The following is a 241,035-nucleotide window of genomic DNA, read 5'->3' as shown; positions in this document are numbered from 1 at the left end:
GTAAGTGGCCTTCATTGCTATTACTTAAATGGCAATTTGAGTGCCAAAAAGTGCAACATATCATTTCAGTTTGAATATGCAATATTCAGCTGGCTTAAAAATGAATTTATCTATTTGTAACCCCCGTAACTCCCAATGTTGTTGCAGAAACGATTACGTTATCTCTCGGCTACAGCGACCTGATCGAGTGCCGTAATTAACCTTGCAGCAATGTGTGAAAGCGACCAGGGGGGAGGGGGGCTTTAACGGGTTGCGACTAATCCTGAATTATTATTTTTGTCAGTAGCAAGGATGCTTAATGGTTTATTCTCAATTTACGGCCAACAGCTCGCCACACGGACAATTAGAAGGGCTCTTTTGCTGCCACACTTCGCCTAAGACCCAAAAACACCCCCCCACCACCCGCCCACAAATCTTTTTCCAACCGGAAATGTTTCCGTATCATTTGCATATGAATTTTCAACCTTTACGCCTCTAGTTGAGCATCCAAATTACTGTTATTATTATTTTCAGTCATATGGGAAATGCCAATGGGGTTGAGCTGTGACCATTAAAAAGCCACAACGACCTTTGGCCGGGAGCACTTCCGTTCTCGGATTTTAATTCTATTAGAGGGCCGAGGACGTGAGACAAGGCCGCTTATCGTGGCTGCCGCACACCCACTTATGCATGGGCAACCACCCACTGCTGATCCCACTCCCAAGGTGCCTGTTCGGGCGCCAAAAAGGTTAAAATTATAATTTGCGGCTTCTGCTTTATTACACACACACACACACACACACAGTTCGAAATGCCAAACAAAGTTCGGCATTTTTGAAAAGCCGCGACCACGATGTTGACACGCTTAATTTCTTGGCCGCATTCATAGCACTTGTTTACATCGTTTTAGCCCGCTTCGCACACTACCAACAAATGGAGGCAAAGACAAAAGGGATTTTTAATGGCTTTTTTGGCGCTTGGCTTATCAGCGGCGGATATCCTTGGGAGGTTGCTTGCCACAAAACAAATAAAGGTTACACTTTGCCACTAAACAACTCGCATGCTTTCACTGTTTATTTTGTTTGCCTTTCTGCCCCACGAAAGTGTAAAGTTTTCCCAGTTGTTCGAGGATAAAGCGTGCGATAAGCGCGCCTCGGTTTGAATTATTTCGTTGCTTTCCTGTCCGCCGGAAAAGTCTGAAGTTTTCCAAGTGGTTCGGGGTCACCAGAAGGTGCTGTAGGGTCACCTGGTCTCAGTCTCAGCTCTTTAAACTGATGCACACATGTTGAACTTTATTCAAATAAATATTTAAAATACTTTCAAGAAGTCATATCTACTTTTTAGTCGAATTACAAATGCTGATCCACAACTGACTTATGGATTTGCCCACTTACTTGGTGAAGTACTGCCTTGCAAATTATAAAATCCCTCCACCACATTCAAGAATAACAAATTGTCAACACATAAGATGGCATTTAATCTTCAACAAATTGCCGAGACACTTGTACAGACAGCTTAAATAAATAGTACGCGCCTTCGTCACTCGACTGTTCCCCTTCCTTCCCACCTTCAGTAGATTTCTCATCCGCTTCGGAGGGCAATCTGTCAGTGGAGCTGGAACTGAAATACGCATCGTGTTATGCTGGAAATTTTTGCTAAATCGTTTTTTATTTTTTCCCCCATACCAGCACCCACTTCTCCCACTGATGCTGGCTACATTTGCATTTTAACTCAATAAATTCACTTTGCATGCTGCAGAGACTCCACTGCTTGGCTGACTGGCTGGCAAAGGCAGCGAAACGGTGTTGTGCTCTATAAATCTGTTAGAGTCTAACGACTACAAGCTTCTGACTGGGGGGAAGGAAGAGACGACGACTTGGTAATACAGCCCGCGGCAGCTAAGTCATTTCCCAGCTACTGATTTGCTGCCTTCGAGTGGATCCACGAATCCATCGCCGGCTTATGGGATTACAGCAAGTGTGAGTGGATAAATAACTCACAGCCGTTCCAACTCGAATCACAACACCACGCGACTTGGCTTACCTTTTGTCGCCCCGTCTTGGCCAAAATGGTCCGGGGCGATATTTGCGTTATTTACGATTATTTACAATTTCACAATTTACATGTGCCAACTCCCTCTCCCATCGCCCCGGCGTGCCACGCCCCCTCTTTATGTCGTACAAGCGGCAACATCCTTCGCCTTGTATCTTGATATGTTGATTCTTCTCCGCATTTATTTATATCACAATTACTCGGCTTTAACTTGAGGATTTGCGATGTTGTTTAGTGGCGCGAGTAAACTGTTTACCCAGTGGTTGGTTGGCTGGAGGTATAGGAATTTATTGTGGATTATGGGATAGATTGCATATTGATTGCCTTCGAAATATATTGGTTTTGGAACAGAGTTAGGAACATAACTTATTTGATATAAACTCTTTCAGTTTTATGCATCCGTTTAATTCGCACATTTGGCTGATTCTCTGCGGTCCAATTCAGTTGTATTTATCGCACAATAGGCCGAGAGCAATTATATAAAGCACACACACAACACATTGTCCCAAATGGGAGGACCCCATGCCAGGCACAACCACCTCGGCGGCGCACCAGCGATTCCACAAAAATACCCAATACCCTGTCGACCAGTTTACACTTTCTGCAGCTCGGGCACAATTTATGCACTGCTGCGATTTTTGGCCGGCGGCATTTTGTTTATTGAACCGAACCCGAATCGCAGACTCGATTCCGCTGCAAGCCGCAGAGAAACTTCTGTGCGGATTGTGGATATGTGGTGGCTGCAACCACCAGAGGTTGCAACTAATTGAATTATTAGCAGGCCGGGCTGAGTTCGTGGCTATTGGGTTGTCTGCAGGTCTGGATGTCCGCATCCCTGGTTCCTCTGGTTCTCTGAAATTATTGCTGTTGCGGTGGTTGACAAGGATCAGTGCCGACGCCTTATTTGTGTTCTTGCTCATTGCTCACCGGACCCCGAATCCAGAGTCCCGGATCCCAGATTCCAGATCCCAGATTTCTGCCCTCCCGTTGACCTGTCTCTGCCGAAAAACCCAAGGCCCTTGGGCAGTGGGTGGCCTGGCTCTAACAAGCGGGTGTAGTTGCGATTCAGATTCGGTTTCAGACTGGGATTGGGTTTGGCTCTGGCCGGTTCTGGTTGGGTTCTGGTTTTCCATTGGGAGTGACACCGGAACGCCCTGCCCCGTGGCATTCGGCCCACTCTGCAACATGTGCACACGTATTGTTCTTGTAAATCATTGATTAATTCCTACGTTTGCATATGATTAGGAAAAGTCGTCGAGGGGAAAACTGGCAAAGATTTCGAATTTGCATTTTGACTTTTGTTGGTGGTGGTGGATGTTTGACTGAACACGAGCCGCTAGTTGAGGTCACAACTGGCAATTAGTTTTATGATGGGTGAAGCGACCTCAAGGAAAATTGTGGGCTATGAGGTGGCAGGTTATTAAATCAACCGAAAAGGGTGAGGCAAATTATTCTATTTTACAGCTCGACACCAATGAAATGAAGGATTTAAATACCTACTATTCAAAACTATTATTATAATATAATAATGCCCTCTTTTGAATGAAATGTCATTAATGCGACCATGACACAAAACAACCCTTCGGTTATCAACTATCTACAATTATGTTCATGTAAGGATCAAAGTCACACTTTCCTGACACTCTGCGTCTCTGATTTCCCCACTCATCAGGCAAATGTCACGGGTGTCAGACTGCCAACAATGACCAGATATGTCCATACCCATATGTAATGTTTAATATCCATGTGACACACTCACTCCTCGGAGACATGAAACTTTTCAATGCAAACTTGGTATCTAAGTGGACAAAGTTTGCTTACTTTGTGCAAACTTTCGACCACGACCACAATGCAGAATGCACAGAATTTCCATAAACTTTGACACTTTGGCTTCTCGTGGCTCAAACTTGGTCATTGGCAAACACATCGGTAACAATGTGGGTAAGGTACATAGGAACATACATATACACTCATAAAACAAGGAAAGGAGCCAAAACTGGAGCAGACTTCTGCTTTCAGAAGTAGCAAAATGTCCTGCGCTTCCGCACAATTAGTTTGTTCCTTACCAAGGCGACTCAACCCCTTCCCCGCCCACCAACTTTTCCGATGGCAATTTGCAAGGTGCTAAGCGCAGCCCGAACAACAACAAATCACTTAGCCCTAATGGCTTATGGTGGCAATGGTGGGAGTGAAGGTGCTGCATTTAACCAAAAAACCTCAAGCAGTTAAGCGCCGTTGAAGAAGCTGTCAAACGGTTGTCTTTTCTTGTCAGCCTCATTTAAACGCAACACAGTAAAAGCTGGCGAATTTCGAATACCCTATGAAAAAATTATAATATAATAGAATCTTGTATAAGCCACGCTAGATTCTTCTATAGAGATAAGTGTTACTTTTCTTATTTAGTTTAGAAAGTATGTTTCTTTGATTCTTTGTTCTTAACTATAACGATCTTATGTATTTCAAAAACTAAGCTACCATCCTGTCTGAAATAGATACATTTCCAAGGCAGAATAAGGTATGATCTGAAACTGGAGCGTTGCACGATGATGCCCAAGACTGAGCTCGGCTGACAGACCCATCTGCTCCCCAAAGAAACCCCCCCTTGTAATGAGCGACCCAATTAGGCAAAGTGAGTGGCGGTGAGCGAGATGCATATGAACCACAGAACAATTGAACAATGTGCAGCCAGCAATTAACCAAGAAACCTGCCACACCAGCCAGGCATCATAGAAGGCCATAAAAAGATGATACCTCGTGGAGGCAGGGAAAATTCACTTCCTTATGCGAAGGAAAAGGCGTGAAAAGCGAGCGCTTGACTGCATAATTGAAATCATAAACGTTTATTTATTTTCAGAAAAATATATGGGGAAGAAAGTTAAGAAACGAAGTCTTCAAATTAAAGCGATATAAAATATTTCGAAAATTAATTCATTATTTATCTTAACTTTTTAAATAGCTGGGAATCTGGCAGAAGTGATGTTTATTTGGATGCTGACTTAATTATAGTTGATTAATTGTGAAAATCGTTAAGATAAGTACTTATTCAAATCTTAAGTCATATCAAAAACTAGATATATTTATTTATTTATTCAATTTTCTAGTTTAACAAACCATTTCCCCTTATTCCGCCCATTAAACTAAGTCAAACTTAGACACTTTCCCTCGTCAGCACAACATGTGCTAGCCATTTAGCCACCGCCGATCAATTGCACATAGTTAGTTGTCCAGTTGTCTGGCTGTCGTTTGTTTATTAGATTTGTCAATGCAACAGTTTTTTGTATACTTTTTCCTTGACAATTGAGGGAGGTAGCACACTCACACACTGGCCATAAAAATCATTGGAATTGCAAATGGATTGGTAAAAAAAAATGGGAGAAACTTTCGGGGACGACAAATGCGCCCTCAACCTTGTTGGCGGTGTCACATGCAGGCGATGCGTATAAATTAGAGTCGCCACCGAGAGGCCATTGTGCGGCATCTTAAATGTCAAAAGTGACACCCCAACCTCGCCCCGGCTTTTTGGCCTTTGTCCAGTGCACCTGAATCCTGAATCCTGAATCCTGAATCCTGAATCCAGAGTCCTGAGGCACTCGGCACATTTGGCTCAAACTGCTGGCGAAAACAATAAATTTCCCTTTTTGCAAAGGAGAGAGAGAGAGGAGGACTCGTACATGGAACTACTCATTGTAAGGACAACCACCGAGGGGCGGTGACCGGCGGGAGTGGGGCAAGAAAAATGATGACCACTGGACGCACGGGTGAGCATTATTCACCCACTGCCCATTGCCGTTCTATTGCACAAAAAACAGCGTTACGACCAAGGAACAAGTTGCTGGCTAATAAAAAGCGGATGGAATGGGCAGGAAACCCGGGAACAAACCAGTTTCAAATGCATTGGAGGGGGGGGAATGGCAAATATCTGTGGCCGGGGGCTAGGTCACCATTATGTCCAGGTTGAGGGTGTTTAAGCGGAAAAGGTAAGTGCCATTGAGGTGGCGACTGCTGTTGCTTTTAGTCAATATCTCAGGCATTTGGCAATTTTTCTTCATTTTTTTAGCACTCACACATTGGCTTTGGGACATATGTGTAAGTTTCCGGGAAGTTAAGCTGTTGTTTATGTGTCATAATAAATCATGTTCAATGCACACGAAACAATTTCACCTAAGTGGGTAATGGAAAATGCCATGTAGCCACTTCTTCCGATTCCTTACTCCAGAAATGCCAGAACTGAGTAGTTTTTATAGACTTACTGAATAAATGAAATGGGTTATGCTAGAGCTTGTAAATGAATCTGAACATGGAAACAAGTTGGAAATATTATTAAAACTATAGATATGGGAAACTCCATTAAAAGAAGTAAGATTAAAGTAGTTAGAACGTAATTATTAAATAATTCTTAAATCAATTTTATCTAAAATCATAACCTAAATAACTGAAATAAGTCCTTTTAATAACAGGGACACCACACATATATCCTTTATCAGTAGCACCAACAAGTAAGCTCCCCAGGACATCCGAAAATGGTTTAATGTATTCACATAAACGCACCCACAAATCCCAGTTGACTTTTTTTTTAAACGCTTCTAAATGCAAATAAAAGAAGTCACTTAAAAAATTATTCAACATTCGCACAGGCGACAGGGGACATCCTGCGGAATGGAAAAATAAATGTTTTAATGTTCGCCCGAAACGCTTTTCGAATTCATGTCAGTTTCGGTTTCATGAGGTAACGAATTTCACAAATTCGCGGCGGGTGATTGTGTGGAGGGGCACGCGTGTCACTTACAGAGATTCACTGGGAATGGGACTGGAAATGGGTATGGGAATGGAATGATTCCCAGGGGGAAAGGTTGAGGTGTAGAAGACAGCTTCTCCTGCTCAAATGGCATCTACGTGGTCTGCTTCCAGGTTGGCTCTCAAAATTTGGGGACAACCAACCAGTCAAACTTAGCTGAAAATATCTTTTTTTAAACTGCGTGTCATCAAGTTAGCGAACCTTGAACAAAAATCTTTGATGTGAGATATTTAGAAAACTGTTTAAGTTAGAATTTTGGATATTTTTTACATTCAAAAGTTGAATAATTGAATATAATATTGAATATATTACTGAATATATTATTGAATATTGTATTAAACAAGAGAACAAGAACGAAAATGTTCAACATTTATTTTATATGTCAGAAAAATGGTGAAATTTCGCGTTCGCATTCTCTTGTTTTATTTACACTTGTAAATATTGCATTAAAAGTAAATATTTAAAAAATTCCTTGGTCGTGTCCAGCTGTTTTTCTGGAATTTGCTTACGTGGTCTCAAGTTCAAGGTTTCATATAAACATATAAATACCTGGATCTATTTAGGGAACAGTTCAGTTTCGATTGTGAAGATGTCGACTCGTCGTCATTCCGGGATTATCTTGGTCCTGTGTTGTATAAACTTGAGTTATAGCTACAGGATCATAGAAAGCAATGAAGTTGCTAAAACATGTACAGCCATAAATAAGGATATAATATTCGAGGAACCACATTTGAATAATAATCAACGGGAATTTTACGACATTCGCGAAATACCACGAAGACATCACTTCAATTCGAATAAAAAAGAAATCCAATCTGAAAACTGGCTTTTGCGAATTATTAGAATAAAAACCTCAAACGATGGACCGAGACATAAAGTCACAGAAATAAAAGAAGATAAACATATGGATGGATTTGGCAAGAGGCTTTTTAATATTCTAAGAAAGACTCTTAGAATGCATGAGCCTTATTATAACCACAACAATGATCATAAGGATCTGTTCGTCTTAAAGAAAAATCCTTTTCCACATGAACATCACATTGTGAAAAGGGAACAACCTGTGCAATACAATTACATGTAATTTAACCCATATACATTAAGGCTCATTTGTTAAATATTAAACATTTTTTAAATACTTCTCTAATATACGCTGCCAGCACCCTTATCAAAAGTCTCATATAGTTATTAAGATCTATTACCCATAATTAGGCAAACTTTGTAAGAACACATGTTCCCAGAAAGATGGCAATAAATTAAATCATTTTCCACTGTATCGCCGAGGGGTTTAAACTTCCAAGACACATTGAAGAGATTTTCAGCCATAAATAATTTCCTCATATGAAAATCCTTCTGTATGTCACTTGATTGCGGTTTGAAAGAAGCCCCATTCCCACCATAAAAAATTATATTATATGCATGACCCCAAATTAATCTAGCGAAACCTTTTCCATTTCGCCACAAAAATTCCACCCCCTGTTCAAAAGGACATCAAAGCCAGTGGAGTATGACAAACGAAGTTATTTGAATACGACCGTAAATGTCATAGGAGAACAAATTAAATTTGGCTCTTGGACCTGGCCAACGTCCTTAAAAAATAAGAGGCAAGCAAATTTTATGGCACTCGAGATCATGATTTTTTACGGCATATACCATATTTACCCCGTGCAGAGTTTAAAAATATTTAAAGAAAATTTGCCATAAAATTTTAAATTTTATGATTAATTTTCTATCTAACATAAAAACTCAAGCTTCAAAACTTAAGCTGCAAATTTATTCAAATTTTGCTGCGTCGAATTTCGCAGCAACTTCTTTGCAATATGTTGTCGCCAGAAGTGAATTGAAATTATGCAAAAGTTGGAAAGGAGAAAAAAAATTGAAAACAAAACTAAGAAATAGAAACAGAATTTCATTTGCAATGCGAAATGTTGGCTCAGGCGGTGTCCAATTCAGATCTAGACACTTTTCCACAGCCAGAAAATAAACTCATTCGCATGCAGTTGGCGTTTCGCAAAGTGGATATTGATATTTTGTCCTTAAATTTTGTTATTTATGCGGTGAAAATGTTTTTGGGCAAGGCGTAGCCCCCCACCCCCCTCGGCAAACTAAAATATACGAAACAGAAGTTTTGAATTTGCAGTGGCGCAATTCTGTCAAGTTGTGCAAATCTAACGCGACATTGTCTGGTTCGCAGGACTCCAAGGACCCTCCCCGTTTTCCCTTTTTTTGCTTTTTTAGTTCATTGGGGGTGTGTGTCCTTTGCCCATTGACATGCAAGTCATGTGTCAGAGCAGAGGCCGATGCTTAACTCTGGCAGACCAAACCCCGCCAAAGTTTGCCCATAAATTGTGGCAGAAAAAGGAAAATGTTTCAACACGTCGAAAGGAAAAGCTTGTTCGAGTTCGACACACAGGCACTTGAAATTTTTCAATTGCCCGCAAATTTGTATTAAGAGAGCGTGAAATTTATGATTGACAAATTGAATTTGAAAATTGAGCAATATTTTTGAATACTATTAGATGAATTGAATTGAACATTGCTTCATTTTGACTACTCTTTAAGAACCAAGCCATAAATGTAGACACAGAAATGATAAATGATCCTTCAATCGTTTGGCTTTAACATATCCCAAGGAAGTTGCCCATTCGTCATGGCCTCGAATTGTTTGACCAGCCAAGTAGCCTGCAGGACATGAGGCTGCTCCTCCTCTATAGCACAAGTCAGTTAAGCTCTTTTTTGCTATATTGTTTCGGCATAAAAAATCACTAAACACCCCATAAGCAAAGCCATTAAACGTAGGCCCATTAGTGGCGGGAATTACCCAAGAAAAAATCTGAAACCGTTTTTTTTTTATCATTTTTATTGCCGCCTTGAGTATGTGGGCGTAATGGCATAAATCTTGATGTTTATAAATCAGAACTCGATTTCGTAGCCCTAGGGATCAGGCGGCTGTGTGTGCTAAAAAACAATAATGAATTACGTAGCTAGGGGTATGAAATTATAATATACGTTTCTAGAAATCTAACCAACAAGTCCGTTCTTTGGCATGCCACTGACCTTGATCTCCTGCCATATTTTTCCCATTTCCTCCCACCCCCAAAAAATGTCTCGCAAAGAAAATCACATTTTCATTGTTGAAGATTTTTTAATATGCAAATAATTTGCTAGCCAAATAGCAGCCAACTGTGACCCGGCAGATGACAATGACACTGCCAACGCCCTCGAACGGAACCCAGAAGGAACACAAGTCGCCGGGATCCGTAAAAAGTCAAGTCGAGAACAATGCGACTCGAGGCCTACTTGCACTTGCAAGAAAGTCCTGCCTCATTTTATGAATATCTATCTTTTGGGTTCGCTTTCTGACTGGCGGCTCACATTTGTGCTCTGACAGCTGTGGTCGTCGTGGTCCTGGTAAATGGTGCTCATACCCATAACACCATCCCGATGCCCAACCCATGGTGATGCTGGTCCGGATGCCACGGAGTGGTGGCTCTTGCCCCGGCTCAAACTTTGACTCCGGTGATGCGTGGCCATTGTGCGCATTTGACGTTTGGTTTATTAATCAGTTTGGCCTGCGGCCACGGTCCATGGAGCGACCAACGTCACAATTTTCCACAAATGAATAATTTTTGTACAACGGAAAATATGAAGCAGAAGCCAAAAAGGCAGGCCCACAGAAAAATGTGTCACACAGGGGATTTGCTTCTATACATATACTTTTATGAAGCCGGATATTAACATTTGCAAAACAGCTTTACAATATGCTATAACAATCTTAATGGTATTTAGCCAATGTATTATTTTAACACTGAAAAGAGTAGTTTCTTTAATTAACACATAAAAGTCTTGAAAAGTGTTCTCTGAAAAGTGAAAATTCAAAACCATGAGGCATACTTTTTGACAGCTTGATAAAAGATTGCAAGTCAAAATAGTTCATAGTAATAAAGTTTTAAGCAGTAGTTCGTATTTGATTGTAAATTCATAAGTATTAGAGTGTTTACAAGTTCGGTGCTCTCCCATTTGTTTCATATTTTTCGTGCAAAACGGGCTTCGCATTTTAATTTCAGCAGAGAGAAGCGAAAGTCAAACAAATGTCAGTCGCGTGTTAATCAAGTGTAAATAAATGGCGCAAAGATTAGAGAGTACCGCCAAGGCAGCACCACAATGAAACATTCTGAAAAGCGCAGAAAACAAATAAAAAAAGGAGGAATTCCCAAAATTGAGGGGTGTGATGCAGACAAATAAAAAATGCCAACAAAAAAAAATGGGGAAAAAGGTGGGAAAAACATTTAATGGTTTTTTAAATGTTTTTTAAATGTGCGTGAAAAATCTGTCACTTCGATGAGGAAAGAAGTGGAAAAGCGCTTTAAGTTTTCTTTGATGCAAATTAGCCGCCAAAGTTGTTATCATCGAAGCCCTCACCCAAATCCCGAAGCCATTGGCCAGGACCCAAGCTACGCCTACGCCTGAGTCATTGGACCCCGAACTTCAGACAAATCCTGCCCTGCGTGTCCGCATTTGAAAATTGGGTTTGGGGTGTACTGAAGTGGTGTTGATGATACTATTATCTTAAATCGCGACGGAAAAGGCGGCTGAGACCCATGCGGAGCTGTCGACGGACGCGGGCACTTCAATTGTCCTTTTTCGGCGGAGGCATTTACAATTCATAGATAGAGACGGAAAAAATCGTTTTATTGGCTTTAAGGTCCTTTTTGTCGCCTCAGCGACATGAATAAAGGAGCAGAGCAGCAAGGACATAAACCGCAAATAACTTGAACACTCGGCGACCGGAGGGTTCCCTTTGTTATTGCATTTCCTCGTGATTTGTGTGTTCTCGGGCCGGCGGAAGAGTTTGGATTTTAAAATTTTTTCACCGCCTCCAAGGCACAGTGGGGCAAAGTGTTACGAAAGTGTAGAGCTCAAAGTTTACCTAATAAAAATTATTTTACTAATAGTAATTTTAATATATTACTGAATGTTATAGGCTTAGTAAATTCACAACTTTTTGTCTCTTCAGTTTAAATATATATTGCAATGCAGATAATATTACTAAGTGAAAACAAAGTGATCTGAAGAACATTTCAATGTCTTCAGATATATATTCTTTCAAAGAATATTCTCCCACACAAGAAAACAACCTTTTGACCACTGTTCTGGTGATTTTGTCTCGCGAAAGGGGTGCAAATGCTGCAATTTGTAACATTATTTGTTTTTCTTTTGGGCCTCTCCCACCAATGCCCCACCACCCCAGCACCGCCAAAAGGACATTGCTTGAAGACACAATGCTATCTAATCTTATTTGGTATTATTTCTGCGTTAAACCTGCATTTCAACACTTTCCCATCGCACAGTGCCCGGCAATTGTTGTCCTTAACAAGGATACGAAACTTTAAACTTCCGAGATGTAAGCCGCATGGGGGGCAGTTTTAATGATATTTACAGGAAGTGGCAGAATCGCATCAATCATTTGTCAGCCATAAAAATTCGTCACACACGAGTATTAAATTATACAACGAAAATGCCCAGAATATCCTTGCAGAAAAAAATAAAGCGGCAGGAATTCTTAATGGTTGCGTGCAATGAAATGACCTTGTAAGTTATGTCGCAAAAAATCCTGCTCGAAGTGAACCCAAAGTCTAACGATGGACAGTCACAACTGTGAGGCATCGCATGGGATTGAGATCCCGGCATGTGTGGGTCCTCGAATGTCCTGAATGCTTTAACCCATGGCCACCAACTCAGTTGCCTGGTGTGCCCACTCACACGTGAACATTTATTGGAAAACATTATTATTTATGGCTTTTTGAATGACATCGCTTGAACTTTTCAAGCAATAAAGTAACGTACAATAATAATTTTCTTATAACGGAAATTGCGAGCGCACAATTTTTTCTATAAAAAATGGAAAATTTTGAGTTTTGATTTATGAAGATATTCATTAGTACGGTTGATCAAAATTGAGTAAAGTCTACAATGTGATTCACAAGCAGGGGGATTTAAATTAATGGTGTTATATATATATGATGGATTTTCAATACACATTTGAAAATGCCTTGTTAATTTCTTATAGAATGTACGGAAGTAACTATATTTAAAGCTTATAATAAATAAAATCCCAAGTAAGCCGATTGCTGAATACATTGCCATGCAATCTAAAATGAAAATCTCAATCCACATTATTTCAGGCAATTGATGCGCAGGAAACCCAATAGTTAAAGGGTTTGGGATTACGGAGTTCAAGTCCTTGGCCGTCTGGCAACTGTAAAGGATGCGTGTCCGTTTAAGATTCGATCGAATAAGCAAAAGGAAAGGATTATTCTAAGTAATTGCTAGACATTGTTTAGCGGGATGTTAAGGACACCAGGAGCACCATTTGGGTGTTAAATGCGTTCGACTTTAAAGTAAAATATCACCAAAGCTGGGGCATTTGTTTTTATTTACTCAGCCAATGCGATTACATAGGCCACTTCGGCTTATTTACTGCCCTGCTGTCGTATATATATATATATATGTTATGTGTTATCGGAGGGTATATCTGCGAGCTATATATGTTAGATACGGGCTCCAGGCGCATGACCCATTCCTGAACTCGTGCAAAGCTTTTTGCTGGCGACGGCGCCACGAACCTTTGCCTTCTCGCTCTAAGCCACATGATGCCATCCTTGTCGGCTGTGTGTGTAGGGTGCCGTGGAGTCAAAGTGTAGATAGCAAGCTGCCATAGGACGAGGACGACAAGGATGTTGAATACATATAAAAATGTCTAAGGTGGAGCAGAAGCCATGACTGCGGCCATGACAGCGATAATGTATTCGGGAGTGGGGGGGAGAGGCATCCACATCCACTTTGGTTAGGAGGAGGTAGGTCCTGGCGAAGTTGTAGGGTTGCCAGGACTCGGCCGCATCCCACTTCCACCATCCGAATACCCACTCTCGCAGTTCTCCGGCCTTCTCGCTATTTGAGTTTGGGTCCTGGTTCACTTTGTGGGTATTAAGTTCGTTTTAAGGCTAAAGACAAACGTCTCCATCTCTTTCGACATGCCTTTCTCCATCTCTTTCACTTAAGCCCTGGTTGCACTTTTTGCGCTCCTGCCAAATGAAAACTGTCCTGACGAAGGTGAGTCAAAGTCTTTAAAGTTGCACAAAGGGGATTATGACTGTGCCCACATAATTAGTCAACTGCCAGTCTTTCGTTACTACATTATGCTTTAGTTCCAAGTTATGAAATTCTTATGGTTCAGATTAAAAACTTATGTCAAGTAAACTCTAAATTAGAAAAACTACTGGCATCATTTTATATATAATTAACACCTTTTAGGTCTGCCAAGCACAACGCAAAATCCACGCATTTCATTTCATGCTTAAGGAGGGAAAAAATGTCAGTCGTCACTTTTTATGACGCACTTAGTTAAACGATATGGACAAAGGCAAAGCACCGGGCAGGGGTAACCAGTCCATGGAAAGTGGTCTTCAGGGGCAACCCCCAAGGCATTTGATGCAGTGTCCAAGTCGACAGCCCTTCCTTATCCGCCAACCGTTGAGGGAATTTGTTTTCGTCCCGGATGCTAGTTTTTTATCCAGCTGATGGGCCAAGCGGGAGACTTTTGTTTTATCGATGGCAATACATCTCAGCCATCAATATGATTAACCCACACGGAATGTGCCGAAGTGCCGAAAATCAAATTAAATTGGCCTGATGTAAGTGTTAGTGACAGATTCGGACACTCACTTGATTTATGCATAGCAAATCGATAGTTTGTGTTTGTCCTTTGAGAAAAGGGATCAGTGTCGTGGCTGTGTGCAGGCGGTAAAAACATAATTTATATTCACATCTCCTTGATATTTACTATAAATGGGGAGTACAAAAATGCCTTAACAAGTAGATGCTGGCTGTCACTTCTTGTTCGCCCGCTGCTCATACTTTTCCTCAATGAACTTGAACACGGAATCGATGGCCGAGTAAGAGGTCCACTCGTGCTTGGTGTGGCCAGCGGAAATCCTCCGGATGCTGCTCTTTGACTGTGAGACGGGTGTGTCCAAGGGTGTGTTGCTGGCAACCCAATCGCATGCTACATCGCACAGGTACTCCTTGTTCTTCGCTTGGGGACTTCCCATGGCGGCATCAGTGAAGGCAATGGCAAAAACGGATTCTTTAAAGAAGTCCGGAAACCGCTCCACCTAGTAATGAGAATATTTAAATATGATATTGAAATATATTTGGAATCTTATACCCACCAGATCAAGAGTGAGACTGCCACCATAACTGTGGGCCACAATGGCCACACTCTCCGGTTTCGCGGGCAACACTATATTCTGCCACACATATTTGGTGTGCTCTACGGACGTATTGACGCCCTTTATGGGATTCTCCTTACCATTGTAGAATCGTGTGCAATCATTGGCATTGGTGATGAGGATATCGTATCCCAGTTTTTGGGCTTGTCGCACATAAGGCAGCTGGGTACCGTGGTCCAGGGAATTGTTGATAATTAAGCTAAAACAAAATTGAATATGTACATATAATATAATTTTTATTGGTGTTCAGGGATTGTTTTAATAAAAGGAAATAACGCACAGTTTATGTTGTTCTCATCTAAATATTTTCGGTTTTCTTAGATCAATTTTGTCTTTTTGTTTAAATAGTGATCATACACACCTTCTGGCCCACTGTCCGGCTTTAACGTATCCACTGCCATGGATGAGGACTAGCAACTTCTTGGACTGCGACAGCTTTGCCGGTTGCGAGAATACGAACGAAGAGCGCTCTGGAGGCTGGTCAAATGGGATGTAGGTGCGACTTAGACCGTTTTTCTCCAGCAAAGCGTAGACAATTTCTGGGATTTGCTATGGGCGATAAAGGATACAGTATTTGTATTAACTTATCATACCCAGGTGAGCATATGTAATAATATTGGAAGAGGATTTTGAACAGGATTCGTGCTAGGTGTGGATTTCTTGGCTTCAAGGGAACCTTATAGGTTTCCGGCAGCAGATACACACGTGCCAGTTAGGTTGATTCCGGTACATACGTTGGCTAGCTTCTGGTAGTGCTTCTCGTTTTCGGCGGCATCGTCACTGACGTTGTAGGAAAAGAGCTCCTTCCCGGGCTCCCCGGTGGCGGGATCGACTTTGCGCAGGACTCCTTCTGCAGGAGGCAAACGGACAGATCATATTGTCAAGTAGCCACTATGTGCAACATCCTACTTACCTCCATCGAATGCATATCCAAAGTTTTTCAGCTGGATGAGAGCCTCCTCGCAATTGCTAGCCGGCGGCGGTGAGTGCGACATTCGAAAGCTTCTGAGGGGGCGAAATATTTGAATAAGCCTAGACCACATTGCAATCGGTGGCGTAGCTTCTACACCGATGGACACTTACGTAGTAATAGAGCGATGGGAAAAAGCTTTTATTTATATAGAATTGTTGTTCGAGTTTTTGTTTTGATTTTTCATATGAACGCCGAACTAGGGATGGCATAAGAGCGCCACCTACTGGCCGAAAGCTCAAATCGTCTAAGCGATAGGTATCGATAGCACGGTCAAAGCACCAATTCACACCAAAACGCATCATTGCCAATAAAATCCCCGTAATATTCGTTATAAATTAAGTTTTATTAAATATTATTATAATACTATATTATAAGGATTTTACTGATAATTAATTTGTATCTTTTAGTTATAACCCTAGATAGAAAAGAACATACATATTTCTTAAAAACCTGCTATAACCCATCTTTCCATACAGTGCGATTCATTCTTATAACTTTTAAACTCGCAGCCATATAGTCCATGGATTCCTGAATCCAGCTCGAGTATGCGTTGATGCGAGTGAAGGCATATGGTTTTAATGGAGTGCAGGCTTTCCGACCGTAGGAAAGTAATCCGTACAGCTTCTCTTTTGCCACATTCATCAAGGGAGCTCCAGAATCTCCCTGAAATGTTAAAAAAATTTTTTATTTAACTGTTATTTTACACCAATTGTGTTTATTCTTGCTAAAAAATCATAGGACTTCTATAAATAAAATCCTAAGTATCTCTTTAAAACGGCTAGATTTTGTAAACCAAAGGAATTTGAAAAGAATATGTTTTCTAGTTTCAAATTTTATAATGATTAAATATTTGAGATTAGTTGTAAAACATATTCTTAAGTTCAAAAATTAAATTGATCTTCGAATATGAATTTCTGGAGTATTTCTGATCCACTTACGTCACAGGGACCTCGAGGTCCTTTCAAATGCATCGCACAGATGTCGAGCGGTTTGAGGAAAACGAAGCGATGGCTTCGCAGGCACTCATCGTTTTCCATGGTCAAGAAGGGCATCTCCTGGAGTTTCCTTATCTTGCCGACGCCAACCCGACCCCAGCCAACCAGCGAGGCCTGGATGCCACTATCCCTTTGTGGCTTTCCAGCGAAGTTAATGCTACGAAATCGCACATCGTCGAGCGGGAATTTGGGGTAAATCCTCAACACGGCAATGTCGTTGCCGCCGAGCATCCTAAACTGGGGATGCCATCTTCTTTCCACGACGAAGAAGCGGGTCTGCTTCCGGCTGTTAAGCGAATCGGCGCCACCGGCCACGTACAGTTCTTTGGTTGGATTCGTTTGGAGGCAGTGGGCCGCACTGAGCACGAACTCATTCGAAAGTATTACGCCCACGCAGAGGTGCTTGTAGTATCCTTTAAGGTTCTCCCCGATGGAGACGATGTAAGGATAACGAGGGCGGAAACTTATCACCTTCATGGTCGACACAGTTGTGGCCAACAAAGGTGTGCTATCCTGCGGGGAGTCGGAAAGCGTCTCCTGGCCCGCCGACATCGCGGCGAACCAAGCTATGGAGCAAAGAGATCGCCAACAACCCATATCTGCGACCAAGTCCCGAGTACAAAGACGTCACAAATACGCCTTGTAGTCAGGTTTTATCATCAAGCATCTTAACTTTATAATTGGGCATGAAATTATAATTTTCTGTATTCTCACATGGTTAACTTTAAAAGAGTATACATTTAAATTGCATTATATTATCAAACTTTATAAAGTATAGCAATATTTTTTTGAACAGAAAAAGCTTGTACGGTTACTATCTACACGTCTGCAAAATCATGGAAACAGTTCGAAAATAGCATACAAGAAAATCCTCATAAAACCCTTATAACAGTGTTCAATGGAAATGCTACTTGCTAGTGGTAGAATCTCTGAGGGTCTGCTTCATATTGGCCACCTGGTTGAGCTTGGCAAGGCGTTTCATGGTTTCGAGCTCCTTGATAAACGTGGCCAGCGCCTCTTTCGTGGTCGAGATGTCAGCGTCCTTTAAGTCATCCAACGTGTCCTCCTTTTCAAGTTCTAAAAGAAATTCAAAAATATATATAGATTCATATACACTCGTAGCAAAAATTAGTTTTGGGATACTAACCGTCCATTTCGGCTTCGATGTCATTCAGCCGATCGAGGACCAAGGACTGCTGCACCTTCACATGCTCGATCAAACGGTACTGGCACTCCTCCGGATCGATGGCAGCTTCCGGTTGCGGAACGTTCGGAAGGTCAGGGGACTCCAATTTTGGTCGTTTAACCGGTGTCAACGCCGTAGAGTCCAGATTGTCTTCGTCCCACTTTTTGGCCCACAGATAAAGCTTTGGATGACAGCGGTTGCGTGCGATGTTAATCTTCACCAGCAGCGAGTGCATCGATCGCTTGGCATCTAGCAAATTGCCGGTCAGCGTGTGCGAGCGCTTCAAGAGCTCGAATTGTTTGGTGGCCTGTGGATTTGCAGTGTGATACGCGGCCATCGGCAACTTGCCTTCGAATAGCCAGTCCTGGTCGTGCTTAAATTTCATCGATTCCCGACCTCTCTGCGGATTACGGCAAATGTAGCACACATACTTGTCCGGTACATCTGACTCTTTGACAATTCCGTTGCATGCACCGTGTTGCCAGCATAGACACAATTCACATTGGATCATTAGGCCGTCCTCTTCGCCATACTCGCAGATGCAATTAATGATCTCCTCCTGCCGCATGCGCACAATTCGAATTAGTTCACCATTTTCCTTGATGTACTGCGGTGCTTTGCTTAGCGCTTCAGTTGGTGGTGGGGCAAGGGCTGCATTAATGTCGGCCTGGTCATTAGATGATGGCGTGGACACCGAATCTCCCATGGCTGGTGAGTCAACGGAACTGATGGGAGTTGTTGCCGCACCACCGCGGCGTTTCTTCGAATCGACGCGCGTATCCGGAGTAGGGGTGTTAAATGATTGCCGTGTCTCCTCAACGTCTTGTTCGGTTAAGCCAGGACCAGCTGGGTTGTCTGACAAAAAGGGGCGACGCTGAGAGCGCTGGCGGTTACTCTTCCGCGAGCCAGATGGCCGCTTCGATGGCGACAAGCGTGCACGCTTGCAGGAGCGGCTCAATGAAGTGTTAAACGACTGAGTTGCACCAGCGTCCAGCGCAACATCTTCTTGTTTAATGACGCTTTCAACAGTTGGCGACACACTTGGTAGCTCCATCTTAGGAGATAACAGGGTCTTAGGCGGTATGTCAGATGGAGTTGTCGGTCCTCCAGAAGATGGGGCCGTAGCTGATACACTCTGTCGTTTAAACGATCGTGACTGCTGCAAATCCTGCTGGTGCAATTTGGCAAAGAATTGCTGGTTGGGTATTTGGTTTTTTGGCACCCCCTCAACTTGATCGATGGATGAGGGGTGTGTACGTTTGACCGCTAGTTCCTGCATCTTTGGACAGTGGCTGACGTGTCTGTAAATTTAAAGTAAGTTAGGTGTCATGAGTTTTGAATGAATATTACTCACTCTGCAAACTCCTTGTGATAATGGCGAATGTGGATTAGCAGAAAGTCTTCTTTGCGATAGGTCTTGGCGCAATCTTCGCGCGGGCATACATAAAGATTGTCTTGCATTTTGACTTTTAAGCCCCCAATGAAAGCTGGAATATGGAATTATAAATTATGTTAATATGGCACATGTTATTTCGAATTGCATATACTTACCAAAGCCATTTTCCACCACATGAGAATCTCCTAACAAAAGCTGAGAGGTACCTTCCTCACTGGCTTCCAGTATTTCTGGTCCTGTCTTGGGCTTTGTCTCATCGACAGGCTGCGTCTGCGGCGACATTAACTCGGCTGGTGGCATAAGCGAGGCCACCGGTGCTTCCATGTACTGGCTTTCTTTCACCGGCATCGGAGTAGAAGGCAAAGAATGCTGCGAGGTGATGCTCTGGTCCAGCGAGGAGTTCATCGACACATCCATGGGCTTGGGCTTGGGCGGTGGCTGCGGATTGTAGCCGTGTGTGTAAACGTAAGCATTGATGTCTTTGGCACGACGTCGATGGATGCTAAAGTCGTAAACATCAGGGTTGTAGACCAGATTCTGGGACTCAAGGAACAACTTCAAGTCGGACTTGGAGCGGAAACGTTTGCCGCTGGGAGAGACCAGAATAACATCCCACTTGCCGAGGACGTTGGAGCGCTGGTACATGTGCTTGATCCAGCCAGGAGGCAGACGCCAATCCTGCACGATAACAGTGGGTTTCTGGTGCTCGCCCACAATCAGGAAACCCTCGGTTCCAATAGGCTGGTCATTTACCCAATGACAAGTCCACTCGCCGTCATGCGGTATTTCTGGGAGTCCAAGGGATGCTGTTGGTTACGAAAGTCAAAGTTTAAGTTTAAGGCAAAAATAACATTCCCCTTTCGGTGTTCTTACCTATATCCAAACTGGCCATGTCCAGCAACGGCCAATCCCTGCGCTGAGGAGCAGATTTGCTCTTCTTGCTGCCCGAAGAGCCACTGCCTCCGCCAACGCTGCCTGTGCTCGCCCTCTTCGGAGCCACAGGTGCAGAGCTAACTAAAGTTCCAACAGGAGTAGGTGGCTTTGAGGCACCCTCTTCCGCTGCCTGAACAGGGGGCAACTGCTTAGGCATCTTGTTCATGTGCACGGCGCGCACGTTCTTAACGTAACCATCGTCGAAGAGAACCTCGTAAGTATCGTTTCCCAGCAACTTGCGTATGGTTCCTGGAAACTTACGCGGGCCCGACCAGCGGGCCATGCACTTCTCGTCCAACTCAAAGACGGGCAGCACACGGTTGCTGAGGCGCTGCCTCAGCCGCTCCGACTTGATGGCCATCCACTCCTGAAAGCTGCCGCTGGTCGACGGTGACACCTTTAGCTTGTGATTGCGCTCAAAGCGCACAAGTAGCGTCTGCTCCGTCTCGTTTACTTCCACGATTCGGGCAGGCAACCAGTTGCCCTCCACACTGAGCGCCTCCAAACGGGCGCCGATAGTCAGGTTATGTGGGTTACTGTACTTGGGCGGTGTGCCGGGCAAAGGGGAGTTCGAACTGGAGGCGGATCCAGGAGCTGGGACTGTGGCATCGCTGCTTGGGGCTACCGGAGTCCCTGGGGGTTCCTTTGCAGCTGCCTGGTTTGCATCTTCGCCGCTTTCGGGTGTAGTTTTACCATCATCCTGCGCTTTGTCTGTTTTACCTTCCTCCTTGGCCTTGCGTTCTTCAGTTTCCGACATGATTTTCGCAACTATTTTCTGTACCGCTATATCGTCATTGGTCGATGACTGAGCATTTCCCGGGGTTTCAGACGTTCCCTCCACGCTGACATGCTGAAGTGCCCGTTGGTCAGCTTCGATCTCCGCGGTCTCCATCTTGCCCCACGGAAAAACGGTGGGAAAGACGCGCGGCTTGAGCAGATACTTCCCATTGCGGATCGTATTGAAGTCCAAACGGCGGAAGTGGCGTGAACAGACCAGCACGCTCTTGGTGATCTGGCGCTCCAGGCTGATGCGCGAGTTCTTGATCCAAATGGCCCGGATGATGGGATCCAGGGGGAAGGAGTGGTAGGTCACGCCGTTGTGCTCCAAAAGACGCGACGTCGACGGGCAGTTGGCCACGCAGCAGCGGCGGCCCATGGCGATGGAATCGACCCAATTCTCTATTTTGTTTGCCTATGTGCAAACGCACACTTTGCTAAGTGATGAAATAATCGAAGAAACGACGCGAAAATTATCCAGAAAAATACAGCGCAATAAATTAGTGAGACCAAATTGGGGTACAGTAGAAACGTGTGCGTCGGTAAACTATCGATAGTTAGATGTTGCCACCGTATTGGAAAAGTTTAAAACTATTTAACGATACTTTTTGAGTTTGATATTAAAAAAAGGAAATTTAACAACTCTTTATTGAATATTATTGTATACTTTCGATAGCAGTTTATATAATTATTCACTCCAAACCTTAGAACCTGAGTATGTGGTATTTAACTACTTTATATATTTGACAATGTCTATTTTTATGAAACTTTTAAGCAATCTTCCTGACATAAATTAACAATTCAAGTTGGTAAATACCCGCTGCACAATTAAAATTAATCTGTGCGTTAATGCATTTTAGCGAAGTGAGGGTGCCATAAATTTTCTCAGCTCGGCAGAAAAAGGATCACGTGCCGATACGCCACCGTTCCCAAGGCCACTGAAAGCCTATTTTAAATGCAATTAAGGTACGCTTTTCGGCTTACATGTCACCACGTTCGCCAAAAGGCAGACACCTTGCAAAAAGCTAACCAAATACGTTATCATCCATTCGAAAATGCTTCTGGAACTATGTATTTCAACTCTGGGTTTCAAAGTTTGAGGAGCAGCTATTTTCGCACACCGCTGAATTAAACACTCATTGTAGTTTTTAATTACAATATTTCTCCCGGTCATTTGCATGCAAGAAACAACTGACAGTGTTTACTGTGGCGTCTGCGGTTGATTGGGCCGCCAAAAAAAATCGACTGAAGTATGGCGCCTTGGCCTTCAAATCGAAATATGTGAGGAAAATTTGATGGCACATTTTGAAAGATTAAAATTTTAAGATTCCGTATGTTGTGACACTATATTATATACTTCTCTTGACCCCTCGAAATCCGTAACTAAACAGTTTAGTTCCATTACAAATATTGTTCTAGAATGATAGCCGGAAACTCACGGCCGAAGCACTTCCTGTTTTTGGGTACATCCCTGAAAACGAGGTCTCTGGGTCAATCGGTTGACTTTTAGATCTTGGGCGTGTTTGCGAAATTGACACGGAGCCAATATCAAATGGTGTTGACTTTGATTCAGTGGATTGCCAATATTTGTAATCAAATCACGGCTGGAGCATAAAGCAAACTTTAATTATAAAATGCTTTTATTGTCATATGCAGCTGACATAAATATTAAATAACGTGGAGTAATTGACGTTGCTAAGCCGAATATTTTTAGCATTTTATAAATTTTGGTCAGTCCCAAACTGACATTGAGGGGGGCACTCGAAGGGAAATCCAAAATGGGTGGTAAACACGGTTAGATTTCCGTTTGCATAACTATTAGTGAACATATTTGCATAAATTATCGACACTCGATGAAACTGGGACGACTGCACCTGAACTCACTCTCTTTTTGTGCAAATAATTCAACAATATGTAACCTGTGCAAAAATATTTTCAAAAACAGAAAACCGAAAACAGAAATATGTACAACGCGAGTACAAAACTTTTGGTCCAACTGACGGCGGCACTTTCTCCTTTAATATTTACCCAACTCATCGACAAATTGGCCAGGCCCATTCCCCAGCCTCATCTCATCGGTCCCAGCCGCACAGCCCATAAGTCAGCCCCTCCACCCGATCCCGATCGCCATTCCGATACCGCCTGGGAACTCATTGCGTAAATATGTGGGCATGCAATGCGGTAATAGGCTGGCTGCGCGTCTCTTGACATTTTTGGGCCCAGTTTCCCGGTTCCTTATCACATGAATATTACCCAAAAATATTATCGCTAAATGATGATGATCATTTTTGGGCTGGAGAGTGCCCACGGGAATTCATGTAACGCCGAGTAGCTCGTACAAATTAAATAAATTATGCTTGCCCGAAAAAACATGGCTTAAGCAAATACACGTGTGGACCATGTAAATGGGTTGCCTAATTTATTATAATTTTTATTGCTCTTTGTCGTTCAGCATTGCACGCAGGTGATTTGAAATTTCAAATTTAATATGCGGAATTTTTCATTGCTAGCAATTGGGATTTTCCCAGACTCTGTGTAAAAAAATATAGAAATAATTTTAGTTTAGTTTCATTTCGCTACAAATACTTTGCAAAATATTATAGAAATTCCTGAAAAATGGGCGTGGCTGGTCCAGCTTCCAGCATTATCCGCCCAAAGTGTCCCACGAGATACATGTGTCAGGTAATGAGCGGCACCTGCCTTCGTGTAACTTTTGCCGTTTTACCGATTGCCATAAAGTGCGATTTAAAAGATACCTTTGCTTTTTCAAAAACCGCCTTTTTTTGGGTTTCGGTTTTGTTCGGTCGACATGCTCGGCTGCACGTGAGTTGGAGATGTAAAAATAAAGAAAATAACGCGCGGAGGAGACAAAACTTATCGAGGCGATCATGTTGAAATGCGTGAATTGGGCTTGGGTTTTGGGCTTTTGGGCTTACTCTTCACTTTCAACTGGTGAAATTTTCGTACTCATCGGAGCTGACCTTGATCTGGGTCCCAAGCTGTGGAGAAAATAATGCAGATGGGCATCATTTCTTATGCTTATGCAATGGCAAGTGTGTTTGGGTATATCTTCTGGCTATTTATGGTCGGCATTATGTAATATTTGGCAGCTCATGTAAAGTTGTAACTTCACTTTATTGTTATATTATTGGGTATTTAATGCAGCCATAGAACTTATTGATTTAAAAAGTGACCTTTACTTTACTTGATTTCAATCGACATAATTTGTTGGTCAACACATCAGTTGAGATTATGCAATGAGCAAAGCGACAAAAGCACTGGCAAATACATACATACATACATTTCTGAGACAAAGCAAACAATAGCGTAAAATGCATTTATTTATGCAAAGAGACAGGAGACGCAGCACACAAAAAAAGTTCGAAATTTCCGTGCCAAAAACGATTTTGGCCCAAGTGGTGTCGTGTTTGTGTAGCTAATTAGATGGGAGTTAGCCCAATCCATTCAACGGCCATCCAAAGCGAAGTGGTGCAAAATGATGCGCAAGCCAAAGAAACGCCACCCATCACCCACCGATCGGCCCCGTTTTATATTTTTTTGCACCACTTTGGCCACTTAACATTCACGTTTGCTGGTTAAACAGGCGCTGAAGATTAGGCCATTCTCCCCGTGCTCCCATTTATAAATGGGCTACAGATTGCTCCTAAAATATGATTATAGGTGCGAATTCGCGAGTACGTACTCAAATCAAAAAGCAGCCGCAATTAAGAATACGTATCTTAATGTCTTTGATACTTCTTTACTTTAAGATACTTCTCTTTAAGATACTCCTGGCCTAACCCCTTTTCTATCCATTCGAAACATTTAAAAGAATTTTCTTAAATGAATCAATCCCTAAATTTATTGCCTCTGTAGTACAGGGTATACAAATTTCGACTTGCATACAATCAGCTCCATTGATTGTTACAATGTTTCTCACACGAAAAGTCCTGAAAATTTAGAGTTAAATTAAAAGAAAGTATATGGTTTTTATACACAAGAAAACAAGTGTTCAACCGTAGGACTCAATGGAATAAACATTTTCGAGTGTAGTACTGCCGGCAAACCAAAAAAAAAACCCCCACCACTCATTCTCTCTTTTTAGGGTACGGCGCTCTCATCGACTTGAGTGGATGGATCGATGCGACTCTCGGTTCGTATATAAGGCGGGGTTCCCCAATGCTTTTGACATTCCAGTTGATCAGTGCCAGCCGATCGGTCGGTAGAGAGAAGTGCGTCGCGAGTCCAAAAAGAAAATCGAGCCCGCAGAAAGTGCCAGTGAATAGACTGATAAAACGAACAAAAATGAAAGCTTTCATTATCGCCGGAGTGTGCGTGTTGAGCGTGCTGAGCCTGGGATCCGCTCAGTTCCAGAACGGACGTCTGGAGCCGCCAAATCCGCAGCTCTGTGCCCAGCGTGTCATTCACGAGAAAACTCCCGACGGCAAGGGGTGAGTCGGCAGGATATGCTCACCCAAACATAAACTATATGATATGCTTCTCTACCCTCAGTTACTTCTTCTCGTGGCGCGACCCTCAGCTGAAGGGCGTGGAGGAGGACTGGCTGACCGCCAGGAACTACTGCCGCAGGCGCTGCATGGACTCCGTTTCGCTGGAGACCAGTTTGGAGAACGAGTGGATCAAGCAGTATGTGGTGCGCGAGAATGTAAGTACAAATTTCAGGGGCTATCAAGATGAAAATAAATTAAGGCAAGATATAATATAGAAAAAAACTAGAGAAATATATGTAACAATTCTTAAATGTTCAAAAATAACTCTGTTGAAGAGTTAAAAGTTGAACAAGTGAAGGTCGCAGCACTTCCATAGAAATCGAAAGACTTAGGACACGAACTCAAGTATAGGTGTTGTCATGAATATCAAAAAAATGTGCAGTCTTTTATCTGAACTTTCATAAATATTTACTTTATAAATTGATTGTTCCCAGCCCAAAAATAAACCTTACATAAGTCCCACTTATGATATCTGAAACCATGTCCAAACTAATAAATCGATCTGAACTTCACTGCACCTGTTTGTTAAACATTTAAGCATTGATAGATCAAACAAATGACCGAAAATAACATTGAAATATGCAACTCATTCTCTATTTTTTCCTTTTTTTCCGGCGAAAGGCTATTATAAATGCAAAATGAAACCACTATAAATAGACCGCATCAATGTGGACTTTTACACCTTAAAGTCGAAAAAGCTTGCCAATAATTTATTGTGCCTGCATCTATCAGATTTTGTTTCCGTCGTTTTCTCACCTGTTTTGCATGACATTATGTCACCTTTCTTAATTTGTTTGGTAAGTTAAATAACGTCCGTTTAGCCGCGTGTGAACTGTTTAGCGCCTTTTATTTGGCAGCTTAGACAAGACACAACAAAACGCTGACCTTAATTCCGTGGATGCTGTGGGGGGAGGGGTGGGGCACGCAATAAAAATAATTGCGAAATCCCTGACACTAACATCGCTCCACAAAGTTCAATGTGAAATTGCGCATAAAAACTGAACGGAAAGGCAAAAAACGCATCATAAATACAGCAAAAACTTTCCCAGTTGTTGCCTCTGTAATTTTGCACACGAACGGAATCGTCTGATATTATGCAACGCTCTTCGGATGAACAAGTGTCAAGTTTGGAGTTGTGGTCAGCCGGGCTCATCTCATCCCATCTCATCTGCCATCTTCCGACTCATTGCGCACCTCCCATCTCCGGTTTTGCGGCATGGGAAGGCACTGGTGGTCGAATTGAAATCGAAAGTGCATGTGTGCGAATGGGAAAGCCTGGCCGGAAAAGCTGATCAACAAAAAATTACTTAACAAATTAGCAAATTAGCAAACTGCGAACACGCAACCGAATATATCTGTAGTACATTTTGCGTATAAAATCGAAAGGGGAAATTAAATGCAAACCATAGGCGATAAAAAGACGAAGATGAAAAGTAACTCATGATCATCGAATATTAATATATTAACCATATATCAACCTGCTAAGAAGAAAACAAATGTTTTTTAGCAGCACTTTCCATCAAAATTTTCCGCTTCCTGCCAAGTTGCATCTCCCGCCGACTTCTCTGCCAGCCTTTTAGTTAACTTTTAGTAGGACAGGTGTACAAACATCACTCATTTGGGCTTCCGCCACGGGCAAAATGCATTCATTGTCTGAGTTTTAAACAATTACAATGCAATCTGGACCCCTTAAATGAAACGCTAAAACCGCCAGCGACAAAACCGAAATCAATGTCCATAAATCTATTTCAGCTTTACGCTCATTGGAGTTTTCCAAAGGGCAGACATCCAAACAGAGTCGTCTGGGTCGCTTTGTTTTTTTTTTATTTTTTTTTTTTCTTTTTGTGTGCTGCCCCCTTAACAAAACAATTTTTATGGCCCATCAGGTGAAAGTGACTGATGATCGCTTAACTGCGGCTGCGCAGCGGCTTTTGCTTTTGCTTCTGCTCACTTGAAATGTTGACAGTATCGGGTGCGCCAGCTCCAAAAGGGCGCGGACTCGGAATCGGAATGGTAATGGTCATATGGGTATGGGTATGGGTATGGGTATATGGGTTCGCTTTCAGCGATAATAATGGTTGTTTGGGCGTGACAGGCCCAAAAGAGTTACTAACTGGAATTTCTACCACTTTTTTTGTTCGTCGATGCCAGCGCTGCATTTTCTTGCGTAGGTGCAATTGATGGGGGAAATCTATTTCTATTTGAGTATCTGCAATGGCCAATGAACTATAGATACATTTCATTCATACAGTTTCCTTTTTCATTTGAAATTTTTGTCCTGGTTTCCAGTCTATTAATGAATACACTACTCTCGCGTTGCAGGTGAAATACATCTGGACCAGCGGCCGCTTGTGCGACTTCAAGGGCTGTGACCGCCCCGATCTGCAGCCCACGAACATCAACGGTTGGTTCTGGACCGCCACGCTGCAGAAGCTGGCCCCAACCACTGAGAGGAACCAGGGCGATTGGTCGCCCACCGGCGGCATTGGCCTGCCCCAGCCGGACAACCGCGAGTACAAGCAGAATGGAGCGCCGGAGAATTGTCTCGCCCTGCTGAATCAGTTCTACAACGATGGCGTGAACTGGCACGATGTGGCATGCCACCACAAGAAGAGCTTCGTCTGCGAGGAGAACGATGCCCTGCTGAAGTATGTGCGCTACACGAACCCCAATCTGCGCATCTAAGAGGATTACGATCGGGATAAGGATCCGAATGCGGATGCGGGCTGGCGGCAGGACCAGCGACACTCTCCAAGTAAAACCAAAAATGATATTCCCCAAATCGGCAGCGGGAACGATGATCGATGTCAACTATATGTCTAATCTCCGATTGTCTTTGAATGCAAAGTTTTCTGGCCAAATTGCTGCATGATATACTTACTTATGAACCCTATCCTGGTAACCACCTTCCAATTCTCTGCGCTCTGTTCTGTCTCATCAACTAGTTTAATTCTTAATTTTGTATTAATTTATGATTTTCCTTAATTATAATAAAAGATTCGAAACGATTTTGATAAGTGGATATTGGCATTATTTATAGTTAATTTGATATAGCATTGGACGTTTAAATTGCTTTATTTAGGGATATTATGCTAGAATCATAAATACCTCTTTTCCAAAATTGTGCCGAAAGTCAGAATAGAAAAATGACGCATTAAATACAAAAAAAAAAAACAAGAGAGAATGCTATAGTCGAGTTTCCCGACTATCGGATACCCGTTACTCAGCTATGTGAATGCGAACGCGAAATTCAAATCTTTTTTGTGTATCCATAGATATGGATATTGGCGAAAAAATAAGAAAAAATTTAAAAATTGTTCATACATACATTCATACATTTTTTTATTCATACACTTAAAAAAGATCACGAAATTTACCGAAAATCCTGTTTGTATGCCACAAAATATAGTGTTTCGAACTCGAAATTCGGACGCCAAGAAGTATGCAATGATTTTGATAGTAGATACTATCTACTAGATACTTAGCTTTAGTATCTTATACGTTTTGTATATTACGATCAAGAAATTAACGGTAAAAACTAGCACATGCACATAATTTTGATAGTTGAGAACGGAAATATTGAATGAAAATGAAATCCCCTTTTCTGGGCAACACTAGAACATCTGGGACAGTTTCGCCAGATCCAAGAGGGAATAAAATGGCTTCTGTTTGGACTCCCGCTCGTGACTCTTGACCGGAATGTCCTGAAGTAAATTTGGCTCCCTGCTCGCCCGACATTGGTCCAGCACCCGTTCAAACTCTGCCAGTGTGAAATCTTGAGTGGATGACGCTCTCTTCGGATCAATGGACTCCAGTATGGCCTCCCACTGGGCCCGCTGCGGCTTGATGACTATCCCTGCACCCTTGTCGGCTGCATTAATGGTGGCCACTGCTGCACCGGCTCCTTCAATCATGGCCAGCACAAGACAACCCACCAGAGCACTGTTGGCCATGGCCCGAATGCCATTACGGGCTGCCAATATTCCACCAGTGGCCGCTCCACTGAGTATCGAGTTCCAGGCATCCTCCCTCTGGCGATAGTGGACCAGGGCGCAGTCCACTGTGCTGAAAGTGGCACCCCAAACGGCAAAGCTGCCGGCAATGCACGGCGTTCTCATCTTCACCAAATCAATGCCGCCGTAAACTCTGCGCTGCAATCCGGACGGAGCGTTACGGAAACCCTTGAGGAACTCGAACAGCGAACCACCGATGGTGCCCATCATGAAGGCACATCCGCAATCCTCCACAATCCTAATGGGACACGGCTGGCGATTGTACTCCATGGCCGTGATTTGACTTACTAAATCAAAACCCTTGGGTATACTAATATTCTTCAAGTGGCTTCAAATCAAAAACTTGTGTTTTGGAAATAGACTTTTGAGTAAACATAATACGAAGTGTTTGTGATGCTGACGTTTGCGTCCTTTCTATCTTTTATGATCTTAAATTTGTATTCGAAACAATGGATTAAAAATTGAATATTTTTTATTGAAATGATTATCGAAATCCAGCCCAGTCTTAATCTTTAAATAAATAGTTTTTCCTTAATAGCCACATTAGTACGTGCTTTATCAGTATTTCGGGTTTATATATTCAGTTATCGAAGTATTTGCGGAACTCCTGGCAACCAGCCCAGTTGTCCTCCCAACCGGGAGTCAGTTTCTTGGCATGCTCGTACCAACGTGCCACATTGGCATACCGCTTGAAATCGAAGCCAGCCACATCGAAAGTGGAAACGCTGGCCAGGAAGGCAATATCCGCCAAGCTATAATCCTCTCCGGCGCTGTAGGTCTGCCCCTCCAGGAAAGTGTTTAGGAACTCGAAGGCCACCTCGATCTTCTTGTAGCTCTCCTCATTGGCGGGCTTCTTTAGGAAAATCTGCGGATAATAGTACTCGGAGAAGCTCTTGTACAGCGTACCCATGTCGAAGTACAGGCGCTGATTGATCAAAGCCTGCTTTTGCACATCCTTGGGGAAGAGCTTGTCGTCCTTGCCGTACTTCTCCACCAGATAGACCATAATAGCCCGCGACTCCCACAGAGCAAATCCATGGTCGTGCAGCGTGGGGATCGTGTGCTGCGGATTGATCTTCAGGTATTCCGGCGTGAATTGCTCCCCAGCTCGTGTGTTGATAATGGTCTTCTTATCGAACTCCACACCCAGTGCCTTGGCTGTCATCAGTACAGAACGGCATGGAGCAGATCCGGGTCTATAGTATAAATCCATCTTACGCTATCTCACTTTCTGAAGGGATCTCTGCAAAAAAAATAGCAATTCATCAAGTCCAAATGCCGTCACAGTTGATAAATTTAAAACAGCTAATCACTTTCTCACTGATGGCGCTCACTGAACTTGGTTACGCAATCTCAATAATAAATTCATCAAAAATTAACAATAGTATACATACCTACGTGGTAAGCAAAAATACTCGGCTGCTCTGCTGGAGTCGAAGCGCGACAAACAACTGAAAAATGCTCTGCGATTTAGCCGTGTTTTATACGCAAAAGCTAACAAACAGAAGATAACCACAAATACTCGTAGAATATTTCGTGGGCTGATGGATCAATTAGGTACAGGTGATAATTGACAGTAATTTTTGGGCTACCATACGAAATACTGGGCACAAGAGAAACTTCTGGAAGAGCGGAGCTGCAGCAGTAATACCAATTTCATTTCGTTTAGTTTGCCGTTGAACTAAACTTTACGTAAATCATAAATTAGTGTACAGGTGTTTGCCCAAAATTACATTTTTTTGACTTTAATTGTTTTGGCTATCGGCAAAATCACGGCAGCTGGCATTTCAGTAGCATTATCTTATCGCTATCAGAATGTTTGGAGCAGAGGATCCTCTGCCTTATCGCTGTCCAAAAGCCAACAACAACGCTTCGTTTATCATACTCTTGGAGTCATTTCACAATGTCTCACTCTTTATTCAAACAGGCCGATACAGATTAGATTATTTATTACAGCCCCGTCATTGTTTGTTCAAAATCGCACCCAGATACAATTTCTTGTAGTACTCGCAGCCCTCCCAGTTCTCCTCCCAGCCGGGTATCACTTTCTTGGCATTCTCGTACCACCTGACCACTTCCGGATATTTACCAAAATCATATTCCGATATTTCAAAAGTGGAAACGGTGGCCAGGAGCGCAAAATCGGCCAGAGTCAACTTGTTGAGGGCGGCGTACTGCTGACCCTTCAACAGAGTATTGAACATAGCGAAGGCATCATCGATCTTCTTGAGGTTCTCGGGATCAGCCGGCTTCTTGACATCCTCGAACAACTGGGGATAGTAGAAGTACACGTAGCTCTGGTACAGAGTGCTCAAATCGAAGAACAGGCGCTGATTGATCACGGCCCTCTGCTGGGGATCCTTGGGATACAGGGAGCCATCCTTGTCGTACTTCTCGGCCAGATAAATCAGTATAGCCCTCGACTCCCAGATGGCGAATCCATCGTCCACCAGCGTGGGAATCGTATGCTGAGGATTGATCTTCACAAACTCCGGCTTCAGATGCTCGCCGGCATCCAGATCCACCTGCTTCTTGTTCAGCTCCAATCCCAGGGCACGGGCCGTCATCAGGATGGAACGGCAAGGTGCCGAGTAGAGCATATAGTAGAAGTCCAACATGATTACTCGCTGAGCTGTAAAATCGTACTGAATTAGTTTACGTCAAATTGTCCTTATATACTGTTTTTCCCTTCAACGATTTCTAGATTAGACTTAACGAGACAGCTTTCATTCGAATGAAAGTTTACCCCGCAATAAAGATTGTTTGTATAATTGTATTAAATTGCATTGGATATTTTTCGTAGAATATCGTGAATTACGTGAAATATCAACTGTTCGCCGCACTAATGTTTATGTTGCTACATAAACAGATCGTATTTTGTTTTTAATACTAAAGTTTGTTATTGGTGGCACAAACAAATTATTGAGAAAACATGGTTGTTAATGCACCTTGTAATTTTTAATGTACTAAATGATTACAGCCACATTAATAAAAGCTTATTTAGTTAGTTAAACATTCTCTAAGAAAAATAACATAAATATCATACAAACTGGCTTTTTATTAAAAATTGTGGTCATAATATGTAAAATATCTCAAGATTTGCTTTTTTTTAAGTGAAAAATTTAACTTGGTAATCTTCCACTTTGTTATCTATCGTTAAAAGCTTTTTGAAGAACACGAAATTACAATAACTGCGTTTCTGATGAAATTTTCAGAAGCAAAACGAAATTCCCAATCTATTTCACCAATGAATTTAAGGCTGGTAATTTTCCACTTTTTCCTTACAGATTTTAAAGCTTCTTTATTTGAGGCCTCCGGCTGTATCCCTTCACCAAATAAAACTGACGAGCATCGCGAAAATATTCCAGCTTTTATATTCTTCTATTGTTTGCCTCTCGATTCGGAGAGATTCAATTTAGCAAACTCTTTTCAAATCACCCCTGGCGTCGAAAGAGAAAATAACAAGCCTCAAGAGCCCACTTATTCAATTGCAGTCCCCTATCCACAATATCCACTATCCACATACACATACACATAGCAATATATGGAAATGTACACCCATCTGAAAACAAACTCATTTGTATTTTGTGCATTCAAAAAAACGAACACTTATTTATTGTCTTTGGAGACAGGCGAATTTGGAATTGTTGTTTGTGAACGTGAATATAAATACTACATCATATGTACGGGTATTAAAACGTGAATATCAGGCTTATTCGAAGTACTTCTTGAACTCCAGGCATCCGGCCCAGTTCTCCTCCCATCCGGGAGTCACCTTCTTGGCGTTCTCGTACCACTTGTTCACATTGGCGTACTTGCTGATCTCGAATCCGGCCACCTCGAATGTGGACACGGATGCCACCAGGGCAATGTCGGCCACGGTGAGGGAGTCACCGGCGGCGTACTCCTGTCCCTCCAGGAAGGTGTTCAGGAACTCGAAGGCGGACTCGATCTTCTTGAAGGCCTCGGGATCGGCGGGCGCCTTGGCGAACACCTGTGGGTAGTAGTAGTTGGCGAAGCTCTGGTACAGCGTTCCCATGTCGAAGTACAGGCGCTGGTTGATCACGGCGCGCTTCTTGGGGCACTTGGGGTACAGCGAGTCGGTCTTGCCGTACTTCTCCACCAGGTACACCTGGATGGCGCGGGACTCCCACAGCGCGAATCCGTTGTCCACCAGCGTGGGAATGGTGTGCTGGGGATTGATCTTCAGGAACTCGGGCTTCAGGTGCTCACCGGCCTGCAGGTTGAGCAGCTTCTTGTTCAGCTCGACGCCCACAGCCTTGGCGGTCATGATCACGGAGCGGCAGGGGGAGGAACCGGGCAGGTAGTAGAAGTCAGCCATTTTACTGGAGGAGGAAACGTTCGGAAAACTAGAGGTTAGTTACATGTTAAGAACTGTTAAGAAATATTATTATCTTGGCTAATTTATAATTAACGGTTATTTAAAAGCTTAAGGCATTCATTTGTATTTGTAAATTGGGTTTTAAATGGATGAAGAATCAAGTTGAAAAGAAACTGGAAACAATTGTTAGTCCGCCATATTTGATTGGAGTGAACAAATCTCCAACTTCTTTTCTCATTTAGATGTGAGCACCAAACTTTTTCAAGCATATCCACAAGCGTCGCATTCATATTTAAATTAACAATCTCCCTCCTCTTGAGACCCAAATTGCTTCTGTATTATACACATTATCCATATCTATCTAGATGCTAGAAAGATATGCCACAATTAGACGCGCTCTATAATTACGAGTTCAGGCAAAAGCGGACTTTAATTGGGCCGCCACAACAGAAGTTCACTTGGCTATGATGTCATATCTTTGCCATAAATTCGTTCAAATGTTGGTAATTTTCCACGCTGCCTCCTTGCTGACAATATTTCCTTTATTTTTGACCAAACATAGGCACACAATCACAGAACATAATATATGTATAGAAATTGCTGTGGGGAACTTACATTTTTTTCTTCTGTTGTGAATCTCGCGATGTACACTGTACCAAATGAGAAGTAGCACTGAACGGCATTCGAAGAGCGAACACACTTTTATAGGAGTCCGGCTGTGGTCGCCACAATGCCGGCAAACAAGAGTTGTAGCTTGATGCGCCCCGAGGGGCGTGGGAGGGTGGGAAGAGAGGAACAGAGAGAGAGGGGGCTGCTAGTTGTTTTCGTGCCTGGGTTTTTTTTTTGTCTTTTATTATTTTCTGACTTGCCTACACATACCCACTAATGGCGGGCAAAAATGTGACGTTAGCAGCGTGATTAATACACTGTTGTGTGGCCATGGGTGTGTAGAGACGATTTCCAGTGTATGTGTGTGCTCTGGAGGAGGTTGCACTCCACCCGTTCTCTCAAACATCTCCACCATACCCCCCCAAAAGAAAGCTGCAACTTTCTAATGATCCTCCATTGGAACGAAGCCTTTTTTACTCGCTTAAGAACAAATTTTGTTACATTTCTTTATAATTTATGATTTTACAAACAGATAACGAAGAAGATACAATCTTGCAATACAGGTATTATTCAGCTTAAAGATCGTAGGGTATTTACAGTTCGACTTGCTAATGTTGGCAAACACATGCGCAGTGCACTCGATTTGCTTGAAACACATTTTTGCATTTCTGATGAACATCTGCGCGCCTGAAAATAAATTCTTCTTTTAAAATGCAAAAAAAATAAGTACAAACATATAAACAGGCAAACAGAAAGCAGATAAGAATTTTCAAGCCGGCCGGCAAACATTGATATCAGGCAAACATACACATATGTATGCAGCAACAGTTGTTGAGTATTTCCAACACACAAACAAATCGCGATAGACTCATAACAGTACTAATAAGACCATAAAAATATAACCTTTTTTCGAATTATTCAATACATGTTGACTCATATTAATAATCATAATGGGTAAACCCACGTTATGGTAGACAGATAGTAGTAGAATAAATTATGAGTCAAAGGAACATGCAAATTCGAAATTACTGGTACACATTTTTGATGGGCTTAGTCCATATATGTTTGTGTTTGTTTGGACGGCCTTGGGTTGTAATAAGTAATTGCTTTGAACATGTTACATGAAAATGAATGCTAGACATTCATTTCTTGGAAGTATTTGATACTATCGAAGGCGAACCACTTGAATATTCCTGCTACAATTCGCTGGGGGTATTTAATTTCCCCAAAACAAATTCTTTTTTATCAGTTTCACAATTCGCAATACCGACTATCAGCATGACCGGGCAAAAAAATTCAATAACAAGTAGGAAAAAATGAAAAGAGCATTTTCGTGGGCGACACGTCAAACAAATTGCGCTCTTAACGTCGAGAACAATCCACAAAACGCTTGTGAAATCAAAAATTCCGAACCCCCCAAGTTCCAAATCTCCGAGAGTTACTCATTTGAACATAATGCCGAAATCCAGCTGAATCATGGGAAACACGAGATCGTAAACACAATAAGTTCGCCAATAACTGGTTGGGTTAATTCACAAAAAAGCCGGCCCAAAAGGTGGCATAAAATGTAGAGAAAGGTCACTGTGTTTGAAACTGCAGATCAAGAGAACCAGTTGGACGGCATTGCCAAGTGTGCGTCCCAGGGCAACAAACAGAAAATAAAGTGAGAAGCGCCAACTATTTGAAGAGCAAAGCCAAAGAGAATGGATTGGACGAAGAGCCCCACTGATCTCTTAGCTCCACATCATCGCGTTCTTCTGCCGGTCTCCCATATAAGCACATATAGCCCATATACATATGCAGATATACTTTCTCGATTCCGTTTGCCGGTGGTAATTCGCGTTGTGTACAGCTGCGCTGATCTTGTTTCTCCGATCTCCGCTTTAGAATACATATAATATTATATATAATATAGTAATAAAGCATATTCAATTTATGGAGCACTGTGCTGTGTCTACATGCACTCTTACTCCCACAAGCCGTCATACTTTTGAACATATTTTGGTATTATTGGCCAAATTCTATCGTAATGTCAACAACAAATGTGGAACATTTTTCTTGTTCTGCACTTGTTCTCTCTTGTTCTTATTGAAGTTTGATTTTTAAGTCTCTTTATATGTTCATCTCTTAAAAACATTCGTATTTATTTGATCATTGGTGTCTTTTCGCTTTCATTATTCGTTATCATTTCAATTGGCATAGATAACGCAAGCAATTTATGAATGCTCTCACTGAAAGGTGCGAAATGAAATATAGTTGATTTGAATTTGGTACGCACAGTGGGTTTGGAGAACTCCATTGTACATCACACATCACATGTTCTGGCCAAATAATATTTTTTGAATTTTTTCAAAAATCAAATTTGTTGATTATTGCTAAGGTTGCTACAAAATTAGGCTTGTTTATTTTATTTTTTAATACAATATTACAATTCACATAGAACAGCTTTAAGCTATTTTATTTCAACCCCTTTCGTTTGCTGCCTATATACACTATAGTACCAATTTTGTGACTCATGCTTATTTATTTATTTAAATCGCTCCATTTCCCTTACGATAGCCATCTAATCATACAAAGCTATAAGCTCGAACAAAAGTATTCTCATTATGCACCTGAAATTATCATTAGCGCTTCCTTGGCACCCCCTCTATTAGTCATAATGTGTACATACCTTTAAACCAAAAAGAGCAAGAGTTTGAAAAAGTTTATTCTAACCATGACTTGCATTTATTCCAAATGCCTGACGAACAATCCACGCAAACATAAGCAAATGGGTGGAGATAGTTTCGCTATAAAAGAAATGAGGTTTACTGGGAATTGTCAGTCGTAGTTCTCCACTCAGCAGGTCAACAACCAGTTTGGATACCCATCAACATGGACTTTTACTACATGCCAGGTGGCGGAGGATGCCGCACCGTGATCATGGTGGCCAAGGCTCTCGGCCTGGAGCTGAACAAGAAGCTGCTGAACACCATGGAGGGTGAACAATTGAAGCCGGAGTTCGTCAAGCTCAATCCCCAGCACACCATTCCCACGCTGGTGGACAACGGATTCTCCATCTGGGAGTCCCGGGCCATCGCCGTCTATCTGGTGGAGAAGTACGGCAAGGATGAGTATCTGTTGCCCAAGGATCCCAAGAAGCGTGCCGTGGTCAACCAGCGTCTGTACTTCGATATGGGAACACTGTACGAAAGCTTTGCCAAGTACTACTATCCAATTTTCCGCACTGGAAAGCCCGGATCGGATGAGGACTTGAAGGGAATCGAAAACGCCTTCGGATTCCTCGACACCTTCCTGGAGGGGCAGGAGTATGTGGCTGGCGACCAGCTCACCGTGGCGGACATTGCCATCCTGTCCACTGTCTCCACGTTCGAAGTCAGTGAGTTCGACTTCAGCAAGTACTCCAATGTCTCCAGATGGTACGACAATGCCAAGAAGGTGACTCCAGGATGGGATGAGAACTGGGAGGGGCTCATGGCGATGAAGGCGTTGTTTGATGCCCGTAAATTGGCTGCAAAGTGATCGGTATCACAACTACCTATTGTTTATTTATGAAACTGTTGAATTAAACGAAATAAATTAAGTTCAGAGTAATGAGAAATATAATATGTAAGGAGAGAAGCACACATTTTGTCGCAGCATATTAAATATCAATAACCAGAAGAGAATAATATAAGAGAATATATACACATGTGTCACAATGATTCCCTGAAGTTCTATAATCTGATATTACAGAGAGCACAAACACGAGTAATTCGAACAGTTTGCACAAACACATATGTAGAACAAAGAAAGCAAATATATTCTTGGGGTGCGCTCTTTTCTATAGAAAACACAAACATGTGTGTGAGCATAGCTTTATAGGCAGAAGCTCTTGGGGGTCCCAGGCAGTTATTTCCTTCCTCTCAAGCGGGCAAGTCGAATCGATCGCACCTTCCGACATGGACCTATACTATCTGCCCTTGGTCGGCGCTTGCCGCTCCGTTCTGATGGTCGGCAAGGCCCTGGGTCTGGAATTCAACAAGAAGATAATCAATACGCTGGAGGGAGAGCAAATGAATCCGGATTTCATCAAGATCAATCCGCAGCACTCGATTCCCACGCTGGTGGACAATGGTTTCACCATTTGGGAGTCGCGTGCCATTCTCGTTTACCTGGTGGAAAAGTACGGGAAGGATGACGCGCTGTACCCCAAGGATATTCAGAAGCAGGCGGTGATCAATCAACGCCTTTACTTCGACATGGCGTTGATGTATCCCACCCTGGCCAACTACTACTACAAAGCTTTGACCAGCGGTCAGTTTGGCAGCGAGGAGGACTACAAAAAGGTCCAGGAGACTTTCGCTTTTCTAAACACATTCCTGGAGGGTCAGGACTACGTGGCTGGGGACCAGTATACCGTGGCCGACATTGCCATTCTCGCCAATGTCTCCAATTTCGATGTTATGGGATTCGATATCAGCAAATATCCGAATGTGGCCAGATGGTACGACCATGTCAAGAAGATTACCCCTGGATGGGAAGAAAACTGGGCGGGAGCTCTGGATGTGAAGAAGAAGGTCGAGGAGAAACGGAATGCTGCCAAATAATTCATTTATTAAGATTTTATTATACATAAGTATGTTTATGCTCACATACCCTTAGTTGCCACAGATATTGAATAAAGTGAGAAGACTGCTTAAAATCGGTTTTTAAAGAGAATTTGTTGCTATGTGCCAAAGCACTCAAACTAATGGCAATGATTGCATTATCAGAGAGCAATGATTAGAGGTTATTAAACTTTGGCCAAGTATTTATAGAACACCAGGTATTGTTTTTGATTTGACGCTCAACAATTCTGCATATGATTAACAAATTACGATGACGAGTTGTTTCCCCGTTATATGGGAGAAACCATAATCGATCAAATCAGGGAGTTAGTACATTTCCAAATTTCGCTATATAAGTGGGAACCATTGCTGGTCGCAATCAAGGGTCTGCTACAAATGAAAACAATGTACGAAGCCCAAAAGGCCTCATTGAAGTAACTACAGTTTTTAATACATGAAAAAAAACGTTTGTTTATGTTTAATACTTAAAATATTAAATAGCATATGGTTATAGAACCATATATATATCAAACTATATAAGGAGCAATTAAAAAGAAAATACACATGCCATAGTTATCACCTCACTTACCTCGATACACCGATGGTCTCGAATTCGACATCGAAAATCCAATGTGGCCAGGTCGTACAATAATGCATATACCTGGTTAAAGAATCATCTGTAAAGGTGCGTTGAAGCTGAATAAAATTAATAAGACCGTAGCCAAATAACTCAATTCCCTTAAAATAGATAATATACAAAATTTTTAAACATGATAAAAATGTTCATTAAATATTTTATTATAAAGCAGCTGTGTAGTTCTGTGACTATCGGTCACACTGAAAATAAGCGTAGAGGTAGGTAGGTAATTTCACCACCACATTCAATCACCTAAGTGTTGAGGCTTTAAGCACACAAAAGAAACGTCGAGCAAACAATTATAATCAAATGGGGCTATACATACGTAGGTTATCTCTCAGTTGTTTTGATATAAAAAGGGAGGCCATCTATTATACCAATCAGTTCTGGTCTTGCCATCCATCGAACAACACTCAAACAACCGAAATGGATTTCTATTACTCGCCCCGTGGAAGTGGATGTCGCACCGTGATCATGGTGGCCAAGGCCCTTGGTCTGGAGCTGAACAAGAAGCTACTGAACACCATGGAGGGTGAACAGTTGAAGCCCGAGTTCGTGAAGCTCAATCCCCAGCACACAATTCCCACGCTGGTGGACAACGGGTTCTCCATCTGGGAGTCCCGTGCCATCGCCGTTTATCTGATCGAGCAGTACGCCAAGGACGACACCCTCTTCCCCAAGGATCCCAAGAAGCAGGCTCTAGTCAACCAACGCCTGTACTTCGACATGGGAACTCTGTACGACAGCTTCGCCAAATACTACTATCCCCTTTTCCGCACTGGAAAGTCCGGATCGGATGAGGACTTTAAGAAGATCGAGAGCTCGTTCGAGTATCTGAATATCTTCCTGGAGGGCCAGAACTACGTGGCCGGTGACCATCTCACAGTGGCCGATATTGCCATCCTCTCCAGCGTTTCCACTTTCGAAATATTTGATTTCGACCTCAGCAAGTACCCGAATGTGGCCAGGTGGTATGCCAACGCCAAGAAGGTGACTCCCGGATGGGAAGAGAACTGGAATGGTCTCTTGGAACTGAAGGCAGTATTTGAAGCCCGTCTGGCGGCTGCGAAGCAATAAAAATTTAAATAATTCTATTTATTTTAATGTAATTAAAAACGTCTTCCTAACCCAAGCGTTACTACCAAAAATATATTGTTTTAATCTATTATATTAATTCAAATTGATGTCTTTTAAAAAACTGGGTACAGTTTGCTTAGATTTAAACGGTTAAGAAGGAACAAAAAGTGGGAGTAGTCATGCGCACTGAGAAATAAGGTGAAAAAGATGAAAACCAAAATACACAAATGGAAATGAATAAATGGGAACAGAGCGCGAATTTAAAGATAGAAATTAGATAGTATACTTACTTATACTATATATTTCTCAAGCACAACTTGATAAGGCATTTGTCAGCAATCTATGTTTAAACTACTTTATTTTTTTTTTTTTGTTTTTTATATACCTTAAAAAAGTATGTGCCTATCTTGGAACAAACATGATAAGATCATAAGTTTGCTTCTCTGCTCTTTTGACTCAGAACTTTTTTTCTCACGCTGATAAGACACAAATCTAATGGCCAAAAATACTAAGAAATATCTGAATACCTCGCAGATTCCAAAAGTTAGTTCCCAGCATACCACTTCCTAAATAGAAATTTATATTAATTTCAATTAAAGGCAATTTGACTTTATATTTCATCGCCTCCTACTATTTCAATTGCTTGGTTGATATATTTATTAGTTTAATCAAACACAATTCTATAAAATTTTTATTTTCAAATGGTTTAATGTTTATACAACTTTATTTTTTTAAATTAATACGAATAGCATAAAATGCTTTATTACCCAAACAAACGAAATACACTTTGTTTGTCGTCAACACATATATAAAAAGATAATTATAATCGGCAGGTAGATAGACTCAAAACAAGTTTGCTATATAAGAGAGAATTTTTGGCTACTGCCAAATTAGTTTGTTACCTTCATTTCAGTTGGCCAGACGTATTCCCCCAACTCTTCTGACGATGGATCTCTATAACATGTCTGGTTCCCCGAGCACCCGTGCCGTTATGATGACCGCCAAGGCTGTGGGAGTCGAGTTCAACTCGATACAAGTGAACACCTTTGTGGGGGAGCAACTGGAGCCTTGGTTTGTGAAGATAAACCCTCAGCACACGATTCCCACACTGGTGGACAATGGATTCGTTATTTGGGAGACTCGGGCCATTGTTGTCTACCTAGTGGAGCAGTACGGAAAGGATGATTCTCTGTATCCGAAGGATCCCCAGAAGCAAGCGCTGATCAACCAGCGTCTGTACTTCGATATGGGCACCCTGTACGATGGCATTGCCAAGTACTTTTTCCCACTGCTCCGGACGGGCAAACCAGGAACTCAGGAGAATCTGGAGAAGCTGAACGCAGCCTTCGATCTTCTCAACAACTTCCTCGATGGCCAGGATTACGTGGCCGGCAATCAGCTCTCCGTGGCAGATATCGTTATATTGGCCACTGTTTCCACAACCGAAATGGTTGACTTCGATTTAATGAAGTTTCCCAACGTGGACAGATGGTACAAGAATGCCCAAAAAGTTACGCCGGGTTGGGACGAGAACTTGGCGAGAATTCAAAGCGCCAAAAAATTTCTAGCTGAAAACTTAATAGAAAAGTTATAAATCTTAAAGAGAATGTTATCTACACACAATAATTTATAATTGTTTTATATAAATAAAGAAAATCAGATATTTAGAGGATTATATATTAAGTTATATTATTTTATATTAAACAACACATTGATACACATCTAAACAATAATCATACTTTTGAAAGAAAGTCAATGCTATGCAGACAGCTTTTTGTTTAATGATAACATTTTCGTACATCATTGTGAACGAACATAATAAATGATTATCGCTTCAAAGTTTATTCAAATCAATTTAAACGAGCAGATAAGAAATTTAGCAAGTGCAATATATGTTTCTGGAAATAATGGTCACTTTTATATGGGCGTATAATTTATATTTTTAATAGGCATTGGACTATGAAACTATGCTTTTCATTTGTTATTTACCATTTGAAAAAGTTACTTTAAATGTAATGTCTTTTAATCTATATTGACATCATTGTTGTTTATCATAAATAAACATTTATAAATGACGATAAACTATTGTGCATAATTGTATGAAATTATAGTCCAGCTCACTTAGACACAGCTAATTGTTGTTAGCCCAAGTAAGCGAAAAGCCGAAAAAGTGAGTTTTAACAATGACAAACATATTCATACAATCATTTCTAGAGCTGATAGTGCTTTGGCTATTTTTCCATAAATACGGACACTCCGATAGCGAGAAATCAGTTTACTTTTTCCACTGCAGAAGGTCGAACGTTTCAGTCGGAATGCCCAACATGGATCTCTACAATTTCCCCATGTCGCCGGCCAGTCGCGCCATCCAGATGGTGGCCAAGGCTTTGGGTCTGGAGCTGAACTCCAAGGTGATCAACACGATGGAGGGTGACCAACTAAAGCCGGAGTTCGTGAAGATCAACCCACAGCACACCATTCCCACGCTGGTGGACAACGGTTTCGCCATCTGGGAGTCGCGTGCCATCGCCGTCTACCTGGTGGAGAAGTACGGCAAACCCGATTCCCCACTCTATCCCAAGGATCCCCAGAAGCGGGCTCTGATCAACCAGAGGCTCTACTTCGACATGGGCACCCTGTACAACGCCCTGTCCAAGTACTTCTTCCCAATCTTCCGCACTGGCAAGTTCGGAGATCAGGAAGCTCTGGACAAGGCTAACGCTGCCTTTGGATTCCTCAACACCTTCCTGGAGGGTCAGGAGTTCGTGGCCGGCAGCCAACTGACCGTGGCTGATATCGTCCTCCTGGCCACCGTGTCCACCGTAGAAATGTTTGCGTTTGACCTCAGCAAGTTCCCCAACGTGGAGAGGTGGCTTAAGAATGCCCCGAAGGTAACTCCTGGATGGGAGCAAAATGTTGAGAGTCTGCAGCAGGGAAAGAAGTTCCTGGAGGGCATTCAAGCAAAGGAAAAGGAAGCGAAGGCCTAAACTCTTTTAAATTAATAAAAAACTGTGTAAATATGTAATACTTGTTCATTTGTTGTTAATATATGGGTATAAATGGGTTATATGGTTATAGAGAAAGTATACTGCTATGTAGATATACCTGTTAAATATGCCAACTTGTGAAAACGCTGTCATATGATGATAAGGCATTGGATTGGAAATTCTATTAGATATACATCTTATCTTCAAATATCAGTGACTGGCAGCACTTGTTCACTTATCAAAATATTTCATAACACCAAATCCAAGCAAATCACTGATAAGAATTAATCAATTCGTAATACTTTATATTCAAGGACGGGGAAGCCGCCAACGTTTAAGTTAATGAGTCATTTTGGGCAAACCATTCTTATCTTAACTCCTATATTATAATTAATTAATTTTCTGCAATTTTGCTATCTTACCCAATCTATCGACCATATTTCTATCTGAACCATTAATCCGCTTGACCCCGCAGCACTGACCTTTCTCTGTCACGGCATTCTCTTTTTAGTAATGACCTATCATCAAATTCTAATTACTGCAGTCAGAATAAATGACATTTTGAAGTAAATTCAAATTGGAAGCCGTAACTTTTGCACGCATGTACCCCCAAAAGTATATTGTATGTATGTGTTCATTACCTGGTCATTAGCTAAACACCTCATATTGCCCCGGATCGTTATCACCGATAAAGCTGCTACTCGGGAAAGTCGCCCGACACTGGATGACTGCTATATATGGTAGTATTGATTTTGGCCGCCTCTTGTGTTGGCTATAAAAGCCGTTGGAGCTTCTTAGCTGTGGTCAGTTGTGAACTGGTATTGTAGGACCTTTCATCATGGACTTTTACTACCATCCTTGCTCGGCTCCTTGCCGCTCCGTTATAATGGCAGCCAAGGCGCTTGGAGTTGACCTGAATATGAAGCTATTGAAGGTCATGGACGGGGAGCAACTGAAGCCGGAGTTCGTGAAGCTCAATCCACAGCACTGCATTCCCACGCTGGTGGACGATGGCTTCTCCATCTGGGAGTCCCGTGCCATTTTGACTTACTTGGTGGAGAAGTACGGCGCGGATGACTCGCTGTATCCCAGTGATCCCCAGAAGAAGGCCGTGGTCAATCAGAGGCTCTACTTCGACATGGGCACCCTGTTCCAGAGTTTCGTCGAGGCCATCTATCCACAGATAAGGAACAAACAGCCCGCCGATCCGGAGGCCATGCAGAAAGTGGACAGCGCCTTTGGCCACCTGGACACCTTCCTGGAGGACCAGGAGTATGTGGCTGGCGACTGCCTCACCGTGGCGGACATTGCGCTCTTGGCCTCCGTTTCCACCTTCGAGGTGGTGGACTTCGATATAGCCCAGTATCCAAATGTGGCCCGGTGGTACGAGAATGCCAAGGAAGTGACTCCCGGTTGGGAAGAGAACTGGGATGGTGTCCAGCTAATCAAGAAACTGGTTCAGGAGAGGAATGAGTGATTTGATTAGAATGTCAGCAGTAAATACTCAACATACCACATACCTCGGCAAATTATTGCCAAACATGGTTATATTGTAGTTAAACATATAAATCGCATTGTTATGATTTATATAATAAATTATTATCTCAAGAAAGCAAAGCTTTCATTTCTTGTTGAAAAGCTGCTACATATATGGAGGTTTTTTTAAAAACAAAAGAAAGGCATTTATTTGTTTATTCTCTTATCAGCAAATATTAATAACTTTTGCTTTTCGGTTTGAAATGTTGATATGCGGTGAACTGATTATTTTATTTTAATTTAATTTTTAAGTATTTCAGTAGTTAGACCCACTAAAATGATACAAATTTATATAAATGATAAAAGCGATTATGTAGTACCTTAGTTCAGCCTCCACTTATATTTAAAATTCCAATCTCTGTTCATAAAAGTGAGATTGTGTTCATGTAGCTCTGTAAATTCCGCGACTGCCTCACGACAATTGCCAATTGCGATTTCAACACCGCAGTTGAATGCACGCGATGATTTCACTGGTGTACATATAAATCCACATGGAGCCCCCATTTGCCCCTCCAGGGATCCACAAGCCAGTTGGGCCATTGACCGACCAACTATTAGAACAATCGCGGGTTCAGTTAGCTAACAAACGTGCTGCTTGTGGCATTGAGCGTTTACAAATTACATATGCAAGTGCACACATACTTCCCATTGGTCAGTGTGCGCCATCAAAACCAACAGAGGGTTGCCACAGAAGTTCCCAAACAATTTAAAGCTAATAATCATTATGTAATAACTTACCACAAACCAATTATGGAATCGTCCCAATTCATCAAATTTATGTGACTATTAAATTTGCAACTCAAAAATCTAAAAACCTTTAAAGAACCCCATGCGAAAGATAAAAGTGAAATCTTGTTTTATAGCATCATTAAAAGTATATTTTGCATTCCACCTAATTTACGAGCCAGCACTAAACCTACACCCATTGCGCCATCATCACTAGTTGGTCAACTCGGTCACCGCCTCCGATGCCTCCACCAGCTTCTGCAGTTGCTTGTACTTCCGGATGGCGTTGCGCACGAACTCCGTTGCCCGACGCACCCGTTCCGGAGTCATCTCCTCGGCCAGCATGCGACCCACATCCTGGGCACCACCCGTGCGCAGGATATTCACAGCACGGGCGGGTATTTCACAGATCGGGGTGATCCTGCAGAGGGCGCTGGTGATGGCACCGCCAAAGAGGATGATGCCCACGGCGGAGATCACAACGGCGGCAATGCGAAAGAGCGTGGACATCAGGATCGTGGGCAGAAGATTGGAGACAAATGTCATCAGTGGATTTGAGGAGTTGGGCTGGGCAGTGGGAGCCAAGACAGTGGTGCTGTCCGATTGTCCGGCGGTATTAGTGGGCATCAGGAATCCCTCGTAGCCCGTCTGCACCACAATGGGTCCAGGGTACGGGTAAATGCCAGCTGGTGCTCCCGCAACAGGAGCAGGATAGGAGTAAGGAGCATACGCTCCATACTGACTCAGGTACTGCTGAAATGCCTCGGCAGTGAGGATGCCTCCAGCGTAAATGGTGGTGGGGTCAATGCTGCTTCCACTGGCCACATTATCTGGCTATTATATTGGAATGGAATTTTTAGATTATTTCAAATGTAACACAATATTACTATTTGTAAAACTTACCACCGCTGCTTCCGGATTTCCTTCAGCCGGAGGAGTGGTTTCATTGCTGGCTGTAGGTACTACGTTTGTGGCTGCGACAACTGGTTCGCCACTGCCCTCGACCAGATTTTCCGACTCTTCGACGGTGTTGGGCGTGGCAGCCGGAGGAGCTGCGTCCAGAGCTGGCACACCAAGCGATCCACGGATCGTCAGCAGCAGGACCAACAGCACATGGAAACTGCAGTCTTTGAGGTACTTCATCTTCGCTTAGGTGTGGAAAAACAACTGATCCTGGTCCAGGCACGATCGATTCTTTTAAAGCCTCGCTTGGCTCGGCCATTTTAGTCCTTGTTTTGCAATTAATGTCACAATTTCCTGGAATCCCAAAGATCCCTCTTCTTTTCTAATCCCTAACACAAAGCAATTTTCCATACCTTACCTGTTTGTGAGGGTTCAGGTAGAAGGTGCCTTGGCCGTGGGACACCGTCACGTGAAACATTTATGTCCTGGCTAATTACCACTGTGCCGGCCATGTCCTTGAGTGGCCCTAAGAAATGTCAAGCACGCGATGAAGTCGTGACTGTCGAAAAATGTTTGATGCAAACACGTCGAGTTTCAAGTGATGCCAATCAAAACACCCACCCACCAGTCAGTCAACTTAATCAGGTGCTCTGAATTGGAAAATCTGTTGGCAATCAATAAAAGGAAAAGCATAGCTTGGCGCACATAATGTAGACGTATAATTTTAGACACGAATGTGAGCATTTTGGCCGAGTTTTCGGGAACGCCAACGAGCAGCTCCCCCACCGCCCACATCAGCCACCATGTCCTTTTCGACCAGGTGAACACTCGGGCGGACTGTCGTCCATGGCAACGTTCGTTATGAAAACTAAACGAAAACAAATGCGCCCAAAGACAGCGACAACAACGCTGGCGAGACAACATGCTCTGGAAATTGGAAAAGTCAGATAGCGGATACATCGGTGAACAGCGTCGTCGGCAAGTTGGGACAGCTGAGGCAGATTCCATCACCGCATAGGATAGCCCACGCACCAGTCACCGGAGCAACAGCAGCAGCATCAGTCTCATTCATAGTCCTTTGGCGAGTCCTTGTTGGTCCTGTAGAAAACCGAAGCTACGGCAAACGCGGACGCGGCGACACTCGACGGCATACTGGGGAACTGCATCGACATCGACTCGGTGGCCGTGGTGCAGCACAAGCTGGTGCACCGAATTGTGTGAGTAGTAGGAGTGTCCACTGGGTCGGTCCGGCTGGTCCAACGCCAGCCATATGCATATTCCATAATGAATAAATAAGTGAGTGCAATTAAGTGCGGGCCACAGCACAGCGATTACCATTTCCAGATAGGAGAGTGTCTCAGAGGACGCGTCTCGAATCGGGAATTCCATGTATGAATTAATCAAAAATTATTAAAATTAACTGCGTTGTTTTATTACAAAAATCTTAGGAAGCAGCATATACAAATTTACATTTTACATTAACATAAGCATTTTACATATGCTAACAAAATCGCTGCATACTTTTAGGCTGATCGTTTAGCGACAAAACCTTCAAGGGCATTATTTAAATATTTCTTTTTTAAGAACTTTTAAATATATAGTAATAATAAATGTATCCAGTGTTATAATCTATTTAATTCCATTAGGAATACATTTTCCAATTATACTAGAGTTTTATTTGGCCTTCCTTTAGATTTACTCAAGAATAAAACTACAGTACTTAATAGCCTTGCTGCCCACTTTTTGCAAGTTATCAAAAAAGACCACGCCAAGAACAATTGGCATTAATTAACTATAACTATGTAGACGAATAAAATCGATGCATTGATTATTTGCCGCTGACCGCCAAGAGGCAACTTTTTTGGGCCTGCGTGTGGCCGGTAACCTGGCATTCCAGTTCCGGCCAATGTCCGACACGAAGCGCATTGTAACTGAATTCGTGTATTGCCTGCTCCTCAGAGGTGGCAAGATGTCGCCGCCCGTGCTGTACTACCTGCCGCCCAGTCCGCCCTGTCGCAGCATCCTGCTGCTGGCCAAGATGCTGGACATCGACTTTGAGCTGAAGATCGTCAACATCCTGGAGGGGGAGCAGCTGAAGCCGGACTTTGTGGCAATGAATCCGCAGCACTGTGTGCCGACCATGAACGACGAGGGTCTGGTTTTGTGGGAAAGGTAGGTGTTCATTCGGTTTTACTATTATTTATGTGACCTAGAAACTTATATCCTTACCTTGTTGCAGTCGTGCCATACTCTCCTATCTGGTGGCTGCCTACGGCAAGAGTGACCAACTGTATCCCACGGACATAAGGGTGAGGGCTTTGGTGGACCAACGCCTCCAGTTCGATCTGGGCACCCTCTACATGCGACTCACGGACTACTATGTAAGTGCTTCTTTATTGCATCTGTAGTTCCATTGTACACTGCACAAAATACATGGGCTCGGGGCAGACCTACCCATATGGAAATAGCACAACCATGTGATCTGCAAATATAATATCTTTAATAGCTCATTAAAAAAAGATACACAAGCGCAAACATAAAGCTGAAATTGAGCGAACCGAGGCCAATAGCTCATATTCAAAGTTCAGTTCAAAAGAGTTAGTCAACGTGTAGATAGCTTTATGAATTTTTAAGTAAAATCACACCTATATTGGGTCTTTATTTATTTATAATAATGGTCAATACTTTATAGTTCCCCACAATGTTTATTGGTGCGCCCCTGGACGAAGGAAAGCGCGCCAAGTTGGCAGAGGCTGTGGGCTGGCTAAACACAATCCTGGAGGGCAGACAGTTCTCCGCCGCCGATCACTTCACCATCGCGGATCTCACGCTTTTGGTGACCGTTTCCCAGCTGGAGGCCTTCGAGTTTGAACTTCGACCGTATAAACATATCCGCCAATGGCTCGATCGCTGCAAGGATCACATGGCACCGTTTGACTACGAGGAACTCAATGCCAACAAGGCCAATATGCTGGCCGATATGTTCAAGGCCAAGATGAATCAATCGGCGGGCTAATAGTTCTTTAAATCAGTGTTACAGTGGCGAGAAAATATTTTATATTTAATATCAGTTGCGTAAGTGTTGTATTAAATAAATAAATTGTTCTGTAAACAAGGTTGTATGTACTACATATATATAAATAACATATTTTATTACCTAACTTAGTAGAAGGCTCATCCTATTATTCCTAAAATCAATTTCCCCCTCCAGTTAGATGTACAAAGTTAATAGGTATCTCTTAGCCCGGCCCCAGCGAGATATCAAATGTAATTTTCGTTTGGATTGGCAGTTAACTTAATTGAGTTTCAGTCTCCGAAGTGTGACTATCTAGATGAATTGACTGGTTCAAAGGGGGCCAAAATGAGCTGTTAACTGGTGGCCATAGACGGACGGACGTTCACAAAAAGATGACATGACACACATTTTAAAAATACCGCCACCCAAAAAGGACGCTGCTCCGAATGTCCTCAGGCAAATGGACGATATTAACGTGTGTTTGGCACTTTGTTTGGCCAAAAGGACGGAGGAAAAAACGAGGTGGCAGCAAACTAGCGGATGCTGATGGCCGCATCGGCACCTGTAAAACCCCAACTGAAATTTAATGTCGCGCCAGCACAAAAAGGCAGAGGAGCTCGGTTTTATGCGAGGAGCGGGCTATTTTTATACCGGACATGGGACATCGGCAGCGCTCAGCTAGGCGACAGGATAATGGAATCCTGCTTCACAGTCTCACATTGGCCGCTGACAATGCCGGCCGCATCCTTGGCTCTGGGATTAGCCGTGGTCCTGCTGGCCACCGGAAGTGGACAATCGCAGCAGACAGTGGCCAACAGCAAGCAGTCGCATCTCTGGCTAGGTGGGTTCAAATCAATCACTTTGGAGTTCAAGAAGTAGCTTGATTTATATTTTATGTGTGAATTAATGAGAGACTTTTGTTACCATCCCGCCGCAGATTGCTCCTGCCTTCACTTGTCCGAGCGGAATGCCACCCAATGGGGCAGGTTGGCCATTAATGCCAGCCATTCGCTGGGCGCCAAGAACAACTGCCTGATGATCTTCATCGCCGGAATGGACGACGAGCTGGTGGCCTTTCAGCTCGAGCAGTTGCAGCTGCGCGCCGGGTGAGTGGCAATGCTTCCGGCGAGATTCCGTGATCGATTGGACAGGGTAGAGGGATTCGATTCGATCTCAAATCGGCGGACAGCTGCCAGAGACAGCCATCAAAATTGAATCCGTCGATGGATAAGGCTGGCGTTCGTCGCGGAAATGCGGTGGCCAAATGTGGAATGGGCCAGGAGATGGTAGCGAGTGGCCAAATCCTCACCAATGCAGCCCCCACCAATGCAATGCAATGTAATTAAAATACCTTGCGAAGGCCATGTGGGCGGTCCGTCTTTTTGGTGGAACCGTGGCCGCCGGCACGCCTGGTTATTTATATAAATCCCGCAAATTTGTGTCAATTTATGCAAAATCGCATGCATCCACATTTGCGCCATAAAAATAACGCACACAATATTTCGGAATCGATTTGTCAATAAAATTGGAGAGCACTGGCCAAGCACATTTCAGTGGATCTTGCCGAGTGGCCGAGTGCTCCGCCAAACGTATGAGCAATATTTAAGGTGCATCCGTCGCTGGGAAAACGCGTCCGAATCGCTGGGAAGTCGCGAGCAATTCGAGTGTCCTGGTCGGTGGTTGATAGTGTTCCAAGTTAAAAAACGCGTTCGAACCGTCGGTAAATCGATTTTAAAATCGTACTTAAATCCCCAGAAAAAAAGTGAATTAAACTCAGAGAAAAAAACAGATATCCTGGAAAAATTAAGCTTTCTAAAACAAAAATTTGATAAATTCCTAATAAACAGCTTTAAGATTTTTTGGCATTAATATGATATCAAATAATATGGATAAGTTTTTTTCTCTGAGTTAAGGTCCTTAATATAAAGTATTGAAAATATATAAATATTTTCAAAGAAAGTTTTTTAACCAACAAAGGTAGTTTGTGAGTGATCGGAAAAGTTGGTAGTGCACATACTCCTTCAAAATGTCGATGGATCCATCGGTTTCTCTAGAGGATCTGGAGCGAGTGAGTGAAAGAAGTTGTGGTGAAAAGCTGTCGAGAAACTACGGCAATGCAATTTTCAACACAGCGTCGTCGTCGCGCCAGTTCCGCCCGCAAGCAGTCACATACTCCCCAGCCAGCATCTCACCTGGCGGATTCGGAGGCCATGGCCGTGATCAACGAGATATTCAATCCCACGCTGAAGCTGCCGGAGTCCAGTGGCCACTATACGCTGCCCGAGGAGATGAGGGCCGATGACAATGTGGCGCCCCATGAACTGGACATTGCCAAGCTGGCGGAGCTGAAGGAAGTAAGTTTTCGAGTGCTGCCTGATCGTGGTTCATTCCGTGGCTTGTCCGAAGGTCTTCTCGCTCTTCGATACGGACTGCGATGGACTGATCTCGAAGGATGATCTGCGGTTCACCTATACGGCCTTGGGCAACGAACCGAACGAACAGCTACTGGAACAGATGATGCAGGAGGCCAAGGAGCCGCTCGACTACGAAGCCTTCGTTCGGCTGATGAGTCGTCGCACCCAGGAACTGGATCCCGAGGATGTTTTGTTGGAGGCCTGGAGCAAATGGGATGACCATGGCACGGGCAAGATCGACGAACGCAAGTGGGTGCTACCGGGTAGAGTGGACTACCACTGTGATAGTCTCCATTTGAACACTTCCCAGAATCTATGAGGAGCTGACCAACTATGGTGACAAAATGACCCTCAACGAGGCCAAGGAGGCACTTAGCCACGCCCCGATGGCCAAGCCCAAGTCCTTGGAGGAGCCGCCCATGATCGATTATCCGGCCTTCTGTCGCATGCTCAGTGGAATGCGGAAGCGGAAAGGGGAATAACGTGCTATTTTTGGGAGAAACTTTAAAATATTTCCTTAAATTCAAATCTATTGAATATTTTCAGATTTAACGTTTATTTTTCAGTCCGCCAACTAATTTACAATGTTCTTTTATTTCATATCATTTGCCCTATGAATTTTATACTCTTTTTAGATCAATTTTGAAAACCCTTCGCAGCTATTGTTGTGTTTACTATGGTTTTATAGCCTTACATTGTTTTTAGATTGGTAAATATTTTTGGAATTTACTTAAAATCCTGAAGCAGCTGTGCCGATTTGACAATCGTATTAGCCTTAACGCCAACTTTTGTTCGACTTTTTATCAAAATAAATCGTGAAGAACCAGCGATGCGTTGGGAATTATTTCTTAATGGCCATTTGCTGCTTGCGATGGTGTATATTTATAGGGCGGCCGGCTGACCAACGAGCCAGCCCCAAAAGTATCGGCCAATAAATTTTAGACATCATTACGCATCTGCTCTGGCCAATGCAAGCGGCCTGGGGAATTCCACCTTCCTCTCCTCTCGACTCCTCCTCATCCAATGCGGATTGCAATTTCGTGACAGGTGCTTGGACAGCGTGGACATCTTTCCCTATTTGCGGGAGCCCGTCATCGAGAACGCGACCCTGGCGGCGGACACCTTCTGCCAGCACAGCCGGGAGCGCAGTGCCACGCCTATTTATAGCGCGGGTCGATTGCTCGGACTGCGCCTCCGGTTCCAGCAGCCGCCCACCGACCTGGCCAGCTGGAACTTGACCCTCAGCGCCAGCTATCGATTTCTGAAGCGAGGTGAGTTGATATGTATCATGGATTTGTTCCAAGCTTGGGCATTTTCTAAATTTATTTTAATTTTAAGTTATATTAGACTTTTAAAGATATTACTCGGATTTTGATGATTAAGAAGGCTTGCAGTCATTAAAGCATATCAATTTGAATTTGAATAAGTGGTCAACGTGTCGTATGAGTAATGTGTATTTAAAGCATTAAGCTTTAATTTTATATACTTAATTAATATACTTAATTTGTTTAATTTGCCACAGAAAACTTCCGGACGGATGGTCGATTAGTTCCGCACAGCTTCTGCGACTTCTACTTCTTCGCCAGCTTGTCCAGCGAGGAGGGCAATGTGGGCCAGGGCTACTTCCACTCGCCCCAGTTTCCGGCCCACTATCCGGCGCACATCAAGTGTGCCTACAAGTTCATTGGTCGGCCGGACACCCACGTGGAGATCCTCTTCGAAGAACTGCAGCTGCCGCCGGTGGTCAGTGGAGGCTGCCAGTTGGATGCAATCACTCTGTTCGATGCAGAGTCCGCTCACATGAACTCGGTCATCGATGTCATCTGCTCCAGCCGACCCACCCGCCGTCTGGTGAGCACTGGTCCCGATCTGCTGCTCGAGTTCAATGCCAGCTCCAATCGCACGGCCAAAGGATTTCGTGGAAAGTACAAGTTCGTGTCGAATGAGCTGGGAGTGCCGAACGCCTCTGTCCCACCGCCGGCCGTTTTGGAGGCAGCCAGTGTGGTGGCTAAGCAGGAAAAGCTGCAGCAGGAGCAGGCCAAGGAGAACAGTCTGTCGTCGGATGTGGAACTGTCGAAGCCCGGACGCTCATTTGGTGAGTTGGCGCCCCATAAATTTGCGTCTTAATACCCTTATTCATTGCCTAATATACATTGGAAGGAATCTGCAGTACTTTTATTTGGCTGGAAAGCAAACTATATTTATTTAAGTTGATTGATACTAATATCCATAAAATGTCACTGGAAAAATTTGTCTTAACTTTCATAGCGGTTTAAACAAACTATTTATACTTCTTATCCTATTTATAAGTTATCCCAATTTTGGTTAGTGTTTCTAACCAACCCCTCTCTTAATCCCTGCCTCTCCAAAAACCAAACCCCAAATCGAATTAACTTAATCGATGGAAAATGGCGGCAAATGTAGTTCCTTCTTTCCCGGCGACGTTCGACAGCTTCCGTCTGGTTCGGTCCGGAAACGGATGCGGCCAATTCACAGCCTTGGTCCCAAGTGATTGGCCATGTAAATGGCTGTGGGCTTTGGGCCTGGCTCAGTCTATTGCCAACTGTTGTCACGTTCAAATGGCGGGAATCGCAGCGCAGTTCATACAACTTGGTTTGTGTTGTAATCTTATTCATCAATTGATAGCATCCTGTTCTCCTCCGCCCATTAGTGAGTTTATAAATAGCTATAGCTATGATAACGCCTATACAATTGCTGTTTTTAATGTACAAAATAAAGTATAAACAGTGAGTAAATTGCAGCCAATTAACTTTATTTGTGATTATTATACAAAAAGGCCCATTAGGCGCTTTAAAATTGACCACAAGATTAAAGCAGCAACGCTATAAAGAGTGAACTGCAGCAGCCGATGAAGGAATTGAAACCTGTGACAAAACATAAACATTATTTACAATAGAATATCCCATGATACACATTACAAATTTCCAACTCACCTCCTGTAGATCTTTCGTGCCCTTTCCACTACCTCCTGTCCTGGTTCCTCCTTGGCGAGATAGATGCGAACTCCGGCCAGTGCCTGCAGGAAGTAATCATCCCAGTCGACGCTGCTCATATTGAAGTCGTATAGCTTTTGATCCTCGACAGACAATTTGGCCCACAACTTGCGGGTGTTGACGGTATCGAAGGACCAGGATGTGATCACAAAGGGTGCCAGAATATCAATGTTCTTGTGGATCTTGTCGTACAGCTTGATCATGCGCGGCTTTTTGCCCCATAAACGCAAGGCCAGATCAATGCCATAGCCGGGGAGCAGGTGGTAAAAGATGGCCGTGAAGCGGAATAGCCAGGGAATGGTGGTGCAATGCAGAAACGGCAACCACATCATCTTGGTCAGTGGATACGTGTAGCGCAGCCTCGCTGCCTTGTCCCGAAATCCACCCCAGGTTATCAGGTTATCATTATTTGGCGTAAAATTGTAGATAGGTGGCTCCGGCGATAGCTTGATGCTAGCATCCCTGGCCGTGTTCCAAGCGCAGGTCAGCACCATATTGACGCAGTAGTCCACGGGTACAATTCCAGCCTGGGCCTTGAGATTAAGCAGTGTGATATGCAGTATTCCGAAGGCTGCTCCGTAGAGAACTGCAATGGGTCCGTACAGGTTGTCGATCCAGCCGGGCATGGGCTCCTTATAGCTGGCAATTACTGTGGAAGATGTCGGCTTACTCGAGGATTTTCAATTCCAACGACATATACTTACTAACACCCGGACGAAAAATGCTAAGCGGCAAGTCCTTCGCCTCCTTCTGGAGCAGCTGCTCCGCCAGAGCCTTGGTATACGTATACGTGTTGGGATACTTGCCCATCAGCGCCGGTGCCATTTCATCCAACAGCTCGGGACTAATGCTTTCCAGCAGCTCCAGGATCTTTTCGGCTGGGCAGGTCAAGTGCTCCGGATAGAAGCGTTCACTGACGTGCTCCACCACGCAGTTTGAATACGCAGTGGATACATGAACGAAGGACTCCAAGTGCGACATCTCCTTGGCCAGTTGAATCATGAGTAGGGTGGCTCGGGTGTTCACCGCCAGGGCGATGTGCAGCGGCTCCACAAAACGCACTGTGGCCGCCGTGTGGATAACAATCTGCACCTCATCTATCAAAACCTGACGATCGCTGTTGCTCAGGCCAAGATCCGGCTCCTGGCAATCGCCACCACAAGGTACCACGCGCTTCAGAGCCTCGGGATTTATTTTCATTAGATTACCGAAGACCTGAAACCACAGTGTTTTACTTTTGCATTTTGTTGTAACGAACACTTTGTATAGGAAATGATTAAGGATGTCTTACCGGATCCTTATCCCAGGCGGCGCATCGCTCCCGCATTTCCTGGCCGCGTTTGGCGCGGAGCAGCACATAGATGCGCTTCACCTCGGTGGTGCAGAGCAGCTTCGCAATGGTCACTGAAACGGCAATAAACTTGTTCTTGATCTTGAACTTGATCTGATATTTGGAACTGTGACAGCCGGTTCTGCGTAACGCTTGTTTTGGGCATCAAACTTTTAACCAGCTTGGCAGATGCATGTCATCTATAGATCAAATAGCTTGCAAAAGTCCAAATCACCGGTCTTTCACCTTTAAATTTATGTGCGTTTATGCATTTGCACGACACTTTAGAAGAGTCAGCTCTGAACTAGAAGACGGAATACCTTTTCCAAGGAATCCACTGCCGCCCGTTAGGAAGACAGTTTTGTCTTTGTAAAACGATTGCACATCCGTTGCCATTTCCGGTGGGCTCTGATAACGTTCCTTTTTCGCGAAGGCAGGCCGGAAATCCGTATTCCGTATATTCAGCTATCCGTAATCCGATGTCCGACGTAGAACGGCGCAGACGCGACTGATGCTTGAATGAGAGGTGTTCGGTGTTTTTTCACCAGTTATTTATACCCGATCCGCCGATCGCAAAATATCAATTGTCTGGCCAAACTCTCACTCACACATCCATGGTGTCCAATGGCATCGCGTCGTAAACACTTACTTAGCGAGCTGGAGAAGTTCACCCAGCCAAGCTGCACATTACGTATACGCCCAGTTAAACATGGGCCATTAAACCTAAACCATGAGCATTCCAGTTGACCTGCGCTAAGCAAACAATTAGCCTTGCCTTTCTTACGCTGAAATTACATTGAAATTAGAACCCGAGATTTTTATCACTTCGTGGTCCAGAGGATCCGATCGGAACCGCTTAGGTGTCAAGTGGCGTGGCGGCCTGTGATATATCCATTTGGCTAATTGGAAAACGTTGTGCGCCGGGTTGAAGTGCATCTCAGGGAAAGGGAGTAGTGAAACCCGGTAGTTGGACAGACGGTTTGGTGGTACAGGTAATTGGATTCGAGGGTGTGCACCCATGTGCCGAGTGTGTTTGGACAGTGAGTCTGGCTCGAGCCTAATGAATGTGCTCGGATAATGAGTGGCCGATTGACTGGCTAATTTATATGGGAAATCGAAATGCAGACGTGTTAATTTATTCGCTATTTTGTAATTATATAGTTGGAACAAGCTTCGATTACCAAACGATTGCGCAACAATTGGTGCGTATGAATAGTTTATATGCAGACATTTCACTCCAACTGCGTGGAACGAATTCGACTTTAAACTTTCTTTGCATTTCACATTTCAGGAATACAATTTAAGTTATTACACCAACTGACCCCTGAACACATCAATAAAAATGTTTGTTTTGAGATCCATCAAGAACAAACTCATTATTTATTTAGCCTTCAACCCGGTGAATGTTTTAAATATTACAACAAAAACAAATAGTTACAGTAGTGGCACTAAATTTGTGATTAAAAACCAAATAGAGACACCAAATAATGTAACTAATACAGTTTTAAGAAGCCTATCCAATACATAAAACCTGCAAAAAACCAATGCGGCTTATGGTTATTTTCTAGAGATCATTTCATTTAACACTTACCTTTTCAAAATCCGCTTTCCCTGGGCAACGGATTCCGGCGTCCGGAGGTCCTTAAACAAATACAATCGTATTCCCTCCATGACACACGTGACATACTCCTTCCAGTTCAATGTTGACATATCAAAGTTGAACATCTCCTTCTCCTCCGGCGACATGGTCTGCCACATTTCGTGGGTATTCCTCATGTCCATGGTAAAGGTTTGCCTAGAGAAGGGTAGCAAACTCCGCATACCCTCGTGGACCTTGTGATAGCTCTTGATCATAATGGGCTTCTGACCTTTCAGACGCAGCACAATGTCCAGCAAATATCCAGGCAACAGGTGATAGAAATAGATGCCAATGCCATACAGATAGGGGCATCTGGTGCAATGGGTAAACGGGTACCAGATCATTTTCGCATTTGGTACCTCCAGACCATTTTGATAGCATAGCCCAGCCAGATCTTCATAAGTCACTAAATTCGATTCGCTGGGCGTGAACGCGTAAATGGGCGGCGGTCCATTTTTATTTTGCTTGGAGATCTTGGCTATCTGGACAGCTGAGGCGATGGCCACGTTGACGCAGTAGTCGGCCGGAACTATGGAAGCATTAACTTTCATATTAACCAGCAGTAGGTGTACAAACCCGTAGGCAGTGGCAAATATCATGGCTATCAGTCCTTGCAGGCCATCAACCCATCCTTGCACTGGTTCCTTGAAGGTGGATAAAACTGCAATTTCAGATTGTTTGAAAATAATTAATCTTATAGTGACGTATAGATAATATCCTTCTTCCCAATCACTTATCACCGAAACAATTGCTTACTGATCGCTGGTCGAAATATGCCTACGGGCAAACCCTTCGCCTCCTCCTGGATCACCTGCTCGCCCAGTGCCTTGGTGTAGGTATATGTGTTTGGGAATTTTCCCATCAAGGCTGGTGCCATCTTTTCGAACGTTTCGGAGCTGACCGAATTGTGCATGTCGAGCACCTTGTCAATGGGACAGGACAGGTGTTCCGGATAGAAACGCTCCTGGATTTGAGGCACCACACAATTGGAGAACGCTGTCGAGACGTGGACGAAGGACTCGAGCAGTCGCATTTCCCTCGCCAGCTGGGTAATGAGACGCACTGCCCTGGTGTTGATGACCACTGCCTGCTCGAGTGGCTCCTCGAATCGAACCGAAGCGGCTCCATGTATGAGCACCTGCACCTCCGCGGCCAGTATCCTTCGATCCGCATCGCTGATGCCCAAGTCTGGGGCACAGCAGTCACCCGAAATCGGAGTCATCTTTTCCAGGGCCAGTGGCTTTTTGTTTAGTAGCACTTCAAACACCTGCAGGCAGGATATTTTTCAAGGAACCACCATTAGTACAAATAACTTAATCATTTTCACTTTGATCTTGCATTATTTTTAAATTTTCATTCACAAATTGGGTGGAAATGCACTCACCTGATCCTTTTTCCAGGACTCAAATCGTGCATCCATTTTCTCACCCCGCTTGGTTCTGACCAGGAAATATATACGTTTCACATCCGTAGCCCGCAATAGCTTTTCTACGACCACTGAAATTTTTAGGGCAGAACCATTATATTTTTTAAATGTTCTTTAATTTTTTTGGGTAATTGTTCGCGCACCTTTGCCGAGTAATCCTGTGCCTCCGGTTATAAACACCGTTTTATCCTTGTAAAAACTTATAATTTCACACGTCATTTTGCACTGCGGAAGTAAAATTCACTTGGCGGGTTCACTTCATCAAATGGACATTCCTTCTTTATCCATTTTTATTTATACCAATTTAAACCAAGCCCAATCACAAGAAAATGCAACGATATGCAAGCCTAACTAGAATAGTTTGCACTTTGTGAATAAATTGAAAATCGTAAGTACAGGGAACCTCGATAATTGCAACCAAGAATGTAGCTGAAGAAGAATATTGTAGGAATACATTATTTTATTAATAAATACCAAATTAATAATCGGACGGGGTAAAAATTAGAACAGATATATGTAGATATAAGTAGATATATGTAAATGTGAAAAATATGAAAAGATATATGTAGATATATGTAGATGTAGAAAAATAAGAACAATTATATGAACAATAGATTATATGTTGGGATCGTATTTAATTTAAAAACAGTGTTCTATCAAGAACTAGGGACTACTGTACATGACAATAATATTATTCATCATTCCATACATGCCACTTTTTTGTTCATTTACGTAGGGCTCTACGTTTGCATTCAAGTGAAAGGTACGAAAGTAGCGTAAATGTAGACAATTTTGGATAATACATTTTGAGAACATCTATTTTATGTAGAATGTAGAATATTCAAAATTGAGTTATCAAACTGTTTACAGTATATATATAATATAATATATATAATCTTTATATCATTAAATTAAAAACAAATCCTGCACAAAAAGAAAGAAATTACCATAAATTGTTTAAATTTAATAATGTCAAATTCTTTAATACATAACATTCAACAAAACAGATTATTATATTTTGATCGTTTATAAGACTAGTTCCGTTGAACAAGTTTTATCCAAAAGCCGCCTTTGGGTGACAACTGAAAACCTGAACTACTGAGCTCTAGTGGAACGCAGGATTTCTTGGCAGGAGCAAAGCGGTAGTCCTTCAAAAGATAGTAGATAACAGCCTTTGCCTCGAGTAGAGCGAATCGGGAACCTATAATAGATACATTTTATTACCAGCAAAGAACATTTTTAAGCCCATCAAATTACCAATGCAGTTGCGTTGACCCAGGCCAAAGGGGAAGTATGTGAATGGCTGAATAGACTCCTTGTTCTCATCGCTAAATCGTTCCGGATCGAACTTTTTGGGGTTCTCAAAGTACTTGGGATCACGATGGAAGCCGCATGTGGGCAGCCAGATGACATCGCCCTTCTTGACCTCGACTTTCTGGCCATCCACATCGAAGGTGATGTCCTTGTTGCATTCCCGATCGACGGCAATTGCAGCCGGCCACTTTCGCAGAACTTCGTTAACGACCTGATCCATATACTTCATGCCCATGATGGCCTCATAGGTCAGTTCTTTGCCCTCCAGGTCTTGGTCCACTTGCTGTACCTCCTCGTATAGCTTCTGCTGCACATCCTGGTTCTCCATTAGCTCGTGAGCGGTGAAGCACATCAGCACCGCTGAAGTCTCGAAGCCAGCAAAGAAGAAGACGAAACACTGGGCGACAATGTCGCGATCGCTCCACTCGCGAACGGCTGATGCCTTGGTCTTCTCCGTTTGGATGATACCACGAGCCTCCATCAGCATGTTTATCATGTCGGGACGTACAATATTGTGTTCCTGTCGGTACTTCATGGCATCGAGCACCAGGCGCACGAAATACTGAGTGCTTTTCTTATCGAAAAGCTCGACCTTAAGTATCTGCAAGGATAATATAATATACTTTGTTGTCAATATATTTTTCTCATATGTGTGAATGATATGCCAACCTTATTAAGACTCTTCAATGCGAAGAACAACATGAACTTAATGTTCTGCAGGAATGAAAATGTGGTCAGCTTTTTGCCCATCTGATAGAAGGTATTTTCGCGATCCTTGAACGAGTTCACTTGCAGTCCAAAGGCTGTCGATGCGATCACATCATTGGTGAATCGTGTGCAGTAGTCCTTCATGTCCATTTCATTCTCCTGAACCTTTGAACCTTCCTGCTTAAGACAGTCCACGGCCTCCTTGGCCACCTGGTTCATCAGCTGGAACATCTGACGCATTTTGCTGCCTGTAAACGCCGGACTCAGAGTGCTTCGCATATCCTTCCAACGAGCATCTCGCATGGAGAACAGCGAGCTGCCGAAAAGGTTACTCATGTCATGTGGATCATCATCGCTGCTGGTGGCAAACACATTGCGATGATTGATAAAGTGATCGAAGTCCTTTATTGTTATCTGCTTGATAAGATCCGGGTCGCGCACCATAAAAAGTGGTTGTCGCTGCTCGAAGATACCAAAAAATCTAAAAAAATAAAATAAGTAATGTTAATAACCGATAAGCTTTCTGTGAGTCACACACTGATAAATCAACAAGCTTAGAAAACGATAACAGAAATTAGTGTTTATGGATGGCTAACGAATTTTCAATTAACCTATCTCGATTCCTTTTTCAAAAAACTATAAATTTATAGTGCGGATTACTCGTTTTGGCCTATAAATAAAACATATGTACATGAAATCCAATTGAAAATTCCGAGTACAAAAAAGATTGCATCTTTATAAAGTAACAAAAGGGGAACAGTCATAAAAAGGGTTGCCCAAATATCAAATGAATTAATAATTTAGATAACCTTATCGGTATTGCACTTTGCAGGAGCTCTATCAACTATTTTTCCTATCTAAATATGGACACAGTGCCGTCCGCGACAAAAAACATTTAAAGCTGTCGTATAATCGATAAGATTATGGCAAACTAAACTAATAGAACCAACCCAGCATTTCGCCAATTGTCTTGGCAGTTACACACTGCTTTAGATAAACGACTTTACACAATGAAATCGAGTATTTGTGAATATCTATAATTCTATATTCAAAACGTAGTCGAACGCAGCCGCACCCACCAAATGTGTATATAGATAGATCACTGATTGCCTGACCTTGACATACGATTGTATATAGGCTTGTACGCAATGCTGGAGGCCAGTAGATACACACTTGTTCCAAACGAGTTTCAAGTGCAAGTGCAAGTGAAACGGATGCTTATTAGTTAATTAACTTATTAGATCCGGATCAATGAGTTTAACTCACTTGTTACTTCCGCCTTTGGTGTAAAGATCACAGACTATGTCAAACATGGCTCTCTTCCGCAGGAACATGCCGGCCATGTTGCCAAAGTAGAGCACTGGCTTTTCATAGGCGATGCCCCGATTCTTGAAGAAATCATTGTTGGCGGACGCCCAGAGGTAGAACAAGGCGGCAGCGATCGCAAATAGGGCTAAGCATTCCCACAACATGTTGAACGAGCGCCTAGTTTGGCGATCCAAGCGTCCAGAATATAACTAACTACGCCACAAACAATCGGGAGCGTTTTGTTGTCCCCGCGCAGAGCTTTCTATCAAAGCTTCGTGCTCTGCTTTTAGCATTTGATAAAATACTTGTTGTCTATAATACACACATATGTATGTTCGGTTTAATCAAGCATGTACAAATTTCTGAGTGCAAACGATTTAAAATATCACTCATCATTTCATCATCACGGCGTATAGGGGATAGGGCTGACGACTCTGAGTATCGAGAGAGATTTGGAGCCACGTTATATTCAAGTGCTGGCAGCTACGACGATACAGCGTTCTAAAACAAAAAAAAAAGGAAGCCAGTGAATTAAGTTTATTTTTAGATTAAGTGATTATTTAGACATTACCTAAGCTTCTCGAGGTCCAATGGCTCGTTCGTACTTGTATAAAAGACCAGATCAGCTTTTCGTGTTTCCGTTGTGCAGCGTCCTCCATGCTGTGAAAACTGCTGCATCAGTTTGCTTGAATCCTTCTCCATGGCAAAGTGCGCCACCAATCCTTCGAACAACTTGCCTTCCGAGCTAGTGGATTGAGTAACGCTTTCCTCCTCCTTTGGTTCCTTTTTCACAACTGATTTAAGCTCCTTGCTGGGCTTAAAAAAATCCTTTAAACCCTTCTGCGAAGGCGACAAGCTTCGAATCGCTTTGGACTCCTTGCGTTTGCTGGGCACAGGAGCTCCGTCTTCGTCATCTGAACCAGTAGTATTGGACCTTTTCAGTTTCTTTTGAGTACCATTGAGTTTTTTCTCTTTTTCAGGAGTAGTTTTGCTATCAAGTACTTTCTCATCCTTACTACAATTGGCCAGAAGTAAATCAACATTTACATTCGATTTTGAGGCCTCGAAAAGATCTTCTAAGTGGGCCAGATCATTGGCCTCTTTGGCTGATTTATCACTGCGACGACGAGTAATCCTGGGAAATCGTATTGAGATTCCAGACGCGGTATGCGCATCGGACTTGGTGAACTCTGCGCCAGTAATCTCCCATACTGGCATTTTCATCGGATCCTTGGCCAGTACATCTGGTACAAGGGACTTACTGCACAACAGCCAACTGGGAATTGCGTTGGCATCAGCACGTTCGGTTAGTTTGATCAGTGATTCATGGACCTCTGCGTTGGTAGCGTCATCCAAGCCAGAGTGCACTTTGGTCACTGTCTTCCACAATCGCCCAAACGCGTCGTAACAGCCCATGAGGAAAATACTAAGCGTGCCACCTTTCTTCCCTGATCCGTACCAAGCGCCCAAAACAACCAAGTCCGCGGTGTCAGCCATCTTTCCGTCGAAAAGGTAATCCTTCTTGACCTTAAGCCAGTTCCTTTTGCCGGGCTGATATGTGCTGGTTGGACTCTTCAGGACCACACCCTCCAGATTGGCATGTAACACCCTAGCCGTCATCGTGGCCAGTTCCCTCGTGGTTTTGAGGAACTCCGACTCCGACAGCTGCACGTGGGATTTAATGGGTTTAATATTCTGCTCAAGGATCTCGCGACGCTTGCGAAATGGCCTGAAAGATCCAGAAAATATATTAGGAACTATTTCATATTTAAATATTATCTTACCCCACTTACAGCTGGGTCAAATCCTCGCCATCGTACAGTATGCAATCGAAGACGAATAAGCATACCGCAGCATTGGCGAAAGTCTGCTTCTTATGGGCACCCAACGAACCAAAGGGCAGCAGTGCTCCCGTGTCAGTGTCGACCAGAATGATCTCAGAGTCCAGTATCATTTCGCCACCGCCAGGAAAGGCTTGCGGAATATATTTTTTCAGATCCCGTATCTTGTGATCCACCACAGGCTTTAGATTGCGGCTAAAGAACTTGAAGTCGTTGCCCTGCTTGTGGATTTGAACTCGCTCTCCATCGTATTTGATCTCGCTATATAGTCCAGTGGGGCTCTTCTTAAAGGCCTCCTCTACAGACTTGCAGGGACTGGCCAACATGGGCGATATGGGCGTCATTACCTGAATTCCACTCGAGTTCGTTTTCTTAGCCTTCTTGACGGCACTACTGGCGTCCTTCTTATTTTCTCTGCCGGCAAACTGTTCGACAATTGCCACCAAATCGCGGGAAGACTGATATGTGGGGTAGGCATCAGGACCAAAGGCATCCAGGATGTGCCGGGCCCGGGCATTGATTCTTAAGTCGTGCTTCACCAAGCGAATAAAGGTGCGCAGATCCAGCTCAGTGGCCTTCGAGCACAACTTCTGTAGCAGATCTGTTTGCTCATCCTCTTTGGTACGCTCCACCAGCTTCAAGAGCATCTCCTCCACCTCCTGCAGATAGAGTTTGCTCTGCGCTTGTGGCTTGAGTTTCTTAGAAGCAGCAAAGTGCCTGCGTAGAGTTTCCGATACGTCTCCATCTGCGGGAAACCAGAAGTTAAACAAGACTCAACAATTTAGAGCGATGATGAAATGTATAAAAAATGACAACTTGCCCTGCTCTAGATCCAGATGCATTTGCTGTTGGTCTGCGTTAAAAATGCGCGAAAAGAGTTTGATCAGCGCCTTGTTCTGCAGATTGTAGACGCGCTGGTTGGCCGCCGGAATGAGGAACTGCACCCAGAGCAGGGTGTCGCCCTTGAAGCCCTTGCCACTGCTCCCCTTTTCGAAGAATCGCTGCAGTTTCTCCGCTTTCTTCAGGTAACTTGACTCGCCGGCAATTTCATCACAGATGCGACGGAAGGTGTCCAACTTGTTGTCCTCATTGTGCCATCCCTTGCTGGCCATCTTATTACACAGAAGACGAGTTAGAAACCTGGCCTGCCACGTTAGCCTGGACAATAGCATATGCACACTAATTGCAAACTAAAAATGTGATTGCCTATTTCACAGAACAGTGCAAACAGACATTCGACTCACGAGTAAATAAATCGGGAATATTTGACTCAAATCAGCTGTTGCTTGCCAAACACGCGCTCGGCGGCGTTGTAATTGGCGGCTCGAGAGTCTTGCAATGCCGTTACGAATTTGAAGCTCAGGCGCCAGAACGGGTGCAGATTCGATTCCACGACTTCAATGTGCCCACGGAGCACGAGAACTCCACGGGTTGCCAGCCGGGCGATGCGCTGCACGTGGTCACCGAGCTGCGCGGACGGTACGAGACGCAGGAACTGCTCTGCGGCGCCTTCCTGCCCAACCCACTGATGTCCAGTGGACCGCAGCTGCACCTTCAGTTTGTCGGAAAATATCCGCCCACAATGACGAACAAGGTGCAATACTACGGATTTCGCGCGGAGTACCGTTTCTTAACCAGTAAGTGTATTCACTGAGTCTTAGTCAAATAATTCTATTTATTTAAAAATTTGCTCATTTTCAAGATTTTGGTATCATGTCCGGAGTTCAAACGGAAGGCTGTTCCTTCGTCTACAATAGCAGCGAGCGAATAAGTGGCCTATTTCACTCTCCGAATTTTCCCGGACTTTACCTGGAAAATGTTGTGTGCAATTATTATTTCTACGGAGCCAGTGACGAAAGAGTTGTGCTTCACTTCACATATTTTGATGTCGAGGGCATTGGAACGTAAGATCTTTATCTATACTATCACTTAAAAATGTTTGATCTCCTTTTCTGTCCAGTTGTGACCACCAAACCGCCAGCGATTACATCGAGTTTTCCAATTTCATGAGCACGGATCGAAAGTTCAGCAGATACTGCGGAAAGCTTCCCGACTTTGAAATGCGCTCGGATGGGCGCTTCTTTCGCGTCACCTTGCATTCCAATGATCGCTTTGTGGCCATCGGATTCCGCGCCCTGTACACCTTTGAAACCGTTCCAGTGAATAATTCCATCGGCGATTTTCGGGATAATGCCTCCATGCAGAGCTTCGTCTCAACAGCGTCAACTCAGCCGGTTGTAGATTTAAGCAAATTAATTGCGTGTATCTTATGCACTTATAAAGCATACCAATATTATGTTTAAAATATAGAGACAGAACATTACGCAATTTGGAATTCTAATTCCTTAATATATAAATTTTCTATTTTAATGGCACACAGCTTCATTAAATTCAAATTTTTAAACTTGCGCCAAAATATCGTTCTAAAAGTCATCGATTTCATGTTGGCTATCGCAGTTTATGCGTAGTAGTTCAAGAACTAACAATTTGGGTTGACAGATTTTAAGTATTAGGATGTAAATTAAACATGAAAATATCGATAAAAAAAGGCCGCCAAAAATTTTATTTTCAATAGTTTCTATTTAAAAAATTTAATTTTATTTTAACTGCATTAGCAGAGTTACCGTGTAAACTAGCCACTTGTTGCTATCTGCAATCGATCTTTACCTGTTCGCTTCAGTTTTGTGGAGTCACGACGCTACTATCTCCAATAAATACAGCTGTTATACGGTGCGATTAGCATTATTAACATTTCGCTAGTCGCCCGGAGCAGACGAATTACCTTTCGGTCCGGAACTGATAAGACATTTCTAGTCAAATCATTATAGTCGCATATCTGTGAACTCTGGAATGGCGGCTAAGAAACTGGATGCCATAATCTTCGGTGCCTCCGGGTTTACCGGAAAGTACACCGTCTTCGAGGCAGTCAGCGTGCTGAAGGGCCTGCAATGGGGCATCGCCGGACGCAACCAGGAGAAGCTGCAGTCGGTGCTGCGGGAGATGGGTGCAAAGTCCAAGACGGACCTTTCCCAAACGCCGATCGTCATCGCGGACGTGAACAATGAGGCGTCACTGCTGGAGATGGCCAAGCGCTGCCGCATTGTGGTCAATACGGCCGGACCATATCGATTCTTCGGCGAGCGAGTGGTCAAGGCTTGCATCGAGGCGGGAACACATCACGTAGACGTGAGCGGAGAGCCACAGTACATGGAAACCATGCAGCTGCGCTACCATGATCTCGCCAAGGAGCGTGGCGTGTACGTGATCAGTGCGTGCGGCTTTGATTCCATTCCCGCCGACATGGGAGTCACCTTCGTGGAGAAGAACTTCGACGGCGTGGTCAACTCGGTGGAGAACTTTGTCCATCTGGGCGTCAAGGGCGGTACCAAGGGAACGGGCAGTGCTGCCCTCAACACCGGCACCTGGGAGAGCGCCATTCACGCTATCGCCAACCGGAGTGAGTCTGTGGCCATCCGCCGCAAGTTGTTTCCCGAGCGCCTGCCCAAGTTCCAACCGGCTCTTAAGTCAAGATCGCCGCTTTCCCGTGCCGCTGAAGTGGACAACAAGGTGATTCTGCCGTTCCCAGAAACAGATCGCTCGGTGGTGATGCGCTCGCAGCGTTTCCTTTACGAACTGGAGAAGAAACGACCCGTTCAGATGCAGGCCTACATGACATATCCCTCTTGGTTTGCGGCCAGCGTTGTCGTGCTCTTCGCCTCTATCATTGGCATTATGGCCAAGTTCTCCTTCGGCCGCCAGCTGCTGCTTAAGTACCCCGGCGTCTTCTCCGGCGGCATGGCTTCCCGCCAGGGTCCCAGTGAGGAACGGATGGAGCGCTCCTTCTTCAGAATGACCATGAAGGCCACAGGCTGGCCCAAGTCCGACAAACTAGCCGAGAGCACAGATCAGTACACCTCTCCGCCCACAAAGACACTGACCGTGAGGATTACGGGTCCCAATCCCGGCTATGGATCCACCTGCGTTGCACTGCTCTCCACGGCGAAGACCATCCTCAACGAAAGCGACAAGATGCCCGGATCCGGCGGAGTCCTGCCACCCGGAGCGGCCTTCCGTGGCACCAGTCTCATCAGCGAGCTGGAGAAGCACGAGCACGGCATTAAGTTCGAAATCGTGGCCAACAAATAGTGTCTATAATAAGGTGTATTCGATGTTATTAAAAATATATAACGGTGCTAATATGAAATTGCGATTTACGTTTGCCTTACCTATCGATTAACTAATTTGTGCCAGTACTTTACTCACAAATAATTATTATTTATTCCAGGGAAGAACAAATTTTCATATATTTATTCCTTGCAACCAGTTCGGTTCCTCTCCTTTTGAAAATAGTGCTACAACTAGTTCTTGGTTTTGCAGTTATTTGCAGGCACGGTCACACCGACAGCATTTTGTTTCGATTAGTTTGGTTATCGGTATCGCTGTTAGGCTGCCTTCGTTGTTTACCTTTTGGTCATTAGCAATTTCGACGCCAACGCGAGAATACACAGATTATGAGTGCTGAAATATCCGGCTTCCGGCGGTTCCTGCACTGGGGTCCCATTACCGCCCTTAGTAAGTGTTGACCGCACTGGTGATAGCTGGTGATATGCTAAGGACATCTGTGTGGAAGATCCCTTCCAACCCAATTTTCAAATATATACACTGGTGAAAGTGAAGTCAAAGAACTGCTCATTATATGGGGTCCAATTACGTGGGCGGCATTTGCACCGGCCACGCCCCACACTGGACGATATGGCTGCGACATATCGCGTTTCGTATGCCACCCACACCGCACGCAGGAGTTCCAATCGGTTGTCCACCCACCAGGGACTTTTAATTTGCCTAATGTGTCGTGCTAATTGCGTTTTAGTTGTGTGTCGTTTGCCCTTTTATTGCCCCCGGATAACCCTGGTCCTTGGTACCTATCGGGAATTTCACGGAGCCACCACCAAACATGGCGTGCAAATCGGACGTTTGGCTGCCGGCGGGTCAGACGGCATAAGACTTCCGGACCACCGCGATATCGAACTGATATACCATTGTTCTCGGCATAATGGCTTTATTAGACGCCGGTCGCTTGTTGCTGCTCTCGCAAAGGACTCGGCGGAATCAGTCAGAGAAACGGCGAAATTACTCATTACTGGACCGTGGAGCTGGCTAATCAACTCGAAAAGCGACAATAAACTAAATAAATGACCCTTATTTCCTCCGCACGCAATTGCCAAGCGAAGCATGGCCACCAAAGTCACCCCCATCTAAACTTAAAAAAATAAACAGGGTCCCTTCAACTATATACGTGTATCAAATTTTCGCGCATGAATCACACTAATGTTTATCTACCGCTTTGCTTACAGGCATCATAAAGTGCATAACGCTGACAACGCTCTACATGAACTCGATGTGGTGGCCGCCAAATGAATCATTCGCCGGATTCGCCCACCAGGCCCTGTTCCTGCTCCTTTCCACGCTGGCCACATTCAATTACGTCATGGCCACGTTGACTGGTCCCGGATTGATGCCAAAACAGTGGCATCCCAAGGTAACCCAAGAACCACGGCACACGGAATGGTGGTGAAACATTTGTTGTGACACGATGGCCTGTCAACCGCCTCCGCCTAGTTCGAGCCACCTGTTACCTGTTACCATTGATAATGCCCACCATTTGGCCCGAAAAACTGTTGACCCGTCACGAACTGCCAAAGTACTTAGCCCGGGGGTGGTTTCTCCGTTTCTTTGTGCATCGTCATTCCACGGCGGAAGCAATTGTTTAGCGTCCGATGAGCAGGTGCCGAGTTTTCCGTAGGCGTTCGCTCTCAACGGGGTCTCCATGTCCGATTTCCAGGCCAGACAAATGGGCCAACCCGGCCCATTGGCGTGTGTGACTGCTTATCGCGCATAATCCGCGCCAATTAAACGCTGCAATTTATTTTAAAGAATCCGGACCCGGTCCGTAGTATGCATAGATGTCGTGCAATGGCCACCAACGGCTGTAACGTTTTTCGACCGCCATTCATTTTGTCCGGCAGTGGCAGTAGCGCGACCCAAATATAATTTATTAGCGGCGACTCCTCACATTACGGCCGGGCGGTCCGGCCCTGCACGCGAACGCACTCTACGGGCCCCAAAGTCCGTAATGCAATTACCCGAATTTGCATAAATGTTTTTTAGGCGAGCCCAGACGCAAGAGGGGCGGATTTCTTTGGCTAGCTGAGTGGCCCACGGGCGATGGAAGGTGGGAGGTGGTGGTTGGTCACCTAATGAGCTGTGCGTCGTTAGGTTTTGTTGTACCTGGCGGCATCGGGAAACGCGCATAAATCACGAATAATAATATGCTCGTTTTCGCTGTGTATTTAAATGAATTTTAATTTTTGGCAGGATCCCAAGGACGCCCAGTTCCTGCAGTACTGCAAAAAGTGCGAGGGCTACAAGGCACCACGCTCCCATCATTGCCGCAAGTGTAAGTGAGATTAAGATGATTTGCATATGAAAATTGTTGAAATCGAAAACCATCACCATTTAGGTGATCGCTGCGTCAAGAAGATGGACCACCACTGCCCGTGGATCAATCACTGCGTTGGCTGGGCCAACCACGCCTACTTCACATACTTCCTGCTCTTCTCCATCCTGGGCAGCCTGCAGGGCACCGTGGTGCTGTGCTGCTCCTTCTGGCGGGGCATCTACCGCTACTACTATCTCACCCACGGACTGGCGCACTTGGCCAGCGTACAATTCACGCTGCTCAGCATCATCATGTGCATCCTGGGCATGGGCTTGGCCATCGGTGTCGTCATTGGCCTGAGCATGCTGCTCTTCATTCAGCTGAAGACGATTGTCAACAACCAGACGGGCATAGAGATCTGGATAGTGGAGAAGGCCATTTACCGCCGATATAGGAATGCCGACTGCGACGACGAGTTCCTATATCCCTATGATTTGGGCTGGCGCGCAAACTTGAGACTGGTATTCAACGACGAATGCCAAAAGCGAGGTGATGGCATCGAGTGGCCCGTGGTGGAGGGTTGTGATCAGTATACATTGACGGTTAGTATTGGACATTGTATTTAGAGAATGCACATTAACATGTACTCCCTGCAGCGCGAGCAACTGGCTCAGAAGGAGGAGAAGCGAGCTCGAACCCGCACCTTCAGATGCACAAGGCCAGTGACTGGCCGCTGGCTGCCGATCTTCTCGCAGGGTTGGCGTGTTTGTGTGGCCGCTCCCTGCTCCGATGAGCCGCGCATCAGCCTGCGACCCAACGACATGATTAAGGTCACTCGCTTCCGCAACCACTGGCTGTTCGGCGAGCGAGTGCTTACCGAGCAAGAGCTAGCTGGCGTCAAGAAGCGCCAACGCAAGGGTCCCATTCGCGGCTGGTTCCCACGACGCAGTGCCGTTGAGGTCATTGAGGCGGTCCATGAAGGCAGCGGCGATGGCAACAGCGAGACACCAGCACCTCTGGCCCAGAATGGCAACGCCCACAGCCACTTGAAGCAGCAGCAGCGAAATGGGCATGCCAAAAAGTACATGTAGCCCGGATCGGGCAGAGATCAATCGATGGCATTCTGTGCCACATTCGGCTTGTATATAGAATTAGATTCCGCTTGGAGACTCGACTGTTTAACGCTTAGCCAGGCCGTCGTCTCGTTTACTCTGTTAACACTGTCGACCAATAAATAACGCGAAAGTTTGGTATCAGTTGCTGATGTGAATCGAAATTAATCCAGTTGTGTATCAGCAGATAACGCTTATCTTTTCCAGATAGTCAATGCAGCGTAAATCTCATGGCGACAAAGTAAAATATAAATACATATGTAAAATTAAAGTATTGTTTTAAAGTTTCCCATAGAAACTTGACAAACCTTTAGATGTCAACTGATGAGACCTTATTAATTTATTTATTGGGTATTCCATAATTTGATTATGATACAGATTATATTAGATATGTTTTCTCGTGGAATATAGATTAAAAGCTCTAAACAGGCGAATCATATTTACAGGTCATAGTTGCCTCGATGTCCTCCACCGTTCGCGGCACAATGGCAAAGTTCTCCACGCCAGTCTTCGTGATGAGCACATCGTCCTCGATGCGCACACCTCCGAAGTTGCGGAAGCGATTGAACATCTCTGCGTTGATGAATTTAGCAATGTTCGGATCGGCCAGTGCGCGGTCCATCAGCCAGTTGATGAAGTAGCAGCCGGGTTCGATTGTGACATACATGCCGGCCCTAAGGATGCGGGCAAAGCGCAGCTTGCTCAGCCACGGTTCACTGGGGCGCTTGGGCTCCTTGGGCAGATAGCCGCCCACATCGTGCACATCCAGACCGATCAAATGGCCCAGGCCATGTGGCTGGAACACGCCAGAAACGCCTGCCTCGAGCATCTCCTCCACATCGCCCTTGAGCATGCCGCCCTCCTTCAGGCGCTGCAGCAACACCCTGCCCGCCAGCTTGTGCATGTCCACCCAGGAGACTCCGTCACGGGCCGACTCTGTGACCGCATTGCGGGCATCCAGCACTGCATTGTAGATGAACTTCTGGTCGTCGGTGAACTTTCCATTGGCCGGGAATGTGCAGGTAATATCGGCCGCATAGCCACAATAGTTGGCTCCCATGTCGAACAGGCAGAGATCACCGTCCTGGACAGGCTTGCTGTTGGGTGCGCCCGCGTGTCCATAGTGCAGGATCGACGAGTTTGTTCCACTGCCGCATATGCAGGTGTAGGAGGCATGCCGGCAGCCGCCCACGGAGTAGGCGTGGTGCAGGAACAGAGATTCGCCCTCAAATTCCATGCGACCGGGACGCATAAACCGCATCACCTTGATGTGCGCGTCCGAGGATACCTTGGCCACGTAGCGCAGCACCTCGATCTCTTCGGGTGACTTGATCACTCGACACTCTGAGAGAATTGGATACAGCAGATCGCAGTCAGTCACATACTTCTCCTTGCCAGCAAAGTCGGGCGGCTGGAGGGTGAGTCCGCTATCGCTGTTGGTGCCGCTCAATGTGAGTATCAGCTTGGCCGACGCCCCCTCCAGATAAACACTCATTTCGTCGACATAAAACACCTCGTCCACCTCGTACATGGCCTTGAACTCCTGCAGCCCCAGCAGTTCGCCCATCCAGGTGCCGTACTCATCGGGAAAGCGGGGCACAAAGAGAACACTCTTCTGCGCACCAGTTTTCACATCGATGGTTAGGATGCCGTAGCAGCCCGGCTCCTTGACACCGAACAAGTACTGGAAATAGGACTCCTGTCGGAAAACGTAGTCCACGTCGGTGTTGTACAGGCTCTGGTCCTTGCCGCCCTCGAGGAGCACCAGCAGGTTGCCATCGTTGAACTTGAGGCCCGGCAGCAGCTCCTTGAGGATGGCCTTGCCAGCACGATCCCTGTTGTTGCGGAAGAGACTCATGGGCACTGCGTAACCCGATCCCATCTGAAAGGCGGCCATGGTGTTGCGACGGAGGACAAAGTTTAACTGGCGCTCTGGACAACAATGAGTGCTCGAGCAAGTGAGAAGATTAGCTGATAATAGTCAATAGCCGGGCTAACAAAGGCAGTAAATTATGTGGGTTTTATCAGTGTTTTTTGTTTTCTGTTTTCGCAACAGTATGACCAAGAACTGAACGCGAAAAAACAAGCTTAAATTAATTGTAAGCCGATCGTGAGTTTTATTTTTTTAATATAATCTCTAATATTTTAATTAGCTAAATTCATTTATTTTTCATACGGTTTTCCTTTTTGCCGGCTGACCTTAAAAATAAAGGATTTACCTAAATAAACAAAGATCGAAATGAGCTAGCAATTGAAACTAGTTCCGCAGAGCGGCACAAAAACTATCGATAGCCTACAGCATCGGCAGCATTCCCAAGTCTGGTCACACTGGAAGTGGCTTTTTTGCAAATTTTATTTTCATAATTGAGAAAAATTTGCATTTTAACGCGAAACAGCAACGAATTCAGCTCCCGAATCTCAACAAAATAACAGCCAGCTTGTGGGCGCAGCCAGCAGAGCATCACCAGTATTAATAATCGGGCCATCGCAGCCCAGTGACCGTTTTCCACCTACTATCCAATTTCAATGTCGGCGTCACAACGCGGCGGATGCAACAACAAATGAGTCGTTGTTCTGTTTCAAGCTAATAAAGTACACGCTGTGTGGGCTGCCGACTCCAATGCGCCGCTAGCGGGTATCACGAGCAGTTGGCGCCATGTCCAGTTCGGTGTTTACGGAGGCGCCCAGCGCCCGGCCGGCGGCAGCCGAAGCCGACTCCAATCTGGTTGTGGTCTACAGCAAGAGCGGAATCTCCTTCGACGAGCGTGCCATTGGGAACATCATGGGTAAGTGGGTCCAATAGGCCTGACACACGCCCATTGCTTCCCACACTGACATGGGTTTCTTGCAGAGGAAAAATCGATTTCCACCATTAGCGTGGTGCGGATTACATCGCCCACGCCGAGCATGGTGGACCAGGATGAAGCCGAGCGGCTGGAGGAGCTGGCGAATTTTATGGACACCGTCACCGACTCGGAGCTGGACAGTGACAATGGCAGCCAAAGTGGTGGCGATAATGCCAGTGAGATGGATGAACACGACGAGGAGAACCATAACACCGGGGACGACAACAATAGCGACTCCACGGAGACGGAAGCCGATGCCCCGCGCACCCGCAAGCGAGTTGGCCGAAAGCCCAAGGCCATCAAAAAGCGAAAGCGCCGCAGACCCAAGGAGCGGCCACAAATCGTGGGCTTGCGAGTGGAGCAGTTTTATGCGGACAGCACGGCTGATATGGTTGTGAAAAATGCACTGAGTAAATAACGTACATCGATGTGTTCCAAATGATTAAGCAAAACAACATCATTATTTCGAGCACAACGAAAGTAAACGAACTTTAGCTTTCAACTGATTTGTATTCTATTTACAGAACTTGCCGGAGTTTCCGTCTACAAAAGGACTGCGGAGACAGACGCTCTAATGGAAGTTATTCGCAACGACCACAACTACACACCGTTTACCTCGCCAGAGCAGCTGAAGAACCACAAGCGCGATGAGAAGATGGCCATGGAAATGCAGGCCCAAAGCCGCAAAATCATAATGCAGGCACCGGGCAGTGTCAAGCTAATCAATGCCAAAAAACGAGTCCAGGCCATTCCCTTAAGCCCGGTGCAGGTCAAGGTCCAGAGACTGCCCGTCAAGCCCCACCAAGTTCAACAGGCAGCGCAGCTGCAACCGAAGGTGCAGCTGATCCGCAAGCCCATCCAATCGCCACTGCCAAGACAGAAGCCAGAGATTATCGCGAACAATTCGGTCAATGCCAGGCTGAGGCCCACTCGTGCTCCAGTCAAGGTGATTGCTCCTCCTGTGCAGGAATACATCGAAGATGATGATGATGCCCAAAGTTCGGATCCCGCCGAAGAGGAAAATGCCGACAAGGCCTATGATTCGGAGGAAATGAGTGAGGAGAGCGATGACTTCCAGGAATCGGACAACGACAGGGACAGTGACATGGACTTCGATATGAGGCAAAGCAGTAGACGTAATCCGAACAAGAGGAAACGGGCTAAAAAGGTGGTTAGACAGACTCAAAGCAAGCCAATGAAGCCGCTGCCTCAGCCACCCACAACGCCGCAGCACTTCCCCGAGCTGAAGAAACGCAAGGAAGTTTTGGAGCCGAAGGCGCCGCAAATCGGGCAAATAATCCAGATGCCTGCCACAAAATCAGTGCCCGCAGTGTTTGCCCTAGGCAGAGGTCTTCCAAGCACATCGTTCCTCAAAATCCGGCCCACACATCAATCGCTGCCCGTGAAGAGACCTCCACTGCCAACGACACCGGCCAATTCCAATGTTCGTCGTATGCCTGCCGTGCAATTGGGAAGGATCGTTAACTCGCCGCAGGAAGTTAAAGAGATTATTATCAACAAGAATATGGCCAGTCCCAAAGGAGTTTTTACCAATCTCAACACTTTGCTGGGTGAGAACAATAATGCAGGCACCAAATCTTCGCCAGATCCACTCCGACACCGGGCCGTCATGTCGCCAAGCACGCCGAGATCGAGCTACAATCAGCAGATGTCGCCAATTGTGGTTCCGGTTCCTGCTCAGGCGCATACCCCATCCAAGGGATTCATGCCCATCGGCGTGGACACAGCTCAGTCGCATAAACTGCCCGCCCAAATAGTAATCGAGACGCACCAGAGTTCCTCCGAGCTGGCAGCAGAAAATGACAAGCAGCTCGATCTGATCAACTCGATTGTGCAGGATGAGCTACTAAAGTCCACGCTTGTGGAGCAGCCGGTAGTAAATGCGGACGAGGATATACCGAAACTGGTTAAGATGCTGGAGAGTACAGCGGCGGATCTAGATCCCCCACCAGTGTCCTTGCCTACGCATAGTTTTCCGGCTCCAGAGATGCAGGGAGTGGGACATGCAGCTGTGGCGGATCCGAATGATATAATGGATACGGCGGACGAGGATGAGATTACAGCTGATTTTCTCCAGCACGTGGTCGGTCTCATCGAGGAAGACAAACAGTTTGAGGCCGAGGTGGTTAAGCAAGTACTGGCTAGCACAGAGCCAGGAACCCTAGACGCCATCGTATCTATGCCTACGTCCATTGAGGCCGTAGGCTTGCCGCAAGTACAGGCAAGTGTAGAACATCCTGATTATTGATTTTGTTAGCTAACTCCATTGCTCCTTTACAGGCACACACCAACCTACTGCCGAATGCAAGTCTTGCAGAGCCCGCACAATCGATGACCTCATTGCCCATTGCCTGCAGTACACCGTCGAGGAGCGTGGCAAGCACTCTGCCCTCCTCCGCAAAGGTTGTGCGCGGCAACGGTCGGGTCATATACCTGCCACCCATTGAAGCCCCCACCACGCGGGCCAAGCGACGAGCACAGTTTCCTGCAGCTCCGGGCATGGCTACGACCAGTTCCAGTGATGCAGGCAACCTGTCGTTTGGTGAATCTTCGCTGGATGCGAGCATCAATCAGCTGCTCAATAACAGCAGCCTGAGCAATGACAGCCAGCCGGGAAGTGGGCTAAAACGACCCAATCCTAGAGAACCATCGATGGCCAGACGTTCAACGGCACCCAGAAGATCGAAGAAGCTTGATTCAAGTCAGAACAATGATCCCGACGCTTCAGAGTCTCAGGAGGATGACGATGACCCCAACAAGTAAGATTATAGTTGGATATTTCATACATGCAAATCTGTACGTTTATTGAAAACCATTTATTTGTTTGGTTTAGGCTCTGGTGCATTTGTCGTCAACCACACAACAATCGGTTTATGATCTGCTGCGATTTGTGCGAGGATTGGTTCCACGGCACATGCGTGGGGGTGACCAAGGCGATGGGCACAGATATGGAAAACAAGGGCATCGACTGGAAGTGCCCCAAATGCGTTAAAAGGCAGGAGGAGAGGGTAAAGTCATACAATAGACATAAAGTTAGTTTTTATTGATTCGTTATCTTTGTAGAGCCAACCACGAATAACAGACATGTTGGTCACCAGACCAAACACTCAACCTGAGCAGAGGCCGAGTGAAACCAAAGTACTAACTACGACAGCAGAAATTGTTCAGGTCGCGGCTCCTTCGGCTCCCAGAAGATCACTGCCGGTGGGCGTAACTGTTGCCAGTTCCCCCATGCGTATTCCAGTGGTAAAGCCGGCCAAGAAGTTCCCAACCGGTGCAGTCCCTCACCAGCAGCATCAGCAGCAGCAGCAGCTAAACTTTATCAGACTGGGCCCATCACCTGGCAACCGAATTTCGGAGACGTTATGTGTGGTCTGCAAGCGAGCGGCGAGCAGCTCTTCCGTCTATTGTGGCGAAGAGTGTATCCGGAAGTATGCCCAAAGTGCAATTCAAGCACATGCTGCTACCAAAGGCCCATTGCCACAGAATGCCAGTGCACAGCCTTCGCTGAACAACTCCTTGGAGGCCAAGAAGAACAAGAAGAAGGACTTGTTTGAGGACGTGCTGAGGCAAGCGGACACTGTGTCAAAAGTGGAACGGGTATGCCATAAAGGGTTATTCAATTAGAACTATACTAATTAATGTGTACACTTTGCTTTGCAGATTAATGTGTTTGAGCGTAAAAGTGGTCGCGTAATCACCGGGCACATGGCCCCTTCTGCACATCAGTTTCGGAAATGGCTTCAGGAGAATCCCACCTTTGAGGTGCTGCCCTCGGGAACCGTTCAGTCAATCGACGCAGAGAAGCGTTTGCTGAAACGGGCACCGGAAGCCACCACCTCCACATCAGAACCCGCCGCGCTAGGAGTAGCAAAAAAGTCACTTGAAGCTCCTGCCAAATTGTCCCAGCCGCAGCACACCACAGTTCAGGCAAACCACCCACTTGGAATCTCTTCCGCGCGTCCTTTGGCCAAAAAGGATAAAGAGAAGACAACACCTACAGTACAGGCGCCAATCCCTAATCGTAGCGCAGCGGGCAAACCCGAGCCGGTTCGAATCGGCATCCGGCGATCCCTCAGGGAGCAACTACTAGCGCGAATCAAAGAAGCCCGGGCTGCCGAGGTGAACTCTGGCCAGCCACCGACTCAGTGGCCGAACGTACTTGAGGTGGATCAGTTTGTCAAGAACGTGGAGCTGGAAATGTTCAACTCGTTTGGCCGAGACGTGGGAGCCAAGTACAAGGCCAAGTATCGATCGCTTATGTTCAACATAAAGGATCGCAAGAACCGAACGCTTTTCGAAAAGATTTGTGCCAAGCAAGTGGAGCCCAGGCAGCTGGTGCGGATGACGCCGGAACAGCTGGCCAGCCAAGAGTTGGCCAAGTGGCGGGAGGAGGAAAACCGTCACCAGTTGGACATGATCAAGAAGTCCGAGCTGGACATGTTGGCATGTGCCCAAAACTATGTGGTGAAAACCCACAAGGGAGAGGAGGTAATCGCCACCAAGGTGGATGTCACGCTGCCCGAAGAGGTCATTAGTGAACCATCATCTATGGCGGACACAAAACAGACGTCGCTGGTCAGTGAGCCGGCTACCTCTACACTGGAACGTTCCACGTCCAGGGAAAAGACGGGCTCATCGAAGGAAAAGCGGCACAAGAGCCACAAGCATCATCATCGAAAGCGCAGTCGAAGTCGCTCCAACAGTCGGTGTCGAAGCGTCGATAAGCGCCATCGCAGGCACCACAACGAAGGAGGAGAGCAAGGCGGCGGAGAGCGAGAGCATAGGTCACGTGAGAAACAGAGCCGGGAAAGGGATGAGGTCGTTCCCTCACCTTTGCCCAAGAAGAGGGACGAAAACGACCAATCGCCGGTACCCAAAAAGACGGCGGAAAAGAAAAGCGAGGCGAATGCTTACAACCTGGTTGATCAAATTCTGGAATCGGAGAAAACAGTCGAGCAGGCGGCAAATCTAGGCAAACCAAAGCCGTCACCCAAGCCACTTCCAACGCTTCCGAGTTCTTTGAAGGCACCTGAGCCAATGGACAACTACTCCCGCTACTTGCACGGCCTGACGACGAGTTCGCTGTGGTCCGGTACTCTCAAGATGATCGATTTGGCCGACTTCGAAATCGTCATGTATCCCGTGCAGGGTAACTGCCAGCAATTGGGTAAACTGATGCCAAGTCAGATGGACGTAATCGGTCGCATAACCCGCGTTAATGTCTGGGAATACATCAAGAAGCTGAAGAAGAGTCCCACAAAGGAAGTGGTCATTGTGAACATATTCCCCGCCTCGCCCAGCGAAACGTTTAAGTTTGATCTCTTCTTCGAATACCTGGACTCGCGTCAGCGGCTGGGCGTCTTGGGCGTGGACTCGGATCAGATACGCGACTTTTATATATTCCCCTTGGGCAGCGGCGATAAGTTGCCACCAGCGCTGCAGACCGCGGAGCCAGTTCCCTTCTACGAAGAAGCGCACAGACCCAACACGCTGCTCGGCATCATTGTGCGGTGTCTCAGCAAGCGACCTGCAGAGGCTGCGCCATCGACTCCGTCTGTGCCTACTCCGGTTCCCGCCATCAGTAGCAAAGCAGTGGCAAAGGTGAGGAAATATCAAATTATTCCATATTGAAAGGTTGTACTACTGTTCCCCTTTGCAGAGATCTCGCAGCTCGACCTCGCACCCGGCGCAGAGCAGTCCCAAGCGCAAGATCAGCACTCACTCCACCAGCTCCAAGGACGATGAGTTCGACATCGATGCCATTATCAAGGCGCCCATTGCGAAGCTGCAGAAAAGTAAGTTTTACAACTAGATCATCCGTAAAAGTCTGTTTTTAATGATTCTGTACCTTCAGCTGCCCCGAAGGTGGTGCCACGGCCACCGGTGGCGAACGACGCCGATGAGCCCTACTCGCCTGGTGGCTCCGACGACGAACTGGTGCCGAGTGCTCCGCAAAGGCCAAACGATCTGGAACGGCAGGTGAACGAAATCAACAAACAAATAGCCGCGCAACAAATGGAAATTGCCGGCCTGCTTAAAGTGGAGCCCACAGTAAGTGCTGACCTCAGACGACCCCAAATATTTCCAATCCATTGTATTCATATTATCCCTGCTCGTTTATTTCCCAGGGATCCGCGTCCTCATCCAATGTGCTAGCCGCCATATCAATACCGGCAAATCTTTCAAAGATCCTGGCCAGCATCAAGGACAAGACTGATCTGCCTTCCAGTACTGCTGATGGAGACGAGGAGTACAATCCCGAGGACGACATCACCGCAACCAGTTCATTTGGTACGTCAGCTGCTTACTCAAATATCAATTGGCCTTATTATCAACGATTCCCTTCCTGCAGCATCGAAGAAGCCGAGGAGCAAAGGCCGTTTGGCGCATCTAAGTGAAGCTGAGCTTCTTAGCATGGTGCCGGACAATCTGGCCGGCGTGATTCCCAGATCGTCCAAGACCCGCCACCAGCTTGCTCAGTCGCCGCTTACACCACCACCACTACCACCGCAACCGCCGCCGGGTGTTTAGGTTACCCCCATCCGAACAGACGCTGGCTAACCCGCGCGCCAATCCTTTCTTCATTCTGGATTTGAATTGCCGCTCGCCCGCCTCATTGTGTACATTCTCATTAAGCAAATTCAACGCCATCTCTGTATTATATCTGGCTAATCGGAAGTTTTTAGTTTTCAAAGCTAAAGCCACAAACCCCATCATCCCGCCCCACGCTCCAAATGGATCATCCTTCGCATTGCAATGCAAATTTAGATTCGGTTTTCACATAACGCTCTATTCAATCCTGTACATTTCCTCGAAAATAAAAAGTGCTACGTAACATTTGTTTTAGGGATACGATAATCGTAACGCTGTTCTTTATTTCCGAACGCACTTAGTTGACCTCGCAGGGATCGTCCTTGCCGCTGAAGTGGGCGCACGTGATCTTGGGTCCGTTGTGCACCCTGGGTATGGCGATCCGGAAGAGCGTTCCATGCGGCATGCACACGCAAATCTTGTACTGAACACTGCCCGTGCGGAGACCCAGCTCGGAGCTGACGATGGGAATGCGGTCCATGTCCAGAAAGATACCCGTGCCCGCCTCCAGGATGGTGGCGCCCTGCGTGGAGTTGATGAGGACATGGTGCTCGGCCTGCATGTCAACGCTGGCTCCGTCGAAGTAGACGCCCTCGGATCCCCTAATGGCCATGCGCCCATCGCTCTCCAGCACCAGGGACTCGTCGATGGGACTCACGATGCCGCTGGCACTCACCACCTTGGCCTGCAGCGCCTCCACTCCGCTCGGAATGTTATACTGCGGACGGTGGGTGGTGAAAATGGGCTGCTTGTCGACGGGGTCCTTGACCTCGAACAAGTTCGTGGCCTGCACAAGGATACCCTCCCTGTTTAGAACGATCCTATCGCGTTCGCTGGCTGCTCCATTGCCATTGCGGAAGACGCGCACATGGACGCCGCCTTCACCGTCGCCAGCATCACTGCTGATGGTCACCGGGACATCCGAGAAGCCGTGTATCTGGCCAATCGAGTTGGTCTGCACGCGCTCCAAGTCCGTGGTACCATAGAACTTGACCACATCCACCTCGGGTATCACCTCCATGCCCTGGACACCTTTGCCCAGGCGAAGCACACCCACAATGGTGAGCGTCAGCAGGAGATTGCCAACGGTCAGCACCAGCAGCAGCACCACAATGGTCCAGAAGGCGAACGTGTTGCGTCCCTGGTGACCCGGATGCAGGCGGGAGCAGCTGTCGCTGTTGTACTTCTCATCGAAGTAGTCCCCCGTATCCGTTTTGGAGTCGTCGCGACAGAAATCCAAGTCTGGCACAACTCCTCCAATGGGCAGCGTCACAGAGAGCGCGTTCTCCGAGTTGGCATCGTCGGAATAGGATGGCGAGGGTCCGCGGATGAAGGTGTTCTCGAATGTGTGCATCATTGGATTGGATTATTCCTGGCGAGTTGGACTCGAAAAACCGTTTGCACAATTGCTGTATCCAGTGCAAGGAAATTGGGCATGTACATGTGAGAGATTCAATTGTTGGACATGCGCAGAGCGTTCTCAGCCGCAAGTTTCGAAAATTCCGAAATCTTCGAATTTTGAATGCTTTCCAAATATGAAAAAGTGGTTTCCAAATTATGTTAACAAAGAGAAATACAATTTTCAAACATTAAAATACAATTTTCAAGATTCCATTCATATAATTGTAAATACGTTTCTTAGGTTTTAAGTATATATCAGAATATTATCATTTAAAAGCAGTTTAAAATTTAAAGAAAAACACGTTTACTTTTATAATTTGAAATAAGAAATTAGGTGGTAACTGCTGGTAACTGCTAACTCAGTTAGCAATATGTTTATTCTGTGTTGCAGAGCAGAACAAACAAACTGCTTACTTTCCAAAACTCTATAAATTAGTTAATTAAAAATAATTGAATTTAAAAGTGTAACCATAAATAGTGAATTGGAACCGAACCAGTTCCGTTTGATGACAGCACGCAGCCCTGGCTAAAGTAGTGTGCAAAGGGGGCTTGACTTTGGCATTTTTCGAAGTTGCGCCCACAGCCACACCGCACATCTCCATTTTGCAAAGATGTCCTTTAAGGTGAGCTTTTGTCCAAAAACTGATTGCCATTAGCTAAAGCAGAGTCTTCCGCGATGACACAGCCCATTGACCCGAAGCGCGACGAGATCCGGCGCTACCTGGAGCGCGGCAGCGTCCTGGACTCGCTGACCAAGCTCTTCATACGCGTGATCAAGGAGCGGCCCGAGAATCCCATGGACTACATCCGTAACCACATCGGCGTGGTGCGCCACCAGCACGACAAGTACGAGCGCCTGCAGCAGGATCTGCAGCTGGCCAACGAGGAGATCCAGCGTCTGCGCGCCATCATCAACAGCATCAATCCCGACGTGCTCCAGGGTCATCAGTCAGTGGCTTCAAGTGAAGTGGTGGTCGCAACGGAGGCGCCACAGACCGTGGCCGAGCCCACTGAGGCGGTGGAGCAGCAGCAGCAGCAGCAGGAGAACGGCGAGATCGGCCCGGAGAAACCTGACGAAAGTTCGGCCGACGTTGCGGAGATAACCGCCGCTGTGGAGGCCTGCCAGATTGAGGGGAATGCAGTGGTGTCCAGCGAGGAAGCCGCACAGCCAAGTCCAACCGTCCAAGCTGAAGCCACCGGCTCCAGCGAGTAGATCTCAGATGACAGCAGCACACGCCAGCACACACCAAACGTAAAAAAAAGAACATCCCATTTAGAACGCATTCATTTAAGAAGAAATGTTAAGTATTTTCCGAAATTTACATGTAAATAAAGCGAAATAAAGCCGGATATGCAGCGTATTATGGATTTTTCAAATGTGTTTATTGAAATCAGTTTCATAATTCATACACGTTTTATATCATTTGTTTATTAATACAAAGGATTATTGATAATACATATTAATAATAGTTAATTTTTAAAAAACACATCCTTAAAATGACGGGAAGCGGACGTTTGAATAGCTGATGAATGGTAGGGAGTTCTCGAGACAAACTAATAGATTTTGTTGGTTTTCGTGTGGTTATTCTTCTGGCTGACTGGCGTGGTCCATTCGGTCGGACTGCAGTGTGGACGAACAAAAAAAAACTGATTCAAGGTCGAAACTTAGTGCTTATAATTCTTCTTTATACTTCTTGGCAAGCATTCGCCTCCGCCTCCTCGGTTCAACGATTTCCCCTCTTCGATTTTTTGTTTCTTGTTTTGTTTTCACTTGCTCTATACTCTTAAGGCCAACGAGCACTACAGGGCCCCCACATCTGTATGCTTTGTGACCGACTGGCGTCCAGTCGCTCCTCTGATGCTCCGTTTCCATCTAATCTGCAATGTTAGGCGCTCGCACGGTCAGTTGATTGCCTAGTGTTTAAATTTTGGACAAAACCTATAAGCGCTGGTGTTCAAATGTGTGTACATGTGTGTGCGTGGGTGGATGGTTGGTTGGTTGGTCGGTCGGTAGATATACATATGTGTATACGGGGGCTATTACAAATAAATATGTGGCTTTAATCATGGTATTTGTCAATGTGTTTGTAATTGCGATTTAAATCTCAATGGGTGTGGGGTGGAAGGGGAAAACTGCAGTCATCTGCTGGAAGGGATGTCGCAGGGGATGTCCTTTGATCGTGGCGCTGCTATTCCATTCCGAATTGCTGGTGGATTTTCTGGTGAATTTCGACTCGCCCCGGCTGCCGATGATAAAAGTGACCAAAAACATAGATAAGGTTGGGGTGAGAGTGTGATTCACTAGTTGGTTACTCTGCGTCAGCAGCCAATACTTACGTTTCATGCATCATTTGATGTGTTGTTTCAAAGGATTTTATTTCTGGCTGGTTGTGTGGTTGGGTTTGTGGTTGTTTTTGTCGTGTTTTTCTTTTGTATCTTGTTTGGATTTCTTATTGATCTGTTTTAGATAGAAAAAGACTGCTCGCGGTGCTGCAGTTGTGTGATATTACTTTTTACGCTTGTCAGCTGGCTTGAGGATTTGGAACGAGCACATCAGCGTGTCGTCCACGGACATCATGGCGCCGGCATTGTCGAACTCGCCGCAGTAGTTGGGCGCCGAGAACAGGGTGACCAGCATGCGTTTGGCAAAGAACTCGTACCCATCCTCAACGACCTGATGGGCTCGGCAGATGAGATCGAACTCGTGCTTCTGCAAAAACTTGGCCACCACCTCGGCACCGAAGGTGAAGCTAACGCCGCGGTCGTTTTCGCCCCAGCCCATGGTGTCCTTATCGGGATCGGACCACAGGAGATCGCACAGCAGTCCCTGGTCGGGCACATCGGTGGGCCGCATAATGCGACGGATCTGCTCCATCGAGGTCAAATCGGGACTGAGGCCGCCGTGGCAGCAGAAGATCTTCTCATCGACAATGGCTGCCACCGGCAGGCAGTTGAAGCAGTCAGTGAATGTCTTCCACAACTTGATGCTGTAGCGACGCTTGCATTCGTCGTAGAATCCGTATATGCGATTGATGCTGGCGCATTCGTGGTTGCCGCGCAGCAGGAAGAAATTCTCCGAGTATTTGATCTTGTAGGCGAGCAGCAGGCAGATCGTTTCCAGCGACTGCTTGCCGCGATCGACGTAGTCGCCGAGAAACAGGTAATTCGATTCCGGCGGAAAGCCGCCGTACTCGAACAGACGCAACAGATCGTAGTACTGTCCATGGATGTCGCCGCAAATCTTCAGCGGTGCCTCCAGCTCGAGCAGAATGGGCTGCGACAGGAAGATCTCGCGCGACTTCAAGCAGAGTCCCCGGATCTCGCCCTCGGAGAGCTGTACGTTTTTACCTGGCCGTGCCCCACGCACTTCGAGAAGTCGCGATATTATGCTGTCGATATTCATCACGTCGCCCATGTTTGCGTGCGAAAGTGTGGATCTGGTGCACTAGTGCTGCTGTTGGGTGTCGAGGTTACCGCGAACGATCGTTGGTAGCGCCGAAATAGCCTCGAAATGTTTAATTTCCCAAAACTATTTCTGCTAAATACTTTTCACAGCTAACAAGTATGAAAATTTCCTCGTATGCTGTTGCGTGAGTGCGTGCGGGATGGCGAGTGTGCTTCTGGCTAGCGTTGCCACACTGCCGGAAGTCGGGGATATGGCCAGATAATAGACGCCATCTTATCTAATCGATAACATGCCAAAATAGTGAATAATCGATAAAGTATTTGCATTCATATTAATCTTATTTCGTTAAGGCCATTTCCAATCCATTGCTAGAGTTCCGCAATAGCTCTACTTTTATATTTTCATTCTAAATGGGTATTCTCGACCCTATAGTTGCTCGAAACTGCTAAATCTCAAGCTTCGAAATTTTGTCGCACTGTTAGTAATCGATTAAACGCATGGCGTCCGTTTACTCCATTTGAGCGGTGTGGCAGCCCTGACGAGGGGGATACTAGCCATCCCGCTCGCACTCAGGCACGCCTGGCATGACTAACTGGGGACTAGAGGTGGGAGATTGATGCATTTGACGCTGCTATTCGATATCCCGGCAACGAGGGGTTATTTAAATACATTCGAAATTCAAAATAGCCAATAAGAATATTCGCTTGCAGAACGTAGGTTAATTCATTTTTTCTTATAGGAATAACTACCCACAAGAGTTATGATTAAAAATGCAAAATTTTCGTTAAATTCTCACAAAACTAAATGATATGACAATTATGCTATGAAAAGATTTTTCATGAAATGTGCTCATGTTTTGTTATCGATAAGTCGTTACTCTATGTATTTCCTGCCTACGCCCGCTAATCATTTAATTAACTGTTAAATAGGCGGGTTTCAATTTAATCAAAATGCTGTTAAACGATATTATAAGCGGAAAAGTAGTTGATTCCGTCTATATTATAGCGGAAATTGGCCAAAACCACCAAGGTTGTGTGGAAACAGCGAAGAAAATGATATGGGAGGCCAAGAAAGCCGGTTGCCACTGCGTCAAGTTTCAAAAATCCGATTTGCCAGCAAAGTTTACGAGATCCGCTCTAGATCGCGAATATACCAGCGATCACGCCTGGGGAAAAACCTACGGAGAGCACAAGGAGTATCTGGAGTTCTCTAAGGATCAGTATCTCCAGCTGCAGGCCCACTGCAAGGAGTTAAATGTGGACTTTACGGCTTCCGCCATGGATGAGGTTGATATTAATTGATAGTTAGAAATGACACAGTTTTTAAAAGTATATTTATAAGGGTGTTTTCAAGGGCTTTGATATTCATTCATGATTTACTTTTCCTTGCTTAAATATTTATTAATCACTCTAATATTATATGCATATATGGTTTCTTTAACAGAGATCGTTGGAGTTCCTTGCCGATCTAAATGTTCCCTTCATCAAAATTGGCTCCGGAGATGCAAACAACTTTCCGCTTCTCAAAAAGGCATCCAATTTGAACTTGCCCCTGGTGATCTCCACCGGAATGCAGACTATGCAAACTGTGGATAGGATTGTGCAAACTATGAGGGAGTCAGGAAAAGAGGACTACGCTCTAATGCACTGCGTTTCATCGTACCCAACTGACCCCGAAGATTGCAGCTTGCAGTTGATATCCGTCTTAAAGAGGCGATTTCCCAATGTGGATATTGGGTACTCGGGTCATGAGCTGGGAGTGGTCATTAGCCAGGCCGCCGTTTTGCTGGGCGCACGCATAGTGGAGCGCCACTTTACGCTGGACAAGAGTCAGAAGGGCTCCGATCATCGCTGCTCCCTGGAGCCGCAAGAACTAAAAGCTCTGACTACAGCCATTACCAACTTTAAACTCTCTTCAGTTCCCATGTCTCCAGAGGTAATAGTTCAAAAGTTAAATGGAGGTGAGGAACTAGAGGCAGCTCTTCAGCACGTTGAGTCTAAAACCATTTTACCCTGCGAGCTGCCCTGCCGAAATAAACTGGGTAAATCCATTGTGGCAGCTAGGAATCTCAATAAGGGTTACAGGTTGCAATTGGCAGATATGGCCATTAAAGTCAGTGAACCCACCGGCCTGACAGCGGAGGATTACCTGGACTTGGTAGGCAAGGAATTGGCAGACAATATTGGTGAGGATGAACCCATACTTGGGAGTAGTATAATCAATTGAATCATGGGTTTGAAATTTAAATACAATTGTAAATGAATAGCTTGGGCTGTATTACTCGGCGCCATCGTCGCTGCCGTCGTCTTCGTTCTCATTCTCGATCATTTCGATGTCCTCCTCGATGTCGCCCTCCTTTTTGTCCGTTGGCTTCTCGTAGACAGCGGTCAGCGGGGAAATGCACACTCCGTTCCAGACGGACATTTCACGCACAACGCTGGTGTTGCCTTCCAATCCCAAAATGTGTTTGTATCCGCCGTGGGCCAGCACGCGGAGCAGTGTCTGCGATGTGTAGCAGCACACATCTTGCTGCTCCAATGTCATGGCAGTGTGCACACGGATGTGTCCCGGCTCGGTGGGATCCGTGATGCCGGCCGAGCCGGGCAGGAAGAGTCCGGCGGAGAGCAGCTGAAAGACGCGACGGAAGGCCAGGTTGATGGGCAGTGCCTGTCGCGACGGGTTGTTCATGATGGCCAGATGGGCGATCAGGTCCAGCATCCAGGCGGAAAGCGGCGAAAAGGCGTCGAAGCGCCTGGTGAGATCCTTGAGAATACGAATGAGCACCTTTATAGAGGAATGGTGGGCATTTTCCTCGAACCACCGCGTGTGCCGAATGGCAGCCAGATGGCTCTGCATCAGCTTGTGATCCAAATGGATCTCCGGCTCCAGCTTGCGCAGATTCTGCGGCAAGGTGGCGATCAGAATGCGCACCTTGGCATGCACGTTTGCGATGTCGAAGCCGCGCTCATGGATCTGTACGGTGTGCTGATCGCCCTTGGTCAGGACTTCAGTCTTCATGCTGGCCTTCAGGTCGGCCTCCACTTTTTTGGCCAGCGCATCGACGGACTCCTTGGTGGGCAGTGTTTTGAGTATAACAACCACATCGGCTACATTGTTGCCCGTTAGTATGGTGCCCTTCTTGAAGGAGCCAACCTGACGCACTTCCTCCAGTTGCTGTGGAATAATCAGAACAGTCAAAACATGCAAATAAGAAGAAGTGGTGTAATGTACTTACACAAGTGGTCAGATCCCCGGGTGCAACCACCAGATTGTCGAGAACAGCCTGCACCTTTGTCACTAGATTGCCAATAGCCGTTTGCTCGCTGGGAGTGGGACTGAGGTCCTGGTTACGCTTCAGCAGCGCCTGAAATGCAGATTGTTTTCCCATTGCAAACACCTTGGAGACGCAAGTAATTTATTGATTTACCGCAGTCAGAGCAGAATCGTCAACGGCGCCGGCGGATGGAACTTTGGGGAAGAAGACCTCCGCGAGGGTCAGATCGAATGGGTGGCGCGGCACGAATGTCTTTTTGAACGGCGGACGTATGCCGCCGCGCATGGGGCGGCCACCTCGGAGAGCTCCGCGAACCATATTCCTGTGGGGATGAATTTTTAATTATTTTCGCAACGCCGCAGCGTTCTGTTTTGTTTAACAGATAGGTAAACAGTGTGACCGAAGCTGGACCGGTAAGAAACGACTTCAAACAAGGGCTAAACGCGTTTTCAAAGTATACCGCTTAATTAATATTTTTGAGGGCAAACAATTTGAAAAATTGAACATTTTACTACATTAGAATGCATAAATCGATTGGATAAAAATACGGAGACTGGTGTTTTTTAATCTGCATAATTTTGTAGTTGTAGCTAGTGCAAAAAGGCTTCAATCAGTTCCAGGAAAACGCTTTGTGCACAAGCAACGTTCTGATTTTTATGTTGATGGTCTTACCCTTTTGTTGTAAGAAATTCCAGCACTACAATTGACTTAAAAGCGCATAAAGTTATTCGTAAGTAGTTTGAAATCGCACTAGAGATGACTCCTAATGTTTATAGTTTTCAGAACTATGGATCTGGCGAATGTAGATCAAGGCCTCGTGAAGAACGAACCAACACAAGAAGACACTTTCGAGGAAGAATTAATCTTCATTTCTAACAGCGACTTTGAAGAGCTTGAAAACGAAATAAAGATCGAGGAATCCTGTATTTATGACAAAGATTTGGAGCCAGTTAAAAGCGTCCCGTCGAAGCTGAAGACATGTAAATCCAAAATAGCAGAGAAGCGCCTCTTGCGAAAGCGAACAGATACGTTTAAGTGTACCCAATGCCAAAAGGCGTTTACAAAAAAGGAAAACCTCGAATCACACTTGCGACTTCACGCAGAAGAACGTCCGTTCGAGTGCTCCCAGTGCTCTAAGAGCTTTAGACGCAGGTTGCATTACAAGCGACACTTGCTCCAACACGAGAAGCGACCTCATAGGTGTTCCCACTGCGCAAAGACCTTTACCCAGGATTCATCGCTTAAACAACATCTGCTTGAGCACACTGGAGAGCGGCACTTCAAGTGTTCCCAGTGCGCAACGTCGTTTGCACGAAAATCGTATCTTACGGTACACTTACGTACGCACAGTGAAGAACGACCCTTTGAGTGTACCCATTGCGAAAAGGCATTTAAAAGCAGTTCTCATCTCAAGGATCACTTGCGAACTCATAAGGAGGGACGGCCCTTTAAGTGTTCCCACTGCTCGAAGAGTTTTAAGCTCAGGTCAATTCTACAAAAGCACTTGCTGACGCACGCCGAACGATCCTTTAAGTGTACCCAGTGCCCGAAGACTTTTCTTCAGAATGATGGTTTGCAAATTCATTTGCGAATGCACGCGGGCGAAGACCCGTTCAAGTGTTCCCATTGCTCAGAGACCTTTGCAAAGAATTCGAGTCTTCAACTACACATACTTGAGCACGCAGGAAAAGAGCCCCTTAAGTGTTCCCAGTGCTCAGCCACCTTTGCCACGAGGTCACTTTACCGAGTCCACGTGCGTTCGCATACAAGAGAGCGGCAGTTTAAGTGCGCCGAATGCTCGAAATCTTTCTTCAAGAAGTCACATCTTGTGGAGCATCAGCAAGTACATACGGGAGAGCGACCCTTTAAGTGTGACCACTGCTCCAAGGACTTCAAATGTCGTACGCATCTTCGGGTGCATTTGCTTGATCATTCTGGAGAAAAGCCCCCCAAGTGTTCCCACTGCTCGAAGGAATTTAAGCTAAGCTCGCAACTGCTGGTGCACCTGCAAGAGCATACTGGAAAAAACCACTTCGAGTGTCCCCACTGCTCGAAGTCCTATACAACCAGCTCGTCTCTTCATATGCACTTGCGAACGCACACGGGAGAATTGCCCTTCAAGTGTTCCCACTGCTCCAAGGAGTTTGCGAGAAGCGCAGACCACGAGGAACACTTGCGAACGCATACGGGAGAAAAACCCTTCAAGTGTTCACACTGCTCAGCCCGATACACACAGAAGTCCAGTCTTGGGCGACACCTGCGGACAAACCACTGCGGCATAAACTCGGATTAAAACGAATTAGTTTAGAATTATCTTAGAAATAATGTAATGATAAGTAAAGTAGGCGAAAACAAATAAATGCGTTTCAATATTTTTTGAAGTTTTGATTTCCGAATGGTGTGCCCATTTGTTCAGTCCCCCTGATCGAGCTGAACCATATTTGGCATTCAGCATTCGGTCACACTGCCGCCCAATTGCTGTGTCATTTTTGTTTCTGTGCGAAATAAGTCGGCTTTTTCATTTTACACATCAAATCACTGCATTTGCGGCCCAGGAAATATGGCTACCGAACGCTATAGCTTTTCGTTGACCACGTTCAGGTGAGAGCATCGCTATAGCCCGAGCAGAGCATTCGCTTCGCCCCGCGCAACTCAACCTGCCGCCATGACTGGGCAATAAGTATAATTTTCAATCGTTTGCAGTCCTTCCGGAAAACTCGTCCAACTGGAGTATGCATTGGCGGCCGTATCCGGCGGAGCTCCCTCCGTGGGCATTATAGGTTAATATGACGACGTGCAGCCAGTCCTGTGCATTCAACTAAAACTCTTTCTTTTCTTTTTTTTTGACTGTAGCTTCCAACGGCGTCGTCATTGCCACAGAGAACAAACACAAGTCACCGCTGTATGAGCAGCACAGTGTACATCGCGTGGAGATGATCTACAACCACATCGGCATGGTGTACTCGGGAATGGGTCCGGACTACCGCCTGCTGGTCAAGCAGGCCCGCAAGATCGCCCAGACGTACTACCTGACCTACAAGGAGCCGATTCCAGTGTCGCAGCTGGTGCAGCGCGTGGCCACGCTCATGCAGGAGTACACTCAGTCCGGGTAAGTGTCCGCGCTGTCCTCCACTTTGAGTTCCCACGGATAATCGTATCCAATCCCACCAACAGTGGCGTTCGTCCCTTCGGCGTTTCCCTACTGATCTGCGGCTGGGACAATGATCGTCCGTATCTCTACCAATCCGATCCTTCGGGCGCCTACTTCGCCTGGAAGGCCACTGCCATGGGCAAGAACGCAGTGAACGGCAAAACTTTCCTGGAGAAGCGGTAAGCACCAATAATAGTACACCAATTAATGTCACAAGTCACACATATTGTCATCCACCTGCAGCTACAGCGAAGATCTGGAGCTGGACGACGCTGTTCACACCGCTATCCTTACGCTGAAAGAAGGTTTTGAGGGAAAAATGACTGCCGACAACATTGAGATTGGAATCTGCGATCAGAACGGATTCCAGCGCCTGGACCCCGCCTCCATCAAGGACTACTTGGCCAGCATCCCCTAAGCTTAAACGCCCCGCTAAGATTACCACAAGCTAAGCTTTCTTAATAAGTACGGGACATTAAAAAACAAATAAAATTTTACAACTGGTGTTATTTGATATTCCGATTTTTAATATATAAGACCTTAGTGGTTAAATTCACTTCGCTTCGATGGCCTCAACGTATCCGGCACAAGTTTCGGGGTCAAAAACGAATAGATTACGGTGAGGCGCTTCCAATTTAGTAACCACCTTGATGACCTCTTGGGCCACAACGCCGCCAACAACAGCGACCGCTGGCGAGATCTGCGCAAAAATAAGACCCAGAGCTTCGTCGCCCAGTATAGAGTTGGGCAGCAGTTCGTCGCGAATTCCGCGAAGCAATTCCAGGTCAGCTTCTCGAGTCTTGTAGCTGGGATCGCGCTTGTGGGTTGCGCGGAACTTTTGGAGCACACTTAACAGCAAAACACCCGGCCCATTGCGCTTCAATTTACGCAAATAACTAGGCTCGGTAACATCAAAATCAAGCCAGGCAGAGTAGCCGGGATATTCGACATCACGCTGCGTTGGAATGGACACCGTTTCATACTTCTTTTTCTTCTCCGAATTGGCCACGACCTTGTGCTTGATAACATCCCTGGAAAAAAGGTGGTCATTAAGTTAGCAAAAACTTAAATTCTGTTTCTAAGCAATGGTAGATAGTGGGACTTACTCAACGTAGCTGTGCTTCTGCAGACTGGCAAAGTAGAACCCGAAGGTGCCCCACACATCGGTGGCTATGAACTTGACGCCCAGGTCTCGGCAAATGGTGTCAATGCGCAACAGTTCCTCGTTCGTAGCGCCATTGACCACAACAACATCGAACTGTCCGAAGAACTCCGAGGCCTTCTCCTTTAAGGGCTCGTGGTCGGCGGAGATGTTCACCATGGGATTGAGAGCACGTGCCCGTGTTAATGATGCCTCGGCACGGTTGGTGTTCAGCGATTCACGGGGGGCAAGGAATTGCGAACAAAAGTCCTCCTCGGTTACGTTCTTGTCGTCCAGTAGCTTCACGGAGTTCACTCCGGACAGGATGATGTTCTTGGTTATCTCGGCGCCCAGGCCGCACAGTCCGGCGATGAGAATCTTGGCTGTGCGGAGGCTGAAATTAAAAATATATTTTAGCGCATTATAGCGCCATTGCGGAATGCCGGCTTTTTTGCACGCACCGTTTCTGAGATTCCAGACCCCAGAGTCGGATTTGTCTGTCGTACAGCTCGTTCTCCGCCTCCGTGAGCTCCACGGCTATCTCGCTGGTGTCCATATCCACGACCATTATTTATTTATCAAGTTTAAAATGTATTTTTCACAGCTTAATGCCAATTTTTTTGCAACAACTTCAGTGAGACGCCGCAAAAATACACTAACGCCTTACGAAAATGCCAAAACGCATCTTACAAAAGCAGTGCTGCCAACTGTTTCTGTACGTACTGAAGAAAACTTAATATAATACTTAAAATCTCTTAATATCTCTTTGTTAGGATATCCTAACATCTTATTAATCAAATAGAGTTGCATTATGTTAATAATTTACCGCCAAACCAACAAAGCTTAAAACTAGCTAAGCTTGGCGGGAAAAAGCTAACACAATAGGATTGCCACTAAATGGTGGCAGCTCTGTAAGACAATTACTATCGAATTGTTTTTACGAAATCTGACCAATATTTAATTTTCCGGTAAGTCTTTATGCTTGTTGCTCTCCGTTGTGCAGAATAATTGATTGTCATTTTGGCTTAGATCATGCTTCGCAAATTTGGCAGTCTGTTGGCCCAGCAGGTGGGTCAGCAAGCACGTTTCACCGCCGCGAGTCGCACATTTTCCTCGACAAAAGCGCTGCACAAAGGTATGTAAGTCGGCGAAAAAGCCGGTGACATAATGTGGACTACTACTTAAGTAGTAACCGTTCAATTGCTGCAGATCCAGCGACCCAGGAGGCAGAGGCTTCGCCACCGAAGAACATCTTGGTGGAAAAGGACAAGAACATCACGCTGATCGGCATCAATCGACCGCAGCAGCGCAATGCCATCGATTCTCTCACTGCATCGCAGCTTTGCGACGCCTTCGCCAATTTCGAGGCGGACGACACCTCGCCGGTGGCCGTGCTGTACGGCGTGGGCGGGTCCTTTTGCTCCGGCTTCGACATCCTAGAGATTAGCACCGACGAGAAGGAGGAGATCAGCGTAGACATCCTGATGCGACCGGAGGGCTCCGTGGGTCCCACGCGTCGCCAGATAAAGAAGCCGGTCGTTTGTGGCATCAATGGCTATTGCATAGCGAACGGTCTGGAACTGGCTCTCATGTGCGATCTGCGCGTGATGGAGGAGTCCGCGGTGCTGGGATTTTTCAATCGACGCTTTGGTGTGCCTATGCTCGATGCCGGCACCATTCGGCTGCCGGCCATGATTGGATTGTCTCGTGCCCTGGACCTGATACTCACGGGACGTCCGGTGGGCTCCCAAGAGGCTCACGACATTGGGCTGGTCAACAGGATTGTGCCCACGGGCACGGCCTTGGGCAATGCCCTGGAGCTGGCCACCTGTCTGGCCAAGTTCCCGCAACGCGCGCTCATCCACGATCGCAACTCGGTCTACTCGAGCACGTTCGAGACCTCAACGTTCCACCAGGCGGTGCAGAACGAGGTGATGTTCACGTCCCGCGAGATCATCGAGGACATGCAGAATGGCATCAAATGGTTTAACCAGAGTGAGTTGCTCCAGCACCAGTGACAGTACATTTTCTCAATCGCTTATTTTCATGCAGCCTTCAAACCGGACACCACGCATTCGTGGCTAAAGCGCGACCGCTCGATGGCCGACTGGGACGATGAGGAAGTGGCAGAGGCTGCTGCGCAGAAGGAAAAACTAAAGCAGGAGCAGGAGGCTGCTCTGGCTGAGGCCGAAAAGCAAAAGCAGGCGGAAAAAGCACAGAAGAAGTCGAAGAAGGCCGAGGAAAGTGCGGCTGAAAGTGTCGATAGTAAAGATCCCAAGGATAAGCCAAACGAAAAGTAGTTATGCCATATCCAAACAAAATTATCTGTTCCAAATCATTTAATTTAATTTTGTACATAACGCACCTATTACCAGTTTCAAACTGATTCATTCGACCTTTCTAACTTATTCAAATACATTGCCGTAAACGGTTCAAATGTGAATGGCTTTAATCTTATAATTTAACATTGAGGATATTTTGGAATGGCTTACTTATATTAGAAGCAAAAGAGTTATTTTGTGAATTCGTTCTTTGAACTTTGTAGTTTAATCTCTAGTAAGAGCTGGCACAGAGCTCTTTATATTAATTGTTCATAATCTCTCAAGCTTTATGATTTTCAACTGCCGCTTAAAGTTATTTCACTGAAATGTATATAAAAATGCATTCAGATTTCTTGATCACCCCTCGACATACAAGTGTATGTATGAACACTTCAAATGCCTATTACGACATCATTATTCGTTCTTGAACCGATACTACGCGATTCCGGCTCATTAATAAAGCGATTCAGGTCGTAACGAATGGACGTGAAGAAATCGGAACCACTTCGATATAAACAATGGCTTATAAGTTCACAGGGACTTAGGTTAATCTAAAACAAATATGATATTTTCATAAATCAATGTTGGTACCAAAAAGAAAACCGGAAATCTCTGGTAAAATCTAAATTCGAACTAGGATTGATTTTTCGAATCAAGTGTTTACAATTTCCATTAGCATTTTCATTTATGAGCTCGCCAGCTACCTACGACTGAAAAGGTTCTTCAGGTTCCGCCTATTCTAATACCACTGATCTGGGGTCATTCATAATTATGGATGCTTCTGCTTTATAGGCGAACCAAAGTCAAGTTCCTATTACGTGAGCTTATATGTTTGAGCTTCAGTGATTCCAATGGCAGAAGTAATAGTGCAAGTGTCAGATTCGGTCGGGCCAAGAAACAAGATTGCATCGTGCAAGGATATCAATCAAATTATTACGCATAACAAACGTTTTGATTCGTGATAAGGACTTAAGGATTAGTCCCTTAATTTCGAGAAAGGATAAGGGCGGTTCCCTGAACTACAAAACGGATAAGGACTGTTAACTTAAATACGATAAGGATAATAGTGCTAATCAGTGCAGTGATAGAAAGTGGACGATATGGCGCCTTACTCAAGGATATACCATCAGGATGAGTCCTCCAAAGAAACGGGTGTCCTTTTCGAGGACGATGCACAAACAGTCGACGGTGACCTGACCACCGACAGATTCCAGTTGAAACGAGCTGAGAAACGTCGGCTACCCCTAGTCTGGCGGAATATAATCCTGTTCGCATTGGTCCACCTGGCTGCTCTATATGGCCTGCACTCCATATTCACAAGGGCGAAACTGGCCACCACACTTTTCGGTTAGCTGAATGTACCTTCTAGTCTTGGATTATTTGCCTTCTAATCGGTTCCTTTGGTGCCCAAAAGCTGCCGTGTTGTATATCATTGGCATGCTGGGCGTTACAGCCGGTGCCCATCGTCTGTGGGCGCATCGCACCTACAAGGCCAAGTGGCCCCTGCGCCTGCTCCTGGTCATATTCAATACGATCGCCTTCCAGGATGCCGTCTACCACTGGGCCCGTGACCATCGCGTCCACCACAAATTCTCAGAAACTGATGCAGATCCACACAACGCCACCAGGGGATTTTTCTTCTCGCATGTGGGCTGGCTGCTCTGCAAGAAGCATCCGGATATCAAGGAAAAGGGAAGGGGACTGGACCTCTCTGATCTGCGCGCCGATCCCATCATGATGTTCCAACGAAAGTAATTATTTCACAGCTTTTCTGGGCTCAAAAGAATCTAAATGCAAATTAGGGTTCAAATTGAGGACTCATTTAATCAGTTATAAAAATCATTTATAGGCACTACTATATCCTCATGCCGCTGGCCTGCTTCGTTTTGCCCACCGTAATTCCAATGGTTTACTGGAATGAGACGCTGGCCTCCTCCTGGTTCGTGGCCACCATGTTTAGGTGGTGCTTCCAGCTGAACATGACCTGGCTGGTGAACAGCGCGGCCCACAAATTCGGAAATCGGCCATACGACAAGTAGGTAATCACTAGTTCTGGTAGTGAGTACTTTCATATTTATTATGTTGTTGCTATCTATCTATCCAGGAGCATGAATCCCACCCAGAATGCCTATGTATCGGCCTTCACCTTTGGCGAGGGATGGCACAACTACCATCACGCGTTTCCATGGGACTACAAGACGGCCGAATGGGGTCGCTACTCCCTGAACATAACGACAGCCTTCATCGACTTGTTCGCTAAGATCGGCTGGGCCTACGACCTCAAGACAGTGGCTCCCGACGTGATCCAGCGACGTGTGCTCCGCACTGGTGACGGTAGCCACGAACTGTGGGGCTGGGGCGATAAGGACTTGACAGCGGAAGATGCCAGGAACGTGCTCCTCGTGGATAAAAGTAGATGACGATTGATGTAGTACTCTCAAATGAAAAACTTATTAAGTACAAACTTTAAGCGATTTTCACTAAGATTAAATATATTGATCGGTTATATTCTAAAAGGAAACTACTATTGCCAAATTATCTTGCACGTCTAAAAATGGAAATCCAAACACAATGGGTAGCTGGTCTCTTATCATGTATTTATGATGGTCGCTACTAGTGTGTGCGAATTATAACTGATATTGCTTATCGAAATAGGGATTTCTTCGAGTGATCACGACCAGGCGGCTTGAGGTTTGAGTTGATCAGGTCGTATGCGATAAGACTAATCAGCAGGTGTCCGTCTGTAGGAAATTTTCAGTTTTATGGCGTCTGAGAAGGAATCATTTCGCATCTTTCTTGCACTTCAGTGTGTACAGGACTATGTCCGCCAGGGCCTTCGACTTGACACCCGCCTCCATCAGTTCCAGACAGAGATCGAAGGCGTTCTTGGACAAACGCGTGTGGGTGAGGGCCGACATGCCGTGCAGAGCGATCTGGAGAGGCGGCGCTGTGTGCAGGCAAAGGAAATTGCCAGTGTTGGTTGGCTCATATTTTAGCTGCGGTACGAGACTTGGTTCCGGATCGGTTTCTTGCGACATCATATATAGGGGTGTTATTTCTGAATGGACTGACAGTTTAAAACATGATATGCAGATGGCCATTCACGACAATAAAGATAAATCCGCCAGCCACGGACACTTTGTGCCAGAAACTTTCCTTCGAGGCCAAAGACGGATCATCCAAGGTTTGCAGGTCCCCATGCTGTAGGCCCGTCAGTCCCACGGTGGAGTTTTTCTGATAAGCCATGAGCTTCCCGCCGAACTTGTAGAAGACGATCCACAGATGCCGCTCCATATCCTTCCAGTTCAAGATGGTAAGCAGTAGGAACGCGACAACGGCGGTGCGTCGAGACCTCAGCACTATGAGCATCAGGGCACTGATCACATTGCACACCTGGAAATACTTGGCGAGGTTTCGCTGCGTCGGATTGAGGGCCATCCGCAGGTAACCCGCCAGCCAAAGCAGACCCGTGCCCACATAAATCATCTTTCTGGTCACAATCAGCGCCGAGCCAACAAATTGTCCAATCGCCATCAGGCTTATGCACACTCCAGCCGCAATCCGCCCGCATCCATAGTTAATGTTCAGAATGCTCTGCTCCAGTCGCCAGTTTTGGCAGATGTACATGGCATCCGCCAGAAAGCTGGACACGACCAGCATCCTGGACAGAGTTAAAAGCAGCACATTCACCATACGCTTGTGGTATACTTGGAAGGTTATAGGACCAATGCTCTTCATCCTTATCAACTTGACAAATAGCTTTAGGTAATATTCTAATATTGTTTTATTTTATTAATGTTTTATTAATGCTTTTTGCAAATCGGTAATAAAAAAAAAACTTTTCTATTTATTTTATATGCAACTTGACAACTTGAATGTCAAAACTAAAGTGGCACGCCTTTGAAAAGAGTTAATATGAACTGTTAAAATTACAAGAAATCTAACAAAATCGTAATGAATTTGATCACTCACAGAAAGGTTAATAATAAAATTAATAATTTACAGAAAATTTCCGTTAAACGTAAGATTTATATTTGTATGTATCGTATGTACATACATGTAAATTACAAACGACAGTTCACACTAATTTTAAACATAAAACTACTTCAAAGTTAAGTCATTTTGATTTTCAAAATGTCACAATAAATGTTTAATTTATTGGTCAATAAATAATAATAGCCGCTATAAATATAATCTGTAAAACCGCTGTAATAAAAACAGACTAGACAGACATCGATAAGATACGATAAAACACGCTATCGATACTCATCTAACGCATAACTAGTTGGACCGCTTTGCCATCACTAAACCAGGAGAACTTTGTTTCGCTGGAAATTGGCGTTAAAAATCTTTAAACTTTAGTAATTCACAGGATTTGGATAACATTTACGTAAGTTAAAAACAAACCAACAAAGATTAGATAAAGCATTACACATTTTAAGCAATTGTTGACATGCACGTGATCGCTAATCGGACACATCGCCGGCGTCTGTTTGAAAACTGATTAGAAATATGCCCGATTATCAACTAATGGAAATTTATTTAATAGATTATAGTTTTGCAAGTAGTACAATGCACCGCAAGTTGTTTACATGTGACCTTAGCGCGCGAACGCCCCGGTGACGTCACACCTCGTGTGCCTAATCCCCAAGCGATTTAACCCTTTTGAGGGGCATTCAGAACAACGCATACCGACATCCAATTGGAATCTGATTAATAAGTTCGAGTTAGTAATACTCTTACTAAGAACAGAGATTAATTTGCTAAGTATCTAGTTTAATATTTTAACTTCTCTTATATTTCATGATTAATAACGAACAACACTTGCTTCATAAACGCAATACATTTATTGGCAGTTTTTTAATAGTAAATACACATAAAGGGTCACCGAATGTCAGTGATTAACTTTGAAAACTAACGATTCTGTTCTTATTCTATTGACGTCCCCAGAATTACCATACATATATGTGTGGCATCTGGTGATGAGATTAAAAGGTTGCTAAAAATTTCTCTGTGATTATTTCCGTTCGATCGCACACAATTCAACAGATTTAAGGCTCATCGTTTTTTCAACTGCGCACTACGAAAACTTTGTTGTTTGATACAGAAATTTATGGATGTACATTAAAAGTCATACACACATGACCCCTTAATTATTAGAACGCAGTCCATTAAAAGTTTAGTTTCTTTTTAGTAACAATTTCACTTCGGACCTCTTAATAGAATTATTGTGTTTTAGAACTTTTTTAGTTATATACCTTAAAAGTTAAGTTAATATTTGAGTTACCTAGGTGTCAAGGCTGTTAGGTAATCTTTTAAAGCTTCGTTGTGCATTTTCTTTGGCGCAGCAATTCGTCTGAGTATTTCGTAGTCAATCGCGTTTGACATAAATATGCAATTAGATGGAAGTTTTGGATAAAATTCGCGTGTCACTTGAGCTCATCTTCTGAAATTCGAAAAAAAAAAACAAAAGAGCTATGCAAAATAGCCTTGTTTTCGTCCGACTTCAGTGGAATGAATATACATATGTAAAATTATGGGTCTAGGAGGTTGATCTGACCAACTGGTTTTGGACCGGCCAAAGTGCTAAACTAAAAACAGATTATGAGAGGCCAGGTGTATTCACGGCTAAACCATTATCTTGGAAAGCCCGCGAGCCGACCGGAGAACATCGATTAGATTGCCCAAAAAGTGTTCCCGACCTGCAGCTGGCTCCAAAGTGCGAAGGCTAACCCCAACAGCTGCGTTGGCTATCCCCATTTTTAACTTTCGGTAATTTTATTGTTGACATGCCTCATGGTAATTGACTCCAAAACTTCACCGCCTATTTCGGTTTCAATTACGCATTTCAGATATACATATTTAGTTACTAGGTACTAGGTATATAGAAAGTATTTGTCATTTCGCCGATGTTTACGATTTCATGAAGATTAGGGCGCCCGCCGGGGCTACGTGCATGCCGGTAATCTGGGGAACTCGGGAGAAGTAGCCGCCACCAAATGCACACGACGGCGGAGAAAAGCTCTGACGTTGTCCCGCCGATTTGCCTAATCGATTTGTTTTCGTTTTGGCAACCGTGCGAACGTTTGGTCAGTTCCAATCGAGTTCGTCTGGTGTGCGGACGTGTGCTTTCGCCACTCCTACACTAAAAAATATATTACAATCACATTGAAAGACCGATCGCAGAGTCCTCAGTACTCGGACTACCCAACCGACTGTGGAAAAGTGAAAAAAGTGCGAGTTTTTGGGAAGCTGAAGTAAAACAGGTTCGTTTTCCACCTGGCCACTTGTTGAGCCATTGCATCAGGATTGGTATATTGTAGACATATGCATAGTTCCCAGTGTTTACGTAAAACCCCAACTAGAAAATCGAGAAAAGCCAGCTAGAGATTTGGTTCGTTTAGCTTTCAATCTTTCAACCCGACTGCCATCAACTTTTGTGATTTTCATTTCGAGGGCCTCTGGCCAAACGATCTTGGTTCAAGTTTTTATTGTAGCGCTCACTCTTCGCTTGTCAAGGTTTTAGTTGGAAGGTTAGATTTGGTTATATTTCAAGTTGTTTCGTTGCTCAAAAACGCATGGAAACAAACATAAACTACTAGCTAGCTATCCTTCAAAGAACTTATTGAATTCGATTAGAGTGCGGAAAATGTAGGGCATTGTACCAGAATATGCGATATATTGATATGCCCAACTCATTTGGATGTTCGAGTTTTGCACTTTAATGCCCAATTAACATCCAATCGCATTTGCAAGGGCAATCGAAGTTCTGTACCCGACGCATTCACTGCTTCCGTGCTCTATTTGATTTATCATATGAATTAATTACTTCTTTCGTGCATTTTAACTAAGCTGGGCGTTCCCTCTTTTTTTACGGTGAATGAACTTTGACTGCAATTATGCATGGATACGCTTAAATTGCAAATTAAGTGCTTCGAATTTGCGAGAAATCATTTGTCACTCTTGCTGCGCTACAGTTCGTTCGAGCAGCGAACTAGTTTTCCAGTTAAAGTCTATTTGTCAAATTAGATAAAGTGCAAATACTCAGATGTCAGATACAACATCCTAAACAAATCGGCCGACACGAACTGTAGTTTAAAAAATAATTGCCAGAATTGGTGGCATGCTTAATTGTTAGGAACATCTCTAGCAACGCATTGTGCAAAAACATCATATATTTCGTAAGCTGCATAATTTATTTCCTTATATTACCTTACTAGGTCGAAGAAAATGAAAACATTACCGTTTTTATTTCAATTGCAAATTGATGACATAAAATTACTTAATTATCTACAACGATACAAACTTATTATTATTACAAAATGAGGTTTAAAGACAGAAGAAGTATTTTATTTACATTTCGAATTCTAAATATAACCATTCTATTAGTTTTGTTTAAATGACAGATCATTCAGTTCATCTGAACTTAAGAACGCGCTCCAGTTTTCTCAGCGTGTAATATCTCAGTGAAGCATCACGCTCTTGCAACGTGATAACGGGCCGCAACAATAACAAAAGGAAAACTACTCTCGCTCCATCTTGCTCTTTGCGCTTACTACCGCTCTCGTTCGCTCTTGTGTAAGCTCCCACGATGTCCGTTCGCGCAAGAAAGAAATAGAGATAAACGCAAGAAATTGGCAAAAGCAGCGGCAAATTTCAAGTTCAATGCGTGCCTCTGATAAATGGGCAATGTTTGCTGACTTTGTATTCGAATGTTTGCTGTCTTTTGGTGGCCTGTGGTCGGTTTTTACCGGTTTTCGCTCTCGTGGCTCAAAAGCATTCGGCTGTTTTGTTGACATGCTGGCGGCATTAGCTTTTTCTCTCTCCCTCTCTCACTGTCTCTGGCCCTTTCTTCTTTCGCCATGTTAAAAGCTTTTGCGGGTGATCTGCTGTTCTTGCATTACACATACATGTGTGTGAATGCGAAATTCTTCTTCTTGCCACCTAATCTGTTAAAAATCAGAGGCGTATGTAGGACTATTTTGAAGAAGGGCTCCTGAGGCACAAATACAATATACAACAAATGTGTAAAAAATAAAATGTGTCTTTTTTATGGGGTTTCCTTAAAGTAAACGAGTATGCTAACGAAACGAAATAAAAAGAATTCAAAAAGTGACGTTGATCAATGAGTTACATATTATTGTATGGAGTCCTTCATAAGAACCCCCGTTGCTGGCGCCACTGGCCGACATTCTTCTAATCTCCTTTCTCGTGTTCATTTCGCGTAAGCATCGTATGATTTGTAAGCTCTTGCTTGACCATAGGTTCACGTGTTAAACTGGCTAATGGCCCCATCCTGGGTTCGAAGTACGCAACTGTCCACTTTTGTAATAACCGCTCGTCTGATAAAGCCGCAATTAGCAGGTGATTCACATGCGATTGAATAGAGATTCGGACAGATTCGTCGGGTTGTTAAGGGCGACTCCTATTAGATACGGCCAAAGTCCCCCCGTCTAGAGTCTAGACATATCAAATCTAACCCTGACCTCAGCAATGGGCAAATAAAACCGCCCATTTGGCCAACATCTACCACATCTAATCTGCTAATGAGAATACGCACACACACCACACATATGTATGTATAGGCGCGCGCACGCACACACCTGCAAAAGCTTTAACTAATGTAAAGCTCACGAGCGAGCTTTTCGTGAAATGCTGCAGGTTCTTCGTCGTCGGCAATTTTTGCACATCAGTTTTTAAACCCAAGTTAACCGAAACGGCTTGTTAATTTCTAGCTGTGTCGTATAAAACACCTTTTTTTTTGGTGTAATCCAGGTAAAACAATAAATAGTGGTCTCAAGTGCAATTCCATCGAACTTGCGGCTGTTCACTTTTGCTGAACAGTTTGCAATTCTTGTTAATTTAACACTTTCTATGGCGTGGGAGTGTGTGTGTGTGTGAGTGTGTGTATAACAAAGCATGCTAAAGTTGATTGAAGAAGGAATTTTCCACGAAACGTGTCACAGCGTTCCTGGCTTCATTCGTAACCTTGAGCCAAGGTTTCCATCTGCTCAAGTTCCCAGTGACCCACAAAACACATGTTCCACATTCGGAAATCCACCTGGTGCTTGTTCCCACACCGGCTTTTTACATTATGCATGCCATGCGAATCCTGACACAAGGACGCGCAAGCAGCGTTTATTGATTTTTTCTCCCATTAGCCATTAACCGCTTAAAGCAACAGAAATCCGTATTAGGCAAGAATATATGTAGACAATATCAAAGGGTACTCAACTCAGCTCGACTGGACACCTCGGGGTCTGGCCATAAAGAGCCGCTCGGAGTCACCTAGCCAAAGCGTGTCAAGTTCAGTCATTCGGCTCACCTGGCTAATTGCCCAAGCCACCACCAAGCTGGCACACACACTAATTGCTCTTCTGTTTATGTCGTTACTAATTTGTTGGCTTTAACTTCTTTACTCGCACACCAGTTGATGCAAGATGCCGCCCAACGCCCAAGCCGGTGCCCAGTCCATCTCGGACTCGCTGATCGCAGCAGCTAGTGCCGCCGCCGACGCGGGTCAGAGCCCCACCAAGCTGCAGGAGGACTCCACCGGAGTGCTCTTCGAGTGCGATGTGGAGACCACCGACGGTGGTCTTGTCAAGGACATCACCGTGATGAAGAAGGCCGAGAAGCGCCGCCTGAAGCTCGTCTGGCGCAACATCATCGCCTTCGGTTACCTCCATCTGGCTGCCCTCTACGGAGCCTACCTTATGGTCGCCTCTGCCAAGTGGCAGACCTGCATCTTAGGTGAGTCAATAATTCATTAGAATAGAAGTAGAATCACATAAAGATCTCTATTATCTACACTCTGTATAATAGGAGGTTAAAAGATATAGTTTGGTGTCCAAAGATCAGTAAACTGCTATCAAGTAAAATGGTCATAATGTCAGATCTGCTTGGGCTATCCAAAATGCACTGTGGTTCATGTAACGAAATATTTCTAACTATTACTTAATGGCAAGATGTCAAGGTCATGACAATTAAGGAAATAATTACTCAATTGCTAGAATCACACTCTTCAAAGTAAAGTTTTAATGACAATGTCTTTTTGAAAAATTCATAAGACGCATTTCGCAGTGATACTGCGATACTGAGTTGATATCTCAATATTCAGCGTTCTGATGAAAATATGTATATATATATGTAAAAAGTAAAAGCAAACATTATGGAAATTTTATACTTTTGGTAAGGCACCGACAACCATGACAACCATTGCCATCTTCCTGTCGCGTGCCGAACCCTCGAACATATAGGGGTTATCTAAGGCTTGCGCCCTGATAACCTTCACAAAGTTGTTATTGTGGAAGTCCAGACTAAACATGGCACAGACGGCTGATCGTGCTTTCCATATATGCGATTACCTTAATGTGCAGGTGCTTATTTTTGTCGTAAATCAAATTACCCTATATTAAAACGATCACCTTTGCGATCGAACTTGGTAAGCATTATCAAATTGTTTGTGAAGTCACCAAGGATCTATGTTAATTAATTTAAGCTATTAAGTAAGGCTACTAGTAATGGATACTTTAAACTTAATTAAGCTATAATTTTTTGGACAACGTAAGCTAACCAACTGATTTCTTTTTTCAGCTTATTTCCTATACGTCGTTTCTGGCCTGGGCATTACCGCCGGTGCCCATCGTCTGTGGGCGCATCGCTCCTACAAGGCCAAGTGGCCCCTGCGAGTGATTCTGGTCATCTTCAACACGATCGCCTTCCAGGATGCCGCCTATCATTGGGCCCGTGACCATCGCGTCCACCACAAATACTCGGAGACTGATGCCGATCCCCACAATGCCACGCGTGGTTTCTTCTTCTCGCACGTTGGCTGGCTGCTGTGCAAGAAGCACCCGGAGGTGAAAGCCAAGGGCAAGGGTGTCGATCTATCCGATCTGCGCGCCGATCCCATTCTCATGTTCCAGAAGAAGTAAGTAAACTCAATTCGTTTCAGTCGCTTCAAATTCTAATGTGTTTATTCTATTGTCCAGATACTACATGATTTTGATGCCGATTGCTTGCTTCATCATCCCGACCGTGGTGCCCATGTACGCCTGGGGTGAATCCTTCATGAACGCCTGGTTTGTGGCCACCATGTTCCGCTGGTGTTTCATCCTGAACGTAACCTGGCTGGTGAACAGTGCTGCCCACAAGTTCGGTGGCCGTCCCTACGACAAGTAAGTGCTACGAGCTTCAACAACGTGTGGATGTGTACTTACAGATTTGTTCTTTTTAGATTTATCAACCCTTCGGAGAACATCTCGGTGGCTATCTTGGCCTTCGGAGAGGGATGGCATAACTACCATCACGTCTTCCCCTGGGACTACAAGACGGCCGAGTTTGGCAAATACTCGCTAAACTTCACTACCGCCTTCATCGATTTCTTCGCCAAGATCGGCTGGGCCTACGACCTCAAGACGGTGTCCACTGATATCATAAAGAAGCGTGTGAAGCGTACCGGTGACGGCACTCACGCCACGTGGGGATGGGGCGATGTGGACCAGCCCAAGGAGGAGATTGAGGATGCTGTCATTACACACAAAAAGAGCGAATAGGCAGGTTGAGCGTAGGGCCAATCATGGGAGGGTTTAGCAGAAAATCAATCAAATTCAAGTAAAGCAAAGAAACATAATTTTCCATTTTGCAAATGTCCGCGGAACATATTTCCTAACAGAGCAGAAGCCCATTTAATTAATTCTAAGATAAAGCGTTGATGATAACTGTTTGTTGTATCTCGAAAAACTTTATACCGTCTGTGTTAAACCAGCTCCGGAAATGTTTTTATTTCGCTCTCTTTTTAATGGGGAGACGCAAAACTAACTTTGTATTTATACACGCATATAATTGCTTAATACCTGGATATTTATGTACAATAGACGGCAATTGGAGCTTTTCATTCACTGTTATCTCAAAATCACTTTGTAATTTGAGAGAAATTTTCAGTTAAAAATCAAAAAAAAAAAAAAAAAAAAAAAAAAATTATACAAATGGAGGAAAACTTTCCGCTTCAAAGAAAAAGAAATACCTGCAAATGAAAGATTTTAGTATTTAGCGTAAGCCAAAAACAACAAGAATTATCAAGGAACTAATATATATAAACTATATAATAAACGATCGATGTTAGAACACTAAAAGACACTTTCACCTATACATATGATATTTCTTTAAATGTTATTAAATAAAATAGGAAAACGCCTCTGGGAAACCAAACATCCCAGTAGACTTTTCCCTAAACTGAAAATGTCAATGCTCGCCACAACACTTTCCCTTCAGTTCATTCCCAAACCCCAAAAGTGAAACACGCACACACTTCGGAGCACACAAAACACACATGCCTAAACAAAATTATTGTATTGGTCTTCAAATGGACGAATTTAGAGTACCCAAAAAGGTGAACCGTAACGTTTTCAAGGCGATTAGCATTCTTCAATCTTCACGAACCGATTTTGTCTGCACTAATGACATCGTCGACCAGGTGAAGTTCCAAATGCGGAACCACGTTCCGGTCGAGCATATAGATGAGGCCATAAAGCAGTCGCTGGCCAACTTGACCATGCTGGGCATAGTGCGGCGTCTGGGAGCGTCTAAGTATGCGCTTAGCTCCATTGTGTTTGGCCGGTTGGGAATGCCCAATCCCATTCCACATCCGCCGGGCAATCCTGGTACACCAATGCGACGAACTGGCCAGAATGCGGTATGATCAATGCAATCCAAAGGGATATTCTTAATAAATTCTAAATAAAAAGCTAACAATGTTCAATTTGCAGCCTCGAAAGCGCCCTATCGGGCGCTTGGACCCTTGGAAATCGGTCAGCAAGATCTTGAGTGAGGACTCTCTCTCTGGATCTGAAATAACCAGGATGCGCAAGCGGATGCGCACCAACACAAAGCGCGTTGTCAAGCAGGAACGAAACCCCAACTCACAACAATCTAGAGCCCAGAAGTATAAAGAAACAGAAATGGCCACCACCAGTACTGAATCTTCCTTTATCGACCTAAGATGTTCACAAAGTCATTTGGCACTAGGCAATAACGTGCAAATACTATTCGGATCACCGGGATGGTCCTATACCAAACCTGATACACCATTAAGATTGGATCAAAAAGCGAATGATCCTGAGACCCCAACCGGAAATAGGAGCAGCACCTCGGCGATGGATGTAGAAGGAAATGTGGAGGAGGAGGAGGAGGGAGGATCTAAGCCTTCAATTAGTGGCACAAGTTGTCGCGCTGCGCCCATCGGCTTGAACGTTAGGCCAGCTTACCATACCTCTGGAGGAGAATCCGATGCGGAGAATGCCTCCGTGGTTGGACTATGCGGCAGTACCTTATGCCTGCAATCCACAATGAGTCAATCTGTGGCGCACGATTCAGCTTCCACTTCCCAAGCCACAGCAAAAGAATCAAATAACGTGAAAATCCAACAAGTTAGTGAGTATCAAGAAAACAATAGAGTAGTGGAGAATTCAGAAGTTCAGGAAACATTTGAAAATAATTTGGATATTCAAACAACCCAGCCATCCGATGTTTTAGAAGAGTGCCAGAGCGCACCTAATTATGATTTTTATAATTAATTTTCAATTTAATAAAACTAATCGAATACCCGCGCAGCCATCGATATATCGATAGTCGGTTCGCGTGAACATGAAATGTGTATGTTTTCTCTCCCTCTCTTTAAGTTCTAATACAATGAGAGTCCATTGATTTTAGGTATCTAAAATATAATTTGCTGGAAGTTTTCATAGTTTCTTTCAAAAACCTTTTTAATATTAATCGGCAATAGGTAGCTGAAACATGGTAATAAATTAATCGGTTCAGAATATAGATTTCGTGGGTTAGGGTATACAAAAGTCGCACGACTTCGGGCCTTGGAAATCTGTTATTATCGCGCTGCCTCTGGAAGTCTTTTTCCATTCAACTCTCGGTCCTCGGCGCGTAAAGATTGCATTTACCTTTTGCTCAGTATTAGGCTTTGTGTTTTTGCGTATTTTTATTTATATGTGTAAATCGTTATTTAAGCATTTGCATTGTGTTTAATTGTGTTTGCGATAAGTGCTGAACTGAGACGTTCAGTTGCATCTGCCTATTGTGGGATTTCTAGCGGTAATTGAGCGATAAAGAGAGTTGCAGTTCGCGCCACCGATCTCCTCCCTCCCCCTCTCTGGTTACGTCGGCAAATGCAAACGCAAATGCAAAAGTGCGCGGCAAGTTAATTGAGTTCGGTTCTATTGTGATTGGAAAAGATATAGCGCAACAGCAGGATGGATTTCAAATTCCTGATGATACTCATCCTGGGCTTTGGCTTTATGTTCGTCTTTACGGCATTCCAGACCATGTGTAACATCGAGGTAAGTCATTCCTCTATCCGCTCTCAGTCCATCCGTCTCTCTCTCTCTTTCTCTCTCTGTGTGTGTTCCCACGCTTGTGTGTATGCGTGGGCGTTGTTGTTGACATCCTTGCCATTGGACCTTCGTCCTTGTCCTTGCCAATAGACATCGCAGTGCCCTTGCCGCCCACAAGTGCGCCCAACTACGCCCACTTCAACCCGCGTCACAGGATGTTATAACATTGCCGCCATCCCATTCATTGCCGCCCCATTTGTTCGCCCCAAAATTATCCCCTGATTTGCGGCGGTGTAAAGTGGCAAGGAGTTGCTTATTACAATAACGTTTTAATGTACTGCCTGCTCCAAAGGTCACCAGTCTCATTCGGCGGCCATTGTGCGCTGTGTAAAATTAAATTGATAAGAAGTGCTCGCCGCACTTGTAAACGCATCATTCGTCGCAGAGCAGTTATCGTTAGTAATGTGTGTAGTACAAGTCCGGAAAAGTTGACCCCAATAGGCGAATTAGGCATTTATAACTCCCCTCAAATTATTTCTCCGCCACTCACACCTTCAGCCTATTTTATGCATATTTGTGGAACAATGGCAAACCATTAAACATTGAGAACCAATCGATCGTTTGGAGTCGTGAAGCCAGAAAAGTTGACCCCAATAAGGGAATAGGTCTATTGTAACTTACACACACTTGTTTTCCCACAACCCGTGGGTTCAAACTGATTTAAAGCTAGCACGTTATGATTGTCATAACTTAAATATGGAAATTAAATGTATAAAAATGTTAAGGAACATTTTATATTATGCCATTTCAGTGATAAATTTTCAAACAAAAATATAGATCTAACAAAGAAGTATATGTATGTATGTACATATATAAACTAATGATTGAACTCTATTTAAGCTAATATTAGTTCTAAGAACCAGCTGATATGGATCCCATTCATAGGCGGATTTTTAGGGGGTCATACTCCAATGCGTCGCTCTAATCGAAGTGACAATGATTACCTAATTAATATTTGCAAATAAACACAGCGGATTACACTTATTGCTAATAATGCGCACACATAGATAAGCCCATGGACGCGTTCATTGACTGCTTGCATTATAACGGCATTTTCGATGGTTATTTATTGTCAGTAATAAAAGCCGTAAGATCAAGGCCACACAGCAGGCAAATAAAAACAAAACCAGAAAACAGCCTTATGTACCTACATTTCTATACTATATGCATATATGAAATGCCAACACAGATCGTGAGTTGGGGATTCAATAACCAACTGGATTGTCGGGTATGCGAAAAGTATTCTTTTACGCATTAAATTCGGGTTTTTTTGTCTGTTTTTTTTGTTGTGCTCGAAACTCGAACTCCAAACTGGCCACCAAAACGCTCTTTATAATTATGTTGTTTGCAAACAGCTCGTTTTTTAGGCAGTTCGTTATGGTTCAATGCACTATCAATTCTGATAGGTGCCACAAAAAACTGATGCAAAACTGAATGAATAGTTGTAATTTCAACCTATAGTTATATTTTTCTTTTCCTCTGTCTACTTTATTTTTAACCTTTTTTTTTTCTTTGTGCGCCTGCCTGCCCTCCAGTTGGTATTTCGCTTTATAAACAATTTACTACGGCAGCAGCAAAAAAAAGCAAAAGTAAATTCCAATCAGGGCGTGCATTGGCATAGTTAGCTAAACTTATAGCTACACAGTACAAATAATTGGACTTAGGATAGTGTTAAGCCATTTATATAAACATATAAATAATAAGCTTAACTAGAAATAAAAATGTCTAAGAAACAATTGATTTTTAGAAACTTAAAGCTGGCTTTATAATACATTTTTAAACTGATTACTATTAGAAACTCCAAGCAACGAAGCTGTAATTTCTTCGAGTGCAGTTAGCCAAACTTATAGACCAACAATCGATCGATCGATCGGCCAGCGTGTGGCCCGTATTCCGTGTCTATTAGAGAGCAATTTTCAAGCGAGAAGGCCTTGGCTCATATGGTGCAATAGTTGGAGTGGCCAGCAGAACACTTTCACAAAGCCGCTTTCCACCTGATTGCGCAATCGAATCCGAATGCCCGACGCTAAGCGCGTCAAACGGCAAAACTCTTTCAATGTCATTGCAATTGCAATTGCAAGTTCGCTGCCGCCGCACAAGCCCACACACAACAGTATGTTGGTCGTCAGGCTGAAGGCCACGTCAGCAATAAAGTAAGCCAGGTTGACCAACATGTGTACTGTATGCACACATCAGTGTGGCCAAGAAGCCGGGATGGCGACGGGGGGCAGCGGGCGGAGCGCCTGCGCCCAGACAAAAAGCATAGCCAACAACAGCCGGTTGCACAACAACAAGCCGAAAAGTGGGTGTGCGCCGACGAGCCCACCACCGCTCACTGGCCCAAACGGAGCCACCCGATCCCCTCCTGACCAAAAATGCCACCTTCTCCACCGGCGTTCGGGTGCAGCAATGTCTGGCCAAAAGAGCGGAAAATCAAGTCTAGCTTGGTGAGACCACCAACACTGAATACCCTATAAAGGTAAAACTCGGAAATTTACCCAATAATGTTGTAACATTTTCAAAAGTCAGATGATGCAAGCAAATATTTAGTAATGCAATGGTTTCCAATTTGAAAATATGCCGTCTGTATTTCTGTTGTCTTTCAGTTGATACGTATTTGAAATCGATCTAGTAAGTCCTGAAAAATAAATCATCAAAGCTATTTTCGAATTTGATATATTCTATATATTTATATGCGTAAAAGCACAACTTAGCCAACAAAATGTCTCGATACTCCATGAAAGGCATCAATTTCAATGTTAAACGCGATATACAGAAGGTTGATGCTCGCACCTATGGATTCCTGAAGACCAAGGGATCGGATACGCCGATGCCCACGGCCGCGAAGAGGATTAATCAATCAACGTTGATCGAAAGATTGAAATCCATAACATTATCTGAAGTGGTGGGCGACGACGATCAATCGTCTACGGATTCGGTGGAACCGGGTAGCATGTCCTTCGAAATGAAACGGAAGCTCTTTGACGCAGCCGAGTTCACCATCACCCGAGGTCAGAAACTGAGTGACCTACCGCATGCCGCCGATGAGGGGATTAACTTTAGTCCGTACGATACCGGCAACAAGACACTCGAAGAAATCGAGGAATACTGCCGTGCCCTTAACATCAAGTTTGCCAAATAAAAGGATAAACTCTTCCAGAGATTTTACACGAGATATTCACGATGTAATTCGGTGGATAGAAGATGAAACATCAGAGATCACCTCGATAGAAATCAGTTCTAGATTGAATACAATCCAATGCAAGTCAAAGAAACTATTTTATAAAGCTGAGTTCACTTTAGAGCAAAGCCAAAAATGTACTGAATAGATTTTATATTTTGCCTACCTTAAATAAATCTATCTTAAATAAATATGGCAATTTTGTTTAAGTATATAATGAAATTAGGTACGAGTGCAAGCTTCAAGCAAACATCGATATACCCTTTGCATTGGAAATTCCAAACAAAACTCGTTTCACATTTTTAAAGTTTTTCTCGAGTCGTTGTGCCAGTTTTTTTTTTTTGTTTTGCGTAATAAATAAACAAAGCAATGTGACGATCGACTTGAATAAGTTATTCAGCGCATTCTCCTGCAATTCCGCGTACGCATCGTACTTTCTTTATTGCACTTCGACTTTCTTTTGGGCCATGTTTGCTCAAAACTTGACCCAATTCTCGGTTTTATGTCCGTCGATTTGATAATGAGAAGATCATCAACAAATTTTCATTGAGCCTTTGGTTGTTGATAAGGAATAACTGCACTTGAAACTCGAGATTTCTTATCAACACCGCCTTACGATCGGCTATAACACTTTGCTTTTTATGCTACCCTACAACACTGCCATAAACATTAGTTAATTTTTTTTTTGTTTATTAGAAATAACACATAGACATAACCACTTTCCATAGAAAGATTTATTAAACACTTCCTGAACTCCCAGGGTCACAAAACGTTTTAACTGGCAATTCAGTTCCGCTTCTCGACTGCAGAAACTTAAGTTCTCGACTTTCACTTGCTCATTAATGGGTATATTTCAATGGGGGGCACTTCTAAAGCATTATCAGTGGGTGCAACCTCTCGAGTTGGACTTCAAAATGGGCACGAGGACCGGACCAGATTTGCAGCACCACTTAATTGATGCAAATCGAAATCGAAATAGAAATCGTGTCAGAGTCAGAATCAGAATTTTTCGCTCAGATAACGATATCAACCGACGTTTGCCAAGATGCGTCCTTTGGAATGGAAAATTTTTCGACTCGAACGCAAACATGTTTCGCAAATGCAGCTTGGAATTTTCCATTGACATTCACAAGAATTGTAAAGTTAACCCTGAATCTGGTTGCAGATCCAAGTCGATACATATTCATTTTTTTTTCAATAGCTGCAGTTGTTTTTTCAACGCACCATAGAGTATGAGATATATGAAGCATTAAGTTTTCAATTTATGAAACTACTTCAATAGTGAACTACTTCCTTTGTTCACTGAATATCGGGAAGTCTCATTAGCATACGATATCTTAAAGATAGATTTCATAACTAGATTGTTTAGAGATATATGTATGATTAACCGAACCTATACCTATAAATATATTATGCTTGATATTTAATCCGAACAATAAAAAAAACAGATAACAATTCAAGCGCAACTTAGTTTTATGTCAGTTCGATCTGCTTTGGTTGGTGTTTTATTTTAAGGAGATTGTGCCTCCAAAACGTATCCGGACAGGAAATACCTGTATGATGCGTACTTGAGCCGAGAACACGTTTATCGTATAACATTTAAAGAGAAACATTAAACAAATGCGTCGGTCGTCGGTTCATTGGCATGCAATCGTCAAAAAATGTGTCTGGCACGTTACCAAAATGCTAATCGCTTCACCTTTCGTTCCGATCTCTCAATCTGTAGAAAACCATACTGGATAGCATTTCCCAGGAAGATGATACCTTCAAGGGTGAGGGCTACACCAGCCTGGCCATCATCTACCTGTTCTTCTCGCTGTCCAACTGGTTGGCACCCTCGTTCATTTCGTTCACCGGACCACGAGTGGCCATGGTCGTGGGAGCACTGACCTATACGTGAGTATATAGCCCCCAACCCTCCGGCTCATACATTTTGGTACCTAAAACATTTGAAACTCTTTTGCAGAGCCTTCATGATCACGTTCATGTTCCCGTCGACGGTGTTGCTGTACGTGGGCAGCGCAGTGCTGGGATTGGGTGCCTCGATCACCTGGACGGGCCAGGGAACGTATCTGGCACGCTGTAGTGAATCTTCGACGATTTCCCGTAACTCTGGCGTCTTTTGGGCTCTGCTGCAGTGCAGCATGTTCATTGGCAATCTGTTCGTGTACTATCAGTTCCAGGACAAGACCCGCATCGACAAGGAGACACGGAATCTGGTCATCGGCGTGCTCACGGTGATTGCTGTGCTGGGCATCGTGTTTCTGGCCGCGCTGAGATTCATGGCCGACAATGCCGAGCACGACAACGAGCTGGAGCAGAAGCACACGGGCTGTGGACAGGCCATATACGCATTGAAGTCCGCAGGACAATTGTTCCTTACCAAAAAGATGCTGCTCCTCAGTCTGGCCTTCTTTTACACAGGTGGGTTGGGTTGTGTGCAAAATGGAGTGGAATCAGAAATACTAAGTGGTTTAACTTATCTTTCTAGGCCTTGAACTGTCATTCTTTAGCGGAGTTTTTGGATCAGCGATTGGATTCACCACGAAAATAGCCGAAACACCGAAGGAGATCGTTGGCCTGGTGGGCATATGCATTGGAGCCGGCGAGGTCTTCGGAGGAGGACTCTTCGGCATACTGGGCAACAAGACGACGAGATACGGACGCGATCCCATCGTGATTGCCGGCTATGTGATGCACATGGCAGCCTTCTTCATGACGTTCATTAACCTGCCGAACAGTGCACCGTTTAAAGATACCACCGATATATCCTATCTGGACCCGCCCCGAGCCAGCATCGCCCTGGTGTGTGCCTTCCTTTTGGGCCTGGGCGATGCCTGTTTCAACACTCAGATCTACTCAATGCTTGGTGGAGAGTATGTGAACAATGCCGTGGGAGCCTTTGCTCTATTCAAGTTTACCCAGTCGGTGGCGGCGGCCATTAGCTTCTTCTACTCCTCGCACTTCGGGCTGTACGTGCAGCTGGGCATCCTGGTGGTCATGGGAACCATTGGCACCATCGCCTTCGTCTTCGTAGAGTGGGGCTTCAAGAGGCAGCACCGCGAGCAGGAGGCATTGGAGAAGTAATTCCGGCGGGGGACTCATAGGATCTAGAGTATTATATGCAGGTTCACGTTAGAACTCTAGGGCTAGGGCCGTTTGTCCGTGTTTGTTAAATTCCTCGGAATGCTTGAAATCCGTGCGACTGCGTCGTCTTCCTAGACAATAACTGATAAGTGTTGTTGCGCGCTATTGTTGCTAAATATACGTATTTTAATGTTGGCATTCCCAAAACGTAATTGTAATCTAGTTGTCTATGTTTTTATATGTGTGTATTGTATATGTGCGTTTATTTATTTTAAGCGGCGATTGTGCAAATATAAGCTAGTAAACCACAAATTTGGAGTATTATAAGAAATATATAACGAATTTTAAGAAAACAATAGTTGCTATGGTTCTTTTTTGTGTGCTAAGTGAAAAAAAGCGTATCTTTACTAATAAATATTTTTGCTAATATTATTGGTGATCATTTTTCAACTATTTGATTTATTTTTGAACTGCCTAGATTTTACATTTTGAAATTCGCACACACTCGATTACGATGTATTCGATTCCTTTAAAAATCAATAGTACCATGTGCAACTATCGATTGTCTGCCCATGAGCACTCATTTCGCCCATTCCTAAAAGAAATCATTCAATTTTGAAAAACTTGGATGAAACCATGAAAAATGGCCAAGAATAAGTCGACTGTGTACCTAGGATACGAGGATGAGGAGGTTACGGCCAAGCAGGAGCAGTTCCTGAACAGTTGCACCAACAAAATCGGCGGCACACCCGTAAGATAGGCGATTGCATCGACTTCAATCGAGGCAGCGGATAATTGAAATTGATTTTTACCCACAGGATTGGCCCAGACACGAGGTGACCATTCCGTCATGCCCGCTGTGCGGTGCAGTGCGTCCGCTGATCGTGCAGATGTATGCGCCGCTGGATCGCTCCCAATTCCATCGCAGCCTTTACGTTTTTGGATGCATGAGCCCCGCCTGCTCTCAGAATTCAAAGAGCTGGTGTTGTGTTCGCACTCAGCACCTGGACCACCAGTACGAGGTGATCAGTGAGCACTCGCCGAAGGCAACGCCCACTAAGAAGCAGAACTCTAAAAAGAAGGGGAAGTCGAGCGGATTGCAGGCTATCAGCTGGTGTAGTGGAGCGGACGACTGGGGCGACAGCAGTGGTGGAGCTACCGAACCGGCCAAGACCATATCCGTGACATTGGACGAGGCGATGGACATTACCGCGGACGACGAGCAGAACGAACGAAATGGCAATGTGCGACCGAATGCCCTGCAGTATGCCAAGTCGGACATCCAAATGGATGAACCAGCCAAGCTTGAGCAGGTAAAGATTGCCGCCGATGATGACGACGACGAGGACGAGAGCACTTCGCTGGAGAACGACCTGATCTTTGGCTTTCATCAAATGGACATGATTTCGCCCCAAAACGCCGACGATGATCCAAATGCTAATTGTGCAGCGGCCGCCGCTCCCAGTTTGGATGGAGCAGGAGCCAGTGCCGCCTCAGCGGCTATTGGTGCTGAGATCGAGGGCCCCGAAACGGATCTGGTGCTGGTCGACACGCCTAAGAAGCCGGAACGCGACCTGATTGCCTTGTTGAAGCACACCTCGAGTGCGCTGTCGCAGATCCAGGACCTAACGCTAAAGTCCTACTACATTGCCGTCGATGTGGAGAGCAAGACCCAGGTGGAGGAGTACGAAAACTTTGGAGGCGCTTTGTCCATAGACCACATTCGTGATTTGTATCAGGAGTACAAGCTGAGAGACGAGAATGCTGGTCAGTCACCTACCGGTGGTGCATCTGGATCAGCAGAGCAGGGCGATGAGCACGAGTCCTACGAGAAGGCGTTGCCAGCCCATGGCGACTTGGTGTTTCACAACTTTATCACTACCATCCATCAGAATCCGGGCCAGCTGCTCAGGTAAACATTGTACTCTATCCTCATTAGCTTTTCCTTTACCCAAGTTCTTCTGCTTCAGGTATTCTCGGGATGCGCTTCCGCTGTTGGTAGCCCCGTTGACGGAACCTCTGCCCAAGTGCCAGAATTGCAAGGGAGAGACCATCTGCGAGGTGCAGCTGCTGCCCACACTGATTCCCAAGCTGCGGTTTCAGGTGAACGGTTCCAATGCACCAATCGAGTTTGGCAACGTGCTGGTCTTCACATGCCTCAAGAGCTGCTGGGACACACCCGACCTGATGCGCTACGAACATATTGTGGTTCAGTCTGAAACTTAAGGTGGCTTACACGGCCATATCCCAAAGCCATTAGAGTCATTCGCTGTAGCTGCTACGATTGCAGACTGGTGCAACGAATTTTAAACGCAAACTGCAGAGATAAAGCTAAGCTTCTCGATTGTCCTAGGAAGATTTTATGCTCTAGTTGTTAAGAACGTTGTAAGCTTTTAGACACTCCAAAAAAGGATAGTTGCTAATAATATCTCGTTATTTCCACTCCCCCTCTAAAAGGGTTTCAAAACATATTGTTTTATTTCCAACTTGCAGGAATCCATCCTAATCCTAATTGACCTAAGCTAAAGGTGCATCGGCATCAAGATGGTAGCTCTTCACAGTTGAGAACCTCAGCGCCGGATATTTGGCCTCGGTCAAATCGAACTCGGAGCTGATGTCCACCTTGTTGCGCTTCTGCACGAGCGTGTAATGTGACCAAACCAACTGGGCACATCGGCGCTTGGTGGTGCCTGCGATTCGCAGCTCGATTAGGAACTGTGAGGAGTCCTCATCCACTGGCATGATACTACCTCGTCTCTGTCGCACGTGGACCGGTCCACGCGGCTGCGACTTTTGCAGCACCAGAGTGACTGTGCTCCCGAAGAGACGATAGCGACCCCGAAGTATTTCCGCCCGTGCGTTCTGCACGTGCTTCAGTTTGGATACACCTTGCGCCGGCTCATCGGCAGTCGTCATCATCAGCACCTTGCCATCGGGCAGAAAGCGAATGTAGCGATAGTACTCCACCAGTTGCACAGGACGATAGAACTGATCTTGGAAGCTGTTCTCGCCCATTCTCAGGTACGTAGTCTTGCTAATGTAGCAGCCGTTAAAAAGAACTCGGTCTCGGCGGATAAACATGTCCCGCCAGGAGTGATAGGCGTTGCTTACATCCGAATCCTGGGCCTCTAAGGTACCAACGTTGTGGCCCCATACTCTATAAACAAAATTAAGATAGGTTCATTGAATCAGGCGTTATTTGAAAGAGTGGCTTACTTGACACAAGCTAGCCTCCAGAGCTCCTCATCCCGCGCGTAGACATAGAAACCTTTGCAGACAGCAGCGCACTGTTCCAGCGAGCGCATGTCCAGCTGGGCGGAAACCACCCAGCGCAGAATGCGCATCACAATCTCGGGCGGCAGGTCGGCAAAGTGCAGACCGGTGGTCAGGACATTGGCATCACGGCTGGACGCAATCAGCTTGCCATTGTATAATTTTTCCTGCCGCAAATCGTGCTGGAACTTCTCGTACAGGTTGTCCACGACCTCCTCTCCACTCTGCTTTGCATCCGACTGACCGAGATCCAGTTGCTTGGCCAAATCGTTAGCCAGATTCACATACTTCTTGCTGACATCGTTGCTGAGCTTTTGTTTCTGCTGCTCATAGAACTTGAACTCAATGTCCGGAACAATTTGGGTGGCCTTCCTGTAGAAGGGTAGTGCGTCGTAGACCTTGCCACGCTGCTCCAGCTGCACAGCGGTCCGATAGAGGCTCTCCGCCTTGGCCTGCAGTAGATCGGCCTCGCTGAGATTGGAATTGGCCGCCGTGAGGCGATCTCCAGCCTCGGAACGGCTCCTGGATCCAGTGTTTGTTGTGTGTTCCTGCAGCTCCCGCTGCCAGTTCTCCCGGAACTCATCCAGTGCATTGATGCCCGTTTCCCGGCCTGGCTCCTCGCCCTCCGAATCCACCTCCGACATGATAAAAGCTAAGCTAGTCTGTGAATGCCAAACAGATCGTAGATTATAGACATCTGCGCATTTATCTAACGCAATTTCTAACCTGAAAGATCTTAGTATTCGACGTGGACAGGTATGGAAGTTGGGAACAAAATATAACTTATAATAAAGGGCCGCGCGTATTGCTGATTTTGGCCGCGGGCTTCACCCCAGAATTTCGTAGTCGTACGCAACTGGGAGCAACATGTGGCCATTGGTAAGACCCCAAGATTAAGATTATTCAAATACGCAAACGAGAACACTTTTACACCAATGTTATTGCTTACAGTGTGCACGCAGTTGTTTACTAAGGTATTCCTTTAAACGCTTACGGTCACATTGACTTAAAGACTTTCAATTCTTAAAAAGGTTATATTTCCAATTAGTTAATAGCGAAATTCTCCCTGAATGTTCTTCTAATTAGAATTCTATAAAGATATTTACAATAGCAAAACATCAATTTGAAAATCGATAGTATTCATATGCATATTCGATAAATATTCAAAACCAGCTGACTTCAACGCGGTTCTGTTTTGTTTTGGTTGCTCATTCGCTTGATTCGCACTATCAGCAGGTAAAATGTGTTATTAACAATTAAAATGGCTTATTAAAATGGATTTTTAGGAACCATGTCGGCCGACTACTCCCATCTGAGCTCAGCCATCCTGGAGCAGTGCTTCGGCAAGGTGGTGCAGGCGGTGGCCGACTGCCTCTTTTCGGCCACCACGAGGACCCTGGGACAGATCACCAGTGCCACCAAGTTGTCAAGGAAGGAAGTGGCATTCGCGCTGGCGGTGCTGGTCAAGTTCAGACTGGTGGACTTTACCGCCTCCAAGGCAAACCCCTTCCTGGCGGAGTACGCCCTCCGGCGCGAGGATGTTCTCTGCCTTCTAAGGTATCCGCGGTATGTAAAATCGTATATCTTTTATGCAGTTTCATGTTTTAAAATGTCCTCGGTAACTTTTTCAGCTACGTTCACCTGGTGCAAACCAAGTACGGAAATGTGGGTGCTTCCATTTCGGAGGAGTTGATTAATTCTGGATCCGATACGGCAACTGGAATTCTGCTAAAATGCCTTGCCGAGAATGAAAACAAGGCAGAAAGCCCGGAGTCCTACCGTAACACCTTTCTCGAAATGATCACCGATCACTATATCATCAAGAGACCAGAACTGCTGGTGGGCGACGACCAGGATGAGAATGTGCCGAAATTCGAGACCAACGAGTGCGATTTCTTTAGGCATCCCAATATTGATCTTCAGTTGTTGGCCAAGATACAAAAAGGAGAAGCCACTCTGGCGGAGGCCAGGGACTCACACATGGTGTGGAACCTGAACCACGATCGCTTTCATCAAGACTTCCGGGACACCATCATGGTAGATGCAATTGAGCGAAAACTGGGTGAAAATGCTGCAGAGTGCTTTCGATTCATATTGAAGATTATGTACAACACAACTGATCCGTGGGAAAGAGTGAGTTTCAAGACAAACATTGTGTTATTCAAAAATTCATAACATATATATTTCTTTGTGCAGAAACTCTCCAATCAAATTACTTTCGTGGAAATTAAACAGGCTATTGAAAGGAAATCGAATAACCTAGATCTTATGAAGTACTTGGACCAGTACATAAGCCTATTGAGTGAGTATAACTGAACAAAAAACGGATGAATACATCTTAAAATAATGTTTAATTTTTAGCTGAGGACTCACTGGGATTTTTTCGAAGAGTGGGCGACATGGGTGGTGGTGTGTACGTGGTGGATATGGAACATGCCTTCGAGTCGCTGGCCTTTGCTTGTGTGGAGTGTGTTATCACGGAACGATTTGGCTCAAAGGCAGCACGAATATTCCGAGTGATTCGGTGCAAGAAATACATAGAACAGGAGGACCTGCAAAAGGAGGCCATGATCCCATCCAAAGAGGCCAAGTCGCTGGCGTATAATTTGTTCCAGGAACAGTTTATTCATGTCAAGATTATTAAGAAGCCTGGCGGAGGCAGTAATGGCCCCGCTAAAGCATTTTACCTCTTCCAGGTCAGGGAGAAAGATGTGAGTGTGGTCGAGAAAAAATTTCTTTTCTATTTCTAATGTTATTCATGCATTTCAGACCGTGAGAATGCTGCTCGATGCCAGCTACAAATCCCTTTATAACACAATAGAGCGATCTAACTACGAAAAAAATGAACACAAGGGCCTAATTGAAAAATCACAAAGGCTGGACAGCATAGTAGAGGCCATGAAGGAACGTGGAGAGACGGACGAGTATATCGCAGAGGTACATATTATTAAGGTTGATAAGAAGTACATTATAAGCCGCTCCTTGCCATTTCAGATTGTTGAGACTTTCACGCCACCGGAGTGCGAGATCCTTAATAAGGTTAAAAATCGCATAAAGACCTTGTCAAAAGCTGAACTGACCCTAGACGACACAATCTTCCTACTGCAAATGTATCAGCATCATTGCACTACGCTGCCAACGGGTATTCGTAAATTTAAATAAATTGTAATCTTAAGAGAATCTGATTGTCTTATTTATTCAGAAGTTTATTTTTGCCCGCCGAGAGGCATTTTGAAGAAAACTAAGACTATGCATTTTTTGAACATTTACGATCAGCATTTATATGGTTACTGCCGACATTTTAAAGTATATTAGACTCAAATTTATTAAACACACATATGCGAACGAAAGGACTGCACACTGAATCACAGGCTATATAAATAAGGTATGCATAAAAGAAGGCTAGTTGCTTTCAGGAGTTATTACACTCCGCTTCCGGTGCACAATACGCTGCTCGCGGTGGGCTTTCTGCAATTTAATGAAATGTTGTTCCAAGGCATCGAAATCAATACCACTTTTGTACTCCAGTGAGTTGCGTTCATCCCTGAGGATTAAAGAAAAGCTGCATTGAAGGTTTCAACTCTAGGAAATATCTTACACAGGATCGTGACCCCAGTAGTTGGGCACGCATTGCAAACGATTCCGAAGCGTGTCAAAGGCTTCCGTCTGCGGCAGCAGCATCAGGATGCCAAACAGGGCATGAGCCAAGTACTGTGCATCCGCGCAGTTATTCGCTTTGGAAACAAGCGTAAGACGCAATGGAGCGAATATGGGAGACTCTATCAACTGAACCAGTTTGTCCAGCTCGGTCAGCAGCTCCAAAGTGATTTCAACATCGGCACTGCATAATAATAATAAATACACATTCAATAAATTAAGAAAGGTGATATAGGTATTAACCACTTACAATAGCGTAACCAAGCGGGACACATGCTGGTAGCTCTGGGTAAGCAGGCACAGGGAAAGTGTGGACACTGGACAGTGGGCCCAGCTCTTGTAGAGGCATTGAAAGAGATCCGCTGACTTCTCGTTGGATATATTTCGCAGGCTCGTACGCAATTCGAATAGCTCCGTTGAGGTTAGTAGAATCATGTTCAGCAGGCGCACAACCGTCGAAGCAAACTTCAAGTTGGGCACGCCCTCCGCAATTATTTCGGCAAAGGTGCGGTAAATGTATTCCGCATTCAGCAGCACACAGAGTTTTCTTCAATAGATATGGTTATATGTGGGCATATTCAATGAAAGTAAATATTTGTAATGGGTTTACCTAATAATAAGGCTGGCTCTGTTCTCCAGTATAAGTTTCTCCTCGCTGAAAAGGTTCAATAAACTCAACAAAAACTCGCGATAGTGCGATTTGTTAAAATCGTTGAGCTCTGTAGTAAGAGAGTATTAGTTACTATACTCGTATTGATTAAAAGAATTTCAGGAATATGTTCTCACCCCTGCTCTCTTGAGAATTTACGATTTCCGCCAAAACGGACAGGCTTTGAAGGACTACCTCATCCGAGTTGTCGGCCAAAGTTGACAATAGATTAGTGTTCAGGTTTCTCGCATGCACGGACATTTCGTTTGGAAAGTTGGTGAATAGATGGTGGATCCATTTTAGAACTGCGATCTTTGTGTGCATCGAATTGTGCGTGAGATACTGTGAAAGAACGTCCATAATCGAACGCAAATCAATCTTGGCCACTGTCTCCGTTTTCAGCTCCTTGGTCGAAACGAGCAACATCATCGAGTTGTTAACAGACACGGCGCACTCTTTAATACCTGTAGATTAAATGGATTAAAGGTGTGCTTTCTAATGTAACTATTAGCTTACTTCTCTTCGATTCCACATTGTATTCCAGACACGGCAATATCGCCGTGAATATGCCACTAGCATACGGCAGCACATTGGGGCCAAATATTTGGACAAACTCCCGTATCCAGGTGATCGCAATGGACTTGATGAGCTCATTGGGCGATTGTGCGTGCGTTATAAGTGTATTGATAGTATCCTCCATACGCACGGATGACGAGTCGTTCCTTATGGACTTCAGGAACTGGCTAATTGTGGTCTCGCACATGCGCTGGATCTCAAGCGTATTGTCCTCGAGCATGACGAAGAGTCCGTCCAAAATCTCGGTCAAATAGTTGACCATGTTAATATCCGGTACGGCATTTAGGATCGATATCCATGAGATCACATACTGACGGGCAAACGCATCCTTCACATAGATGTGCTCTCTCAGCAAAGGAATGAACGCCTGCAGATTGAATGTTTGCGACGATTCCGTGACAATATCCTAAAAGTAGGATAATTAACCAATAACTCTGATTCTTTTGATATTAAATGAAATTCTAATGGTACCTACCTTCAGCAGGCGATCCAGCAATTCGCTGCCGTCCTTGACCATTTGATCGGAATCAGTCACGAGTCGTGATAGTGCGGCGAAAAGCTCCGGGAAGAAGGGAATGATCGCAGAGCGGGCCACCTTCACTACGTTGTACAGGGACTCGCAGGCGAAGTAACGCACACGGATATCCGGATCCGACAGGCAGGTCATGATGGGCGTCACCAGGCCCTGGACGTACTTGCCCGCATCCTGCAAAAGTGGACAAAGTCTTGAAAAGGGAACACGCTTCCGATGACTAATGGTCACACATACCTTGCCCAGCCCTAAACCCATGGCTGCCAGACCGATAAGCGCTCCTTTCCTTCGGTTTGCGTCCCGTGATGTCGCATAATCCGTGGCCAGCACTTCGATCAGCTTGCGGATCTGGGCAGAGTTGTTTTTGTTGTTGAATTCCGTGACCATTCTGGCGAAGAGTGCATTTCCCAATTGGGATGACGAATCTCGGCGGTGGCTGTTTCATGGACTACTCACTTCTCGATCTCCTGCGAGGCCACCTTACGTTTCTCGTACACCTTGTCGCCCAACGCCTTGGCGCAGGACTCACTAAGCGGGGCGTATGGCGGTTCCATTCTGTAATCCGTAATCTAATCAAAATAACAATATTTGTAGGCGGGTTTTTGGATTGCTCTGCATATCTTCACGAACAGCTGTTTACTAGGGATGCCAACTCGTGTTTTCATATGCGTAAAGTTTTCGCTTTGGCGCCAAGTTTCAGTCGCATTAAAAAAAAATAATTTTCATTTAATTTAAGTAATGCCTACAATCTCAAGGACACATCTAAACGAGTTCTTAAGCAAACTCACAATAAAAACGCAATTATCTTTAATTAAATATAATATTTTTATTAACCAAGTAGCTAATATAGCTAAAATGAATTTGTTGCTAACTTAAATATAACAAAATTATGTTTTAACTATTTACATTCTTTTGGTTGGTTACAACCAAATAAATAATATCACTTTTAAAAACTTAAACCAGGAACTGAATAAATTTCGAATTGGCTTTAGTCGACCTCCTCGACTGTGGGTCCAGAGTAGCCGCCAAATCCTCCGGCCTGTTGGCCGCAGTTGGCTCCCGGTCCACCAGCTGCTCCCGCTCCCTGCTGATGCATCTTGGTCATGATGGGGGAGCAGTGGCGAGTGAGCTCCTCCATCTTGTGGTCGAACTCCTCCTTCTCGGCGGTGGTGTTGCTGTCCAGCCATCGGATAGTGTCGTTGCACTTGTCCAGGACGGAGTTCTTGTCGGCCTCGTCCAATTTGCCAGCGGGTGCCTGCTCCACGGACTGCTTCACATTGAAGACGTAGCTCTCCAGGGCATTTCGAGAGGTTATGCGCTGGCGATGCTTCTCGTCCTCGTCGGCGTACTTCTCAGCCTCGTTCACCATGCGATCAATCTCAGCCTGCGAGAGGCGTCCCTTGTCGTTCTTGATCGTGATGTTCTTGGCCTTGCCCGTGCTCATCTCCTTGGCGCTGACGTTCAAGATTCCATTGGCGTCCAAGTCGAAGGTAACTTCTATCTGGGGCACACCCCTTGGTGCAGGTGGAATGCCGGACAGATCGAAGGTGCCCAATGCATTGTTGTCCTTCGTCATCGCACGTTCGCCCTCATACACCTGGATGGAGACTCCGGGCTGGTTGTCCGAGTACGTGGAGAAAGTCTTAGTCTGCTTGCACGGAATGCGGCAGTTGCGCTCGATCAGCTTGGTCATTACACCTCCAGCAGTCTCAATTCCCAATGAAAGTGGGGCCACGTCCACCAGCAGCACGTCCTGGATCTTGCCGCTCTGGTCTCCGCTGAGGATAGCGGCCTGCACAGCAGCTCCGTATGCCACTGCCTCGTCTGGGTTGATGGATAGGTTGAGGTTCTTGCCGTGGAAGAACTCCTGCAGCAGACTTTGCACCTTGGGAATGCGAGTGGACCCACCGACAAGCACGATGTCGTGGATCTGACCCTTGTCCATCTTGGCATCGGTGAGGGCCTTCTCCACAGGCTGCAGGGTGTTGCGGAAGAGGTCTGCGCACAGCTCCTCGAACCTTGCTCACTTTGGTGTAGAAGTCCTGACCCTCAAACAATGCGTCGATCTCGATGGTGGCCTCCGTGCTGGAGGAGAGTGTGCGCTTGGCCCGTTCAGCTGCTGTTCTGAGGCGTCGTAGGGCGCGAGGGTTGGAGCGCAGATCCTTCTTGTACTTGCGCTTGAACTCCTCCGCCAGGTGTGTAACTAGCCGGTTGTCAAAGTCCTCGCCGCCCAAGTGTGTGTCTCCGGCTGTGGAGCGCACCTCGAACAGTGATCCCTCGTCGATGGTCAGGATGGAGACATCGAAGGTGCCGCCGCCCAAGTCGAAGATAAGCACATTGCGCTCACCCTTGAGATTCTTGTCCAGTCCGTAGGCCAGTGCTGCCGCCGTGGGCTCATTGATGATGCGGAGCACATTCAGGCCGGCGATGTGACCAGCGTCTTTGGTAGCCTGCCGCTGGGAGTCGTTGAAGTAGGCTGGAACTGTGATGACTGCATCCGTGATGCTCTCGCCCAGATACGCCTCCGCCGTCTCCTTCATCTTGGCCAGCACCATTGAGCTGATCTCCTCGGGGGCAAATCGCTTGGACTCACCCTTATACTCTACGCCGATCTTGGGCTTTCCGCAGTCGCTTACCACCTTGAAAGGCCAGTGCTTCATGTCTTCTGCGATTTTGGGGTCGTCGTATTTACGGCCAATAAGTCGCTTGGCGTCGAACACTGTGTTTCTGGGGTTCATGGCCACCTGGTTCTTGGCCGGATCGCCGATCAGGCGTTCCGAATCTGTGAAAGCCACGTAGGACGGAGTGGTGCGGTTGCCCTGGTCGTTGGCGATAATCTCCACCTTGCCATGTTGGTAGACACCCACGCAGGAGTAGGTGGTGCCCAGATCGATTCCAATAGCAGGCATTGTGTGTGAGTTCTTCTTCCTCGGTAACGACTTGTTCAAAGTATTCAGAGTTCTCTTCTTGTCTTCAATAATTACTTCTTGGTTGATTTCAGTAGTTGCAGTTGATATAGTTGGTTGCTGGTTACTTTAAATTGATTCACTTTAACTTGCACTTTAATGCAGATTGTTTGTTTAGCTTGTTCAGCTGCGCTTGTTTGTTTGCTTAGCTTTCGCTTAGCGATGTGTTCACTTTGCTTATTTGAATTGAATTGACGCTCTGGGTACGAAGCGGCTCTATTTATACTCCGGCGCTCTTTTCGCGAACATTCGAGGCGCGCTCTCTCGAAGCAACGAGAACAGTGTGCCGTTTACCGTTTGTCAGAGTGAGAGAGCATTAGTGCAGAGAGGGAGAGCCACAAAACGATGAGAGAATAACGGCCAGAGAAATTTCTCGAGTTTTCTTTCTGCCAAACAAATGACCTACCACAACAACCAGTTTGTTTTGGGATTCTAGAAAATTCGCTTTATTTTGGAAATTTCTTTATAAATACGGCTGCTTAAATAACCTATGTTAAAGATAATCGAAGCGCTTTGTTATGCGTATGCCACCGTTTTTAAACCAATAAATGTCTGCTCGGCATATGTATTAAAGACTATTTTGGCTTTTTAGTTAATGAACTCAACTATTAACGGACTTTCTTCTGTTTTAATATACGATAATCTAACTTTAAGGGTCTGGAAACTGTATAAGAATTTAGTTGCGACTTATTTTACATATTTATGTATGTTGTTTATGTGGATAGCTTCATTCAATAAGTCAAGCATACTACATGTGTACTAGATTCATTGAATTTAATTACATTCGAACATATATATGTAGGTGAGTGGCAGCTATGGAAACTAATTGCTATGTACATATGTATTTATAAGTCTTAGAAAGATGAGACCAAAAATACAGACCTTGTGGCGACTAACCAGCACAGGTTTTATTTATATAAATTAAAAACATTGCCACGCCCTTTCAGCTCCAACAAACCCCAAAATCTGTAAAGCTATCAGTATATTCACATTTTAAATTGGTTTAAATGTAAATACTGCGCTAACATATGGGTGTAGGCCCATATCACTTCTTACAATAGAAAGATGAAAGATGACCCTTCGAAAAGATTAGTAATTAACTTTAGTTACATTGCATTGTTTTCATAAAAGGCTCTGTTTTTGAAATATCCTTTTGCATGTAAAACATAATCTATATGATTTACAATCATCTGCAATGCAATCTGTATTAAACTAATAAATAAATCGCTTATTTGGGCAAATAAATACATTTTGAAGAGTATCTTGTCAAAGCTATATACATCCGCATAACAAAGCGCTTCGATTATCTTTAACATAGGTTATTTAAGCAGCCGTATTTATAAAGAAATTTCCAAAATAAAGCGAATTTTCTAGAATCCCAAAACAAACTGGTTGTTGTGGTAGGTCATTTGTTTGGCAGAAAGAAAACTCGATAAATTTCTCTGGCCGTTATTCTCTCATCGTTTTGTGGCTCTCCCTCTCTGCACTAATGCTCTCTCACTCTGACAAACGGTAAACGGCACACTGTTCTCGTTGCTTCGAGAGAGCGCGCCTCGAATGTTCGCGAAAAGAGCGCCGGAGTATAAATAGAGCCGCTTCGTACCCAGAGCGTCAATTCAATTCAAATAAGCAAAGTGAACACATCGCTAAGCGAAAGCTAAGCAAACAAACAAGCGCAGCTGAACAAGCTAAACAAACAATCTGCATTAAAGTGCAAGTTAAAGTGAATCAATTTAAAGTAACCAGCAACCAACTATATCAACTGCAACTACTGAAATCAACCAAGAAGTAATTATTGAAGACAAGAAGAGAACTCTGAATACTTTGAACAAGTCGTTACCGAGGAAGAAGAACTCACACACAATGCCTGCTATTGGAATCGATCTGGGCACCACCTACTCCTGCGTGGGTGTCTACCAACATGGCAAGGTGGAGATTATCGCCAACGACCAGGGCAACCGCACCACTCCGTCCTACGTGGCTTTCACAGATTCGGAACGCCTGATCGGCGATCCGGCCAAGAACCAGGTGGCCATGAACCCCAGAAACACAGTGTTCGACGCCAAGCGACTTATTGGCCGTAAATACGACGACCCCAAAATCGCAGAAGACATGAAGCACTGGCCTTTCAAGGTGGTAAGCGACTGCGGAAAGCCCAAGATCGGCGTAGAGTATAAGGGTGAGTCCAAGCGATTTGCCCCCGAGGAGATCAGCTCAATGGTGCTGGCCAAGATGAAGGAGACGGCGGAGGCGTATCTGGGCGAGAGCATCACGGATGCAGTCATCACAGTTCCAGCCTACTTCAACGACTCCCAGCGGCAGGCTACCAAAGACGCTGGTCACATCGCCGGCCTGAATGTGCTCCGCATCATCAATGAGCCCACGGCGGCAGCACTGGCCTACGGACTGGACAAGAATCTCAAGGGTGAGCGCAATGTGCTTATCTTCGACTTGGGCGGCGGCACCTTCGATGTCTCCATCCTGACCATCGACGAGGGATCACTGTTCGAGGTGCGCTCCACAGCCGGAGACACACACTTGGGCGGCGAGGACTTTGACAACCGGCTAGTTACACACCTGGCGGAGGAGTTCAAGCGCAAGTACAAGAAGGATCTGCGCTCCAACCCTCGCGCCCTACGACGCCTCAGAACAGCAGCTGAACGGGCCAAGCGCACACTCTCCTCCAGCACGGAGGCCACCATCGAGATCGACGCATTGTTTGAGGGTCAGGACTTCTACACCAAAGTGAGCCGCGCAAGGTTCGAGGAGCTGTGCGCAGACCTCTTCCGCAACACCCTGCAGCCTGTGGAGAAGGCCCTCACCGATGCCAAGATGGACAAGGGTCAGATCCACGACATCGTGCTTGTCGGTGGATCCACTCGCATTCCCAAGGTGCAAAGTCTGCTGCAGGAGTTCTTCCACGGCAAGAACCTCAACCTATCCATCAACCCAGACGAGGCAGTGGCATACGGAGCTGCTGTGCAGGCCGCTATCCTCAGCGGAGACCAGAGCGGCAAGATCCAGGACGTGCTGCTGGTGGACGTGGCCCCACTTTCATTGGGAATTGAGACTGCTGGAGGTGTAATGACCAAGCTGATCGAGCGCAACTGCCGCATTCCGTGCAAGCAGACTAAGACTTTCTCCACGTACTCGGACAACCAGCCCGGAGTCTCCATCCAGGTGTATGAGGGCGAACGTGCGATGACGAAGGACAACAATGCATTGGGCACCTTCGATCTGTCCGGCATTCCACCTGCACCAAGGGGTGTGCCCCAGATAGAAGTTACCTTCGACTTGGACGCCAATGGAATCTTGAACGTCAGCGCCAAGGAGATGAGCACGGGCAAGGCCAAGAACATCACGATCAAGAACGACAAGGGACGCCTCTCGCAGGCTGAGATTGATCGCATGGTGAACGAGGCTGAGCAGTACGCCGACGAGGACGAGAAGCATCGCCAGCGCATAACCTCTCGAAATGCCCTGGAGAGCTACGTCTTCAATGTGAAGCAGTCCGTGGAGCAGGCACCCGCTGGCAAATTGGACGAGGCCGACAAGAACTCCGTCCTGGACAAGTGCAACGACACTATCCGATGGCTGGACAGCAACACCACCGCCGAGAAGGAGGAGTTCGACCACAAGATGGAGGAGCTCACTCGCCACTGCTCCCCCATCATGACCAAGATGCATCAGCAGGGAGCGGGAGCGGGAGCAGCTGGTGGACCGGGAGCCAACTGCGGCCAACAGGCCGGAGGATTTGGCGGCTACTCTGGACCCACAGTCGAGGAGGTCGACTAAAGCCAAAAAGAAAATTATTCAGTTCCTGGATTAAGTTTTTAAAAGTGATATAAATAGTTGAGTGCCATAGAAAAATGTACATATAGTATTATACATACTTATATGTTAGCAACCCATTGCTTTGACTACATATAATAGCAAAAATAATAATTAATGCAATACTCTTATAAGTAAATTAATTGAATAAAATAAGAAAATAATTATTAAAAGTAATACATGACGTTTTTTAATTAAAAGTTAAATCGCATTCATAAGTTTTCGAATGCTCATTTCGAAACTTTGCTTTGAAAGTTTTCTGAGGACAAAATGTCGATTGAATTGTTTTTAAAACACGTTAGTTTCACACTTTAATTTGCAATATTTTAGTTCAGCAAGTACATTGAAATACATAGCGATACATGACCCTGAATACTTAGATACACAATACATTGTACAGATGTTTAGACGGGATGCATTTCCTACTCAATGCAAGCCAATTCAACTAGAAATACAATCAATTTCCTTTACTATCACAAAAGTCGTCGCAACTCAGGAGAGAGGGGGATTCGAAATGGGAATCGAACTAACTAAATTGAAATAAGTGAATCGTTTTTGCAGCGAATGGCGAAATTTCCTACAGCTTGCCAATTTTTTTTGTGGTTGTTCGCAGTTCATTCTTTTTACTCATTGGTAGATTGTCTTTCTGCATGAAAATTCATAACGTCAGCTACACAATTCTCTTCCATTCCATATTTTGTTCATACATAATTTCGATTGCGTAATTTGTAATTTTCAATAACTCTGTTATGTAGATTTGGTTTGCTAGTTTTCTAGGTTACATATGATACTTAGAGCTAGAGTTAAGATTATGGGAATGCACTTTTTCCATGATTTAGGCTAGTTCTATCTGTGACAACATTAAAAAGTGTGTTTAAATTAAATAAAAGCATGGAGTTTACTCGGATCAGGATTTGCAATCCTAATATACGATGACATATATGAATGTTCCGATTTTTAAGTACTCCAAAAATCGATGGAAAAAGTGCTTCGCCTTCGACAAGCCGAAGTGGTGTACACAATTCTTAGATGATTCATTTGACAACATTTCACTTGAAGTTGGAACTTTCCTACACGCAAAGAGTCGCTCGATTTCTAATTGGCTTTTGCTCCGCCATATATGTATAGTTATTACGTATATCTCCTGTTTAGTTGGACAAACAACACTTATATATGGATAGTGTAGTTCCGGGGCAGCATTGTCCCTGCAGCCGCGGCTTGGCGGGCTTAGAACACAACTTTAATTTAAATTCCCTATCGTTGCTTAAACGAAATTGTACACGTATACATAAACACACATCGAGTATTGCTTAGCTTCAAGGATTATGCTAGCTATATCCTGGCACGAATGCCACTGGTATGGCCGTTGCTCTGGTTTCTTCTCTTCACTTCACTTCAGCTTTGTTTTCCCTCCTTGGGTACATATACATTATACAACGATTCACTCAAGTATTAAATATCACTTATAGGGGCATTGTTCCGCATCCAGGAGAGTGGACGAGGCAGGAATGTGGCTGGGATGCAGACGCTATCCGGTCTAGACGTAGTAGGCGTTGTACGGATTTCGTTTCTCCAGACAGGGCAGCACACACTCCAGCGTATTGCGGAATGCCTCGCGGAAATCGCGATTAAAGTAGGCGTATATAAGCGGATTTAGCGTGGAGTTGAAGTAACCGATCCAGAATAACACCACCACGAGCACATCGGGACACGGGCAGGCCGGACCGCAGAGCGATGTGATGACATACCTGGAAGGAGGAATGGGAATCACATGAGTATGAGTCACCCAAGAGAAGAAGAATAAGAAGAAGGCCAGCGGATAACCGACAATGGATTACGGATTGCGGTACCACATCCGCATCCGTACGGCCTATCTACCGCCACTCACCACAGAAAGAAGGGCAGCCAGCAGAGCAGAAAGACGCCCATGATGATGCCCAGGGTGCGGGCGGCCTTGTGTTCGGCCTTCCATCCTTTGGCCGGTCGCACGGAGCCGCCTGTGGGGCAGATAGAGAGTTTAGAACCGATATGAAAGCTGGCAATTGGCTGATTAAGTTCAATTCGAATCGATTCGTTTCGATCCGCCAGTCTGTTTTTTGTTCTTGTTGCAATCGACAGTTTTCTGGTTCATTTCTGTCTGTTTGTCTGCGAAAGCACTCGAAAAATGATTTTCTTTTTAAGTAGTTTAATGTGGTATTTGTTGTCTACCTGTTGGATGTGTGTGTTTTATGGTTTGTTGATTCTAAGATGAAATTGTATAAAATATATTTGGTAAGAAAAGGTACATATATGTTGAAATTTTAGTAAGGAAATCCGTTTTTTGTTAGCTAAGTCAATTAATTGGACTTCTCAATTTAAACAAAGAAAATATCAGAGAAACATTTTTTGAAGAACTAACTAAATAACTTATATAATACTTTTAGGTAATTTAAACGATATATTTTTTATTTGGATTTTCTTACTTAAAAACGAATCAAATTCGGAACTAATTTTTAAAAATAATTTCAGCTTTTTTCTCTGTGTGTAAGTTGCCAAGAAATGCGGTTTATGTTCGTTTTACTGTGAGAGAAAGAGTATGCCGGCATGTTGCGTATACGCCATGTGTGTGGTATCCTTGTTTAACTTTGACATTAGTAATACTTTTGCTGTTATATGTTGTTAGCTATCGATGGCATTTCAAACCCCACACCGCCACGCCCCCTGCGCCCACCTTGCAAGTGACTGTCATTAAAGTGCTGGAAAGGCCAACATGTGTGTAGTATCTTGGTGCTCGGGCGTGTGGGTGTGCGGGAAAAGCAATAAAAACGAGGCAAACAATTGAAAATATTTACACAGGACACTTGTTATCACAAAGACATACAATCCCCCGCATCCATCCAGTCCAGTGCGCCCGCCCCAAACATAAACATAAACATCACTGGCGGCCAGGAGGAAAAACAAATCAGACAGACAACAGTGAGCAACAGGAAGCAACGGACCATCGCCCTTGTTCACCCATTGCCCATCGCCCATCGCCCATCGCCCATGTTCCCCCATCCAGTTGGCCATCTGGATCCCTTGATGGACGCCACTCGGTGATGGCCACAGCCAGGTGAAATCATAATGCAAAGGCTGTGTGAAGGGAGGCGCAATAAAGCAAAGCAAACGCACGTGCAAACGGAAGCAATTATGTACAGCATGGGAGCAGCGAAAGGTGAAGGATTCGTAGATGGAGTAGGCGGAGTAGGTGGAGGTGGAGATAGCATGAGGTTTCGATTGGGTAACACCCGGATTCAGTTGCCTAAGCTGGTTAGCTTGGCATCCGGATAAGGAGGTGCCAAAAAACAGGCATTTTTGTGGGGATTTGCCACTGAAGCTGGAGGCTACAGAAATTTGGGGTAGTTCTTTTCGGTTTCATTTCATGGTTGATTTCATGATACTTAGGTTAACCATCGTTGAAATGATTGGGATTGCAGAAAGTTTAAATCCAGGGATATATAGTATTATTTTCGGTAGGAACGTTAACTAGTTTCAATGGTATTCAAAACTTTATATAAGGACATTACTTATAAGGACATTACTTTAGGAACTGTAATATTGTTTATTATTTGACTGACAGGATATTTCATACGAAATAAATAGATTTTTGGTATGTTTGGTTTTATGAAGTGGCAATAAATACGAAGTGAAAGGGACTTGATTGGATTAAGATTTTCTGATGATAATATATGTATTGATATATAGAAACTATAACTATTGGTGTTGTGAAATTCGCGAATTCTGAGGTTTATAAGTGTGAAATGTATTATATTATAATGCACAAGTTGTGGACTGTGGGAAATCGAATGATTCAGATAGATAATGAATGGGTAGCAATGAAATAGGTGCTGAAGCTGAGACAAGCAGAAAGACAGAGATAGAGAGAGGAGCAAGAGAGAGAGAGAGAGAAAGAGCAAAACGTAGAGACTGGGGGAGGAGAGGAGGGGATACGACAAGACTCACCGGTTGCACCACAGTGACTGCATCCGGTTTTGAAGCGGCGCTTCCGGTTCTTGCTCTGCTGCCAACATGCTGTGACCGCCGCCGTTCGCTTGTGCCAGAATCGAGTGGAACTGGACGAGGACGCGGACCCCTGGCCAAGATCTGGAGTTGGCTCGTGAATACTACGTTTACTACTAGTGGTTACTGTGGTGTCGATTGTGCTGCCGGCGTTGGCATTTGCGGTTGCGTTTGCGGTGGTGCCGGTGGTGCTGCTGATGTCGGCGCCGCAGAGCGGACACTTGGGCAGCGGACTGGGCACCGCGGCGAAGGTGATGCCGCGGGGCCGCTGCTCAATGATCTCCGCCTCCTCCTCATCCACAAAGATGCAGATGCCGCCGCGTCGGATCAGCGAGGATTTATTGGAAAATTCGTGCTCTGCTTGCAGTTGATTGTTGCATTTTCGTACGATTTCGATTGTCAATTTGGCCACGGCATTTTTGGGGTTTTATTGGTTGGATTTGGTTTTGGAGTAGAAGTAGTTTGTTTGTTTGGTTGGTTGGTTGGTTGGACATAATTTGGTGATTTCGATTTACATATATACACATACAACACACAACGAAATGGCGTGGAAGAGAGATAGATATAAAGAGATAGAGACAAGTAGTAGACAATGTACACAGGGTATTTCACAGGACACGAAAGGACTTCAACTCCTGAGATCACATGCAGCCATGCACCGGCAAACGCAAAGGATCGGGATCGAAAAGGGAAAGGATTCAGATTCATTATCGTTGGCTCCCTGTCTCTGGAAGTAGGTCGTCCCTTTCTGTCTTCGTTTGCAGGTGCAACTAACTAAATGCTGGCACTAGTCTATACATTATAGATATACTAATCTAGTTAACTAAGTTTTCATTCGAAGCATTTGAGTTTAAATTTTCCAATGAGGGGTTAAAGGCTCTGTACATTTTAAAATACTGTATGCTTTTTTAGAAATTCGCACTGTTTTGGAAAGGAACTTAAAAACACAATTTACAGTTTTCTTCAAGGTAAAAACTAAATTTAAATGTGGTAAAAGTTCGTAACTTTATTTTAAGTTTAAATTATATTAATTTTTTAAATTTATTTATATTTCGTCCAAATCTCTTATAGTAAACTCGAATTCGAGCCAATTACTTCTATAAAACTCAGTGTTAAAACAATGTGAGGAAAAGTTTAAGCCAAACATTTAAACACTTGAACTTTTCGTGGAAAACTGACAAAAACAGAGCGAATTTCTCTGGGGCAGATATAAATTGTCTTAGAAGAGCTACTTAAATCAAGCACGAGCTATACAGTCTACACAATGACCGAATGGATGGTTGGACTACTCACTTGCGGAACTGGTGGAAACGCGGCCCATCGGGATGTAGCTGCGACTGTCGCTGTTCTCCTGCGAGAAGTTGATGACATTCACGTCGTAGGTCACCACGGACGCCTGTCTCTTCCGTACAGTTTGGATGCCATCGTAGCCGGCCAGGATGCTGCAGCGCCCTTGGCGGCCACCCACTCCTCCAATGCCACCAGCCCCTCCATTGCCGGAAACGCTCACGTCCGCATCGCCGGCGCTATCTTTGCGCTTGAACAGTGGCGACGTGACATCCCGGTGCTCATCGCCGCATCCCTCAACCGGCGACAGCGTGGAATCGAGTATGATCTCCGGCTTGGGCGATATGTTGGACTGTGAGGGCATTTGGGGATTTGGCTGCGGCACTGGAACGGGCATCGGCAGGCTGGTCACCACATCCAAGGACACAGTGGATGTGTCACTGGGCGTATAACCAGGTGCGGCGGCATGCGGCGGCGGCGATAGGAAGTACACATTGATGGACGCCGACTGCGCGTTGGAAGCGCCGGAAGAGTCCATGGCACCCCCGTTCGGCACGGAAATGGCCGGCGGAGCCGGTGTGTTCGGTGGGGACATCAGATAGTTGGCGCACACCTGGTCACTGAGCGTGCTCAGGCGCTGTGGAGCACCAGCCGGTCGGCCCAGCGGAAAGCTCAGCGAGCGAAAGATCTCGGCCAGCTCCGAGCTGCTGGCAATGAGCAGGCCACTCGGTTCCGGCAATTCCGGCGGCGACAACGATGGTGGCGGCGTGGCCGGCTGCTGGGGCGACTCCCCAAAGCAATCGGCCAGCTGGGCCAGCTCGTCGTCGCTGCGAATCCTCTCGGGCGGTGTTTTTAGCTCACTGAAGTCAATCAGCTGCACCCCGTCGCTGAACTGCTGGATCACACTGGCGCCACTCTGCTCGCTGAGCACATTGATGTCCAGCAGGATGTCCGGCTTGTTGGGCGTGGAGTCCGTATCGCTGTGCTGCCGCTGGCGTCGCTCAAGTTTGCGTTCCTTGCCGCCGCCGCATCCGTTGTAGCTGTGCGACAATTTCCGGTTCCGGGAGCGCCGGAAGAAGCTGGATCCCTCGGAGTTGGTCTGATGTCGCTTCTTCTCCAGCGTAAAGCACTCGGTGCTTGAGCGCTTCGTCTTCGACAGCAGGGATAGAATGTTGAAGCCCTTCTCCTTCCCGGGCACTGGCTGCTCCGGCAACGCCCGCGATTCGCTAATGGTGCGCAGGAACTCCGAATCGCTGGAGGCGAATGCCTTACGCCCACAGGCCGCTGCACCCGCCTTCAGCCGGATGAAGTCCGTCTCGCTGAGGGCGGCGTACTTTCCCCCGCCCGGACCGCTGATAATTGTGCCGCCCGTCTGGCGCTTGAAGTACAGATAGTTGTCCTCGATCAGGCGCTTCAGCTCCTTGTTGTCCTCGGCCAGCGGCAGGTGGGTGTCGTACATGTCGTTGCCCTCGCTCTCGTCGCTGTTGAGGCCACCAAAGACCCGGTACGCGGTGGACTCCGGTTCCGGTTCGCTGTTCCCACTGCCGCTGGTCAGGCTGAGTTGTTGTTGCGGGCCATTGGGATGAGAATGCTCCTTTTCGAGCTCCTTCGAAGGGATCATCTTGCCCTCCGTCCATATCTGCGGATTGAACACTGGCGCCGGTGGCTGCAACTGATTGTGGTTGGGCTGCTGCTGCTGCAGTGCCATCATCGAGGGAGCACTGTCCGTGTGGGTGACCTTCTCGTACCGCTCCTGCTCCAAGTCCCGCAGATCGATGCTGCTGCGGCTGAGGCGGCGTGGCGGCGGCGATGGCACTCTCAGTTCATCGCACTCGTCCCTGTCGTCGTCCTCGTCGGTGGCCGGCTGCAGCATGTCCTGTGGGCAAAGGACAATCACTCAAAGGGAAGTCATGGTGGCGCATCAATTACGCACAGCCACAAGGGAAAAGGAAAAACTCTCGAGCGGAGTGCTTCCCTCTAGCATCTAATCTAATCGCTCCACATCCGTTCATTGAGGATGGGCAAAAAGCTTTAGTGCAGGATGTCAATGTTGCCCGTTTGTATACATGAACTGCATGGATTTAAAGTCTTTATATATTTATTTAGTCAACTATCATGGCTTATCTGCATCTTTAGCAATTTTACTCAATAAAAAATAAATAATGTTTTATACAACTACTGAATGATCTTCAGATTGGCACGCAAATGCAAGTACTAAAGCATATAGTTTAATAAAAATGAAACATTTTTATGTATCTTTTAGGTCTGTTTTAAAGCTAACATAGTAACATTTAATATCCCTCCAAACTCACCTCCAGGTTACTGAGCGCACTGTGTGTCTCCTCGCGGGCGGATGTGGCATTCAGATCGCAGTCGCTGGGATGCAGATAGCTCATGCTGGTGGGCTGCTGGGTGTGGCCCATGTGGACGCTGTTTAGGAGGATATTGGAGCTGGTGCGGCTGAGGGCCTTGCGCTGACGAATCGCCTCCCTGGAAAACCACAGAGCACAGATCAGCAATTAAGCAAACTCATCCACTTCGACCAGCGACCGTCGGCCATCCGGGTAAGAACTCACTTAAAGATGCGCCAGTACATGACCAGCATCACAATGCCGGGTATCCAGAAGCTCACCGAACTGGAGATGAGGGCGTAGGCCTTGTTGACCACAAACGAGCACTGGTCCGGATGCAGGGAAATCTCCCGCAGGTGCTCCTCCGTCGTGTACCAGCCCAGGAAGATGGGCGTGAAGGATATGAGGGCGGGCAGGATCCACACATTGGCGAGCATGAAGCAGACCGTTTTGTGTGTCATATTCAATGGATACTCCAGTGGACGCACAATGGCGTAGTATCTGTTAAACAGAGGAGGGGGTCATCTTTATTAATGGAAATGAATTGCGGACAGGTCCTCCGCACAAAGGTGCCAGGTGGCTTTCAGCCATCTCCTCCTGCTCCCCTTCCTTTTGGCCCACTAATTGATTATCGCTCTTTGGTTGGCTGAATAATTGTGTTTCGGTACTCAGGTTGCCATGCACAGAAATCGATTTATTAACCTTTTAAAGATCCTGTTGCATTTAAATGAAGGATAAATGCTCTTAACCGAATTCATTATCGGAATCCGTGAAAATAAAGTGGTGTATTCTTTTTAATTATCAATATATTAATAAATGCAATTGAAATTAAATAATTAATAATCCACGTATATTGTACCTCATTATTTTATCGAAACTCAATGCTACTTATAAATAGTGTGTTATTTAAAAAGTAGACAATATATTATAATGATTATGTTTGGAACATTACAGATTTATTAGTTTAGCCAAATTTCCGTTAGTGGCCATCATTAATTCCCTAATTTCGATAGATTCTGGTTGAATTTCCCTTTGTTTCTTGGCATGTTTTGTGGCCCATGGAAAGGTGAGCGAAACACAAATTAATTAAAACAGACAAAAGGCCCATGACTCCAGTGTCCATCGACCATCCCTCCATTGTTGCTGGTCAGCCCGAAAATCGCAGCTGTTGGTGCCTTCCAAGTGGGGGAATGGCGCCAATTAACGGCTTGACAGGATGGAGAAGGTTGTGGGAGTTGGGTGGAATATGGGGAACGCCCACGTTTCGGCCAGCTGCAAATCATTTGGGCCGCATTCATCATACGGGCGGGCCTAATGTTTGCTTTTGATGTGCGCGCCTTTCATAGTAATTAATTGTTTCTTCTTGGCAATTCGCCGGGCTTTGGTATTGAAAGTGATTTGGTTGCCAGGCATCTGGGCAAGATTAATGGTATTTGGCCAAACTAAACGGCTTTCTTCAGTGGCTCAGCCCAGCACAATTGACTTTAAACCTTTTCATATATATGGACACTCACCTGTCCACCGATATGCAGCACAGGTGCAATATGCTGGCCGTGGAAAAGTAAACATCCAGGCTGTTGTACACGTTGCACATGAACGGTCCGAACATCCACTTTCCGCCGGACAGTTCCACGGAGGCGTTGAATGTCATCGCACAGAGGGCCACCAGCATGTCGGCCATCGCCAGCGACACAACAAAGTAATTGGTTATCACCCTGCGAACGAAACAAAAGCCCAGGAATTTGTGAATATGGCGTGGATCTGGGCGGGATTTGACCAGCTTCCCCCACCATCTAACCACCTGTCACAGCGCAAAACCACGCCAAACGTAATGGCATATGGCATGCATCATATGTGCACATGCCGCTGTACTAAGCTCTTTGGCCTTCCTTCCGTTGGCCAAGCAGTGCACCACTGCTTTCCATTTCCATTTCCTGTTCCGGTGTTCCGGAGTTTGGAGGCAATAGGTCACCGGTATGCAGCAATTTCCTTGGCTGTCATAAGTCACTCGACTCACCAGGCAGCTGCCACCTTCAGCTGCAAGCTACTGGCATGTGAAGTTATCATCTTGTCTTCGGGGCGAATGTGGTTTGAGGAGCTGTTTATGCGCAGATGAAAGCACCTTTGTGCTCCCAAGTCATTTATTACATTGTGCGACATCTATTACGTTGGAAAGTGTAGTTGTACAACAATGTCTAAAACATGTTATTAACGTATATTGTTATATATTGACTTAATAGGATGTTAAGGAATGAAGCTCAATTAAATCAATATTATGTTAGTTATTAATCTGTGCACTTAGAAAGGCTGTTAATTTTGAAAGATCCTTTTATGTCAAGCCGTTCCATCCTTTATGCACTGCTTTATTTTGTAATATCTCAACGAAATTCTATATTGCGAACGTTCTATCCTAAGGTAGTAAACGATAATCTGAGCACTTTAAGCTCCTTTGGCGGGATAATAAAGGCTTTAATCAACATCTACCCTTGCTGCAGAAGGCATAAACGTTGCGCAACATTAAACGGATGTCGTGGGTGGTCGAGAGGGGGCGTGGCCGGGGGCGCCGGCGGCGGCAGAGCGCTCAATGGTATGCTACACTTATTTGCACTGCACTCTGGGGCGTCCTGTCATCGCGACGCTGACATGGCAGCGATGGGCTTGGGATCGGCTTGTGTGCCGCATTTAACTTCGTTTTGTGCTTTATTATTCCACTTGTCGCTCATTTAAATTACATTTATTACGCTGGCAAAAAGGATTCGCCCTGCCGTGCCACTGTTTGTTTGCCATTTGCATTGTCCTGCGACCCTTGCGGCAATGACCCTCAATTAAACTCAGTTACAGGTGGTGGAAACAAAAGTAATTGGATATAGACTTACCGCAGCTTTCGATTGCGCTGCACTGAAATGATGACCAATGCATTGCCGAGGACAGCGGCCAGGATAATTGACGAGAAGATGAATCCTTTGAGCAGCAGCAGCGATAGATCCAGCCAGCTCTCCTCCAGCTCCGCCTGGCTATCCACCGCAATCTCACTGCCATTGGCCGTTATGTTTGGGCCAACTGTCGAGAGGAGCTCAAACGTGGACTCCGAGGAAGAGTAGGATGAAAAGGGCGAGGAGTAGGAGCCATCTGACGATGTGGCTGTTAATGATAGCGAAGTCAACGAGGCATCCACAAATTGCGATGTTATAGGCAAACTGCTCGTCGTCGTCGTCGTTTTGGCTGCTGCTGTCGTGGAAATGTGGCTTGTTAATGTTGCAGGTTGCAGGTGGCTGGTGACTGATGTTGCTGCTGCTTGGGATGTTGCTGCTCCTGTTGCGGCTGTTATGGGTAATGTCATTGTCGTGGCCAGAAGGTCAGCCACGTTAACCCCTGACATCTCGTCGATTTCGCAGCCCGATGGAGTCGCAGCTCATTCAAGTTGCTCCGCCAATGCTTTTTCGCTGTACTTGTCGTTTATCTTTGTCCCGGCTGCTGTGCGTAATTTAAAACTCGAGTAATTGCAATCTGCAATGCAAACAAGGCTGCCGAAGTTTGCCGCCATCCTGGTTGCCAATGTTGCTCCTCTGCGATTCCAGTATTTGCTCACAGCTCCGACTGTGGGTCTCTGCTCCATTTCCCAATCCTCCATAGGACGCTTTTACCGTTCGAGTTGCTGGCAATTGGCAAAAAGTCGAGATTCGCGCTTCGATTTGGCACTCAAGCGCGCAACAGTCGGCGACACGGGAACTGCAAATGAATAAATAAATAATTTATGAAATAATCGGTGAGTGTGAGGCTGTGAAACTGCATGGAAATTGGCGAAATGGGAATTCAAGCGGTTGCGCCGCCCGGGGTGTTTTTATGTACATACACAATATTCAACAGGGGGCATAAACCCTATTGCCTATTTATGTGTCGGAGTAACATAAAAATGGGAATTCCCTGTTTCTCCAGTGCCCCGTCAAATGTCCGTCCGTTAAAAGTTCGCCACTTCAACTTTGCTACACTACATTAAAATAACAGAAATATATTGCGTATACGCAGTGTGTGCACTCGGCATGCATCTGCATTTCTATATCCTCAGCGAGACAGCGGTGCTGTCAAGTGCTGATACTTGTGCAGAGTGGAATGTGGAATATGGACAAGTTGTTGCTTTAAAAGTGAGATTAAAGCGAGATTATCTGCACGCAGCCAGTGGGAAAGTTGTTCCAGTAGTGCCTCACGCCTTGGCGCAGTGAAAACTGCAAACCCTTTTTGTCCTGGTGGTTGTAAGTAAAACAAAAGACTCTTCATAATCTGTGGTAATCTGAAAGTTTTTTTTTTATTATTTTAAGCTTTAAGCGACTCAATTTGGCCGTAAAAAAGCTAACACATCATCAAGAAAATGCTGAAAGCGTGCTTACACTTTAGTTTTGCCCCCCCGCAACATTGAATTGAAGCTGAATCCGTCCTTGGCACTCAGACAAATCGCTGGCTACACGTTTTCATTCCACTTATTCTGTGCACTGCAGATACCCTGCCCTCATTCCATCCTTCAGAGTTTTGAATCTAATATTTTTAAGGATTTATGTACTTATACAGATAACCTTGCCGAATTGATTGCATTGCGTTGTCCTTGAGCTGTCGATTCGACTTGTTTACCCAGACCATCCCAGTCACAACCTCCTGCTCGATTGGCAACTTAATGTTTTAATGCTCGGACTTAAACCACATCAGTGCGCTCTATCATCCTTGGCTTATACATTTCACAAGCCATTATTTATTGGTCCCTCTCGACCGTCTGAAGTCCTTTGGCCCACTCACACTCTATTTGGCTTAATTATTGGCATCGCGGAAAGTTTACAAAGCCGCTGCCCTTCCGGCAGTTGGGTCTCCGGCTAAGCGCAAACGTCAACAGGAACCGGTTCGTGCTGGTCCCGGGTGCTGGGTGTACGGAAAGTGCGCCGGCTCCTGGCCAGAGGACTCCTCCGTATCCTCGAGTGGGCGGGGTGCAAAGTGCAAACTTCAAAGCGTCGCGCGCGCACAGGACACGACTAATTCAATTAAATCCCTTCGCCATCCTCGCCCATCGACGAAGGACACACGTTGGGCGTCGAGGGGCATTATCTGCCGCGCCATTTGAGGACTTAACTCCTCCGGAGCATTAGCAAACTGATAAAGCGGGCAAGAGCAAATAATTGATTCACTGGTAAACTCGAAAGGCAAACACTGAGGCCAGTTACTTATTGAGTGTCCCCTTTTCAACCTTCGCTGGGCAAATTGATTATTGTATAATCAGTTTACTGTTTTTCAGCTGATAATAAGTTATGGGAAGCCTTAACTATTTTCCAATGGCAGAAACTATTTAATTTGGCTGAAACCCTATGTAATTTGGGTTTCATCCTTCAGGCAGTGAATACTGTAATGGCAAACTGCCCTGGGCCTGAATATAACGAATTCGAAACATTTTACATTTGCCGAAATGAATTGCGCTCTAATTTCGTGCTTTTACATTCAATTAATTAAATAGCACATTGTATCAGATATTTTATGAAATCGCGTTGAACAAGGTCACTTTCCATACCGACATATCTGTCGGATAAAAAAATATTACTTTGCGTTGGTAGTCCAATTAGTTCGCACATATAATCTGTTGATAGATTGAAAGAGAAGAACTACAGTGCAAGGTAATCCCTCAGATACGGGTTTTGTCGAATTACATTTTTCGCAACTTTATGGCAATGTTCGTTCTATTTTTTATTTTTCGTCCGTCAAGGATACGTTTTCAGCAGTTGGCAAATAGATAAATCCTTCAGGGCCTTAGCTGGAAAAGAGGTCGTCCCACGTACGTAGAGTTAGTAAATAAATAAATGCCAGCTGGGGGTCACCAGGTCGAGTTTGTGTGTGGGTCGTGTCCGGGTCATGTTTGTGTAAATTAGTGGCACAAATAAACACTCGACCAGTAGCTGCAACAGCTGCACGAATGACCATCCCGGCAGCATACAGAAAAACACTCGATTGATGGATGGTTGATGTCTGACCAGGGACCGAGTTTAGATAATTGAAAATTCTCGTGATTTGCAGCCAACTGTTATTGAAGCCCGACCAAGTGTGCTCAGCTTATGTCTTCCGGGCGTATGGGAAATTTGATTTGCCAGCCTTCTTGACCCATTCTCGCTTGGCAGTCGACAATCGGCAGTGCTCGCAATCTGATTTTAAATGCCTGCTGACAGTCAGTCAGTCAAAGGAGAAGCTTCCAGCCAGCCCAGGTGTGCAGGATGTGTTTGCCCAGCAAATTGAACCTAATGCGGCTCACGAATGGCATTTAAACAAGCCAGCTGCAAAGCTGGGGAGTTCTCCAAGCCTTTTCCCATCCGCAGAACTGGAAAAACAGGCCCCAGGCTACAGGATACAATGCGAAGACAACTGTCAACATTTAAATAAGATTGATCGATTGGCAGCGTCAACGGCATTGACATTGCCCCAATTGTGGTGGGTGTTGGGCCTAATGCCATCGCCATCGCCGTCAGGGGCGTGATGGACTTTACACGCGCTCAGATTTCCATTAAACAGGATGCCCCACGGTTACGCTGGGTGCACTTAAAAGAAAATAATAATAATAATATTAGAATACCTGAAACCTATTCTCATTCCAAATGCTAAGAGGGTATTTAGGTCTCATATAGAAGTTTCGGAATAAGGGGGAATTTCTATACTGATTATTCAGCAGTTTTAAGGAGTAACTGAAAAATATACCTTTAAAGTTATTAAAAAAAAGGGTTTGATATAATTTATTCATGTCATACTTTTGACGACCTGTCAACATACATTTAAATCTGCATATTCTGGCTGTAAAGCGATGTGGGTTTATCAGTAAGCAATCGTTAAACTCGTTTATTAAGCCGCCATAAAAAATATTTCGTGGCTTATCGACGAATACCTGGAAAAGTCAGTTTAAATATCATCGGACTGAAGGGACAACCCGGAAATTGATGTAAAAGCTGGTCTACAACAAACCCACATAAAATGCGTATTAAAAATGTATTTTTTGATTTTGCTGTAATTTTTCCAACTGCAGACTTAACAATTAGCTTTCCAATTTGAATGCCAGTCACTCTCACTGAATCCTATTTTGCACTTGCTCGGTGGGCGACAAATTGGTGGCGCTTCCGTTTGGGATTTGCCGCTTGATTCGCTTGTTTACGCTGACCAGCGGGCTGCCTTTTGGCCGGCATTAGAGTGCATAACAAATCACTTAGCACCCGTCCATCAGGGACCTAATCGGGCTCGCATGGGGCCGCTAGCATTTGGCTATATAACTTGCTATCTGCCGCGCTGCTGGCATCAGTTGTCCCGCAAAGCAGTCCCAAAGCGCAACGCGGTCCCATTCGATCGTCCGACTATTAAGTTAATAGTTCCAGCGCTTCCGGAGTGTCCTGTCCTGTCCTGGGAGGTCAGTCGCTCGTAAACGCCAGAAAACACCTAGCAGCGAACACAGAACGCCCAGTTGGCCCAGTTATGTGTGGTCCTAGTTATTGCACACTGCTGCTAATCGCGGCTTCCTGCTACATCCTTGTTTGCAGTCATGCGAAGTCCTTGCAGGTGAGTCTCGGTCAAACTGGGGAAAGAGTGGTGGGGGTGTTGGTACTGGGGCTTGTTGGCCAAACAAGCGCCACTTAATTAGTGTTATTTGCCCAGGCACAAGTTCGCCAGCTTAGCGTGATAATTTCCAACGGCTGTTAAAATTCTTGGATTTTTGGAACGGAAATTTTTGGGGCGAAAAGTTTTCACTTTGCCGTGTGCTACGCAGCATTCTGTGGCACACTAATTTCCCGTCTGTCAACTGCACTTGAAGTGCTACCAATTAGTTTGCAGATACTGCAACTATTTTTTTTTCTGCCAGCAGGCAATCAATTGGCATCCAATTAACATTTCGGTTGCACACTGCGTATACGTGTTGCGCAACTTATCCTCTCACCATTAATTAAAATAACTTTCCCTTGATGTTTGGCAATGCAGATTTAATAAAACCCAGTAGACCCTAATTAATCAAAAATACATAATTATAACAAGTTTACGCATAGTTCATTGAGTTGGGAATTTGTGGTGTTGTACTGGGTTTTAGGCAAAATGATTTCGTTTGATATCGAATCCACAAGTGTTTCGTACCAAATTTGATAAAATATTTAGTGTTATTACAATTCAAAAAGTGAATAATAGGTGTAACTACTATTTAATTACAAGCTTATTCTTTCTCATTTATTGTAAATATATGTAAATACCCATTAATGACCATAAAGGAAATCAATTCATTTTTTCCTCATATTTTTATTTAAGCGGGGAAACTAAAAGAAATTAAAGTAAAAACCAATGAAATCACGACAACTACAACAATGAACTTTTTTATATCAGCTCAGAATAAGAAATTAATAGTAAATATTATTTAAATATATCTACTCTGCACTTTTGCTGAGTGTATTCGAAAATGTTGTACCATGTGATGGTTTAATATCAAGTATACGCCCACGTAGACATCCGCTTAGAGTGAGCGTTTATGGGCGAAGTGCGATTTACAAGCCGATTTCAGGTGTTGGCATTTCAATCTACATTGAGTTGTCTAATCAAGCGGCACACGCTGATCTGCCTTCCATGCCTGGCTGTAAATTGAAACAATAAAGTGCTTGACTCGCACATTCACACTAACACTCACATCCACACACACACACACAGACACACCCGCAAGTCGCTTGAAAGGACTTCTATGCGTGTGTGCAGCTCACGTACGAGTATGAGCATAAATAGGCGGCATAAAAATAACTTAACACGTGTCGACAGTTTGGCAGCGTGGGAACCCTCAGTAAAAAAAAAGAACAGCCTCCAAGGAAATATCTCAAATATTTAGCTCCCTCTTTCCCCTGTTTTTTTTTTTTTTGGCCTCTGCTTTTATGGCATTTTTTATTTGTGCAGGGCACGAGCAAACTGGATTTGGGAAATCACATCAGCGCCGGCTCTGCCAGAGGATCATCATCAGCAGCTTCTCCGGCGTTGAGCGAGGCACGCCAAAAGCGCGCCATGGGCGACTACAAAGAGCTGACTGACATCATTGACGAGCTGGAGGAGAATAGCCTGGCCCAGAAGGCCAGTGCCACCATGCAGGTGGCCGCCATGCCGCCACAGGGCCAGGAATTCGATTTGGATAGCATGCCGCCACTGACCTATTACCTGCTGCTCCAGAAGCTGCGACAGCGTAAGTTGCCTAGTAGGGATCACACTGCGTATACGCAACATTCGGTCGGGATGGACACGTGCTGAAATGTGAAGGATATATGTATAGAGGGCAAGTCCTTCTAATTGGTTTCCGAATCACGTTCCCATTTCACGCCACCATCTCCATAATGTTAGCATACTTTATACATAAGCTTTTCCTCATTTTTTGCAGAGAGAAAAACATAGTATGAAAATCTTATTGCCATTTAATATGCATGTCGTTTCTTTACTTTACAAGAGATTGGAATATTTAAATGAATATCTTTTATATTCAAAAAAGAACAATCTCCATACTTAATGACAATGCTAATATAAACTGTACAAAAGTCAGAGTCAGTCACTTTAGGCAAAAAGGGGTTTAGTTATCCTTTCAAGGTTTTTTTAAATTTAGTTATCCATTCGTTCATTTATGTTATTCAATCTTGGAAATCCAAACAATGTTGGATACACTTTTCCAAAATTCTTAGAAAATTTCGCATTTTTTTTCCTTATCAAAATGCTTATACCCTATTTCCATTTGGACAGTGCAGAGTAATGGGGAGCCCGCTTATCGCGTGCGAACGCCACGCCTTGGCCGCAGCATTGACTCCTGGCGACTCCTGGACGCGGAGGGGGCGACGGGAATGACGGGCGGCGAGGAGGCCATCGGCGGGCAGTTCATGCAGCGCATGGTTAAGAAATCGGTGCCGTTCAAGCCTCGCCTGGGCAAACGTGCTCAAGTGTGCGGTGGCGATTGAGTCACGACAAGGGCGCGAGGACATGGCACGGCACGGAATCGGACTGCGGATGGAGGACGGAGGACGAGCCCAGGACAAGGTTGAGGCCAGGCGACTGGCCCTCGAGTTAACATAACCAAGCCATAATGGCCAGCTGAATTCGACGCGACGCAAAAATATTCCACATATATGCATAGTGAATAGTGAACTCTACTAGTTACCAGCGCTATAATCCTGATTTGAGAGGAACTAATGAAGTGTATATACCGTACATACATATATTTATTATTTATTTAAATAAATTGTGCAGCCCCCAAAAGTAGCGTTGATTTTGCATTCCAAATGAGCCGGCAATGAAATAAACCTGGCAATTTCATTAACGACCTGCGCTTACTGCGGTTCTTTGTCCATAATACACCACTATTGCCATTTCCCAGTTAAATTTATGAGAATTTCATAACCATTGGTAGGGCGCGTAAATTGGAAAAATGCGGCCAACATCCGTTGCCACAAAATCGCCCATGAGTGTTGGCCATGGCAACTGCCGTTTGCAGTTGGCCCATGTGTGTGCATTTTGACTGATAAAATATCTCGGTTTCAAAAACCCAGTGCCACAATTTTGGCACGGCCAAAAGCTTCTGGCTTTATTTGGCCTGATGAAGCATAAAAAATTGTGCGGGACTTGCAATGAATGCGGAAACGGATACGTTTTATGAATGTTTTTCAATGGAGAACTTTAATTTAAAGTAATGTATTGAAGCTTTTATTTATCAAAAGTAACTACCTCTTTATTTAAATTCAATAAATTCTATAAAAAATTCGATACTGTTATCGTAATCAGGAGTATATAAACATCGATGCATATAAGAAAATTTATCCATAATTCTTTAACTTTTTTCTAATGTCACACCGCTTGATGCTTTAATCTTGTAATAAATTAAAACGGAAAGTCATTTAATTCCGTTTCCATTGCTAACTCGGGCTGACGCAGCTGTTTTTGCACAGCCTCAGCAGCTGGAAGTTTTTGCAACTCATTAGGAACTTGCCACATGCCAATTAGTTGGCCTAACCAGGCGTTCTCCATTCGCCCCAGTGGCCGTGATCCACGATCCCAGCTTATGCCAGCTTCAATTATTGACCCCAGGTGGTTGAGGAAAGACTGGAACTTAACCATTCGAAGGTTTAGGGTTCGCCTGCATCCTGGCTTGGATCATACATCACGTAGTCGGCAATCTAAGGAGCAACTAAACAGAGGATATATATGTGCATGAATCGTGCTTAAATTGCGATAATGGCCACACAGGCCAGGCTTCCGACCGCCTCGCCCCGAACGAGATATTGAAACATTATAACTGCAAAATGGTAATAAATTTATCTCCACCTCTGGGGGAAAATGAACCAAAAAAAAAGGAGCAATCGAGGAAGAAGTCGCGAGCCAGACACGCACATGTAGGCTTGGTAAAAAGCGTGCTGCACTCTAAAAAAACAGAGTTTATTTATTGGCATTTTATTGCAATGAATCTGAATCAGCTAAAAATTTGCATTATATATAAATTTAAAATCAAATTTGCAATGCTACCATCAAATAATCATATTTTTCAGCAACATTTTAATAGCTATAATTATTTTTTTGAGTGTATGCGACTGGGAATCAGCAGGAACTTTGCATGATAGCAGGCGTAGATTTACAGTCGGTTCGTTGCGTAAGGTTAAACTACCTTAGCATTAACATCAGCTGGCTTCTGCTCCGGCTTCCTTCCGACGTGGGCGTGGAGGAGTCCTTTCCTGGTCCTCCTCCTCAAGGCTTCTATCTATCTGGCTAACAGATATATGCATATGGGCAAAATGATAAGTTGATTGTGCCTAAGTATGCGCGTGAGTGCGTGTAAGACGAAATCACTTTGCCTGATTAAACGCCGGCATTCCGGTTCAAACCTTCATTTATCCTGGCAGCGGAATGTTTCGATATCTGTCTGCTTTGGCTCACTCAACTTGGCCAACTTGGCCTGGGCCATCAAGGGGAATTGTTAAAAATGTGTGCTAATATGGCGCAAGTCTCACAGCTTCGAGTACAACCCTTATTTATGGAACCGCAACGGACTGATTTAAATTGATGGCCCCATTTTCGGCCCCCTTCAGTGGGTGTGGCACTCTCTTAATCAAATTTCAGCCAAGCCGAAAAGGGCTTCAAATTGGCTTTGTGTGTGTTTTGGCCACAAAAGCGGGCAAGATTATTTATGTGCGTTGGTATTGTGTGTTTGTGGGCACTTTGATGTTTTTGAGTACACCTGCATAATGGCCGTGAGTTTATCGCGATTCTGGCATCTAATATTAATTAGTAGAGGCTACCTACCTGTCGAAGTGATTGATAATTCGAGATTATCGACTTTCTCGAGTGACCTGTGATACATTTACTCACTTTGGCTTACTTTTAGGTGGCCCAGGAAATTGACAGGCAATTGGTTAGGACCACATTTAATTGCCAACGTTAGCTAGTCAAACTGTCAATCAGACATTCTTCGAGCTGCTATTTAAGTTACTAAAGTAACGAGTTGTGAGAAGTATACCATCGTCATTATCGTTAAGTATCCACGCAGCCAACAAAAAGTAATTATGAAACTTTTCGTATAATCTTTGTTTAGCATTGAAATCCTTACAATTCACTTCAGCCTCAAGTTCTTTGCACTTGGAAAATTTAAAAATATTTGGCCAACATTTATGGGATTTCCGAAGTCTTCCGTCCAACTATTTCGCTTCGGTACTGATAAACTTTTCATACGGCTTTTGCTATTTCTGTACTTCCAAAGTACACGTAGTCCTCGGCTCTGACCCTTGGCCAAATACCAAAAAGTTTGGAATGGATCCGGAGGCAAAATCCGCCATGCCCCCCTTTCCCCTTCCACCAAATGCAGTTACGCCGGAGTGAAGCAGCCGAAGAGCTCTTGGCTATAAATCCGGTGACGGACAGGTGGGCGACGCCTCCGTCAGCTTTGCAGCGAACTAAAGCTGCAAGTTTTTCCTCGTTTTTCCTTTTTTTTTTTTGGTTGAGTATTTTAGCCATTTCCATGGACTGAGTGTTGTTGCCACTGCAATTTCTGCTGCCCTTGCATGGCATCGGGAATTTAGAAATTGCAAATGCAGCAGCCACATTAGCACACACATACTCCTGCCGAGCAGCAATTCCAACACAATGCTCCTGCATTTGCTGCTGCTGTTGCAGCTGCTGCTGCTGCTGCAATTGAGGCTGTCCGAGGAGGAGCACGAGGTCACCACCACCATCACTACCACCCAGAGGGCACAATAGCGACCGAAAACCAATCGAAAAATTCAGTTTTTGGCAATACGCGTCAGTGGCCTCTTGGCATTGGCAGTGGCTTTGACGTGGCCGCTGACGGTGCCACTGACATTGGCATTTCCGAGACCCCAGCTCCTGCTCCGATTCCTGTCATGATTTACAGTTGGTCTTCTTCAATGCGATATATATAACACTATTCTGCAGTATACCAGAGTGGATGTGTGGCATGTGGAGTTTCATTCGTCAAAATGCTCATTGAAAAATATCAGGCAGGCTGACTTATAGCAATTTCAAATACTCGTTTGTCAAATCTCACTGGGAAATGCGGCAATAATTTCAACATAAATGATTTGAAATGTGTCACTTGGAAATGCCTTTGAAATACATCTATTGGAATAAGTACACAAAATTCTGACAGATACTTTTTAAAGGACATCCATGCCTCTGCTCAGTTGGCCATTTATGAAATTTAAGTGTAAGCTTTTTGGAAATGCAACAGTTTCTTGGGAACTACTTCATTGAATACCATAGAAATATTATCAAAGTGACTTAAGTGTGCAATTTGTAACTAGCTGTTAATGTCCCTGTCAAAATCTCATATCCCTGAGTAATTTGGCGCAAAAACTTCATTTGCACCACATGCAGACGTTTGAGTTATGCAAGTTCAAAGTTCGGGATATTTGAAAAAGTTTTGCCGTTAAACTGCCATACAATTTAGTGGTGCTTACTGGAAGTTTCACTTTGGGAGTGTTGACTGTAGCTGCAGGCAGTTACACACTTGCTGTGTCAGAGTGCAACACTTTGTTCTGTTGATTTTTATTTAATATGCTAGTGACTCGGCAGGATCTGCGGCATGACCAGCCCCAACAATCCACGCATGACTGAGTTGCTCCGTGCTTGAACCTCCAGTCATCATCCATCAATTTGCCTATGACATTCTGGCTGATGTGGCGAATTTGCCAACACTCCGGCTCGCAGTGTCAGTCCGCCCTATTCGTTTTCGTTTAATTACCGTCAATTAGGCAAACATTGTGGTGCTGGACACAGAGGCCTGCATATAATCAAATTACATGCCACATCAGGATGGCCAAATGGCCAAATGGCTAGCTGGCTAGCTGGCTGGCAATGGCTTAAATGTACATAGTGCCGCGCCAGCAATCAGATAATCGCCCGGCCGCAGACCGATTCCAATAAACTGGCGCCACAAGGATGCGACTGCGATTGGGGTCGTCCTTGAGAGCAGGAGCTCGCAAGGAAGTCGCTTTCAATTACGCCAGTTCACCCGGTAGCCATCCTGGCGTGACTTTTCCTGCCACTGCCAATGCCACGGCCACTTTTGGAGCTGCTCCTCCTCCTGCTCCTGCTGCTGCTGCTGCTGCTCCTGCCATGGGGAACTCAGTCGGACTGACAGGCTGACAGGCGGGCACTGGAAGTTGGTACACATTGGGCTATAAATATTTGTTCGATTCCATTTGGCCAGCCCGCACCTCCCAGCTACCCGGCGACAATCAGTTTCGTGCTCCGCCTGCTTAATATAAATACAAATCAAATGCGGCCTCCCGACGGCCATTAATTGTATCGTGGATTCATGTATCGCGGCCGAGTTTTCCAGCTCCATAGTTTTCCCCGAGGGATCCACTTGGCGTGCCAAGTTCCGTTGCCCCAAGCCGGCGGAGCAGGTAATGAGAAAAATTAAATGAATCAGCACGCAAAACGACTGTTGTGGGCTCGTGTGCTAGCTTAAATTCTGGCTAATGAATTAAAGTTATAAATAGTTTCAGTATTCATAAGGAAGTAACAGTTTAAATACAAAACAAAATATTTGAAAAGCAAGACATATTTACTTTAATTTTCCTATCTGAAGTCTGATTTAATTTATGTGTAATCTTAATATGTATTAAAATCACAAGAAATGTTCAGTTCTGCATTAAGGAATATGAAATGAATGTCAAAAGTTCTAATAAAATAATGATTTATATTATTCATATATATTTTGTATATGGTGGATAATCAATTCCTAGATATTTTATATTTATTACCTGTTTAATACAATTCAATCAACTTTTCTCTTTAAAACCGTGGTATGTAATTTCAGCAATGATTTCTGTTCTTCCCCTTCAATGTCAGTTAAATGTTGCAAAGCTAATTTGGCCGGACAAGTGGCTTAAAAATAAATCACCTGCAAATATCTAATTCAAGTGCAGTGGACGGGAGGCATTCATTCAGTGAATGAAAAATGCATGGCAGAGTGCATCGAGCACTCGACCGGATTGCGTGACAATGTGAAATGTGAAATGGCAGAAACCACAGTCCGAACCCACAATTCTTGGCCTCTTGGCACTGAACTTCTGTTTTGAGGGTCGATCACGGGTTTATTGATAGATGACCCTGCCACTCAGGCGGACTTCGTTAACGGACATCCATAATTGACAGCCTATTGCTCGTTTCCGGTTCCGAAGAGCGACCGCCATTCGATTGCACGGCTACCAATAATTATAATAAATTGCTAGCATTTTGGAGCAAAAATGACAGGAGCAGATTGCGGGCTCAGTGGTTGGTTTTGCTGTTTGGAAAACGTTGGTAATTAACTTTTTAGTCGGTTTTGGTTGCATTTTATTTGCCACACCTTCTAAATTTCATATTTTGTTCAGAGGACGCGGCTTATTAATAGTGATGCATGCCAATTATGTGGTGATTATGACGTTGGCCATATGCAAATGAGCTTTCCTGACTCCCGGTTCTCGTTGGTTGGACTTTTAATTGCTCTTGTGCGAGTCGATGGGTCACTTCCACGCGCCCCATCCTGCAGGCGGTGGGCGTGGCCGTGGGGGCGTGGCACATTGTGACCGCTACTTTTGGCCAATTCGGTTGCATATTGACAGCTGAAGGGGGGAGAGCGATGGGGAGCACCCATCAGAAAGCGCTTAAAGTGTCAACTTTTAAACGCTCAGCTAATTGCACTCAACGTCCGGAATAAGCTACAGACCAAATTTGTTGCATTTAATGAGCAAATTTACAAAACATTTGAGCACAATTACCGAGCAATTTAAGTTAAATGAACTGTTTCTGATGTTTTATTCCACTCCCCACCACTCCGCTCTTCTTTTTTTTATCCTGCCCCAAATTATTTATAAGGCAAAAAGAAGCACACAAACGCTGCTGATGAGGCAAATGAAGGGAAAAAAGGAGCCGAGTTTTAAAAAAATGCAAAGAAAAACGAGAGCTAACCGGATTAACGTGATTATGTAGATATATATTGTACATTCTTGCAGAATAATTACTTCATTAGCCTTTTTAAATTATACACACAATTTTTGGACCATTTCTAAGTGATAACTTAACCAAATTGCAAAATTTCTATCAAATTCGTTAGTTTAAAGCCTGAAGTTATTCAATTCCACTTGCATCGTAGCCATTTGCATTATGAACTTGTTAGAAGTTATCATCGAAGTTTGATCTTTAATAGTTATAACTTTCGTGATACAACTTTAATGACTTTCCAAAGAAAACTTTGAAATTACTTTATTAGTCATCTTCAACATCATCATTTGGAAGCTGCAGTAGTTTGTTCACATATAGGACCATTAACTGAATTTACTACCTTTGTGTTTGTCAGATAATTTATCTGTGTATACTTATTTCAACTACCCTCTCTGTATTAAAACGTTTAAATGTGTTTATTTTGCTGTCCCTTCAAAAGCAACATAAATTTTAGTTGTGAGAAAAAGTTTTGTACTTTGTTTCACTTGGCTTTAGTTTAGTTTATTATACACAAATCGTACCTCCAACAGCATAAATATATGCATAAATATAGGCAATGTGAAAAGAGGATATGTAAAAAAAATCTGAAACTTAAAACCAACTGGCTGCCGCCGAGTTGGGGAAAGTAGCTTTGGGGCTAGTTTTCATTGCTGGATTGCTGGCACTTGATGGCAGTTTTATTGATTTGTTGTTGCTGGAGAAACTTTTCCTTTTACATGGCCCGAATTTATGGCCCCAACATCAACAAACAATGGCGGCCGAGAGACCCTGAAAACGCCGCCAAAAATTTGCATTCGCCTGAGCCAAGGCTGCTGTAGTTTGTTTTTTTTTTTCGCCCAACACTTCTGGTTGTTTTTCACATTATTCCATTTTGTTATTCACATTTTGTGCCATGCGGTACGAAAAAATGTTGACCAACGAATTTAAACAGCGTACGCCCATTTACTTGCCGCTCCTTTGATATTAACGATCCCCTCTGCATATAATGTTCATATATTCTCATTTCAACATTATTGTGTAATGCGATGGGGAAGACAAAAAACATTAGCATAAAATGCTTGTGAAGCAATTCCGTGCACTGTGCGAAAAAGCGTGCGCCGTGGGAATTGTTTCGCTGCGTTTTGGGGGCCTTCAAAAATTCTGTGGTGGGTGGAACGCATCAAAACCGCACGCGCTAATTAAAAGAAATAACCAAACAAAAACCTATGAAAACAATAGAGGAAAAAATGCTGAAAAGCAGAAGGGGTTGTGTTTGCCCGGGAAATTACTCATACGCCGCTTGGTACGTGCGCTCAGCTGGTAAATTGTTTTTAATTAATTTTTATGACCTTAAACTTTACGCCGCGTCCTGTGATGCACGGCATTCTTCGGCTGACTCATGTTGAAAAATAGAATGCAATTAGAATCGTTAGCCGAAAAGTCCAAGAAAAAAATGACCACTAAATAAAGGTTTTTTTTTAGTTTTTAGAAAAGCTGCAGCTTCAATTTGGCAGTGAGTGGGTCACTCAAAAAATGGATAAGGGAAATGGAAAAGTCAATATGGGAGAATGGAGAATCATTGAAGCGTTAAGGGTGACAGACAAGGCCGTACTCGAGATTTCAGGGTGCCATAGTCCTTGGCCAGCTTCATTTAACTTTTACTCACGACTCAAACACCCACTAACACACACACACCCACACACATTGTTGTTGGCCAGCAACTATTGCAATAAATATGAAGGCCATAAATGGCTGGGCCACAGAATGTCACGTGTTCACCGCGTAGGCGGACATCGGCTGTCCTGGCTAATGCTGCCAAATCAGAGCACAAGTCCGGGGGAAGTGGCTCAAAAATGTGGGATAACTTTTTAAAACTCAAACCACCATCTGGGCCATAAATAATGCATCACATGTTATACCATTTGACTTTAAAAAGAATCTTAAGACTGCAAGCACTTTTCCAGACGTTATTATTTTATTTTTTTCGATACATTATGTGACCTATAAGATATAATATTGTAATTTATATTATTATATAATATTATTATATATTAATATTATATATAATTTCGAATACCAGCCAGTGAGTTTCGACTGTAAAGTAATTTGAGTGAACCTTTAATCCCGTCGCTGTTCATTTCACCTAATCGCTAACCCAAACCAACAGCCTTTGGCCATCCGGCAATGACTTTACCCCGGCTACTGATACCGGCTGCCTTTTAATCTGTTTCCCTTTTTTCCGGGCCGATTTTTACTTTGTCCGGTTGGTGCCGGCCTTGTTGCCAGGCGAACGCCTCGTCAGAGGCTTATAAAAAATGTAGACAAGTGCCGCCAAGTGGCAAGTTCCAAGTTGCGAGTTCCAAGTGCCGTTCGCCGTTTGCCGCTGCCCGGGGCAATTGGGCAACGCATTATGTCGTAGATTACGGCCTTTTGCATTATTTATGTGGGTCAGCCGACGAGCGGCGAAACGGCCTTTAATTGGATCGCAAATGGGCCTCAATGTGCAGTCAGCCATCGTCCTTCGTCCATCAGCAGCTATTTTTAAGATGCCCACTCGAATGTTTCACTCGCAGCCCGCGGCACATAATTTTCCCGTGTGTAATTCCGGCTTAATGTTAATGGGCCAGTTCACTAAAAATTAAATCCGCACACTTATTACCTGGCTGAGGTGAGAGGAATTAATTCTGCGATTGCTGACTTATGTGCGTGTGAGTGGGATAAGCTCATCTAGAGGTTTAACTACATGCTGTTAAGCAACTAACTTCTCTTCAAACTGCTTAATTGATTATAAAAGTAATATTAATATGTTTATACTGCTTATACTAGCATATTATATGAATATTCAATATCCGTGAAATAGTAGATGTGCTTAAAGCATTGTTTAGTTTGTAACGCTAAGTTTTCAAAACATGAATAGCAATGTAATAAAACAGTTGTTTGCTTGATACACAAATTACTCGCTTAAAGTGAATAAAATTAATTTGGCGCTTGGTAATTTATGCACAGCTAACTCAGTGCGAAGTGCATTTTTTCGCTGAAATAGAGTGGAATTTCGCGTGCGGAATGCGCACACACAAAACTGGCCAAAAATGGCGGGAAAACCTGTAAGTTGCAGCAGCAACAACAACTGGCGCGTTGCCAAGGTGGCATGGCTTCCATGGCTGGAAAATCGGAGGAAAAGCGGAGGAACCAACGGGTGGTGGCTCTGTGACGTGGCCTAATGGTATTGAAAGGCGGGCAGACCAACAGAGAGTATTGCACGCATATTAACACAGCAAACTGAACACACACACACATACACATAAGGGCCAAAAGAGAGAGCCAGCGTTTTACTCAATGAATCATGGCCAACAGCTGATTTATATTTGTGAGCCAACAGTACCCCTGTGTATGTGTGTTGGCAGCGATTGGTGTCCTTGAAACTGTTCAAGTACGCTCGACAAGTGCACCAAGTGCCTCATTGTGCATTTCTCAGTGTGTCCGTATGTGTCCGTAAGTGTCCGTGTGTGCGAAGGCCACTGTCAGTGGCAGCGGCAAGGCAATGCCATTAGGACCTGGCCAGAACGGAATGAAACGGAACGGAACCCCAGCCCCACTTTGTGCCACATCCTCGGGTGCAGACATGTCCCTTTTCCCGGCTGAATGGCCAGGAAGACAAAAGTCCAAGCCACTGCAGATAATTGACAACGAGCTGCTGAAAATCAATTGAGTGACTTTGCATGTACGACTTTACTTTGGCCCCCCGGCGGACCACTCGCTATTGTTAGTGATGTTGCGGTTGTTGTATTGGCCAACTGTTAGTGGTGACCAGGCTTGAATGGGGAATAAGGCAAGAGGATAACGCAAAAGGGGATTTTTTCTTGCATAACATATTGTACCTTAAATGTAAGTAAGTAGCTTACATTTTGCGACTAAGAAGGTATATAAATATAAGGATCTTAGGTTTGGCTAAATATTCTGCTTTTTACAGATACTGATACGTTTATCTGAATTCATATATGTATGTATAATAAGATTTTGAAATTAAACAGTGTTAAATACCACTATTTTGCCTAGTCCTCTTTTATATATGTGCTTTTGGTCACACTACTTAATACTTAACTTAATTTAAGCAACATTTATTGTTAAATTCTTGAATTTATCTTTAGGATAGAAGTTTTAAAAGATAGAAAAAATAGGTTTTTTCCTTACAGATACTTCTCTACTATTATAAAATGGGAAAATTAGTCTTGTAAAAGTGTGAGTCGGCCGAAAAAAGGCTTATTCGCCCACACTGGCATTGGTTGCCATGAGACATTGTGTCTGTTGTCAATACATTGGTACAAAGAGGAAAAGCGCGCTAAAACTGAATGAAATCCCGCTGCAAATGTCGTTGGCATCCCTCCGCACCATTCGGCATTTAGTGAGTTACTGGGTTTACTGAGTTAACTGGGTCTCTGCATCTGTGTTCTTGGCCGCATGCTGGTGCGGTTTTGTGGCCCACTGCTGGATGCTTTCGCTTAACCAGCGGGGCACACACAACTCGATATTGGCCCAGAGACTCAGAGCCAGTCGCAGGTGTAGTCGAACACAGGTATTCTTGGCCAGGTGGGCGTGGCGGAATCACATTGTTTGGCTCCGCTGGCTGGGGTAAACACGCTGGGCACAGACGGCGTGTCGCTTGCTCTCTTTGCTTTTTGATTAACGTTTTAACGATTTGCGCAAACAATTGCGGCAGTAACAGCAATCACTAACAAGGAGCACCGTTCTTATGTGCGTATATATGTATATAGAATATATAGGCGGATTACCACTTGTGAGCTTTGCATGTTTTCACAGCCAGCTGAAGGATGTGCTGATATTATTCCTTGCCTCGGCAAAGCAATTTTCGTCATTTACTCAGGCTTATATGAGGGAGGAGATTGTTTCATTTTATTAGAGGTATTTTATTTGGTTTTGAAATTACATGTATTTGTGAAAAACAAGGAAAATGCTTTAGGAACTGAACGTCTTTATATCCCTTTTTTCTGCTTTATGAAATGGATGTACATATATAATCTGGAAGTTCTGGAGTTCTTTATCTTAATGCTAAAAAGTAAAGCAGATTTTTCGCACATTCAAATGGAGCAGTTTTACACCTTTTTAACACTTTTTCTGCCATATGAATTGAAATTGCAAAGTTATATAATTTTCTGCTGTTTTCTGACGAGTTTGTAAATGTGCACGAAAATAATAATGTCCTTGTCAATTTTCAGATGTAATTTCCCGAAGTGCCCGAGCAGAAATTCCACCGCAATAGTAATTAGTAAATAAATTCCCGGAAAATGTTCATTTGCTGTCTGGCGTAAATTGAATTCGTCTTGATATGCACATATTAAAAACGCTTTTAGCGTTTATATGCATTTAATTGCACTCGCCGTGATTGGAATGGGTAGAGCTTAATTAGGCTGTTTAATTAAAGTGCCCGCATGTGGGGCAGGGAATTCTCAACCTTATAGGGAGATTTTAGCATTGCGACAACCAAGGCTGTTGCGACATCTTCAAGGACTCCGCTGAGTCCTTTATTTCTCCCCGGCCGAGATAGGAACAAACACAAACGCAGCTGGCAATCAATAGTGGCTTCATTATGACCGTCTATTTGCAGAGTGTACCCAGTTAGCTAACTAGCTTCTGGTTCGCTTGCCAGTACTTTGCATAACTGAAGAAAACTGGGAGTATGGGGCGGGTGGAGCGCGGAAAAGTGGAACTGCTGCACTTGGGCTTATTGCCTACGCGCAGCTAGCAGCCATTTTAGCCATTCAGCCATTGTTGACTTGTTTGCAAATTGGTTTCACCAGCTGAATACTTCGAACCCGAGTCCTTTGCAGTGCCATTGGCATCTCCTCCTGTCGCTGACATCCCGACATCCTTACGTTCTGGCTGCCTTCATTTCAAATTACTTGGCTGCGTAAATTAGGTGGCTGTGGCCCAACTCACAACTCCCATCTCGCATCTTTATATTTTTCCATCCCGCCTGTTGACATTCCGCCATGTACACTTCGCGTACTTGGCAAATGTATGTGTATTTTTCATCTTCTTTGTAGTACAAAATTTGATTTTTTTTTTTTTTTTTTTTGATTTGTTTGGTTTGATTCTTGCTGATTGTGCAGGTAAAAAAAGTGAAAAAAAAAAATTTAAAGATTTTGAAAGAAAAAATTGCCAGGAAAAAAGTGGAGAAAAACAAGTAGCAACCCGGCTCATTTTTAACTTTCCCCGTGCTTTATTTAACTTTAACCTTTTTTATGGGTCTGTTTCTGTGTCTGTATGTGTGTGTAGGCTCCTTAATTAGAAGCCATTTTCACTGGCGGCACAACCAGTGAAACAACCCATACCATTCCATAGCATTTCATACCATACCATAGCATTCCCCTCCAGTCTAATGAGCCTGATTCGGATTCTGTATCTGATTTTGATGCTGATGTTCCTTCGCCTGTTCTCGCTGCCTAGCTGTTAAACATAATCAGGGTTCAATAAACACAAACCCAAGTGGGGTTCCCGAAGTTGCCAGGTTCTATGAACTCTGCTCGGCTGAAAATGCAAATCAACAGCTTAAAATTTAATTTAGGCGTTAGCAATGTAAATAAATGAAGTGGAGTGAGGTGCTGTGTACTTAGGAGCAGCTCGCCTGAGTGACCATTTATGATTTGGGCCTTGTCCCAAATTCGATTCCGAACATTTGGTTAACTTTGTTAAAAAGTCGAAATTAAAATGAGGCAAAAAGTCGCTGGCCCGGCTAAGAAAATGTGTTGACCGCATTGAGGTTACTTTTTTGTCCCTTGCAGGCCGCAACTAAGTCGAAGTTGCGTATACGCCGCGTGTTCACAAAATAAATTGAAAGAAAAGCAAGCCAGTAACTTTCACTGTCTAGCGTTTTTTCATTATTTTCGTTTCTTTTTGTTGGCCAAAATGTACAAATAGCACGGCTCAAAGGGAAGTTGATGAGCTCGCGAAGTTGGCCATAAATTTCGCCGAAGAATGATTTCATTTTGTGCCCGGCAATGGCGACACGTTAATCTGCAGCGACTGGAGCTCCCCCGGTGGCTCCCAGTGGGCGAGTCCCGGGCACGGAGTCGACTCTATTGAACCCACATATAAAATCAATAATAGCATAAATAATATACGTGTAGAGTTTTGTGGGGAAAGTGGAAAAAGTAGAAAAAAGAATGAAAACGCCTGAGAGACAAAGGCCTAGGCCGACAGGCAAGGCCCATTGGGCCAACGAAGGACCCGGGCAAAGAGAGTCCTCCCTCGACACATGCCTGACACAATACAAAAAACGAAACCTAAACCCAAAAAAAAATGTATTGGGGAGGATAAAGGGCGGGAGAGCCGGCTACACTGAACCTTTAACTAACACACAAAAGGCATTCTCAACGCTTTCTACAGTTGCAACAAACGGTGGCAAGACAAAAACCGTCTACACAGAAAAGAATTCTTAATTTTTCAGATCATTTATTTATACACACCTTGAGTGTAAGTGTGCTGAAATAAAATTGCAAGAAAAAGGTAAGGTCGTAATATGAATTTAAAATGTGGAACAATTTTTTAAATTTAAATCAAAACGTAACTGATTTAATCATCGCATCATAAGAGTGCTATTATTTATGTATCTTAAAATTTGTTTAATATATAAAAGACAGTCTTTTAATTTTTTAAGTGTAGTGTAGAGTTAAGTGAGAGCCCTTTCAAGGCTGAGAGGGGTGGCTGAGGGGGAGTAGGGCGAGTGCAAAGTAAACATGTCGATTGAAGGATACTTAAGAAGCTCTGGAAAAGAGGGTCGCCCGAAAAGTTGACTCGCTGCAGGATTTCCGTAAGTGACTTTGAACTAGCTGTGGGCTATATTTCAGTGATTTGCTGGTCCTAATCCTAAGTATGCATAGAATCCTTTTAAGATATTTTTCCCCACATACTTGAAGGTTGTGGTTAGCAGGATAGGATATGATGGTATATTAATACTTCGATTAAACTTGGAGAACTAATTGTATCGTTAATACACTTGATAAAGTGATTTGTTTTGTGATATTGATTAATACATAAAATGAGGCAGAAAAAGCACATCCTTCGCGTTCATTTTCCCAATTTCGCCACCAATCCCAACTCTTCCATTGACCCACGACCTGCATTGCCAGCACTCCAGTTTATTTGGCTTTGCCACATTACAATATTATAAACAATAATCCGCTCCAAAGGGCGCAACACAAAGTGGAACAATTCCTGGGACACAAGTGGGGGCTCCGAGACACTTTGACACACTCTTCCGAGCAAACTCACCCAGATGTCCTGGGTTGTCGAGCGCCACTTAATGACATAAACACTGGCAACGGCCGTTGGCCCGTGAATTGTGGCATCTTGGGCTTCAGCTCTTTGGGCTTCGTGGGCATCTTGGCTCTGACTGCTTCCCGGGACCACCAGCCCATTTCAGCCGGAGCTCCGGCGGAAGTTGTCCTAATGAGAAAAGCGTTGAGCCGCCAATCCGCCATTGTCGTTCTTGCTCACAACCGAAGACCACAAAAGGCAGTGGATTTAATGCGGAGTTGGGGAATGCGAATCGCTGGCACTAATATTATTAATTTGCAACTTTTGCTGTTGCCGCTGCGAGAGTTAAGTCAAAGGCAAATATCATTTACGGCATTTAGTGGGCAATAAAATATGCGGAAAACGGACGACGGGCGAGTTTCCATTTTCATTTCCAGACGAGCGCGTCGGGAAAATGCGAAACTGATTTAAATGCTTTCTTGAGCGTATTTCCGGTTTCGGTTGTAAATATTTGCTTAACTGATTGCACAGAGCGGGGAGTTGGAATCGAAGGAACACTTTTTCGAATTAAGTTCCTTTTGCTGCTCTGATTGCTTTTTGTGGTTACTTTGTTCTTCCTCGATTTTTCACTTTGTATCTGCTTTTGGCCTGTGCAATTGACATGTTTTTATTAAACTTCTCATCGATTCGACTGCAATTGGTGTGCGATATGAAATACAAGACTTGTGGTCATCTGCCAAACGAGTTTGTTAAGCCAAAGTTGCAACAAAGTGCGAACAATTTGCGGTTAATAAAAACCATTATCAGCAATCTCGAACAGAACGTTGGTAATTGAAAATCAAATACAAAGTGTCAGTGCAATGATTCCTTGTTGTCAATACACAGCGTACACTGAGTTTCCAATCGATTGACAACATTCTTTAATTAAATTTTCAATCAAAGCATTCAAATCTCTTACAAATCGCATCATTACGCCAGCTATGAATTTGATTAGCTAATGCCTAAATCCCAGACAAACAGACACGCCAATCGCAACAACAATGGCATGCTAAAATGGCTCAAGGCATTCATTCTATTCATCATTTATCCAGCCATTTATCGGGAGACATTCGAGATGCCTTCGCCGGGCCAAGGGACTACCCGCTGATGAGATATGGCCCGATTAAATGACGGCATTTACATTTAAAACATTTATGCGCAAATATTTGCCGGCTTTAAGGGCCATATTGTCTTACATTCGGCATGGGCATACATTCTGTGCACACAAAAACCGAAATAGCAACAGAATCCGATTCAGAATCCGAATCTGAATCTCTGAATCAGAGTCGCAGTGAACTCGAAACCATTCGAAAGTTTCCAGCAAATAAAACATGCATACACGAGCATACGCATGTATGACCAAACAATCTGAAACTCGACTGTATTAGTTGAATTCAAACTTTTTCGAGCGTAACTTGAAAAGTTTCAATTTGTGCATGACAATCGCCGTCTGTCAGTAGTCCACCTCCTCTATCCAACTGTCTATCTGTCGGCGCTTGTACGTGTGGGCCGTATGTCATTTGAGTGTCCCTGCGACACTAAGAGAAAAATAATCCTGGAAGCTCTTTAAGTCCTTACAGCAAATATTATTTGTATAATAACTAAAAACATTCGGTGTGCTCAGCTCCCTTAGTTTTCTATAAAATATTTGGACCAAAAAAAGGCATCCTTATTTCCTACAAAATCCTACACATATCAGTTTCGTTGGAATTTCCAAAACCTACAAATTGCTTGTAATTTCTACGAATCCACTACAACCAACTCAGCGTTATTTCATAAAATGTTTTCGCCATCTGCACAAAGTTTAGAAAGCTGAGTAAAAAACTTTGTGCAATTTACAGAACGAACTGTGTTACCTAAGCAATCGACAGAGAACTTTGGGGGGCTTTTGCTAAATTTTATTTTAAAGGTGGCCCGGTCCGATTTTCAATTAAATGCAAGTGCACTCGTAGGTGCAAAATCGCAAGTGCAGAAAATCGATAGACAGACTCAGGTGGCGTGCCAGTCGCCTTGGCAAAACCCAGAGGCTTGGCGCTAGCCAGCCAGTTCATTCACGAATGCGAAAAAGGCCAAAAGGCTGGTGGCCAAAGGTGAGACACTTGGGGGGTTCCAATTCGAATGGGAATGGGTTGGGCGCAGTGCCGTCGGCTGAGCGAATCAAGTGGCAAATGCCAAATGGCATCCTGACCTGACCCAGCCGCAGCAGCAAGAGGAGCAGGCGGAGCAAGAGGAGCAGGAACAGGAGCATCAGCAGCAGAAGCCAACTCAGTGGATGAACTCGACCGGCGGCAAATGGCGCACTATGCACCATGTGCACTGTGATACGGGAATGAAAAACTAACGAGAGGAAATTGTGTTTCAGAAATGCAATGAAAAATTATTGTCGAGCAGTGAAGCGGGCACGGATATTTGTCGCTAGTTGCTACAAAAAATCATATGAAAGCGCATCAAGTCGGGTAAAAAGGAGCTGTGAACGTGCACAATATCTCACTAAATTATAGCAATAAATGTGTTTCGTATAAAATGTGAAAGTAAATGGTGCGAAACGAAGTTGAACTTATGTCTATTCAGCTTGAAACAGGAAACAGCAGCCTTCATTTCAATAGTAACATCAATTTACAAACATCAAGTTTTATTTTGAGTTTTATTCTAATTAAGTCACATCAAGATAGCCAACAAAATTGTCCTGTGCTGTTGAACCTAATACGCAGACCTTGTCCTTAAATGTGATTACCTTATAAGCTCGGTTGAAGCAAGGACTCTTAGGATTATCTTAATCGTTAGATCCTAGACTTCAGACTTTGAGCTAATCAAATAAATTGCTTGGAATAGTAAATTGTCTAGTGAATTTTTAACCACTGTTCATTGTGCGATTTGTATCATTAGGAGGCCGCCCAGACACCAGGACAAACCAGGACATTCTGGGCAGCTGGTGGCGGCAGGCTGGAAGAGGAGTTGAGTTTGGAAAGGCCGACGGCGGAATATGTACATATTTAAAGTGTCGGGCAACTAAGGATTTCAACTTTATTAAAAAAGCCAGCCGGATGGCAATGGGATGTGGAGATGGCTGTTCAAGGGGAATGGCGAATGGGTGACGGGTGGCGATGGTGACCCCGACAGAGCCTGCCGCTTAACTAGACAGCACTTTCAGTTTACGTAACCACTAAAAATGGCGCCCAATGTGCTCTCTGTTTTCCGTTTGCCGTGTGCCGTGTGCCCCTCCAGCTTTAGTATGTGTGTTTGTGTGTGCTTTTCCTGCTTTTCCTTGCTTCTTTGTATTTTTCACGTGCAGCGGAATGGAGGAGAAGTTCTATATTGTTTGCTTACTTGCTCAACACGCGCCCTATGTCCGCCGTTCTTGCTGATGATGAGCGGTGGAATGGCCGGAGGATTGGCAGGATGAGCGCCCCTTCATTGTCCTTCCTGATTTGCCTGCTGCCGCCTCGACTTGGCTGCCTCCTCACCGAAATAATGAAACTTTTCCCGTTTGTCTGTTGCTTTTATCGCAGTTTGTTGTTAATGCTGTTCTACTTGTTGTTATTGTTGCTTTTTTTTTTGGTTGATAACAGCTCGAACTTTTTAACACGCGCGGTTCGTAATTTTTTAATGCCTTCGATGTTGCGATATTCCTTCCTTTTTTTTTTATTCTTCTGGGTGTGTGTGTGCCAACAATTTAATTTGTCATTAGCTCCCCGAAACGCGACTCTATTTATATTGCTATCCGCACTCGAATATAAAAAAGAACACCCAAAATCGATTTGTTAAAATGGAATTTCTTTTTGATTTCTATACCCATGCCAAGAATAAGTTTCCCGCAATTTGCCGCACGTTTTTCCTGAATTTTTTTCTATATATTTTTTGTATATATATATAAAGTGTAACGTAAACACGTACAAGACGACCCACAAACTCAGGGCTTACGACTTACGGCGGTCATAAAAGGAGTTTCGTATCGGTTTTTGTAGTGCCGCAGAATCGAAACACGCACACGCGAATTTCACTGTCCAGCCGGTTTTTCAATATGCGTATATATATATATATGAATTTAACTTCTTTCTTTTCACCACATAAGAAGGATGCCAAGTATGTATGAGAACAACTGTCACTGGCACTTTGGGTCTACGTTTTGTGACAAGTGGCCACAGGTTTCAACTGGCTTTCGTTGTGGTTTTTGTAATTATTGCTGGCTCGCAGGCCTTTCTTGGCCCTTTTTTGCGGGTCAGCTATCCGTGGCGATGAGCGCCTGCTCTGGTAACTGGCCACTGACTGAGTCTCGGCCAAGAAATGTGGCCAAGTCCTTTGGCGGCAAACCAACTCAGGATGCGGCGAATTCGAGGAAGAGAGCTTCTGCGCAGTGGAATTTGGCGCGAAAAGGATGTTTCAAACTAAAACAGAGTTGCACGGGAAAGTAGTGGTAGTAAAATTCGAAAAAAATGAAGTGAATCGTGCTTAAATAGTGTGGATTTTGGACTGAACGAAATATTTTGTGGCATACTTATTGGGGCATCGAGTGCAAGTCACATTTCCGTGTAACTTAGCTTCCTTGCTGCAATACCTTTTGAGCAACCCTGTTGAAAGCCACCCCCAGAACAGCTGATCTAACCCCCAGTCATGCCAACCCACACCCCCTCTTTTTGAGGCACTCAACCACCCCCATCCAAGTGCCGAATTTGCCGCACAACAAAATGAAAGAAGGAAAACCCCCAAGGCGCTCAAGTCAGCACTACTATATAGTAGCAACCACCCCCCTTCAATGCAGGGCGTCAATATTTGCATTTGTAATAAAAATATTTTGATGGCACCCCGCCAAAAATGCGTGAGTAAATCTAAAAAAGATTTGTTATTTCGGCGCGTGTTCGTGTCGTGCAAATCACACGATAACAACAAAGGGAACAACAAATGGGTGGGCCAGGACAACATGCACACCCACACCGACACATGCAAACAGCAAGGACTAAAATCATCGCAGGAGCAGCAGCAACAACAGCTGACGATAGCAATATGCCGGCTTCGAGCTTGTCTCCGCACATGTCGGAGTTATTAAAATTTCATAAAAAAGAGATAAATATGCAGATGTAGATATGAGGTGGAACTACGACAACGCAATTTGATTTAACGCCACTTCTGTCGGTGACAGTTGTGTGTTTGTGTTCGCTTTTTTTTTTTTAAGTGACGCCCCGAGTGACGGACTGTCTGATAAGGTGCGCAGGTCCTTCGGCCCCATTGTCTCCTTTAAATATTGAAATGTGAAATTCTGATAAGCAATAAGGCACCCATCATTGGTTGCCCTCTGCTGCTGGCTTCTTGGCGCTAAGAAGCGCATGTCTATCACTTGTCACGGCCAAATTGGCGGGCCTTATGAGCGATGATTGCCCCGATGCCATCGTGCATCACTCACTTAGTGGCCCCGAATGGTGAGTCTGGGTGGGTGCCATCTAGGATCCATGGCTGACTTTGATGAATGGAGTTTGATTTGACTCGCATTTATTATGCCATCCTCAGCGCTACTCGCGGCGTCTAATTTAAAAAATAATTCAAAATACAACGTCCTTTAAAATATATACTAGCAGCCTCAATACTTTAATATTGATTAATCCTAAATAACAAGCGAGAGAAAAAATGTCGAGCAAACTGATTACATTTGACTCGCCTGCGAAGCGGAATTAATTCAACCGCTGTGACAGTATAGTATTTATTAATTTCGAAACAAAAATATTTGTCTTTTACATTTTCCACTGATAGGCGTGAAAAACGTAGTAAAAATAATTGACTGACTAAGTAAATAGCCAGTAGTATTTAAGCATTGGTTTTTGGTTAAAGGGAAAAGCTTACTTTTTTACTACTACTGTGCTTTTAATTTATATCCTTGGAAACAAATTAAAAGCAATTATAATAATTGGATAAATTAAATAGCCTATCGATCAGTTTTTTACGCGTGCAATAAATTACCATATATATAAATAAACATATACAATATGCGAATCAGAAAAATAAATACAGACTGCCGTAGAAACTATCTCGTTTTTCTTTATGCGTTTTTAAATGCTGAAAAAGTTTACGCCAGTAAGGTGTGTCCTTTTAACTTCTGCAGGTCAACTTTTCGATGTGGTGTGTGTCACCTTTTGCTAAATAAATTTAATATACAGAGCCCTATGAAATGGGACGAACTTCAACTACAGCAGGTGTCGCCGACCGTTTGTTCCGGCATTTAAAGCGTGCTAACTGATCTGCCCTCTTTGGGAGCAGGACTCCATGATAAATTACTTTTCGAAAGTATTCCAGGGTGGGGGGTGGTATTGCGTGGAAGAGGCTGTATAGGTTGGTTATAGCATTGCCATGACGCCGGTTAAATTACACACGCATTTGCCAAATAAAAATCACTCATTCGACGCGTTGCCACGGGGCTTTTGGAGCAAATTTGTAATTTGTCAGGCGAAGTCGCGTCTTGACAGTTATTTAGAAGTTTACAACTGTCGCCGGCAGTAATCAGCTTTACTTTTGTCCCGATAATATGCTGTTAATGTACCTCGATGCGGAGTGGGTAATTTGGGTCCATCCCAGACTTTATTTACTTTCCAGTTTGTTCGAAACTTAGTCCTGGGTAATCAGCAGTTCGTTGCGGAATGAGAACAAGAATGAGAAAAACAAGGTCGCTTGGCTATTATTTGTAGTTTTTGAATTTATTTTTGGCTTTTTCTGCTTGTTTTCCAACTTGAAGTTTGTTATTTTGCTTTTATAATACATCTAAATTTCATATTCACTTAGTTAGTAGCTTAGTTTGCCATTTCGTGTCTCGCCCACTCGAGGCTAGATTTGCTTGTCAGCTTGGCTTAAAGTTAGGATCCTATTTTGTTTTGCATGGAAAATTGCACAGCAAAATGCAAAACAATGCAACGAAAAGTTCAGTTGTCAGTAACAATAATAATAATAATAGTAATCATAATAAATAACTCGCACACACATATACACAGACATGTCAATATACAAATACGAATACAAATTACACATACAATATTAGTTTTCGAGCGCTGTGGCTTATAAAAATATAACAAGTCCTTTGGAGATTTGGTTTGTTTGCGGTCTTCTCTGCTTTCGCTCTGTTTTCTTTCATCTTTTCAAGGAAAGTCATCTAATGAGTACTTACTATAAATATAACATTTATCTAGACATCTATTTATACACACTTTGTATGATACATACTGAGCTTTGGCTCTTTATCCTTGTTTTCCATTCATGGCAACAGAATTATTTACTATTTAGTTTCAGACTAGCTGGAAAAATCATAAAAAAAAAAAAAAAACAGTTCCTATTCTTTTGTTTAAACAACAACTGTTTTTACTTGACAAATGTTCTTGACTTTGCTTGGTTTGCGGATTAAGAGAAAATCATAAATCGGTAAGTTTTGCAAACTGTTGCTAACATTTTATGGTTGGTTATTTATACAAAGAACACAAAATGCTTTGTTTGCGTGTTCTGCTTTTTTATGCGGCTGATTTGCATTACCATTTTATTTGCTAGCCGAAATTCGAGGAAGTTCCGATTCTTTCCCGTGGCTTTTCCGGTTTTGCTCATTGTTGCGGAATATCGGGCCGCAATTGCTGGAATCAAGTTGCTGACTTCAGGAGCAGTATTCAAGCCTTGCCCTCACAGGCTACACAGTCAACTTAATTCCAGGAACTGCAACGCAATTACCCATTATCCGAAGCACTTTCACTCGTGACCTTTGAACCCGACGCTGGCACTTTGAAACGGAAACGGAAACGGTTTTGAAAATCGGTTTCACGCACACACACTCACACACACGTAATTTGGTTAGTCTGATATCGATGCACTATATGTTGGTTAATTTAGGCGGACTTTGGCATTGGTCTTGACCAATCGCCTGGGTCCTACATATATGGTTTTGACTATATATTCTCGCTATGTTTTAGTTGATTATACGATTTGGGGGTTTACTTTAGGTATTTTGAGCATTTTCAATTCATGCGATTGTCGTTGAAATAACAATTGGGTTTTAGCTTTGCTTTAGCTGCCGTGACTTTTGTTTGTAGCTCTATAAATATCTCAATTTTTCTCCGATTCTAATTGCGTTGGGGGTGTGGTTGTTTACTCGCAGGACTTCTCTCACGTAGTTGTCTATAATTTGCGGTCTCTTAATTGGCACAGTTTTAGTTGTAGCTTTAGCTCGTCGTTTTTGCGAATCCCTATGTACACGCATAGCTCAGTGAGTTGCAGTGATTGCCATTTTAAATAATTTATTTGTGGTTATTTCTTTTCGTGAGCAAAATGCTTTACGGCTTACAGATTTTCGATTGGCGTACGTACATACATATTACATATTCATATACATTTATCGAAATGAGTTTACAACCTGTGCTTAATTTAGTCGTACAAAAATACTCAGTATTTACAACAAGATATTAACGACATGAAATCATAAATAAATAAGTTATCCTATACAAAGTCTCGATCTGTGCGCCAAGGAACCCGGCGAACTCGAATTGAGATTAAATGTTTTTAAAAACGAAAGCAAAAATGAAAAAATAAAGTGAAGAACAAATGAAATGGCACGCTCCACAGATTGATTAATGTCAACATTACGAGTAAATCAGCCGACGCATTTGCCGGCATATTAATTTTACAAATTAATGGAACATTTTAATTGCATTAAATTGATTCCACCCATCCGGCTGCCATCGATCGATTCGATTCGCATCCTTACACCAGTCGCACCATTTGCACCATTTACACATGACTCGAGGCCGTCGAGGCGGCAGCATTGTTGTTCTTGTTCCATTTGTTGATGTACTCCATGGGTATTTCAATCTGGATCTCCTGCACATCGTCGCCCGCCAAGCAATCGACATTGGATTTGCCCTTGCCCGCATCCTTTGCATCCTTCGATTCCCTGCCATCCTTGGCGGCAGCTGCCAATTGTCCGCCCAGGCGGGATCCGCCCGCCGCCAGCCGCTGCTGCTGCTGGGCGATGGGGGTCAGCAGCGCCTCATCCCTGTATTATAAGTTGTCCACCATCTGCGACTGGCGGCGATGCGAGGGCGTCGTCGAGTTGAGGTAGCTCTCCGAGTAGACGCTCTTCGCCCGCTGGTCGTAGCGCAGGCTGGAGCGCCGGATGTCGATGTCCAGCGGCAGGTGGCGATCCTTCCACCAGTTGCAGAACAGGCAGAGCAGCGTGTTGCGGAACGCCTCCCGGAAGTCGCGGTTGAAGTACGCGTAGATCAGCGGGTTGAGTGTTGAATTGAAGTACCCGATCCAGAAGAGGATCGAGACGACTATGTCCGGCACTTGGCACACCTCGCAGGTCATGGAGAGAGTGTACCTGAAATAAAAACAAAACAATTATTAGCTTAAACTCATTATCTGTAACCTAATTAAGGTTTCTTGCAACTGAATTCCAAGGTAAATGCAATTTTCGATATTTTTATTGGTTTTTAGAACTTTGATTTATAAAAGCAAATATAAAAGATCAAATGAATATTTTTGTTTCATAAAAGTTAAGCCTCGTAAACTTTCTATATTGGAATACTTTGATTATAACACCATTTATAATCTCTTGGCATCACTTTTTGCCTGTATAGCAGAGAATTGCAGCAAGCCACTGGCACTCTAAGTGCACCCGCTAAACACTGGGTGTTTTCTGACACTCTACTTGCGGCAATAAAAAATATTCGAGTGTTTTGCCACCCTGGTGTATTGTGGTACTGGTACTGGTCCCGAACTGGTCCCGAACTGGGTTGGGAGTTAGATGAGATATATATACCCATAAATTCCAGATGCATGAGTGGGCCAGGGCTTTGCATAAATGAGATTATACTCTGGGTGGTGCGAAAAACAACAACCGCCGAAACAATGGCGCACGGGCCGTATGAGTAATATTTAATTATGCATGCTTGACATTAGATAAATTATGCCTGGAATCTCGTGTCAGCGGGATTGGCCTCCAACACTCAACCAAACGTTCAACCTTCGACGGCAGGTTGCTACTCACCACAGGAAGAATGGCAGCCAGCAGAGGATGAAGGTGCCCATGATGATGCCCAGCGTGCGTGCGGCCTTGTGCTCCCGCTTCATTTTGATTAAGTGCTTGTCCTTAGTGGGGGTGTGCTCCTGCTCGACCTCGTGCAGCGTCAATGTTTTCGACGACCCGGATCCGCTCAGCGCCTCGCCTGCCGTAGGAGATAAGATGAAGATTTGATAAATGTCCTGGCAGGAGAAGGGCCACAGAACTCAATGCACTCGCACTGCATCACTGTGCAGGATGCTTGTGAAACAAACTAGAGATCTTTCAGGCCCAAAACTAGTTGTTAACTCGTCAAAAAGTTTAAGACTCAATGTCCTGATAATTTTATATTTTTTGAGTATTATTTCCGACTTTGTTTTCATTTAACTTATTTATTCTATATTTTATATTTATACTTGTTTAATTTGTCTTTTGATTTATTGATATATTCTGGTTGTTTACAGCCCAACCTTAATCCCAAACTCACCTGAGGGCTGCATGGATGGTCGGTGCATCAGCATGGCGTTGCCGTGTCGCATCATCAGCTGCTTCTCCTGCCGATTGGCTTCCCGGAAGATGGCCAGGTAGGTGAATATCATGATGGTGCAGGGTATCCAAAACGATATGGAGCTCGATATGACGGCGTAGTACTTGTTCACCACGAACGAGCACTGCGTCGGATTCTGGATGACGAACTGCTTGTGCTGCGGCGTGGTGTACCAGCCGATGAAGATGGGCAAGAAGGAGAGCAGTGCCGGCGATATCCATGTGTTTAGCAGCATAATGCCGACCACGCGTTTCGTCATGCTAATCGGATACTTGAGGGGCTTAACAATCGCATAGTATCTGTGAAGTGGACAAAACGCCAGGTTATTGGGCCCTTCATATGGCTATAGTTCTGGCTGTGGCATGCAGCTTACCTATCCACAGATATGCAGCATAAATGCAAAATACTCGCTGTTGAGAAGTAGACATCGAGGCTGTTCCACAAATCGCACACGAAGGGGCTGAAGTTCCACCTGAAAGGGTCAAATGAATGGAGGCATCAGTATCGCGATGATTACCCAATAACGAGGCAATAAACTTTGCCCTTTACTTTCTAACGTCATTGTATCTGATTAACGAATCCATGAATTCGCAGTATGTATTTTTGTTGACTCATTTCTGGTTTTTTGCCTCACCTAAAAGTGCCACGCGAAATGCTTTCATGAAGTCATCGCTTTAAAACTGATTTCCTGGTTTATAGCTTTGTAAAAAATTTAGTTTTTCACGACTAATTCCCTTTGTGACAGCACAGTTATTTACAGACTCCGATTAAAATGATTTGATTGTGGTTAAAAAGTAGGAAGCCATAAGCCCAATCGCATATTAAAATGATAATACCATATAGTTCTAATATTTACTACCATTTAAAATGCAGAAATACAGGCCATAAAAAAATCTTTAAAAGATTTATGCAATAAAGTTGCTCTAAATTTAAACGGCATTTTACTGCCAATTTCTGAATGTAGGCCTATAAAAAACTCAAGCTGACTAGACACACTCCCTTTTTTCGCCTATTTTCGTTATCAGGCCGCCTGATTTATGTGTTTATCGATTTCATCTTAGTTTTGGTTGCCAGGTGACATTGCCCCTGAACTGCCATTCTGGAGGGCCAAATTAAAAGCTTAGGTGCACTGTGAGCCCAGAAAATAGGCCATAAGGCCCGAGGCGAAAAGTGGCAAGGAAAGCGGAGGCGACTCTGTTCGCTGCATGAAAAACTCATTAAAACTTGCGTCGTCGCTGTTCGCCTGTCGCTTCTGCCGTCGCCCTTGGTTGCCACTCCGCATTTTGGCCATTTCGGTGGGGGCGGATACCCGGCCTTTTTGGGGCCAGGAGCCAGTGGAATTTATTATCGGGCGCCCCGTTTGGCATCAGTTTCAAAAACTTTTCGACTATCCAACGAGGCTGTTTTTGCGCGCCGGTTTTTGCTGCTTTACACTACATTGCCATTTGGGGCGGGCGCGCCATCGGTTTTGACACTTAAGCCATGAAATGGCAGTTCCTCGTGCTGCAATTATGCAACTGGCAACTGTGAAGGTAAAATGGCTAATGAATGCCAAGTGGCGGCGAGTTGGCTGTTGCCAGAGCCAAACCGATGCCAATTTATATGCAACTCGCGCTTGGCCAAAGTTTTTCGGCCTGCCAGCAAGTGCCACATAATGGGGGGCTCTGGCCGCCACTTCATCGTCACCATTAGCAGCACCATGATCGGGACCATCGTCATCTGGGAACTGGCAGTGACATTGTAAACATTTGCACTGCTTCCACGTTGGTGAAGTCGAGCTTAAAGCGCGTCCTTTAAGCCAGCCTCCATGCATAATTAACCAAGCTCAGTCGGCTGCATTTGGCATGGCACATATATCCACATACATTCAACATATATCCACATTCGCACATATCGCTTTACCCACATGGAACACATAGAAGGAGTCGGTCCTTCGGACGTTCGGCGTGAAGGATGTGACCATGTCACACTCTGACGGTTTTTGTCCTTTTGAATAGCTTTTCAAAGTTGTCGTTTCCCTCTCAGTGGGCACTTTTTACTTGCTTGTTGTACTGAGGGGTATTTTAGGCTGTTTTAATCTTAAAAATTATATTACTAATTGAATTTGGAGAATTTGGCTTAAATATTTTTTGGAAATAAATCGTACATTTTCAGGTTCTTTGGTAAGCAATAGATTTATTTTTCAACTTTAAAAGAAACTAAAATTTAGTTCAGATTAGATTCACATTTGATTTTTTTTTACTGAAAGTTATTTTCAGTGAAGTTATATGTGCATAAGTTGCAAAGCTCTAAGGGTAATTCCACCATACATAAAATGGGTATTCTAAAATCGTATTTTAAACGAATGCCTCTTTGTTTGTTCTATTTTTCACATTTTAGTTCTTGAACGCAAATGCGCACACACATGGGCACTGAAAGATGACTTTCTGCATTTGCATTTCATTCGCACAGCCACCCAAAAGTGGGTGGCACACTCACACGTCCATAGAAACGCACACAGACAGGGACATTCACAGGAGCATAAATAAACGTTGCTTTCATTTTTCAGGGATTTTTGTTTTTGGTTGTTTGTTCTGCCACTGCCACGCCCACCGCCGACCACCCGCCCACCTTGACTGGCTTTGGTTGCAGCTGTAATTTTTGCAACAGTTTTGCTCGCTTTTGTTGCTCTGTCTAGGCCTTGTGTGTGTGTGTATGGGATGTGTGTGTGCGTGAGGGGGATTAATTTTGTTGTTTTTTCCTACTGTTTGTTGTTGTACTTACCGCCCAGTTACTTGCACACTAAAGTTAAATGTCATGGCCATAATAGCGACCATTATATCAGCCATGGCTAAGGAAACTACAAAGTAATTCGTTATAACTCTGCAAAGAGAAGAGAACGAGATGTTAGCAATCACAGGACAATATCCAACAATACATACATATAGCACACGAGGCGAGAGGGGTCCTTCGTGCACCCCGTGGGGGCTAATCAGGATATATCATATGAGTGAATGCGTGATGGGGATGCTGAGTGGGGAAATGGGGGATGTTGTTGGCTGGTGGGTAACCACTCTTTTGTATGAGTTGACAGTTTGGACCCCATTGCATTCTGCTGCCAGCGGGGAGTATAATTGAAAAGCCAGTCCAAGAATCGAGAACGATGTCGAACGATTTCGACCCCAAGGGGGGCTAAGCCGATGCCCCAACGAAAATCTGATATAAACGGGAAACAAGTGGGCGGAGGAAAATGCCGAGGTCAACCGCAAACCTATACCACTTCATGGCTATTTTGTTATTTAAATTGAATTCCAAGCCGAGTGCCAATTAGAATTTTGCACCAGTTGCTGGCCGAGGACTTTCAAATCGGATGAGTGCAGCTGCCTCATTGAACTCCAGGTGGCCGCCTTTCATTCACTTCATTCACTAAGCCAAATGGGAAAAGTTTGCAATCAAAATTGAGCATTTACTGCACTCGAAAACTTTTGCACGATTATGGTAATATACCAACCGAATAATTTCATTCAACTTAAGTTTATAAAAGAAAAATATTTGTTGTATATACATAAATGCAATGTTTAGTCAAAGAAAGAATATTAAATAAAAATCATATAAAAGCTATATCTAAAAACGAAGAGCTATTCTCTTATCCATTAAACTGATTGTGGCCTTTAAGTTGCATTAATCTCATCTTCTGGGGCTATTGTACTTAGTTTCAAGTTGGCAGTGGTAATCTGTTTTGCTTCAGGCTACTACTTAAATAACTTTCAGCGTCTTAGACGTTAATTGCAACAAATCGACGCCATTCTGAGAATGTTACGCCATTACTCAGCGACTCCCTGCCCCTCACCCACCGATTTGAACTGCAGATAATTTGCCTGCCATTTAAATTTAAGAAAAATAGCAAAGAGAAAAGCTGCTGCCGAGCATCCTTCTGGAGAAAGGCGCTGTGTTAATGAGCCTCGGTTTCCCCCCTTATTTTCCACCCCCTTCCCTACGCTGCTCTAATGGCAAATTAAAGCAGACACATATATAGCCGTAGTATCCAGATATATCTGCTCATACACTCGCCATCTAGAGCACTTTTCGCTGCGGCTCATCGCCGCCAAAATAGCTTGGGCGGCGTGGGGCTGAGAAGAAAGCGCAATTTTATTGTTTGGCATAGAACATTTTAAATTTATGCTGTCATAAAAACCATAAGCTGCCTTAATTGCCAAAGTTGTTGCCGCGCTGGCTGTGTGTTGTTTTTGTACTTGTTCTGTGAGCACCCACCGCCCCCGCTTTTCCAGCTTTTCCCACACCGCCCACCACCCACTCTCGTGTTGAGCATGCATTTTGTTTTTGTTCCATTTCTCTTTGAGCTACAAGCTCGCAGTGTTTAATTGTCACTTCTTTTCTAGCTGGGTGTGTGCGCCTTTTTTGTGCTTGTAAACTTTTGCACATTTTTATATTTCCCAGTTTCACGCTACGTATGCGTAATATTTGCCGCTCAGAACAATAGAATCTTGCTGCCAGCTGACCATGCTGAAAAAGTTTTCGCATTTCGTTTTTGTGTGTATTAATTACCGCATGATAGTCACTTTTTAACAAATAATTTATTTGAACCTCTTTAAATTCTTTAAAAACCGAAAAGGGAAGAGATAAACAAAAATTCGTACGATCTTAAATTGATTCGAATCAAACGTATAATTGTTTATTTTATTGGCTTCTACTATACATCGATTTTAATTAAATGTAAATCTTTCTGGTGTATTTTTAATGTACTATCTTTAAAAGCTTCTATAGAAAGTTTGTTGAAAAAAAAGTTAATCCTTTGACCGAAGGGCCTCAAAGCTTTATTTTTCCCAAGTTTATTATAAGAGCAAGAAAATTATCTTGATGATCATCCATCGGCATCATCATTGGATGAACCTGGCTCTGGAGCCCTAAAATCCAGCAACACGCAAGTCACTTAAAAAATAAAACGCTTCTCATTAGCAGTAAGGGCAAAAAAAAGAGGAATTAAGCGAGGTTCAACCTTAATTATGCCTCGTACCCCGCCCCCACTTTCATTATAATTTTTTGCTGCCTCGTTTTTCTGTGCCGCCTAGCAAAGTTTGTTTGTTTCGCCTTTTGGCTTCATTGCCCTTCGCCAACTTGGGCTAAGAGCATTTAAAGTTTTTCCTCTGATGGGTAGAAAAATTCTGCGTCTAAAGCTGAGCAGCGAAAAAATCGAGGAAAAATAACCGAGCGTTTGTCAGGCAGAAAACAACTTTTGATTGCGTCGGCTTCATGAAGCGCTAAATTGATTTGCCCGCCAGTTATTAAGGCATAACTAAAAATATTAGCGAACCCCAGCCAGCTGATGTCCCATCATTTATCACTAGAAAAGTTTTCCTTTTTTTCTTCTTTTTCGTATAATGTCATTTTCGTCGAAGGATACCGCCCCAAAAACTCCGCCCATCATTAGCAAAACGAGGTCGCAGCGAGAAATTGACAAGTTCTAGATAGAAACGGATATGAAAATAAACTGGATTGCTAGTTAAATGGTCAGCCTATATAAAGTAATATATTCCAAAACTAAAACAAAATATTTGAATTGAATGTAAAGTATTTACGGCCTGTTAGGTTGCCATTTAAATTTTGCATTTAAATTCAAGCGCAAGGTTGATGGAGAATGAATTTCGTCAAATTAAATCATTATCCAGGCGTCCAATTAAGAATCTCTTAATATGCAAATTGGATTCATGAATAAAGTCATGAAAGTTAATTTGTCATTAAAATAATGCATCTCTCTGTTCTTTTGTTGTGGCCGCCTCCTTTCGCTAAATGGTGGGAGTAAATACTGCAGTCTCATGCCGAAACGAAGGATAGAACAAAGCTGAGATGCTCAATTATGAGGCGAGTAAATAAAGGACACGGAGTCAGCATGAGACCCGAGCATGAAGGACGAGCAATGACAGGACCAGGGAGAGCGAGTAAAAGAAGGTCCTGCAGCACGTTTTGAGTGAGAAAATGGAAGGGATACAAATGGACGTGCATGAATTTTATGCAAAGTTGACGAAAATCGCGCATAGAAAGCCAAGCGCTTTGTAATTTTTTTCCCTCTCGTAACTTCTGCCAAATTGGCAATCAAGTTTTATGCAAATTACGAAAGAATTACACGGAGTGCGCGTACTTCTAATTGCTTTTTCACAGCTAATTAACAGGAGGAGCAGCTGAAATATCACGTATACGCACCTTAATTTTCTAACACGCATCACAGAAATAATAACAAGCAGATTGCCGCAGATGGCCGCAATGATGATGAGCAGCATGACAAAGGCCTTGAACACCCAAACGATGTTGTCCAGCCAATCCTCGTCGGGATTGTGTTGTTGATGTTGATGATGGTCACTTAATCCAGCGCCGCTTTCGTTGAAGTTCAGACCCGTGCCGCCAAACGGCTGTGTGGCATTCAGTTCGTGTGTGGCAGGTGTGGCAGTGCCCAGCGGCAGTGCTATACCGCCGGTGGAAGAGTTGGATGAGCTGGATGAGCCGGTGGCAGCCAGGGCGTTCGTTGTGTGCAGCATGGCCGCCGTGGTCAGTGCGGCCGCCGTGACCCGCGCCAATGTTGTCAGACTTTGGCCATAACTAATTGGGTTGCTAACTACTCCGCCGGGCTGCTCCGCCTGATTGCCGCTGCCGCTGCTGCCATCGGCGCAGCAGCATTTGGGTCTTTTTCTAATCCTGGCGGCACTGGTTCGATTTCGATGCCTTTGCCGCGGTGGCTCCGGGCCAAGTCCGTCGCACAACAACATGAGTCTCGTTGTCTGGTTTTAATTTTACTATAATTTATAACTTATCTTTGGCTTGTAGCTCTCTCTCTCTATCTTTTTTCTCTATCTTTTTAGTAACACTGTGTGGCAGATTCGTATTTTATTATCGCACTTTTAGGTTGAAACACCCACTGGAGGAAGCGCCATTGGGAAATCACGACACGCGTGGCGCCGGCGACGTTGAAACCAAAACTGAAACGGCCACCGCAACGGAAATTGATTCGCGAAAGTGGCCCGCGGACCGTGGAGCGTAAACCGCGTGGCCACGACAACGTCGCCGCTCCTCCGCTTCAGAATCCGCCTCAGTTTCAGACGCTGCCAACGTCAACGACCAACCGCTGTCCTTGCCAGCCAACGCCGCCCACGCGAGCTCTTGTGATGGCCTCGCTTTTCCGTTGATTTTCCGTAGCTTTTCCGCCTGCTCCGCCGCTGATGGAGAGGCTACCTCGGGCTGGACGACAATTTTTTCGGCTATTTACTGTTGTGCGGCTTCTATTTTCTATTTTCTATTTTACTTTTTGATATTTTTTGTGTAAATTCGCTTTTGCTGCTTCTGCTCGCTGATTGGGTTTTTTTTCTTTTTGGTTTTTTTAATATATATTTTTTTAGTAGCCTAGCCTCCAAGCGGCTGCCTTTTAATTCTGTTCATATTCTTTGCCACCGCGGCTGCTGCGGTTGCCGCCGCCTTGTTTTGCCGCCGAAAAATACTCGTTGATTTCTTTTGGATTTATTTTTAACATTTCTCGGGCTTCGAATTATTTTTAGTTTGTTTCGGCCAAGTGGTTGATTTTTTAGTTCTGCTGCTGTTAATTCAGATATTGTTATTCGATGTTATGGCCTCCTGGAACTGTGCCATAAATGTTCGTTCCATCGAGAAAGGAAAGAAGAAAAAAAAAACAAAGAAAAGAACACATTATTAAAAGCTTGGAAAAACATGGGCTCGCTTTTCTATTTTTTTTTTGTTGCCCCGATTATAATCACTTTTGTGCATTATCTAGTTGTTGCCGCTGGCATTTGTATCGATTTGAGTCAATATTTGTTTATTTACTGACGCAGAAGTTGAGTTGTTGATGTTGTGCGTGTTTTGCCCACATTTATGCGATGGGAACAGGGTGTGTCTTTTTATCGTGTTATTAAACACTGTTTATGTCTTAACGGATGTAGTCAACAATAAGCCATTTAATATTGTTAAGTTAATATACGTTTATTAAACAATGTTTAATATACGATATGATCATTAGGTTAAGGCAGTTGAAAGAGAATTGCACAGATGCAAATATCTATCATATATATAATTAAATTAAAACTTTTTTATTAAAACTTTTCTATAACATGCCAATTAAAATATATTTTCAAATTTAAATTACCTTGATTCTTAAATAGAATTTAACTTTTTTAACTTTAATTTCTTTAAACTTGTAATTTAAGCAACAAAAGCCTAAAGACCACACCCTGTTTAAAAGCTATGATTTATATGACAACAGCTGGGCGAAAGAATGTCATTCGCTTCAAATGCCTTTTAGCATACAGCCGCCATATCTGAATCTATATCTCGATGTGTATATTCCGCTCTGGGCGGCATCTTCGGCCCAATACGGCCCCCCACAGAACCCCGCCTATGTCCTATGCCATTTTTTGCCCCCTAGCACTCATTTAGAATATGGCTTTGGCTATGTGCTAGTCCATGTATTTATTCATATCGCTTTATATTTATATTTCTATTCATTTTTCCCGAATTTATTTCCTGATGATGATGTTTTATTTTCTTGTTCGCACACGCTTTCAACGCTCGCATCTTGGCCGACTGTTTGATGTTCTGGCTCGCAGCTGTGGTTGTTGCCAAAATGGTACGTACAACAAATTGGCCACTCGCATTTTGGTGGCCACGAGCTTTAAATTATACGTTGGTCACTCGCGTAGGGGTTTTATTTTTCGTATTATTTATTGCACATTTCCAACGCGTTGATTTTTGCGTTTTGCTTTTGGAATTTTTTGATTTTCGGTTTCGGTTTTTGGCTTCGAATTTCCCGGTTAGACTGTTAATTAGGGAAATGAAAGTGTCCACACGCGCTGAAGTTGCCGCAGTGAGTCAAGCCATATGGCGCGCCACGCCCTGGCGCTTTTCCAAGTTGAGCAACTGCAAGGGAAATGGAAAATGTGAGTGGAAAGTGAATATTACTTAAGCATACATATAAATATTGGCAAGCAACAAAATCAAACATTGGAAAACATTTTGCTTGCCGTGCACATATATATATATTTATTTTATAAATAAAATACAACAATTTCTTTTCATTAATGCCCAGCTCATCAAAGGCGTGCCTTCTTGTTGTTATTATTTAGATGTGTTCTCTCGCTCTTTTTTTATAATATCTTAATTTATAATTTTGCACTGGCTGGCGGCGGCAATCGCATTTAAAGGCGCGTGGGCGTATAATTAATTTTGTGGCAAAACGAATTTCCTTCAGTTTTATGTATAAATAGATTAAAAGTTGATTTAATTAATGGGTTCTCCAAGTACCGAGAGGGGATAGTCGAGCAAAAGGGTTGGGACTCGAAAATCAGACGCATATACCGAGGGACATATATGTATATAGTATATGTATCTGTATCTGTATCTGTATCTGTTTATTCCCCCAGCGAATTTGTCAGCAAACACGGAATCGCAGGGAAGGTTAACGGATGAGTGACAACCGATGACAGTGTCCCGGCAACGGAAGCACGAGCTATGGAGCCCCTAAATGCGCCGGACGCAGCTGTCTTGTATTCGTAGCTATAGCTCTATATGTATCTCTATCTGTATCTGTACCTGCTTCTCTGTATCTGCATTTGCGACGCTTCCATCGTGCAGTTAACGACCGACACATCGGCAGGAACATTAGCGGCAGCCAAATGCCAATGTTAATGTCATGAAAATCATTTTTTAAATTTAATTTGAAAATCTTGCGTACGTACTCTGCAAGTGTATACATTCTAGATACATATATATATATATAATTGCGGCTATTCTAGACGACACTGTTCTTGCTCTTGGCATTGGACGGCCTCGCATGTTTTAGTTTCTGGGTTGTGTAAAACAAATTGTTGCCAAATTTCGCGGCACATAGCGTATGCAAGTAGTTATGGTGCAAGCAGGGGAAATGTCAATGAAGTCCCAGTGCCGTGAGATTCCTTTCCAAAATGGAATCCACCCTGAGCCCAGCTCATTAAGCTTAACTCACTTTGCAGCACTTTGTTGCTGCCCCACATGTGGAAAATAAAGTTTCGCGCATGCTCTATCTTGTTTAAAGTTTTAATTAATTAACTTGCATTTATTTTTATTTAATAAACAAAACTTTTCGCTTTTACTTACACGCACTCACGAAATTCCCTTTCCTCCGCGCGTCGCCTTTTATTTGCTCTTGGCAATTTGCCACTCGCCCACATTTGCACCTGCCCCACCTGCCCCACGTTCAACTCACAAATACACCTGTGCTGCACAGAATGTATTTCGCATTCCGTTTTGAAGAAAAGTGAAGACTCCATATTTCCGACTGCCTCAGAAATTCTAAGAGACACATTTAATTTGACCAACTTTAATTAGGGTTCTGTTGCCATGAAATTGGCTGTTGAGAAATGCAAGGAATTTGTGACGGGCCAATTATGAAAATATTTTCATTAAATAACATTTAAAAGATTTTAGGAAAATAGTGTAATATAAATATATGAATTAATTAAAGGACAAGTAAATTTAACTTTCCTTGTTTGTTTTTATCTAATCAAAATTTCTTTGGCAAAAAAAACATGGGAAGATTGTCAATTCGTTTTTTATACATTTGTTATATTAGTCTGTGTATTTACAAATAAAATATGCGGTCACAATACATTTACTCAGTTAATTTGTTAAATAGATATGGCAAAAATAAGTACAATAATTATCATATACATACAAAGAAACCAAATAGAATGTAATTGTCGCTACATATATTTGCTCATTTCATTACTTTTCAGCATTTTAAAATTTATATTAATTAAATAAAATATGTTAGGAATGTGAGCACTCGACCCTTAAAACTTTTTGACTTAAACACCAAAATCGGTTTACAAATATGGCTCTAGAAATGCTTTAATTGATTCCGCGCAATTCCAAAGCATTCATGTTCATTGAAAGCGATGAAAATAAAATCCATTTTATTTAATTGCCTGCGTCACTTGACTAAAAAGAAGCAGAAGTCATATTTGCTCTTTTTCATTGGCTCAGCGAAAACAATATTAATTTCATTAAAAGTTTTTTATACGGCATCAGTGGTTTGCCCCTTTATGGTAATTTTTGTTTGGTAAATTCATTTGTGTTGACAAGGAGCTTGACTGACAAAATAGACCATCAAATGTCACCGTAAAAAAAGCCGAAAGCCAAGCGAAATCAACTTTGAAGTGGATTGTCCGCAGTCACATTTAATGCAAATAAATCGTGAGGCGATTAAAGGCGATTTTCATGATGGATTGATCGTAATGAACATTATAATCAGCACAACAGCATCATCATTCCATCAATGAAGAAGTGACGTTCTGGATCGTTTAATGGAATCCCGTCCAATTTTCTCACGAAGTCTGCAAATAAATCACATGAATAAAGCCCCAAGTCACCCGGCTGCCATGTCCCATTTCATATTGTATGCACTGGCAATACTTTTACATATTTAATTTACGCTTTCCTCGCTGCAAATCTGCCACATACACACAGTGAGGAGGGGTGGAAAAACGCTTTTCAATTTCCAGTTCCATAGATAAATATGCCAGGCTGCCAACTGTAAGCGATTTAGAATGGAGGGAACTGAGGACGCCCAAGGCGTTGCGATTTTATTGGCCGTAAAGTAGGCAGCCATGAAATAGAAGTAGTCCAGATCTGGGGCTCTTTGGGCCCAAAGCGCTGAGCGAAACACGAGCGGCCATTTAAAAGCCATTGTAGCAACATCCACAAAGTCCACACAATGAAAAACGAAACTTGGCTAAATAGACGGCAAAAAATGCGCGCCGATTGATGCCCCATTGTGGTGGTGCCTTCAATGGGGAGAATGGCGATGGCCATGTGGACTGGGGGGTCCTGGGCGAATCTGAAGGATAAGCCACACAAAACAAATGTCAAAGTCAACACCCAAACCAAAGCAAACACAAATAGAATCCCTTCTACTTCTTTGCCCGCCCTGCTCCCAGTTTTCCCCCTCGCACACACACTTAAGCTGCAGCCTCGATACAATATACCCATGGAAAAGGGGGAAAATTCAGGGGGCGGTGGTGCGTGGGGATACATAGATCGATTGCCTTGATATTTCACGACCAGGCCACTTCAACTCTAACGTGCTCTATTCTGCCAGCACGATGGAAATTGGAAAGGAGCTTACACAAAAGGAAACAATTGATGAAGCATAATTGTAAAAGTACTTTCGAATTTGTGAAGAAATTATCGAGTATAGATGAATATATACATATATATACTATATACAATATTATATATATTGTTATTCTAAATTTTAAATAATATTATTTTTGAAGGAAATTATTTAAATGAAATATATTAAGTAGAGAAATGCAACATTTTTCCTTGTGTACAGCACAGAAGACTTGCGCTCCCCTATTCTAACTCGCTTATTGTCTCTGGAGATTGTGGCGTCGAACGTCGAGTGGCGCAGCGATTAATGAAAATTGCTTAATAAGCATTATTGTCTTACTGGCATTAAATTGTTTAGCGAAACATTCGAGGGGAAGTGTGAGCACAACAATGTCGCATTGTTCGCCGAAGAATCACCCGTCATTTTGGCCCTCAAACGCAAAATTGCTAATTGATTGGAGCAGAGACACAGAGTATCGGTTGGAGTTAGGAGGCGTCACATCTTGTGCCTCCATTCGGATTGCCATTCTGGTGCCAGGATCTTGACAGAGCGGGCAGAAGGACCCACTCAGCCTGCAGGAAGAAGTGCTGCTTGCCTCGCTTCCGTTTCCGTTTGTCATTTCCAGCTTGTGCTGCCTCTGACAGCAAACTGTCAGAAGTTCTGCGAGCGTTGCGCTGATTGACGAACCCACGGAAGGACTCTATTGCCACCCCAAGCTGGTGACCTCCCACATTCCCTGGTCCTTCGAGGATGACGTCTCAATGTGTCTGACTCCTTATCATTTCAATGCCAGGGGTCAGGGCTTAATGAGCGCTTGTCTAGCATTGACAGTCCGCCTAAGTGGCTTTGAGTCCTCGACTTATCCTTGGTCCTTGGCCCATTCACTCGATTCGATTCGCGTAGCCTCTTCTCCGCGGATCCTAAAACTGATGCCTCACGCTTGTCAGTCAAATTTATGTGTATTGTTGCAGGCAGCTGGCCTGAATCTGTCTATTGCGATATTAACTAAGACTTGGCCTAAAGCCATCAGTCTTTATTTGCAGAGCCATTGTGCTCGTTACATCATTAGATGATGAAATTCAGTGTGAATCAGGATTATACAATATCTATAATTGTTTAATAATAAATTGTATTCACTCGTATATTTTTCTACATTTATTTTATTTTATTTTATTTTTTTTTTTTTTTTTTTTTTTTACTATTTAAAATTTAAGTTCTTCTTGTATTAACTCCTTTCATACTTCAATCCTTATTAATGAATCCTATCTACTTACAATAAAGTTTCACTTTAGCCTACTCCTCCTTTGGCATTGACCATAAAACCGGTCATTAATCTAACCAGGGCATTTGTCAGTCCATCAGGTGGACCAGCAGGGAAGTAAGACCAAGTCCTTAAGCAGGAGTGTTTACTTGCAGATATCAGCAAATTGATGATGTTTTCTTCCGCTGCAACCGAATGGCAAAAAGCGAAAAACAAAACCCAGATATGTAGTGCAAATTAAGGTACCCATTCCAAGGATGGCAAGGATAGCCCGAAAACAGCTTAAGCTCGCCTTGTTTTATTGGCAGGGAAAAGCCTTCTCCCTCGTTTTCCCTCGGAAAAACTGAAGTATATTCCCAGCTGTGCCTAATGGCACCTGCAGCTGCAGGCGACAGTCATGGCATTTTCGCAAAACGAGGATCTTAGTCTCATGCATATTCATGCCGGCGAGACTTCCGTTTCCGTTTCGGTGCCATAGCATCCCATCCCGTCCCAGGATCTTACAACCACAAATCGTGCCTGGCAAACCGGGTTTATAAATGACTCATGGAACACCGCTCGAGTTCAACGCCATTTTGCGAAAATTGAAACAATTTCGATTCGATTTTTCGATGCTCACTCAAGGCAGCAGGACCACCGCCCTCAAAAACTTCTGCTGTCTAACCCAATTTCGCATTCAATCCCCGAGCTTCGCACATGCGAATGTCAAAGTTTTGCTAGTTGAGCTAAATGCCAAGCAGTCGGAAAGTGAAAATGCATATGACAAGTGCCTGCAGGCCACCACCTTTTCGGCCCAAAATCCTTGTGAATTTGGCCAAACAGAAGACCTGGCCTCGACTTACATGGGAAATTAAGCCCGAAATATGAATTATCCTGAATGCGAGCTGCTTGGCATTCTTGTTTGGGGCGCCTCCAACTCAAACGATGGCATCAAATTATGGGGCAAGTCAAATAAGGTTATCAAATAATTCAGTCGACGCTCGACGCTCCACAAAATGCGAGGAATGCGAGCCAGATGAACATGGAGCCTTTCGCAATGTCATACAATTGGGAAACTGGGGGAAAATAGGGAAAATTGGGGTCGCCTGGAAGTATGCAAAGTATTTTCCGGCAATACTACCACTACGACTTTATGACTGGGCCATTACCGACGGAATTTAACATTCGAGGTTCCCGAAAAAACTAAAACAACTTTTGAGCCGCCCATAAGCCAGGCAATAAAATATACCCAAAAAGATAAATAATAAAATAAAAAAAGGAAAGGAAAAGCGGCACACACAAAAGTCGTCAAAACGAAATAATCAAAAGCAATGAATTTATATGCTTTATATTATAATTTATGGCGCGTATTCCGTTAAATCTACGAGACACTCGGCGAAGGCCACACACACGCGAATTTTCCGCTTTCCACGCTGGCTTTTCGCATTCCACGCGTGGCCAGCGATTTTCGCCGCTCTGCGTTTTGATTATTAAAAAATTTGTGTTTGCGCCGGCATTTTCATTTCGTTCAGTGGGTCGTGTGTTTCGTCGCTTTCCACTTTTCACTTGGCTTTTCAGCCATTCACTTTTCGTTATTCGGTGTTGAACAAAAATAAAGTACTCGTAGCCAGTTAGCCAAGCACTGATGGCCTTGTCCGTGTTGACAAATTCAAATAAACTGGTTGCCGAAGCAAATCCGTGACTAAAGTCCCTTCATCTGTGGCCTCGTCCTTTTATGGCTTACTTGGTGATAAAACTGCGAAATCGCGATTTTGGAAGAGTGAACTATACTCGGAGCGTACATCTTTGAAACTTTTCAGCTTCAACGCGGCGTAAAATTTTAGTTTTTGATAAATTTGATCGAAAAGCGCAAAGCTGGCTGAAAATTTACGACACCATGAAATGAAATCTTTTTGAAATATATATTAAATTATAGTTTTCAATTATATTTCCCTTTTAATTCAAAGCTTATCATAGGAAATATTAAACATGTTTTAACTTTCCTCAACCCAAATAATATTATGGGAATGTCGGACACCTCCATAAAATTAATTAACCCCCAATAAAAGTATAAATATAATATAAATTTAAGGTGAATTAGAAAATGAACATCTCAAATAATTATTCAAATTCAAGCTAAAATACTCAGAACCTTTGAATATAAGACATAACTTAACAGTTTGCTTAACAATATATTCCGCCATTATTATACTCAAAAGCCAAACTCATTTCAGATGCCCAGTTCGACAGGCAATTTAAGAATAAAAAGCTGGGAAAACCTCGGATATGAACCGCAAAGGGCATGAAAACATTGGCAGAATGGCGAGTTTACTTTACTCTCCGTTCGCCGGCGATGCGAAAACGAGTTTCGCAATTATGCATTGAAATGGGAATAAATATTTATGAAAGACTCGGACTCGAACCCGGACCAACGCCAATCCGGGTACTTCGTGGCTTGCAGGGCATGGCTGGTCTTGGCCCCAAAATGCATGACAATTAGATGCAAATGCGAATGGTTGGCGGTTGAGGCCACCGACTGACTCTCCTGGCCATTATGGAGCTGCAGGATCTTAAGAGTGTTTTGGGCGCCCCTTACATCAGACCCCGGGTCCAATCAAATCCTTTGCTAATGGCCTCAGCCTGTTCCCGACTCGCTTGAGTGATCCAAATCATCGGAAACTTTGAATTTTAAGCAGCTTACCGACGACTGTGGGTGCGATATATATGTATATGTATATATGTGTACTCCAGCTGCCTACGCATCATATGCTTGGCGAGTATCTTCCCTTCCCTTAAGTTGAGTTCCGTGTAGTTTGAGTCCATTGAGGGAGTTTGTAGCGTGTATATCTAAAGCAGATGTAGTTAAACGAAAGCGGATTTGCTTAGAAACCACACGCACAAAAGCGCACGACGAGCAATTAGGAAAATCCGTTTTCTATGCTTGGCAAAATTTTAATTTTTGCACATAAATACCATTATGGTTTTCCAGTTTGCCGACCAGACCGCAAAAAGCTGCTGCATAAAATAGAAGACCGCAGGGGAGCGGCAACAACCACCCCGCCGCCAATTTGGAGCCCAAGTGGAGCGATGAGCGATGGGTCAGAGATGAACTCTGATGGATATTAAATTTAGCACTCAAATGGCCCAAAATCTTGTTGCATGTGCGCTCACTTTATAGTTTTGTACACATACTGTGTACACTGTGTGATGGTTGGTAAATTAAAAGCTTAAGCAATTACTTAAGCAGACATGCCGCAAAATTAGTTTGGTCCATATTCGGGGCGAGCGGCCAAACACGAAACACAATAGCCCTGCAGGATGTCCAACCGGCTGACACAAAAAGGCAATGCAATTACAGAAAAACTACAAGCACACACACACTAACACTCGGGGAGCCCCGCCCACACTAATACATGTACAGATGTTGTTGGCAGGCAAATAATTTTAAAAGCATTTCAACAAAATGCAATGGGATGTGTGTTTCGGGTGGGAAGGGGTTCAGCGCTTTTGGGATGGAAACTTTCTGTTTGCTTCTGGGGGTAGCGAAAACTTCATCGACTCGAAATCCAGGCTGGCAAAATGTTTTGCCCTGCTCGTTGAAGATTGAAACTAGAAACTGGAGGAACTGGAGCACCGAAAGGGGCTCAAATTTATTAACAGTTCCCCCCCAACAACAGATTCCATTTTCGAGTGTACTCGTACTACTTCATAGTTACCCAACTTCTGCGCCGTGCCCTGTTTTTCCGTAATAATGTGTCCCTGAAGCTTGCTCCAAAACAACAAACATGGTCAAAAAGTGATTTTTGCACACATAACGAACAAGCTCCCCCCTTTGGATACGCCCAGTTTTATCCCTGCCAGTGGTTTTGTTAAATGTACCCCGGCAATTCTGGAGTTTATGGGTGTAATAGATTGTATGCTTTTTAACTGATAATTTGTTAAACAACAAAAGGTTTATAACATTAGTTTAACCTTCTTGAAAATTATGGAAATAGAAAGAATATAAAACGTAAATTTAAATTTTAAGTTCGAAATTTTTGAATGCATTGAAAAATTTAATTCCATATATTCCACAAAAAGCAGATATAAAAGAACTGAAAATTAAATTGGTTTATGTACATGGTATCTCAAAGTTGGTCGAATGCATCCAAAAATCTCTGATTTCCCCATGCTGCGCAATAATGAAATGAAAAGTCTAACAAAGCTGCAAACAAATGCACAAATTAAAGCGCTTGGAAATTTGAATGAAAATGCAACTCTTTTCCCGAAACCGCCCCTATGGCTCATCCTGTTTGTACCGAAATGTGGCCGAAATGGCGGCTCATGGGTGCAAATCCTTTTGGATGTGTGCCGAACGGAAGTGCCAGGGGCCAGGAGCAGCAGCCATTGCACTTGGTAAGCCGGATACTGTGGCCTTTCGGCGTCGATTTAGACCCGGCTTACTTCACTAATTGGCAGCCGAATCTCAAAGAAGAAAACATCAGACGATGCGACGGCTGAAAAAGCAATCAGGGCTGAAAGTTCGACCCGTTTTGTTCGCTAGTTGACATCAATTGCCGATGACGAGGTGGCCAGTGAGGTGGAAAGCAAAAGCGAAAGCGAAAGCAAATCGAAGGCACTGATTAGAGGCTCATTGGAAATCCATAAAAGTCATGACTGGAGCCACTTGCATAATCAGCGTAATTTTTATGTGCCAGTGCCAAGCGAACAAACGAGGAGCGGTCATAAAAGCCAACTGAACTAAACCATAACCGCCGGCATCAGGTGAGCTCCAATCATCCCAATGCAATTTAAACGAACGGGAAGCTGGGACGAATGAATTTGACTTGGGGGAGCAATCAGCAGCGGAGTTGCCGAATAAAAGAGCTGTTATATTGAAAAGTTGCCGTCGCAATTGGACTGCCTGCCATGCGATGTCAGCACTTCCTCCAAAAAATTCATTTGGCGCAACCGAAAGCAGTTCCAAAAACAACGGAAACGCACGGCTAACAATGGATAAGCCACGCACACGACTTTGTGGGGAGCGGAAAAACTGTAGCATACTTAAGAGCGCAATTTACCTTGTTGTTTGCCGAAAAATAAGAAGAAAAAAATTGCAAAAAAACAGAAAAAATGTTTATTGCGCACACAGCGAAATAGGACAAGAATACATCCACTCAGGATAACAGGAGCAGCAGCCAACCCACATACTTATCCTTATCCACATCCCAATATGGCATATATGTATGTGCGAGTATACCATACCATGTATGGGACTGAATAACGAACTGAGGTTAGCGGGTCGACTGCTCTGCTCCTGGTCTCTGTTTGCTCTTTGGCTAAAAGTTTTATTACCGCTTCGTTCGTTGTGCACCGGGCTCGTTATGTGTTTATTCAATTTGGCTGCCTTTTCATCTGTCCTGCAGTCCACTTGGCAAGGCCTATGTGCCGGCTTTTTTATGAGGACATTGCAGATAAGTTGATCGGGAGCGGAAAGCGAGGGAGCTCACCTCCATCTCATCCCGCCCGGGGATGATGGAAAATGCTTACCAAGGATTTCACTGGGGAGCATCTGCACCTGAGACTAAAGGAGCCATAGGCGAATTACCAAAACTAAAGAGATCTAAATGTTTAAAAATTAAACATAAAAATGTTTCTTCAAACTAAGAATTCAGCTCAATTAGGCACCAAATTTTGCAAGATTTAAAGAGCATTATCTAATGCTGATTCAACCAAACTCTGCTAATATATATACAGAAAAATTAAAAATAATTTTCCAGGAATATTTTCCAAAATTACCAACCAGCTTACCCCGTCAACTGCAGACGATTTTTCCTAAGATGCGACGATTCTCGGAAGTCTGTGGCATCGCCAGTCCCAGAATTCCAGCTCCATGTTTATCCACAAATTTCAACCAAAGGCCTCAAATTCAATATGATTGTTGTCCCGGCCATCAGAATGCCGAATGCCTGGGCATAATGAAGGCATCGAATTACTAGTGAGCGAGTGGCGATGCGGTGCCCTTTATGTTTGTTAACATGCCTGAGCAGCCGGTTTATGGCCAACACAAATGTGTGTGCTAATAAAGTGAAAGTGGTCGCCAGCTGAAAGCCGGAGCAGATCATAAATGTTTATGCGACTACTTCATCGGATGCCCGACACACTTGTCCAACCGCCCAACTGGTCCACTGGTACACTGGTCCACATTCCGCCCATCGGAATTCAGCGGGCGAGAGATTTTCCGCGTCGTTGTTGGACTTTTCCGCCCGTTTTGGTTTAGCGATTTTATCCAACAACCGTGGAAGAGACTATGGCGGCGGTGGCTTTCCATCTTCGTTGCGACATGACAAGGGCCCAGAGAAATGTGCTGCAAGTGCACGAGGTCAGCGGCAGAGTCGTAAAATGGATTTCCCAGTAAGCTACATTGAAGACTTTTCTGTGGCTTTAAGTACAGATTATCTAATCCGCAAGTAAGTCTTAAAAAAATCGCATAGCACGCAAGACAGCAGAAAGCTTTAAAAAGATATTTCCCTTAAGTGTGGGTAAGTTTAACAAATGCATAGTACTAAAGTTGAAAAGGACTTCTCTTAACTCATATCGGTATAAATGACTAAGGATTAACTGGTGGCATATTCCTCAGGTGCTTGAATATATATAGTCATTTATTTAATTTTGATCGATTTATGTACTTATTGAAAACATTTAATCTGAATTTCATCCGCCAGCCTGAAGCAATAAGCAGATTCCTTGATCAAATCCCGCTTGTGGGCATGTGGGGAATGGTGATGAAGATGAGTTTAAGCTCAAGTGCTGGCTGGCAAACTGGCACATTAATTGCGCACTTTGGACGCATTAGGCGTCTTATAATCGATAAACCTCATGGCCCAGGGCGGCTCCTAGTGGCTGGAAGCCCGGTACACGCTCGATGGTCTATGGCAGGTGATAGCTGTTGGCCGTTACCTGGTTGGAAGGTTGTAGCCCAGACGACAGTCGACACCTGGTGAGTGGGGATGGTGGTGATGGTGGTGGTGCAGCCGCAAGACAACACTCGAACATGCAGGAACGCACCCACGAGGAGGGCCAAGAAATGGGTATGAGGATTCTGTGTACGGGATGTGTGTGCGGTGGGTGTGCGAAACCATATCGATGTGGTTGTGCCCCACTGGGAGCATTGCGATGAACGCCGCCTTAATTATGAAAACTATTTAGCTGTCTGGCCGGGCTTAGCCACACTGTCTGGCCTGCTCGTTAGCTGCCTGTAATTAATGTTATTTAATTCGCAATTAAATATGTGCATTCATTACGCCACCCACACGAACAACTTGTCAGCGATTTGCAAATAGTCGTATTTAATTTATCCAACTATTACCTTTGCTGCCCCCTCATACATAAGTAATGGCACTCGAAGCGTTGGACACTTGATGGCCAACGCAGCAAGTTGTCTCCAAGGTATTTTTGCACCAGATGAATGGCCAGTAGCTCTGGGCCCGGTCAACTGGTGAGGAAATAACAATGCTGCTTTCTGGCCTACAGTAAGCTCACGTGCAAGTGCACAAGGAGAAAAAAGTGGAATAATATTAGTGTTCATTTTATATGATTGCTTTTTATTTATTTACTTTATTGACAACAAGAGAGGTCGCTGGAGTGCAGTCTGATAACCGTAACTCAGCTAGTGGAAGGGACAGAAAAACATTTTAAAATTCTTTATTAATAACGAAATTGCCAAAGAAAAATATTAAAATCACAAAAAATTGTGGCCATGACAGCCTTTAGCTTTTTGTGGGCGCAACCAAATGGTTTTTGGCATATAGTAAGTAAATATAAGTCCCTTCCGCTGAATGTGCAATAATAATAATAATAAAAATACATCTTCAATAAACTCAGCACCTTATTATGTGCAAATATGTATGCATTAAGTAAATACCAGTTAATTCTTTGTTCATTCTATCGCTTTGAAGTTGCAAAAACTTTATCTGAGTAAACAAGAAAAATAAACTATTTTTTGTTGTTGAAAAAATAGCATATTTGCTTGTTTTATGCAATTCCATTTCCAAATGAAGTAAAGATAAAAAACGAGGTAAAGCTGATAATGTACATCCTTTTTATTTAACGTAATATTTAGGAATTTTTGTTTTCTAATAAATCTTTAAAATCTTTAATCCGTTTAAATCTTATCCCAAATACTAGAGTAACAACTTTAGCTCACAAAGCTTTCAATTATCCCTATTTTGCAAATACCTTAAACTATTAAAGTTCTCTAAGTATTCAATTTTCTCTGTATTTCTGCAGAATGCTTTGTGGTGCTGCCTATTTATGCCAGGACTTTTATTGCGTGTCTGTGTGTGGGAGCTAAATATGCCACTTGAAGTGTCGGCAGCACCTTCTCCTTTTGCTTCTTCCTTGCTCGTGCATATGTATGAGTGCCAGGACCCCATATATGTGCTCAGAGCGAAGGATACGCACTCACACACGAAGCCATTACCATATATCATGCGTTACACGGGTCCTACGCCTTCTCCGTCGATTCCTATTCCAGTTGCCAGGACCTGTTCTCGAACCGAAGGTGTAGCCGGCACCACTTGACGAAAAGTTGAATGCCTCGCTCAGAAATGCAGAGACTGAAGGAGGTCGTCCTGACAGTCCGACACGCTCCTATCTCCAGATGGCTCAATCTCAACCGGTTCGCTTTTGTGGCCTCCCATTTCTTGCTATTTGTTTTTGCTCGCCTGACTGATGGCAGCCCAGGGAGATGCGAGATCCCCATTCGACTAATTCCATTTGCTGGCCCACGAAATCCCAAAAAGCTCCCATTGTTTAAGCCAACAATCAAATATGCAACGGCTCTGTTCACGATTGTGAGCTCCCTTCGCAACGCTGGCCAAATTCAGTTTGCATAATATTAAAGCTTTAGAAGGATTCCAACCTTTCACACTGACATTGAATCTCAAATTTGGCTGTTAGGCCGCTTACCCCGTTTCCCTCGCATTTGAATGTGTGTCGATCAGACACCTTTTGCCAATTTTCCATTGCATTGCGGCTGGTATGAATATCAGATCTGCACACAATTACATAAATCAAAAGGTCGCATTCCTCGGATTTTACTCACTTTCGGGACCCACTGTATGTGCCGCACTTTGCCTTTTGCAGCAGCGATCATTCCCCTCCAACTGTGTTGGCCGTGTGCATACCCTGCTATATAGAATTTGTACGTATAGATATAAATATATATATTTGTGTATATAGGCCGACTCAACCCGTCGACGGCCCATTTGACTGCTGAGTTGGAACGTCGACTGTCGAGCCTGGCAAAAGGCAGAAAAGTGGATCAAGGAAAGTTACAGCGCAAGGAAAAGTGAAAAAATGAAAAAAAAAGAGTGGCAGCGAACAAAAAACAATCTCGACAACAGGCAAACTGAAATCACAGAGAGCGGCCCAAACTCAGAAACATGGCCAAAACTTCAGCTTATGCTCATTGAACGGGTTGGGCTTGTTGGCGAACCTTCGCTTTTCGCATTTCGCATTTATTACATGGGCCTGAAAAGTTTCTCCTTCGGCTGCCAAGGAAATCGGGGGCACTTCTGCAGGTTTTATGATCCGATCGCTAAAGGCTTTTTATACTAACCCCCTCGCATCCTTGACTTGGTTCGTTAATATGTGTGAGGTGGGTGGATGGTTGGATGGGTGGTGGTGGTATCACTTCCGGTTTATCAAAGCCAGAACCCAGTTGACAAATATGCAGGGCCTTTTGGGCCATTGGAATGCGGTCAGTGTAACGCTAACAAGACATTTAGCATTTGCAAAAAGGCCTCAGACCCTAAGAAACCATTCCACATGTTCGTGGGCCCACAACTTTGGCAATAAATTGCTGGTCTCGCCATGGAAATACAAAACTTTTTCGGTTTTCGGCCTCCTGGGGGGCCGAGAAACGGAAGTCGGCCGGCATTAACAATGAAATTTAAAGTCACCCAACTTTAATTTCGCCTGTCTGGCCCTTTTTGATTGTTTTTATGGCCAATGTGTTTGTATCTTTATACATCTTTATCTATTGTATCTTTTGTCGCTTCTATTTCTTCTTCGCTTATTGTCACGTTAACAGCAATTTTCGTGCATAAAGTTTTACTTTCGATTTGGTTTGGGCCCAAGTTTCCGTTTCAGTTTCGGTTTTATATGTTTCATTGGCTCTGGCAGTTTGTTTGTTACTTTTTATTGTTCCATCATCCGTCTGCAGGACATTCTGTCTATATGTGTGTGAGTGTATGTGTTTGTGTGTTGCCTGTTCGTGTCACTTAACGGTGAATTCAAATTACCATTTAATTTATCGCTGTCACCGTTATGGCTGTCGCCTGTCGGTTCCCCAGCTCGACTGCTCGACTGCTCGACATTTTGGGCCCGTTTTGTCGAGCTGAATTTATTGAGGAAACGGAAACCCTTGCCGTACACCGTTATCCTTGCGCTCGTATTTGGCCAAAAGGAAGAGGACTCGACGACATGCTGACGCTTTGCCAACAAGCAAACAGGCGAATCTTAATTTAATTTCCAGACCAGGTGACGGGGGGGCAAATAGAAAATATTGCCACATTTTGACACGTAGACAGGGCAAGTCGCCCGCAGCTCCGAAAAGTATGCAAAAGACCAAAAAGGTAAAAGCCAAGCGACTTGGAATGCACGTAATGGTAACGGTAACGGTGATTTAATGCCATGCCAGATTATCTGCACCAGTATTTGTTGCATCCGAACGTGACACAAAGGGAAACATTAAAGCTGCCACACTCCACGGCGTCCGACTTTAAAGCAAGCAACTACATTTGAATGGATATAAGCAGAGATTTGAATATTGGATCCTTCCCTACGTGACACGAATCGCTGGCGCCAGGCAATCACCGCTCAACTCCCCAATTCCCGGTTCCCAATTCCCGGGTGTTGATCTCACGCAGCGACAACGTGACATTGTTTCTCCAGCAGCATCCAGCACCACCCAGAGCACCCAAAACCACGGAGAACCGCCGAGCACCACCACCTGACCATTAGTTGCACTTCCTGTGCAGACACCGCAAAGGCCTCACTAATTTAACGACCGAAACCGAGGCCTGCTCACAAAACTTATTCATTAAAGCAACAAATTTTAATTTTAATTTTAATTAGACCCTAACGAGACTCAGAGCCCAATGCTACAACGCCGACAATGCAGCCATAAAGCTGCTACATCGTGAGCCTAGTATCATCACACGCATAGTTATGAATCTGGGCCCTCGGCAGAGTTGCCTGCTTTCTGATGGGCTGACTGCGTGCACTGAAAGAAATTGAGGTGCTGAACTTGAGATAAGTATATATTTCAAAAATGTATTTCCCAAGACTTAAATTTAATGGTGTACAGCAAGGTAAACTCACTTCACAGAGCTCTACTCTTTTCCAGACACGATTTCACTCAAATATTGAAGGATGCATAATCCTCTTATAATATAAAATTCTTGTGGGAAATCACGTACTATTATAACTGACAATGGAAAATCGATCATTGGAATGAACATTATTATTCCCCAAGCAGAAAGCGTGATTTATATTTCTTGAAAATATGGTCATAGTATAGATAGATGCTAAACATTTATTTTTCTGAGGCAGTTAAGCTTACGGACAATTGTAGTTGCTCTTTGATAGATAATGCAACCATGTTAGCCTTATATGCAATATTATTGATTAGGTCGTGAGTTAAATATGCATAGCCTCTTCTGGTTTTTGTGGCGCCCAACAAAATCCTTTTTGGGCAATGCAATTTTGATGAGTGCAGTGAAAAAAGGGCGGCGAGGCGAGTCAGGCGTGGCAGGTGAGGCAGCTGGGCGCAGTGCAGCGCATAAAACGCTGTCGAGAGCACGGGCGTGGCGTGTCGCACACAAAAAGGTCCTGCGAAAAAGGATGAGGATGGGGTGGGGTGGGGTGAGTGTTGGCCATGGTGGCTACACTCTGTATTCAGCAACACCTGGCCGACGAGATACACACCGAACTGCGAGATGCTGCTAGATGCGACGAGATACATTCATGTGCGTTCATATTTTACAGTTTTGCAGTTAGTCCTGCAATTTATGCACAACAAGGGGCGACGACCAAAGCACACCCACCCACGGGCCAGACAGAGATGGCCTGCAGTTGGTGCTTTCGGCTTGCAGTGAAAAGCGTTCTACTTACATTGAATTGCGAGTCGGCCATTCAGGGCGGGCCTTTAGAATGCCGTTGCCACCTGAGATTGCTGGCGAATGCGAATGCTTGCGGCTGGCCTCAGTTGAATTTAAAGGATTTTTCCTGACTCGGCATTAAATTACTTTCATGAAAATGCCTCTTAAGTCGCTTGCCAAAAGCAAAGGACCTCCAAGGCATAGGAATTGCCGTAAATTAAATTACTGCCGTTTGGCCTCCAACCCAAAGAGCATAGCGCATAACTGAAGAAAGCAATGTAAGTTTTGAACAGATTTCAAACGAAATCAATTTGTTCGGAGCTCGGAATGGCGACTTTATGGGCCAAGCGCTGTGGTCTCAAACTGTGGTCCTTAGCCAGGCTTTCAGCTTAATTGCGCGCCTTTGTCGCCACTGTCATATCTTTTCGGTCAGCTTCACTTTACGGCCCGCGGGCACTGCAATCAAATCAGGAAGACGCCTGTCGAGAGTGTCATTTGCATGCAAATATTACATTTATATACAAACATATATATATACATCTTCCACATTTTTGTGGACAGGTTTGGCAGCAGGCCGAAAGTGGTGGCAAAGCAAAGTATTTCCAGATGAGAGCATGCCGCGGCTTTCAGTTCAAGTTGAAATAAAAAGCCCTTCAAATGATGGGGTGGCTAGGTGGGTAAGTTGGTTGGCTGGTTTTGCTGCCTCGCTCATTTCGGTGGCAGCTCACTCTTGCCACGCGAAATTTAGTAAGTTAACGGCCCAGCAAGGACCGCCTCCCCACCCAACAAACTCGCACTCACTTTCGCGGTGTGCGATGGTGCCGGGGATAAAAATAAATATAAACACGCGACGAGACAGCCAGGGATAATGCACATAAAAGAGCAGTCTCCTTGCAGCTTTGTCTTCCTGACTTTTCCGCTTCGGATTTGGCACACAACCCACTCCAGCCCACCGCAACTCAACTCAACTCATCTCATCTCGAATAAACTCGACACTCGTCGCTCGGCTTTTCTTTTTGGCGTAAGTGCGGCAGCGGCAGGTGATTATAACGCTGCCAACTTGGCTCGACTTGTATATATGTGTATATAGTATTTGCCAGATCTGCTAGAATGTCGAGAATTATGGCAAATAAACAAAAAAATAAACAAAACACCCACGGGCGGTGGAGCAATAGAAAATCTACACCAGAAACTTTGGGTAATTTAGAATAATTGTTTTATTGGTATTCAAAAGATTGTTTGTAGATGATGTATATAATATTATATTAGAATATTTTATTCAAGTTTTCCACATAAATATAAAATAAGCAAAAAACTATAAATAGGAAATGAAATGCACAGATTTCTGTATTGGCTATTTTTCAATACATATTTCATATTTCTTCAGTGCCAAAGACTCGAATATGATCTAATAACTATATGACGAAGTAGCCAAGCCAGTCTACTATATGCAATTGAAAAATAATATTTTTCCGTGCATCCGCAGAAAAGTCGAAACAGCAACAAACAATATATCAAACTGATGAATGCTGACAGCGCGACACAATTTTCGCACGCAGTTGCGCCCGACGGGCAGCCAACCGACAAAAATGTCAAAGAGTAGTTGATGCGATCGAGGGACATGTGAAAATCTTCTGCCAAAATGCATCCGTCCAAAAAATGCTGGCACTAATTAAATGGCAGCCAAATATAAAGCGATCGAGTATATAAGCTGGTCTGCCGTGGGTGGAAATGGATGAATTATCCATGCGGAAATGTGCATCAGCTATTAAGCTAATTCTCGTGGGCTTAATAATTATTAATAAAGCTTCATTTAAATATTAAACAATTTAAATACATTGAATTCATATGAAAACTGTCCATATTGATGGTGTGCATTTTTTAGAGTTGAATGAAATAAATCATAATAAAAAATAAACTTGTGCATATACAGTTGCTTTTTCCTCAGCTGCCACATTTTAAAACTGCAGTGGCAAGTTTAAATTAACCATTTTCGATTTATGCAGGCGCCACATGTGGTTATCTGTTGACATAGAAAATATTTTCAATTTGTAATTGCAAAATTTAGTTCACATTCGCATACATTCGCGCCTCACCCGCGGCACTGCCATAAATTATGAGCGGTTTTTAATTTTGGCTATCTTTAAATATAACTTTTGGCTCGTTGGGGTGTATGATTTATTTATTGATCTTTCGGCTTACACATGTAGCATGTGTTGCACTGATTAGAGAACACCAGGTGTGGTTGTGGATCTTTTGACTCGTCTGTTTGCGCAGAATGTGAACCTTGACACCAAACACAAGCCACGCAGCTCCTTTGAACCTCGGTCGTATTTGCTTTGGTTATTTCCTCTAATAGACCTTGTTGACATTCAGCTAGCCAACATAAACTGCAGCATGCCCTTGCTCTCGGCCAGTTTGCATTTCGGACGTATTCCGGAGGCATTGCAGTTTTTGCAACATTTTTGTTTACCTCTGCGGTTTGACTTGTTTGCAACAATTAGCAAATTTGCAGCTTCAACTGGGGCAAGGGGCGAAATCAAAAATTGAGCATGATTGTCATCGATCGGAGGTGTGCTAATGGCACTTGATTCAATCATCGCCCATGGAATTCGAATAACTTTCCATTATGAATGGAATGCAACTAATTAATTCTGGCTTGGCTCCGACCGTTTGCCATTCGTTTAACTCATTTTGCACATCGGTTTCAGCACGAGCATGGCATAATTCAATTTCAATTTTCCACTTGCCAATGGCTCCTGCAATCTTTGCCCATCAAACTAATTGCAGCATCAACGAGGGTCGGATGCGGTCACACGAAACTTTAATTTGATTACCGAGACACACACAAACGCACACTCACAGCTGCTTGTGGGTTTTGTGGGGCGTTTGTGAAGGTCGTTTCGGGTGGGCGGTTATGGGTTGATGGGTGATGCGATGATGCGGCACCACGACACCCACAAGTCGTCAGCTGGCAGAAGAGCCAAGCATTTATTAGTTGTTACTTTTCCTAGACAAATTTCAAAATTTACGCTCGCATTCATCTTCCGAACTTTGCAGCTTTAAAGGGGGTCGCATCTTAATGAGTTACCCGTGACGGCGGGCAAGGGGTTGATAAGAGCAGCCCTAGCTCGTTAGCCACAGTGAATTTGTGTAAACCTTTCGTTAAACACCCGTAAAGCGAAGGGGATTTTCTGTTAAGCAGTTCGCCACCCGCAGACAAATCCTTTTAACAATTAAGCCCCTTTCTCAGAGGCAACGGTTACTTATAAGAAAGCATTCCTCGCTTTATATTTACTTTTAAAGCATTTATAAATTTAAAATGAAACTTATAACTAATACCTTGTATTAAATATTTCAGAGATATTAAGACCTTTATTATTATAATTAAAAACTGTATCTTTCGTGATAATGTCTTCTGGGTTCTCCCATCTGTATTTCTTTAAAACGAGTTGTGTATTAGCACCTTTGCTTTAACCAATGACGTTTTTTTTTTACCTCACAGAGGGCTAACATTTTGCGGTAATTAGCCGCATACAGTTTGTGTAACCATTCGGTTATGAAACCAGTCGAGTCATTGCAAACGCTTGCACTCCGTCTAATGAATGATAGTGGCTTTTTGCAGCATCAGCTTCTGGTTAATGGCAACAGCACCATCGAAAGCTGGAAACTGCAATAACCAACAGCTCTGGCATAAAAATTATTAATACGAATTTCATTGCGAGCCGAGAGCGGTACGTGATTTGCATGCTAATTGCATTGCAGTGCACAGATGATTTCTCAGCAACGCTGGCTGGCCCAGAAACAATTGGTAGAACTATTATGGTCAGTTTTGTTGATATAATGCCGCCGCTATGCACTGGCAGAAAATTACCCATATCGGGGATCGGAAAATGAATGGAGCACAAGGCAGATTTCAATCTGGAAGTGGGGAGCACAAACGATTTGGCGCGCTATTGTTCATAAATCAACAGGCGACAGGTCTTAAATTAGCAAATCTTGATGCTCAATAAAATACAGCCTTTTGTTGTTAAATTGTGTGAAGTCTTATAACGGCAACGATTTGTTTTGTTTGAAAACTCACTTGGTATTTAAAGGAATTCGATTTAAAGAGAATTCTTACTTTAAACATAAGCATTTCCTTGGTAGATATGATCTGCATTTCAGTGTAATTAAGCTCAATATTTAGAAACTGAGAACTGCAGTTTGGAAATAGTAATAGTAAAGAAGCAAAACCCATGATTTACAACCGTCGATTGTCTGTGGGAATCCAAGCAAAAAGCTAAACGCATTTGAGATAAATCAACGCTCAATGCCATAGTACCTGCGACTAAGTCTAATTAGAACCGGAGACATAAAAACGGCTGCCCGGCAAAAGGTTCACATTCGCATGCCGGTGTGACGACATCTGGATGGAGGATAGGTGATGCGCTGCATCCACACATGGAGCACCCCCATATAGGGGGAACTAACTGGAAACAAGGGAACATGAGAATCTGGGGACTTGGGGGCTTCTGCCCTGGCAGCCGTGAATGTTTGTTGCCGGGGTTGACTTGTTTGCAGCGGCTTAATTGATTGCTCGACTGATGGGGCCAGACGGACCCTGATTGCATCCACACTCCCACCAATTGCTGGCCATCTCTCTGGCTTTCGCCGGTGAGCAGCACTTTTGAATTGGCACGTGGGCGTTGAATTGAGCCCCAACCTCATTGCAAGTGACCCAGTCAGCCGGTGGATTCGCATTAAATTTACATGAGCGGTTGGACGATGAACAATCGCCAGTCAAATGCACAGCTCCCAGTCATTTCTGGGCCATCCGTCATCAATGTCAGAGGCACAGAACCCATTTCATTTGCCCTGAGTGGAATTTCGATGGACATCGCATCGATTGGGCATCGTTTTGGGCCCCCAATTGTCAATTGTTAGTTAGCAGCGTGTCATTTCATTAGGCCAAAGCTGAATTAGTTTTCGTCAGCTGGCGGCGATGTGGGACCAAAAATAAAAATACAATTTTGTTAATTGAAAAGCAACAACAGCCAAATGGGCAATACAAAATAGCCGTGGCAAAAGGCAAAGAGCACTACTGCAGTGGGGAAACTGAAGCTGATGCTGCTTTTTATACACATTTCTCGTCTCGTGGGCCGTGAACTTGAACGATTCGATATAAAAGCATTTAACAAGAGCGGCAGCAGCGCGGCCAGCAACAATTAAACGATATAAAAATAAAAACACCGAATTGTGTATATATAAGCATGTGTATAAGTATTTATAAAACGACCAGAGATTGGGTCTGCCCTGCCGTTCTCAAATTGAATGAAAATAAATCATTGAAAATCCGCCGATGGATGGCAGGGCATGGCCTTGTTGACTCACTCATTCGAGTGCCAAGAGTGGAACCGAGAACGGCTGGAAAACCACCTGGATGTTCAAGTGCATTACGAAATGCTGCACAGCAAACAAAACTCGTTAAATGGGGCAATGTTCGAAGATGTTCTCCGAAACACAAATTTCAAATAATATAGATGACATTAAAAATCAAATTTAAGCGTTCAAAGAAATATCTTTTGAACAGAAGCACAGTATACAAGAAGAATATGTTATTTGCTTAGTATAAAATAGAACTACTAAAAATAAGTGCCTATATTGCACCAAATTTAAAATCTACAGCCATGTTATCATTTACATTTGACGCGTAGCCACTAACAATTTTTAATATTCCTTATATTATGTTAAAATATGTATTTCTTCAATGCCTAAAGTCTTAGACAATAGATTAAGTTAAATGCTTCTGCTTTCTTCAAGCTGCCCAGAATACCAGATTTGAATAGTATCGTTTCAGAGATTACTTTTATAAGGCATCATAAAGATACTTTTATAAAAAGATTACTTTTATAAGGCATCATAAAGATACGCAGCAGATATATCTAGTTGAGACTCTCTTGACATATCTGTTTTGTGTTTGATCCAATTTTTTTCCGGTGTGTTGTAAGTTTCTGATGTTTGCCTGAACCAGCGGTACCCATTCACACTTTACATGCCGGAACGCCACCGACTTAATGCATAATTGTTTGTGAAGCGAGCACAAAAGAAATATCTAAGTACACACTCGTGCATTGCGGCAATATAAGTACACCCAGACATTTAGACATTAGTATATAGACATATAGACCCTATAGACCATAAGACGGAGGCAAATAACAGAGGCAGCTATGATATGAATTTCAATTTGCAGTACGTGATCATGAGGCGCTCGCATTTTGTGTCGCTCACGTAGCCGCAGTCTTAACCACTAAAAATGCACTTATTAATAGGGAAGTAGATACTTGCAGCCATCCGAAGTTAAAGCCGCGGTCAGTGATGTTGGGGAATTTGTGAATGAGTAGCACTACTGGAGTAGTGCCACTGACACTGACCACCACCCATTCAAGTGTCCGGATTAGTGCTTCTCGGATCATAAAAGCAAATCAACTGTGATGGACGCCTTCTCTGGCGATTGAAGCTAATTCAATTCAATAAAAGGCCATAACTCGCACACTAGCACACTTGCAATTTCCGTGAAGCACTGTCACTTTTTTTCTTTTTTTTAGTTACTTTATTGCTAATTAAAAGTGAACGAGTTTAATTTTAATAGCCAACTTTTTGACAGCCACCACGCCGCGCATGGGATAAAAAATGTGTTTTTATTGAAATGTGCAAACTGACTCATGTGGCCCAGTGCGCCAGTAAATAAAATGAAATAAAATTAATTGATGAAAATGAAAATTCCATCACGTCTTAATTGCCATCGCATTCAGAACAGCCGTAGGCAAGTCCTACAAAGAGGCTGGGATATATCAATCAATATTACGTATACGACCTGTGTAAACGCAGTGCACTTGCAGCTTTACCATTCGATAGTGACCGTTTCCGCGTTTCCGCGACTGTGATATCATCAATTGAGCTCAGAACCGAGTGCCTATCCGATATCAGGCCCATAAAGGTTTGCCACAATAGAATTCCCTCAATTAGCATATCTTTGTTCCCAGAGTATATCGAATCCGATACGTGCGGATAAGGTAAATGTGCTGCATTAATATTTATGAGGCCGGTTGAAAACAGTTTTTTGCGGTTCGCAGATACTAGCAAAAAATACGCACATACGTACACAAATTAATAATTAATTTTATGTTTATTATGCAGCGTCACACAGTATTTGTTCGTTCTACATGCCCCGCGGGGTACTTCGTTTTCACTTTTGTGTCCCATAAATCGCTGGACTACGGCATCTGTCAATTAAACGTAATATGTTGTAGTCGTAAAGCGCTGGTCATGAAACCATAAGGAGCCCCTCTGAACAACAAGTGCAATGGCAATTACAAACGATAACTAGCCAGGGGAGCGGTGGCACACGCCATAAACACCACTAAGCTGTCGTCGTGCCGTCGAATAATCTTGGCATTACAAAGTGGAGAGCCCAATTTTATTATAATCTGGCAAGCAAATCGAAACACTTCACACCCAGTAAACAAACAAAGCAGCGCCCCCATGATTCCGCACCGCTCTCTTCTACCTCGCAATTGAAATTTGGATTCAACCACTAATGGGGGCCCATAGAATAGATAATTGGCCATAAAGCTCATCTGTGTCCGCCGCTGGCCAGGCATATTAAAATATTGTTTGTATATCGTATATGGACCTGAGTCCAGCAGTATCTGTTTGCTATTTTTGCCCCCTTGTCTAATGTACGAGACATTTGGCATGGACAGAGTTAATAAACACTGAAATTGATTTCTGTACAGGCATTCTGTACTGGCTTCTATAGCAGCTTAATGGAAGCAAATAAAGAAGATTAGCCTATACGCAAAGGGTATGAATGAATGAATGAATGAATGAAGCCAGAAAAGTTCCGAGAAACTGGTTAAATTAAATGCTAAACGTTGAGTGAATGTTTGGATTACAAGTGAGGGTGTGACAAAACACCGACGTTGATTGACTAATAGCTCAATTACGAGTCAACCAAGAAGACTTTAAAATGTTTCAATTATGAAATCTGTTCAGCAGAAAAGTGAATTTATATAACAAGGAAATTGTGTAAGCACCTTAAATGGAAAACCAAAAACATAGCATATAATTATTTATTTGTTTTGATCTACGCATTTTATATTTTGGCAATTCAGCGTATTTAGAACATCATTTGCATATTTTGGAGCACAATCATTTTCTGTGCATGAATGATTCGATGAGATCCATTTAAAAGGTGTATAGAGTGCCCTTCAAAATGTTTACAATTTCATATTTTCAGTTGAAACACTCTGTGAAATAGGTCATGAATTAATAACGCATATGTTATTTGGCAACGCCTATTGAAAATAAGCCAAAGTGCAGTCCCCACCAACGGGCAGAACTCGAATGCGTTTGCACAAATACTTTCGATTTATAGTGCATTCAAAGCTGGCCAATCAAGTGTGAATATGGTATATGTACTGGCACTTGATGATGAGTGGTTATATGGCACTCGGCCGACTGCAAATGGAAATTATTACAGTGCAAACATGGCGAATGCGTAATATTCAATTAATTTGATTTCGTTATTGCCGCTGCTACTGTTTCTGCTGCATATGCTGACTCGGCTGCAGTGCAAAGTCAATTAAGAATTTAGTGCAATTCAAATTCAAATGTGCCCCGTCTTCCTGGGATTCCCGACACCCCGCGTTGATTAGTTTGTTCGCTTGTTTGCTCAATGCTGGAAAGATTATTGTAGCTTCCCATTTGGCCTTTTGAGCTTTGACAGAAATGCAGCCTTGTAACCATGCCAAGCGGTTGGGAACTTAAATTATAGCCACGCCCACCGCCTTGCCGCCTTGCCGCCCCTTTGGAGGAGCAGCGTAGTAGTGCGGTTGCATGGCAAACTAATTAAAACTTGAGCGATTTCTTCAGTTGCTTGTTTGTTTTCCCATCACTTCTTTAGCTTTTTTAAATTTTCATTTTTATTTTCATTTTCATTTTCATTCATTTGCATTCGCAGGAGTGCTGCTGCAGCTTTGGCTTTAATTTTTAATTCATTTGCCTGCGCCAAGTTCCGGGGCGATTTGTTTGCCTTGATTTTCATTAGCATAACACTCTGTTGGCCTGGCCCATTGCGGAGTTTTAAATTGAAATCTGCAGACTGTATAAATTATGAAATGAACTTTTTTTTTAAGCTGGACCTTTGACACAGTCGGACTGCTCTAATTGACTTTCCTTGTGGAGGCTTGCCAATGTGCGCTAAGCCGGTTATCCTTTACTTTTTTAGCTTCCTTTTTCGGATTTTTTTTTGAGCTGAAAATCTATCACGCATACGCACAGTGTGTTCACAAATCCCATCCCAGCCATCCAAGCCAAACTGTTCGTAAGCTGGTTATTCGAAAAAGTTCACTTTCCAGCTTGTGCGCTTTTTGTTTGCTTTTCATTGCCAAAATCCTTTTTCGGCCCGAGCATATTCAACTTGCCTTTTAGGCTGGCAGCCCGTGTATTTTTTGTGTATTTTTATTGACAGACGGACGGGCAGACGGGCAGACAGGCAGACAGGCAAAAGGAATGGCGTAACAAAGCGCATTTACTGCTCAATGCTCAGGTGTTGAGCCTGTCGTGTTATTCTTTCGTCCCCTCCTGATTTGCATACTTTTTCAACTATTTTCCATTTCCCATTTTCCCTGTATTTCGTTTATCTCCCACTGAGTGCCGCCAACCACCACCCTCTGGCCAAAAAAGTGGACGAACCGAAGGGGTTCTGGCCCAAATTAAGCAGACAATTCAGCCCTCAAGTGCAGGCGCACACAGCATGAGTGAAATATTGGCAACACCACCACCCGCTCAAGCAACCACCCCACCATTCTGGCCCAATCCGATCCGAACCCAACCCGTACCATACCCTACCAATGCTATCCGGACAGATCTCTACGTAGCCACAGTGGGCCATTAATTGCGTCGCGCTGGGGAAACCACAAAGCCGAGGCCGAGGAACAGAACAAAGGGTTATCTTGACGGGGACGAAACCACAGTGGCAAGTGGGTGGGCTGGATGCGGGGCTGGGTAACTGGATCTGAATGTGGTCATCAGATAATGTTAGTTAGTCGCTGCGACCAGGGCCCTTGCCATCTATCATCGTTTCGATCAAAAGTTCCCGTTTCGCCGTGACCCGTGTGTTGCGATTAACATGTGTCGAAGTTTGCGCTTCAATGAGCTTTAACTATTTGATTTGTTTTGTCTGGTTTTTTATTTAACTCAGTTTTTTTCGGTAAAGCAAAAGACAGATGGTGATGGTGTTGTTGTGGGTGTGCCAGCGACAACTGTGTCAAGTTCTTTTCACTTTCCTGCCTCTCGGCTTTTTTTTTTGGGTTTGAAGGGGATGTTTCGGATACGGCTGTTGTGGTTGCCTTCGTGTCAAGTACTTTAAAATGTCTTGGTCTCACCACAAGCAAAAATATATTTGTATTTATTTTTACTACCCCCGCAAAGGTTATTTAATTTCAAGCAGAGGCTTGAAACTCTGATGTGAGCAAACAAACAGCTTTAAATCTGTTGTTCAATCAATAATGGAATTTGTGGGCTTTCAGCTAGCTAAATTGATCTATTTGTCGAAAAATTCTGCTGGTTATTATTCCTATGCCAGATAAAAGTGACACAAAATGATAGATAAATGCTCGTTCTCAAATTTCTTATGGTAAAAACATTTGCCTATAAATAATTTGTTTCGGTTCAAATATCCGAATTGTATGCCATTCAATTCATTTTCATGGCTGAATGATTCCTGCTGTTGCTTTTACAAGCGCACAATTGTCTCTGCCAAATTCACACACTTTTCAGCCAAGTTTGGCACGCACACTGAGACAAGTTGGCTGTTTAAGCCGCTGTCTCGACGGAGTTTTAATACTTGGACCGCTATGCGATATGCTATAGACCGATATGCTGAGCAGGCCGCCGGACGACGACGACGACTGACAGGCAATTAAAAACGCCGGACAAGTGGGAGCCCCAAAAGCGCAGCTCCTTCGCCTCTGCAGGCCAATAAATCAGGACGCGGCGACATGGGAAGGACATCAAACGGACACTTTGGCCGCGGGCAGTTGAGTACATTGCAGTTGAGTACAGTCTAAGTGAGAATTAAAAAGGGAAAATGGCCGAAAGGAGAACGAGAATCTGTGTATATAAAATTCAATTAGAATTCTATTTTATTTTGCGCTTTTCTCTCAGCGCCTCCTTATCGCTTGCAGCTTTTCTAATCAAGCGGACAGACGGCGGGCATATCCTTCCTTCCCCTCGCGCCCCCCTTTGTTTCAGCCGCCTTTTCTGCTGCCGTTTTCCGTTGTAATTCGAAGTTGGGAAAACGAGAAGCAGAAGCCCAGAGGCCATCAAATCAAGCGGAAGGAGAGCGGTCCCAACACAAGATTTTCACACTGCTTCATTTGTTCCACGGCGCCAACTTTCATTGCTTTTTGTGTGCGTGGCTTTGAATACCTCTTAGTCGGGAAATGCAAGGGTATATGGGCTTAACAAATATCCATCGCTATTTGGGACTGCACATTCTATATAGTGTTATAATGAAAAGAAATGAACCTTAACTATTAACCTGGTATTTGTAGATCTCATAATCATATATGACATAATATACAACTGTTCAGACTCCTAACATTTCGAAATAATCAAGATTTTGCCATCAGCAGAGGGTATCTGTTATTCCAACCCTCCAAGCTCGCAGCCTACCCTCTCCAATGTGTAGGTGTGTGTATACGTGTGAATGCTGTGGGCCTTGTCGATAATTTTCTGCCTTTCTACACACTCAACGGCTGCCTTTGACACAGCCAGAACATCTTCAGCGTGGCAGCGCTTTTGAAACCACAAATTACATTGAAAATTCCTGCTTGATTGAAGTTGATTGAGCAAGAAAATGCCGACAACGCCCCAGATTCGCCGCTGGCGGCCAAAGACATAGCACAACATCTCCGCATTTCCCCCGAGGAGTTGCTATTTAAGGTAAAGTTTTAAACACCTGTCGTTGAATCCGCCATCTCACACCCCCTGGCCAACGACTCAATATCATTAAGTATGCGCGTTGGGGGGTGGTTATACATATGTGTGTTTGTTGGATCGGCCTGCGGTTATTTGCCGATTTAACGGGTATTTCCGATACAAGCCGCAAGCCAGCTTCGCCACTCGAAGCTCAAAGTATCATAATTAATGAGCCAGCCCACCTACAAACGCCCGCCCGCCCTCTACCGCAAAAACTAGGCGTGGTTGCTCGCCAAAGTGTAATCTCATTTAAATTGCATTTTCAACGGGGCCGAGAGCAAAAATACAATTGCATTAATGCCTGCATCGGACGTGTACTTTGGCCCGCCATTTTGCACTTCCTCTTTTGGCCATTGAAGTTGAACGCAAATTTGGGCCTAATTTCGCTGTGATAGCAGTTTTGTTAATAGCAGGTTATAATCATTTTCAGAAAGCCCTCTTAAATTTGATTTCCCATGAACGCCTATAAAAAGTGCAATCTGATAACCGAACTACTGATTATAAACATATGACGAATGCAAAAACTAATTGAAATCGGCAGGCGCACTTAACACTGATTAGATTTCTATAACAGTGATTGTTTTGTAAGATCTCCGGGTATTAAGTTATATTAATTATAAATTTTTTTAGAACTGCATATATATATATATGTATATATTAGTACTTATTATTTGGAAAACCAAAGGTATATTAGAGCACTCAATTTCCAATAAAAAAAAGAACAAATTAAATAATTGTCAGATCATTCAAAACAAGAACAAGTTGATTACTATATGTGTGCTATAATTAAAGATCTAATATCACCTTCGATACCGCTAATAACCTACTCCACAATTAATTCAATTGAAATAATAATAACGCCAGAGCGACTCAGAAAATTGCTTAAATCAATCGGCTTAAGTCTTAACTCACTCTCTCTCTCTCTGAGCTTCGGACACAAATTACTGTCAGCTGAACTGTCGCTTATAGCTAAAGCTTACTGTATTTAATTTAGGGATGCTGCAGATTGCTTTACGTATAAGCTGATTGCTAGATTATTGTGCAAACATTAGGTCCGTTTTGTCTGGCATATAACAAATCAATGGCATAAATGCCGGCAGACAGTATACACTCGAAATAAGACAAATACTAGATGCCTTGTTAATTAATATCAAATATTAATTAGACTGATACTACTCACCATTTGCCAAATGGATGTCGCCGATTTCCATAGCCAAAGAGCCGTTGAGAGCCTGAAAGCCAAGTCAACAGCCAAACAAAACACACAGAAGTTATTCGAAACGGCTTTGGGGAAGCTGAATTTGCATTTGAAATCTTCCGAGTTTTCGGCTCCGAAGAGTGGAAATGCAAATCGAATAAATAGAAAGTAAATAGAAGGCACTGGCAAGCCAAATCACTCGGTGCACACAGTACGTCTGATGGAGAGACAACCTTTAAAGAAATGACTTGCCATCATCCGCCCATTGTCATCATCATCATCATCGTCGTCGCCCTCAAAGATTCTGTGGATGCGTTTGTTGTGGCTTCAAGTGTGTGTGTGACCCCAGGGGCATTGGCAGCGGGCTGGAAAAGTGGGTGGCAATAGTGTGTTCGCTAAGGAGGATGGGCTGGATTCTGGGAGGTGCAGAAATGCTGACTATGCTGCTCAGCCCGGTCATGTTGCGTGCCGAGCAGCTTAAGTCGTTATGAGATGACAATTTCTATACCGACTGAGCTGCGACTGCGACTGAGCTGCGACCATATCAACACTTCCGTTTGGAATATCATACACTGTACAAATTTTGGCATTCCTAATGTCACTTTAAAAGTCAAAATTAGTTCACAAGAAGTATGTAGTTTGGGTTACAAATTATAATTGTTGTAATTTTTACAACCGTATCATTGCACCCAATTTATTGAGTAACTATTGTAATTACCATCATTTTACAATTACGAAAGAAAGTACTAAGATGGAATAAAACTAAGTTAACTACATTTTAATTTTAGTATGAATTTAATATTAATGTTGTTTAATTTTAATATTTGACGAATGCAATCATTACTTCACTATTTTAAGACTACAAATATCAATGTAGAAACAAACCAATAAAGTGAATTTAAATGCTTCGCTATCACAAATTACAAAAATAGCACTTCATAAACAGAAGACTTAAGATTATGGAATTTTAATAAGCATTTCTATATTGTTTTTATTTATTTAAACTAAGCATTGGAACGCCCAAGATCGGGTTAACCTTCCCGCTGCTAATGGCCCATTGATCACCGCTTATGATATTTGTTTTATGTGTATTTCACTGCCCCCCAGCACATGAGCCCCCTTCCACCCTCCTCCAACTACTTTGATTGCAATGCCCGGGGTACTTAGCATTACGGGTGTGTGTGTACTTGAGTGTGTGTGTGAGTGTTCGACTGTGGGACTTGGCTTATAGATGAGTGGCTCTGCCGTCGGTGATTCGCTTTGGCTGTTCTTATTTATGTTATCGCTATCGTGGCGGCGGCGATAGCTTCTGTATGACTATTGCTCCCTCCAGCGTTGGGCTCTCGACTGTTGCATTTGCATTCAGCATTTCGCATTCGCATTTCGCATTTGCACTGGGCACATAACAAATAACGCTGGTGATTGCGATTAGGGTTTGTGCATATTTCACTGCCTTTCGCTGAGCGTGTTTCTTTTCGAAAATATTTCTCCTTTGGCCATTTTGGCATGTAAAACTGAACGGACGTGCGACGGCTGGCATTTTGCATTAGTTTCATACACGTGTATATACATTTGCGCGACAACATTTTATTAATTGCACCCAATAATCACACAAACGAAACCGAAAAGCTTAAACGACGGCGCAACCAAAAGCGGAAAAACACAAGGGCGATGCGACAAGAGCAGATGCAATAATATTTTCACGAAATATATAATATACATTTATATTATTTCCGCGAAGGCTGCTCACTTTTTTTTCTTTTTTAATTTGATTTTCGCACAAGATTCTTTATTCTTAAATTAACTGCAAAATGCATTTGGCGGCCCAGCGGAAGCGAGCGCACAATGTCACCGAATGGCGACGGCCAACGCTGCGTATACGCAATGGCACGCGCGCGCGACATTTACCGAAATTCATCCGCACCGTTGCCATCAGCAATCAATGCGCTTGTAATCTCCAGCTGTAATCATTTATTCCAGCTGCTGCTGCTCCTTCCTCTACTCTTACCCCCCGCCCGCGAATTCTGTTCTTGGTAAATCCGAAGCAGAAAAAGGGAAACAGTACCAGTAGCAGTACAAGAATCGCAATCGGAATCTGTAGCGCGCCTATTTCCTCTCAGCATGCGACTGCGGCTGCCTTACGAATATTTTCACAAACGGGCCAAATTGGCGAGCGGACTGCGAACGGCGACTGCGACTGCGGCTGGCTGACAGACGAATGAACCGCCGAATTTCCCTGAGCGCCGCACGAAGCTCGCCAGCTCGTAAACTCAAAGACTGAGAAACTCAGAACTCAGATACTCGGAAGCTCACGGATACACGGAAACACGGACACACTGACACACTTACAGGCTGCGTTCCCAGCTCGGAATGTGCCCCCGAAAAAACACGACTGCGAATACACACTCAGTCGACGCCGACGCCAACGCCTCTGCTCGCAGCTGCTGCAGAGCTACAACAGCGACGTCGGCTGCGCGCATGTTGCACTCAAAGTGGGCCACCGCCGCTCAGTCGCTCGCTCAAGCGCTCGCCCAGTCGCCCGCTCACCCACTCACCCACTCAAAGGCGAATCAAAAGCGAATGGCGACAAACGAGCGCTCGACTGTTAGCCAGCTGTTAACTGCTCGGCAGAGCGGCCTGTAAAAGTGTGTTAATGGGTTACAGCCGTTTACAGAGCTGTTGCTGCCGCAGACGAGGAGATGCTGTAAATGGGACAAAATGGCACTCTATTAACAGAGCTATCCTTTTCATTCAGAAATGCCCAAGTAGAAAGACTTAGTTCGCTTATTTAGTTATATGAACAATATTATATTTGTAAAAAAAATACTAGTACTTAATTAACTTAACAATTACTTTGATATCATCAACACTGTAAAATAAGAGGGAACAATCAACCCCCTTTATTCATCACTTCAAACCATTTTTGTATTAGTAGAGCAGCTTATTTACATACTTATAAAACCTTTTCTTAACATGCATTAAATCGAATTGATAAAGTATATTTAAGTGAGATATGTACATTCAATTTGGGAAAGCTGTTGCGCGGATGTTACCCCTTCCCAACCACCGAGTATTGTTCCTGTTCGATGGAAATGTTACGCATACGCCATGCTGTCTGATTGTGCTTGTACTACAAGCGGCTCAATATTGGCGTGACAGCGCACGGTGCTGCTGCCTAAGCCATTAAATGCATGACAAATTTGGCTTGTCAACAAGCGGAAGACGAGGCTAAAGTTTTCCCAGCCATAAATTAGCGCTACGCAGCCCGCCCACGAAAAAGTCGCAAAGTAAATTCCAATTAAAATTTCAGCGTAAATTCCGCAAAATGTAAATTATTTGAAATGAAGTCGTCGTCGGTCGGTTGTCGCCGGTTGCTGTATGCTGGATGTTGGTTGTTGGTTGTTGATTTGCTGTAGCTTGTGGCAGCAGTCGCTTTCGTCGGTGTTTTTGCATTTGCGGTTGCGGCGCCGCCAGTCGACAAACACCCGTCGCTGGAAAAAGGGGACACACACAGCATACAACCCCCCACGCAATATCATACCCCATCTACCAACATCCATTTAACCATCCTGTACGTAATCACCCCTTTTTCAGCGCGTTCAGTTAAATTGTTTGTCCTCGCTTGACGTGCTCCCAGAATCCCGTCATCGAAATCCGAACTTACGGCCCCGGCAACTTGAAATTGCTTTGTGCGGGAATCCTTTAAGTAGACTATAAATACCACCATCCCTTCAACGCAGACCGAGGAAGACGAACGCCTTGCAGCCGTTTTGACATCAAACGTCTTCACCTCTCGGAACCTGCATGCACATCGCACATACACATATATATCTATATATTTAATACATATAATATATATCCAACGATATATTGACGGCTGTCAGGAAAGTCTGGCATTGCCAGCAGATATGCGCGCACACGTGGGACTATTAGACTTCAATAAATTCAATTTACACAAATTTCAAATCCAATGCCCAACCCCCCAACATGATGGAACGCCCTTGGCATAAGACGCAACCTGCATCCGCAAACAAATCAAAAGGCAAATATATAAAAACAAGGACCAAATCAACAGGGTCAGTGCGAATGCTAAATGCCCTTGACTTGAACATATATTTTATTTAAAGAAATTTAGTTTACTTTCGTCATAAATACTTGGCTTGACTTTATCAAGATTTATATCTTTCGTAATGTGTTCTATTTATTTTACTTTATGTCTTAACATTTAAATCATAAATCGCCTTTGCTTGCAAATATGAAAACGAAGCTAAAACCCTTAACAAAGTATTCTTTTGTAGAAATGCTTAAATAGAAGAGTGGAATTTATATCACAAAACGTAGATGCCAGTTAATCTTATTAGGGTATTTTTCGTGTAGAAGTCAATCCTTGTGCCAACACATACATACAAGCGAATTTAAATTGGGCACACGTCGTAGGGCAAACATCAAGGGACCGGTCCCAAAAGGCCTTCCTTTCTGACCTCCGCCCCCAGCCACCACCCACATATTAGGCGTGTTTGCGGCAAAATAACCAAAAAGTATTGGGCCAAGCCTTCAGCTGCATCTGTCAAGCATTTTCCGAGGGTCTAGCTACTGGTGGGTTGGAGTGCACGGGGGCACGGACATGGCTGCACTAAGCGGATTCTGCTGGCGGGAGCAGGGATCCTGCCAAATTGTCATACCGGGGACCATGGACCGGGGACCACAGCCCACGGCCGCCGATCAAATGCAGCTCCATATGCGGCGTTCGACGCCAAACTGTTTGCGCCAAAATCAAACGCTGCGTGGCATGCAGGCAGCATAGCAAATGACTTTTGATTGACATGTTTGACATTTTGCACGACTGGCAAAAATTGCTGGATCAGGACGTTCCCCCCTCGGCCACGCCCACATTTATTGCATTTTAAATGCGTCAGCATAATTCCCCAGTTTCTTTTTTAAATGAAACCCTGCGGAGGAGGCGATTGGACTGGGTGCACAGCGAAAAATTGGTAAGCATTTCATACATATATTCGTAATTTAATGCATAAAGTCATCTATTGTGTACGTACATAGCATATCTTAAATTTAATTTACCAACTTCTTAAGTAGCTATCCCGTTGAAATATATATTTGTTGTTTCTTGTCGTGCAACTTTGCTGGTGGAAAATTTAAAAGCTTGCAGCTTTTCGGGGGAGGAAAAACTAACAATCCACGCACATGGAGCAACTATCCCATGTGCTCGTCTATCCCAAAAGGTTGCGGCAGCTTCAATTGCTCCAAAAAGAAAACAACCTCAAGGAGCCCTCGCCTGCGCATGCTTTCTTCAGCTGGTAAAAGGGAAAACAAAGAATCCGCCCCGTACACATGTGGGCGGTTTGGGGGCGGAGTGGGCGTGGCCGGGGTCGGAAGCATGGAGCATGGGTTCTTATACACACAAACATTTGCACAGTTCAATGCACAATTGATGGCAACAAAGCGCAAATGGAAGCGGGGCTCCTAGAGCTCCACCACCAACAATATCCAGCATATGAGTGGATTATGGCCCAGCAGGCAATGGCAACCGATTCCACATATGAGCACATGCGATGCGATGCGATTCCATTTCGTTTGCTTCACTAAATGATGGCAGACAAGCGGTCAGCGGGGGCGGTGGGTGGCAGCTGCCAAAGGGCCACTAATGATGACTAAAGTCTATTAGGTCGGTCATATCAGCAGCAGCGGCCAAAGACAATGGCCTCCGAGGAGCGGACACAATTGGCCATCAACTGGGCCAATGGACAAAGCTGCAGGATCGAATTATTTGAATGCCGCTGGGTGAAGCAAAGCACAGACTAATGGAGATCTTTCAGGAATATAATTTCAGAAATAATCAATGTCTTAAAATGTTCCCTGTGTAGCAAAACTAATTAATAACCCAAACTTGATTCAAGCTAAGTTTCGTTGGAAAGTTTTCGATTTTAATTTAATATAGCACACTTTTCGGGGCGCCTTTGAGGTCCAACCCAATAGCCATTGATTAAATCGATGGCCGCAACGCTGTACGTGCAAAGGCTGTTTGACAATTTTGGGTTTTGTGCACTGCAGCCGCTGGCGAACATATTAAAATTATAATGCTCTGCAAACCCCGATTACTGGCCGAAAATCATAATCGAATTATGAACCAATGGTTGCCACAAATCCATTTAATTGACTTTTGCACTGAACGTGGGAGCAAGAAGAGCAAATGCAATAACAATAATCGTGATAAACATGGCCATAATGTAATACGTATTTCGTGTGCCACAAAAGCAGAACCATTGCTGCCTAGCCTCATGTGGCTCCGACTGCTTCCTGGACATTTGGGCACCTGTGAAGTTGGGCCCAGCTGGGGAGGCCAACTAACGATGAGCAACAGAAAGCCATTTGACTAATGGATGCTGCTGCTCGTGCTGCTCCTGCTGCTCCTACTGCTCCAGTTGCTCCCACAACCAACTTGGCCCCAAGTCGCAATCTCTGGCCGGCTTTCAGTGACGGTTTTGCCCTGGCTTTGGTTCGGCTTTTGGTTTTGGCTTGCTGGCCCACAGCCATTGCCCATATCCATGGGTGGCCAGGATGTGCCCTTCACCACCCACATCCCCCCCTCCTATCCGTGCATCTCTGTGTGCGTGTGGCTGTGCCAGTCTGACTGTGTGATTTTGCGGATTTTGTCGAAATTACGAGCACGTGACAAAATCAACAAAATTAATTAATAAACTTTGCCAAGAATTTCCGTTGCTGTCGCCTCTTGTGACAGTTCTCATATCCAGCAATCCGGCAATCCCGAAATCCGTGTGTGTGAGTACGAGTATCTGAGTATCTGGGGCTTGGATATCTTGGATGTAGCACTTTGAACATGAGGTATTTGATTCTCTGTCTTTGATGGAGCGCTACTAAATGCTGGCAATTTTATAGCACCCAGCTAATATTCCAATCGAAACCGAGCAGAATGTTCTTCATTAAAACCTTAGGCAATTAAATTACAAACTCGATTAAACTTTTTCGCCAGCCCAAAAGTTCTGCAAACATATTTGAGGCTGCGGCAAAGGAAATGGTGAATTTTCAGAGATGATTTGTTCAAGAGCTTTGTGCTGAAATGTACAAAGTGAATAAAAGCTTTTTGCTACGCCTGTGGCACGTTTACATCTGCTATTGCCACCAACTATATATATGTATATGCTTACCTACTTAACACCACACCTCCTTTTTTTCGGCATTTTTCCTGTCCAGAGAACCGCCGCTCTGCTCATCCATGGAAAAACATAATTGTGCGCTTTTTTATGTGGCGTGGCCGTCTACAACATTTTCTATGGCTGTCATGTTGATATTACATTGCTTGTAAGCTGCTCCGCGAACGAAGTTCCCTTTCCCTCCCTCTAGCCGCCTTCCCTTTCTTTGCGTCAGCTCGACATTTTTATTTTATTATGCTGCCTGCATAATAATGCCACGCCCCACGCCCCACGCCCGCCGCCCTTCGCACTTGGCCAGCTTTATCTGCTGGCTCATAAAAATAAAGCGTTGCGCATTCTTTCACGCCATTTGCAGTTACTCTGATAAGAACTAGAGAGCTTCTTTAGCTTCTGCTGGCCCTGCTACTCCAGCTGGTGCCGCAAGGGGCGGGGTGGCGGTGGCGTAAATTCGGGCGGGTCAAAGGTCAGGCGCAAATTTCCTTTGTTTTGATATACGCCTGTCAATGTGCTAGCGATAACCAGGACCATTGCCCAGACCACTTACATTGTAGCCTGGAAACTGAAGAAAATTATAATCATACTTTAATTTTTCTCATACTTTACTTAGAGTTTAGAAAGCTAAATTAACTTAAAGATTTAAAATTCTAAGGTAAAAACTGTAGAAATATAAATAGACATATCGACATAGTATGTATTGCTATATTTAAAGTGAATGCAGGTGGAAGCTTCAGGATTTTTAACAAATATAACATTATTTATAGCATTATACATACATTTAATTTTTTTCTAGATATAAGTTCATTTCTCACTGTGTACCTCCTTAACAGCTCTACTCCTCGCATGCGTCATTATCAAGTGCAAATAATAAATCATGACAAGCCTCGCCGCTCCAAACACACAATGCCCATAAGATGCAAGGGGTGTAAGCGGGAAGTGGACCCGGCCTCCAAGGCATAGAATAGATACAGATACAGATACAGCTTTGCCTTTGTCTGTTCATTTGTTTGCTCAGCAGATTTGTCCGCCTGCGAGTGTGTGAGTGTGGGTGTGCTTGTGTTTGTGTGCCGATGCGTTGTCTTTAGCCATTGTGCGGCATAATTAATCATAATTTGTGTGCGTTTTGCGGCAATTAATAATTTGTATGGCATTCGCAACTGACGCAGCTCAAAAGTTGATACACACAATCATAAGTGGTTTGAGTTCAAAACTTGCCAAGTAAATTAATTAAATTAAAGAGCTCCCCAGATACTAAGTCAGTGGGTTAATGAAAACCGCACACTTTCTTGGCTTATATTTCCGGGAAATTTTTTGCGAAACTGTCTAGAAATCTTTCGTCAATGTCGTCGCGATCCTGTTTTGATCCTGATGTGTTCGGATAATTGAAAAAGTTAAAGTGCTCGAAACAGTGAATTTATACATTCCCCCCAGTGCCATAACTCATACGCAGCGTTGGCCCGACGAATGTCTAGCAAAAGTTCCACTGCGCTCGGCTCGTCGGTTTATTTTGAGTTTTGAAATGAATTCACTTTCAAGTGTGCCACAGTGTTTTGGTTTCTCTGCTGCTTGTGGTGCCTCTGCTGCCGTTGCAACAACTGAAATGCAGCCGGCTTTTTGTTTTGATTGCAGTTGGTGAACATAATTTATTACGGCGCAGTGCCTAGAGAAGCGAAACTTCCTGCAAGTTTATGGCCAAAAACAAAAGGGCAACAAACGTGGACAGTGACGTTTCAGCAGGGAAAATTGCAAATAAACCAATAGCCTCAACATCCCTTCTGTTCTATTCGGATCTTCCTCATTTTTCCTGCTGCAAAAATTGCGTGCAAACTTATATCGCATGCAGTTTTTTATTTTTTTTCTTTTACTTGTTTATTTTTCGACTTTCTGCTTGATTTTTCAATTTCTGCACGATGGCAAAAAGTTGCCGGTAGTTGATGAATTTTTTCGCCAGCTCGACTTTTGGCCCGGGGTGAGTTTAATTGACTGATTATTTCAGCCAGTGAGTGGCAGCCATAGCCACAGCATCGACCACTCAATTACATGTGCATCGAGCACTCCATGTCGACATGTGTGCATTACTGGTTTCATCGTCCCGACTATTGATGGCCTGGCTTAAATCAAATGTACATAAGCCAACTTATGGACGGACAATGGAAGTGCAGTTGCAAAACAATGGCCAACACAATCGACAATAATTGCCACAAGCCCAAACACACGCACTATGCAAACACGCATTCGAATTGTCCTCGAAATTTGATGGCCAACGGAGCATTTTGTTTGTTTGCTGCGAAATTGGTTCGCCTAAGCTGAAATCAATTGATTCAGGGACAATGCATTGTAATGCATTCAGCATCCATGCAACAATCTATAAAACATGTGACCACAAGAACTCAGTGTGCTGATGATAAGACAACGGGCACTTACGTATTGATGGATGGAACGTGTGGTTTTATTCAGATTTTTCCGTTTGCCGTTTGTCATTTGATACGAATCGGGATATATTTTGCTAAATCCAATTGCATTTAATATTTTATGAGAAATAAACAGCAAATTCAAGCGTTTATCCCATTTCATAGATAGATAAAATGTGCCATTCTGGCTTGTATTTATTTAATCCTAAAATAATTATTTTTTGCTGTGTTAAAATGTACCTGAAATGGTGTTTTGTTTTCAATTGGCTTATAAAAACCTTTTAATCGCAAACAATATATTTTAAAGGTATATAATAATATAATTATTTTTTTTAATATAATATTAATGTAATGATTAAAGTACATTGGGCATACATAAAAAGTTTTAAAACGAAGCTAAGTTACAAAGTGAAATTTAAGCCATAATTAGCTTAAAGAATATAAAATTCACAAACTTTTAAAGTTTGTTTTATACACTATACTTTTTAATTCGTTACCATCATGATTCTTTTCTTCTATTTCTGGATATGTTGTAGGTACAATATCTTGGTGTGGAAAACAAAGCTGGAAACGGACCGACCACTTTGACCTTTCTGCTCCGGCAAGTGTTAACTCAATTTAAATAAATTCAACTATCAACTCGGGCTCACCAGGCCGTGGCACTTTGGCCTCATAGAGAGGCAACGCACGTTTGCACGTTGCCATCGCAGGATGCCATAAAAAGGAGATTACCCTGGGGCCGGAGTCGGAGTCCTCGGCTCTCCTGCCAGCCTGTTCCCTATTAAATGGCGAGGATCCGAGGAGCAGCGTAACCTGCAGCCACGTCATGTGCAAATGAGCCAAATGCCGGGCCACAACAAAATGTAGAGCGATGGTGTGACTTCGTCAAGAGGACCTTTTCTTCGGGATGAGAGGAGAGTTTCGGGGATAGCAGGAATCCGGCTTGTTTATGGCACATTTCTATTCATTATGAGTACTTAGGTCAGAGCCTGGCCTCGAACATTACTTTTATTGCCCCAACTGATGATGATTTCCATTTCTATTTCGGGCTGCCCGTCTGGATAAATGTGTGTATCCTATCCCTATCCCTGTTCCTATCCAGGACTCTAATCGTTGGAGTTACACGCAATTAATTCTGCTTTGTAATTAACCAGGGCCAGCCAGATTCCATGCTCTTGCTGCGGTTGCTGTGTGCTCTTTTTTTATGGTTCTGGTTTTTATGGGCATGCCCAAAGTCCATATAATTTATTGACAAATTTGCACCACGCGGCGAAGCCCAGTCCCTGCCAATCTGTGGATGAGTGGGTGGACTCCGGATGAAATGGCCGGGTGAAATGTGGGTGCCGGCGTGTGAAAATGTTGATTAGTGCACTGCTCTCCGCCGGCAGACGCTAATGAGTCCGCCTGGGGGCGCAATGCCAACAAAGTCCAATTCCAATTTGCGTCTCGAACCGGTCAAGTCACGCAAAGGCAACCAAATCGGGCAAATCGGCCAAAGGCAGCGGGGCACTAATAATAGCCATCGGTAATTACGCCCTAAGAGTTCTGTTCCGTACCACTCGCCCCACTCATCGAGGCCTTTTGTTGTTGCGAATAATGAAAATTATAAGCAACTTCCGAATTTCATTATCGAAATTAGATGTTCCAATGGTGCTGCTGGTTTCGATGGAGGCCATGGATGCGATAGAGCGGGTACGCTGGTCTGATGGATTTTGCGGATGTTGAGGATGTTGCGCTAATTTGTCAACTGGCATAACGACGACAAACGACAAAGTGAAACTCATTGTGGGCGTAACCGGGCGCTTCCGAGCCTCTTGGCCTTGTCAAATTCAAATTGACTCATTAAAAATTAAGTTCCCCCTTACCCGCCTCACCAGCAGATTTGCTTTGTGAGTCACCAGTAGGCAGGAGGAGGAAAAGCAGTGCCACCAGGAGCAAAATCCACAGCAACGTTAACCAAATGATAAATAGCAAAATTAGATTTGACAGCCAAGCACGGGCCGCGTTTGGTTGGCAGCACAAATTGCAGCATTCATCTTGATTAAATTTCTGGTCCGCCGTTGGAGTTTTAATATTATTCCGTGCCCCGAGTTTAGCTGATTTGCTTGAGCCTGCTCTCTGATGTGGGGCAGCCGCAATTTAAATTGAGCTTTAAGAGCTGATTTCAAATGGAAACCACAGCTTTCCATCTTGCCGATGCAGCGGCTGCTTCATCATTTGATTCACCAACAGATGCCGTTTTCATGAGCTCTTACTTTAAACTAATTTACAATTAAATAGCTCCTCTCAGCAGAGCTTAGAGGAATTATCATTGATTTATCATCAGTCCACGTCATCATGCCATGCTTATAATCATGTCCAACTATCTACCAACTAACATAGACAACCCACTTTCTAACTATGAAAGGTCATTATAATAATTTACCTTAGTTTAGTACAATCAAATATACTTGAAAATCAGTATATATATATTTATATTTCCAAATGTTTGGTTGTCTATTGCTTGGGTTCATACATTTATCTATACCAATTGGCAAAATGAAACAGATGATATTTACTTCACCCCAACACATCTTGGTAAATATGACTTTAGACAGTCGCAACATTCGAACCACATCTATTGATTATGTCACTCAGGTTGTTGCCTGATTATTCGACAGGTGGCTCAACAGCTTTCAGCAGCAGACCTTCAAACGCCTTGCAATTAGCTGTCCTGCCTGCGATGGTCTGTGCACCCATGACAAAGCGATTCGGGCTCCATTATTCAGGCGGGGCTAGCCCTCTGCAACTCATAAATAACATCTTTGCTGCTTGAGTGGCATCGCATTTTGCTGCACACTTGTGTGTGAAATTTTTTGCGCATATATATCAGGGAGCACATGTTGCACTTTCAGCTGCACCATAACAGCAGCACCACCAATACTTGGCTGGCTTCTCCGGTACGTGGCACATTTCATTGTGCCACAGAGCTGGGGGAGATGGGGCGAAGCTGGCGTGTTAAATCAATTGGGAGCTTGTTGCTGGCTTACTTAGCTTCCGCTTCCGCTGGCTGGCAGGAGGAGGTGTAGGAGGAGGAGTCCTGCAGCATGCAGCATGCCGCATCCGCTGCCAGCACCACATGTGTGCATCTTGTGCATTTTGTTCTTGCCATTTTTCATATTTCACTCCAGCCCCTCGTGCTGCACACTCCCAGTTGTTATATGGCACTTTAATGATGCCCAAGGAACACGTCAGTTTACGAGTACGTTCCCATTAAAGCAAAGCCCACGATGGAGGAGTCGGGGATTTTGGGTCCGGGATTGGCCTGCTCTCTTTCGCTCGATTTCCCATCAAATAATGCAGAAATATGCCCAGCTAACTGGGGGAAAACCAAAACAGCAGGACCGTAAAGATGAAACAAAATTTTAAAATAAAAATCCCAAGACGAGGAAATCTGAGACGACCGGAAAGGTAGCGTAAGCTGACTGCCATTAAATGCGAAGGTCAGCGTGGCGTATACGCAATATTTTATGACATTAACTGCGGTTGACTACATCGTACACTTGAGTTCGCATAAGTAGCAGTAGACATCTTTGATTCCGCCACCCAAGATGCCCGCCACCCACTTCCTTCCGTTTTGTACATATCCCGGGACAAATCGCTTCCTCGACGAGTTCCATTGTCCCTGATTGCATTTATATTTGCTGCAATTGTGTGAGTGCGATGGTGTGGGTACGCGTTGGTGTGTTTGTGTGTGTCTGTGGGTGTTTTTTTGGGGTGGCGAGGGCTGAGTGTTGAGTGTTTGTGGGACAGCAGATTTCCACAATGTCAATCAGCGCCACGCAATCAGTTTATTCTATTTATCAGCCAAGCAGCTGACTGGCAATCCGCTCCGGGCGTTCGACAATGGCTCCGGCAAACACTGCGAATCCTTTGTGTACATAGCCATCGTCCACACATGCATACATGCAAGCGTGTCTGTGTGAGTGCCGTGCACAGTGGCGGTAAAATTAATGGCACTGTCAAAGGATTTAATTCAGATTTTAATCAATTGAATTGCCTATTAATTGTTTTCGCTTAAATAAGCCTTTTGATGTTGAATAATGTGTGCTACCTATGAGTAATTATTAGTTTTAAATAAGATATTTAATGAATCTCTTTAACAAAATCCATATTTAACATAATTCCAATTGATAAGCTGCATTTACCCACCAAATAACTACAAAGAGCGAAAAATGTGTTTTAAAGTTAAATTAATTGTTTATCACTTTTAATTCTTTGTCATATAGTGCTTTAGATCATCTTTAAATCAAACTAATAAATAGATCTATTCACTCTTTTTAGTATACCTTTATTATAAGTTACTATGTTCGTGTTAGATCTTATAGGTTTGTGACAACACAGGCGTTCCCTGAGCACAAAGTGTAAATAAACAAATGCTCAGCAACAGTCAAGTGGACCGGACTGGCATCTGGGACTGACGAGTGCAGGACGTGCCACGGCCGGAGAATACGGAATCCAGAACCCGTTGGATCGGAGAAGCGCCATCACCTTGGCCACCTGAGTGGCGGGTAATAAAATGCGCATTTGTGCACGAAATTACGACAGTTTAGAGCTGTTGCTCCAGTTGGCAGCCGGATTGACTGGGATGCGGAGAACACGGCTCGGATCGCAAGTATGTATGTAATTCCCAGGTGCCGGGCTCGTGCTCAACTGTCCGTGCTTTAAGCAGCGAACGTCCGTCGTAGAAGTTTCTTTATGTTCTCGCCGGCGGCCGCATAGGGCCAACAAGTTTCGGCCAAGCAAAGTTATTTTCAATAAGCTGCTGCTGGCTAAAACTGCGAAAATCAACAGCACGGGAAAAGTTAGCAACTGTTTTTGCAGCTCCTGCCTAAGCGGCATTCATATCCTTCAGCCAGGTTGGCACAACTTGAACTTACCTTAACCCATTAATTTGTTTCGAGTTTTCGAGGAACCAGCTGAAAAGTGTACATAACTAACTATAATAATAGTAAAAGCATTTAAATGCTTTCAATGTGCTTAATGGGAAAAATACAGAAGACTTCTTTCGTGCGTTACTTGTATTTCCTTTAAAATAGTTATACCATTTTTAAACCATCTAATTGTTAAAATAAATGTCCTATTTTCATATCAATATCAAAAGAAAACCCATGAATTATTCATCAACTCCCAGTTTCAACTTAACTGATTTCCCTTAGTGGCATATAGGTGATTAATGTAAAGTATTGGGAAACTCAACCTTAACTATGACCCAACTATGTGGAGTTATTAAGTCCTGTTTGCGAGAAAGGCAAGTGTATACACGTAGTTCGCCGCTACGCTTTACGGCAATAAATATGCATGAGAGGCATTAGCGGAACCGGAGGATACTGGGCACTCCACCAGTGAAGTGGGGGCAATAATCCGACTCTACAGCTCCTTGAAGTCCGAGACGAGAGTCGGGAATGTGGGCCCAACATTTATGTTCCAGCAACTATTTTTATTGCATATTTTTCGGGTCTGTGGCGAAATTAATTGCACTTGAGCTATGTGCATTTACCGTAATGAGCTCCTGAAGGGAGTCGTCCTTCCGACGGGCCAAAAGGCGACTCCGGACGACAGGACGTGGAAGTGGAAGTGGGCGGAGAAGGGAGAGGGAAGCAGGGAGACCGAAGCGCTTGGCTGCAATTAACTTTAATTACGGCAACAATTGTCGCCGAGATGTGGGGGCAAGTTTGCTGTTGTTGTTGTTGCTTTTGCTGTTGCCGTATTTGCTGCTCGACTTGTTTAACAGCTACTTAAATCCGGGGCGCTTTTCAATTGTTGCACACATTGCTCATACGCCCCGTTGTGCGGCTGCAGTGCAGCACTAGTAATGGTTGAACGCTTAGCAGCTGCTAATGGAGTTATACGTAGAGGATTTGGAGCCCAACTTGAGGCAGCAGCTCCACCTTCTACCAGCATCAGTTGCCATAGCAAATGACTTTTGGGCCAGGCGCTCACAAAACTAATGTAGAATGTGTACACGGAAGAAAATAATCATTTATAAACATATATATATTCAAATGAGAAATTCAGCTGCTTAACTTATTTTGTTGAAGAACCAAAGCTTGGCATTTACTTAAAAGAAATGATAAAACTAAAGCTATTTCTCAGATACATTCTCATAGCAATAACTTTTTACTTCACCTACTTTTTTCAGTGCCTAAAGTATGTACATACATATTTATGTAGCCAGTACGTGTGCACATGGAAAATCAGAGCTAATGATGCTGCCACGGCAGCTGCACCGTGTGCAGGTCTCCTCCAGCGGCTCATTTGGCCCTAATGCCAATCCGAAGAAGGAGATCCTGGTGGCCCATTTTGAAGCCAAAGCTGCTTGTTGGCTGGCAACAAGTTTGGGGCAAGTTAGTGCAGTTTCATTTAACATTTGCATTGTTGCCGTCTTAATTAGCGTCGTTTGTGGCAGATGTAGTCAGAGAATGCAGCAAAAACTGATTACTTTTTGTGGTTACTTTCAGCATATTGACTTGAATGGCAAATGAGCTTATGCTTCAATGAGAATGAAATTGCGCCATAATTGACTTTGAACAAAATCACATGAAGAGAATTGAGAATTGAGAACAATGAAGCACATATCCAATCATTTTCTTCACTTCCCACGTCTTCGAAAAAACGCTAAGAGCCATGGAATCCAACATTAATTCCCATCATGCATGTGCTCTCACAGTAATTCATTACATAATGCCTTAATGTTTATTAAGCTCATCAATCAATTGGGATGCGAATTGCATTTGCATCTTGAGCTCCAGCTGTCAGATCGCAAAACTTTTAATTGCTCAAAAATGCACGCAATCAACGGCAGATGACTGCCAGCATTTGGCTCCAAGTGCCCCCTCCCGCTGGGCACGTTGATTGACCCACAACCAGCCGCAACAGTGCACTGAAAAAAACAGGGAAAACTTACTCAAACTTATATATATTCAAAATATTTAGTAACTAAAAGAGGAAGGAAAGGAGGAGGAAAATAAAACATTTTATATTCTTAATTTCGGATAAATATTTTGATCATATTATTAATTGAAGTGTAGTGTAATGTCTTTGTTCTATATTAATTACATTGTTCTTTAATTTACCTTTACGTGACGTTAAGAAATGAATTAATTAACAATGATAAACACATGCACTTAACTAGTTTTCCGTTCCAGTGTAATTGGTTTACTTGTGCATGTGTGTACCCATACCCGCATATCTGAATATGATCTGACAACCATTGCTGCTTTCATTCGGAATTCATTGAGCAAAAAATAGCCATTGCATTAAATTGTTAGCACTTTAAATTGTTGTATATTCCATTTTCAATTTCATCTTACTCTGCTTTCCGTCTTTATTTTACCCATTTGCGAGTGCGTGTGTGTGGAGAGCAGGGAAAATATCTACACAAAATTAAAAACAAATTAAATTCCTCTCCGCAACATTTCACTTCCGTGCACACGCACACGTACACGTAAGGCAAACAACGGGCAAAGACAACCAACGATTTCCGTCCGGCGGCAGCTCTTCTCGCATAGTTTCCAAATTAAAGTTGGCCCGAACACGGAGCCAGAAATCTATAGAAAATAAATAGAACTGTTGGCCAAGTTTGGCGAGGGACGAAACTGTCGGCCAGCCAGCGGCAACGTCATTAAAGCAATACTACGCATAGTTTGGCAAGCTGGAACCTGGAAACTGGAGCTGCCAGGAGGAGGAGATGGAGATGGTGATGGCCAGAACCGGAGCCCAATGGCTGCCAAGAGGTCAGCCGGACCAACGTTTTATGAGCGCGGCAGCTAAATTGAAACTTTTGATTGAATACAAACTACAATCTCGGTCCAGGACGGAGCCGGACGAACTTTCATTCGACTTGGATGGAGGAGTCCTCGGGTTCAGGATGGGCAGCGGCACCAGCGTTCGCTTGATTGCCAGCCAAGCTCCTGGTTTACAGTTACCTGGCCCCGTCGCCCACTTCCTGTTCGGTGGTCCTGCTCCTGATCCTGCTGTTGCCTTTGACGTTGCTCCTTCAACCAACTAGGAGCTCTCACGCTGCCTTGCCTCCGGCTACAAACTTAGTTTTCTAAAATTAAAATAATACAATAAAGATTATATAACCAGTAGTCTGGCAAGCGAGCTGCACATACACAGGAAAAAGCATTTAGGCATTAGACTCGAAAAATATGTACATACTATTTGAATTCATCGAATAATGAAATTTACATAAACAAATACGAATTTCACTTCTATCTAGTAAACGAAAAGACTAAAATAACAAAATGAACTTTTTTAGATTTCTTATTAGTTTTGTTTAGTGTGACATGTATACAAGTTTCTCCACAGTTTTATGAAAATCTCCGACAGATTTTATTGAAAAGAGAGATTCGAAGAAAGGTTATAGTTTTCCCAGCATTTAACGGGTAAATAATTCCAGTTGCGATAATCGTTTTCGGACTGATGGCATTTCCCCCGAGTATCTTTTGCTCAGCATGAAAGCATTTGCCAGATGTCTATTTTAAGTTCAGGTAATGTATATACGTAAAAACAGGGATTTTCAGCTGCTCCAGCAATATTCCCAATATCCCCAAAAGCCTCACAATATTGCTAAATGCAGGAGGATGGGAAGTCTAAGGCGATAATAAGGATAATGAAGACGGGGAAAAGTTATGAAATCGTTGTCAAAAAAGAAAAGCAAGTGGGGGCAGGAGCAGAAGGCGATAGGAGAACAGACGGAGAACAAAGAAAATGTCTGGCGGGAAATTCAGGCTGATGAAAAATGCTTTTCATGCGCGCTGCCATTTACCACGAATGTCGATGTGTCTGTCTGGCTTTGTGGGTTGTGTTTTGTGCTGCTGCTAAGCGCTGGCAGCATATTCATGACATGGCCAAAATTTCAGATAGGCCTAAATAAAAACAGCTGAAGGCCAACTAGGCAGCTCCGAGTGAGTTCTTTCCAGCCATCTCTTGGCTCTCAAAGTAGTTCAAACTCAAACCAAACCCACTCAACCGCACCCACAACTCGGCGAGTGGAGCGGAAAATGTGTCAAGCATTGACCTTGAATCGGGCTCAAAAAAAAGAGTGAGAAGGTTGAGTGAAATTGCCAGTTGAGTCAATCTGTTAACAGCGCAATCGCTCGAGTTAACAGCGACTGAGATTGGAGTGGCATAGGCGCTGAGGGGAAGTCCCTAAACTTAAGCATAATAATTAGGTGGAAACATGCGTGCACAAATCGATGGTTAATAGCATCCAGCCAGTGAGATTAGCTCGGCTTGGATTTCCAAATGCCATTCATCATGTGGCTGGCGGATATTGGTTACACCTGTGCGCACATCTACCTTTATGGAGTAGGGAATCTGGATTGTGATTCGGCTTGGCTCAGGCACCACAAGCATTTCTTGGCACCTTGTTTACATGCTCTTTGACAGTTGTCCTTGCCCTGCCGCCGGCATAATTCTCATTAAAGTTGATTGAGCGAAAAACTTCATTACAAGACTCTTTTGGCCCCCATCACGTTGCTCCTCTTGGATTTTCTTTAGCTTTTCTTTTGTGGATCGGTATGTGTGTGTGCGAGTGTGTGCTGAGGAAATTAAATTTTGTGCCCCATAGGACACAAGATTGAAGTAGTAGGAGGAGTAGGCGGAGGGCGAGGAGCAGGAGGATTGGCTAACGAACGAACAAGACATTTTGCAAGTGCTTACAATTCATTTGGCTCTTATTAAAATGCTTAACTAACCTTTGGCAACTTTCAGCTGCATCCGCAGCTGTCAGCCGCTGCAAGGGATTATGTTAATCAGGGACTCTTACACAGCAGCAGCGCCACTTTGCCTTTGCCAAGTTGCCTTGGCTAAATGGGTGGGCTTGGTTGTTTTGGGTGAGCAGGCGGCAGGTGGCAGGTGGCACACCCACCCAGTGGAATTCTAAGGAATGGCAAAGTCACAAGGCCAGCGTTGTCGCGCGACTTTCCTGTTACTTTTTCAAAGAACTTTTCGCCATCATCCCCCATTTAAGCTGGCACTATAAAAGATGACTTCCTTCCTTCCTTTTTGTGCTCGAATTTCAATGCAATCTGCTGCCAGCAGCGCCCACTCTTCCCTTTCTTCCTATTTCGATTCGACTGTCCAATGGCGAACGCTGCGTTTAATATAAATTTCATAGCATAACTTTATGCGAGCGTAACAAGTTGCCTATTAGCGCCAGGAATTTTTCATTTTCATTTTCATTTCTCGCGAACAGAAGCCATCAGCTGGCCAGCGAATTTAGCTGATGCGGCAGCTGCAACTGTTGCCGGCTGTCCCGTCGGAATGGGATTGAAGAACCTACATCAGCCCAAGCACCGCGGGTGGTAATGGTGGCCCATGGCCTGTGAAGCCAATTTGCACCACCAAAGTCATCAACTACGCACACGCACACGCCTCAATAAATTCAATTTACACGAATTTCCAAAGGAATGGTGCGTCGTCCCTTGAAAGCTGGCGAAAGTGGAGATATTCCGCATCGTGGAGAAGTTTTGCAGGTGTGAACACCAAGATAAACACCGAACGGCAGCTGGTGGCCAGGTGCTTTCAGGGCTTTCCAGGTGATTCCGGGTGAGTCGGGGTGTGCGGGAAATGAGACAGCCGTCGGGCAACCTTATTGGCATCGACATGCATTAGCCGGGCCGCAAATGCGAAGTACATACGGGAGCGAAAGCCAAATACAACCGCACACACCAACCGAACCGCCGACATCCCGGCCACGTCCAACAACAACAACCAACTCGAACTCGATTACAACAATGGCAGGATAAAAAAAAATAACGAGAGCAACAAGCCAAATTGCAAAAGAAAACTTTTGTGCACTGCGGGCGTTGTTGCGGCTTTTTCCGAGCTTGCCACAGCCGCTCTTGGAAAAGCCGATGCCACAAAAGCGGCGGACGATGAACACAACCGACAAATAAGGGTCAGGATCGGAATTTAATTTTAATAATACGCCCTTTAACATATACATTGCTTTTCACTTAAAATATTTACTTGAATAATCGAACAAAATACTAATTATTCCATTAACTTGAGGGCATAGATGACATTTGAACATGAAAACACTGTTTATCTTTAGTCTGATATAAAATATATATATAAACTACATTTCCCAAACACCATTTCCCAAAAAAGCTTAAACAGAGATTTAACGTTTTTAACACAAGCATTTTAAAGTTTCCCTCGATAGTTTAGCTTCAATGTTTCGAAATTTGTGGTGGGCTTCTGCCCGACCCCACGAAACTTTCATTTGGCTTCACTTTCCAAAAATGCCTGTAGTCGAGTAAGTATAGATTCTGTGTGGCACCTTGTTCGCGGGTTTAATATGAAAATAATGACGGTAAAACAGGGCCAAAAAAGGGGATTTTTCGCCAAGAGCGTTTCGTTGCAAAGAAACCCCTTTTACATGGTGGACACTTTGTGATGGCGAGGGATGCCGATGGTGTGGTTGTGGGAGAAGGGTGTCCATTTCATTAAATAACTCCGACAGCCGGTAGGTGATCCCGTGATCCCATCCCATACCCTTCCGGGCACTTTGCATTGCCGAGCCTTTGTAGAATGCACGACCATGGTGGCCCATTGACATGAAGGACCCGGCTGTTCTGTCGCCCATTTAATCGATTGGCCCGGTGCAGCGGCTGATTAACAGCGAGCGAGATGCTGCCACATAATCGATGGCCTCCACTGCTCCTCCTGCTCCTGCTCCTGTTCCACATCCTCACCCTGTTGTGCGCCACCTGAACCCTTGATGAATGGGTCCATTGCGGAATGGGCAGCAGTTTCGGACGGCTAAAGCCCTTAAATATGTTTTAATTGAAATGCATTTGGGCGCATCGAACAATCGGGCAAACGAGCCAGCAGGAATGCGGCACAAAGGTCCTGCCGGCGGAGGAAGCGATGGAGCCAGTGTTGTGCCAGTAATGCTGGGAAATGGAAAATTTAATATTAATTTTTAATGCTGGAATTGCTTTTAATGTTTATTGGTATACCAGTACTATACTTCTGGTATTTTATTTAATATTCAAATCTACTGCGATATGTAGTTTGTGATATTCTATATTTTCAAATATGTAAAGGCAATACCAAGTATATATTTTATTGGCAATTATTTTTCACAGATTTTGGGTTTAATTAAACTGGCCTTAAATGTATTTAAAATTATAAACATATGCCTCTAGCGACAGGTTTCTCTTATTAATGAAGTGAATAATAAATTTCATAACGAGACCAAAGTTATTAATCCTCTTATTTACGGGCATTAATCCCAGTTAAAGGTATCTCGCCACCGTTCAGCACTGATTCATGAGTGCTCAATTGTTCCCACCTCCCGCCATTGATTGCAGTCAACCGAGGTGGACAGGAAAACGTAGCTCCTGTGCCCGCTCCCGCTGCTGAGGAGTTGCAGCCCGCCCGCACACAATGCACTGCCTTAATTGGCTTAAACGGCTAGATGGTGCACAACTCTTTGAGCCGGTTACCCAGGAGTCCTGCGTCCTCGGGATGTCCAGCCCACTTGCCATCCGACCATTTCCCACGGATGCAGCGCATATGCTCGTGCGGCGCTGCTCATGCATGAGGAATGGGGCAAGAAAGCGATGCTCATGCATTCACTGAAGGGACACGGATACCCAGCAACGGAGGAGCCGAGCAGACGAGAACTGGGCGGAAAAAATGGGACTCTTAAATTGGTTAGGAAGCGTGCCAGACAGTGTCTTAATTTTCCGCAGGATGTGCGCAATGTCAAAAGCAAGGTTTGATAAATGGCCCGAGGGCCAGAAGCGGACCGCCAAAGTCAGCTGCAGCATCCTGGCATCCTTGCATCCCGTCATCCCGGCATCCCTGCATCCTTGCATCCTGGTGTACTGCATGCATGCGGTGCATGTGGCCAATATATCTAGCAGCCAGAGTTTTAGACTTGAATATTTATTCGATGCTCCAGGAAAAATGCAAAAAAAGGCACTCGGAAAAGTTCGAAGGTTAACTGCTGGACAGTCTCACATATTTTGCGATTTATTTTTGCAGCTGCTTCCGGTTACATTCTACCCTTTTTTTTAAATACGGTACCACTGCTGATAGAAGCACGCGCCAAACCGGATATAAAGTATGCCAAGGGAATTTCAGCATTGTGCTGGGCTGCAAATAAGTGAGTACAGGCCCATAAATCTTGGGCAAATGGGATTTATGGTAAATACTTGGGAAACCCATTCTCCCCGCAAGCACCGCATTTATAGTCTGTGTATCCCTTGTTAATTAGTCGCAAAACTTGCCCATTAATTAATATTTATGTGTGGCTTTCGTAACCAACACTCAAGATGAAATAAAACCGATATCCGCAAACGCATAATTTGCATTGGGCTTCATTGGAGCTGCGGGCTAATACGATTAGCTCGTCAAAACCCCGACTTTGGGGACATTTCAATTAATTGCGCATTTGTGGCCGAATTGGAAATTCAATTAAAATGCGGACGGGATTAAAATAAGCAAACACATCGACTTTAATGTGCGGCGGTACATATTTTCAATAACTCTCCATCTGCGCACTTTTTATGCCCAATCAGCATTAAATTGCCATCAATATTGGTAGCTCCCCAGGATTTTCGTATTCAGGATTCAGCTAAAGTCAGCGGGCAAAGTTTTCTTCGTTTTCGTCGGCAAAACTTTGACGCCCGAACAAGTTAATGAAATTGGCAGCATTTGGCAGAAGACGTTGGTGTCTCCACTCGGTGCCAAAATGACAATTGAACTAATTGCTTTACTACCTAGTACGTGCCTGAGAGGAGGTCCTTGGAGCCAGCAGGCTCCATTAGCAGGAATGCCTCAAATATCTATTGTCATAATGATAAAAGTTTCATCTTCTATTTGGGCTGGTTGAAAAGTTACTGATTTTCAGCGAAAAACTGGCCAAATAATTAAGGCCGTTCGGACAGATATTTATCTTAATTTGGGCCAGTCAACTAAAGAGTTAGGAGTCAAGTTTTAGGCCCTGAAGGAGCAGCTCCAGCTGCGCACTAAATACGAGCAGAAAAGTACTTCCATGGTGGCCCTTTTTTTCGCTGTTGGTCCTTGCGAAACATAAATAAATAAATAAACCGCTTTTCGGCAAACAAGCGCACAGCACACAATAAACGGGGAGCTGCCAAGGGACCAACGCGGCCAAATTCCAAGTGCCAAGTGCCGGGGCTCCAAAGCAAAATGCGAAAGCAAAACACCAACTTGGCCAAAATGTCGGATGGTTTGGTAGTTGGGCGGGCGGTCGGTTGGTAAAATAAAATAAGGCGCAAAGACAAAGCGAAAGCAAAAATATAAATAACAGAGGGAAACAGAAAAAAAGGTCTGGCCTGGCCAAAAAGGGAAAGTAGCAGTGCCACTTGACGCCCCACGCAAAACGAGTCGAAATGAAATTGCGGCAGTGTGGGAACGAGCAGCATGCCAATAATAAATCAGATCCGGCTTTCCTCCACCGAACGACGAGGGAGGGGGTGGTGGGCGGAAATGCGGCCTGCCCCAGCAGCCGACATCATTAACGCACGTCCTCAGCTCGCAGGACGATGGAAAAGGTCCTGGCCCGTTGGTAATGCAAAATTTAAATGCCAGAAAAGCGATGGCACCGTGCGCTTGCGTTTCACCTATTTCGAAGGCCCGTGGCGCCTCGCAAAACTCGGGGGCAGCAAATCAATTTCGCAGTTAACATGGCATATGAATGATGGCAACTGGCGCTGATTCGGAGTGCACTGGGAAAAAATATTGGCATTTTTATAGTTACTTAACATTTACACAATTCTAGTTTCAATATATCTAAACAAGTCAGTTTTAATGGCTTAGATATTTTTATCTTTTTGATATATATACACCATTTAATTCTTAATTTTAATTCTTTTTTACCTTCGAGCTTCGAAAATTCAAAATTACTTGAAATGAAAAGGTTAGAAATGGTCGATTTAAGTTTATTGACATTTGGCAGGGATACGTTGCTCTCAAGGGTTCTTGAATCTCTTATAAAGTGTCATAAAGGGCAAATACCGAATAAGTGGTCCCCTTTATTACAGTGTGGACACCTTTGGAGTTCGTTTGAAATCTCTAGAGATTACCGTGACATACCCGCCTATGGGCCTTCAAAGGAATAAATACATAAAAGCGGAAAGAGATCCAATAAAAAATCCTTAGTGTAAGCCAATGGCCAATGGGGTGACCATCCTGACCGATGCCCGAGGCGCTAAGTGGCGACATATTTCATGCAGCACGCGTCCTTTGAAGGTCGCTGTCAGAGCGTCGAATGCAAAAGGAAAAAGGGTTTCGCAGGATGTTTGACTAACTTGGACATTTATATGGTGCTTCAAATAAAAAATGTCTTTATTGCCGAGATGGCAAGCAAAAGGGATGGCTGGTAAATAAGGCGGCCAAACAATTGGAAAAGGATCATAGCAGGACGCGGTCGGTCCGAAAAAAAAAAAATGTGAATATATATAAAACAATAAATAAAGGCAGTGCTTCATAAATATGCCAATAGCCGGCCATTAAAGCCGCCTGGCCGCTTTTACGAGCCCACAGTACGCGGCTTTTGAGGCGCTTTCTCCCACGTGAACATTTTCATTTGCGCCTGGCTTCCATTTATGTATTTATGTGCATACTTAATGATTTTAATGTTTTATTAATGCGAGCACGTCGTTATTGTTGTTGTTATTTGCGTCGCATGTGTCGGGCTCTTAAGTGACAAATAATTAACAGCACTTGTGCCGAAGGATCTGCCGGAGGAGGCGAAGGAGGAGGAGCAGGAGGCGGTGGAGGAGCGTTCAAGGTGGCTGTCTATCGAATGCGAGCGAGTGCTCCATAATCTGTTTAATGTAATTTGCAATTTATATTAACCTATTGAAATTTCATTGGCCAAGGAGTGGGGCGCAAATCTCCGCCCGCGCGGCAACTTCCGTTTCCGCTGCTTGCGCGGAAGTAATTTGAAGGCACGTTCCTAGCGTACTTTCATTTTCTTCTTCTTTTTTTTCTGATCATTTTTAATATGTTTAATGGAAAACTCGGTTTCCCCTAGCTGACTGTTTCGGCATCTCGTGGATATGGAGGGCTTTGAGGTTACGGATGCTGATGCGGAAGCGGCTGAAGATTCCCGGATGAGTGAGTGCCTTCATGGCATCGATTGCTCTGGGGAGCATCAAGTGCATTATGAGCGTGATTTATTCATAACGGTGCGCGGCGAATGCAAATTTTCGACATGTAACTGCAATTTGCATACATTCTTGCCAAAGCAGAGCTGACAGGGCCAAGTCAGCCCAGTCAGCCAAGTCGACTAAGCAGCGTGGTGCGACGGGTCCGTAAAATATTGTATGTGAAATGTATGACTCACATGTGAAAGAAGACGCCCGCACCTCCAACCCTGAACTCCGCGCACAGGCTGTCGCATAAACGAGTTTATGTTGCAAGTTAGTACGCGCAATTTGCAATT

The 241,035-nt window shown here is 44.1% G+C and overlaps 48 protein-coding genes and 1 pseudogene across 60 annotated transcripts; 25 read left to right on the top strand and 24 right to left on the bottom strand.

The window, feature by feature from the left end:
• Positions 1-2,804: 2,804 nt before the first annotated feature.
• LOC117144943 lies at positions 2,805-3,313 on the bottom strand. Its single transcript, XM_033310397.1, has 2 exons — positions 2,959-3,313; positions 2,805-2,895 (listed from the first exon to the last, which is right to left on the bottom strand). Exons 1-2 carry the CDS (start codon positions 3,197-3,199, stop codon positions 2,831-2,833), a joined length of 306 nt encoding a protein of 101 aa, XP_033166288.1. The 5' UTR covers positions 3,200-3,313; the 3' UTR covers positions 2,805-2,830.
• Positions 3,314-7,415: 4,102 nt separating this feature from the next.
• On the top strand, positions 7,416-7,932 carry LOC117144663. The gene has a single exon (XM_033309964.1). The coding sequence runs from the start codon at positions 7,416-7,418 to the stop codon at positions 7,905-7,907; it is 492 nt and encodes a 163-aa protein (XP_033165855.1). The 3' UTR covers positions 7,908-7,932.
• A 6,682-nt stretch (positions 7,933-14,614) lies between these two features.
• Positions 14,615-16,303, bottom strand: LOC117144863 (FAM172 family protein homolog CG10038). Of its 2 annotated transcripts, XM_033310268.1 has the most exons (6): positions 16,198-16,303; positions 16,028-16,119; positions 15,849-15,964; positions 15,476-15,663; positions 15,055-15,313; positions 14,615-14,997 (listed from the first exon to the last, which is right to left on the bottom strand). In XM_033310268.1, the coding sequence occupies exons 2-6, from the start codon at positions 16,107-16,109 to the stop codon at positions 14,713-14,715; spliced, it is 930 nt and encodes a 309-aa protein (XP_033166159.1). In that variant the 5' UTR covers positions 16,110-16,119; positions 16,198-16,303; the 3' UTR covers positions 14,615-14,712. The 2 variants fall into 2 exon arrangements, with proteins under 2 accessions (XP_033166159.1, XP_033166158.1); XM_033310267.1 differs by lacking the exon at positions 16,198-16,303 and having other exon boundaries at positions 16,028-16,181.
• Positions 16,304-16,437: 134 nt separating this feature from the next.
• LOC117143461 (granzyme M) lies at positions 16,438-17,701 on the bottom strand. Its single transcript, XM_033308173.1, has 2 exons — positions 17,026-17,701; positions 16,438-16,750 (listed from the first exon to the last, which is right to left on the bottom strand). Exons 1-2 carry the CDS (start codon positions 17,677-17,679, stop codon positions 16,541-16,543), a joined length of 864 nt encoding a protein of 287 aa, XP_033164064.1. The 5' UTR covers positions 17,680-17,701; the 3' UTR covers positions 16,438-16,540.
• Positions 17,702-17,817: 116 nt separating this feature from the next.
• On the bottom strand, positions 17,818-21,885 carry LOC117143460. The gene is made up of 5 exons (XM_033308172.1): positions 20,538-21,885; positions 19,820-20,470; positions 19,623-19,755; positions 18,230-19,569; positions 17,818-18,159 (listed from the first exon to the last, which is right to left on the bottom strand). Exons 1-5 carry the CDS (start codon positions 21,751-21,753, stop codon positions 17,990-17,992), a joined length of 3,510 nt encoding a protein of 1,169 aa, XP_033164063.1. The 5' UTR covers positions 21,754-21,885; the 3' UTR covers positions 17,818-17,989.
• A 3,687-nt stretch (positions 21,886-25,572) lies between these two features.
• LOC117145863 lies at positions 25,573-28,902 on the top strand. Its single transcript, XM_033311683.1, has 3 exons — positions 25,573-25,825; positions 25,887-26,040; positions 28,208-28,902. The coding sequence occupies exons 1-3, from the start codon at positions 25,680-25,682 to the stop codon at positions 28,568-28,570; spliced, it is 663 nt and encodes a 220-aa protein (XP_033167574.1). The 5' UTR covers positions 25,573-25,679; the 3' UTR covers positions 28,571-28,902.
• Positions 28,903-29,220: 318 nt separating this feature from the next.
• On the bottom strand, positions 29,221-30,300 carry LOC117145858 (probable mitochondrial import inner membrane translocase subunit Tim17 3). Its single transcript, XM_033311678.1, has one exon. The coding sequence runs from the start codon at positions 30,166-30,168 to the stop codon at positions 29,500-29,502; it is 669 nt and encodes a 222-aa protein (XP_033167569.1). The 5' UTR covers positions 30,169-30,300; the 3' UTR covers positions 29,221-29,499.
• A 98-nt stretch (positions 30,301-30,398) lies between these two features.
• Positions 30,399-31,683, bottom strand: LOC117145860 (glutathione S-transferase 1-1). The gene is made up of 2 exons (XM_033311680.1): positions 31,293-31,683; positions 30,399-31,141 (listed from the first exon to the last, which is right to left on the bottom strand). Exon 2 carries the CDS (start codon positions 31,109-31,111, stop codon positions 30,479-30,481), a length of 633 nt encoding a protein of 210 aa, XP_033167571.1. The 5' UTR covers positions 31,112-31,141; positions 31,293-31,683; the 3' UTR covers positions 30,399-30,478.
• A 90-nt stretch (positions 31,684-31,773) lies between these two features.
• Positions 31,774-33,288, bottom strand: LOC117145859 (glutathione S-transferase 1-1). Its single transcript, XM_033311679.1, has 2 exons — positions 33,184-33,288; positions 31,774-32,530 (listed from the first exon to the last, which is right to left on the bottom strand). The coding sequence occupies exon 2, from the start codon at positions 32,514-32,516 to the stop codon at positions 31,860-31,862; it is 657 nt and encodes a 218-aa protein (XP_033167570.1). The 5' UTR covers positions 32,517-32,530; positions 33,184-33,288; the 3' UTR covers positions 31,774-31,859.
• Positions 33,289-33,475: 187 nt separating this feature from the next.
• Positions 33,476-34,963, bottom strand: LOC117145857 (glutathione S-transferase 1-1). The gene is made up of 2 exons (XM_033311677.1): positions 34,856-34,963; positions 33,476-34,244 (listed from the first exon to the last, which is right to left on the bottom strand). The coding sequence occupies exons 1-2, from the start codon at positions 34,921-34,923 to the stop codon at positions 33,611-33,613; spliced, it is 702 nt and encodes a 233-aa protein (XP_033167568.1). The 5' UTR covers positions 34,924-34,963; the 3' UTR covers positions 33,476-33,610.
• Positions 34,964-37,667: 2,704 nt separating this feature from the next.
• Positions 37,668-39,545, top strand: LOC117145862. The gene is made up of 2 exons (XM_033311682.1): positions 37,668-38,337; positions 38,760-39,545. Exons 1-2 carry the CDS (start codon positions 37,724-37,726, stop codon positions 39,436-39,438), a joined length of 1,293 nt encoding a protein of 430 aa, XP_033167573.1. The 5' UTR covers positions 37,668-37,723; the 3' UTR covers positions 39,439-39,545.
• Positions 39,546-40,339: 794 nt separating this feature from the next.
• LOC117145861 lies at positions 40,340-42,759 on the top strand. Its single transcript, XM_033311681.1, has 2 exons — positions 40,340-41,113; positions 42,066-42,759. The coding sequence occupies exons 1-2, from the start codon at positions 40,385-40,387 to the stop codon at positions 42,744-42,746; spliced, it is 1,410 nt and encodes a 469-aa protein (XP_033167572.1). The 5' UTR covers positions 40,340-40,384; the 3' UTR covers positions 42,747-42,759.
• A 602-nt stretch (positions 42,760-43,361) lies between these two features.
• LOC117145495 (glutathione S-transferase D7) lies at positions 43,362-45,677 on the top strand. Its single transcript, XM_033311173.1, has 2 exons — positions 43,362-44,133; positions 44,963-45,677. The coding sequence occupies exons 1-2, from the start codon at positions 43,468-43,470 to the stop codon at positions 45,614-45,616; spliced, it is 1,320 nt and encodes a 439-aa protein (XP_033167064.1). The 5' UTR covers positions 43,362-43,467; the 3' UTR covers positions 45,617-45,677.
• An 848-nt stretch (positions 45,678-46,525) lies between these two features.
• On the bottom strand, positions 46,526-47,564 carry LOC117145135. Its single transcript, XM_033310656.1, has 2 exons — positions 47,305-47,564; positions 46,526-47,235 (listed from the first exon to the last, which is right to left on the bottom strand). Exons 1-2 carry the CDS (start codon positions 47,542-47,544, stop codon positions 46,615-46,617), a joined length of 861 nt encoding a protein of 286 aa, XP_033166547.1. The 5' UTR covers positions 47,545-47,564; the 3' UTR covers positions 46,526-46,614.
• A 627-nt stretch (positions 47,565-48,191) lies between these two features.
• LOC117145136 (glutathione S-transferase D7) lies at positions 48,192-50,391 on the top strand. 2 transcript variants are annotated; one of them, XM_033310658.1, is made up of 4 exons: positions 48,192-48,521; positions 49,264-49,476; positions 49,544-49,685; positions 49,997-50,320. In XM_033310658.1, the coding sequence occupies exons 2-4, from the start codon at positions 49,274-49,276 to the stop codon at positions 50,318-50,320; spliced, it is 669 nt and encodes a 222-aa protein (XP_033166549.1). In that variant the 5' UTR covers positions 48,192-48,521; positions 49,264-49,273. The 2 variants fall into 2 exon arrangements, with proteins under 2 accessions (XP_033166549.1, XP_033166548.1); XM_033310657.1 differs by lacking the exon at positions 48,192-48,521 and having other exon boundaries at positions 49,211-49,476; positions 49,997-50,391.
• A 122-nt stretch (positions 50,392-50,513) lies between these two features.
• On the top strand, positions 50,514-67,632 carry LOC117142876 (suppressor of lurcher protein 1). The gene is made up of 7 exons (XM_033307147.1): positions 50,514-51,161; positions 51,258-51,426; positions 53,782-54,005; positions 54,257-54,829; positions 66,532-66,951; positions 67,017-67,218; positions 67,275-67,632. The coding sequence occupies exons 1-7, from the start codon at positions 50,861-50,863 to the stop codon at positions 67,615-67,617; spliced, it is 2,232 nt and encodes a 743-aa protein (XP_033163038.1). The 5' UTR covers positions 50,514-50,860; the 3' UTR covers positions 67,618-67,632.
• LOC117142875 (calmodulin) lies at positions 51,866-53,645 on the top strand. 4 transcript variants are annotated; one of them, XM_033307145.1, is made up of 5 exons: positions 51,866-52,040; positions 52,298-52,388; positions 52,453-52,674; positions 52,727-52,983; positions 53,045-53,645. In XM_033307145.1, exons 2-5 carry the CDS (start codon positions 52,347-52,349, stop codon positions 53,214-53,216), a joined length of 693 nt encoding a protein of 230 aa, XP_033163036.1. In that variant the 5' UTR covers positions 51,866-52,040; positions 52,298-52,346; the 3' UTR covers positions 53,217-53,645. The 4 variants fall into 4 exon arrangements, with proteins under 4 accessions (XP_033163036.1, XP_033163037.1, XP_033163033.1 ...); XM_033307146.1 differs by having other exon boundaries at positions 52,281-52,388; XM_033307142.1 differs by having other exon boundaries at positions 52,277-52,388.
• LOC117142873 (fatty acyl-CoA reductase wat) lies at positions 55,487-58,057 on the bottom strand. Its single transcript, XM_033307140.1, has 5 exons — positions 57,399-58,057; positions 57,040-57,152; positions 56,453-56,963; positions 55,689-56,397; positions 55,487-55,619 (listed from the first exon to the last, which is right to left on the bottom strand). The coding sequence occupies exons 1-5, from the start codon at positions 57,472-57,474 to the stop codon at positions 55,520-55,522; spliced, it is 1,509 nt and encodes a 502-aa protein (XP_033163031.1). The 5' UTR covers positions 57,475-58,057; the 3' UTR covers positions 55,487-55,519.
• On the bottom strand, positions 58,435-60,397 carry LOC117142874 (fatty acyl-CoA reductase wat). Its single transcript, XM_033307141.1, has 5 exons — positions 60,287-60,397; positions 60,102-60,214; positions 59,474-59,984; positions 58,670-59,378; positions 58,435-58,609 (listed from the first exon to the last, which is right to left on the bottom strand). The coding sequence occupies exons 1-5, from the start codon at positions 60,360-60,362 to the stop codon at positions 58,513-58,515; spliced, it is 1,506 nt and encodes a 501-aa protein (XP_033163032.1). The 5' UTR covers positions 60,363-60,397; the 3' UTR covers positions 58,435-58,512.
• LOC117142871 (probable cytochrome P450 9f2) lies at positions 61,138-63,686 on the bottom strand. The gene is made up of 4 exons (XM_033307139.1): positions 63,432-63,686; positions 62,127-62,646; positions 61,401-62,058; positions 61,138-61,344 (listed from the first exon to the last, which is right to left on the bottom strand). The coding sequence occupies exons 1-4, from the start codon at positions 63,635-63,637 to the stop codon at positions 61,178-61,180; spliced, it is 1,551 nt and encodes a 516-aa protein (XP_033163030.1). The 5' UTR covers positions 63,638-63,686; the 3' UTR covers positions 61,138-61,177.
• On the bottom strand, positions 63,785-66,562 carry LOC117142870 (DNA ligase 3). The gene is made up of 4 exons (XM_033307138.1): positions 66,135-66,562; positions 65,267-66,059; positions 64,045-65,202; positions 63,785-63,974 (listed from the first exon to the last, which is right to left on the bottom strand). The coding sequence occupies exons 1-4, from the start codon at positions 66,484-66,486 to the stop codon at positions 63,866-63,868; spliced, it is 2,412 nt and encodes an 803-aa protein (XP_033163029.1). The 5' UTR covers positions 66,487-66,562; the 3' UTR covers positions 63,785-63,865.
• Positions 67,633-67,951: 319 nt separating the features above from the next.
• LOC117145168 (saccharopine dehydrogenase-like oxidoreductase) lies at positions 67,952-69,518 on the top strand. The gene has a single exon (XM_033310716.1). It carries the CDS (start codon positions 68,165-68,167, stop codon positions 69,458-69,460), a length of 1,296 nt encoding a protein of 431 aa, XP_033166607.1. The 5' UTR covers positions 67,952-68,164; the 3' UTR covers positions 69,461-69,518.
• A 211-nt stretch (positions 69,519-69,729) lies between these two features.
• On the top strand, positions 69,730-73,186 carry LOC117145169 (palmitoyltransferase ZDHHC6). Its single transcript, XM_033310717.1, has 5 exons — positions 69,730-69,886; positions 70,669-70,853; positions 71,690-71,771; positions 71,835-72,355; positions 72,410-73,186. The coding sequence occupies exons 1-5, from the start codon at positions 69,826-69,828 to the stop codon at positions 72,842-72,844; spliced, it is 1,284 nt and encodes a 427-aa protein (XP_033166608.1). The 5' UTR covers positions 69,730-69,825; the 3' UTR covers positions 72,845-73,186.
• Positions 73,183-75,037, bottom strand: LOC117145167 (xaa-Pro dipeptidase). Its single transcript, XM_033310715.1, has one exon. The coding sequence runs from the start codon at positions 74,760-74,762 to the stop codon at positions 73,287-73,289; it is 1,476 nt and encodes a 491-aa protein (XP_033166606.1). The 5' UTR covers positions 74,763-75,037; the 3' UTR covers positions 73,183-73,286.
• Positions 75,038-75,170: 133 nt separating this feature from the next.
• On the top strand, positions 75,171-82,593 carry LOC117145166. The gene is made up of 11 exons (XM_033310714.1): positions 75,171-75,651; positions 75,717-76,121; positions 76,236-77,953; positions 78,013-78,491; positions 78,566-78,740; positions 78,796-79,332; positions 79,396-81,336; positions 81,395-81,530; positions 81,590-81,786; positions 81,864-82,026; positions 82,088-82,593. The coding sequence occupies exons 1-11, from the start codon at positions 75,522-75,524 to the stop codon at positions 82,264-82,266; spliced, it is 6,060 nt and encodes a 2,019-aa protein (XP_033166605.1). The 5' UTR covers positions 75,171-75,521; the 3' UTR covers positions 82,267-82,593.
• On the bottom strand, positions 82,573-83,819 carry LOC117145170 (beta-sarcoglycan). Its single transcript, XM_033310719.1, has one exon. The coding sequence runs from the start codon at positions 83,681-83,683 to the stop codon at positions 82,625-82,627; it is 1,059 nt and encodes a 352-aa protein (XP_033166610.1). The 5' UTR covers positions 83,684-83,819; the 3' UTR covers positions 82,573-82,624.
• Positions 83,820-84,245: 426 nt separating this feature from the next.
• LOC117143647 (c-Myc-binding protein homolog) lies at positions 84,246-85,088 on the top strand. The gene is made up of 2 exons (XM_033308426.1): positions 84,246-84,350; positions 84,413-85,088. Exons 1-2 carry the CDS (start codon positions 84,339-84,341, stop codon positions 84,938-84,940), a joined length of 540 nt encoding a protein of 179 aa, XP_033164317.1. The 5' UTR covers positions 84,246-84,338; the 3' UTR covers positions 84,941-85,088.
• Positions 85,089-85,756: 668 nt separating this feature from the next.
• On the bottom strand, positions 85,757-87,348 carry LOC117143646 (serine/threonine-protein phosphatase alpha-2 isoform). Its single transcript, XM_033308425.1, has 2 exons — positions 86,065-87,348; positions 85,757-85,970 (listed from the first exon to the last, which is right to left on the bottom strand). The coding sequence occupies exon 1, from the start codon at positions 87,140-87,142 to the stop codon at positions 86,234-86,236; it is 909 nt and encodes a 302-aa protein (XP_033164316.1). The 5' UTR covers positions 87,143-87,348; the 3' UTR covers positions 85,757-85,970; positions 86,065-86,233.
• Positions 87,349-88,055: 707 nt separating this feature from the next.
• Positions 88,056-89,368, top strand: LOC117144841 (sialic acid synthase). Its single transcript, XM_033310237.1, has 2 exons — positions 88,056-88,419; positions 88,577-89,368. Exons 1-2 carry the CDS (start codon positions 88,084-88,086, stop codon positions 89,357-89,359), a joined length of 1,119 nt encoding a protein of 372 aa, XP_033166128.1. The 5' UTR covers positions 88,056-88,083; the 3' UTR covers positions 89,360-89,368.
• On the bottom strand, positions 89,316-90,806 carry LOC117144840 (interleukin enhancer-binding factor 2 homolog). The gene is made up of 3 exons (XM_033310236.1): positions 90,561-90,806; positions 90,369-90,497; positions 89,316-90,307 (listed from the first exon to the last, which is right to left on the bottom strand). Exons 1-3 carry the CDS (start codon positions 90,723-90,725, stop codon positions 89,411-89,413), a joined length of 1,191 nt encoding a protein of 396 aa, XP_033166127.1. The 5' UTR covers positions 90,726-90,806; the 3' UTR covers positions 89,316-89,410.
• Positions 90,807-90,942: 136 nt separating this feature from the next.
• LOC117142507 (zinc finger protein OZF) lies at positions 90,943-92,779 on the top strand. 2 transcript variants are annotated; one of them, XM_033306543.1, is made up of 2 exons: positions 90,943-91,137; positions 91,191-92,779. In XM_033306543.1, the coding sequence occupies exon 2, from the start codon at positions 91,195-91,197 to the stop codon at positions 92,698-92,700; it is 1,506 nt and encodes a 501-aa protein (XP_033162434.1). In that variant the 5' UTR covers positions 90,943-91,137; positions 91,191-91,194; the 3' UTR covers positions 92,701-92,779. The 2 variants fall into 2 exon arrangements, with proteins under 2 accessions (XP_033162434.1, XP_033162435.1); XM_033306544.1 differs by having other exon boundaries at positions 91,184-92,779.
• Positions 92,780-92,867: 88 nt separating this feature from the next.
• LOC117142512 (proteasome subunit alpha type-2) lies at positions 92,868-94,072 on the top strand. The gene is made up of 5 exons (XM_033306550.1): positions 92,868-93,008; positions 93,111-93,187; positions 93,261-93,516; positions 93,582-93,737; positions 93,802-94,072. Exons 1-5 carry the CDS (start codon positions 92,968-92,970, stop codon positions 93,974-93,976), a joined length of 705 nt encoding a protein of 234 aa, XP_033162441.1. The 5' UTR covers positions 92,868-92,967; the 3' UTR covers positions 93,977-94,072.
• Positions 94,060-95,357, bottom strand: LOC117142511 (SUMO-activating enzyme subunit 1). Its single transcript, XM_033306548.1, has 3 exons — positions 95,161-95,357; positions 94,665-95,093; positions 94,060-94,589 (listed from the first exon to the last, which is right to left on the bottom strand). Exons 1-3 carry the CDS (start codon positions 95,265-95,267, stop codon positions 94,112-94,114), a joined length of 1,014 nt encoding a protein of 337 aa, XP_033162439.1. The 5' UTR covers positions 95,268-95,357; the 3' UTR covers positions 94,060-94,111.
• A 207-nt stretch (positions 95,358-95,564) lies between these two features.
• Positions 95,565-97,142, top strand: LOC117142509 (probable enoyl-CoA hydratase echA8). Its single transcript, XM_033306545.1, has 4 exons — positions 95,565-95,667; positions 95,729-95,834; positions 95,909-96,694; positions 96,752-97,142. Exons 2-4 carry the CDS (start codon positions 95,732-95,734, stop codon positions 96,997-96,999), a joined length of 1,137 nt encoding a protein of 378 aa, XP_033162436.1. The 5' UTR covers positions 95,565-95,667; positions 95,729-95,731; the 3' UTR covers positions 97,000-97,142.
• An 80-nt stretch (positions 97,143-97,222) lies between these two features.
• On the top strand, positions 97,223-99,484 carry LOC117142510 (acyl-CoA Delta(11) desaturase). 2 transcript variants are annotated; one of them, XM_033306547.1, is made up of 4 exons: positions 97,223-98,367; positions 98,435-98,771; positions 98,870-99,059; positions 99,125-99,217. In XM_033306547.1, exons 1-3 carry the CDS (start codon positions 98,121-98,123, stop codon positions 99,057-99,059), a joined length of 774 nt encoding a protein of 257 aa, XP_033162438.1. In that variant the 5' UTR covers positions 97,223-98,120; the 3' UTR covers positions 99,125-99,217. The 2 variants fall into 2 exon arrangements, with proteins under 2 accessions (XP_033162438.1, XP_033162437.1); XM_033306546.1 differs by having other exon boundaries at positions 98,121-98,367; positions 98,870-99,055; positions 99,125-99,484.
• Positions 99,485-100,077: 593 nt separating this feature from the next.
• Positions 100,078-100,890, bottom strand: LOC117142513. The gene has a single exon (XM_033306551.1). The coding sequence runs from the start codon at positions 100,756-100,758 to the stop codon at positions 100,096-100,098; it is 663 nt and encodes a 220-aa protein (XP_033162442.1). The 5' UTR covers positions 100,759-100,890; the 3' UTR covers positions 100,078-100,095.
• A 420-nt stretch (positions 100,891-101,310) lies between these two features.
• Positions 101,311-108,999, top strand: LOC117145473 (acyl-CoA Delta(11) desaturase). 3 transcript variants are annotated; one of them, XM_033311148.1, is made up of 5 exons: positions 101,311-101,410; positions 106,451-106,770; positions 107,614-107,950; positions 108,012-108,197; positions 108,257-108,999. In XM_033311148.1, the coding sequence occupies exons 2-5, from the start codon at positions 106,461-106,463 to the stop codon at positions 108,573-108,575; spliced, it is 1,152 nt and encodes a 383-aa protein (XP_033167039.1). In that variant the 5' UTR covers positions 101,311-101,410; positions 106,451-106,460; the 3' UTR covers positions 108,576-108,999. The 3 variants fall into 3 exon arrangements, with proteins under 3 accessions (XP_033167039.1, XP_033167038.1, XP_033167040.1); XM_033311147.1 differs by lacking the exon at positions 101,311-101,410 and adding an exon at positions 103,122-103,286; XM_033311149.1 differs by lacking the exon at positions 101,311-101,410 and adding an exon at positions 105,698-105,795.
• Positions 109,000-109,101: 102 nt separating this feature from the next.
• LOC117145472 lies at positions 109,102-110,663 on the top strand. Its single transcript, XM_033311146.1, has 2 exons — positions 109,102-109,714; positions 109,788-110,663. Exons 1-2 carry the CDS (start codon positions 109,352-109,354, stop codon positions 110,592-110,594), a joined length of 1,170 nt encoding a protein of 389 aa, XP_033167037.1. The 5' UTR covers positions 109,102-109,351; the 3' UTR covers positions 110,595-110,663.
• Positions 110,664-110,933: 270 nt separating this feature from the next.
• On the top strand, positions 110,934-118,048 carry LOC117145471 (UNC93-like protein MFSD11). The gene is made up of 4 exons (XM_033311145.1): positions 110,934-111,368; positions 116,330-116,499; positions 116,570-117,027; positions 117,095-118,048. The coding sequence occupies exons 1-4, from the start codon at positions 111,282-111,284 to the stop codon at positions 117,688-117,690; spliced, it is 1,311 nt and encodes a 436-aa protein (XP_033167036.1). The 5' UTR covers positions 110,934-111,281; the 3' UTR covers positions 117,691-118,048.
• On the top strand, positions 112,268-116,309 carry LOC117145474. The gene has a single exon (XM_033311150.1). It carries the CDS (start codon positions 114,145-114,147, stop codon positions 114,562-114,564), a length of 420 nt encoding a protein of 139 aa, XP_033167041.1. The 5' UTR covers positions 112,268-114,144; the 3' UTR covers positions 114,565-116,309.
• A 215-nt stretch (positions 118,049-118,263) lies between the features above and the next one.
• On the top strand, positions 118,264-120,157 carry LOC117145469 (programmed cell death protein 2-like). Its single transcript, XM_033311142.1, has 3 exons — positions 118,264-118,441; positions 118,509-119,602; positions 119,661-120,157. Exons 1-3 carry the CDS (start codon positions 118,334-118,336, stop codon positions 119,914-119,916), a joined length of 1,458 nt encoding a protein of 485 aa, XP_033167033.1. The 5' UTR covers positions 118,264-118,333; the 3' UTR covers positions 119,917-120,157.
• On the bottom strand, positions 120,127-121,917 carry LOC117145470 (F-box only protein 9). The gene is made up of 3 exons (XM_033311144.1): positions 121,690-121,917; positions 120,907-121,625; positions 120,127-120,847 (listed from the first exon to the last, which is right to left on the bottom strand). The coding sequence occupies exons 2-3, from the start codon at positions 121,605-121,607 to the stop codon at positions 120,208-120,210; spliced, it is 1,341 nt and encodes a 446-aa protein (XP_033167035.1). The 5' UTR covers positions 121,608-121,625; positions 121,690-121,917; the 3' UTR covers positions 120,127-120,207.
• A 209-nt stretch (positions 121,918-122,126) lies between these two features.
• LOC117144029 (DNA-directed RNA polymerase III subunit RPC3) lies at positions 122,127-124,143 on the top strand. The gene is made up of 7 exons (XM_033308989.1): positions 122,127-122,199; positions 122,250-122,529; positions 122,595-123,096; positions 123,160-123,265; positions 123,325-123,674; positions 123,733-123,900; positions 123,958-124,143. Exons 2-7 carry the CDS (start codon positions 122,255-122,257, stop codon positions 124,123-124,125), a joined length of 1,569 nt encoding a protein of 522 aa, XP_033164880.1. The 5' UTR covers positions 122,127-122,199; positions 122,250-122,254; the 3' UTR covers positions 124,126-124,143.
• Positions 124,144-124,145: 2 nt separating this feature from the next.
• On the bottom strand, positions 124,146-127,011 carry LOC117144028 (protein VAC14 homolog). The gene is made up of 9 exons (XM_033308988.1): positions 126,834-127,011; positions 126,615-126,765; positions 126,321-126,551; positions 125,786-126,251; positions 125,407-125,733; positions 125,231-125,339; positions 124,871-125,167; positions 124,562-124,804; positions 124,146-124,507 (listed from the first exon to the last, which is right to left on the bottom strand). Exons 1-9 carry the CDS (start codon positions 126,929-126,931, stop codon positions 124,366-124,368), a joined length of 2,064 nt encoding a protein of 687 aa, XP_033164879.1. The 5' UTR covers positions 126,932-127,011; the 3' UTR covers positions 124,146-124,365.
• A 348-nt stretch (positions 127,012-127,359) lies between these two features.
• Positions 127,360-129,543, bottom strand: LOC117145309 (annotated as a pseudogene).
• Positions 129,544-130,951: 1,408 nt separating this feature from the next.
• Positions 130,952-133,147, top strand: LOC117145307 (major heat shock 70 kDa protein Ba). Its single transcript, XM_033310902.1, has one exon. The coding sequence runs from the start codon at positions 131,207-131,209 to the stop codon at positions 133,136-133,138; it is 1,932 nt and encodes a 643-aa protein (XP_033166793.1). The 5' UTR covers positions 130,952-131,206; the 3' UTR covers positions 133,139-133,147.
• A 218-nt stretch (positions 133,148-133,365) lies between these two features.
• LOC117145306 (octopamine receptor beta-3R) lies at positions 133,366-169,932 on the bottom strand. 3 transcript variants are annotated; one of them, XM_033310899.1, is made up of 9 exons: positions 168,970-169,932; positions 143,727-144,579; positions 142,365-142,565; positions 141,076-141,351; positions 140,812-140,989; positions 138,506-140,375; positions 137,156-137,569; positions 135,063-135,171; positions 133,366-134,922 (listed from the first exon to the last, which is right to left on the bottom strand). In XM_033310899.1, the coding sequence occupies exons 2-9, from the start codon at positions 144,227-144,229 to the stop codon at positions 134,712-134,714; spliced, it is 3,762 nt and encodes a 1,253-aa protein (XP_033166790.1). In that variant the 5' UTR covers positions 144,230-144,579; positions 168,970-169,932; the 3' UTR covers positions 133,366-134,711. The 3 variants fall into 3 exon arrangements, with proteins under 3 accessions (XP_033166790.1, XP_033166791.1, XP_033166792.1); XM_033310900.1 differs by lacking the exon at positions 137,156-137,569 and having other exon boundaries at positions 133,367-134,922; XM_033310901.1 differs by lacking the exons at positions 140,812-140,989; positions 141,076-141,351; positions 142,365-142,565; positions 143,727-144,579; positions 168,970-169,932 and adding an exon at positions 140,433-140,555 and having other exon boundaries at positions 133,368-134,922.
• LOC117145311 (protein hugin) lies at positions 148,172-151,085 on the top strand. Its single transcript, XM_033310906.1, has 3 exons — positions 148,172-148,413; positions 149,779-150,058; positions 150,604-151,085. Exons 1-3 carry the CDS (start codon positions 148,330-148,332, stop codon positions 150,813-150,815), a joined length of 576 nt encoding a protein of 191 aa, XP_033166797.1. The 5' UTR covers positions 148,172-148,329; the 3' UTR covers positions 150,816-151,085.
• Positions 169,933-173,863: 3,931 nt separating the features above from the next.
• On the bottom strand, positions 173,864-217,156 carry LOC117145310 (octopamine receptor beta-2R). 2 transcript variants are annotated; one of them, XM_033310903.1, is made up of 7 exons: positions 217,029-217,156; positions 182,406-183,830; positions 178,971-179,069; positions 176,581-176,679; positions 176,148-176,506; positions 175,649-175,826; positions 173,864-174,979 (listed from the first exon to the last, which is right to left on the bottom strand). In XM_033310903.1, exons 2-7 carry the CDS (start codon positions 182,963-182,965, stop codon positions 174,658-174,660), a joined length of 1,617 nt encoding a protein of 538 aa, XP_033166794.1. In that variant the 5' UTR covers positions 182,966-183,830; positions 217,029-217,156; the 3' UTR covers positions 173,864-174,657. The 2 variants fall into 2 exon arrangements, with proteins under 2 accessions (XP_033166794.1, XP_033166795.1); XM_033310904.1 differs by lacking the exons at positions 182,406-183,830; positions 217,029-217,156 and adding an exon at positions 214,946-215,584 and having other exon boundaries at positions 173,865-174,979.
• Between the last annotated feature and the right edge of the window lie 23,879 nt (positions 217,157-241,035).

Source organism: Drosophila mauritiana, chromosome 3R (assembly GCF_004382145.1).
Source record: "Drosophila mauritiana strain mau12 chromosome 3R, ASM438214v1, whole genome shotgun sequence".
NCBI classification, from domain to species: domain Eukaryota; kingdom Metazoa; phylum Arthropoda; class Insecta; order Diptera; family Drosophilidae; genus Drosophila; species Drosophila mauritiana.
The sequence above is the reverse complement of the archived record's forward strand: the minus strand, read 5'-3'. Positions and strand labels throughout refer to the sequence as shown.

Excerpts from the sequence above, each read along its gene's own strand:
- LOC117144943 (XM_033310397.1), bottom strand. The coding sequence starts at position 3,199 with ATGCCACGGGGCAGGGCGTTCCGGTGTCACTCCCAATGGAAAACCAGA. Across the intron at positions 2,896-2,958 it reads GACTCTGGATTCGGGGTCCG|CAATAATTTCAGAGAACCAG; the intron begins GTGAGCAATGAG and ends CCACCGCAACAG.
- LOC117144663 (XM_033309964.1), top strand. The coding sequence starts at position 7,416 with ATGTCGACTCGTCGTCATTCCGGGATTATCTTGGTCCTGTGTTGTATA.
- LOC117144863 (XM_033310267.1), bottom strand. The coding sequence starts at position 16,157 with ATGTGGTCTAGGCTTATTCAAATATTTCGCCCCCTCAGAAGCTTTCGA. Across the intron at positions 15,314-15,475 it reads GCCGGACAGTGGGCCAGAAG|CTTAATTATCAACAATTCCC; the intron begins GTGTGTATGATC and ends ATTTTGTTTTAG. Across the intron at positions 14,998-15,054 it reads GCAGTCTCACTCTTGATCTG|GTGGAGCGGTTTCCGGACTT; the intron begins GTGGGTATAAGA and ends TCTCATTACTAG.
- LOC117143461 (XM_033308173.1), bottom strand. The coding sequence starts at position 17,679 with ATGGGTTGTTGGCGATCTCTTTGCTCCATAGCTTGGTTCGCCGCGATG. Across the intron at positions 16,751-17,025 it reads GACCTCGAGGTCCCTGTGAC|GGAGATTCTGGAGCTCCCTT; the intron begins GTAAGTGGATCA and ends TTAACATTTCAG.
- LOC117143460 (XM_033308172.1), bottom strand. The coding sequence starts at position 21,753 with ATGGGCCGCCGCTGCTGCGTGGCCAACTGCCCGTCGACGTCGCGTCTT. Across the intron at positions 20,471-20,537 it reads CATGGCCAGTTTGGATATAG|CATCCCTTGGACTCCCAGAA; the intron begins GTAAGAACACCG and ends CGTAACCAACAG. Across the intron at positions 19,570-19,622 it reads TATCACAAGGAGTTTGCAGA|ACACGTCAGCCACTGTCCAA; the intron begins GTGAGTAATATT and ends TTAAATTTACAG.
- LOC117145863 (XM_033311683.1), top strand. The coding sequence starts at position 25,680 with ATGAAAGCTTTCATTATCGCCGGAGTGTGCGTGTTGAGCGTGCTGAGC. Across the intron at positions 25,826-25,886 it reads AAAACTCCCGACGGCAAGGG|TTACTTCTTCTCGTGGCGCG; the intron begins GTGAGTCGGCAG and ends CTCTACCCTCAG. Across the intron at positions 26,041-28,207 it reads AGTATGTGGTGCGCGAGAAT|GTGAAATACATCTGGACCAG; the intron begins GTAAGTACAAAT and ends CTCGCGTTGCAG.
- LOC117145858 (XM_033311678.1), bottom strand. The coding sequence starts at position 30,168 with ATGGAGTACAATCGCCAGCCGTGTCCCATTAGGATTGTGGAGGATTGC.
- LOC117145860 (XM_033311680.1), bottom strand. The coding sequence starts at position 31,111 with ATGGATTTATACTATAGACCCGGATCTGCTCCATGCCGTTCTGTACTG.
- LOC117145859 (XM_033311679.1), bottom strand. The coding sequence starts at position 32,516 with ATGTTGGACTTCTACTATATGCTCTACTCGGCACCTTGCCGTTCCATC.
- LOC117145857 (XM_033311677.1), bottom strand. The coding sequence starts at position 34,923 with ATGCCGTTCAGTGCTACTTCTCATTTGGTACAGTGTACATCGCGAGAT. Across the intron at positions 34,245-34,855 it reads TCACAACAGAAGAAAAAAAT|TAAAATGGCTGACTTCTACT; the intron begins GTAAGTTCCCCA and ends TTCCTCCTCCAG.
- LOC117145862 (XM_033311682.1), top strand. The coding sequence starts at position 37,724 with ATGGACTTTTACTACATGCCAGGTGGCGGAGGATGCCGCACCGTGATC. Across the intron at positions 38,338-38,759 it reads GGGCTCATGGCGATGAAGGC|CGGGCAAGTCGAATCGATCG; the intron begins GTTGTTTGATGC and ends CTTCCTCTCAAG.
- LOC117145861 (XM_033311681.1), top strand. The coding sequence starts at position 40,385 with ATGGGGCTATACATACGTAGGTTATCTCTCAGTTGTTTTGATATAAAA. Across the intron at positions 41,114-42,065 it reads ATGGTCTCTTGGAACTGAAG|TTGGCCAGACGTATTCCCCC; the intron begins GCAGTATTTGAA and ends CCTTCATTTCAG.
- LOC117145495 (XM_033311173.1), top strand. The coding sequence starts at position 43,468 with ATGCCCAACATGGATCTCTACAATTTCCCCATGTCGCCGGCCAGTCGC. Across the intron at positions 44,134-44,962 it reads CAAAGGAAAAGGAAGCGAAG|GTAGGACCTTTCATCATGGA; the intron begins GCCTAAACTCTT and ends TGAACTGGTATT.
- LOC117145135 (XM_033310656.1), bottom strand. The coding sequence starts at position 47,544 with ATGAAGTACCTCAAAGACTGCAGTTTCCATGTGCTGTTGGTCCTGCTG. Across the intron at positions 47,236-47,304 it reads GAAATCCGGAAGCAGCGGTG|CCAGATAATGTGGCCAGTGG; the intron begins GTAAGTTTTACA and ends CCAATATAATAG.
- LOC117145136 (XM_033310657.1), top strand. The coding sequence starts at position 49,211 with ATGTCCGACACGAAGCGCATTGTAACTGAATTCGTGTATTGCCTGCTC. Across the intron at positions 49,477-49,543 it reads GGTCTGGTTTTGTGGGAAAG|TCGTGCCATACTCTCCTATC; the intron begins GTAGGTGTTCAT and ends ACCTTGTTGCAG. Across the intron at positions 49,686-49,996 it reads TGCGACTCACGGACTACTAT|TTCCCCACAATGTTTATTGG; the intron begins GTAAGTGCTTCT and ends AATACTTTATAG.
- LOC117142876 (XM_033307147.1), top strand. The coding sequence starts at position 50,861 with ATGCTGATGGCCGCATCGGCACCTGTAAAACCCCAACTGAAATTTAAT. Across the intron at positions 51,162-51,257 it reads GCAGTCGCATCTCTGGCTAG|ATTGCTCCTGCCTTCACTTG; the intron begins GTGGGTTCAAAT and ends ATCCCGCCGCAG. Across the intron at positions 67,219-67,274 it reads GATGTCGAGGGCATTGGAAC|TTGTGACCACCAAACCGCCA; the intron begins GTAAGATCTTTA and ends TTTTCTGTCCAG.
- LOC117142875 (XM_033307145.1), top strand. The coding sequence starts at position 52,347 with ATGTCGATGGATCCATCGGTTTCTCTAGAGGATCTGGAGCGA. Across the intron at positions 52,675-52,726 it reads AGCTGGCGGAGCTGAAGGAA|GTCTTCTCGCTCTTCGATAC; the intron begins GTAAGTTTTCGA and ends GCTTGTCCGAAG. Across the intron at positions 52,984-53,044 it reads GGCAAGATCGACGAACGCAA|AATCTATGAGGAGCTGACCA; the intron begins GTGGGTGCTACC and ends AACACTTCCCAG.
- LOC117142873 (XM_033307140.1), bottom strand. The coding sequence starts at position 57,474 with ATGGCAACGGATGTGCAATCGTTTTACAAAGACAAAACTGTCTTCCTA. Across the intron at positions 56,398-56,452 it reads CATTTTTCGTCCGGGTGTTA|TAATTGCCAGCTATAAGGAG; the intron begins GTAAGTATATGT and ends CATCTTCCACAG. Across the intron at positions 55,620-55,688 it reads GCACGAAAGATCTACAGGAG|GTTTCAATTCCTTCATCGGC; the intron begins GTGAGTTGGAAA and ends GTTTTGTCACAG.
- LOC117142874 (XM_033307141.1), bottom strand. The coding sequence starts at position 60,362 with ATGACGTGTGAAATTATAAGTTTTTACAAGGATAAAACGGTGTTTATA. Across the intron at positions 59,985-60,101 it reads AGTCCTGGAAAAAGGATCAG|GTGTTTGAAGTGCTACTAAA; the intron begins GTGAGTGCATTT and ends TCCTGCCTGCAG. Across the intron at positions 59,379-59,473 it reads CATATTTCGACCAGCGATCA|TTTTATCCACCTTCAAGGAA; the intron begins GTAAGCAATTGT and ends CTGAAATTGCAG.
- LOC117142871 (XM_033307139.1), bottom strand. The coding sequence starts at position 63,637 with ATGTTGTGGGAATGCTTAGCCCTATTTGCGATCGCTGCCGCCTTGTTC. Across the intron at positions 62,647-63,431 it reads ACCAAAGGCGGAAGTAACAA|ATTTTTTGGTATCTTCGAGC; the intron begins GTGAGTTAAACT and ends TTATTTTTTTAG. Across the intron at positions 61,345-61,400 it reads GGGTCAACGCAACTGCATTG|GTTCCCGATTCGCTCTACTC; the intron begins GTAATTTGATGG and ends TATCTATTATAG.
- LOC117142870 (XM_033307138.1), bottom strand. The coding sequence starts at position 66,486 with ATGCTATTGTCCAGGCTAACGTGGCAGGCCAGGTTTCTAACTCGTCTT. Across the intron at positions 66,060-66,134 it reads GCATCTGGATCTAGAGCAGG|ATGGAGACGTATCGGAAACT; the intron begins GCAAGTTGTCAT and ends GGTTTCCCGCAG. Across the intron at positions 63,975-64,044 it reads TTGGACCTCGAGAAGCTTAG|AACGCTGTATCGTCGTAGCT; the intron begins GTAATGTCTAAA and ends TTTTTGTTTTAG.
- LOC117145168 (XM_033310716.1), top strand. The coding sequence starts at position 68,165 with ATGGCGGCTAAGAAACTGGATGCCATAATCTTCGGTGCCTCCGGGTTT.
- LOC117145169 (XM_033310717.1), top strand. The coding sequence starts at position 69,826 with ATGAGTGCTGAAATATCCGGCTTCCGGCGGTTCCTGCACTGGGGTCCC. Across the intron at positions 70,854-71,689 it reads CAAAACAGTGGCATCCCAAG|GATCCCAAGGACGCCCAGTT; the intron begins GTAACCCAAGAA and ends AATTTTTGGCAG. Across the intron at positions 71,772-71,834 it reads CTCCCATCATTGCCGCAAGT|GTGATCGCTGCGTCAAGAAG; the intron begins GTAAGTGAGATT and ends ATCACCATTTAG.
- LOC117145167 (XM_033310715.1), bottom strand. The coding sequence starts at position 74,762 with ATGGCCGCCTTTCAGATGGGATCGGGTTACGCAGTGCCCATGAGTCTC.
- LOC117145166 (XM_033310714.1), top strand. The coding sequence starts at position 75,522 with ATGTCCAGTTCGGTGTTTACGGAGGCGCCCAGCGCCCGGCCGGCGGCA. Across the intron at positions 76,122-76,235 it reads GGTTGTGAAAAATGCACTGA|AACTTGCCGGAGTTTCCGTC; the intron begins GTAAATAACGTA and ends TTCTATTTACAG. Across the intron at positions 81,337-81,394 it reads GTAGCAAAGCAGTGGCAAAG|AGATCTCGCAGCTCGACCTC; the intron begins GTGAGGAAATAT and ends TCCCCTTTGCAG.
- LOC117145170 (XM_033310719.1), bottom strand. The coding sequence starts at position 83,683 with ATGATGCACACATTCGAGAACACCTTCATCCGCGGACCCTCGCCATCC.
- LOC117143646 (XM_033308425.1), bottom strand. The coding sequence starts at position 87,142 with ATGGGCGACGTGATGAATATCGACAGCATAATATCGCGACTTCTCGAA.
- LOC117144841 (XM_033310237.1), top strand. The coding sequence starts at position 88,084 with ATGCTGTTAAACGATATTATAAGCGGAAAAGTAGTTGATTCCGTCTAT. Across the intron at positions 88,420-88,576 it reads CGGCTTCCGCCATGGATGAG|AGATCGTTGGAGTTCCTTGC; the intron begins GTTGATATTAAT and ends TTTCTTTAACAG.
- LOC117144840 (XM_033310236.1), bottom strand. The coding sequence starts at position 90,725 with ATGGTTCGCGGAGCTCTCCGAGGTGGCCGCCCCATGCGCGGCGGCATA. Across the intron at positions 90,498-90,560 it reads ACGATTCTGCTCTGACTGCG|GCGCTGCTGAAGCGTAACCA; the intron begins GTAAATCAATAA and ends TCTGCATTTCAG. Across the intron at positions 90,308-90,368 it reads CCGGGGATCTGACCACTTGT|CAACTGGAGGAAGTGCGTCA; the intron begins GTAAGTACATTA and ends ATTATTCCACAG.
- LOC117142507 (XM_033306543.1), top strand. The coding sequence starts at position 91,195 with ATGGATCTGGCGAATGTAGATCAAGGCCTCGTGAAGAACGAACCAACA.
- LOC117142512 (XM_033306550.1), top strand. The coding sequence starts at position 92,968 with ATGGCTACCGAACGCTATAGCTTTTCGTTGACCACGTTCAG. Across the intron at positions 93,009-93,110 it reads TTTTCGTTGACCACGTTCAG|TCCTTCCGGAAAACTCGTCC; the intron begins GTGAGAGCATCG and ends AATCGTTTGCAG. Across the intron at positions 93,738-93,801 it reads AAAACTTTCCTGGAGAAGCG|CTACAGCGAAGATCTGGAGC; the intron begins GTAAGCACCAAT and ends ATCCACCTGCAG.
- LOC117142511 (XM_033306548.1), bottom strand. The coding sequence starts at position 95,267 with ATGGTCGTGGATATGGACACCAGCGAGATAGCCGTGGAGCTCACGGAG. Across the intron at positions 95,094-95,160 it reads GGTCTGGAATCTCAGAAACG|CCTCCGCACAGCCAAGATTC; the intron begins GTGCGTGCAAAA and ends TTTTAATTTCAG. Across the intron at positions 94,590-94,664 it reads CAGAAGCACAGCTACGTTGA|GGATGTTATCAAGCACAAGG; the intron begins GTAAGTCCCACT and ends CCTTTTTTCCAG.
- LOC117142509 (XM_033306545.1), top strand. The coding sequence starts at position 95,732 with ATGCTTCGCAAATTTGGCAGTCTGTTGGCCCAGCAGGTGGGTCAGCAA. Across the intron at positions 95,835-95,908 it reads GACAAAAGCGCTGCACAAAG|ATCCAGCGACCCAGGAGGCA; the intron begins GTATGTAAGTCG and ends CAATTGCTGCAG. Across the intron at positions 96,695-96,751 it reads CATCAAATGGTTTAACCAGA|CCTTCAAACCGGACACCACG; the intron begins GTGAGTTGCTCC and ends ATTTTCATGCAG.
- LOC117142510 (XM_033306546.1), top strand. The coding sequence starts at position 98,121 with ATGGCGCCTTACTCAAGGATATACCATCAGGATGAGTCCTCCAAAGAA. Across the intron at positions 98,772-98,869 it reads ATCATGATGTTCCAACGAAA|GCACTACTATATCCTCATGC; the intron begins GTAATTATTTCA and ends AATCATTTATAG. Across the intron at positions 99,056-99,124 it reads GGAAATCGGCCATACGACAA|GAGCATGAATCCCACCCAGA; the intron begins GTAGGTAATCAC and ends CTATCTATCCAG.
- LOC117142513 (XM_033306551.1), bottom strand. The coding sequence starts at position 100,758 with ATGAAGAGCATTGGTCCTATAACCTTCCAAGTATACCACAAGCGTATG.
- LOC117145473 (XM_033311148.1), top strand. The coding sequence starts at position 106,461 with ATGCCGCCCAACGCCCAAGCCGGTGCCCAGTCCATCTCGGACTCGCTG. Across the intron at positions 107,951-108,011 it reads ATTCTCATGTTCCAGAAGAA|ATACTACATGATTTTGATGC; the intron begins GTAAGTAAACTC and ends TCTATTGTCCAG. Across the intron at positions 108,198-108,256 it reads GGTGGCCGTCCCTACGACAA|ATTTATCAACCCTTCGGAGA; the intron begins GTAAGTGCTACG and ends TGTTCTTTTTAG.
- LOC117145472 (XM_033311146.1), top strand. The coding sequence starts at position 109,352 with ATGCCTAAACAAAATTATTGTATTGGTCTTCAAATGGACGAATTTAGA. Across the intron at positions 109,715-109,787 it reads GACGAACTGGCCAGAATGCG|CCTCGAAAGCGCCCTATCGG; the intron begins GTATGATCAATG and ends TTCAATTTGCAG.
- LOC117145471 (XM_033311145.1), top strand. The coding sequence starts at position 111,282 with ATGGATTTCAAATTCCTGATGATACTCATCCTGGGCTTTGGCTTTATG. Across the intron at positions 116,500-116,569 it reads GTGGGAGCACTGACCTATAC|AGCCTTCATGATCACGTTCA; the intron begins GTGAGTATATAG and ends ACTCTTTTGCAG. Across the intron at positions 117,028-117,094 it reads TCTGGCCTTCTTTTACACAG|GCCTTGAACTGTCATTCTTT; the intron begins GTGGGTTGGGTT and ends TTATCTTTCTAG.
- LOC117145474 (XM_033311150.1), top strand. The coding sequence starts at position 114,145 with ATGTCTCGATACTCCATGAAAGGCATCAATTTCAATGTTAAACGCGAT.
- LOC117145469 (XM_033311142.1), top strand. The coding sequence starts at position 118,334 with ATGGCCAAGAATAAGTCGACTGTGTACCTAGGATACGAGGATGAGGAG. Across the intron at positions 118,442-118,508 it reads ACAAAATCGGCGGCACACCC|GATTGGCCCAGACACGAGGT; the intron begins GTAAGATAGGCG and ends TTTTACCCACAG. Across the intron at positions 119,603-119,660 it reads AATCCGGGCCAGCTGCTCAG|GTATTCTCGGGATGCGCTTC; the intron begins GTAAACATTGTA and ends CTTCTGCTTCAG.
- LOC117145470 (XM_033311144.1), bottom strand. The coding sequence starts at position 121,607 with ATGTCGGAGGTGGATTCGGAGGGCGAGGAGCCAGGCCGGGAAACGGGC. Across the intron at positions 120,848-120,906 it reads TGGAGGCTAGCTTGTGTCAA|AGTATGGGGCCACAACGTTG; the intron begins GTAAGCCACTCT and ends TTTTGTTTATAG.
- LOC117144029 (XM_033308989.1), top strand. The coding sequence starts at position 122,255 with ATGTCGGCCGACTACTCCCATCTGAGCTCAGCCATCCTGGAGCAGTGC. Across the intron at positions 122,530-122,594 it reads TGCCTTCTAAGGTATCCGCG|CTACGTTCACCTGGTGCAAA; the intron begins GTATGTAAAATC and ends TAACTTTTTCAG. Across the intron at positions 123,901-123,957 it reads CGGACGAGTATATCGCAGAG|ATTGTTGAGACTTTCACGCC; the intron begins GTACATATTATT and ends TTGCCATTTCAG.
- LOC117144028 (XM_033308988.1), bottom strand. The coding sequence starts at position 126,931 with ATGGAACCGCCATACGCCCCGCTTAGTGAGTCCTGCGCCAAGGCGTTG. Across the intron at positions 126,552-126,614 it reads TGGGTTTAGGGCTGGGCAAG|GATGCGGGCAAGTACGTCCA; the intron begins GTATGTGTGACC and ends CCACTTTTGCAG. Across the intron at positions 126,252-126,320 it reads TGCTGGATCGCCTGCTGAAG|GATATTGTCACGGAATCGTC; the intron begins GTAGGTACCATT and ends TCCTACTTTTAG.
- LOC117145307 (XM_033310902.1), top strand. The coding sequence starts at position 131,207 with ATGCCTGCTATTGGAATCGATCTGGGCACCACCTACTCCTGCGTGGGT.
- LOC117145306 (XM_033310899.1), bottom strand. The coding sequence starts at position 144,229 with ATGTCAGGGGTTAACGTGGCTGACCTTCTGGCCACGACAATGACATTA. Across the intron at positions 142,566-143,726 it reads CAGCGCAATCGAAAGCTGCG|GGTGATAACCAATTACTTTG; the intron begins GTAAGTCTATAT and ends TTTCGTTCGCAG. Across the intron at positions 141,352-142,364 it reads TGCTGCATATCGGTGGACAG|ATACTACGCCATTGTGCGTC; the intron begins GTGAGTGTCCAT and ends TCTGTTTAACAG.
- LOC117145311 (XM_033310906.1), top strand. The coding sequence starts at position 148,330 with ATGTGTGGTCCTAGTTATTGCACACTGCTGCTAATCGCGGCTTCCTGC. Across the intron at positions 148,414-149,778 it reads GTCATGCGAAGTCCTTGCAG|GGCACGAGCAAACTGGATTT; the intron begins GTGAGTCTCGGT and ends TTATTTGTGCAG. Across the intron at positions 150,059-150,603 it reads GCTCCAGAAGCTGCGACAGC|TGCAGAGTAATGGGGAGCCC; the intron begins GTAAGTTGCCTA and ends CCATTTGGACAG.
- LOC117145310 (XM_033310903.1), bottom strand. The coding sequence starts at position 182,965 with ATGTTGTTGTGCGACGGACTTGGCCCGGAGCCACCGCGGCAAAGGCAT. Across the intron at positions 176,507-176,580 it reads TGCTGCATATCTGTGGATAG|ATACTATGCGATTGTTAAGC; the intron begins GTAAGCTGCATG and ends TCCACTTCACAG. Across the intron at positions 174,980-175,648 it reads TGGCTGCCATTCTTCCTGTG|GTACACTCTCTCCATGACCT; the intron begins GTGAGTAGCAAC and ends TTTTTATTTCAG.